The sequence below is a fragment of the Dryobates pubescens genome, chromosome 11 (assembly GCF_014839835.1).
Source record: "Dryobates pubescens isolate bDryPub1 chromosome 11, bDryPub1.pri, whole genome shotgun sequence".
In the NCBI taxonomy this organism is placed as follows: domain Eukaryota; kingdom Metazoa; phylum Chordata; class Aves; order Piciformes; family Picidae; genus Dryobates; species Dryobates pubescens.
The window spans coordinates 28,630,961-28,874,577 of NC_071622.1; the positions used below are offsets into that span (position 1 = coordinate 28,630,961).

The 243,617-nt window shown below is 44.6% G+C and overlaps 1 protein-coding gene across 1 annotated transcript; it reads right to left on the reverse strand.

The window, feature by feature from the left end:
• Positions 1–19,018: 19,018 nt before the first annotated feature.
• Positions 19,019–228,617, reverse strand: ROR1 (receptor tyrosine kinase like orphan receptor 1). Its single transcript, XM_054165545.1, has 9 exons — positions 228,345–228,617; positions 86,480–86,551; positions 70,951–71,238; positions 68,293–68,323; positions 35,142–35,269; positions 33,647–33,964; positions 31,949–32,194; positions 26,397–26,608; positions 19,019–20,693 (listed from the first exon to the last, which is right to left on the reverse strand). The coding sequence occupies exons 1-9, from the start codon at positions 228,442–228,444 to the stop codon at positions 19,269–19,271; spliced, it is 2,820 nt and encodes a 939-aa protein (XP_054021520.1). The 5' UTR covers positions 228,445–228,617; the 3' UTR covers positions 19,019–19,268.
• Between the last annotated feature and the right edge of the window lie 15,000 nt (positions 228,618–243,617).

Consider the following 243,617-nt stretch of genomic DNA (forward strand, 5'->3'; position numbering starts at 1 on the left):
CTTGGACCTGTCTTTGATCTACCAGACCCAGCAAGAACCCTGTTAAAAGCTTGCTGCCACCAGGTGGCATCGAGGTGTCCCCACACTCCCATTATCAGGGAATAGACCCAAATCAGAAGTTCACCTTCACGATTTCCTCTCTAGTTCTTATGAGTTTAGTGGGGGGCAAAAACCCCCAAAACCAAAACTCACCACCATTACAGTGATAGGAGATGAAGACATCACCCCAAACCAGCTCCAGGCTGCCTGAGCTGTGGGCACAAAGGAGGACGTCCTCAGCATGCTCTGCAGTCCCTTAGGATGGTGAGCCACTGCATAATGAAACAATTATCAACTACCTAAAACAAAGGAGTTCTGTTAAAGGACATAAAAACCACGGAAACCATGTCAATGGAAAATTAACCCTATGTTGTAGGGGCTTCTTGAGAAAGCAAACTTCTTTTTGTCTGAATTGAGGACTTGCTGGCCTTCAGGTTCCATGAAGCTGTCCTTTCCTTTCTAAATTGATGTTGAAAACAAATAGGATTCAAAGAGAGAAGGGACTTTTTTCTTTCTTTCCTTTGTTTTTTTTTTCCCTATTATAGAGTTATCACATAAGAAATGAGAAGGAAGAACACTGCAGTCACCTCTGGGACACAAGGCAGCATCTTGGCTTTGCAACCTCCCTACTTTTTTTCCACTAAGACACAGGAGAAATCATGAGTAAAATTTAAGAACCTTAATCACATCACCTCACATCATCTATCATTCTATCATTCTAGTACCTGAAGGAGGCCTACACAAAGCTGGGGAGAGATTTTTCACAAGGGCTTGCTGTGATACGATGAGGGAAAGTGGATTGAAGCTTGAGGAGGGAAGATTCAGACTGGAGATTAGGAAGAAATTCTTTACAGTGAGGGTGGTGAGACACTGGAAGAGGCTGTCCAAGGAGGTTGTGGATACCCTCTCCCTGGAGGAGTTCAAGGCCAGATTGGATGAGGCCTTGAGCAATCTGGTCTAGTAGAAGGTGTTCCTGTCCATGGCAGGGGTTTGGAACTAGATGTTATTTAAGGTCCCTTCCAACCCAAACCATTCTATGATATGATTCTATGACCTTCATCTGACCTTAAGTGTGTTTAACTTCACCAGAAGAAATTTGATTCAGCAAGTCAAGAGCTGTGTTTGGTAGAGACATTGACCTTTCTGAGTGGTGAAGCTGCTGGTTGTCAGGTTCCCTCACAGGTACCATATGTCCTTGCCTCCTCAAACTGTCCCTCCTATAAGTCCCTATAGACCTTAGGAGAAAATACTTGCCTTAGGAGTTGAAATTTAAGATGAGGTAAGATATGTATTCTATAAGGGACAAACTTCTTGACTAGGAAGATATCATGATACCTACAGGTGCCACTATGCCTATAAAGACCTGCAGATCTTTAAATTTCTGTTCTTTCCATATTTTCTGTCTTCCAGTCATGGTGGTTGCCTGTGAATTCTGGGTCTTCAGAAACTAAAATGGCATAAATAGCCAAAATTATATTTAAAGAGAATTACACACCAGCTGCTAAATTCACCTGGAGAAGAGAAGGCTTCAGAGAGACCTTCTGGTGGCCTCTGGTACTTAAAGGGGTCTACAAGAAAGACAGGGACACACTTTTGAGCAAGGCCTATTGTGACAGGACAAGGGATGATGGTTTGAAACTAGAAGATGGATATTCAGACTGGAGAGAAGGAAGAAATTTTTTTACACTGTGGGTGGTGAAACCCTGGCCCAGGTTGCCCAGAGAGGTGGTAGATGCCCTGTCCCTGGAACCATTGCAGGTCAGGTTATTTGGAGCTACAAGTAACCTGCTCTAGTTGCAGCTGTCCCTGCTGACTGCAGGGGGATTGGACTAGGTGACTTTTAAAGGTCCCCTCCCACCCAAACCATCTCTGATTCTATGACTTCCACAGTATGTTTGTCCATTACTGCTGCTAAACACATCCAAAGATTATTTTAATATTCGGTCCTTCCCTTTGACTCCAAGGAAAATAAAATATTGGTTAAAATAATTTATAAAGGAAATCTCACCAAGAGAAGGAACATTTCTGCTGTTAGACAGCATGTTGCAAAACCCATTTGGAATCGTTGCACAAGTTTTCTGCCTTAGTGTCAAAGTTACTGTGCAAACACTGAAAATGAATGAAGCAAGGTGCCTGCTTAAATGGTTCATCACACTTCTGCATGGCCCACCACACTGCAGGTCTTGTTCCTGCCTCAGATGCACTCTCTACCTTCGTTATCTTTCACTAAACCAAGTGAGAGAAACCCCAACGTAAGTAAGGTAAAGCAATTCTCAAGCTCATGACAGCTTAAAAGAGCCCAAGCTGGTGTTGCTATGACCCCACCATCTCCTGTGCTTTTGTCCACACATTCCTATTGCTCCCCAGGGTTCATCTGATACTGCTGTGAACTGAGAGGGAAGCCATCAGAAAACCAATAAAATAAAATAAAATAAGGATTGTTTTCTCCTAATTTGGCTTCCTGAGCTGGGACACAAGGGGGTCAAGCAAGCACCAGTGCTGGGGTTAGGGAGGGGGCAGGACCACAGCTACTTTCAGGAGGTTTAAGCTTCCATGAAAAGTCATCTTGTATCAGAAAGACTCCAGCAGCACATTCCCATTCCCCTCAGGGCCACTTCTAGCATCCGTGGGATCATTCTGTCAGCTCCTTCCGTCCAGGGGCAAAGCAAGGAAAGAGTCACTTTCTTCTCTGGGTTTGGGGATGGGATGGTCAGCAAGAAGATGTGGTTCCTGAGAGGGTAGAACTTGTAGGAGAGCTGGTATGGGTATGCACTGGGGATGTTTATCTGGGACTGGAAGGGAAAGCAGTCCTCATGTTTTTAACAGAAATCACATTGTCTCATATCACAGAATCACAACGTGCTGGGGGTTGGAAAAGGACCTCTGGAGATCATCCAGTCCAAACCCCCTGCTAAAGCACCCACAGCAGGCTGTCCAGTGTCACAATATCCAGGTGTGTTTGGAAGCTCTTCAGAGAAGTAGACTCTACAACCTCTCTGGGTGGCCTGCTCCAGGGCTCCAGCACCCTCACACCAAAGAAGTTTATCCTCTTCAGGGTTGGAACCTCCTGGGTTCCAGTTTGTGCCCATTGCCCCCTGTCCTGTCACTGGAAACCACTGAGAAGAGTCTGGCCTCATCATCTTGCCCCCTGCCCTTTAGATCTTGCTGAGAACTGAGCAGATCCCCTCTCAGGCTGCTCTTCTGCAGGCTAAACAACCCCAGGTCTTTCAGCCTCACCTCAAAAGAGAGGTGCTTCATTCCCCTCAGCATGTTCATGGCCTCTGTTGGGTTTTCTCCAATAAAAATTTTTCTCCCGTAAAAACATCTTGCTAAAGAAATGTCCAGTACTCTAAGTTGTTTCAGGAGAAGCATCTAAGATGGGAAAGGACAAGGGGCAACAGATACAAATTATAACACAGGAGGCTTCACTTGAACTTAAGGAAAAACTTGTTTGGTGTGAGGGTGCTGGAGCCCTGGAGCAGGCTGCCCAGAGAGGTTGGAGGGTTTCCTTCTCTGGAGAGCTTCCACATCCACCTGGATATTATGATCCTGGGCAACCTGTTGCAGGTGGCCCTGCTTTAGTAGGGAGGTGTTGGACTAGATGATCTCCAAGTGGTGTCTTCCAACCCCTACCATTCTGTGAAGGAGGGAAATTAAAAATTGCATCCCCTTTGCTGGCCCCCACCAGAAACCTGGCAAGTGAGACTCTGGTCTCCTCGTGGCCAGCCAGCATTGTCAGACTCGGCGCCCTCCTAAAGCTCTGCCTTATCTCATTCTTATTACTCCTGCTTCTATGAAAATAAGTGATGGGGGGCAGATTAGACTGTAAACAAAACTTACTGGGCCAAGGCAATTTCCTACATAACAAACGATTGACTCACCCGCTGTCTGCGTGGCGAAATCCCCTGTGATCCCACTGCTGCCTATTCTCTTCCAGGAAGTAACAATGAAAGTGAGAGGAAGACACCAGTTATGAAAAGACACGGACTCTTGAGCTCAGTGATCAAGGTTAGGTTTGAGTCTTTGATATCCTTCCAACCCCCTCTTGCCATTGCAGTCCTGCAAAACGTCAAAAAGCTGCTTGCCAAAAACAGCCTTCTGCCTTTGGCAATATCTAAAGCTGTGGCTGTAAAAGGAAACAATTCTCTTACAGATCCCAATTTCCTTCCATTCCACACCTGGAATTTGTGATGAAACCAGGGGAAGTTCAAAGAATCATTAAGGTTGGAAATGACCTCTCAGATCATCTAGTCCAACTGCCAGCCCAACACCACCAGGCCCACTAAGCTGTATCTGAGCTTTGAAGAGGCACAGTTGGATCAACAACACTTTGAAGACAAATTGAAGATACTTGTTTGGGGGTTGAAAGGCCAAGAGACCTGGGGCTGGAGCCCCAGAGGGGATCTTCTCAATGCTCAATAAGAGCTAAAGGACCTGTGGGAGCCAAGAGGATAGGGCCAGACTCTTCTCAGTGGTGCTCAGTGGCCCACAAGGGCCAATGGGCACAGACTGGAACCTAGTTTCCATCTGAACATGAGGAGAAACTTCCTTGGTGTGAGGGTGCTGGAAGCCTGGAGCAGGCTGCTCAGAGAGGTTGTGGAGTCTCCTTCTCTGGAGGGCTTCCAAACCCACCTGGACATTCTGATTCTGGGCAAGCTGCTGTGGGTGCTCCTGCTTTAGTGGAGGGTTGGACTGGATGATCTCCAGAAGTCCCTTTCAAACCTCTATCAGGCTGTGATTCTGTGATTTGTACCTGAGCAAAAACTCCACAATGACATCCTATTTCCACAAGTGTTAATTCGAATTTAACTTTATGAAGGCCAAGGTTTTATCCTTAAAGTCCCTGAGACATTGCTAGGGTGTGAGAACAGAACCAGTTAGGAATCTGCTGCACTGGTATTACTAGGCCTGAGAATTTCTTGTCCTTAAGAAAACTGTCAGCAGGCCAAGTACTGCCAAATTCTGGAGGGAGGCAAAGACAACAGAACTGAGAAAAAAAAGCTGGCTCCAAATGCTAGTTTGAAAAGTCAGCTTCAGAAATATTTCAGCAGTGATGCCACGTACAGCCCTAGCAGTACAGAAAGAAATACATCATAAAAAAAATGAGCCTGTTTTTAGGGTGAATTCACTGGTTCCCCCTGTGCTATTTCTTAATGTAACAAATTGCTTGAAAATATGTATTGCTTGAAATAAATGTCATTGATTAGGTCAAATAAAAATCTTGCTTGGCCCAAAGATGACAAATTTCCTGGCTGTGCTCCTGTAGGCCAAGAACTTGTTTCATTTAGGAACAAGAGCTGCTGGCAGTAGCTGGGAAGGAAACTGCTTGCCAAAAGTCTCCATAGGAAATTAAATAATTGAGAATATTCACTAACAGGAAAAAGAAAAGAATTGGTCTCTTGAAGATACAGACCCAAACATCCTGGCCTTGTGTTGCCTTTTCCCAGAGCGTGGCAGCAAAAGCAGAGTGTTCATCGTCATGTCACAGAGCCACAGGACCCCAGCAGGGTGGGGGCTGGAAGGCACCTCTGGAGATCACAGAATCACAGAATTATTGAGGCTGGAAAAGACCTCTGAGGTCATCAAGTCCAGCCTATGACCTCCCACCATAACATCAGCTAAACCATGGCACCAAGTGCTACAGGCAATCTTTTCTTAAAGACCTCCAGTGATGGTGACTCCACCACCTCCCTGGGCAGGCCATCCCAGTGCCTAATCAGCCTTTCTGTGAGGAAGTGCTTCGTAATATCTAACCTAAACCTCCCCTGGCACAGCTCCATACCATGCCTTCTTGTCCTGTCACAAGTTGCCTGGGAGAAGAGCCTGACCCCCATCTGACTACAACTTCCTTTAGGTAGTTGTAGAGAGTGATAAGATCGTCCCTGAGTCTGCTCTTCTCCAGGCTGAACACCCGCGGCTCCCTCAGCCTTTCCTCACACGACTTTCCCTCCAACCTCCTCAGCAGTCTGGCTGCTCTCCTCTGGGCCTGCTCCAGCACCTCAGTATGCTTCCTGAAGTGAGTGGCCCAGAGCTGCACACAGTGTGTGAGGTGAGGCCTCACCAGTGCCCAGTGCAGGGGCAGAATCCCATCCCTAGACTTGCTGGCCACCACTATTCCTGATACAGGCCAGAATGCCATTGCCCTTTTGTGCCCCCTGGGCACACTGCTGGCTCATGTCCAGCTGCTGTCAGCCAGCACTGCCAGGTCCCTCTCTGCCAGGCTGCTCTTCAGGCACTCACCCTCCAGTCTGTAGCACTGCATGGGGTTATTGTGGCCGAAGTGCAGGACCCTGCACTTGGCCTTGTTGAATCTCATACCATTGGCCCACCTAACCTCTAGCTCAACCTCCCTGCCATGGCCAGGGACACTTTCCACAAGACCAGATTGCTCAGAGCTCGGTGCAGCCTGGCCTGGAACAGTTCAAGGGATGCAAGGGATGGGGCATCCACAACTTTCCTGGGTGACATGTTCCAGTGCCTCACCACCCTCACGGCAAAGAATTTCTTCCTAGGGCCTAATCTAAAATGTCCTTCCTTTCCATGTGAAGCCATTAACCCCTGGCCTTTCCCTGCATGCCTTTGTGAAAGGTCACTCCCTATCTTGCCTGCAGGCCACTTCTAAGCACTGAAAGGCCACAATAAGGTCTCCCTGGAGCCTTCTCCTCTCCAGGCCAAACGACCCCAATTCTCTCAGCCTGTCTTCACAGCATAGGGCTTCCAGCCCCTTGATCATCTTTGTGGCTTCCTCTGGGCCTGCTCAAAGCACGGGGCATGATCATCCCCTTTGAGGCGAGTATGACAGAAGCATCCTTTAAAATCCTGGACAAGAGCTTGCCCCACTATGTTGAGAACTAGCATGCCACCTCTGGGAATCACTAAGGAGCAGGATTCCTGACTAAAGGACTTATTTAAGGGCCTGCCAGGAAGGAATGGCAGAAACAGGCTTCTCTGGAGGTGGAGGACTTTTAGAGACTTCCCTCTGGGATTTTTTTTTCCCTCCAGTCCAAAAATATCTAAGCAGGGAAGGAGAAAGAGACATGAATGAGTTTTTTCTGGATGGTTTGAATGGACAGAGTTTTGTTTTCTGTTTGTTTGCTTGAAATAAAGCCAATATTTGTTGAGTGGCTGTGCTGTTCTTGGACTGGAGGGCAGAGAAACCAGCTGGTGTGTCAGGGAGGAAATATCAGCCCTTCCAATCTCCCTGTTTTATCTCAGCTGTGGTCACCAGGAAGCATGAATTGCTCTGGGTCTCCTTCACCACCACACTATTTTAAGCCCCAGCCATATCTTTGCTTTCAAAACTGACCAAGCCACATATTTGCTTTCCAAACAGTACTTCTCGTTCTCTAAAACAAAATCAGCATTTGAATGTAATTGTTAAGCAGCCTTAGAATTGCTTAAAGAGTTTTTAAAACTTTTTTTTTTTTGAGTTATTATTCATCAATAAATATTTGTGAATAATGATAGAAACACAGACAGTGTTACCTTCTGGGTGCAGGCTCTTTCTAACACACTGCAAAAATCATTTGGCTAGATAAAGATTAATTGGCTTTCATGATTTCTGCTGCATTCGTGTTCACTGCATTTTCTGTTGCTGGATTGAAAGCATGACCTAAAACCACATGGAACACACAGGTTTCTAAAGCATAAGCTTTCAAATCCCTGCTTTGATACTTAATTAGTAAAATTACACAACTCTGCTCTGTTAAACTGGTTGTTTTCTGGCCAGAATTATCACAGTAGCCTTTTAATTGTGGTATTTGAATTAAAAAAATGACATAATTTTCTTACTCCTTTCAATTGTCTCCTTCATTCTTTTAGAAATCCCAGCAGACAGCCATAAATGATACAAGATTTTATGACTTGTTTTACTCATAATCAGGATAAAGTTGTCTGGAAAAAACATGTGGGGGACATACTCAGTTGTGAGCAGAGAGGATAGTGTGGTTATAGTATAATTTAAAGTGATCACAGGCAGTGAGGCCGGACATGAGGACAAGAAAGAAGGGCAAAGAGTCCTCCATGAAAAAATCTTGATTTGTCTTTAAAAAACCCAAATAAACAACAACAACAAAAGCAAAATAACCCCAAGCAACAAAAACAAGAGGGGACAGCACATCTGAAGCACAGAGAATTCCAGACTTGGTAGAGTTTGATAGTGGTTGGACTCAATGATCTTAAAGGTCTTCTCCAACCAAAACCATTGTATGTGTCCATACTACACATTCTGTTCTATATATTCTAATTCTATTCTATTCTATTTCTATTCTATTTCTATTCCTATTTCAACTCTGTAGTATCATAGAATGGTTTAGGTTGGAAAAGGCCTCAAAGATCATTGAGCCCAACCATCAACCTTAGACCATCACGGCCATTAAACCATGTCCCAAAGTGCCATGTCCACACATTTCTATGTGGCAAAATGAAACAATACTTTAAGTTGTTTCTGATCTTAAGCCTGATCCCAGCACTCCTGCTCAAGGCTGACAATATGAGAGCCCAGAAAACTGAGAAGTAAAATGATCAACTTCTCTAAAGCATTTCTGTGAAGTGCAGAGAGCTGGGTGAGTCCATGACTCTTGAGCAGTTGGATTACACAAGATAAAAGAGTGTAAATCCTACAGATCAAAGAAACCAGGTATCATGCTCTATCTGAGAATGAGCACTGGTGACAACTCCAGTGACAGTTATTCATTTCATCATGCTAGTGTCAGAGTTAAGGAGCTGCTGCAAGAACCACTGGTGAAGCAGTGCAGAGAGGAGCAGAAATGATTCCTGTCTGCGAAGAGGAACAGCCCACGAACCTTACTAACTCCCGCTCAGGAGTCTGTGCTTAAAAATGCAAACTCCTAAGTTTAAGTGCTGAGAGAGCTGGGACTGTTTAGTTTGGAGAAGAGAAGGCTGTGGGAGACCTCCTTGCTCTCTGCAACTCCCTGAAAGGAGGTTGGAGCCAGATGGGGGTCAGTCTTTTTCTCAAGTAACTAGCAATTGGATGCTACCATTTATAGTTGGACTGAATGGTCTTTAAGGTCTTCTCCAACCTAAATGACTCTATGATTCTATGATCTGGGTTCTTGCCACCCTCCACAGTCATTTGGAACAGCATCATTTTGAGGAACTGAACAAGCCCTCATGGAGCAGCCAGCAGTGAATAAACACAACTGCCCTACAGCCAGCAAGATGAAGAACAATGACACAAGCTAGGCTCTTCCCAATATCCCACCCAGCTGCTGCAGCAGCAGAATATGGGAAAACCAGCACACAATCCTTCTTTCTACACCAGCATGGAACAATCCTCCATATACACCATCAACACTTATTGCACCAGGCACAGCAGCAGCTCTCACACAACACAAACCCATCACAGTGTTAAGTCTTGATCCTGTTCTGTTAAGTGCTCTGCATATTTTCAGGGTCGAATCTGACTACCAGATAAGGACATAAATACATAAATCATCTTGCAAAGAAGTTGCCTACAAAGCAGTGTTTGAAAGAAGGAGTATTTATGCTGCTGTGCTGAGCACTCAGAAGTTAGGAAATGCCAGATTTATGGCTTCTTGTGCAATCTTCATGGCTTGGCTCCTTAAGAAGGCTTCCTTCACAGTGGACATTTGTTATGCAGAAACTAACTTGTGTCCACATATAACAGTAATTCAATTTTTTTTATCAAGTGTCTAATCCATCTGATGCCACCTACCTTTGGATACGGCCCCTGTGAATCTACTGTGGAATGATTATCCCAGTCCGGGTGCTGTCCCCTGCTATACCAGAGAGAGTGTCCAGAACCCTCGTTTTATTCATGGCTTCTCTAATGCTCCTACATCAGCTTGCCTGCATCTGACCTCTTTGAAGTGCCAGCACACCAGACATATCCACCACTCTATAGCAGGGACCGGTGATGTTGTGAAATTCTCGTCATCCTGCCCACTCTCGGCGCAGTGGCTGGGCCACAGGGTTTGTGCTGCTCCCAGCAGAACCTGCTCTCTGCACAGCCTGAGCTCCTAATGGGAGGCATTTGGATTATCAGCACCTGAAAGCAGCTCATGAGTGCCAAGGGAGAAGAAGCAGTCACCTTCCAGGAAAGAAGAACTGCTCCTACCCATCAGTGAATTCTATACATCTCTAGGAATATGACTGTCTACAGCCATGGCTGGACCTCTGACAGAGGACCTTACCTTTCTGAATCACACTCTCCCTTCAGAAGTCAGCATCATCATGGAGAGTATATAAAAAACCCATTTACTCAGTTTCCTCCTTCTCCTTGTCTAGCAATAGCCTTACTGCATCAGCACAGATGCTTTTCAAGGGAACCATGGCCATCCAACAAAGTAGCTCCAGGGCAGATCTGCAACTGCAGCGCACCGAGGCAGGACCCAGGCACCCACAGTGTGGAACGGCACATCCCCTCCATCCCCCCGAGCCAGCTTTCCTCTCCTGAGGGGCTGGCGTGGTGTGGATGGAGACTTGCTGCAGTGACAGTGTTTTCACCAGAGGGAGGGAGGTGCTAAGTCCATGGGCTCATTCCTGAATTGTTCTTCAGTTGGTCAGTGGCCAGGGATAGGGATCGTGGTAACTCGCCACAAAGCTGTTTTCAAAAGATCTGTGTCGACCCAGACTGAGGTTGAACTTAAGCAGGGATTGGTCTCTTCTCCCAGGCAACCAGCACCAGAACAAGAGGACACAGTCTCAAGCTGCAGCAGGGGAGGTTTAGGCTGGATGTTAGGAAGAAATTCTTCACAGAGTGATTGGCCATTGGGATGTGCTGCCCAGGGAGGTGGTGGAGTCACCATCACTGGAGGTGTTTAGGAAGAGACTGGATGAGGCACTTGGTGCCATGGTTTAGTTCATTAGATGGTGTTGGGTGACAGGTTGGACTTGATGATCTCAAAGGTCAAACCAGGTTACTTCTATTCTATTCTGTTCTGTTCTATTCTATTCTAAACTGTACAGAAAAGTAAACAAGTAAACTGCACAGTAAACAAGAGTTAGCCTCAACGTGTTCAGAAGTTGTCTCGCTGTTCTTCTTCTATAGAATTCCAAATGAACCATGCTATGATCATGGAATCATGGAATGGTTTGGGTTGGAAAGGGCCATTAAAAGTCATCTAGCCCAATTCCCCTGCTGTCAACAGGGACATCTGCAAATAGAGCAGATTTCTCAGAGCACCAAAAAGCCTGACCTGAAATGGTCCCAGGGATAGAGTATCTGCCACCTCTCTGGCAAACCTGGGACAGAGTCTCACCAACCTCAGTGTAAAAAGTTTTTTCCCTCTATCAAGTCTGAATCTCCCTCCATCACCCCTTGTGCTGTCACAACAGGTCCTGCCAAAAAGTCTGTCCCCAGCTTTCTTGTAGACCTCTTTAAGTACTAAAAAGCTGTAATAAAGTCTTCCTGGAGCCTTCCCTTCTCCAGGCTGAACAACCCCATCCTTTTCAAACCATTCTATGATTCTGTGATCTGACACTGTGACTTGTATAAGGCTCCACTGTTTACAGACCACACCACAAAGATGGAGCTTCTGCCTTCCGCAGCGTGGGATTGACCCAAAGCAGCTTGGGAACGACCCAAAGCAGCTCACTTGTGCTTGCTCTGAGGGTGACTGGAATAAATGTCATCTTGGTTCTTGCTAGCCAGTGTTTCAAAATGTTATTGGATTTTTTTTAAACTATGGGAATGGCTACAGAAGATACTTGGTTGTGTGTGGAACATGTACCCACTTAGAGAAACAAATAAATGGACATTGTACTCCAAGCCCCACTTGTGGTGGTTTAAAACCCCAAGAGCTTCATGACTCTAACAGATAGTTCTGTTTTAAGTTCCTCAGATGAGAAAAAAAATAACCCAGCTTCTTCTGTAGGTTGCAGCATTAGAAAATGTTTCTTCATGTCTCAAGGCCAAAACACATTAACAAGGAGTTGCTGATCCCGTCCCCAGGAAAACATCAACCCCAGGGTTCAGGGTACAAATTGAGGCAGCATCACATTGTGAGTTCCAAGCAGACACCATTCCCAAATGTGTTGCACTGTTAAATGGAAAATAAAGGACACCACAGATGCTTCTAATAATTCCAGTTTCAAGTCAATTTTCCCTCCTTTGTCTTTGAGAGCTTTTGATGTATAGTCACAATATTGTCTCTCTGTTTTTAATAACTTTATATTACCTCAGCAATATAACTGTCCTGAAATATACTGAACTTTAATCTCAGCAAGATCAAACAGGAAGAAATATGATGGGATAGAGAGTGACTGACTTGGGGGGCAATATTCTCTCCTCCTATAAAAGATAGCCCACAGCAAGACAAAAATTGCTTCTCAGATTCTGTGGACATCACATCTTTAAGGGAAACTTTCAGACCCATGGAGAAAGCAGACTTGAGGCCACAAGAATCACATCACCATTGAAGAGGCAGCCAAAAGAACACTGCATTGACTTCTCACAGACCTTGAGGATGTGGTTTGGGTGACTACATACTGGAAGATTGGTCCCAGTACCCTCAGACCTCCTCTGTTTAGCCACACTCTGCAAGTCTTAACAGCTGAGAAGTGTTTGGCTACTGTCTTTTCACTGAAAGAAATGTGCTGGCTCTGGCACAAAGGTGCAAGGTTACAAACCATGAAGACATTGCGGTATCCAGGGAGGGGAATTTAGGAATCGGTAGACAGATCTTATGGACACAAAGGAGGTGCTCTTTCAGAACACACCAAGTGCTTCCACTCTAAAAACATTGCCCTCTATCAGCTTCACAGAATCAGACTGGTGGGGGTTGGAAGGGACCTCTGGAGATCATCCAATCCAAACCCCTGCTGAAGCAGGGTCACTGACAGCAGGCTGCCCAGGATCATAATATCCAGGTGGCTTTGGAATCTCTCCAGAGAAGGAGACTCCACAAGCTCTCTGGGCAGCCTACTCATAAGCAAAGATTTTCCGCCTGTTCAGATGGAACCTCCTGGGTTCCAGTTTGTTGTCACTGACCCTTATCCTATCACTGGAAAGAGTCTGGCCCCATCCTCTTGACACCTGCCCTTTAGATACTGATCAGCATAACCCACGCAGGAGCCCAGATGCCTTGTTTTCCCCGAGTTTCTCTAGCAGAAGCAGAGGTGGTGAGATTCAGCTTAGCATGACTGACCAAGCTAGGCTTAGTGGGCAGAGGAAAATAGGTGTCAAATGACTGGCAAAGACAACACTCAGAGATACTGAGAAGAGTGAATCCTACCAACAAGCCAAATACCTTCTGACAAGTACAGTAAGTAGAGCCAGTGGAGGCTGAAGGTGCACATTCCATGGAACTGGACCCATGGGGAACACCATGTGTTTGTACTTGACTAGTTTGTGCACTGCCTGCCTTACCGTCAGGAGTGTTTTGAGTTAGGTGGACATTTTAAAGTTCTCTTGGTGAACACAGGTTACAGAAGAGCGTTGGAACAAGAGGAGAATGTCACTGAGTATTTCCAAGCCTGCAATCTTCTTGGATACCCTTCTTCATGCCAAGCAAATCATGGATTCCTTTCTGACAACTTCTCATGCTCTGGATAAACACATGCTGCCATTTCTCCAGTTTTCCAGCCCAAGTGCCTGCACAAGTAGTTCTCAGCTTCACCTTCTGCTTTCAATCCAGGGAATGCAGGAGCTCATTCTAATCACTCCTCTGTGGGAAGAAAGGACACGAATCTCAGTTTCAGACTCTGCATTTTGTTTTAAATCAGCAAATATTTATTCTCTTTTACAGAAACCTAAGCTAGCCTGCAGGGAAAGAGATTCTCCAGATTGGAGGCTCACTAAACACTCTTTATTGAGAGACTGCTTTCCAAACCTCCAGAGCTTCTCAATCCATTACTCTTTGAAGGAAGGAGGGATGATGATTCTGACATGTGGCATTAGAATCACACAATCAAGTCCAACCATCCACCCAACACCACCGTGGCCATTAAACCATGTCCCAAAGTGCCATGTCCACATGGCTCTTGAACACCTCTAGGGATGGAGACTCCACCACCTCCCTGGGCAGCCTGTTCCAATGCCTGACCAATCTTTCAGTAAAGAAATTTTTTCTCAGGTCCAACCTAAACCTCTCCTGGCACAATTTCAGGCCATTAGGAATCTGGAAAATTCCCACTTCTTTTGTTTGCCATGAAAATAGCTTTTCCCTCTCTGCCTGCATTCCCACCTGAGGAACAATTCCTTAATTTCTGGAAACATTTATTTTCCACATTATCTAATCATTTTCTAGGTGATCTGTTTCCCCCCCTCTAATCTCTCCCTGAGGAATTCCTGCCTCTCTGTGTTTGCTTTTGTTCCCTATGGATCAGTTGGGAGCCAGACGCTGACTTCAGCCTCACAGCTCACAAACTTCACCCGCTGTGAGAGGCAGAGACGGATGGGAGGAGGCTCTGCAAGTTTTCAGGTGGATTGCTCAGAGCTGGTTTACAGCTGTCGAGTCTTAAAATATTTGAACCTTAAGGACCCAGCTTTGAAACAAAGGAAAAGCCCTGAACGGAGCTGTGAGTGGGCTTCCACTGTGCTCCTGGGCATTTAACATAAAACTACAAAGTGTGTAAGGGGATATTTCATGGCTCCCATTGCTCCTCCAGCTCCCATTGCTGCTCCATCAAGCATTCAGTTACTGCTTTCAGGCGAGGCTGAGGGAGCTGGGGTTGTTAAGTCTGGAGGAGGCTTAGGTGAGATCTCATTGCTCTCTACAGCTCCATGAAAGGAGGTTGTCTGTGAGGTGGGGGTTGGTCTCTTCCCCCAAGGAACAAGCAATGGGACATGAGGAAATGGCCTGAAGTTGTGTCAGAGGAGGTTTAGGTTGGATAGTACAGTGGTGATACACTGAAATAGGTTGTCCAGGGCTGTTGCAGATGCCTCCCTCCCTGAAAGTGTTCAAAGCTAGGTTAAATGGGGCCTTGAACAACCTGGTCTCATGGGAGGTGTCCCTGCCCATGTCAGGGAGCTTGGAACTAGATGATCCTTAAAGTCCCTTCCAAGCCAAACCATTCTATGAATCAGAAAAAATTCTTTAGTGAAACAGTGGAACAGGCTGGAACAGTCTGCCCAGGGAGGTGGTGGAGTCATTGTCCCTCAAGGTAGACATGGCACTTTGGGACATGGTTTAATGGCCATGCTGGTTTTGGGTTGATGGTTGGATTTGATGATCTCAGAGGTCTTTTCCAACCTTAACGATTCTGTGGTTCTGTAAGAGAACAACAGTCAATCTCAGAGGGTATCCCAGCTGATGTATTTATTTTTGGTCAATATTTAGATCGTATTTATGGTCACTTACAGAGCTTTTCTAGGCAGGTTTTGCCATTTTGATAGAGATGCTTGCAGAGATGATGACAGAAATCCAACTCAAATGATTTACTGATTCTATCAGGGTGATTAAAGCTAAGGACACAGCTGGAGAGCTAAGCTTACCCATGTGTACAGCAGTCCCTGAGCAGCTACTTGTGTGCAGTACCAGTACCAGGGTGGTTTGACTCAGTGTGGCTCATGCATGGCTTTACAGAATCAAACTGAATTACGATGTTCAGATACATTCTGATTTGACCTGATGGGACTTGTCATCCCAACTGGCAGAGATCATCTGTCTGGATGTCTCATGAGCTGGGTCCATGTCTGTCTTTTCTAGCCTGTGTAGATGAAAAGAGAAGGTCCTGAAGATACTTCTATTTGCTCCACATAGACACTCAGTGAAGGATCTTGCTTGACACTGAAGAGCAAATACTTTCTATCATAGATGGTGGTATCTCAGTATCTTTTTCAGCCATATTCAGCTGTGTGTCAGCTATGGTGCAAAGACTCTTAATGCCCACTGACTTCATGTCTTCTTTACTGAAGATTTTGCAATAACAGCATAACCCAAGGACCACAGACTTGCTGGCTGCTGATAGTTCCTTTTGTTTCTGAACTCATTATCAAATGGAAAACTGACTTCAAACTAGCACTAATGAAATTTCAAGCCCTTAAGAGTACAAGCTAAAGAATCCCACAGGAAAAACAAAGGATAAAAAAGGCTTCCTGCTTCTCAGTGCTACATTTGATGCTTAAGATGCAAAAGAATTGTATGCACTGATGCAATCACTCAAAAAAGTATGTAAAGGAGAGAAAAGATGGACCAAGAATGGCAACAGTTACTGTCTGCTGACCAAGATGGCATGATAGAGCTGCAAACCCGTGCCCAAGGGAAAAGCAGCAGCAGCTCTCTAGGCTTTGGTGATATCAACAGCTATGGCTTAGAGAGAAACAGCTCATTCACTGCTGCAGAACACCCCTGCTCCAAAGTAGTCCTTTAGCATGTAAGCCTGATAACCTGACACAGATACAGAAAAAGAAAGTTAAGAGCATAGTAGGGGTTGGAAGGGACCTCTGGAGATCAACCAGTCCAATCCTCCTGCTAAAGCAGGGGTATCCACAGCAGCCTTCCCAGGATTGCAATGGCCAACAGGGTTTGGAATCTCTTCAAGGAAAGAGACTCCACAGCCTGCTCCAGAGCTCCAGCACCCTCACACCAAAGAAGTTTCTCCTCCTGTTCAGATGGAACCTCCTGGGTTCCAGTTTGTGCCCCTTGACCCTTGTCCTGTCATTGGACCCTACTGACAAGAGTCTGGCCCCATCCTCTTACCTCTGCACCCTTTAGCTCTTGCTGAGCATTGAGCAGATCCCCTCTCAGGCTGCTCTTCTGCAGGTTCAATAGCCCCAGGTCTCTCAGCCTTTCCTCCTCACAGAGATGCTCCAGGACCCTCAGCATCTTCACAGACATTACTAAGATGTAATTCTTGCCTGAATCTTCACTCAAGACTAAACTTTAGCTGGCACGTAACATACTTAGATTACTGATGCAGATGTAAATTCAATCTACATGGAAGCTGACCACACAGGTCCATGAAGTATCTATCAAGCTGCCAAAGTCCTTACTATATAATTACTGATTGCTCTTACCTGCAAGAGTAGTTCCATGCCAACACAAAGCAGAGGCAGCTCGACAGCTCCAGAGAGGACATGGTTTAACGGCCATGGTGGTGTCAGGTCAACGATGATCTCAGAGGTCTTTTCCAACACAAACAATTGTATGATTCTATGCTGCAGCAGTACAGTGTCCCATGACAGCTCACACAATACAACAGGACATCAAACTGGAGCAAGCAAACAGAAAGGCTGTGTCTGGATGTGTTCATGTGTGACCTGCCCTAGGGGACCACGCTTTGGCAGGAGAGTTGGACTGGATGATCTTCAGAGGTCCGTTCCAACCCCTATCATTCTCCGATTCTATGATCCTAAGGGCACTGCTAGCCCTTGGCAGGGAGCTAAACAGCACTGCCGAGAGCACAGCAAAGGACTGCACCATTCCCCCAGGACAGTTCCACCATCCCGCTGCTCCTGTGCGCTCTGCAAATATTTGCACAGCCAAACACTCATTTAAGCCTCTGTATCGTACCCCGGAGTACTCACTCTGCAAATACCAGTTGCCAAACTCTCGTGTCCCATTCACTTGATGGCTCCAGCAGGCTCTGAGCCAGCAGATTTTAGCTCTCTGTTAAAAATGACGCCGAGAGGGAGGAAATCCCAATGTGTTTACGGTAAAACGATGTTTTAATGAACAGCAGCATAAAATAATCAGTGTTTAATATCATCTCTGGCACGTGAAATACAAAAAATGCACATATCTTAATTATAAAATAGCCTTTTCATGCTTGCCTAATTGAAATGCCCATAATTAATAACTCAATCATCAAGTAATACAGTGATTAAACGCATGCAGTGACAAACAAAGAAAACTATTTGGATAAGGTAGTGGCTGAGTATCACCATAATATATTTCAAGAACATCTACATCAGGTTAAAAATAGAAACAGACCAAGATATAAAAGGCAGAGATGTATTTTTCACTTCTGCTGTACAAAACATGATCACACTTTTGTGCAAAAGAGATAAAAATAGAGTCCTATCATACACCATTGTCAACTGAGCAAAAACGTTGGGTTTGTCCTGGGTACAGTAAAAACACTATTTAGTACCAATATAAAATAAAGAGTCTGTGGAAAACTGGAAAGCACACAGCACTTTAACGACTCAGTAAAGTGGTTTTAAATGACTACTCTTGATTGCTTAGACCTGAATGAATTTCCTTTTTTTGCAATGACACAAATGTCATCTTTTCTGGGGTGAAAGTTTATACCAATTCACATGATTAGAAGTGACAGACACAACTGCCATCGATGGATTTGCTGCCTGATGGAATGTGAGTTTTAACCCCCACCCCCTTTCTTCTTTTTTTCCTCAGGGTTCCTGGAGTCATAGTCACTGAAGTTACACATTGATCTGAAACAATAAATATTCCTGGGAGGGGAAAAAAAAAAAAGACATCCTGATTGTCATATATAAAATTGTGGTTTGGAGCCTTTCCATTACACCGTTGCATAGCAACAAAAGGATATAAGATTTCTGCCTGAACTACTAGATTATGAAATGCTGTCTTTGAGTGAGTTGATTCAGGTTCTGAAATGAAAATGCTTTAATTTCATTCCCTTTTTAAGGCAATTTCTTCAAACCCCAGCCATCTTTTGCAGCCAACAGCAGATGATGCTTGCAGACTGCAAGTTGAGAACTCAAGTTATTGTGCTGTCATCTAAATGACTTTTTTTTTTGTCTGACTCTTGAATTCAGACTCCCAACTTGACCAGACCCAAATCCTACCTGAAAGAAATTATTCAGCTCTCAGATCACGTATTTGAAACGTAAGCCTTGACTGCAACATTTACAAATACTGTAACTAGCTCTTGGAACTGAAATTGCACACCCAGCAGACCTCCGAGCATTGGCATCTCCTAAAAAAAGAGACAAATATTAAAATATGCTTTCAGTATCAAAAAAGTTCCTGTGATTCAAACCACACCAGAGGTCTAAAAAGCAGTGAAAAAGTGTAGGATAAAATGTTTTTATTAAAAAAAAAAAAATTAATAAAATCCCTCTTCCCCTTTTTGACTTTGTCGGTGGCACTTGGACAAAGGCATCCACTGACGACACGAAATATTCCTACCACAACGATCTCTCTCTGGTTGAGTCTGCCCATCCTGGTAAGCAGTGAAACTTCACAGAAGATACTTTGCTGCAGTGTCTGTTAAACAACCAGAAGGATTCTTTAATAAAATATCTGAATAGAAATCTTTCCTCCTCCCCCTTCCCAGTTCACGTTGTAAATAGCTATATTTACAAAGGCCTCGCTTATTTACAATTCGGCGGAAATCATAGAGTCGTTGGGTCCATGGATGCTGGAGTCTCCTAGTAGGGAAGACTGCTTTGAGTCAATTTTGTATGGTTTTTGAGTTTTATTTCCAAAAACTGTAATACCAATTCCCGCTGGATGACTAGGAATTGCCATATGAGACAGCAAAGGAATATTTGCTTCCTGGTTGGATCCCGAAGACGGCAAACTAGTGACGTGACCTGTGCTGGTCGATCCGCTGGCGCTGCTGGGAGAACGACTCTTTGGAGGAGGACAGTGCTGGATGACCCGAGGCGGAGCTTGAGGTTGATAGTGGGCAGCTGGGAAGGCAGCGTATCCTGGCGGAATGGGGTACCCATTGATGGGGATGTACCGCTGGTTTTGAGGTATGGGCGGCCCGATGAAGCCGGCGATCTGACCTTGTGGTATACCTTGTGCTGGAAACATGTAGTTGGGGTATCTGGGGTTACTGAGGTTGCTCACTGGGCTTGCGCTGAGGGAAGTTGTTTGAGTGGTGGCATTCCCACCCGAGGGGGTAGTAGAACTTGTGTGACTTGAAAGACCCTCCCAGGAGCGCAGCCTGGCATGGATTTCCTTAAATCGTGGCCGCCGGGATGGCAGATCATGCCAGCACTCTGTCATCAGGCTATACATTCTGGGAGGACAGTCTTCAGAGCAGGGCAGCAGTTGTCTTTTCCTGATCATCTCTATGACTTCTTGGTTACTAAAGCCATAATATGGTTGGAGTCCAAAGCTGAATATTTCCCACAGAACAACTCCAAACGACCAAATATCCGAATCGGAAGAGAACTTGCCGTACATGATGGCCTCGGGTGGCATCCAGCGAATTGGCAAGAGGGACTTGTTCTGGACTCTGTAGTAATCAGCTGAGTAGATTTCTCTTGAGAGTCCAAGGTCTGAGATTTTCACATGAAGCTGCTCTCCAATTAAAATGTTCCGAGCGGCGAGGTCTTTATGGACAAAGAAATGGCTGGATAAGTACTCCATGCCTGCTGCGATCTGCACGGCGATATGCAGGAAATCCCCGTGGTCCAGGCTGGATTTTACAGTCCCATCCTCATCGCTGCTGCATCCAACATCTGAATGGGGTGACCTCATGATGAGGAACTCGTGGAGGTCTCCTTGGTTCATGTACTCGAAAAGCATGCAGACGGGCTGCTCCTGGGTGACTACGCCTAAGAGGCAAACGATGTTGGGGTGATGGAGCTCGGCCATGAGGGATGCTTCCTGCTGGAACTCTGCCCACTGCTGGGGGTTGTTAAAGTCTTTTAGTGTCTTGATAGCCACGAGCTGAGCATGATCCATGCCTGGAAGGTAGAGATGGCCCTTGTAGATCTTGCCGAAAGCACATTCACCCAGTTCTTCCATGAAACGAACAGCAGACAGAGGTAGCTCCTTTGCCTTGCTCTGGTAAAGACACAATAGCAAAAACATGAGGAAAAAAAGGACTGAAACCAGGTTAAGTAAAAGATCTTTTTCACCCAGGCTGAGAGACCTGGGGCTGTTGAGCCTGCAGAAAAGCAGATGCAGAGAAGATCTTCTCAATTCTCAGCAAGAACTAAAACATGGGAGCCATGAGGATGGGGCCAGATTCTTGTCAGTTGGGCCCAATGACAGGACAAGGGTCAAGGGGAACAAACTGGAACCCAGGAGGTTCCATCTAAACAGGAGGAGAAACTTCTTTGGTGTGAGGGTGCTGGAGTCCTGGAGCAGGCTGCCCAGAGAGGTTGTGGAGTCTCCTTCTCTAGAGAGCTTCCAAGACTGCCTGGAAGCTGCTGTGGGTGCCTCTGCTTTAGCAAGGGAGTTGGACTGAACGATCTCTAGAGGTCTCTTCCAGCCTCTATCACTCTGATTCTGTGATGTCTGAAAGCCAGACTGACCCAGCAACCACTGGGACACAGACCATTTGGCAATGATTCTGTTCAGCCCACAGAGACGCAGACACTGGTGCAATGGCATCAGCCCCAGGCCAGGCACACCAGGATACCAACATCAGCAAAGCTCTGGGCTGCCTAATCCCTGCACACCAAGCTCCAAAATGAAATGCAGAATTACTTTTTGCAAGTAGAAAGTAATTCTGCGAAAGGTCAGGCACAAGTAGTAAGTGTTAGAGCTAAATACATGCAGGAAGCACCAGCATTTCAGCACAGGTAGTTATATACTTGGGCTTGGGCATGTATAGAATCAAAATTGAATCTGACTAATTTCAGGAATTGAGGCAATTCACATACTTTAAGCAAGGACATGCTGAAGTGCTTTCTGGGCCAGGGCCTAAAGCTTTAGCAGAACACATTTTTTTTTAATAAAACCACCCTATGTCCTTTCTTGACTTGGCTGTTAACCCTTCAGTGTATGGTAGAGACTATTTCTGCTCACACTTGAGTGCTCTGTCCCAAAACACAGAATCATAGAATGGTTTGGGTTGGAAGGGGATCTTAAAGATCATCTAGTTGCAACCCCCTTGCCATGGGCACAGACACCTTCCACTAGACCAGGCTGCTCAAGGCCTCATCCCACCTGGCTTTGAACACTTCCAAGGAGGAGGCATCCATGGCCTCCCTGGGCAACCTGTTCCAGTGTCTCACCACCCTCACTGTAAAGAATTTCTTCCTAATCTCCAGTCTAAATCTCCCCACTTCCATTTTAAAGCCATTACTCCTCATCCTATCACAACAAGCCCTCGTAAAAAGTCCCTCTCCAGCTTTCTTGTGGAGGCCCCCTTCAGGTTCTGGAAGGCTGCTATACAGTCAGTTGGAAAAATGAGACAGTGGTCAAAGAAGGAAAGTAAACTTTCTTTAAAGCTCTGTTGTTATTTTGGGTTCATATAAATCATAGAATTACAGAATCATACAATTGTTTGGGTTGGAAGAGATCTCTAAGATCATGGAGTCCGACTGTTAACCCAGCACTACCATGGCCACTAAACCATGTTCCAAACTGCCATGTGCACACATTTCTTGAACACCTCCAGGGATGGTGACTCCAGTGGCTCCATGGGCAGCCTATTCCAATCCCTGACCACTCTTGCAGGAAAGAAATTGTTCCTAATATCCAGCCTAAACCCGCCTTGTAACCTGAGGCCATTTCCTCTTGTCCTACCACTATTTATATGGGAGAAGAGACCAACATCCACCTTACTCCAACCTCCTTTCAGGGAGCTGTAGCCTCTTCTCATCACAGAATAGTTTTGGCTGGAAGAGACCTTTAACTCTAACTGTTATTCACTTTTAGGCTATAAGTAAGTTGTGTTATTTCAAACATTAACTTCCACATGAGCTTGTTACACCTACCCCAACCCCCTCATTTAAGCTTCTCAGTGTAGCCATAGGTAGTAATTTAAGGCTAATGAGTTTGAGATCTATCTTTTGTAATTAGTATAAACATCAACATCTGCATTCCTGAAATAACACAGCTTCAGAGTGCCCACAGAGGAAAAGAACTGACAACTACAAACAGTCATCAAAAAAGGACATTTTGGAGTAAATGAATTCTAATTGTATTGACCACTTATGACTCCTAGACAAATACCACATTAAAAATAATAGTAACAATAATAATAATAAAGCCATTTAAGCAGGCAGGCAGTAGACTGTAGGGTGATGGCAGGAAATTAGCTATATTGTTGAAGGAGCAGATGGTTTATATTACAGAAATCCTTTAGGCTAAAACTTGTTTAGGTCTGGCATATTGTAAATTATATTTTAGTAATGAAAGTGAAATGACCTCTGTCTGACCTGAGGCTGGGTTCCTCTGTTTGAACCAACAGAGTGGAAAACTATGAAAGAAAATGAAGTCATAAAGTTTTGGCAGGAAAGGGCTCATTTCAAGTGAAGGGGTTATAAATCTGCCGGGGTTTTGTTTGACAAGTATTTGTCATACAGCGGTGGACGAGATGTAAAGAAGTGTAAAATACAGATGAGGCAGCACGCCAAAGTAAACTCAGGACAAAGGGAGAGCCCCAAGAGTGAAGCCCACCACCCCTATCTCTTTATCAGCTCCTTCCATTAGGTGAATGACAAGGCCAACTTCTAGTTTATTAGATTTTGGGGAAAGCAATTAAAACCCCTTAACTGAAAGGGGCTTATGGACGTTTGTGTTTGGATGAGCAAACACACACCCACATCAGCTGCAGCTTCAGCCTCTTCTTGCCCAAAGCTGACATTAATACTGGAAAGAGTGGGCAGGAATTGCAACAGGTTGCCCAGGGAGGTGGTGGAGGTGTTCAAGAACTGTGTGGACATGGCACCTGGGGACACGGTTTTATGGCCATGGTGGTGTTGGGTTGGTGGTTGGAGTCAATGACCTTAGAGGGCTTTTCCAACTCAAACAATTCTATGACTCTATGATACAGTATTTAAAATTAGGATTCTACTTGCTTTCCTTTCAAATGTTGTTTGAAAAGCAATCAAAATATTTGAGACAGGAAATGCTGGGCTGTCCAGGAAGAAGACACAGAATCAGCCTCCATAAGACAGAAAGCTTTTTGCAGTGTATGACTTTGGACATGAAAAGGAAACTCTGCTTTATATTTGCAAACATTTCTGGGCATGATGCTCTCCTGCATTGTTTGCACAAGGCATCAGTAAGTGGAAATTGTGACCTTGTTAAAGTGATGCTGACATTCTCAGCTCAGAATAGAATCACAGGATCAGTAAGGTTGGAAAAGACCTCCAAGATTTAGATTGGACATTAGGAAGAAGTCCTTTACAATAAGGGTGGTAGAACACTGGAACAGGTTGCCCAGGGAGGTAGTAGAGGTCCCATTCCTGGAAACATTCAAGGTCAGGTTTGATGAGGCCCTGAGCAACCTCACCTAGTTAAAGATGTCCCTGCTTACTGCAGAGGGGTAGGACTAGATGACCCAGAAATGTCCCTTCCAACCCAGTGTATTCTGTGATTCTGCAACCATCAAGTCCAACCATCAACCCAACACCACATGTCCACTAAGCCATATCCCAAAGTGCCGAGGCTATGTGGTTTTCAAACACCTCCAGGGATGGTGACTCCACCACCTCCCTGGGCAACCTGTTCCAATGCCTCTCAGAGCCCCAAACAATTTGACCTTCAACAACTCCAGGGATGGGGTATCTATCACCTCTCCGGGCAACCTGAGCCAGGGTCTCACCATCCTCAGTGTGAAAAATTTCTTCCTCTTTCAGCCTGGCCTCACACAAGAGAAACTCTGCGAAAAACTAGATACGTAACCCCCCAAACATATCAGAAAACTATAGAAACTAAATCCATAAACTTGAAAATTCAGAGCAGGCACCAGCAGCATCCCCTGCCTGCTTTACTGAATTTAAGAAGAAAACTACTCCAGGGTTTATTCAGAGGTGGAGAATAGAGCTCCTGAAGTACAAGTGTAACCTTTCCTGATGCCCAGCAATCAGCTCTGCTGAGGCAACATCTCAATAACCAGCAATACTTCAAGGTTAGAATTCACACTGCTGGAACTCAATTAAGTCAGAACCTGGATTTGCCTTGTTATGTCATTTTCTAACAAAAGTAACTAGATGGAACTAAGATGATCTTTAAGGTGCCTTCCCACCCAAACCATGCAATGATTCTACAAACAGCTTACTCAAAGGCATGTCTGACTATTTCAGATCCTACAGTCTACACCATTTCTCTGCCCAACCTGTTCCAGCATTTCACCACCATCATTGTAAAGAACTTCTTCCTAATGTCCAGCCTAAATCTCCCCTGCTCCAGTTTCAAACTATTGCCCTTTCTACCACTACAGGACCTCCAAACAGTCCTTCCTCAGTCATCCTGTAGGTCCCCTTCAGATATTGTAATGCTGCTGTAAGGTCTTCCTGGAGCCTTCTCCAGGCTGAACAGCCCCAACACTCTCAGCCTGTCTTCACAGAAAATGTGTCCAGCCCTCTGATCATCTTTGTGGCCCCCCTCATGTCTCTCTTGTGCTGGGGGCCCCAGAGCTGCAGGTGAGGTCACACCAGAGCAGAGCAGAGTGGTAGGATCACTCTGTATCTACTGGCCACGCTGCTTTTGATGTGGTCCAGGATGCCATTTGCCTTTTGGGCTGCAAGTGCCCATTGCTGGCTCATGTTCAGCTTCTCATCCACCAGCACCCCCAAATCCTTTTCTGCAGGGCTACTCTCAATCTCATCATCCCCCGGCCTGTATTATAGATACTGAGTTTCACTCTGAAATGCCTCAAAAGAACCATCTCCATCAGGCTGTTGAAGGGAACCGTGTGGAAACCAAGGCAAACACTCAGGGCTTTATTCTGTCTGTAGGTGGCAGAAGGCACTTGCAGCCCTGAAATGAGTGATCCATATGGGTTTGGAAATCACTGCCCTGCCAATAAACAAGGAGCTCAGGGTTAATCATGCTTAAATCTTAAATGATTTTACAAAATGCTTCATGAACCTGGGACTACAGTGAAGGAAAACACCACCAGTGACAAGAGCTGCTGTGCATCAGCTGTGCTGGCCAGGACTGCAGGCAGATTGTCAAGGCTCTGTTTTGGTAATTTCTCTTTTTTTAACTGAGAGAATGGGTTAAGCCTGCAAAAACAGGGAACAAATCTTTCCAGAGTCATTTCAGCTGAGTGAAAGATGACATATGGATACAGCAGACCCAGGAAAAACTCTCTTGAGAAAATGCTGAATCACATCTTTGTCTGTACCACTTTCTAACTTAAATGAAGCAATTTAGAGATGCTTTCTTTATTCCAAAACCCTTCCAGCTCCTATTTATCCAGATACATGGACACACAGGAACTACCTCCACAGGTCCAGCACACTTGCTGTGCTGCTGCTGAGGAGATGTAGGGCTCTCAACCACTGCAACAGGCTCCCCAGGGAGGTGGTTGAATCCCCATCCCTGGAGGCGTTTAAAAGACAGAGGGAAGCGGTGCTGAGGGACATGGTTTAGCACCAGCCTTGGTAGAGTTAGAGAATGGTTGGACTCCATGATCTTAAAGGTCTTTTTTAAGCAGAACAATTCTATGATTCTAGAAGAACAAAAATTACAGCAGGAATTACAAGTTAGAAATCAGCTCCATATTGCAGCACTGAGATGATCAAAGCATTTCACTCCCTGCCTCGACAGACAGCAAGTGTGGAAGCGGAAGTGAGAGGTTACCTTTGGTTTATAGGCGTTGAGCATTGACATCTCCACATTCTGCCCTCTCACGTGTTTAGGCTGTCTCTGAACAGGAGGGGAGGATGACTTCTGATTGTTGCGACAGATGCAGATGAAGAAGAAGAGCAAGGCTATGGCCAGGGGAATAGTGACACTTGGCACCAGGATATACAGGATTTCCATTTTGTTCTTTTCCTTGGAATCCTTATAATCTGGTTAAACAAAACAAAACAATGAATGAAGTATCCCACAGTTAAATACTTCCTGTAGTCAACTAGAAGCTTTAGGCAGAACAAACTATCCAGGCAATGCTACTGCAATCCGCTTTGAATGCTGCTTTATTTCCTTCATATTAACAGAGCAATTAAGTTTGTTGACTATCAGTTCTGTAAGAGCACAGAATGGCCAGAAACAGCTTCCCTGCGACATGTCAGTTCAAGCCTACTTATGGAAGGTGCCTCTGCCCATGGCAGCAGAGTTGGAAGTAGATGAACTTTAAGGTCTCTTCCAACTCAAGCCTTTTAGGATTCTATGAAACAGCTGAATATCTTGAGGTGTTATTGCTGGAGGTGTAATGAAGAAATGGTCTGACACAGGTCCACAGAAAAATTGATTTCTGAAGTATCTGATGGATGAAAGGCTCTGGTGAGATCATGGACTCCTTATTTTCACATGTACATTAGGTTTTGGTTTCCCGAATCCAACAGAAATGTGGGGAGCCATTTAAAAGGGTAGGTTTATGCCCCTGTTTATTTCCAGTCTCCTGTTCTTGACATCTCCTGACGCTGGCCACCCAGGGCACTGGAACAAACACCATGTACAACTGAAAACTTGTTCTCTAGTTAGTTTTGGGCAGAGGATGGATTAGAGAGCAGGAGAAATGGAGAACAACTGGGAAATAAGGGGAAATGCAGGGAAATGCTAAGAAACAGAGAGAACAGCCCTGGGTTTTATCCCAGGGAATTAGAAAACAGGTTCAAAAAGTCTGAACACAGACAAAAGATGTAGCATAATCCTTCTTATTGAACACTGGAATGGGCTCCCAATGGAGGTGGTTAAATCCCCATCCATGGAGGCATTGAAAAGAGGCAGAGATGTGGTGCTGAGGGTTTAGCACCAGACTTGGTAGAGTTAGGGAATGGCTGGACTCAACAATCTTAAAGGTCTTTTCCAAACAAATTGGTTAAAAAACCCCAACATACTAAGGGCTTGGTCTTAATAGGATTAATTGGCTAATGGGAAAACCAGCTCTGTACCAACTATACACTAAAGGTGTGTTATCTCAGCAGGATGGCAAATGCTGGCATAAAGGACATAGCAATGACAGCTGACAGGAAAGCTAGGGCATGGATAAAAAAGGAGAATCCAGAAGAAGTTGGAAAGGCAGACTACTGAACATGGTGTGAATGTTAGCTGCAATATTTGCTCCCCAAACAGCTCTCTTCACAGCTCGGGAGCGAGTGATTCATTTTAGGAACATGAAACCTTCTACCAGTACTCAGCAAGGCACAGCTGAGACATCAGTCACCCACCCCTCTCTGCCTGGCTCTGGTTTCACAGGGCATGTGGCAGTACATGCTTCTCGGAGGAAGGTGCAGTCTGAGAAAGGAGAGGCCTCAGGCTGGAGCTCACGTCCTGGTGTTCATGCAGCACCCACTTTTGTTGACAAGGACAAACCTTCAAGCTGGGCTGCTCTGAGCACAGGGACACTGAAGCCTGCTTTGCTCTGGCATCTCCCAGCAGCATTCATGAAGTTCAGGATATGATTACACATGGATTAACACTAACTATAGGGCACCCCAGAACCTTTGGGGATCACCTTGAGCTGCAGGCCTGGTGGCTGTACCCTGGTTATTTCCATGGGAGATGGTGAGCATCTACAGCAGCATCAGGCCTACCAGATTCTGGCAGAACAGGGAATGTTTTCTTTTTCCTACAGGGTCACTTTAGTTTGTTTGTCTGTGTTTTCCAGGCTGGATTTGTAGAAGTGCTTAGCAGCCCACACAGATATCTTTTATGGACTTAATTAAACATGAACTTGATCTGAAGCTTGGGTTTGACTCAAATTGTGACAGAGGCAAAGTTCAAATGGTTCTGGATGTCACTTTGCATAACCCCTCTCCTCTTACAGGCTCACGCTGTCCTGCTCTCCCCACCAGACTCCTTTTTTGGCTGTTCCTTTTAGGTGAAATTGTGATTTTTAATTGAGAGGGGAGGCAGCCCAAATGTTTCTGTGGCCCTTGGGAAACAAGAGAGGACTGAAGCACCATCCCCATTGCAGTCTTCCTGTGCCAAGCAGAAGGGTTGTTGGTGTGTGCCCTCAACTTGCCTTCTGTGAACATCCATCTTTACAGCATGGACCCACTGTGGGCTTCCTTTGTGAGCTGCTGCTCTCTAGCAATCAGTGTCTTGGCCCTCAAAACCTTCTAATGTTTGTCTTTTCTAAGCCTCATGCTCAAATGACTCTGTTTTTCACATCTTCCTGCTTCAGCTTGACAAACTTCTATGAACCTAATCTATTGCAGCTTGGGAGACAACTGAACGATACAGTTGAAGAAAGAACAAGAAAGCAGCAACACGAGGCATACGGAGACCTGGGCACTAGTTCATCACCTGAGCTATTCCAGTCAAAGGGAATTATTATTCTTATTAAGTAGGAGCCCCTGCTGTGAAGCCTCATTAGGTTAATAGGTTTCTTGGGAGCCACCCTAATTAAATCCATTTCCCATCTAGGCAGGTCCTGGTGACACAGAAGGCACAATACTGATTAAAATGTGCCTGAAATGGTTCTTTCAGCCAGTGCAAAAGCAGCAGAATGCAAGTCCCACACGGGATTTGGGTTTTAATATGCAAATTAGCATTTAACAATTAAATTACCACTCACCTGATACAGCTCTATTTGTATATAGAATAATAACGCCATATAACCCAGTTGCACAGCGAGTACCATTTAAGGCAGTGGTGAGAGGTAATTAAAAGCCTTGTCAGGAATTCTGCAAGCCAGCCAGCCTATCTCACTTATTATCTAGTAAAACCTTCAAACCAGAGACTTTTGCAACACATCCAAAAGTGTCCTGCTTTCAGTTATTTCAGATCAAAAGACTGAGCCAGGCCTGAGATCTCAGAGCCCATCTAAAAGGGGCAAACGGCAACCCCCACCCCCACCAACCATCAACTCTTAATTACCCAATTACCCAGAAATTGTGCAAAACACAAAATGCACATAGCTGAAAGGTCACAGAACGGGTACAGAAAGTTCAGCACCAGCTCTGCTGGTGGACACCTCAAACATTTGGTTCAGTTTTAGGCCCCTCACTACAAGAAGGAGATTGAGATGCTGGAGTGGGTCCAGAGAAGGGAAACAAAGCTGAAGGGTCTGGAGAACAGGTCTGGTGAGGAGCGGCTGAGGGAACTGGCGTTGTTTAGTCCAGAGAAAAAGAGATTGAGGGGAAACTTTCTCACCCTCTACAACTACCTGAAAGGAATTTAGAGGTAGGTGGGGGCTAGTCTCTTCTCCAAAGGAGCAAGTGTTAGGATATGAGGAAATGGCCTCAAGTTGCACCAGGGGAGGTGTAGGTTGGATATTAGGAAAAATTTCTTTACTGAGAGAGTGGTCAGGCATTGGAACAGGCTGCCCAGGGAGGCAGTGGAGTCATCATCCATAGGGATGTTCCATGTGTAGACATGGCACTGCAGGATATGGTTTAATGGCCATGGGTTGGATAACAGTTAAACTCAACGATCTTGGAGGTCTTTTCCAGCTGAAATGATTCTCTGACACACTCAGACTCCTGACCTTGTCCAAACAGAGCTGCCCAAACCCCCTGGGGCTGAGCTACATCTCCTTATGGGGATCAGCACAGGCATCTGTGCCAGAAGCTCCTGAGATGGAGAGCCAAAAGCCAACAGCACGCTAAAGGGATCCTGCTGACTGCTACTTAGCTCCAGACTTTTGTACTGAAGGGCTGAAAAAGATCTTCAGAACAGTGTACAGGGATTGAACTGCTCTTGTGTAGTCAGCCAACCACTGTGCCTAATTAGCACGAAAAATAACTGAAGTTAAATGCACTGAAATAATAGCAAAAGAGAGACAGGACTCTAAAAAGTGTCTCTGAATGCTAGGGAGAGCTTGAGATGCACATGATACAGCTCCAGACTGTCTGCCTTTCCCCTGATCTACTCCTTCAGCAAGAACATAATTTAGATCCCATTTTGGCACCGATTCCCACCCTTCCCTTAATTGAGAGAGACTTTGGAGTGAGCTCAGAACATGTCTCACCGCAGGAATATTCATAACCATAACCAGAAATAATTCAATTTGGTTCTGGCTATCCAACAGGAACAGCAAAAAGGTATCTCCTTTCCAAGGGGAAAGGTAATGTTACTGTGACAAGTTGTAGGCAACACAAAAAGCTGGGTGAAACTTCGTACCATGAAATTTCCAGAACATTTTTGGGTGCACTTCTGGCATGTCCATGCAAATAGATTTCCCATCCCTCCTGCTTTTTTTCCTCTTGGCATGCTATCAATATTGTTATTTCTAAATGCAGATAAAACAATTAGGAGCCATTTGTTCGGGTCTTTCATCCACTTCCTCCAGGCTCTCAGAGAAGCAGAGTGAAATGAGAGCTGAATCTTCATTTTTGTTCATTTTGCAAACCCAGAAATGCAGCCAGGGCTGTTCTGTAAACAGAAACTTAAAGTGCAGCTAAGAGGAACTGGCAAGATCCATCTCTAGCTTTAGTGAAGGACTGAGCTCTGTTAAGCAGGGTTTGCATTTATTAAAATGATTCTTAATAAACCAAGCAAAATGGAGAACATTCTACAAGCATTTTGTGGGTCAGCATCAACAGTGACCTGATCTGATTTAATGTGGACTGAAGACTTGTGTTTATCATAAAGGCAACTCGGGACGTGTGGGATGCTTGAGTTGGCAACTTGCTGCTCCTTCATCACCTTCTGGTGAGGGCTCAAATATTCCTGAGAGGGAACAGAGACTGAGAGGAGATCTTAGAAATGCATATAAATATCTAAAGGGTGGAGGAGGGTCATGAGGACGGGGCTGGGATCTTCTCAGTGGTGGCCAGTGACAGGACAAGGGGCAATAGACACAAACTAGAACCCAGGAGCTTTCACTTGAACTCGAGTAAAAACTTCTTGACTTTTAGGGTGCCAGAGCGCTGGAGCAGGCTGCGCAGAGAGGTTGTGGAGTCTCCTTCTCTGGAGAGCTTCCAAACCCAGCTGGCCATTGTGATCCCAGGCAAGCTCCCGTGGGTGCCCTTGCTTTAGCAGGGAGGTCAGACTGGATGATCTTCAGAGGTCCCATCCAACCCCTACCCAACTGATCTTCTGTGATTCCTTAGAACACTTTCCCACCACCACTTTGCCAGCTGCATGGGCAGGAAGTGCTCAAAGATGTCCTTGAAATGTATCCCTTTCAGGGATTTCAAAAAGACACTTGGCACAGCTCCTGTTTCAGGATGGCTGTAGGGACGTGACCAAACCATTCCCCTTTTTGTTCCACAACACAACATAAACCAGGTCGTAATTACCGCATGCTGGGACGTCACAAAGCTCAGACTTGAAGTTCTCATCCAAGGTGAAGCACCATGGGGCATCCTTCTGGTTGCCTGGGTTGCGGCAGTAGGAGTGGCCCCCGTTGAGCTCGGGGTACCTGATGGCGGTGAAGGTGTGGATGTGAGGGTACTGCGAGTTCCAGGGCTGGCACTGCCGCCCTGACCTAGTCACGCTCACCGTGCCCCGGTAATCGACTCCAGTGCTGTTGTAGCATTTGTGATCTGTGAAAAAACCAACACAGTAATAACCTAAAACAGTGGCTGGCAGAAAGCTGCAGCACTGGGGGTGGAGAGCTGCTGGCATCCCTCCGGCCTTGGTGCGCTGCTGCTGGCCCAGGGCTGGGAAACCCAGTTTGGGAGCACAGGGTCCCAATTTGCTGTGGCTGTAAGGCAGGGCCTGCTTTGCATTCACATTCCTGGGAGGATTTAAAGCTTATGCTTCTGTAATGAAAACAGCTTATGCCAAGCGTTTTTAATATAAGATACACAAAAGGAGTAAAAACTACAGTGGGAACCTGAATCACAGCCATTATTTTCATATGAAGGTGGAGAATTTGTGGGAGCCACGTTTTATATTTGACTACTCAGATGTAGAAGGGCTGTGAGCAGGCTGCAGCCCAGCCTGATCAAAGAGCAAGCTCAGCCAATGCCTAAAATTAGGCTGCCTTAGGCAGGGGCAGCCATGGACCCAGCCCCTAAGTTCCTCCTGACCGGCATCCCTATCATAGAATCATAGAATTGTTTGAGTTGGAAAGGACCTCTAAGATCATCGACTCCAACTATCAACCTAAAACCAGCATGGCCATTAAACCACGTCCCAAAGTGCTACACATTTCTTGAACACCTCCAGGGATGATGACTGCAGCACCAACTTGGGCAGCCCATTCCCGTACTTGGTATACTGCACTCACAGTCTTGCTGAAGCACACTGGGCTGCTGTGGGGGGACTGCAAAGCTTGGAAGGTTGAAGCTACCAATGTTCCTCAATATTTAAATGCTTACATTGTCATTGTCTCCTACTCTGAAGGTCTCACCATTGAAGGTGGTGAGACACTGGCCCAGGTTGCCCAGAGAAGTGGTAGCTGCCCCATCCCTGGAACCATTGCAGGTCACGTTGGATGGGGCAACGAGCAACCTGCTCTAGTTGTAGATGTCCCTGCTGACTGCAGGGTGGTTGGGCTAGATGACCTTTAAAGGTCCCTTCAACCCAAACCATTTCATGATTTTATGATCATACCATTCATTTGGACTTCTATGGAAATGGTACAGAAATGGGTACATTGAACCTAACTTCTGTTTACTCTGAATATACTTTTTGGTACAGTTGGGCAGCTACGTTGCTGGATGTCCATGTTGGCCTTGAAAAAATATCTGTAAGGCTATTGCTAGACAAGGAGAAGGAAGAAACTGTGTAATTAGGTTTATAACATGACTCTGAAACCAACAGACATCATTTAGAGTGAGCCCAGAGGCTGCTAATGAAGAAAAATGGAGAAGCATTTATGAATTTCTATCCACTCTGGACAAGCAGAGAAGTGTGGGAATGGGGTAATTTGAGGACATGGCACCTGAGAGCTTTCAAAGCCCAGCACTAGCTCCAACTCCGCTGCACAAGCCTTTCCAGCCACCCTTTTTCCCAGCAGTATTTTTTTGCAAAGACAGTTTTGCACTTACTTTTATTTATGGGATCTGCCATCGGAATCCCAATCCGGATACAATTGATGGCTTCAGGGCTGTCGGGCTGGGGAAGATCTTCGCAGTTGGGCAGCTTTAATCTCATCAGAATCATGGGATTAGATCTTGCAAAAATATACTCAGTCTGACACAGGACATTTTCCAGAATTTCACATTCATCACGGCACAGGTCTCGTGGCTTGGGAGCTGAGGAGGTCTCGTCGCAGTAGGGGAAGGCGTAATGGCACAGCGAAGGGATAGCAAACTGGGAGCATTTATCTGACAAATGGCTGGAAGTGCCAATCATGGTGAAGGCAGCTGTAAAATATACACAAGGATTTTGCTTAACCCACCGGAAATTGCAGTCCTGTGCTCCTGCCTTCCCAGTATAACCCTCACTTCCCATTGCACCTATTGTTTTGAGATGTTCAGGTGATGAACAAACCTTCCACAAATACAGAGCACTAAATACTTGGAAAATTATTAACATCACCGAGCTGCTGGCAGAGAAAATACATCTGGTTTTCAACATGGGATTAATGTTAAGCATGTTAGCAAAGCCCCAAAGCTAATTATACTCTTTTCTTTTTTCTCCCCCCAAAATAATTTATAATGATTTACAAAAATATTTGGATGCCTTTTGGCCAACAGGTAAAACCCAAAGCTCCTGCAGGCTGCAGGATGACTGCACCAGTCCCTGTGTGGAAGGTGACAGTTTTCATATCATTCCAAACGACCTTTCAAAGAAAAAGGTGTAAGATTATAATTTTTTCTTTTGCCAGTGGCCCTTCCTGTGAGCAGTGAAAAAGCCTTTTTTGCAACACTGAAAGTGTTTGGAGACAAAGGAAACACAACTTAAGGGGAAGAAAAAAACCTGACAGCAAAAGAAAATCTGAATATAGAGAAGATGATTAATGTGGGGAGGGCCTGACTATGGTTAATAGATATAAAAGCCAGAGAACTTTAATGAATCTGAATTCAACATCTGCATCAGCACAGCATCACCCACAAATAATCAAAATTGTTTTCTTTACTAAATCTAAGGGAAAACCACTACCCAGACAGGTTTGGGTTAGAAGGGACCTTTAAAGGTCATCTAGTCCAACACCCCTGCTTGCTGCAGGGACATCTTTAGTGCAACAGGTATGATCTCAATCATGTAAAAATCAACCAAGTCTGCTCCCCTTTATGTTTAAAATGTGCTTGGGTAAGAGCAGCACAAAGCAGCCTGACTATAAAGTTTCCAGAAGTTGTAAACACACTGCTTCCTCTCCTTAGAAAATAATTTTTCAGTTCATTTGGGGGAACTGAAGGCTGCTCAGATTCTCGCTCTTCAGACGAATCTCTCCACCCGAGCCCAACAACGCAGGAGCTTTGTGGTGGGAAGCTCACAGCAAGAGGGGATAAAAAGCAAATAAAAATAGCATTGCAGTTTATAAACCTTTTGGGGAAAAGACAGCTTTGTAGGGGAGAAGTAAGTGTGTTCTTTGCTCACCTGTAATCTGATTTTCAATTTCACCCTGCATATGCAAGGACTCCATATAAATGGTTCGGTTGCCAATAAAGCGTGCACAGGCAATGCCCCGGTAAGGCTGGCAAAACCCATCCTCTTCGTACTCATCACTGAAACAAATCATAAAACACAAAAGGGTGAAAGGTTTCACATGCAACTTGACAACAAAACATCACTCCAGGGAGCTGGCATTTGTATACTGGGAGGCCAATCTGAGGGGCTTGCTGCGCTGGGCTCGCACTGGGCGATTCGTTCTGGGTGACGCTGAGGCAGCGCAGGAGCCCACAGGCTGCCTGCCCCTCCATTAAGAGCCTGTGATAAGGGATTATATGGTCTTTAGGTAGCACAGGGGGCATGCCATGGGCTTTGTACCCTGGGTGATTTTAACCCCAAAAGGATTCCCACACTTTCTGCAGGTAGTTATTAGTGCTTCATATCCTTATTCAACAAAACTGTGACTATTTATTGTTTAAATAAATATTCAACAACACCTCAAATATTTTCAAATAGATATTCAGCAAGACTGTGAATATTTACTTATTAAATAAATGTCAGGGGCCTGGCAGAAACAAATTGTGGCATTTCAGGTCAGCCAGAATATGCATGAACATGGTACACAATGATTTTGTGTGTGTGTGAGGGGAAAGGCTAAATTTAGGACTATATCCACCCTTGATTAGAAAATAAAATAGGAGCTGTTTGAAAAAACACAGTTATGTTTATTTAAAGCAGCTGATGTGCTGCTTTCTATTTATGAACCAAGTTTGTACTTAATATTGATAAACATAGCAGGAAGAGTCATGCTAGAAGTGTATATAGAAAATCAAACCACTCCACTCAATCAAACCACTGATACCCCTGAAATAAACCCCACTGATACCCTTAAATCAAACCACTGATACCTCTGAAGTAAACCCCATTGATACCCCTAAATCAAAGCACTGATACCCTTAAACCAAAACACTGCTACCCCTGAAACAGGAAATGTTTCATCTATCTCCCCCAGTCATGATAACACATTGCTAAAACAGAACCCAGGCTAAGACAGGAGTGAAACAGGCAGATTTCTTTCATTAGGTGCTTTGTGTAATGCAACATAGGAGACATCTCATACATAAATCCAGATGGGAAATTATTTGCCAATATTCTTCAAACAAAGCAAAAGAGGAAATTACCAAACCTCTGAAGACCAGAGCAGTCACTGTTTATTTTGAACAGATAATCAACAGCTAAGTGCTGGCACACAAGCTATGGTTTTATAGCTGTTTTGAGAAGGGGTTTGCATATGTGACCACTGAAACATCCACCCAACTGCATGAACCAGCCCTCTGACTTTCTTGATTTGAGAGTGCAGTTGGAGACATTTGGGACCCATTTTCTTTGATGACAGACACCTTGGCTCTGCCAAGGAATATGCCTAATGAAAATGGGTTGACAATTTCTTTGTTATTCATGCTGGTACCCACATGAGCCAGCTACCATAGCATCACAGACTGGGTTGGGCTGGAAGGACCTTTAAAGGTCATGTAGTCCAACCTCCCTGCAATAAGCAGGGATATCTTCAACTAGATTGCAAATTTTGGCTCTCAAATTAGGAACAAATATATTAGAATATCCCTAAGTATGATGACAGTTGGGTAGGCAACAGGTTACTTTCTTTGTGTGCTCTTTTTTTTTTCCTGGCAGCCTAACAGTGGAACCAGACTGCCTTAATAGAGAAAAATCAGAGCTTTTTTAATCAACTCTGCCATTAAGTTTAACAAAAGACACTTTCATCCCCTCCTGAAGACCTTGGCTGTGAGAGCTTGGAAATGCAAATCACATTTAGCCTCTTTGAAGTCCCCCATTCATTGTGTGCATGGCTTAGAGCAAGGGCCAGCCTGCAGCCGGGCTCCCCGGCGGCCGGTCACAGCGGCCAGGGTGAGCTAATGGGATTAGTGAGAAGGGCCAGGATTGCCTTCCAGGACATCCCAAACATCTCCCGGCCCTCCTGAGCTACCAGCTCCAGAGCATCATCCCTGGATTCACACACCGCTGTTTGCCAGATAGACACCATGAATTAATGGCAGTAATTTATGACTGTGAAGACAGGAGGGTGGGAAAGAGGCATGGTAGAGATGGAAACGTCTTTCCACAGACATCACACATCAATTGAGAAATCAATGGGAAGGGGGCCAGGCTGCCTTAGATGATGGTCCCAAGATGTTCCCAAGTACACTGAAAATTGGATTGCAAAAGCACAACCTTTAAACTGCCAATTAAACTCTTCATTAACTTGAGTAATGGTAGGCTGAGATGCCTCAAATAATGGATAGTACTCAGCCAACAAGGATACTCTGAGATGTAGAGACGCACAACCACATCCATGTGTTGCTGCACAGAGTCAGCTGTGCAGAAAATATTTTTACTCTCTTGGTTCTTGAAGAGGGCTGAAAGCCCTCTGCTATGAAGAAAGACTGAGAGAGCTGGGGTTGTTCAGCCTGGAGAAGAGAAAGCTCCAGTGAGACCTGGTAGCCTTTCAGTGCTTAAAAGGACCGATCAGAAAGCTGGGGACAGACATTTGAGCAGGACCTGTTGTGACAGGACAAGGGTGATGGTTTGAACTCAAAGAGTTTAGACTAGACAGAAGGAGGAAAGTTTTGACACTGAGGACAGTGAGACACTGGCCCAAGTTGCCCAGAAGATGGTAAACACTCCATCCCTGAAACCATTCCAGGTCATCTTGTTTAGGGCTCTGAGCAACCTGCTTTAGTTGCAGATGTCCCTGCTGACTGCAGGGGAGGTTGGACTAGATGGCTTTTAAAGGTTCCTTCCAACCCTAACCACTCTATGATTCTATGAAGAGAAGACAAAACCGAAGGAAGCTGAAACCTGAGCTGAATACCCACAACAGGTCAGTTCTCCATCTTCTAATCAATAAATTCCCCAATAGGATAAAAGTTCTTATTAATTTCTTCTTTATTAGAATTTATTATGGAATTTAACTCAGGGACTACATTTTACAGTAACTGCTCTGAAGGCCATCAAGCAGTGCAATTTAAGGACAGAACTAGATAGAGAAGACAAAGGTAGGAGGAATGGGATTAACATATCAACAAAGGAAACACACCTCACTCCGAGGCTCACCTTTGAACTAAAGGAGATTTAACCACAATAGATGCACCTAAGCAAGGACTGGAGTGAACAGGGACACCAGTTTACCTGGATGGAAATGCCCTGAGGAGAAGGACTTTGGGGATAATCTCAGAAGGTGAAGATTAGAGTAGAGAGGAAAGCCTGGATACCACCACCTTTGCCCCCAGGGCTGCATGCCAGAGGTAAAACATGAGATGGAGCAGTCCTTGTTTTGAATTGTTTGGTTGGAGACAGGTGGGAGCTGGACTCTTCTTCCTAGTAACAAGTGATAGGATGAGTGGAAAGGGTCTCAAGTTGCTCCAGGGGAGGTTTAGGTTGAATATAAGGAAAAACTTCTCTCTGGAAGAGTTATTAAATATTGGAACAGGGTGCCCAGGGAGAAGGTTGAATCCCCATACGTGGACGTATTTCAGAGAGGTAGAGATGTGGTGCTGAGGGACATGGTTTAGCACCAGCTTTGGTAGAGTTAGAGAATGGTTGGACTCCATGGTCTTAAAGATCTTTTCCAACTAAAACAACTCTGTGACTCAATGGGACAGAAGGCTACACAAAATTAAAGGAACAGGTGCATCAGACTATGACAGAAGGACTCCTGAGATGTGAAAGGATGACGTTTCCTGGTCTCTGCTCCCAGAGCTGCTCTGTGGGACATGGTGATAAAGAAGGGAAGTACTGAGCTATGAGGTTCATCTATTACTCCTGACAGCTACCAGGAGCTCTAAACATCAGCTCCCCCAACAGGACTCCTGATCATGGGCTGGTAACATATCTTTGTGGTGAAGTTACTGGCTCATGCTCAACAAATGGCCACATCTCACTCCCTGATTCATTTCTGTATCACCCTTTGTCAGCTGCTTGGGGTCACAAAAAACCCCTTTTGCCTCTGATCTCTTCCCCTTACTCCTGCAGCTCTTCTCTATGAGACAGCTCAGGATGGAGTATTTACATCTAGTATTGAGGACCTCCCTGGGCATCCCTTTGGTCCTTCATGGGCAACTGAAGCTGTAGCCATCAATATCTAGGGCAGTCCCAGAGACAACACTCCTGCTGCTGAAGCTGCAGCTCTGTCAGAGACTCTGAGCCACCACTTCCCATAATACAGCATTTTTGGGGGTGGCCACCAGCTCTCCATCTACAACAACTTTCCACTGAACACCCTCTGCTCACCAGACATTTCATCCAAACGCAGAGCCAGAGCTTGACATGGAGCCCACAACAGCACATGGAGTTCCTACAGCTTAAACACATTCCCCACCTCCTGCTGCCAACTGGCAGCTGCTTTGGTTGCTGGCTTTCAAACACAGCTATCAGTTTCTTGGGATCAAGGCTGAGAGCTCTGATTCCTTCTACCTCACTCACGTTTTGCATACCTCACATGCTTTACTCAAGTGAATCACAGCATCACTGCTCAAATGTCTATCTGCTTCATGGTCCTGACTCAGTCCACCCACAGCAGAAAGATGGGTCCCCTTGGCTCAAGCAGGAGGTAAATCAGGCCTGGTTCAGCAATTAAAGTGTTAAAATTTATGGAAGAGCTTAAATCCTAAGGAATGGAAGCCAAGCTAAGCTGTAGGCATTGCTGACAGGGGATGGACTTAATCACTTGTGCAAATTCTTTGCTGAGCTGGAGAGGTAAGCAGGCAGCAGGTGAAAACCACCCACCCCAGCTCCCAGGAGCAGCTAACCACAGCACAGATTTTGGGCTCTGGGTGCTGTCCCTTACCCAGCTCCCACTTCTACCACTGCCTGCCCCCTGCAAAGCCCCAGTGACCGTTCAATGAGGACTGCAGAAGAAAAATCAAAGCACTGGGATTTAATGGTTGACAGATGATACAGCACTGTGGAAGTTTATGATTATTTCTTTCCAGAGTTGGTTTCCACTCTGTTTTCTGTCTGGGACTTAAAAAAATATTTCTAACCTTGATATGGATCTTGCCCACTGATTTTAGATCCCACTGCAGTTTCCCCTGTGACAACACTTCAGGCTTCATACAGTCCCAGTACCATGGATTAAATTTACACTATACTCAGGAGTCATTAAGTATCTGGTTGCACAACGTTTGCAGAAGACTGAGTAAGAGTTTTGAAAAGTGCCCACACTAACATAATCTGACCTAACCTAGAGCCTGCATCAACACAGGATGTCCTGAGTCTTCATGCAGCTCTGACTTGACCAGCATCTTTCTTTCTATGGATTACAGTGGCTGCATAGAAAGATCAGCACCACAATCAAAGAATCATGAAGTTGTTAAGGTTGGAAAAGATCTTTAAGATCATGGAGTCCAACCATTAACTCAACACTACCAAGTCCACTGGTAAATTATGTCCCTAAGCACCACATCAACATGGCTTTTAAATACCATCAGGGATGACAATTTAACCACTTCCCTTTTGGGGTCCAGCCTAAACCTCCCCTGCCATAACTTGAGGCCATTTCCTCTTGTCCTGTCACTTGTTCCATGGAAGAAGAGACCAATCCCCACCTCACTGCAATCTCAGGGAATTGCAGAGACCCAGAAGGTCTCCCCTCAGCCTCTTTTTTTGCAGGCTCAACAACCCCAGTTTCCTCAGCTCCTCCTCACCAGACCTGTTCTCTAGACCCTTCATCAGCTTCACTGCCTTTCTTTGGACCCATCCCAGCACCTCAACAACCTTCCTGGAGTGAGGGGCCAAAACCAGAACCAGTATTTGATGTGTGGCCCCATCAGTGCCAAGTACAGGAGGACAATCATTTCTAGCTGGCTACAGGATTCTAATGTGTAAAAATGTGAAAGAAAAAATGTGGAAGAAAACGGTCACCAAAATCTCTGACTTTTCAGTGGGATCTCAGAGAAGGTGGTTACATGAGCCATATCAGGAGACGTCTCTTCATCTCATCTGTACGTGGCATGCTGGCTTCAGTGAGTCAAAAGGCTGATCTGCCTCTCAGCTCAGCACCTTTCTGTTGCACCCTGAAAACAGGACAACTTCAAATTGCTCTAACTTGCAACAGCAGCAGCTTTTTAGGCTTCACCATGAAACCAGATTGCAGCAGCAGAAATGTAATCGATTTAAATTTGCTTCTTATCAGCTGGTGCTAAACCTGGAGGGGCTGCACAGCATCCACCTCATCCAAACTCGGTCTGTGCAGCCTGGTTTCTACACACAAACCATGTCTGCAAGAATCCATCAGAGTCCACTTCCCGGCATCCTGACTTGTCTTTGCCAGCCTTTTTCTAAACTACCAGAAATTGCCCAGATATAAACAACATTCCCAGCAAATGTCAACAGTTATTCCAGGAACTTTATTTAGCAAAAGCTTTGTAAATGGGCTTTAACATGGGTTCACTCAGAACTATTTAATAAATTAACAGAAAAAAGGAACCCTGTGAGACCATGCTGCATTTGTTTTTGTAATAGCCAATGTATTAAAAAGACCTATTCCAAAGCTAGTATCATTGTGTGGTCGTTTCATATCACACCCCATGGACTTTTTCCCTTCCTCTCCCACCTTCCCTTCCTTCTTCCTCCTTTCTCCTTCCATCTTCCCCTTCCCTTCTCTCTATGAGTACCCCACAGGAAAGAATCATAAATACAAGGATCATTGCTATATCCTGAGTGAAAACGAGCAAAGGAGACATAGGACAAGGCAGCTGTAATGGGTTGGGGCAGGTCCCCTCCCCACCACAGGCAGAAATAACGACTCAGACAAACGGATTGCAAAAGTGATGAAAGTTTAAATAGGAAAACAACAATAAACAACAATGAAAGTTTTACAGAGACCCACAAGCACCATGATAAAGAGAGAGATCCCAGAACATACCCAAGAACATCCCATCCCCACCTGGGGGTACACCCAACCCCCCCCCCCCCCCCCCCCCAACCTAGCCTTGGGCCAGGGCAGGCCCAAGGGAGGCAGCTCATGCCATTTTACCTAGGCAGCAGCAGGGGACGAAAGAGGAAGTGAAGATCCTGCATGGACTTTTTATAGGGGAGCAGGGCATTATGGGAATGGAATACCTGGTCCCTGTGACCACCCCCTGGGCTGGGCCCACCCCTTGGGACCTCCCAGGTGTGGCCTGCGCAGTGGCATCTGGGCCAGCACCCAGCCTAAACCACCACAGCAGCATAGTCTCAAATGCTATGAGTGTCCCAAGCCAGGAGATAGGAGCATCATGCTCCCTCCAAATGCCTGTTCCAAGACCAGCCCACCACCATCTATACTTCTGCTTAGGTCTGTTGGTTACCTGGTTATACAGGACCATTGGATCATCGGATACCATTGGAGTATTTTGCTAACCAAGTCTAACTGACAGCCAGGTAAAGGAGTGAGTGCACCTAGAGGCAGTGAGGATTAGTAACAGCAGCAGGGGAAAGGCCATCATCACAGTGTTTGGTGACACTGGAAGATGCCATGTAAAGCCAGCCTGGCATTAAGGTGTGTGTGCAAAGCCAGGATGATTTATGAAGACTCACTGATGTGAAGAGCAAAAGCAAATAACTTGTGCACTATCTCTGAGATCTACCAAGTGGAGACGGTATAGCTTTGGCTCTGGGTGAAGACTGCCCAGACATTCGTTTCACTTGCAAACTGAAAGGTATTTTGTCTTTCTTAAATTAAAAAAAAAACAATTTTAAAACCTACCATCACACTAAACTAGTCAGAGCAGTTTAGCTAAATCATTTATAACCAACAGCAGAACAGTGGCTAGCTCAGACAGCCCAGTGCTTTATACCCTCCTCCTTCCAAATTCGAACTGCTGCTTCCTCCAGTAGACACAAATGCAGGTGAAAGGCTCAGCAATTGTAACCCTGGCATGGGCAAGTTCTGGGGATCAGCCTGGGGAAGAAAAGGCTCTGGGGAGATCAATAGTGACCTTCTAGTGCCTGAAGGGGGTCTACAAGAAGGATGGAGAGAGACTGTTTACAAAGGCCTGTGGTGATAGGATGAGGGGTGATGGCTTCAAACTAGAGAAGAGCAGATTTAGATTGGATGTTAGGAACAAATTCTGCACCATGAGGCTAGCAGAACATTGGAACAGGTTGCCTGGGGAGGTGTTTGGGGCCCCATCCCTGGAGATATTCAAAGTGAGGCTTGACAGGGCTCTGGGCAGCCTGATCTAGTGGAGGATGCCCCTGCTTACTGCAGAGGGGGTTAGACTAAGTGACCTTCAGAGGTCCCTTTCAACCCAGACCATTCTGTGATTCTGTGATCCACACAGTGCCTGGGGACACTTCTATGCCCTCTCAAGAGCTGCACCAAAAGGGTCTTGCTTAACATATGAGCCATGCATCCACAAATCTGCAACCTAAAACTGGAGTTTTGGAGGGTGCTGCTCTGGGGGAGCTGAGCTCACAATGAGTGCTGACAGGGGAAGAAACATGCTGTAGAAAATGTTATGCTTAATTAAAAGGTGCATCAATGAATTATTTTTGTCATTACATATATCCAACACACCCTCTCTACATGCATTAATGCTGTATACATTATTTGTCCATTGTTAAATAAATTGTATTTTGTTCCATATTCATGATCCAGCTTCACAGAGAACGAAATGAAAGGAGTTTTTGACTTGGCAGATATCCCTTAAAGCAAACAGATGAATAATATTCTGTCATACTTTCCAAAGAGCAAAACCCAGTTGCCTGGGCCTGGCTTTGAAAATGGGAACATATTGGCTGTGTTTCAGGACAATCTTTCAGAAATGTGAGGGCTGCTTTTGACTTTGCAAAAAAAAAAGAATTGCCCAGGTTTGCAGCTCACTGTGTAATTCCAACATAAACTATTGGTGCTCTAACTCCCCGTCAAAGTTGCAGGGCAGGTAGGGTTTAAATCATAGGATCATAGAATTGTTTCTGTTGGAGAATATAGCCAAGATCATCAAGTCCAGCTGCCAGACAAACACCACCATGGCCACTAAACTATGTCCCAAGTGCCATGTCCTCATGGCTCTTGAACACCTCCAGGGATGGCGACTCCACCACCACCTCCCTGTTCCAATGCCTGACCACTCTTTCAATGAAGGAATTTTTCCTAATCTGCAACATAAACTTCCCTTGGCACAATTTCAGGCCACTTCCTCTCATTACATCACCTGATACTAGGGAGAAGAGAACAACCCCCATCTCACTGCAACTTCCTTTCAGGGAGTTGTAGAGAGCCAGAAGGTCTCCCGTCAGCCTCCTTTATTCCAGGATGAACAACCCCAGTTCCCTCAGCTGCTCCTCACCAGACCTGTTCTCCTGACCCCTTGCCAGCTTCCCTGCCCTTCTTTCGATCTGCTCGAGCACCTCAATGTCCTTCTTGGAGTGAGGAACTCAAGACTGAACTTAGTTTTGGGGGTTCAAAGCACAAAGAACAAACTGTTCAACTACAGGGTGCTCAGTCCATGTTTTGTCCTGAAGAAAATGCAAGGGAGCTCATTCTGAGTAAGACTTTTCCCTAGACTTTTCACCAGCTTTGCTGGTTCAGTAGAAAAGCAGAGGCATTAAATCAAAGATCAGTAATGCTCTCCTTTGACATGATGACATTTACAGTCCCACAGCACCACTGACATACCTGGTTAATAATCATCACCATCATCACTATCATTAGCAAATATGACCTAAGGAATTAAGTCACGTAGCCATTATCTCCCATTCCAGACTGATAGCCCCTTTAACTTGATGCCTCCCAAACAGAGACAGATAAAGCATCCAAAATTAACCTAAGCTAGAATCACAGAATCATTCTGGTTGGAAAAGACCTTTGAGATCAACTCCAACCATTCTCTAACTCTATCAAGTCTGGTGCTAAACCATGTCCCTCGGCACCACATCTCTCTGGTTTTTGTAAACACCTCCAGGGATTGGGGTTCAAACACCTCCTTGGGCAGCCTGTTCCAGTACTTGAGAACTCTTTCAGGAATAAAGTTTCTTCTAACATCCAACCTACATCTCCCCTGTTGCAACTTGAGACAGTTTCCTCCTGTCCTATCACGCTGGGTTGCTGGTTTGAATGGCTCAGCACATAGGATGGCACCAAGTGACCCAGTGCTGAGGCCACATGGTGGCCATTCTCCTCTAAACGTGGGATGAACAAAATTCCCTGAATCACAACCCCCCAAAAATCTTACAATTACCCAAACATGTTCCTCTGAGCGTTTCTCCGGGCTTCACATCCTCACACTCCCCTCCCCCAGTCACTCCTCGTTAGAGGATTTCGGTGCTGAAAGGAGGCAGGTTTGTGCTGAGACATAAACATCACTGGTGAGAGCTGACATGTGTTTTCTACTAACCTCATCTGGGCAGCACAGCAGCATCCACAGCTCGGGGAGCTTAATAAAAGACATCTCTCATGCAATGAAGCCCTTGGCAAGGATGCACCAAAGCAATTGCTGAGTGTTTTTCTTTGTCATCATGAGAAACTTTAACAGCATCTCTATCAAAATGGCTCAGTTGGGGGAAGCAAAAGCTCCCCTGAAAAGCTCAATAACAGTGGCTATAAATCTGATCTAAATATTGACCAAAAATAAATACATCAGCTGGGATAGTCTCTGGGATTGAATCTTTTCTCCTCTTACAGAATCATAAAGCTTGGAAAAGACCTCTAAGATCATTAAGTCCAACCATCTGCCTAACACCGCTGCAACCACTAAATCATGTCCTGAAGCGCTACACCTACACATTTTTTGAATGCTTCCAGGGATGGTGACTCCACCACCTCCCTGGGCAGCCTGTTCCAATGCTTGACCACTCTTTCAGCAAAGAAATTTGTCCTAATATCCAACCTAAACCTCCCCTGGTGCCATTTCAGGCTGTTTCCTCTTGTTCTATCACTACTCATTTGGGAGAGGAGACCAAACCCCATCTGGTTTCAACTTCTTTCAGGGAGTTGTAGGCAGCAACAAAGTCTCCCCTCTGCCTCCTTTTCTCCAGACTAAACAACCCCAGATGCCTCAGCTGCTCCTCCCCAGACCTGTTCTCTAGATCTTTCATCAACTTTATTGCCCTTCTCTGGACACAATGACTCTCCAGCACCTCAATGACTCTCACACCGCAGCACCCAAAACTGAGACCAGTACTCAAGCTGCAGCCCCACCAGTGCCAAGCACAGGAGCACACAGGAGGCAAACCCTTTTGTAACAGCCCTTTTCCTACCAAAACTCCTCCTGCCCCGTCAATGTGCGTTCTGCAAGCGAGGGTGTGAGCTGGCCGTGCACTTGCCCAGCAGCTGCAGCTGGTTAGGAAACAAGCCCAGTAACGGCCTTTGGATCTTTCCTGGCAGATCTCTTACATCATTATTCAAGATGAACTGCAAATCATGTGCTCATGGTTATGGAAATGGCAGGAAACTTCTTGCACTTATGTTTTGTTTGACAAAGCTATTTTAAGGTTGTGTTTGGAAGGCTGGTTTGTCCAAGTTTCTAGATGCAAAGCAAAACAACAACCCAAAATGCCAATGTTTTTGAAGAGCAGGCAAGCAGGATAACATTGCAAGTGCTAAATGCTGCCTCTTCTATCAAACCTTTGTACTGCACAGAAAAACACACCCCCTAGCCCTGGATTTCCTCACGGAGCTGCAATGATCTCACACACACGTTCCTTATCCACCTCTCATCAGGCATTAACCTTCAGATAAGGAGGTTTTGATGGAATGATCATCAGCCTCACCCCACAAATCGGCTGCAGTCGCTCTGCCCTGAGTGCTACCAGACTCCTTCTCTGCCCTGTCAGGGCTCCAGCCCCTGCCTTGATGGCCCTTGGGAGTGAACAAACAGGACCAGACCTTATCACACCCACCTCCATCTCCCGCACAGTAAAAGAGCAGCCCTCGGCCACCGCACGGACACAAAATAGGACAGAAAGGCAAAGGGAAGAGACTTCCTCTAAGTGCCTCCGTCCTGTCCCTCAGATTTTTGTCCAAATCCCTAATAACTGGGACCTTTTTCGGAACATATTTTATGAGCAGACTCAAAGACATCCTGACTGCCATATTTCCATCAGCCACCCACTGGAGCAGGCTGCCCAGAGAGGTGGTGGAGCCTGCTTCTCTAGAGATCTTCAAAACCTGCCTGTCTGTGTTTCTGTGTGACCTGCCCTAACTGGTCCTGCACGGCAGGGGGGTTGGAGGCAATTTCAGGAGGTCCTTTCCAACCTCTAGCATTCTGTGATTCCATGCCCAAGCAACATGGCTTGTACAGTTTGTACAAGTGGTATCAAGCCACTAGATCTGATAGAACTCTTTAATAACAGAATTGTAGAATCATAGAATTGTTTTGATTAAAAAAGCCCTCTAAGATCATCGAGTCCAACCATCAACCTAAGACCCCCACGGCTATTACACCATGTCCCAAAGTGCCATGTCCACACATTTCTTGAACACTTCCAGGGATGGTGACTCTACCACCACTGTGTGCAACCTATTTCAGTGCCTGACAACCAAACATCTCATTGCCTTCATATGCAAGAAAAGTATTTAAGTGACTTACTTGACCCACAGTCCCACCCAGGGACTGTTCTCCACCTATAGCAGTGCCATATGGAAGAGTTACTACAGGTTTGCTTGGTGCTGCACAGGAATGTAAGTACACTACAGCCTTCTGCCTCTGGAGTCTGCCAGGAGGATATGTCAGCCCTCATTTAGGGCTACAAATAGGTCATATCACAAAGGACATACTCCAGGTTGCATTCAGTCTCTAGACAGATAAAAATCCTCAATACTAAGGAATTTATTCATTATTTAGTCACATGAAGCTACGAACATTGTTCAGATTTCACTGACCAACAAAGTAAGTTGCAGATAACATTGTGCATCTCTCCTCCCTATTTGATGTTTCTCCTTTGTAATACAGAAAAAAAAGTGAATCTCTGCAAGTACTTTAAAAAATAAATGTAAAATATAAGAGAAACAGAATCATAGAATCAGAGATGGTTTGGGTTGGAAGGGACCTTTAAAGGTCATCTAGTTCAACAACCCTGCAGTCAGCGACTAGAGCAGGTTGCTCAGAGCTCCAAACAATCTGACCTGTAATGGTTTCAGAGATGAGGCATCTACCACCTCTATGGGCAACCTGGGAAGGGGTCTCATCATCCTCAGTGTAAAAATATTCCTCCTTCTCTCTAGTCTGAATCTGGCCTCTTTTAGTTCAAACCATCACCCCTTGTCCTATCACAACAGGCCCTGCTAGGAAGTCTGTCAGCTTTCTGATCGGCTCCTTTAAGCACTGAAAGGCCACCAGAAGGTCTCCTAATACAGTCAAGGTTGAGTCATCTTTCAAATGGCTTGTTCTGCACATTAAGGGCTTTATTCCCAAACATTTTACTGCTTCTTTATAGGCATAATGGGGCCTCACAGCAAGTGTGAGTGCAACTGATACCACAAGAGAAGTCTCTTTACACCAAAAGTGTGGCCAGACCAGCCTTTAATATACAAGGAGCTGGGTCCTCTGAGGAGCATTGCTCTGAGAAAACAGCAGGGATCAGGCTACTCTGAATCCCTTTGAATTAGAAGAGGGTGAGAATAATAACAAGGTTTTAAGTAATGCCTTTCTGTTTGCCTTGCATTAAATCTCTTTTGTCAGATGTCATCTTTCTAAAGAAAAATTAACATTTTCAGTTTTCCAGTCAGCATTGATAATGGTTCCTGTCCCTCTTGCAACTGCTCATTCACTGCTACTGTATGATGTACACCTACCTTTGCCACAGGAGAATCAAGTCTTCTGGAATACACACAAAATAACACACATTTATGAATGAGAACATCAAAAATGAAAACATTTCATCTAAAACAAAAGCTTTTTTTTTTTTTCTCTTACGGCATTAACACAGAATCAGAGTCCCAGCATGGTGGAGGGTTGGAAGGGGCTCCTGGAGATCATCCTGTCCAACTGCCCTGGCACCCACAGCAGCTTCCCCAGCATCACAAAGGCCAGGTGACTTCAGAATCTCTCCAGAGGAGACTCCACAACCTCTTTGGGCAGCCTGTTCCAGGGTTCCAGTACCCTCACACCAAACAAGTTTCTTCTGTTCAGATGGAACCTCCTGGCTTCCAGTTTGTGCCCACTGACCCGTGTCCTGTCACTGGGCACTCCTGAGAAGAGTTTGGCTCCATCCTCTTGCCCTTCCCAGGTTCCTTAGCTCTTGCTGAGCATTGAGAAAATCCCCTTTCAGGCTGCTCTTCTGCAGGCTCAACAGCCCCAGGTCTCTCAGCCTTTCCTCCTCACAAAGATACTCCAGGCCCCTCAGCATCTCTGTAGCCTCCACTGTCCTCTCTCCAGTAGTTCCCTGTCTCTCTTGAACTGGGGAGCCCAGAATTCAACACAGTACTTCAGATATGGCCTCGGTAGGGCAGAGTAGATGAGTAGGAGAACACATACACAAAACATGGCAAAGTATCTTCATTTTCAAGCTAATTTTCCATCGAATGCATTGTTTTTCCTTTCTCTCCTATGGGAAGACACCTGAACTTCCCATTTTCCAGCAAAATGTCTTAAAGATCTAGTTTATTTCCTGATAAATCTATTGCAGATTTTTTGGGGGGCTGGGCTGAACTTCTAGCACTTCTCCCTGGGTCTCAGAACGATGCAAACACAGCTTTGAATATTCCTACCTGATATAAAACACTTGTAAGCACCAAGAGTCAGCACTGAACCTGACAAAAGAAATTTCAGAAGTTCGGCAGCTCATTTTGTCTCTTACTAACTCTTTTATGCTTTCCCTTACTTTCTGAAGTCACAGCTTTACTTCTGCTCCTCCCTCCCCTCTCCTTCCTTCTAACATTTAATTTGTCTTATGTGACTCAAACAGGTCTTTCTTCTGGTGACCTAATATTTTAACCTTGAGAATGATGAAAAACAGACTTCACAAACCTGACACTTGAATTAAAAGTGAAACACATGCCTCTGTACAGTTAATTAAAAATAATAGGTATGTTAGCTAGTTTCAACTATTATTTGACCAAAAATTTGTGCCCACCAGTAACTACTGGAGTCCACAAAAATAACAGTAAGCACCAGAAGCTCAAACTTGCTGCAAAAATTAGCTGCTTTTATTTAAGACAAGTTTCTGCAGATGCTGCTGAAACAGCTGAGCTGAATTGCTGAGCTCTGGCCAAAGAGACAGAATCATAGAATCACAAAATTGTTTTGGTTGGAAAAGCTCTCTAAGATCATCGAGTCCAACTGTCAACCCAACACCACCATGGCCATTAAACCATGTCCCAAAGTGCCATGTCCGCATGTTTTTGGAACACCTCCAGGGATGGTGACTCTACCATTATGTGCTGGAGCATACAGTGTGTGAGGGCTGTGTGAACACAGGGCAAGGGATTCAGCACACTACTACCCCAACAGTCAAGCCCTGAATCTTCCCAGCATTGTGCATTACTATGAGATGCCCCAGAAGAGTCACAGAATGGTAAGGGTTGGAAGGCACCTCTGGAGATCATCAACCCCAATCCCCCTGCCAAAGCAGCATCACCTAAGGCAGGCCCAATTTTGATCCAAATAACCAGTTGCTAGTAACTGATTTTACAGGCATGTAGCCTTCTGCCTCTCAGTGTGTGACTCTTACCCTGAAATGTGTATCCATGATCCCCTTTGATGGGACAGGCACTACAAAGTAAGGATGGAGAATAACTACATAGGATCATTTTGCTTGGAAGGCACCTTCAAGCTCATTAAGCCTAACTGCTAGCCCAACACTGCCAGGTCCACCACCATGTGTTGCTTCTGGGCACGGCAAATGCTTGATTCTGGTTCAGATATAACACCTCTACTATATAGCTATGGAGAAGCAATGCCATCAGCAGAGGAATAACAAATACAATTCCAGATTCATCACAGAAACTTAGAATTGTTTTGGTTGGAAAAGACCTTTTAGATCATGGAGTCCAACTGTTAAACTAGCACTGCCAGGTCACCACTAAACCATATCCCTCAGTGCCACACTTACACAGCTTTTCAATCCCTCCAGGGATGAGGACTTCACCACTGCCCTAGGCTTGACAACCCTTCTGGGGAGGAAACTGCTCCTCATGTCCAACCTAACCTTCCCCTGATGCAACCTGAGGCTGCTTCTTCTTGTCCTATCATGATTCCTACATGAAAAAGATGATTTGAAATTCCAGGCTTCTTTAAAAAAAATGCAGCAGCATTATTCCTAGGAATTCAGCCTTCCTAGGAATTATGCAAAAGTGGGAACCCAGCGTTCTTCTGTGCTGATGAGCAGTCTGGGTGTTGCTGTGTATTTATGAGCACCATACTCATACATCAGCTGGGGGTGGCTGGTAAGTCCAAACCCAGTTTAAGCAGTTAGTCTTCTTGAAATAGTTGGTCAAGTTTAACAACTGTGAAAACATTTAAAGTTCACATAACTTGCAGGTCTACCATAAATTCTGCTCCTGACAGACACACATAAATAGAAGCTCCACAGCTGGGAATAGCCAGTCTGCTTTAAAGGGTATCGTGAGTTATATTAAACTGAGACTGTCTTGTGAAAAAGATTGCTTTTGAGATAAGAAAGTCAGTCTTAAGACAACAAACATGAGGGAAAATATGCTTCAGTGAAAATGAAGATCTGTCCATCCATTCCCTAATGGTAACTGGATAAGGCATGGAGAGCTTGTTTGTTTTCTTTAGAAGCATTTTGCCTCTCTAGGTAGGTCTCACAGCCCAGTGTGAAGCAACCACACTTCTTGGGACTAAAATATTCATATTTAGGGCTAGGCATCCTTCTCAAGGCTGACCAAAGTATGCATATTTTGAATATTCATATAAAATATTCATTACCTATGAATATTTTGGTCAGCCTTGAGAAGGATACCTAGCCCTGATTTCTGGAAATCCTGAACTGAAGCAAGAGCTATGTAAAACCTGCAGCACTCTACTCAGAAATGTTTATTCCTAAAAACAATAAAGGCAGCCACTGCCTTTTCCTCCTGCTGCCCCAAAACAGTGAATATGTTGCAAGACATCTTCCTATTTTCTGTCAACATCATTAAAGGAATTATTAAGCAAATAATGACTTCCAATTTTTGTTGTTGTTCTTAATGTGTCCAGAGAAGGGCAACAAGGCTGGTGAGAGGCCTCAAGCACAAGTCCTACAAGGAGAGGCTGAGGGAGCTGGGGTTGTTTAGCCTGGAGAAGAGGAGGCTCAGGGGAGACCTTATTGCTCTCTACAACTACCTGAAGGGAGGTTGTAGCCAGGAGGGGGCTGGTATCTTCTCCCAGGCAACCAGCACCAGAACAAGAGGACACAGTCTCAAGCTGTGCCAGGGGTAGTTTAGGCTGGAGGTGAGGAGAAAGTTCTTCACTGAGAGAGTTGTTAGGCACTGGAATGGGCTGCCCAGGGAGGTAGTGGAGTCACCATCCCTGGAGGTGTTCAAGAGGGGATTTGACATGGCACTTGGTGCCATGGTTTAGTCATGAGGTCTGTGGCAATGGACTTGGTGATCTTTGAGGTCTCTTCCAACCTTGGTGATTCTGTGAAATATCTAATTTTTGCAAGTTCAACCAGCTGGAAAAGCTGCTTAAAGCATTTGTCTGAGCAACTCAAAAGTAAAGCCCAACTTGTTTGCAGTAGCTAGTAGGAAACATGTTAAGATAATGTCACTTTGCAGCTTGTTCACAGCCATTAATTGGTATTCAAGGTGAAGTGTCCACTTTCCTCCCCCAAGAACTAGCACTATGGTTCAAGTGGCAGAAGGAAACAGGAATCTTTCTTGATTTGTCCAGGTTTGCAAAATATGCAATTGTTAAAAAAAAACAAACCAACATTAAAAAATACATTTACCAACAAATAAAACTACCCTAAATTACTTTATTTAATTTCATTATTGCAGTCTGTCAGCAAAGGAGAACAGTAATTAGATCAAAACTTGCATGAGAAGCAATTATGCTAACTTGCCTCTGTGAATGGATCACAGATTTGTAAGGCATTTTACACTGTGATTATTTGAGTACTTCGATGTAAACTTTGTTCAAAGCACTCACAACAACAAGCTCTACCATTTCCCTGTAAGAAAGTGCAGCCATGTCTGGCAGATTTCCTACCTGCCTCCACATGGAGCAATGGGCTGGCCTGCTAAGTGACAGCAAATTTCAGCTGAAATTAATTGGTATTGATAAGGTTATATGCATGTTATGTATTACATTAATGCATTCCCTCACTGGAAAAATATTATTTAAGATAAAAGATCTGTTTCCAGAACCTTGTTTTAATAAAGTCTTTCCTGGCATGCTTTTGCATGTTGTACTTTATCAAATTGAAAAGCTGGGGTTTGTCTTTGAGTAGGTGAAATGCTGGTTCCTATCAATAGTAACTCTTATCATGGTCTGGTAATAGAAAACATGTCTTTTACAACTGCATAAAAAATTAGATGAGGATTAAGCCAAACATCACTTTAAAAGGCATGCACACATAGCATCCATGCAGCAAAGTGAGCTATGCACAGTGTGTGTGTGAGATGAGAATGAAAGGGAGCTCTGCTGTTTCTATACCGCTGCTCCTTTCATCCAGCCGAGCAACGTGATTTTGGCAAGAGCTCCACTGTCTATTTTGTCTCACAAAAATGCCTTATAAGCTGAGCATGGAGTAACATTCCTGTGTTATTCACACCAAGGAAAAAAAATGGAGCAGCTCCACAGAAATTTGTGGAGTTCCTCAGGGTTCATCCCCCATGCAGCTGAGATTGCTCTGAAACAGTTGCAGCTCCTGATGCCAACTATGGCCCCAAACCGCTCCCAACACAAAGCAACATTCTCCAGATCATTCCTTAACATTTATCACTACTAACCCAGTATTTTCTGTCGTTGTCTTTTGTTCCTTTCAAATCTGTGAAGATAGTACACTCACAGAAGACCAAATTCCCTCCTGCTACTTGTGTCTGGGTTAATTTGCATTCAAGGAGGAGGAAAAACTGACAACACCAAAGAGTAAATAAATGCTGAAATCTACTCCCGTTGAACAAGGACATTTTATAAACCAGCCTAGCTGCAGACAGTGAAGAAAACTTTTACTGTGCTTTCCATTTGAAGAGATTCTGCTATCATTCACATTTGTTTCTTACTAGATGAAAATGGTGTGATTGTCACCCATACTGCAGAGAAAATGCATTTCTTTATTTCCCACATAAATGCAACAAAACAGTTTCTATCCCAAAAGCAACTAAAGAAGACAGTGGACAGCACCTATGAAAACCAGATCTTTTAAAGACAGCCAAGAGGAGACAGTTTGCACCCAGGAATAGTATAAGACAATGTGTCCAAAACCTCTTCACGGCTGTTGACTTAGCCCTTGCATTGCCATTACTCAAACTCAAACACATTGTGGAAAGACCTAAGTGATTCCATGTCTGCCAGCCTTACACCATGCAAGACAAAACAGTGAATGGCTGAAATGAAACCCAAACAACACAGGGTAGAGTTGGTAACAGAGCTGGTGACAGTTCCCAGGAGTTTAAGAACAGGCTTTGGGGAAGTTGAGTTGTAATGATAACGTTTGTATATTTAGAGCTTATAAAGGCATCTGACTTGACACAGCACAAGCATGTTCACAAGCCAAAGACAGATGGAAGGAAAACATGAGGAAAAATGTTCCTGTGAGGGTGCTGGAGCCCTGGAGCAGGCTGTCCAGAGAGGTTGTAGAGTCTCATTCTCTGGAGCGTTTCCAAACCCAGCTGGCCATTGTGATGCTGGGCAAGCTGCTGTGGGTGCCCCTGCTTTAGAAGGTAAGTTGGACTGGATGATCTCCAGAGGTTCCTCCCAAATCTCACCATGCTGGGACTCTGTGAAAATCATCTGCCACTCCTTTTTTGTTTTCCAAGGATCCAGAATCACCAGATTTGGAACACAAAATGCCCAAGGGTACCACAGCCTGTGCAGTTCCCAGGATGTTTAGGGAGAGGACTGCAACACGTTGAAAACCTCCAAAGCTCAAAACTAGCTGTGAGGCTTGAATGGAGATCAGCTTGCTAAGTGCTCTTGGTGCTAATTGCCAGGCAGAAGAATGTCCCCATTCATCTAGGGCAAAATCAGGACTGAGAGAAAATGTATTTATTTAAAGTAAATTTACTGACACAAGAAATTTGCCTGGAAAACTACGTCAGGGTAACATTTGCCATTAATTTTTGCTTAGCAAGGCTCTTTGTTGGCTCAGGCATCAGTAACAGCATCCAGCTAATAACAGGTCAGATGATAACTGCTTTCCTTCCCCATTGAGGTAACCACACCTATTTTCCTGTTAACAAGATCGATAAACTTGACACATTCAGCCATCGATGATTAACTCCTTTTACAGTATTTGAAGTCACCCAGGGTTCCTGCTTTGAACAGCCAAAGCTGGAGGCTCATGTGTGGTTTTAATTAACAGGGTAAATAATGTAACACCTTATAATCTTCCTCCCTGCACTTAATGATTTTGTGATGAAGTAACACAAATTGTGAGCAAGTAGCTAACTACACGCAGGCGGGCCGTGCAGTGATGTTATCTTTAGAGGAAAACTCATTCTGAAGGTTTTACACCCTACTGGAGCAGTGAAAGCACCTTGGGTCAGTACAGATTTATTCTTATTTTTAATGTTTTGACTAGGCTGAATAAACACTTGCCCCAAGACTGAAACCACTGGCTCTCCTAAAGGCTGCGGAAGCCCGGGGTAAACTCCTAAGCTGAGCTTGGTGTGATTGACGTGTCCTTGCAACAAGGAGCCACACTGTTAGTTCAGGGTGAGGATTGTTCCCTCCAGCTTCACGTGGACTTTCACAGCCCCTTCATCACCAGGCTCTGGCTCACAACACTTCTGACACTGGCTGATTACAGTGTGGCTGCCAACAGCATTGGGTGGCCTTTTTAAATTGCTGAGTTTTAGGTAGTTCCATAAGAGAGAGCTGTTTGAGCATTTGGATGTCTGAAGCTTTCCTGTACCCATCCTCCCCTGACAGTGGAGAAACTTGCTCCAATCAGGCACACTGGGCCAGCCCAAGGGAGGTAGGACATTATTCAAGATGGAAGGAAAAATATCCCAGGGTCAGAGAAATCAGAAACACAGAATCATCTTGTTTGGAAGAGACCATTAAGAGTGCAACTGTTAACCCATTACAGTCAGGTCACCACTAAACCATGTCCCTCAGCACCACACCTAGACAGTTTTTCAATCCCTTCAGGGATGGGGACTCCATCATTGACCTGGGCAGCCTGTTCCAGGGCTTAACAGCCCTTTTAGGGAAGAAATTTTTCCTCACATCCAACCCAAACCTCCCCTTGTCCTCCTTCATGTCCTAATGCTTGTTACTTGGGACAGAAGAAGATCTAAAGATTTAGCAGATCTAAAGATTTAGAAGATCTAAAATTATGTGTGTGGGGGAGGCATTAAGGAAGAAGAATTTGCAGTTGCCCAGCTTCTGGCTGTGGCAGTGATGTGGAAGGACAAGCACTGGTCCAGCATACAGCACCAGGCCCCAGTCCTGGGGATGTCTCATTAGGTAAAAAACAAAGGCTCAGTGCTGAGTCCATCTGAAGATGGAGAAGCATGAAGCAGCCATGGAAAGCGGGGCAGGAAGAAGTGGGCTACACATGGCCAGAGATAACTTTTCATGTGGGTGAAAGAAAACCTAGGACAGGAAACAAATCCATCACACAGAAGCCACAGAAGCTGCCTCTCCCCATTCCAGTGCCCACACTTTGTTTGCAATACTGTCATTATTATTATGACTATTTTTTTGTTCTCTTGAATAATTCTTACCACAAGCCACTGGAGCTTTCACTACTCTAATGTTTCAAATGTTTCATCTTAATCCATTTTTCATCCCACTGGTAGTGAGGCTGGCAGCTAGCAGCTAAAACAAAAACCTGCTTGAAGTTGTGCCCAGAGTTGAGCCACCACATGGTGTTACAAACTGATGAAACTCTGACAGATCCCTCATGGCTCCTCCTTTTCTTGGTTCTCATCAACACAAACCGAAAAGAGCCAAAGAGGATTTGTTTAAGGAGTAACAACCACAGCAGGGCACCGAAGAACAAAATGAGAAAGAGACTGAGATTTGCCTGCTGAGGTTTTACTACCTGGTTATGCAGGATATCTTATGACAACCACAGAAACATTATAGGCCTTTAAATAGGATTTCCCTTATTATTAAAAACCTTATGGCACAGGGGAATCTCACTGTACCTTGGAGATGACTTCAGATATTAACTGGTTTCTGAAATATTTGGCTATTTCTTTATTTCACTCCTTCCACCCGACCAACTCCCTTGGCTGTGCAAACTGCCAGAAGCCCAGGAACGTGCTTGCAAGAGCATTTGACCACCAGAAGTGGCATGTTTTAAACTAAAACAAGACCATACAAAACTTCTCGAGACACTTAATGCATGTGACAGAAATCCAATTTTCTCCTTCACAAAAGCATAATAAACATGACCGAGTCATTCAACCTCCCTTGACTGTGCCAAGGGAGGTTCAGGTTGGGTATTAAGAAAAATTTCTTCACAGAAAGGGTCATCAAACGCTGGAACAGGCTGCCCAGGGAGGTGGTAGAGTCTCCATGCTTGGAGGTACTTAAAAAACGTGTGGATGTGGTGCTCAGGGGTGCAGTTTATGGTAGTGTTTCAGGAGTAGTCATGCGATTGTGATCTCTAGGTCGTGGTTGGACGCGATGATCTCAGAGGTCTCTCCCAACCTTGATAGTTCTACGGTTCCATGATTCAGTTTTCTGACTTAACTAAATTTAACTCACTCCATGACAATCAGAAACCATTTCATACCATGACACAGGCTGTACAATTAATTTTCCTTCTTTCATCCTACACCTAAAGACCTTTACCTCCACCTCCCCAGAAGTAACACCTGTAGACATTGGCCAACAGTGCCAAGGAGGCTACAGCCAGACAAGAGAAACTCAAGTAAGATATTCTCCTGCAATACCAAAGTCTTTACACTGACTTATTCTACCACAGAATGGTGGGCATGGAGGTCGAGGAGGTTGGTTTCTAGTATTTTAGCTTTTTATTGTTACTGAACTGCTTAAGACAGACCAGTAAAGCCCTTAAAATAGAATGAAAACCCCAAAAGCCTGGATCTAGGAGGGAGGAAGCTCAGGCACTGGAGTTACATCTAAAAGACACCCCATTCTCCCCAAAACAAGAGCACTCATCTCTATTATAGGAGCTCTCAGATGAAGAGCTATTGAAGAAGGTACTGTGCTGCAAATAGACACAAAGAAAACCACAGACCAATAACCTCTACCAGAGACTTTAAGACACCATGTCATCCAAGCACAACACAAATCAGATCTGATCCCATGTGAATCAGAGACACTCCACAACATCATTTTCCATTTGCCCTCTTTGAGGACAAGACATACATTCAGGGCAAGTCCTCTCCAAGGCACAGCAGCACAAAGACAGGCTCTGTTTAGCCAGTGCTGTAACCTGACCCTGTCCAGGAAGGGTGAAATTAATTGTAATATTGTCAGATCTTGCCTCACAGCCTTGGGGCTCAAAGAAATCCTTGTAAGTCATTTAAATTGCTCTTATGATTAGAGCTAAATGAGAAAAGTTTTGGGGGATGAAAATTCTCTCAGAGAGAAAACATCATCTTTTGAAAAGTGGAATGTTTCACAAAAACACAGTGGTTTGGACAAAATTGCTGCTGCGATCTTTTAAGCAGCTCCAGAAGGAATTTTGGGGTTGGCTTCAGAATATTTGTTCTCTGCAGTGACCACATGAAATATGGGAAAACCCAGGTTATATCTCTGCTCTGAAGCAGAGCCAACCTCTTCCTCCTCTCATGTGCATATATGCTGGGCAACATTTATTTTCTGAGGAAATTCATAGAAGCAAAGAAAGGACCACCAAGATCATCAAGTCCAACAATCTACCCACTACCACCATGACCACTAAACAATGCCCCCCAATGCCATGTCTACACATTTTTTTGAACACCTCCAGGTATAGTGATTCCACCACCTCCCTGGGCAGCCTGTTTGAATGCCTGACCACTCTTTCAGGAAAAAAATTTCCTAATATCCAATCTAAACCTCCCCTTGAGGCCACTTCCTCTTCTCTTGCAACTTTGGTGGGAGAAGAAACCAAACCCCACCTGGCTCCAACCTTCTTTGAGGGAGTTGTAGAGAAGCAGAAGGTCTCCCCTGAGGCTCCTTTGTTCCAAGCTGTACAACTCCAAGTCCCTAAGCTGCTCCTCACCAGACCTCTTCTCCAGACCCTTCACCAGCTTTGATGCCCTTTTCTGGACACACTCCAGCACCTCAATATCTCTCTTACACTGAGGTGCTCAAAACAGAACCCAGTACTTAAGCTGTGGCCTCCCCAGTGCTGAGCACAGGGGCAAACAGAGGGCAAAACATTTTACAACAACCCCTTCCCTACCAAAACTCCTCCTGCACCATCCACAGATGATTCCAACCAGCTCCCTGGTAAACATAATACCTTGAAGGCTGCAGGAGATGATCAGGGCAAGTAATGCAACTTCTCAGCCTTTCATGACTCTTTTTTCCCCTCCCTATCTGTTGCCAAACTGAAGAAAGTTCAAAGTGGTCCTGGCTTTGCTCCTTTTTAGGCAAATCAGGAAAATATGGAGTCTGTAGCTCTGGGTCAGATGAGAGGATTTCTGTAAGTGTCTGTATATAAACTGACCAGTGAGATCACCATAGAGAGAAAGGAAAATCCATCCTCTAGCTGCACTTTGCCTCCCCAGGTTCCTGCATGGGATTTGAAGTGTTCCTAGATCCATGGTGTTAAAATACGACAAGGTATCTGAGCCAAGCTTATAACAACAGCCTAAATTCACTTTCTCATTGCTCAGTAACTAAAGGATAGGGGGCAAGAGAAGGGAGCCAGACTCCTCTCAGTGGTGCCCAGTGACAGGACAAGTGCAAATGAACACAACCTGGAGCACAGGAGGTTCCAAGTAAAGACAAGGGAAAAATTCTTCACTTTGAGGGTGACAGTGTGCCCAGAAAGGCTGTGAAGTCTCCATCAGCATTCCAAATGCACCTGGATGTGTCCTTGTGTGATTTACTCTTCCCTGCTCTAGCAGGGAAATTTAACTAGATGGTCTTCAGAGGTCCCTTCCAACCCCTACTATTTTATGATTCTGTGACTTGAGCTCCAAAAAGATGCAACATTGCAGCTCATAAGCAGACAACCTAGCTTAAGGATGAGTGCTGGAGTCAAGGTTTCAACTTCCTTGGTCTCCTGAGGTCATGCTACAAATCCTATGTGCAAAGTCAGCAGTTACTGGCCATGCAACTGGGTGGTATTAAAGCCTTGAAGAAACAGAAGTCCAAATATTCTTCCAATACTAGCTCTAGCATTCCACAAAGGCCATATCTACACCAAAGATTTATTTGCAGACACAGTTGCTATGGGTGATCCTGTGCAGGGTGAAAACAACTCCAGCTCTTAAGAGCACATTGTCTTTTCCCTTGTATTATAAAAACACATTAGGCTCCCCATGGCCCAGTCATAATGTACTGATCTCCCTTCTCCCTCTCCACTTCAAAAAATATTGACATGAATGTGATTACTTTGTTTTCAGGTAATACAACCATGGCTCCATATTGTGTCATACCTGTCTTTTGTGCCACGTGAAGACAGAAGGGCTTTCTCTTTGTGCTACAGGCAGGTAAGAGCAGAATGCTTCAGCTAAAATTGGGAAAAGTATTTATCAGCTACCCTTTCAAAAGTGAAAAGCACTTTTTGAGGTCATTCTGTCTCCAAACTACAGGCCAGTTTCTCTTCTGTAGGCTTATTGCAGCACACACACACACACACACACACACACACAAATACCATTGAAGCCACCCTACCAGTAAGAGCTCTGTGGCAAAGAGCTTAGATTGTTGTGGCATTACTCACATGAAAACCAGTGGATGATACATGGCCACAGCAGACAAGAACAATAATTCAGTGGCACAGGTTTGGGTCTGTGTCTCCAGAGCTCCATTCTCATTCTGTTACAGGCTACACATACAGTAGCTTGGGCAAACCACCCCAGGGTGTCCAACCCAGACAAGGTGACCAGGGTGACTTTAGCTGCACCTGAAGGCGCAGTGTCAGTTAAGGCAACTGAAACAGACTTTTAATCTTAGGCTGGCACAGTTTCCCATGTGTGGTCTGGGAGATAAGAGGTGGTAAGGAGGCAAAGGATCCTGGAATTCTCAGATAATGGGTATATTTAGCTACCTAAGCACCTTGAGGTAGATAAAATGCACTAAAACACTCTCTATAACTAATTTATTTAATACAAGACACAAATATGGCTTCCTAAATCCTGTACTACGATTACTCAGAGGTTTTCATTCATTTTTGCTTGCTCAGGAAACTCCGAGAGCATGTCCCCTTCTACACCATACACCCTGGTGCCTTGGCAGTCAACTTATTGCTCATGATGCTACAGGAATGTCACAAAGAAAATCACAGCAGAATAATTAGAACAAAGGAAAAGGTGAGATGGTGGCACAGCAGATAAGTGTGCACCAGATGAAAGACCTAGTAAAGAGGACAAGTCCTGGAAACATTTCAGTTCCATGACTGGCATGTTCACAGCAGATAACCTGACTCTCAAAGCCTGGCCAGACTAATGGAGTATTATTTTCACTGGAGTGAAGTAATGCAGGAGAATGTACCATGGCTTCCGTCAGCAGCAGCCACTCAGGCTTCATCTTCAGACTGTGTGATTTTGTTGCAAAAAAATATTTATCTTGGTCCCCACACAGAATATCTCACTCCAGCTCTGTGCCACAGATCCTACGTGCCACAGGTACAAACTATTGTAGCAACACGCAGTGGGGATACCAAAGATCAAACCTTGTAGGACTTACCTTCAGTCCTCATTCAAAATTTCCATTGTCACAAAGCAACAGCCATAGCCAAAAACCATCTTACAGGACTGGAAACTAAACCTCTTCACAGAACCACATAAGATCCCATCTCAGGCATCTCCAGGTCTTTCAGCCTCTCCTAGCAAGAGAGATGCTCCAGTCCCCTCAGCATCTTTGTAACCCTCCAATAGTTCCTTGTCTTTCTTGAACTGGAAAACCCCAAACTGGACACAATACTCCAGATGTGACCTCACTAGGGCAGAGTAAAGGGGGTGGAGAACCTCCCTCAACCCACTGGACACACTCTTCCTAATGCACCCTAGGAGACACCATTGGCTTTCTTGGCAACCAGAGCACATTGCTAGCCAATGGTGAGTTTGTCCTCCCAGATCCCTCTCTGAAGAGCTGCTTTCCAGCAGGTCAACCCCTCACCTGTACTGGTGGAGGGGCTTATTCCTCCCCAGGTGCAGCACTTGCCCTTGTTGAACTTCATGAAGCTCCCTCTACTGAACTCTCCAGTCTGTCCAAGTCTCACTCAACTGCGAGTGTGTGCCAACTACTCCTCCCAGCTTTGTATCATCAGAAAACTTGCTGAGGGCACTGTTCCTTCATCCAGCTCACTGATGAAGATGCTGGACAAGACTGGACCCAGTATGGACCCCTGAGAAAAACCACAAGCTACAGACCCCCAACTAGACCCTGCACTGCTGATCCCAACCCTTCAAGTTCTGGTCATTTGGCCAGTTGTCAATCCGTCTCACTGTCCACTCATCTAACCCACAACTCCTAAGCTTCCTTATGGAGGATATTATGGGAGATACCATATCCTTCACTAAGATCCTGGCAGTCAGGTCTGGTGCCCAGCCTGGGTGTAGAAGCCCTGGGGTGCCAGATGCTGTGAGTAGGCAGCAGGCTGCAGCAGGGAAATTGGTGTCAGGAAGGTGCTGCAGCGGTTTTCTGGTGAATCTGCCTCTTTATTGGCTTTTTTTTTTTTTAATTCTATAAAATTGAGCTTGTATGGCCAAAAGGGGAAAATCTGTTGCTCTTTGAGATCCACAATCAAATACACAGTTGGCCACGTCTCCCCTGGATGCTGGCTAGTTTTTATGCATTTTCTCACTGAAGGAACCACGCTGACATCCAGCCACACAGAGCCACTGTATAAAAGATGTTTTACTAAAATACCCAGATGTGTTTAACTGGAAAAAAACAAAAACAAAACAAACCAAACAAACAAAACAAACCCTTAATCACTGAAAAAAAGAGGATGGGAGAATCCCGTGGGATTTGTGGTTTCTCAAGCCTGGCAAGCTATTTCTGGGAATCACAAACCCCATTTGATTTTATGAATCAAATGCCCCTTAAAATTACAGCCCTCTTCTCTCTCCTTTTCCTCCTCTCTTCTCCTCTCCTCATTCCCAGCAGTTAAATAAAGAACAAAACAATACCATATTTAGGTTATATATAGAGAAAAGACTCCATTAAGAATAAAAGGACTGTTTAAGAGCAATACTGACATAAGAACTATATATACTCTACTTGGGAGGTGCCAGTCCGTGGTATGCACATCCAGTCTGACTTACATTCATGCTGTTGTCTCTCTGCTGCACAGTAACCACTGTGCATCCCGGAACACTGATGAGCTAGACATTTTTCTCCTCTACAACCTAAAACACTGTGTCTTGCAAACTTACAGAATACTTATAAAAGGTACCATTCTTCTGATGCTTCTCCTATAATGAAGTCAAATATTTGGGTTGCTGAGTTACATATTTCAACTGTAGGTTAAACTTGTTGAAAATTCTTCACAACAGAATAAACCATAGAATCATAGGCTGGGTTGGAAAGGACCTTTGTGGTAGCTTCAGGCTATGCCTTTAAAATTTAGCTGCAGATTTTGAGCAGAAAAGTAGAAAAATATAAATAAATCAGTATTGGGTGTAAAAAGGAAAACAGAAGATTATTCTAAACAAATTCATTGGAGAAATGTCTGGGATAAGAGAAGCTGTATCATAACAATTCTTCACATTCCCATTTCCTTTTCTCTTCTCTTCTGATCTTGGCTGTTTGGTTTGCCCAGGAGAAGATAACATGCTTCTGGCTGGCCTTGGGATAAGTCTAACCCTCTAACCCACCACTTTTTCTCTCTCAACTCCTCTCTCTCTCTGTTGGGACAGGGGGCCTTGCGGGGGGCAGTGGAACGGCTTCCCGGGTCTTTTGGCCAGGGTTTTTTTCGTGTTGTTTGCTAATTGCAAATATCTGTATAGTATTGTAAATACTGTATATTTTGTACATATTCATTGCATTCCATTGTAGAGTGTAGTTTGTGCTTGTAAATACAGCTTCTAACTTAGTTGGTCTGGCTACCACAACCTTAAATATCCTCTAGTTCCAATCCCGCTGCAGAGGACACCTCATCCAACCTAGCCTTGAACACCTCCAGGGTCCCACAACCTCTCTGGGAAACCTGTTCCAGTGTCTCACCACCCTCACTGTAAAGAATTTGGGTTTGTACAAAGAAATTCAGGGAGGGGGGTTGTGTGTAAATAAATAATTTACACGATATACAGAGCCTTGCCCTGAACTCTTCCCAGTGGACAACACTCCAGCAGGGTTTGTTGAACTCTTTTGCAGACTGGATCATGCAAAATAGTGGTTTTATTTTCTTTCCTACTATATGTGGCAGGTTACAAATTGAGTGCAAGAGTTCTGCTTCTTCTTTAATTTCAGTGATTTGTGTCCAGGATTTCTCCTGGAGTGGGTGAAGTTGAGGGCAAGCCTAAGGCCATTGCTCCGGGCAGTGCAAACAATACAGAACGAGAAAAGAAGGACAATAATAAAGGAAAAGATTGGGCACAAAACCATTTTTTCCAGGTCAAAGCATCTCTATTGTTACATTAAATTCTCTTCTTTGAAGGTATTGTGCTCTGAGCTCAGCCCTTTGTGATCTCCATCTCTCTAACAACCACAGAGACCTGAGGTTAAGATACACACTTCCACATTCTTAAAGGTCCAAACCTTGCCATGGACGATGGATAATAACTGAGTTTCAAAGTGAACTATAGTATGGAAACCTCAAAAGCAATGTTAAAGTTATGACCTTTCTGAACATTTCTAGAAGTGATGGGTACAGCTGAAGGGACAAGAAATGGCCTCAAATTGCATCAGGGGATGATTAGGTTGGACATTAGAAGAATCGTCTTCACTGAAAGAGGTCTCAAACATTGAAACAGGCTCCCTAGGGAGGTGGTTGAATCCCCATCCCTGGAGATGATTAAAGACACAAAGATGTGGTGCTGAGGGACATGGTTTAGCCCCAGGCTTGATAGAGTTCAAGAATAGGTTGATTTCAAGTTGAAGTTCTCTTCCAACCAAAGAAATTCTATAATATCCAGGTGAGTACAAGATCCATACACACACACACAAATATCCACGCCCCAAACTTAGACTTTCAAGACCCATCTGGATGCATTCCTTGGTGACCTGTCCCAGGTGATTCTACTCTGGCAGAAGGCTTGGACTCAATGATTTCAGGAGGTCTCTTCCAACTCCTACCATTCCATGATTCTAAGACATGGGTTTAGTAGCAAAATGCTCCCTTTGATCTGGAACATGCTGCCCAGGGAAGTGGTGGAGTCACCGTCCCAGGAAGTGTTCAAGAAATGCGTGGACATGGCACTTCAGGACATGGTTTAATGACCATGGTGATGTTGGGTTGGTGGTGGGATTCAATGATCTTGGAGGTCTTTTCCAATCAAAACAATTCTATGATTCAACGATCTTTCTCAAACCATGCAACCAATTCAATCTGACTTTTTGTTCATACAATCCAGGGAAGAAAGAAGGGGCTAAAGTAGCTGATGGTGGCCTCTTGCACCAGAAGCCTGCAGGACTTGACTTATCTGCCAGAAGTGGCCCCTCCCCAGAGCCCTGTCTGTTGTGGAGGTGCCCTTGACACCATCTACTTTACGGAAAGTATTCCAGCCAGGTTCCTGGGCACACATCCGGATTGTGGGAAAAGGCACTGGCACTCTCCCCACAGCTCTCTGAGCTGCTTGTAGCTGCCGCTGTATCTGGAGCACCTTCCGGCTACACAGAAGATAAAATAATGATTTATTTATAAAGCAGGAGCCTGGCTTCTTGGCTTGTGGGGTTTTGTTTTAACAAAAGCAGCACGTTCAAGCTATGTCAGAACAGCAGAGCATGTTAATGGAATGTAACTCCATGGCCTTGCAGATAAGGCCTTTAAAGCTGACCTTTGCCAAACACAAGTGAGTTGAAGGAAGGATGTTCAGGTCAGTCAGAGCTTTACACACTTGGGTTCTTCATGTCCTTATCCTTCAGCTGGACTTTCCTTCATTTTCACTTCAGACTGCTTTGCAAAGCAAATTTTTACAGAAGGCACCCATTTAACTTCTTTATTTTTAAGCTGTCATTGGCTGTGCAGAAGAAAAGGCTCTAGGGAGACCTTCTAGTGGCCTTCCTGTGCCAGAAGGGGGTCTACAAGAAAGCTGGGGAGGGACTGTTTATGAAGGCTTGTAGCACTGGGACAAGGGACAATGGTTTGGAACTAGAGCAGGGTAGATTTAGGTTGGATATTAGGAAGTAGTTCTTCACTATGAGGGTGGTGGAACAGATTGCCCAAAGGCGTTCTGGAAGCTCCAACCCTGGGAGTGTTCAAGGCCAGGTTGGATGGGACCTTCACAACCTTATCTAGTAGGAGGCGTCCTTGTCCATGGCAAGGGAGTTGGAACTGGATGATGTTTAAAGTCTCGTTCAACCCAACTGATTCTATGATTTAACCAATGTAAAATCATATGTCCTGCAGGGGGGCAAAAGCAAACCCAAAACGTTGCCAGAAAGAAAAATGGAAAAATGTTCCCAAATCTATGTAGTTTTAAAGAAGAGAGGCAATCCTGAGCAGCCTGGACAGTGACATTCCAGCAGAGGTCTCTGCTTTCTGTGCTTACACTGCTCTCCTGTGTGTTTCTAACTACTAAAGGTGTGTTGCTTAACTTCAGCAATTTCAGAAACTCCAAATTGGGTGGAAGCAGACACAAAATACGCATCTTCTCAACTCATTCACTAACTCTCCAAACTGCTAACGAGCACAACAGCCCCCACTTCCCCCAGCACTATGAAGCTTTCCTCCTGAGAACACAGAACTTAAGTCCAAGCAACAAGCTCCCCTTCCAAAACCATCTCAGTAACTCCATGCCAGATGCTTTCAAAAGGGAAGACAAAACCACATTTTATGATGTTCCATTAGAGGGCATCCTAGCACGTCCTTTTGTGGGCAGATGCTTCCCTTGATTTATATCCTCTGCAATACTTTGTGAATGATCCTGCACTAAGGACAGTCAGGAACATTCACATCCCAAAGCTTCTGCATCCTTTGTATTGTATTAACAATTTTATGTTTTAGTTGGTACTTTGTTCGTCCTCTAACAGCGCAGCTTTCCCCACCAGCAAGATGTGAATTAGCTGGACACACCACCACAAAATTGATTTCAAGCGTCACAACAGTTGAAGCCACACTTGAAAATAATAAGGGACTACAAAAGGTGAGCAAGGTGATCATGTATCTTGAAAGGAGAGAGGATGATAAACATGCCTTCTGAAAAGCTACCAAAGAAAGAAGCTCCACTGTCAAGATACTGCACAGACCCAGTAGCAGGAGCCAAACCTGAGCTCCAGGATACAGGGAACTGTTGGAAAAATGGCTACTAATCCCACCCACATACTTTATCTTTAAAAACTCCATTTTAAGACAGTTTACTAATGCAGGTACAGATGGATATAGATACAGTTTATGACCATCAGTCCCCTTAAAATCAGTAAGAAGCCCACAGGTAGTAAAATTTACTTATAGTGATAAATATTTTCCCAGTTGGGTCATGAAACGTATGAAGATCAATTTCTACTTATACCTGTAGGTATACACCAAAATCAGTTCCAAGAACTGAAGGCACCAGAGGATCTCAAGGCAATCATATTGGAAATTAAGAAGTCTAGGGTAAGAAATAGGAGCTGACATGATAACATCTATCTACGAGACAGATAGTTCGGTTATAATAAATTACCACACTATCTGAATCAAAGCGGAATGCAAAAGTGCTGCTGTCAGGCAAGATGAAAAATGAACTTCTGACTGCTGAAATGCAAGATTAATGAATCAACAGAAGAGACATGAAACAACTTACGATGATCCTGGGCTCGCTGTTGGCGGGGGACCTGGAGAAATGACAGAAGGAAAACAGCGCGATGAGTTACGGCGAGGTAGCAAGCAGGAAGCTTTTGAAAAGCTTTTAAAAGATAAAAGTAACAGCCTGTCGTGTTGGATGTGGTTTATGGAGTTCAGCAGACGAGTCACAGTTAGTACCAAAGACAAGGCTCTATCCTGAAGATGAGGACAATGAACAGGTGACACATTCATCCTACATTTCAACTGTGTCTTGGGCCACCACAGAGAAGGTTAAAGCAAACCACAGGAGGCTTGTACAAAAGCATGTTGTAACTTTAACTGGGAGAAAACAGCCCCATTTCCCCCTATCAATCTTCATTACTTATCAGGGAATTCATCCTAGAGCTGATTAAGAGGCATCGATTGAATTTGCTCTGGCCTCAGCAGGCTCTGGCTGGGAAGGTTTTGTTGTTCCTGCCCTGGGTGTTTCCATTTTGGCAGCTACTGGAAGGGCTGAGCGGGCTGGAGCGTAGCACAGGCTGAGGAGTCAGCAGGAGATTTCAGGGCCGTTCACACTAATGAGTATTTCCTCCAGAAACCCAATTGTGAGATTCAATATTGCTCTGATCATTAATAAGAAAAATACTCCCTGATTTCCACAGGAGTGTCCTTAAAAGTATATTTCCCAGCGTTTCAGATCATAGAATAAACACAGAATGGCTTAGGCTGGGAGGGACCTTGGAGATCATCTACTCCAACCTCCCTGACAAGGGCAGTGACACCTCTCAACTAGACTCAGCTGCTCAAGGACTCATCCAGCCTGGCCTTGAACACCCCCAGGGAGGAGGCATCCACAGCCTCCCCGGGCAGCCTATTCCAGAGTCTCACCACCCTCACACTGGAGAACTTCTTCCTAAGGTCCAATCTAAACCTACTATCCCTCAGCTTCAAACCATTCCCCATTGTCCTGTCATTGGACACCCTTATGAAAAGTCTCTCTCCAGCCTTCCTGTAGGATCCTTTCAGGTGTTGGAAGGCAGCTATAAGATCCCTCTGAAGTCTTCTCTCCTTCAGGATGAACAACTCCAGCTCCCTCAGCCTATCTTCACAACAGAGGTGTTCCAGCCCTTGGATTATCTTTGTGGCCCTCCTCTGGACTCGCTCCAACAGCTCTGTGTCCTTCTTATGCTGGGGTCACCAGAAGGGGACACAGTATTCGAGGTGGGGTCTCACAAGAGCAGAGTCAAGGGGCAGAATCACCTCTCTTGACCTGCTGGCCACACTCCTCTTAATGCAGCCTAGGATTCAATTTGCCTTCTGGGCTACAAGCTAAAAGACAACTGCCTGATGAGAACATCTAGTGATTAATTTCTTGTTAGAATTTAGAAAATGTAGAAGATTTATGAAAAGAGGCTCTCAAACTCCTCACATACATCATTCATTGTGTCTTATTTGCCCAGTTCCTAAGAGGATTAACTAGGATTCTGTGTGAACATCTTCACCTCAGTGAATTATTTCCCCCTGAGGAGGTGAAGGAGAAGACACACAAAATGTGTTTCTTGTTTAGAATCCTCTCAGTCATAAGATCAGCTCTGAAGGCAATTATCCCAATATAAACTTTGAAGAAAAAGTGCTTATTTTACCTGAAAGATTTATATAGCTCATTAAAATGGCCCAAATCCATACTGCAAGCTGAAATTTCTCACTTACTCAAGACAAAGGAGGTCTCTGAGATACTTGAGAATTAAATATTTTTTCTCCTTTGTCTGAATCCACTCAGGTAGCAGATCAATGAACATCGCTATGCAGTGACCCTGTCCTTAACTCCTGCTTCCAGGAGGCTTTTATATAGTAAAAGCCACTGCTATGGCTGGGAACATGGGCATCTCCACTGAGCAAACAGGCAGAGAGGAAACGCTCCCATACTAGGGCTGCTCCCAGAAACAGGCTGAGTCAGGTTGTTTGATACTACTGTGGTGACATGAGCCAGCACCGTGCGCTCACAGCCCAGAAGCCAACCGAGTTCTGGGCTGATCCCCAGCCAGCGATGGCAGCAAGTGGAGGCAGGGGATTCTGCCCCTCTACTCTGTTCTGCTAAGACCCCATCTGCAGTGCTGGAGTCAGATCTAGAATCCTCAGTACAGCAGAGACATGGACCTGTCATAGCAGGGCCAGAGGAGGCCACAGCAATGATGGGAGGCCAGGCTGAGAGTTGGGAGTGTTCAGTTGTGGTTGGAGAAGAGAAGGCTCCAGGGAGATTTTCTGGTGGCCTGCCAGTACTCAGAGGGGCTGATCAGAAAGCTGGGGACAGGGCCTGCTGTGATAGGACAAGGGGTGATGGTTTGAACTCAAAGAAGGAGATTCAGACTGGAAAGAAGGAAGACATTTCTAATGCTGAGGGTGATGAGACCCTGGTCCAGGTTGCCCAGAGATGGGGAGATGCCCCATCTCTAGAGGCACTCCAGGTCAGGTTGTATGGGGCTCTGAGCAAACTGGTCCAGCTGCAGACATCCCTGCTGACTACTGGGAGCTTGAAGTAGATGACTTTTAAAGGTCCCTTGCAACCCAAACAGCTCTACATTCAACTACCTCAGCGTGTTAATTTTCAACAGATAAAGACAGCTTTCTCCAGAGCTCTGCCTAAAGAGTTTGACCATTTTCAAAGGACAGAACTCACCAAATTTGACAAAGAGCACACCAGTTGTAGAAACAGTCTTCCTGCCATTGGTGGCCACGCACTGAAAGTAGCCAGTGTCTGTGGTGTCGAGGTTCCTGATGCGCAGACGGGACCCATAGCTGGTGGCACGGAAGGAGATCCTCCGGGGCTCCTGGACAACCGGCGCGTCGTTCTTCAGCCAGCGCACCGTCGGAGGAGGATTGCCAGAGACCTTACAGTGCAGCTCTGCTGTCTGGCCAAGGGTGGTGGTGATGTTATTCATGGGTTCATCAAGTGTCAAGAAGTAATCTGTTATGGGAAAAAAACAAAAGAAATAGGGTGAATAAGGAATTCCATCTCAGAAAATGTCATTTTGAAGCAAACTTGTGCTTGGTTTGGAAAGGGAGACAAAGGAAGGGGTTATGAGGTTTAGGAGAACAGGCTGCCCAGGGAGGTTGTGGAGTCTCCTTTTCTGGAGACTTTCAAGACCCATCTGGATGCGTTCCTGTGCAACCTGTGCTAGATTCTATGGTCCTGCTCTGGTGGAAGGGTTGGACTCAATCTCTAGAGGTCCTTTCCAACCCCTGATATCCTGTGAGCCTGTGAACAGTGCTTGTTAATTGATGTTTCAGGGTAGGCAATGGGTCTCACATAGCTTTGCATGGTCATAAAAGGAACAAATCTCGGAATCATAGAATGGTTTGGGTTGGAAGGGCCTTAAAGATTATGCTGTTCCAATGCCTCTACCATAGGCAGGGACACCTTCCATTAAAACAGGTTGCTCAAAGGCCCCATCCAGCTTGGCCTTGAACACTTCCAGGAATGGGGCATCCACAGCTTTTCTGGGCAACCTGTTCCAGTGTCTCACCACCCTCAAGGGGAAGAATTTCTTCCTACTACTTAATCTAAATCTCCCCCCAAGATTTGAGATTTGTCATTCCACTGCACTACAGCAGTGCTGTATTTCTCGATAACTTCTCTTCCTTCATACACCCAAAGATTCCCTCCACTTTCTCAACAGCATCCTATTTGGCTCCACTCACACAGAAAAAGGAAGCAACACCACATCTCTTTTTTTCTTCTATTTTTCCTTTTTACTAACCAATGGGCATGAAAAAACATGTACCAGAAATCCAGCTGCTCAACTTGGTGCCCCTGCTTGTGCAGGTCTACCCTTGCTCATGTTAAGGACCCACAAAATACAGATGAATATATAAGAATATATAAAATTAATATCTCAGAAGTGAAGATCTCAGAGGCATTTTTAATTGATTTGCAGAGCAGTGTAGATTGTAGGTTGTCAATGACTCTGGAAGAATTAAATGCATAGAAGGATTAAGGATCGTATCTACGAGATGGAGATTCCTAACTCACTATTACCCTTGCTATGGCTAGTGAAGGTTTATCTTAAATCTGAAACAGGTCTCATGATCTATAGGTGAAGATCAAGAATTCTTTTGTTAAGGTAGGGAATGTTAAATCAAAATTTAGCACACTTAATCTCTTCTAATCTACCTGAGAGTATCGCCTTCTCCTGTCAAGTGCTGTTTCACTCTGCAGCACTCAGGAGAGGACTATTTCTGGTTAACTGTATTCAACATTTAATTAAATCCTTTAAAGGCAGGGAGCAAGATGGATTTGGGATGGGAGATGGAATACTCAGACTTTCATCTCCATGTCACAGGTTCAAGCCTAACAGTGGTCATTAGTAGCCAAACTCCATTATCACCTGCTGTCTGTCTCAGCAGGGTGGCCAAGGAATGAGAAATCCAGAGGCTATACTCAGCTCCCGAGCTCTCAGGTCAAGAAAAGCCTATCAGTAAGTAGATCTGTGCTGTGCTGCACCATCCTTAGGTACATCTGCTGTGAACTCCAGTAAGAAGCCTGCTTAAAAGTACAAGAAACATCTCCAGCATGAATAAAATCAGCGTAGCCAACTAACTTTCCTAATGAATCGACTTTAATTGTGTCTACAGCTACTCCCTTATGTTTTGTGTCTCTTGGTATCTCTTCCCTTTGTGCTGAATCAGTTTAACACCTAAGTTCTTACCCTGTGTTGGCACAGCTCTTCAGACAAGGTGTCCTTGGCCTCACTTGGTCCCAAGGAACTCCTGGGATACACGTTTAGCACAATATTTTGTCATGGACTGACTCGCCTTTAAACGTGCAGCTATGAAACTGTGTTAAACCAAGACTTTAACCTACGCTCCATGGATCTAATCCATCCAATCTGCACCTCTCCTATGAAGACAGGATGACAGACTTGGGGTTGTTCAGGCTGGAAAAGAGAAGGCTTCTGAGACCTTAGAGTGGCCTTCTAGTACTTGTAGAGGGGTACAAGGAAGCTGGGGAGGGACTCCTTGCAAAGGCTTATGGCAACAGCACATGAGGCAATGGTGACCTGGCAGTGCTGGATTAGCAATTGGATTTGATGATCTTGAAGGCCTTCTCCAACCTAAATGATCCAGTGATTTAGATTGGACATTGGGAAGAAGTTCTTTACTATGAGAGTGGTGGCACACTGCAACAGGTTGCCCAGAAAGGTGACTCTGCAGACATTCAAGTCAGGTTTGATGGGGCTCTGAGCAACCTGATCTAGGTGGAGATGTCCCTGCTTATTGAAGGGGGTTTGGGCTAGATGACCTTTAAAGGTCCCTTCCAATACAAACCATTCTATGATTATTAGGTAGGAAATCTGTGTATGGGACAACAAGATCAGAGATCCCAGCCCTCAGTGAAGGCAGACAATGGGGTCTGATGTCTTTTGGCAACGGGTCGGACTGTCCTTCCAGCTCTCCAGAATCATTCCTGCATGCTTCACTGCAAGGCTAGAAACATTTCTGAGTTGCTATCTTAATAACCTCACCAGGAAGCCTAAGCTCAGTCAGCACACGTATTCCTGGGTTCTCTCCACAATCTGGGTTTAATAAAGTCACACTAATAGCATGGAACTGGGTAACCACATTTAATTATCCAATGTAACATTTCCCTACCACAGTCATTTATCACTCCTGATAATGTTTCAAAACCTGGTTCAGACAGCTACAGTACAAGACAGTCAGCAAACAGCAGGGTCTTGGCTCTGTGATGATCTTGCTGACAAACACCACAGTACATATAATATTTTAAAGGTCTTATTATCCAGGAGAGGTCCTATTATACTCCACATAAAGGAGAAGGGATGTAGGGTAGGTTTCTAAAGGCTGGAGATTCTAAGTTATCAGCAGCAGCAGTAAATCAATGAGAAAGTATGGTTGCAGTTCAAGAGCTATGGTGCAACTACTCTACAGGCATAAAGACAAATCCTCTCAGAGGATTTCACAAACTCCTCTCAGAGTCAGGAGCTTCTGCCTCCTCTAAGCATTCTCCACCTTCCTCCAAGAACTACTACAGAGACACAAAACCAAAATGCATCTGCTAAATTCAGCTTAGCTCAGTCCTCATGCCCACAAATGTTGCATCCAAACCATAAATCAGATCAAGCAGATAATGTGAGATGAGATATAAACAGGTGGGGCCAGGATGCTGCATGGCCATGGTCTTAGTGCACACCATGTTTTACCATGTTTCATTTGACAAGTCTCTGTTGTCAAGAAGCTCCTCTGATCACAGAAGCCCAGAATGGTGGGGGTTGGAAGGGACCTCTGGAAATCATCCAGTCCAATGCCACTGCAGGGGCACCCAGAGTAGCTTGCCCAGGATCACAATGTCCAGCTGGGTTTGGAAGTTATCCAGAGGAGACTCCACAACCTCTCTGGCAGCCTGCTCCAGGGCTCCAGCACTCTCAAAATAAAGTTCCTCCTTATGTTTAGCTGGAACATCCTGTGTGTCTGTTGCCTCTTGTCCTATCACTGGACACCACAGAGAGAAGTCTGGCCCCATCTTCCTGACACCCTTTAGCAATTCAAAAGCATTAACGAGATCCCCTCTCAGGCTGCTCTTCTCCAGGCTCAACAGCCCCAGGGCTCTCAGCCTTTCCTCCTCACAGAGATGATCCAGGCCCTGCAGGATCTTTGTAGCTTCCACTCGACTCTCCCCAGTAGTTCCTTGATGCCAGAGGTGACTCCCTCTGACCTAAAGAGTAACTTCTTAGAAACACCATGACTCTTCTGTACAAATTACTGCACTTTTGAGAATTCACCCAACTAGTGGCACTGACCATTGGAAAGTTTGAGTTTTAATCCTGGCTCTGAGTAGTCTTGGGTGAATCACTTCAGTTGTGATTTTTAGAAGAGCCAAAGGGAAGTAGACACCCAAAGTCAATCGAAGCTCACATGGGATTTGTGCAACTAAGTCCTTTTCAAAACAGCCTTAAACCTTTTGGCTGGATCTCTCCAGCTGTAAAGTGAGGATAATAATCCCTCTTACATCATAGGGAGGCTGTTATGTACATTAATGAGATAATGCTCATAAAGCACTTTGAAGGTGAAAAGTGCTACACTGGGATCAGAGCTGTTGTGATATTTTAAGTGAAATCTCAGGGTTTCAAGGATGTAACAAAAGCTAGTTCGTATTTCAGAGTAGCACTCTATAAAACCCAGTTTGGAAACGTTTTCATTTAGAGAAGGAGGAGGAGAATGGCCTGAGAAAAGGGTTCTAAATAAAATTTAGCCCACCTATAATTTAATAATAGTCAAACTGATTTTTTTTTGATTTGTAAAAACAATTTACTGCTGGGCTTAGACCCTGAATGCCAAGTTTCAGCCCACAGAGATTTTTTTTCTTTAATGGCTGAGTTATAAACCCTTGAAAAATGCTGACAGCCCCTTTACTATAGCAGCACTAGCGGGTGCCCTATAATGAACTTTTAAATGACTTGAGATAATATCTGGAAAGCCAAGCCTGAAATATATTTCTGGGTTTGAGCCATTGCCAAGGCAAACACAACACATCATAAGTCATCTTCTTGATTCTAAGCACATAAATTGGAGACACTGCATATAAAATCCAAATATTAGGTATCCCTTCATGGCCAAACGTTTTGGCTGGTTTGATGTTACAGAATAGCAGCAGCTGTGCGAGGACGAAATGTGGCAAGAAAACCCTTTGTGTGTGTGTGTGTGTGTGCTCGCCTGTGTGTGTGTGTCTGTGTTTCCATAGCTCTGTCTTGACATTGTTAAATAGGAGCCTGCTCAGTCGTAATAAATCCTGAAGTATTCTACTACTTTTAAGTAGAACCCAGGTGGCTTTCAAAATAAAAGCTCGTCCTCTCTGGCCAAGGAATGTTAATCTCCTCTGTGACCACATGGTTACTCTGTCTTAAATTACCAAAGACACATCTTAGAGCAGTAACACCCTCTTTACTTGGAGGAGGATTTTGCTAGCCACAGAGAGACCTTTTTCCCCCCAAAGCACTGTGTGTGTTGTGTGGTTCTGGTTTCACTGGGTGTTTAAAGAGCAATGGGGATGCAGGATTAAACCCTGAAACACTGATTTTATGAGAAGAATTGTTGATTTGTTTATCCTTATCTTTATTCCCTTCTAGTCTTTCGGAATAGTTAAAGAAAAGCTAAAATTAAAGTCTCCATTCCAACCATCACAAGCCTGAGAACAGCTCTAATCCAGGTGCAAGAGAGTTTGGCGTACCAAGTTACTTAGAAACACAGAATCACAAAACTCCTCCACAGTAAGCAGGGATATCTTCAACTTCGTAGAATCATCATTTTGATAGGAAAAGACCTCTAGGACTGAGTCCAACCTTTGTCCTAACACCACCACAGCCACCAAAGCACATCCCATTTTAGATGTGTAACAACACACTTCTCTGAAAAGGAACATCTCCAGGGCTTTTCTCAAGGAAACCTACAGCTGTGGGGACACCGTTTCCAGCTGCTGGAGATCAAGTTTAATTCCAGATATGAAAGTTCAAACCTACATTGCAGCATGGAAAGCAACAACCTGACCTGACTAGAGTAAGGAAGCTGGGACACCAGTCTTGCAGGCTGCTTATTGCATTTATCTTTTGGCACCAAAACATTTAGCAGCTCCCTGGTTCTTTGTCACACATTGGCAAAGAGAAAGGCAGAAAGTGTCCTGGAGAGTGACTGCAAGATAGATGCATTTTAGTGATTGGTAATCTAAAAAGTTGATGATCTTTGTTGAAGAAAAGAGCCTGTGAGACACATCAGAGGGTCTGACAGAGTCTGATTTAAGACACTAGCCCAGAAAGATGCATTTTCATAAAATCATAGAATTGTTTCATCTGAAAAAGACCTTTAAGATCACTGATTCCAACCATGAACCCAGCACTACCAAGTCTGCTGCTAAACCATGTTCCTCAACACCACATCTAGACATCTTTTAAAGACCTCCAGGGATGATGATTCAACCACTTTATTTTCATTCATTTCAGAGCTTTGAATTAGCCCAGTCTGATGCTACACTTGGACGTGCCCTGTACTTGCATGTATTGACACCACCACTGAGCTCAGATTGTTGGATGTTTTCTACATGGAATTGTTCTCTTCAGAGAAAGTCAACAACGTGGACCCCCCCAGCCTGAAGATGCTGGAGTGGCATATTGAGTGTTCCATATGTTCCATCAACTTGAGTTTTAACCTGAAGAAGGAACCAGCAGGATTTTTGGCTGAAGTATGGCAATAGAGAGGGCACTTCTCAGTTGGATAAAGGATTAACCACTGATCGCTTCATCTGCCCAGAACTCACAAAGGAAGACAACTCCCAGCAGGTCCAATCAACAGACTCTTGTTATCAAAAGGGGCAAAAAGGAAGACTCCAGGCTGAAATGTCACTTATTTTAAACAAATAAAAGTAGAGCAACAGAGGGAGAAAAAGGATACCCATGATTTGGCAATTCACATGAAGAATAGCACATCTGAAGATTATCAGAGTTGAAGAATTCCAGAAAATCAAGTGGAAATACTCAATACCAACTGTCTTGGGACAAAAGGAAATGCTCTTCTGCTTTTGCTTGCCCAGTTTATTTCCAAACAAGTTTCTCCACTCAATTTGGGATCTATGCTGTAGCTTTGTGTTGGGCTTTCTCCTCCCAGATACTATCTAGAGAGTTTAGTCCCACCCAAGGGTAATTTACTGAGCTGAGGTAGGCTGAGCACTGCCCAAGGCTTTACAGCTTTTCAGATGTCCATGGGTGAACCTCACTGCATTTGGGATTCACATAATTAATTACTGCTTTTGGACAATTAGCAGCTTAGAGACTGCCCTGGGCCACAGGGAAGGGAAGGCTTGTGGGGAAAAGCAGAGCACAGAGGCTCATGGACTTTTAAAATCTGGAGCTGAGCACCTGAATCCCATTGCTTTTAGACAGGAACTGGACAACTCACTGCCCTTTATGGCAATGTGAATTCTTAATGTGCATCTGATGGTCCACATCTGCCTCTCCTTTTCTGAATCAACTACCAGGTTTCAGGACAGATGTCTCAGTGACAGCTTTGACACTCTAATCTGGCAAGGGGAAATGAAGCTTTTCTTTACTCAGGAACCAGTTTTATAGCACAAGTAGGAAGCCTCTACATTTTATCACATAAAAAAAAAGAAAAAAAGTGATTTGAAATAGGTAAACAAATGTCCACATCCAGCTATAAACCCAACTACTGAAAACCATCAAGGGATTTTGTTGTCACTTTAGAAGCTGCTCTGCAGTAAAAAGCCACGTCCAAAAACTCAAGCCATTAAAGGAAGAGTGTATAGAAAGGTATGTGCCTTAAGATTAATGCTGCAGAGTCAAAGAAAAGCTGTTATTTCTGACATTTTGACATAGCATCACTTTAGGATCTGGTTCTTATTAGCCTTTTCTGTGCCTTTTAAAGGGCTTTTTTTTTTTTCTTTCTTTAAAAAAATACCCCAAACCAAAAACAAAAACAACCAACACCCAAAAACGTCAGGAAATTTGGAACAGAAACTTACAATAAAACACGTCCCTTGACCCTCTGAGCTATCAATCTTTCAAATAAACAAAGATAGCTGGATGAGCCAGGGAAAGATTATTATAGATAGTTACCTTATGTATAATGGGCAGATATTCACTGAAGTTATATAAAAAAATCCAAGTTGTGGAAAAAAAAATAAATCCATTTTGTGAAGGATTAATTTTTTTTTTTTCTTTGCCATGAAGGCCCAAATGTTACTCAGGGTGGCTTCTCTTCCAGGTTGTGTTCTGTGACCTTCAAATTTCACACCCTGTATTATTTATAAATGAGACATTCAAGAAACACAAATTCTCAAATAAAAACCTACACCCTGTCAGTGGAAAAGCAAACAAAAGGAGCTAATGTACTGTGGCTAAAAAAATTTTCAAACAAAGTAGTGGTAATTTACTGCCTCGCTACTAAACGGGACCCCACAAATAGAATCAGGATCCTGAGACCCCATCAGGGGAACCTGATTTACCAAATATCCCCCAGATAATAAAGGAAAATAAAAAAGGTAAATTGTGCATGAATGTGAAAGCTGTAATTCTTCCCCTTTCACCACGTGTATCAAATTCACATCCCATAATTTCAAAGGAAAATCTGGAAATCTCTAAAGAACTGGAGCTCAAGTTAGGAAGCCTCCATCCACCTGGTTTTCTCCACATTTGGTTTTGTTTATGTTTTTTAAGATGTAGTTTGCCTAAGAGTCAAGTTCTCCCTGGGCCATCAGAAAGATTTTCCCTCTAAGAACTCATAGCCAAGTTATATCCCTGCCTGGGAAGACCTTCCAAGGCCACAGCTTTAGCCTGGATTTGTTACTAAGGATGGAAAGGCTTGCTTCTCCCCTCAGGAAGTTCCCAGACCCAGTGGGTCCATCAGCAGCATATACCCATCAGGACGTTCTGCAGCCCTTTCTATGCTCCATGGCCTCCTATTGTTGTAGCTGCTGTGCCATTCACGCTGCCAGGGGATGATTTGCCTACACAATGATCTCCAAGAAGATAATGACACACAGTCCCTCTCACAGGGCAGTGGAGCAAATACTGCAGCTCACCCAGCCCCTCTTCTCATAAAATCATAGAAACATGGAATGGTTTGGGTTGGAAGGGACCTTAAAGATCATCTACTTCCAACCCCCCACCATGGGCAGGGACTAGACCATGGGCCGGGACTAGACCATGGGCCTTCCACTAGGCCAGGCTGCTCAAGGCCTCATCCAACCTGGCCTTGAACACCTTCAGGGAGGGGGCATCCACAGCCTCCCTGGGCAACCTGTGCCAGTGTCTCACCACCCTCACTGGAAAGAATTTCTCTCTCATGTCTAGTGTAAATTTTCCCTCCTCAAGCTTCAATCCATTCTTTCTGGCCTTCCACAGTGAAGGCCTTCCACATTTTCTGCTTTGGATCTCAAGTGATCCTTGGATTGATCTGCCTTGGAATACTCAAGGCTAAATCCCTGCTTAACCTTAAACCACTGAGTGATCTGGGGTGCATTTTGTGAAATCCTGACTCTTGCTGGCAAGCTCTGCAGGGAATGTGGCCTTCTGTGTAACTCCTGGGGCACTGCAAAGTGCTGCTGCGGTGGTGACCGCAAGGTCTGTGTCACACAAAGAGACTGTGAGCAGTAGGGAGCTTGAAGCCCAGGCCTGAGATTGTGCATATCTGGAAACAAAAATGGTTCCCTGAATAATTCTAAGGTTTTATACTTGCTTGCCAAAGCAGATAAGCCATGGAAAGGGAAAGGAAAATAGCATCTGCAAAACCTCACCTTAATAGGTTTTCTTTGGAAACTGAAGGGCCAAGTGAAGAGCTTGAGGGAGCAGGAGGTACCAGCAATAACATGCTGCACCCTAGCACTGGTATCCTCAGCTCCGGCTCAGCCAGAGCCAGGACATGTCCTTGTGCATGGTCAGGGAGCTGCCACAGGGAAGCACACTCCTGAGGAAGCTGCAGGTGGGCATGGTGGAGACTGGGAGGACCTGATCAGGGGAAGGCACTGTGATAGAATCATTCTTTTATCAGTCCCTTAGAGAATCCTGTTCAATGAACGTCCACTGAAGCTGAATTCTACTCACAGTTAAAAGAAAACAATATTTCAAAGCTGACTCTTTCTCAGCAGACTCCAATATTATTTTTGCCTAAGGATGAAAAGTTCCCAGACAATTCCTCCACTGTACCAGATGCAAATAGGCTCTCAGGCAAATTCAAGCCTATCCATTTCTTTGTAAATAAACCAAGGTCTGACAGAAGGAAAAGTCCCCAGGCAGCTTTGGACAACAGAAGCAGCTGAGTGAAGGGCTCTTCACCTTTTTTAATAAGGATCAGGGAAAAGAAGAGCTCATGGTCAGTCAAAAGCTTTTCAGAGAAAGAGCTGGAGCAGGAATTTGTCCCATGGCATAAGTGAAGAGAGGGGAAGCAATGCACAAGCAAGGAGAAATGAGAAACCAGTGGGCCTGGTGTCTTCTCCTTGGTATCACAGGATCACAGGATGTTAGGGGTTGGAAGGGATCTCCAGAGATCACCAAGTCCAACCCTGAGACCAACATTGAGTCCAAGTGACAGAGAAAGAGGAAACAGACTCAAGTTGCACCAGGGGAGGTTTAGTTTGCCTATTAGGAAAAAATAGGAAACACAGTGGTCAGGCATTAGAACAGGCTGCACAGGCAGGTGGTGGAGTCACTGTCCCTGAAGGTGTTCAAAAACCATGTAGACATGGCACTCTGGGACATGATTTAATGGCAACAGTGCTGTCAGGTCAACAGATGGACTTGACCTTAGAGGTCTTTTCCAACCAAAATGATTTTATGATTCTATGCCTTAAACAAGAAGAAGCAAAAAAGGGGGAGAAATGCCTTGATCCTTCATGCTCTGGTGCACCACAGAAAGAGTTACACTAAAGAATGAAGCACGGACCCTAAAAGGCAGCACCACCTAGTCCTGGTTTCATCTGTGTGGTGGGTTGAAATTTTCCCCCCAGCACTAACTTTGCCAGACCAACTCAGTTAGAAGCAAATGAAGGTTTTTTTTGTCTTGCCTAAGGTCTCACCTATTGCCACTGCCAACATCAATCAGTTCCTGGGTAAGAAAATTGCTTTAAGCCACCGTGAGCAAATGGCCATGCCAAGGTTAAGTGTCAGGGGTAGTTGCAGATCCTGGTGCAATGGGGCTATGTAAGAGCTCCCAAGGCCAGGGACTTCTCTGAGCCTCATGAAGCGGTGAGCTATAGTCCTCACTGGACATCTCCCACCCACAAGGCTCCATCAGCTTGAGGGAAATCTCAACCACCAACGTGGAGGTGCAAGGCTTCACAGCCTGCCACAGACCCCCCCGAGATGGACCTTTTCCTACCTCCAGAGCCCCATTTTCCCCTACAGTTCACCTATTTCTCTTCATATCATTAAATATTTCTTGGATCACATTTTCCTTTCTCCTTTCCCCTCACGGAATTCCCTCAGCACACCACGACTTACCGGTCAGAAAAGAGAGAGAAACACTCCTAGCTAAATCTCCCCTCTTTTAGAAGTGATTATTTTTTTATTTTTTATGCAGAGTTTGTTTGTTTTTTTAAGGTTTTGGTGAGAAACCACCTCCTCCCTCCCATCAATCGTTGCTTTCAACAGCTCTTCACGGGTGGCTGCGTCTCTTTTAAATTCATTTCCTGTTAAAAAGAATAAACAGGCAACTGTTTAATGCTGTCGATTTAGCTTATTTAATAGAAATTGAAACCTGAATAGGGCTCAGTTGTAAGATAATGGCTGCAGAAGTCTCCAAGCTAGGCAAAGCACCCTATTAAGCAATTATTTCAAAATGCAGAGTATGGCAGGAGCTGTTCCTCCTTCCCAAACTCACGAGACACAGTGGAGGAAGAGATGTTCATTTCCAAAAGGCAGCAGGTAAGAGTTGGAGCCATTTAAAGTGGATGGCCATTTACTTGAGAAATTTGGCTGGAAACCACTTTCATGTGGTGAACTTAATAAGCTTTAAAATGAGTTTTACTGGGATGCCTGTGTGACCTCATGGCTGACTGCAGCAAAGACATGTGGATGTTGATTTCTTGCAATGCTTGTTTGTGAAAGAAATGGAAATTAAGTGCAAGCCTAATTTTCTCCTCTGAGGTTTCAGCTCCCCTAGTCAGTGTGAGCTGCGGTGTATTTGGATTTATAGAAGGGAGAGTTTCAAAGACCTTCAGGAGAACCAGCAGCTCCCACATTAAAGCCCCTGCTTCTTTCCTAGACAAGACAAAACGTGTGTGCCTTACTTTGCTCTAGGCACATGGGGAGAATCCACCCTTCTGACTAAGCTTTTTGGGCAGCAAGCACATTTTAATCACATATGTAAATCCGTCTTGAGGTGTGCAAGCTCACAGCAGTCTAAATGCTAATTCAGCCCCAGCTAAGGGGCTGGTAATCCCCCAGGAACGCAGGATGGAGCCCAATCAGTGGTAATTGCCACATTCCAGGTGGATTAGAAGCCTTTAACTTCATTTTACCTGTTTCTGACAATTTAGGTCAGGAACAGGTGCCATGGAAATAACATGGAAAAGGGTTTAATGACTAATGCAGAGGTCAGGCTCAGTGCTGGCACAGAAAGTGTGAGTTTAGCCAGTACCAGAACAAGAGGACACAGTCTCAGGCTGTGCCAGGGGAGGTTCAGGCTAGATGTTAGGAAAAAGTTCTATACAGAAAGAGTGATTGCCCTTTGGAATGGGCTGCCTGGGGAGGTGGTGGAGTTGCCATCACTGGAGGTTTTCAGGAGAAGACTTGATGGGGTGCTTGGTGCCGTGGGTTAGTTGTTTGGGTGGTGTTGGATTGGTTGATGGGTTGGACGCGATGATCTTGAAGGTCTCTTCCAACCTGGTTTATTCTATGTATATGTATTCTATGTATTTAGCTTGAAGCAGTAAGAGGAGTCAATGGCCAAGATGGTGGCAGTCACACTAAGTTTTACCTCAACTAGCGCTGGAGCTGCTGCTCTCTGACACAGCACGAGCCAGGGTGGGACATCTGAACTCTGGATGATACAAACAGGCGTGCAGAGTATTTTGAAGAGAGCACATGTCAAAGGAGGTAGGGAGTCAGTGCTGGCACCAAGCACCTTTCTCTGTTCCCTAGCTATGCAAGTCAAACCAAGGTTCTGAAGAGTGCCCATCTGAGGCAGATGGTAGCAAAACAAACAAAAAAAAAGAGCATTTCAACTATCAGCTGAGAAAAATCTTAACCAAAATATGGGTTTAAAAATCACCCTGGTCATAAGAAACCACAGGACCAACACAAAACTTCCCATTAGGAATAATAACAAAGAGCTCTCTGAGGGCTGTTTTTCAGCACAGGTCAGATACAATTTACAGTGAAGAAGGGCAAGGAGGCTGGTGAAAGGTCTAGAGCATAAGTGTTGTGAGGAGCAGCTGAGAGAACTGGGGTTGTTCAGCCTGGAGACAAGGAGGCTGAGGGGAGACCTGGCTTTCTACATCTCGCTGAAAGGAGTCTGGAGCCAGGTGGCTGTTTGTCTCTTTGCTCAAGGAATGAGCAATAGGATGAGAGGAAATGGCCTCAAGGGGAAGTTCGGATTGCACATGAGGAAAAATGTCCTCATGGAAAGACTTGTCAAAGTCCTGGAACAGGCTGCCCAGGGCAGTGGTGGAGTCCCCATCCCTGAAGCGATTTAAAACCCATGTAGATGTGGTGCTGAGGGACATGGTTTAGTGGTGACCTGGCAGCACTGGGTTAACAGTTGGACTTGATGATTTTAAAGGTCTTTTCTCATCTAAACAATTCTATGATTCTACAAAACACATTCTCTTCAAGACCTCTTCTGCACCTGCCCCTCTATCTAGGTTTTGGTTGGAGGCACACTGCTTTCTCTCCAACGTATGGCCATCTGTGGGCACTTCACCAATTGTACCCCCGGGCTCACAGTGGAGAACAAAGAATGTATCACTGATGACCTGCAAAAGGTATTTCCACCACTTCAGCAAAGTGTGACCCTGTCTTTTGTGATCCTGGGGTGGGTTGCTAGAGAAAAATCAACCCTTTAGTTAGTCAAGGCTGTCTGCCAAGGATATTGGAAGAGGCCTGAATAAAGGTTGTCCAATTGCCTTGTCTCTGGCTTTTCCCAACTTCAAAACATTCTGGCTTTGTGGCCTTAGCTTGCCTTTTCTAGGCCACTTACTTAGTTCTTAAGTTTTGAAAAACCACACAAACTGCCAAACAAATAAAGAGACAGGCAGACATCCTGTTTGAGGGAATCACCACTCACTTCTCCACAGCTCTGGGATGTTCCCTGAGCACAGCCCAGACCTGTGGCCCTGCCATGGGCACCTGGATGAATCACTGCAGTGGGATAAGACACCCATTCTGTCAACACCTTCTTTCAGCAGTTTGCTGTGAACTGGGAATTCTCTGCTGAATGACAACATGTTTTTCTCCCTTTCCCACCAGCAAGCACGAGCCCTTCAATTTTCATCTTCTCCAATGTGTCTTGGATCACAGAAAGTCCTGCTCCTTCCCTGATGGGAAGACAGATGTGAAAGACTCAACCTTGCCTTAAAGTACTCAGAACTACATAATCTTGTCATATTTAAGCACAGAGAACATATTTATGCATAAACATAAAACATTATGAACACATGTTCATAAAAACACATCCACAAAACACAGACAACAACATGTGGGAAAACCATCTGTGGTGGAATATTGCTATGGGAAACTTCAGCCTAAACAGTTAATGGTTGGCAAAGTTAGAGACAAATCAGAAGAGTGGTTGACAAACTGCACAGTTGGGGTGGCTGACAGCACATCCATACAATCATAAAATGGTTTGGGTTGGAAAGGACCTTAAAGATCATCCTGTTCCAACATCCCTACCATAGGCAGGGACACCTTCCACCAGACCAGGTCACTCAAAGCCTCATACAGCACAGCCTTGAACACTCCCAGGGAAGGGGCATCCACAGCTTCTCTGGGCAGCCTGCTGCACTGCCTCACCACCCTTGCAGCAAAGAATATCTTCCTAATACCTAATGCAAACCTCCCCATGAGATTTGTCATGACAAACCATGACATTTGCATCCTTCCCCACAAATGTTACCTTAGAAGCATTTCAAAGACAAGACTGACCCAGGAGCCATTGCCTTGCAGGGAGGGCTAGAGGAAGCTCAGCAATTTGGCTTAAGTAATTGGTAGTGCCTAATTTCCAAAAGGAAGGGGAATGAGAAATCACCCTTTTTTTCCCAATAGATACCCTTTGGAGAGCTCCAACTCACACATAATCACCACCTGCAAATGGATTTCCCCCCTCTGTTAATTTAAAGCCTCCACATTTCATAATAAAACACATTGAGGCAAACTGACCGCCTGGTGCTTGTTAAGTCTGAGTTCAAATCCCAAGATCCACCAGACAAAATGTCAAGCAGTTCATAAGCTAACAGAACTCACATCTTGAATTTATTTTTTTTTTTACCACATGGAACATTTTACTGGTACAAAAATGAGAGCAGCATTCTCCAGAAATCACCAAACTGCATGGACTTAAATAATCACAAGGATTCTCTTCCATGCCCACGTCACCTCTTTGCATGCTGATATGGATAAGTCAAGAAGAAGAATTGAGATTTTAAAATCTGATTTCACATCTTCGTATTTCATTTCATGTCCACTTACCTTTATCTAATTCACTTGAGATGTTCCATGATGATGTAGGCATGAAATCAGCAATGAGGGATGAATTTGCTCCTGGAAGGAAAAAAAAGAGAAAAAGTTGCTGTTAATAAGGGGAAAAATAGAAGAGAAAAAGGTGCTGCTAATATATTGAGTCTGTATCATCAGGAGAGCAAAAGACATTTATAAAGTCACTGTCACAGTAACAAAATTATTTGAAGAACAGCAGCTATTAAAGTGCAGACAAAGCTCTGTGGTGTGGCAGGCTGAGACATCTGGGCAGCAGAACCAGTGAAGTGGAAAAAGGCACAGGGCCAGCAGTGGAGTTTGTTTTGCAATCCTGTTGCTGGGAGGCCTTGGGTTAATTAAGCAGCCAATCTCCAAGATGTATTTTGGCCCACCTTAAAATCTCTCCACGAGTTTTATAGAGGTAGGATGACTCCTCAGTGTTACAGCTCAAGTACGATGAGGTTGCTGAAAGTGTTATCTATTAAGGTTTACAAGTGATTTTAATCCTGCAAACCCATGTGCACGAGAAGAGGCAGTTTATGCACTGGAGTTAACAGGGCTACTTGTAAGAGAAATCTCCCTGCAACTCAAGGAAACACTCTTTCCAGAGTGATCTGAACATCAGCAGCCTTTTCTCATTGCTGTGAGATACTTTTCAAGGAGACATGAATAGTGACTTTAGTCTTCACTTATTGGATCATTTCAGTTGGAAGAGACCTTTAAGATCATCAAGTCCAGCTAATAACCCAGCACTACCAAGTTCACCACTAAATCACATGACTCAGCACCACATCTCCATGGCTTTGAAACCATCCTCTAGGGATGGTAACTCCACCACTGCCTGTTCCAGGGCTTGACAACTCTTTCCATGAAGAAATTTTTCCTCATGTCCAACCTAAACTTCTGCTGGTGCAACCTGAAGCCATTTCCTGCTGTCCTGTTGCTTGTTCCTAAGGGAAAGAAACCAAGTCCCACCTGGCTCCAACCTCCTTTGTTGTAGAGAGCCAAAAAGTCTCCCCTCAGCCTCCTTTTCTCCAGGTTGAACAACTCCAGTTCCCTCAGCTGCTCCTCACCAGATCTCTTCTCCAGACCCTTCACCAGCTTTATTGCCTTTCTCTAGACCTGTTCCAGCCCCTCAGCATCCTTCTTGGAGTAAAGGGCCCTTTTTCAACACACAACCAGACATACAGAGGACAGAGTTAATGGAACTGCCAGCATCCTTCCAGCCTCAGCTACAGGTCATGGTAAAACACCTCATGGCATCTAAACATCAATGTTTTCATCGACCCTCCATATGAGGACTCTGGCGTGGAGCCCTCGCCACATCCTAACAGGCTGTGGTGGCTGCATGAAGTGTCCATGATGTGTTTGTTGGGCTTGCTGAGGGCCTGTGTGAAACCACATTCAGCATTTTTAAATCCATTGTCACATGGAGGGGGTGGAATTCCTCTCCTCCTGTACAACTGACCCACATGTGCCTTATAAAGCTCTTCAGACATCCACAAAGTTCTCCTTTTGGAGCATGATCTCAGAGTCCACCTCCAGGGATTAATACACATTTACATGAGCTTTAGTGAGTGATGCTGGGCAGGGTGGGAAGAAGGGCTGTGCACATATTACATAGCATGGAAATGCAGTGCAGCTCCAAATTCTCTGTGTCCACCCAGCCTCTGGAAACCTGACCTCCGACAGGAGGAGACCGATGCTGGCCTGGAGCCGTGGCTCCGAACGTGGGAGTGAATGAAAAGCAAAACCACACAGTGATCAGTGTGTCAGTGCCTGATCTGAGCAAGACGATGGAAAGACTCACTACAAATTAACACCCTGCAGCCCAACCCTGCACCCTGGCTGGACACCCAGGGCTGGGGGATATAACTCAGTCCCATGGGTGCATAGTTCCTGTGTGAGCCTGCCTTGGCAAAGGGGCTGGACTTGATGATCACCAGAGGTCCCTTCCAACCCCTAACATTTGGTGATTCTGTGATATTGAGGGCAGAGTTGCAATGCTGAGCATCAGCAAAATCCAGCCACACAAAGATGTTCTGCTTTTATTTGCCCAGTTGGCAACTACTATATTTCACTAAAAGACCAAGAGAAAACTTGGTGCAAACACCAAGTCACAGCAATGCACGAAGCAGTTAAGTTCAGACACAGCCACTCCACTTGTTATAAATACTGCCTTTCTTAAAAGCCCACCTGGTAGCACTGCTTATTTAAGGCCCTGTCAAGTATTTCCAGTGTAAATACTGCATCTGAAGGCATCATAACTCACCTACAAACACAGTCCCTGCTCTGCTGGGCAGAAACCCACTGATGGGGACAGATTCTCAACCCACATTAAATGGCATTGCTCACAAGCCAGCAGTGCCATATGCTTACTCAAGATGAGATCTTGGTCCACTGGGTCCACCCCTCCTCATTCCCTACTTTTTAACGGTTGAGCTTCTTACCTAACCCAAATGTTAGCGACCATGCAGCTGAAAGATCTGCCAAGTTTAAGGAAAATAAAATGGTTTTAGTGCTAATATCACCTTTGTGGTGATCATAATCATCCAGGCAGCAGGACATTCTGGCTGATGGATTTGCTCTCAGACCAGAGTGGAGATGTGCAATAGGTGAAAATCCCCAGATCACAGAATGCTAGGGGTTAGAAGGGACCTCTGCAGACCATCTAGTCCAAGACCCCCACTAAAGCAGGGTGACCCACCGAAGGCTGCATAGGACAGTGTCCAGGTGGGTTTTGAATGACTCCAGAGAAGGAGACTCTACCACCTCTCTGAGTAGCCCTTTCCCAGTGCTTCACCACTGTGACCGTTTGAGGCTGTGCCTTTAAGAAAGGGACAGTGTTGGAACACTCTGGCTGAATGTTTTGGTATCAAAATGAAAACATGATATTCTAAACAATTTCATTGGTAGATTGGCAGAATGCAATTTTAAGTTTTAGGGTAGTTGGAATTTTTCTGACTTCCAGCCTGTTCTGCCTTTCCAGCCTGTCTGCTTCTCAGCAAACTAGCCAGAGCTGACCTTGAGATAAGCAAAACTAATCCCTGCATGTGCTTTTGAAGCCTAATAATATCTCTTTTCCTTAATAACTCCCTTTCTTTCTCTCTCTAACCACTTTTTGGGAAAAAAGGGAGGTAGGGGGAGAGAGAGGGTTACAGGGAGGGAAACCCTCCTCTTCTCGAGGAGGGAATTTTGTTGTGTTATTTTTCTTTGCTGTATATTTCTCTATATATATTGTAAATACTGTATATATTGTGTGTATGCAACCTGCATTCCATATATGCTTGTAAATATAGCTTGCTTCTCCGACTGTGTTAGCTGTGGTTTCTTTCTCTGTGGGGGAGGGAGAGCTAGGCCCTCTCTCAATCCACCACAACCACCCTCAAAGTAAAGAAGGTCCTCTTCATGTTTAGATGGAAATTCCTGTGCTCAAGTTTGTGCCCATTACCTCTTGTCCTGTCACTGGACACCACTGACTGGTCCCCATCCTACTGGCACCCATCTTTTAAGTATCTATAAGCATTGGTAAGATGCTCCCTCTTTAGGCTAAAAAGCCCCAAGTCCCTCAGCCTTTCTTCATAAGAGAGATGTTCTAGTCCCCTAATCATCAAATGCAGACCAGGACGTGGTTGGTACTGGAGAGAGGGATGCTTGACCTCTTATGGCTCCCCTGGGCTACTGACCTTCCATCATCCCTACCCCCAAAATGGCAGCTCCTGTAGGCTTGTGAGGAATGCCCTCTGACGTCCTGTTGTCTCTCACACCTCCAGCAGAGACCAATCAGATTCATCTCAATGATCTTAGAGGTCTTTTCCAAACAAAACAATTCTATGATCTCTAATGTCCACAGGGCACCACTCAAACCCATGAGCAATGAGTTGTGTCCTTGCCACTGCTTACACATTCAAGTGTTGCACTCAGCAGTATATTTTCTGTGAGTTAGCAGTTCACCTGGAAATGTTCTAGTATTAAAAGCCCCCAAATGAACCATATTCTGCCAACAGTCAACACACCTTAATCACAATGAGAGAGAAACTACTAACAATACTATGACCCAATCCAGTATTTTGCCATTTTAAACCCCACAGTGTTCGTATTACTGCTTTTATAAAAAAAACAGGCTCTGAAAACATGGCTGTCAATCTTACAGGGGAGACATCCATCATCTGATCTACAGAAGAAACCACATCAGAAGGGCAAATTTTACTATTTGTGAGATAGTTCTCCAGGCTGGTAGCTGGTAACGTTCTGATATCCCTGAATTAAAGCTCCGATTTAAGAGGAAAGCTTTACTGTGCCCTTAGCAAACATTTTGCTTGATTGAAAGGAGCATGCAGAGCAACTACACAGCATGGGAACATACCATCAAAACCAAGTCAATGCAGAAAACAAAGGCATCCCAGAAAGGAAGTCTAGAAGAGATGCATGAGTTTAATTTATAACAGCAATGACTTGGGATTGCTGTGCCAGAAAGTGAGAGCAGTGTCACCTCTCCTCCAAAAACCCATGTTAGAAGCTTCAGGCCAAATTTGAAGTGCACTCTGCTGGAAGGTGAGCTCCCAGTGAGCCCATAGAGAGATGAGTCATGGATGGCAAAAGGATCAAAGCCTCATCTGAGCAAACTCATTCCTCCTCTGGAAACTCCTGCTCATGCCTGATCTGCCTTACCCAGTAACTCTGCCTCCAGGAAGACTGGGAAGGAGTCAGACTTTTTTCCTCTCTTGGGACCCACCACGTGGGTCGAATTGCTGGAGCACCAAGAAGGTCACACCAAATGCTAGACACCGCCAACTATTCCACTCGCAGCCTGGAGAAGACCAGGGAGCAGTACTCAGCGTTCATCATTCCACTTGTCAATGGCTCATCCACTCTCCTCACTCACACCCCCAACCTCTAAGCCCCCACCTCCTAAACTCCCACTAACCAATTGCTCCTTTCATCCTCTAAATCCCCTACGTGGGATCTACACACTGTGACTTCTGCAGTAAAGAAAGAAAAAACCTCTCCTTAGTATCACAGAACCCCAGCATGGTAGGCAGAGGCACCCACAGCAGCTTGCCCAGCATCACAACAGCCAGCTGGGTTTGGAAGCTCTCCATAGGAGACTCTGCAACCTCTCTGGGCAGCCTGCTCCAGGGCTCCCACATGCTCACACCAAAGAAGTTTCTCCTCTTCACACAGAACCTCCTGAGTTCCAGTTTGTGCCCATTGCCCCTTGTCCTGTTGCTGGGCACCAGTGAGAAGAGTCTGGCCCCATCCTCTTGCCCCCCACCTTTCAGCTCTTGCTGAGCTTTGAGAAGATTCCCCTCCCAGGCTGCTCTTCTCCAGGCTCAACAGCCCCAGGTCTCTCAGCCTTTCCTTGCAACTGGATTTTAAATAAAGTGTTTAAAAAATTATCCTTAACTGTTAAAAATGTCCTCCCTAACTATCTGAACAAAGAGCTTCACGTTGAAAATAAGCCAACCTGAGAAATGCAATCAGCAGAGAGCACCATTACCCCGTTAGGATTTTATTTACAGATGAAACCATTCCAGGTGCATGCCAAATCTCAACACTGGAAAGAGAAGTTTTTGTTCAAATCTCTATCACTGTTAGGAAATGATGGGTTTAAGTTAATGAGAAGTCACAAAAGATAATTATAACCCCTGTGAAAAGCCAAGGAAAGTGTACTCAGATACACTCCTCACGAAGAAGTTAGTTAATATCTGATTTTATTAGCATATTGCGTAAGTGCAGAGTGAACTTCACACAAGTCAGGCCTTTTAAAGCCTTTGTGATTAAATAAACTTCAATAGGGTTTACAAAAGCCTGCCTCTGAAGAAAAACTACAGAGCTAGCTCTTATCACAGGCACACACAGTGCTGTCTCATTTTCTCACCAGCAGCAACCATTACTCAGTGCTCCGGTGTTTGTCCTGTCACGGTTACAGAGTCATCAGAGGGATGGGGAAGCCTCAGCCTCCAGCCACAGAACCCAAAAGGAGATGATCCAGGCCCTGTGCCCAGGCTAATTAATATCCCTGTGCAAATCATTTGTAACACAAAGTAAAGAGAATATAAGTCAAAACAGGAAGGAGGCAGATAACTAAGAAGACACCAAATTCAGCAATGATTGAAGATCTTTGTGGGGAATGAATCTGCTATAAGAAACAAAGCAGAGAGCAAAGTAAGTCTGAGAAAGTGGATATCCTGTTTGCAAGGTCCTGTGTGCAGTGCCTGAGGTCTGTATGGGTACTATGTGTAAGAATGTACGCATCTGGTGTAGGAACACATATACCCAGGGCAGGAACAACCACTATCAGTGAATGAACTACACATCCAGTGGAGGAACAAGCACAACTGGTGCAGGAACGTGCACAACCAGCATAGGAATGTGCACAACCAGTGCAGGAATGTGCACAACCAGTGCAGGAATGTGCACAACCAGTGCAGGAATGAACACTACCAGTGCAGGAATGAACACTACCAGTGCAGGAATGAACATACACTGCCAGTGTAGGAACGAGCACAACCATTGCAGGAACGTGCACAACCAGTGTAGGAATGAGCACAGCCAGTGCAGGAATGAGCACAGCCAGTGCAGGAACATGGGACAGACTTTCTTGAGGGAGTAGAGATGAAAACCTTAGGTCTGGCAGGAACACAACATCTTAAGGTGGAAGATGTATCTAGTTACAACTCACAACAAAAAATTCCAAGTGTCTTCCTCACAGGCATCTTCTACCTTACTTTGTATCACCCCAGGGGGTCACACTATACCCTAACTATAGAACTGTATCTATAACTAGAAGTAATTGCTTCTGATACAAATATTTCCTGAGGACTGGAGCACCTCTCCCATGACAGGTTTAGAGAGTTGAGATTGTTCAGCCTGGAGAAGAGAAGGCGCCAGGGAGACCTTCTGGTGGCCTTTCAGGACTTAAAGGGGCTGATCAGAAAGCTGGGACAGATTTTTGACAGGACAAGGGGTGACAGTTTGAGATCAAAAGAGGGAGATTCAGACTGAAAAGAAGGAAGAAGTGTTTGACACTGAGGGTGGTGAGACCCTGGCCCATGTTGCCCAGAGAGGTGGTAGATGCCCCATCCCTGGAACCACTGCAGGTCAGGTCATTTGGGGCTCTGAGCAGCCTGCTCTAGTTGCTGATGTCCCTGCTCAGTGCTTGAGGATTTGACTAAATGACATTTAAAGGTCCCTTCCAACCCAAACCAGCCTGTGATTATGTGAAATATGAAGGTGATTACAATGTGTTAAATTCAGATCACACTGAAGAATATCCGAACCAGCAAAACCCTCCAAAAGTATTTAAGAGTCAGCTAGGAGTTAGAAATCTAAGCAGCAAGATAAAAAATATAAAATGAATGCTTAAACTAAATGAAAAACAATAAAGACATTTTCCATTTGCCAATCTCTTCTTGAGGCTGGGTAGAAAGCCTACCACTAGTGAAATTTGCTATCCTGTGAAGCAATTTGCCTAAAGGAAGTGATAAACCCCCAATTTCACCAGACACTAACACCAAGATTGGGCAAGATGTTACTCTACAGACACATGGAGAGAGATCCCATGCTGTCAGGAGGGTCAAGACAGGACAATTTAACAGGGGATTTGGGGACAACTGTTTTAGGTAGACCACTGATGAACGTTTTATAGCAGCAGATCTACTAGAGCCATCTATGTCCTTGAAAGAGCTCAAGAAAAGTCTCCACAAAACCATCTTGCATATAATATTAGGAAAATAGGAATCACAGATAAAGCTCCACAGACTCGGAGCAAAAGCTAATTAGACTAAGTGCTCAGTATTTTTTGCTTCCCTGCACATTCCAGACTGACGCTTCATCTTTCTCTCTGTCTAGTTCCTACCTGACTGATCTCTTCCAGGATCTTCCCACAGATATGCCTCATGGCTGTTTTTCTTCTCAGTCCTATCTCCCCCATCTACCTTTTTTTTCCCCTTTCCCCCCCCCCCCTTTTGCATGTTCTGTTCCACAGATCCTTTGTAAGTTCCCCACGCATTTGCAGCTGATCTCCCAAGATAGGGCGGTTTGCAACCAGCCACGTACCAGCCTATCCACAGCCCACCCTGGAGGTGCTGAAGGAAATCTAGACATACTTTCTGCAGACTGTAATGGATATGGCCTATTATGTGCTAATTTTCTTGTCTGTTTCAAAATTGGCACCATCCTGAAATTTCCATAATCTAGACCTCAAACTGTGCTTACACCTTTCATGTGCACAAAGATCTTCCTGTCCTGACATCAGTATCTCTGTGTGCCAGAAGACGTGTCCCAGTACACAGTCCATAGAATCATAGAATGATTAAGGTTGGAAAAGACCCTGTGAGCTCTAGGTGAGTGGTTGGACTTCATGATCTCAAAGGTCTCTGCCAGCCTCAGCAGTTCTATGGTTCTGTGACAAACCTTCCATTGATACAGTACGAACAGAGCAATTTCAGTACACAAAGATGTGTCAGGGCTGTTGTATATACATACTGCAGCAAACGGTCCACAATAAAAACACCTTCTCCAACAAGACTCAACCTGCCATGCTCAGGGAAGCTCCTGGCCCTCATACTGCCATTCTAGTACCAGACTTGGTAGAGTCAGATAAAAGTGTTTTCCAATGATTCTATGATTTTAAATACTATGAAAGAGAAGAACCTACAAATAACCTCCCAAGGGAAGCAGTGCATTCCCCTATATTGGTCAGATTTAAGACTCAGCTTGACAGGGTGCTGGGCCAGTTCATTTCAATTACACAATCACCTAGAAAGGTTGAACCAGATGATCCTTGGTATCTCTTCCGACCTGGCACTCTATGATTCTACAATAAAGCCTGGTGGAGGACAGGCCTTAGCTAAAGATCTACCTGGTAAGCAAGATAAAATGCTGCATGATGACATTTCTCCTTCAAAAGCTGAACATGAACTAGTTAGCTTTCCTCCACCTTGTTACTTTATGGCTGAAAAAGCAAAAGGCAAAGCTTGTCCTGCCAAGACCTTGCGTAGGCAGATCTGAGAGATAAGAGCTCCCCAGATGATTCCTGCAGAGTTCACAACTCTTGTCATCGCTGTGTCAGAAAATCCATTTTTTGCTGGCAAAGGACCTGCTGGAGCTCTCCAGACTGCTCCAAGCAGATTTCGTGATGCTAATAACTTTCAAATGGCTAACTCTGCTCATGCTTTTAGACTACAGAACTCTGAAGCACATCTCTCTGCTGTTTATCTGTAGCCTGTCATTATTGATAGCCTAAGGTAGGTGCATAATTGGCACGAGCCAGGCAAATTTTCAACACCAAGGAACAACCTGAGCTCTGTGGACTTCAGATGGATGATAAATTAGTTTTTAGCTTCAAAAGTGAGACGTGCAGCAGGATGATTTAATTTAGTGCAGGGCTGGAAATTGTTAGGAACTTCATTTCTACCACAGCCTATTCCATCTATCAGAGCCCCTCACCACTGCTACTGGCACTTTCATCAGCACATACGCAATGAATAACCTCTCTACCTGGGAGTCTTTCTAAATGCCTCAAGCTCCTGAGGACCAGAGATAAATGGAAGGATTACACTATTTAAGATGCATCATCAGAAAGAATCATGGTGCCTTAGTTGTGATTACAGAGCAGGAAGACCTGAGAACTGCATGCACCTGACACCTTTGCCTTCCCTCTTCTAGCAAGTCGAAGGAGGCCATTCTTCCTCTCTATACCACCCTCATGAGATCCTACCTAGAGCCCTGTGTCCAGCTCTGGAACCCTCAACGCAAGAAGGACATGAAACTGTTAGAGCACCTGCAGAGGAGGTCCTGAAATGATCAGAGGGCTGAAGCACCTCCCCTCTAGGGACAGGTTGAGAAAGCTGGGATTGTTCAGTCTGGAGAAAAGAAGGCTTCAGAGAGACCTTAGAACAGCCTTCCTTTATTTGAAGGAGGCTACAGGAGAAGGACCTTTTACAAAGGAATGACAGGACTAGGTGTCATGGCTTCAAACTGGAAGAAGCTGGATTTAGATTAGACATTAGGAAGAAATTCTTCTCCATGAGGGTGGTGAGACACTGCAACAGGTTTGCCAGAGAAGCTGTGGTGTCTCCAAGCCTGCCAGTGTTCAAAGCCAGGTTGGATGGACTTAAGCAACTTGGTCTAGTAGGAGATGTCTCTGTTGAAACTAGATGATCTTTAAGATCCATTCCAACCCAAACAATTCTATGAATCTGCTTTCTTCAGTGAAGATACACCAGGAAAGCTTTTGGCTCCAAGGTGGGCAGCAGTGGGGTTTCCTGTACTTACAGGATACCAACTTCAAAAGGTCTACTGGGGAAATTTAAAGCAGACTTAAATCAGAAAATTCTGTGAATGCTACCTATCTGCAAACTCTTCAATCACCTCTAAATGCTTTGGCAGTAGTCTAATGACCTGCACAAGTCAGGTCAGCATAATATTTTCGGTAACTTGGTCTTTGACTAAGGTCGTATCAGTTAAAAACTGTTTTCTTCCATAGGATCAGAGCCATCTCTTGAAAGAAGAGGTTTGAAAGAGGTCTAATATTTTAATCCTAAATTTCTAATTACTCAACTACAGTTCCTTTTGATTGCAGCTATTAATTACAGATTATCATTAATGTTCTATGGATTTAGAAGTCACTGTGGAATCTGGGTGCACTTTACATTGCTCTAAATTGGGTCGTTAACAGTTCCACTTAAGAGGAGCAAAACACTGCACCCTGGAGCAACCCACAGCTTTAATGACAGGGAATGAAGAAAAGAAATGGCCAGTTGGCTGAATGCCAGCATTTCATAGCTCACAGTTGAGTCTTTGTGCTTAGGACCTGTGGAAATGTGGCTACGATGGCACTTCAGAGCACGTCAACCAGCTGTGAACCTCAGGCATGTGAACCAAGCAAGGAAAATGTTCTGCTTAGTGTCCCTGGGAATGGCACCACTCAGGTGGACCAGATATGATCCTGCACGGCAGACTCACAGGAGCTCTACTTCTCCCTAGGAAGAATTATTTATGCTCTGGGTCAATCTGAAACATTAAGAATGTGGAAGCAAGATTTTGGAGGAAGACACCATCCGGTCTAGTGGAGGATGTCCCTGCCCATGGCAGGGGGATTGGAACTAGGTGATCTTTAAGGTCTCTTCCAACCCAAACCATTCTGTGAATCTATGAATAATTTTCTTGTCTATAAAGTTTCTGTTGGACACAGATATCAGCCTGGTTGTCCTTCAGCAATACAAACCCTGGAAAGTAGCACAAGACTGCTGTCTGCCATGCAGACCTACTAAGAATGGGAATTTGCTTAGTAAATGCTACTTTCCCATCTCTCTAAACCTGCCTGAAATATCTTGGATTTTTTTCCATGCCCTGAGCTATTTTCTCTTCCTAGACTAGAAATAAAATGGAAGAGAAAGTAGAAGTGGCAACCACACAAAGGGAACAGGATGACTGCACAGAAGAAAGTGAAAAACTAACAGTGGCAGGATGAAGTTAGAAGCAAGAGAACCATAAAATCATGGTCTAGTTTGAGTTGGAAAGGACCTTTAAAGGTCATCTAATTCAAGACCCCTGTAGTCAGCAGTGACACCTGCAACTAGAGCAGATTGCTTAGAACCCCAAACTCACCTGGAATGGTTCCAGCCATGAGGCATCTGCCACCTCTCTGGGCAGCCTGAGCCAGCATGTCACCTTCCTCAGTATCAAACATTTCTTCCTTCTCTCCAACCTGAATTGCCCTCTTTTAGTTCAAACCATCACCCCTTGTCCTGTCACAACAGGCCCTGCTCAAAAGTCTGTCCCCAGCTTCCTGAGCAGCCCCTTTAAGTGCTGAAAGGCCACCAGAAGGTCTCCTTGGCACCTTCTGCTCTCCAGGCTGAAAAAACCCAATCTCTCAGCCTGGCCTCCCATCATTGTCGTGGCAACCTCTGGCCCTGCTCCAACAGGACTGTATCTCTCTGTGCTGAGGGCTCCAGATTTGTACACAGTACTCTAGGTGGGGTCTCAGGAAGATGTGATACAAAACAGTCAGCAAGATGGAGAAAGATGTTGTGGAGCACCGTTAGGTGAAGATGTTTCTGCACCAGGAATGAGAAGGAAAGCTCCAGGGAGAAATAGAGGACATAACATTCTCTGTTGAGCACTTCCTAGAGGCCACAATGTAGTAGTGACCTCTAGGCTGCCTGAGAAGGAGGTTTCCTTATGAACCTCCCTAAAAGGTCCTGAATCTGAAGAGCACCAAGATCCCTCCAAGCAAAGAGAAGAGGCTGTCTTGCAAAGCCTATGAGGTGACTCTGAGTGACCCAGAGATCACAGAATCACCAAGGTTGGAAGAGATCTCAAAGATCATCAAGTCCAACCTGTCACCACAGACCTCATGACTAAACCACGGCACCAAGTGCCATGTCCAATTCCATTTTGAACACCTCCAGGGATGGTGACTCCACCACCTCCCTGGGCAGCACATTCCAATGGCTAACAACTCTCTCAGTGAAGAACTTTCTCCTCACCTCGAGCCTGGTGCAGCTGGCATCCTGCTTTCCTGAAAGCATCAACATATGCTCAAGCATTTGGTGGGGGGTGCTCCCCTCCTAACCCAACATCCACAGAGGTTCCCATTTATTTCTCTCACAAACCAATAGTCCAAGAAGTGCCCACAAGTGCAGGGCTGGGACAGAAGCATTTGCAGACAACAGATGAACTACCCGGACAGAGCTTTGCACTGCACCTGTTTGCTTGTCCCTGGCTTCCATCAATGCCACTGCACTAAATTCACCCACACACACACACACAAAAAAAGGCTTTAAAGAAGGTGAGCCCAGCCAAGCAGAGGGAGGGCAAACAAGAAATCATTTACATCCCCCATAAATCGCTGCACGCCGTAACTCCTTGCACCTCAGCACTTGAGGGCCAGAAATGATTGAAACGGAGAAGGCTACCAACCAGCTACAATTAAACCCTTATAACCAAGGATGAAAACCATGGAGAACCTCACTGTGTGCAAGCTCACTACTTTCTTTTTATTTTTTTTTTAGCTCCATAATTATTTTTGTTGCAGTGAGGAAAAACGTCCCCATGTCAGCTCATGAATTAATGAAGGGTCCCTGAAACAATTACTTCTTAAATACACAGAAGTCTCCCTAGTGTAAACAGGCTCCAGTTTAGACCATATCCTCTTGGTGGAAAGCAGACATTGCAACATGACTTATAGGCTGCCTATGATGAAACAGTAAATGTTGCAGGTTTTGATGGCCTCAACTTCATGCCTTAGGATTTTACAGGGGTTGATGTTGATTAATGGACGAACTGCCAAATGTAGAAAGAAGCTGGAACACAAGGATACACTGTGAAAAGTATGCTAATAGAGCACAATTTATATAAAAAAGAGGGGAATGTAAATATTTAACTGATGCCAGAGCTGGATTCTTTGGCCAAGTTGGGACTGAGCTACATTGCTTGTTCAAGAGGAACTTATACCTCGGTCTAAACTCACACAGACAAGGTCTCAGATGAGCTTAAAGCCTCTACATTTTAGAAGGTAAATTTAAAACTGAATTTCTCCTCCCAGAAGGCTGGGGTTTGTAATTTTCCTTGAAGGCAAGCAGGTAACACTTGTGAGTAAGAGCTGACTAATGTGCCTGTGGAGAACTGGCCTCAACTTAGGTCTCAGCTGGGAGCACTGAGAGAAGCTGCAGGAGCCAGGATCCTGATCCAGATCACTCCACCTCTAGAGCGAGCACCATGACATCCTCAGGAGACCAAAACCAAACCAAGGCCCTCCAGCTAATATGTGTTTATTAGCAACACTGAGAGAGGGCAAGGTCTCTTGGAGGTGAAGGCTGAACTTCCTTTTCATGGCTCCAGGTTGGGTTTCAGACACAAGAGTGACACAACACAGGCACATCTGTCCTTGTCCGGCCCTCAATGCACTCCAGAGCAGGGCTGTCCACACCTTAGCTAACCAAAGCAATTATCTAGGCAATTAGACTGCACTGAAGGTTTACACCAATGCTTCAGAGGTTTATTTTTAATCCTTTCATTCCTGGAACGAATTAATGCAATGATTTAGCCACAGTTACAACTTAGTTATTATAGCAAAGTTTCCTGACTCCAAAGTTCACCTCTTGGATTGAGATGCTGTCTAACATTAAGAAAAACTGAATCCAAACAGAACAACAGGACCAATAGTACTGGAAGGCCACCAGAAGGTCTCCCTGAAGCCTTCTCTTCTCCAGGCTGAACAACCCTAACTCTCTCAGCCTGGCCTCACAGCAGAGGGCTTACTGCTCTCCTGTTACTGTTGTGGCCTCCTGTGGCCCTGCTCCAACAGGTCCATGTCTCTCCTGTGCTGAGGATGGGCATGCAGACCTCAGCACTGCGACCCTTATGCTGCCAGCTTAATAATGGACACCAAATCCAAAGGTTTGAGGAAGTAATTCTCCTGACTCTCTGACTTGTGCAGCAATGACCGTATCACAGTATGGCAAGGGTTGGAAAGGTTCTCCAGAGTCCAACCCCTCTGCCAAGCCAGGTTCACCTAGAGAAGGTCATACAGGGAACACATCCAGGTAGGATTTGAATGTCTCTAGAGATAGAGACTCCATTGGCTCTCTGGGCAGCCTGATTCAGTGAAGGACCCATCCCCCTTAATTGTAATTGAAGGAGTCTCTAAGACAGTGGAACAGGCATTGTCATCCCAGACAGTGGCACACCATCACCAACACCCTCGCTGGCAGTGTTACCAAAACCAGGGTCAAAAGCAGGGAGTGAGGAGTACCAAGCTGCAAGGAGGCTAAAAGTCCATGCAGGGAGCTCAGAAGAACCTCCCTCATCCTTACAGAACCACAGAATCATAGAATATATCTGGTTGGAAGAAACCTCAAAGATCATCCAGTCCAACCCTTGACCCAGCACTGAAGGATCAAAGCTAAACCATATCCCTGAGCATCAGGTCCACAAGCTGCTTGAATACCCCCAGGGATGGTGACTCCACCACTGCCCTAGGCAGACCATTCCAATGTTTGATAACCATTTCAGTGAGGAAATATTTCCTAAACCTCCCCTGGTGCAGCTTGTAACCATTTCCTCTGGTCCTGTTACTTGTCAAAAAGAAGAGGCTTCCCCCTCCTCACTCCAGCCTCCCTTCAGGTAGTTGTACAGAGTCATAAGACCTCCCTTCCCAAGCACAGTCTCAGCTAAAAAAATGGTTGGTGCAAAAGTGCCGCTTCTAAACAACACAGCTAAGACTTACTAAGCCTTCATCTTAATTGCACCCAGAAGTATAAACCTCTGTAGTCTTCATGCCCCCGTAATGGCTTTACCACAAAAAAACCAAACCCACAGTCTCTAAAAGTTAATAGCCTGTACAATAGGAAATCAACAGGAGCAGGGCAAAGTTGGCTTGTTCAGTCTTAAGTGCTTTTGCAGGCAATGAAGCTTCATGGCAGGATAAGCCACTGATGAATTTTTTATTAGCTGGACAAACAAGGAGCTAGGCGTTTGATGTCACGCTACTGCGGATCGACGCAGATTAGGTTTCAAAGTCGTGGCCACTGCCTCACTTGAAGAAAAGAGTTCCCTTGGAAATGGAGATGGGTTTTCTCTGAAAGGCAAGGCAATCCAAATAAACACACTGAGCTCACGACACCCAGATGAAGTTCCAGTGAACCAACTGCTTGCCTAGTAGCTTCAAACCACGCTGCCATGCAAAGGCTTTTCAGTGCTGCTCCTAATTCCTTGTTCTTCAGGCCAAAGGACTGCACTAATATCAAGCTCAGCAGGTGATAAGAGCAAGTGTCTGCCAAAGTAAGCCTGAGTGCTCAGATTCTGCTGAGTTAAAAGGAGCACATACTTCTTACAGGGCTAAAATGTGACTAGTGGCTTCGGCTTCATGAACGTTAGTCAGCTCTGAGAGCACCCAGGCACACTTGAAATGTTTTGTGCAGACCCTTTAGAAGTAAAGGAAAACACAGTTTGGCCTTGAAAGCTTCCAAGCTAGCATGAAACTGGGAAACTGCAATGGCCAAATGTCCAATAGCCCACCACTGGTTTCACACCTACTAGTTACAGACTGCTCCTCTAATTTTTCTCCACTCATATGTTATTAGTTCCCAAACCACTGCTTGGGGTCAAGCCAAATTTTTCTGTTGGCTAATTTTTTGAGCCTCCTAAAGTTCATTCACAGGTCACTTCCTCACTCCACCAGGAGCTACACTCTGCTTTGTCCCACTTCTCAGCTCTGACCGTCTTGTAAAGAACTCCCATTTACCAAAGTCTTGATGGCACCAAGAAGGCCTTCTGAATGAATGGAGAGGGACCTCACACAACTGCAGTTCTGGCCTCTGGAAGGGTGGCTGCACTTTTGGGAATATGGTTCCTGCCTGAGAGATACGGAACAATGATTGCCCAAAGCCTAATCACTCCATCAGTGCTATGAGAAGTATGTTGGAAATACTCACTTTTTACACACCATTTTACAGAATCCCAGCATACTGGGGGTTGGAAGGGACCTCTGGGGATCATCCAGTCCAACCCCCTGCTAAAGCAGGGGCACCCACAGCAGCTTGCCCAGGATCACAATGCCCAGCTGGGTTTGAAATCTTTCCAGAGAAGGAGACTCCACAACCTCTTTGGGCAAACCTGCTTCAGGGCTCCAGTACCCTCACAGCAAAGAAGTTTCCTCTCCTATTCAGATGGAACCTCCTGGATTCCAGTTTGCACCCACTGCCCCTTGTCCTGTCGCTGGGCACCACTAAGAAGTGTCTGGCCCCATCCTCTTGGTCCCCATTCTTTAGCTCTTGCTGAGCATTGAACAGATCCCCTCTCAGACTGCTAATCAGCTGCAGGCCTCTCAGCCTTTCCTCCTCACAGAGATGCTCCAGGCCCCTCAGCATATTTGTAGCCTCCACTGGACTCTCCAGAAGTTCCTTGTCTCTCCTGGCCTGGGGAGCCCAGAACTGGATGCAATACTCCACATGCACTTGAGGGGGAGGAAGTTTGGTGATCTCAGTCTAGCTCCCAGCAGCCAAACACCCCTGTCACAGAAATCATAACCAGCAGATGCAGTAACTTCTGGCCAGTCTAAAAGCTAAAGGATTGAATTTCTCCATCTCCTAGTAAGTGATGTCTCCATGCCAGTACTCCTCTGGGATACAAACAACTCTGCCCAGAGGGATTGTGAACAGCATGTTAGTCCCATGCTTGTGAATGAGGCAAATCCCACTGTACTCAACACAATCCAAATGGAAAATGTTCTCAATTTATGACAAAGGCAGGATAAAAATGACTTGAAGTAGGAGGCAAACAGGTATGAATTGGATTTAACTGAGATGTATCTCCTGGGTAAAGTCATTAAGTCTGCATTGAGAGCCACTGAGGTGGTACAAAGAAAGATCCCACCTCAGACTTAGATAAACTGCACCTATCAGTCGTGCTGAAGAGCCTTTTTTCATCATGTTTCACAGCACATTGTGTCTTGTTTCAAAGGCCTGGGCTTGGGATGCCAAAGGCAGGAATGCTCAGAAGATGTGGTTCCCTCCAAACCACAGAGGTTTGGTGCCCTGTGATTTTGGTTTCCCTACATTACTGGCTTAAAGCTCTGAAGCCACTGACAACACACATCTACGCATAAGCACAGACACACGTGTGGACACACACCTGAGCAGATCCAGATTTGGGATTCAGGCACCAAATCCTGCATGTGCAGTGTCACATCACAGGCAGCACATCCTGAACATCTCACCTGTGCTGAATTCCACAGGAGAGATCACTGCATAACACTCACTGAGAAGCATTTCATGCAATGACTGACATCACTTTGGTGCTCCTCAGACTTTCTCTCTTAATAACTGAACTGCTTGCTCATGTAGAATTGCAGACTCACAGAATGCAAAGGGTTGGAAGGGGACCTTGAAGATCATTTTGTCCAATCCCCTGCAGTGAGCAGGGGCATCTGCAACTTGATCAAACCAGGGCTTTAAATGTAGCAGGACAATAAATGCAGCCAGAGGAAAGTATATGTTCAAATGCCTCGGACACCACTAAACCATGTCCCTCAGCATCACATTGCCATGGCTTTTCAATCCCTCCTCGGATGGAGACTCCACCATTGCCCTGGGCAGCCTGTTCCAAGGCTTGACAACCTTTTCAGGGAAGGAACTGTTCCTCATGCCCAAGCTAAACCTTGCAACTTGAGGCTGTTTCCTATATTCTATTTCCTCTTGTCCTATTGCTTGTTCATTGGGAGAAGAGACCAACCCTCACCTGGCTCGGGCCTCCACTCAGGGAGCTGTAGAGAGCCAGGAGCTCTCCCCTCAGCCTCCTTTTCTCCAGGCTGAACAATCCCAGTTCCCTCAGCTGCTCCTCATAAGAGCTATTCTCCAGACCCTTCACCAGCATTGTTGCCCTTCTCTGGAAATGCTCCAGCTTCTCAATGTTCTTCCTGTAGTGAGCACCCCAATACTTTCTAGAAGACAGAGGTGGTGAAGGGGATGAGGCGCCTTCCAGATGACTCTTGTAAAGAGGTCTCCCTTTACACCTAGAGACCCTTACGTGTGGCAAGGGAAAAGAAAAGCTGAGTCATCACTGCATTTGCACACTGTGGCATACACCATGGAGAGTGTCAGCTTCTCAGAAGCAAAAAGCTTATTTATTTTTCTGGGAAACCTCCAGATATCAGCACAACTGATGTTCTGGGGTCAGGGATATCCCACACCTCACCAGCTCAGCAGGTATTTCCAACAGCTCTTCTGCTGGAGGCTCTAGTCCATATTCACACATTTCTCTCCACTTCTGGGAGGGTTCTTACTGTGGCTGAGGTAGTTCTGACTAACAAGGATAAATAAAAGGACTACCCAAAGCTTTCAGAATTTTGGCTTACTTAGTGCCATTAAGCTTGACATTGTGCCAGGCAAGGAGAACTTGATCTGTGCCCCAAGTGGGATAAACACTGCTCTACAGAAACAGGAGTCTTGGAGATCTCAGCATGTATTAATGTAAAGTAGTGCAGGTGGGTTTACTTTTCAGAGAAATAAATACAAAAATACTTCATAATACTTGGAAGGCAGCAGAGAACAGGGTGGTGGAATTAGCTTCCCATGTATTGAATTGAGAGGAAAGTCCCAGTGGCACCAAGTAGCAAGTACCAAGGGAAAGAGCCAGGCTAGACGGAGGTCACCAAGCAAAGCAGGAGCAAAATCAACATGCAGGATAAGAACAGAAACAACCTGTTACAATTATCACTGAATGCTGCTCCTGCTACCTTTGCTTTATGAATTAAGAAACACAGAAAGACAAACCACTGGGAGAATCAGGGTCGTTTTCAAGAGGCACTTGGTGCTTCCAATGAAGTCAACAGAAAAGCTGCTCTTGAATTAGGAACTACTGAGCACTTCTGAAAGCTGCACAAGTGGATGAAAAGTGCCTTACAGAGCTATTAACTCACAACTGCTCTACAAGTTACAAGCAATGAAAATAAAGCAAGCAAAGTGAAAGCAAAGAAAGGGGTAGAAATGTTTGAAAGCCCTTCTAAACCATCACATGCTGCCTGCCTCCAGTCCCTTTCATCTGTGCACAATCTACTGAAGGCCACTTCATCACAGGCTAGGTTTTAATTAAATTTAATGTTTATTTGCACAGGCGAGGTATAACATAATTCAGGAGAGGGAAAAGCCACCAGAGTCACCTTACTTAAGTTTATGGAACCTAAATAGCTGCCATTTTCACAGACTGCAGACATAAATAAGGTCAGGACTGGCTGAACTGCAATTGTTATCTGGTCTTGTGGTGTGGGCTCACAGCCCCTTGACTTCCTGATTGTTGGCTTGGAGCCTTTTTTTGCACATGAAAAACCTCCTGGGATAAATGGAGCCAGCACATCAAGGTGATATTCTCTGGCCCAAAAGCACTGACTGGCCCAAAAGACATAATTTACTCTTCATGCAGAACTACACTACCAGAAATCAGCAGCAGATGCTGATCCAGGGCACTCCCACGATGGTAAGCTCAAACTGGCCTGGCCAACCCTGCTCCAGAAGGCGTGAAACCCAGTCATAGAATCACAGAATGGTTTAGGTCAGAAGGGACCTCAAAGATCATCTAGTTCCAAACCCCTGCCATGGGCAGAGAAAACACCCTATAAGCCCAAGTTGCTCAAGGCCCCATCCAATCTGGATAGGTAGCAATCACATAATTTTCTGATGATACTGCCTATTGCTATCCCAGAATAGGACTGATGAATTTGAGAATTAGCTTTAAGTTCCTCAGAAGACCTCTTTGAGTCAACATCCTGTAAGTACAGGAAATCCCAGTGACTGCCCTCCTTGGAGCCAAAAGCTTTCCAGGTGGATATTCACTAAAGAAGGCAGATCATAGAATCATAGAAGGATTGGGCTGGAAGGGACATTAAAGATCATCTACATCCAACCCCCTGCCATGGGCAGGCACACCTCCTACTAGACCAATTTGCTCAAGGGCCCATCCATCCTGGCTTTGAACACTTCTAGGCATGGAGACTCCACACCTTCTCTGGGTAACCTGTTCCAGTGCCTCACCACCCCCATAGGGATGAATTTCTTCATGTCTAATCTAAACCAACCTTCTTCCAGTTTGAAGCTGGAAGTTCTGTCGCTCCGTGCCTTTGTAAAAAGCCTCTCTTCATCTCTCCTGTAGCCCCCACCAAATAAAGGAAGGCTGCTCTAAGGTCTCCCCAGAGCCTCTCTCCAGGCTGAACAACCCCAACTCTCAAAGCCTGTCAGAGAGTTTGCTGGTGACACCTTGATAAACTGCAGGACCCCACAGATTATGAGCTCTTGCAAGCGGCTCCCAGAGGCTGAACATTTTACCTGTCTCACATAGCAGGAGAAGAATTACATAACTGAGAGATTTGCTTTGGCACGGGGCGAGGACACCGTGGCACCATTTGTGTGTACTCAGCAATTTTAGAATCCAAGGAGTTCTCGGCATTGCATGCTTGGAGATCTAATAAGCAAACCCTGCACAGTTTCTGGCTGGTTAGGAAGCAGACAAATGAGGAAAATGAAGACTTTTGTTTTCATTAGGCTGTCAGTTAACATTTAGCAGTATGGCTCAAGTTGCCTTTTAAAGGGTGCTGAGCTTCATCCTGGCTATGATGTGAAAAATGACACAAGGTGCTGTTATTTAAGCAGTAAGTCAGTTCCTAATGACATTTTCTACACAAACATTTGTATTCCTCCAAAGGTGAGCTTGGAAGGACAACTAAAGCAGACTTCCAGCAGCTAGAGTACACAGAACACTAGGAGAACTCCATGCTACTTGATTAGCAGCCCAAAACCAGTTATCCACTTAAAGATTTTGGCTTCATTACCTTGGTTTAAGGGAACCATGATCTCAAGTGCTGTTCCTTGAAGACACTGATGGCTAAGGCCAGCTGTGGTCTGATGGATCAGAGAATCATGGAGGTTGTCCACAGAATCAGAGAACTGTTTTGGTTGGAAAAGACCTTTAAGAACTTTGAGTTCAGCCATTATCTAACTCTGCAAAGTCTGATGCCAAACCATGTCCCTCAGCACCACATCTCTGTACCTTTTAAACCCCTCCAGGGATGGGGATTCAACCACTTCCCTGGGGAGTCTGTTCCAGTGTTTGAGAACTCTTTCACCTCCCCTGGTGCAACTTGAGGCCATTTTCTCTTATCCTATCACTTGTTGCCTGGGAGAAGAGACCAACCCCCTTGTCACTCAACCCTCCTTTCAGGAGAGAGCCAGGTCTCACCTTGGCCTCCTTTTCTCCAGGCTCAACAACCCCAGTTCCCTCAGCTGCTCCTCACCAGACCTGTTCTCCAGGCCCTTCTCCAGCTTCATTGCCCTTCTCTGGGCCCTCTCCAGAACCTCAATGTCATTTGTGGAGTTAATGGCCCCAAAACTGAACCAAATATACAAGGAGCAGCCTCACAAGTGCTGAATACAGGGGGACAATCACTTCTGTACTCTTGCTGATCCAAGCCAGGATGCTGTTGGCTTTCTTGGCCACCTGGGCACACACTGGCTTATATTCAGCCAGCTGTCAACTATCACCCTCAGGTCTTTCTCTACTGGACAGTTTCCAGCCACTCTGCCCCAAACCTGCAGCTTTCATGGGGTCGTTATGACCCAGGTGCAGAACCCAGCACTTGGCCTTGGCCCGTTGATTCATATGGTCTAAGTCTCTCTGTAGAGTGTCCCTACCTCACACAGACCATCACTCCCTCTCAAGTTGGTGTCATCTGCAGACTTACTGAGAATTACCATGGTTATAGCCAGGCTGAGAGAGGCTCGGGGAGTGGAAAGGTGCTTCACAGCTGAATGACTCCTTCCGCTCAGCAATGACAGCAGAAATGAACAGCATTGCTGAGGAAAGGGAAGAGTAATTATGGCATTCTTTGCTGTCCAGAAAAGGGAAGAGAAGGATGGATTTAAGGAAGCAATTTCAAACACAGGGAGCTGTTGTACAAGAGCAATTATGAAGACTATTTCCTGTGCTCATCTTCACCCTAAAGTAATAAGGTCCTTAAGTAAAACCAGGCACAGGACTGAGGGCTTGACAGTCTCTTTCCTATGCACTGCTGGAGCAGAGACAGCTGGTGGGACAGAGAGGAAAGATCTGCAACAAAGCAGGCATGAAGTTGCATGAAAAGTTCTACACATAGGCAACGTTTTGTTGAAAAAAATCACACAAAAAAAAAGAGGGAGAGAGAGAAAGCTAATCCTTGAAAAATAATCTTCTGAATAAACAGAGCAGCCTGTGGAGAAAGGACCTGCACACTGGAGGGAACCAGGAGAGACAGCTTGAGAATGATCCTTTCTTTAATGGTATGTGACCCCTGCACCTTGATTCTCTCTCTACAAATCATTGACACTCTGTCTTTGACAGGGTCATAAAACCAGTAAATATCACCAGAAAGAGAAGATTAAATAAAGATGGTACAGATGAGCCCCATAGCAAAATGGTAGTTTCATGAAGAGTGTGTGCCCAGCTCCATGTGATTATAGTCAGCATAGAGACAACACTCTTCAGAACCTATGAAAGTCTGAATAAACAGCTCCTACACCAAGAAAACTTCCCATCTGTGGGCACCATATGTAGATTAACAACTCAGAAAGACATCTAGATACAAAACATCAAAGTGAAATGTATGAAGGCAGTTTATACTGGCCCCTCAACACAAGAAAGACTTGGAGGTGCTGGAATGTGCCCAAAAATGGGCAACAAAGCTGGTGAAGGGTCTGGAGAACCAGTCATATGAGGAGTGGCTGAGGGAACTGGGGCTGTTTAGTCTGGAGAAAAGGAGGCTGAGGGGAGACCTGGCTCTCTACAGTTCCCTAAAAGGAGGTTGGAGCCAGGTGGGGGTTGCTCTCTTCTCCCATGTAGGCAGAGACAGGACAAGAGGAAATGGCCTCAAGTTGCCCCATGGGAGGTTTACATTGGACAATTTATTTCTCAAAAGGGTTCTCAAGCCCTGGAACAGGCTGCCCAGGGCAGTGGTGAGTCCCCATCTGTGAAGCATTCAAAAGCTGTGTAGATGTGGTGCTGAGGGAGATGGTTTAGTGGTGACCTGGCAGTGCTGGATTAACAGCTGGACTTGATGATCTGCAAGGTCTCTTTCAACCAAAATGATTCTGCAGTTGTACATGCATGAGAGAAAAAAATAAGAGACACAAAGCATTACCCTGTTCACCTTAGCCCCTCTTGCTGACTGGACCATCACTTCACATCTGATTGACCGGCATGAAAATAGCTCAGGTACTTGTATGCTAAGCTGGAATACAAGCCTACATCTCAAAACACACTTCTGAAGGACTGATACATAAACTGCAGTCACAGAAAAATGTCTTAAAATATCCCTCCATAATCCCCCAGCACGTTGACAATCTCATTGTACAAACACTTACTAACACAAGCTCTTAGGAGTAAGGATTTAAGCCCTGGCAAACATTTCTCCCTTGCTTTTCTATTGCATAGTTCTACACAATCAGAAATCTGGTGAGAGACACAAAGAATAAGCATCAAAAATGGTAATTGCATCTAAGTCCTATAAAGAGAGGGAGGGAAAACACACTTAAAATAGGTCCAAAAGGTTCAGTGATAATTGCAAATCTAAACAGAGAAGATTTAGTTGAAGACGAGAAGGAAAGGCAAAAGAAACTTGCAAACCAGATCACACATTTTTTGTGCCAGCTGCCTGAACTCCAAACTTAATCCATAACGACTGTTGAAAGCTCTGAGTAGTCTGAGGACCAAGTCTACTATGAGCTATCTGGCAGCCTTATTTCACAGCAAAGATGATTGATAACTTTGCTTTATAATATTGCAGCCCCTGGAGCATGGCGTATTTTGAAAGCCTTCCTAATGAGCTTATTTTGGGGTGAAATTCTCCTTGTGCTAGCTGGCAAGAGCTTAAACTGACAATCTTTTAAAGGTATTCAACTTGCAAAAGATTTACTACAAACATAATAGCAAATATGGTTGGGATCAGGACCCAAAGATGGGTGTTTTTCAGCCCAGAGAGCAAGAACTCTGTTGTTTCTTACATCTGGAACAGTAGTAATCTATTCCTTAAGCCTGAGCAATCAAATTACTCTAATTTTCTGTTGTCTTGGCTTGAATAAATATTTTCAAGACAAGTGATGTTAAAAATATGCACACACTGACTGTTGGGTTCAATGTGCTTAACATCTGTGCTGCAGCTTAGTGTGGCAAGTTGGAAAGGTATCCCAATGGAAAGGGCCTTGAAAAAAAAAATCACTCTGTTTCCATCTGAATTAATAACCTAATAAAGAACTACTATTGTGGAAAATAAAGTATAAAGGAGAAGGGAATTGAAATTACAAATACAGAAACAGAATGGAAATTAGGAAAAAACTTGAAAGAATAAAAAAGAAGTTGGCTGTGGCAGCTTGCACAGGAACAAATCTCAAAGGGATGCCAGGCTGCAAAAAAACAACCTTTCATTGTTTCGTGGGATCCAGAGAGCCCTTGGATCATTGTTGTGGCCTCTTTTTGACCTGCTCCAACAGGTCTGTGTCTCTCCTGGGCTGAGGACTCCAGAGCTGGCCCCAGCACTGCAGGAGGGGTCTCATCAGAGGGGCAGAATCCCTTTCCTTCACCTACTGCCCACTCAGCCCAGGACAGGGCTGGTGGCAGCGCACAGTGTCAGCTCATTTCCAGCTTTTCACCCACCAGCACCCCCAAGTCCCTCTCCACAGGGCTGCTCTTCAGCCTTTCATCCCCCAGTCCATCTAACTGATGATTACCAAGACCTGCTTCAATCCAAGTGCAGGACCTTGTACTTGGTCTTGTTAAACCTCATGAGGTTCACCTGGGCCTCCTTTTCTCCAACTTGTCCAGCTTGGATCCCACCCCTGTGGCATATCAACTGCAGCACTCAGTAAAATCTCAAAACTTGATTTCAAATAATATTTTGAAAGTTCTGTCAGTCAGCTGTTTGCCCTCCCACGAAACTTTCAAGCTCCTTCCTACAAGCACAAAGGTCGTGCGTTTGCTTTCAGGGAAAGCTGCCTTCTATACAAGCACAGATATGAACCTGCTGGAGTGGGTCCGGAGGAGGCCACAAAGATGATGAGAGGGCTGGAGTACCTCTCCTATGAGGATAGGCTGAAAGAATTGGGGTTGTTCAGACTGGAGAAGAGAAGGCTCCAGGTAGATCTTATAGCTACATTTCAGTATCTGAAGGGGAACTACAGGAAGGCTGGGGAGGGATTATAGTGATAGGACACGGGGCAACGGTTTGAAAATGGAGCAGGGAAGATTGAGGTTGAACATCAGAGGAAGTTCTTCACAATGAGAATGGTGAAATACAGGAAGAGATAGCCCAGAGATTTGATTGATGCCCTGTCCCTGACGACATTCAAGATTAAATTTGATGCGGCTCAGGGCAGCCTGATCTAGTTGGAGGTGTCCCTGCTTGACTGCAGGGAGGGTTGGACAAGATGGCCTTTGAGGGTTCCTTCCAACCCAATGGCAGTCGATGAATCAGGAAACCCAACACACTCTGCAGCAGCAGAACTTCTCATTCATCTATTTGGACGGAGGTTCCTGGTGCCTCAAGGCCTGCTTGAGTTCGGCTGCTCTGCAGCAGGGTAGAGGGAGGGGATGCGGAAAGCCAAGAGCTGCACAGCTTCCTGCCTCCTTTGAAGAAAGAATTACATCTGTTGAGATGGAGTGTAATTGATGTTGAAAATGCACGCGTGCTAATAAATTAATATCGCGGCAAACCCGCATTACAGGATTTATGGGAACGCAATACAGGCCGTTTGGTAAACAGATCTGAAGTACAGACCCATTTGGGAGGATAAGAAATACAGAAGCTTGGTCTGCTGCCAAGTGGGGAGATTAATGTTAATATTTAAGAAAGCACAAAATTACTCGCATAGGAAAGGGGAAAAAAAAAATTAGCCCTCTAAAAGAAAATACTGGATGGCCTCAGAGCTAGAGGATTATCCAAATATAGTAAAACTTCACCCTGATGCTCTTTGTGTGCTTGAGACCATCAGGTATCATCTAACTGCCCGCTCCAGCACTGCTCCTTGGGAAAAAGCATGTGAGAATGGAAGCGGCGGAGAAGCTGGTTCTTATTTTTTGGACAAAGGACAATTCTCCTGCATCAAAGCTGCTCAGCTCTGCTGTGGAGCGTCCCTGCTCCTGCATGCCCATAGTTCATAATTCTTCTTGATGGCTGTGAAGCAGGGTTTGGTAATCACTTAAAATACTTCACGCTACAGAGCAATGCTGCTCGTTAGGCCGCACCTCGAGTACTGTGTCCAGTTCTGGGCCCCTCAGTTTAGGAAGGAGGTTGACTTGCTGGAACGAGTCCAGAGAAGGGCAACAAAGTTGGTGAGGGGTTTGGAACACAAGCCCTATGAGGAAAGACTGAGGGAGCTGGGATTGCCTAGCCTGGAGAAGAGGAGACTCAGGGGTGACCTTATCACTCTCTACAACTACCTGAAGGGAGGTTGTAGACATGTGGATGATGGTCTCTTCTCCCAGGCAGCCAGTACCAGAACAAGAGGACACAGTCTCAGGCTGCGCCAGGGGAGGTTTAGGTCGGATGTTAGGAAGAAGTTCTACACAGAGAGAGTGATTGCCCATTGGAATGGGCTGCCTGGGGAGGTGGTGGAGTCGCCGTCATTGGAGGTTTTCAGGAGGAGACTTGATGGGGTGCTTGGTGCCATGGGTTATTTGTTTAGGTGGGTTGGATTGGTTGATGGGTTGGACGCGATGATCTTGAAGGTCTCTTCCAACCTGGTCTATTCTATTCTATTCCCATAATGTCATTTAGAGCGAGTTCTCCCAGAGATGTGCTTTTGGAGAGACTAACAGTGCTAGCTTTATCATAGAACAGAATCACAGAACTTTTGGTTGGAAAAGACCTCTAAGATCATTGAGTCCAACCACAAAACCAACACCGCCATGGCCACTAAACCCTGTCCCAAAGTGCCATGTCCACTCATTTCTTGAGCACCTCCAGGGATGGTGACTCCACCACCTCCCTGGGCAGCCTGTTCCACTGCCTGACCACTCTTGCAGGAAACAAACTGTTCCTAATATCCAACCTAAACCTCCTCTAGCACAATTTTAGGCCATTTCCTCTCATTCTATCACCTCACACCAGCGAGCACTGACTGACCACCACCTCACTATGACCTCTTTTCAGGGAGTTGTAGTGAGCAATGACGTCTCCCCTCAGCTTCCTTTTCTGAAGACTAAACAACCCCAGTTCCCTCAGCTGCTCCTCACCAGCCCTGTTCTCCAGACCCTTCATCACCTTTGTTGCCCTTCTCTGGACACACTCCAGCACCTCAGTGTCCTTCTTGGTGTGAAGGCCCAAAACTGAACCCAGAAGTCAAGATGTGATCTCACCAGTGCCAAACCTAGGGGCACAATCACATCCCTATTCCTGCTGGTCACACCATGGCTGATACAGACAAAGAGAAAGAAAAGTTTTCAACTGTGAAGGTGAGAAGACCTCTCCTTTCCCTCCTCCAGCAGTAAGACACCCACCTTTCATACCTGCCTGCAGCCTTTAACAGTCAAGAAAGTCCCTTTTTGTGCTCTATTTCCCCCAAACAGACTCTCTGGGCTACTCAGACCAACATTATAGTTGAACTCAATGATCTTAGAGGTCTTTTTCAACTGATTCTATAATGCATTTTACTGTAGAAGGAGCAACTCAAAGTAGTTTAAACTTATCCATCCTTGTAGTTCCTTAGAAATGCTCTGACAGGTCAAAGGTTGAAAGCCAGCTCTTTGAAGAGTCCCATATTGCTGAACTTTTCAAGGAATCTTAAGAGGAATGTTAATTACTTGGTGTCGCGCATGACACACACTTAACGTGCCAAGTGCCCAGTAAAACTTTAACACAAAACCCTCAAATCCATTTTTCCTCAACCTATTTCAGAGCCCAGTTCAGCAGAGTGCTTAAACACGTGAGTGACTTTAATAAGACTTAAGCAAGTGCTTAAATACTCTACTATAAGAGGGGCTTGGGGTCCATATCATCAAGTGACTAAAACCAGAAAAATCTGGTCCATGACACGGAGGACACCAGGGGAAACTGAGTCCCTCAGCTCTAAAGGAAGAGTTATTGTGAGTTGCTGACAGCATATTTATCAAGAAAATGTCTCACATTAATTAAAAATATTACTATGGAGTCCTTTTCACTAGATGATAACAATGTACTGGTGAGAAGAGGCAAAATCCTGTATCAGGCTGTGGAAGCACACTGTAATCTGAGCCCATCAAGTGATGACTTCCAAAGGATGGCAAAGCCCGTGATTCATTTTGAGTATCATTAAACTCTACTGTACTGAAATAGAACACTAGTATGTTCTGCTTTTACCCTCACACTACATTTTTGTTAAGCCCACGTGTGAAAGCACGAGCATTGTTTCTGAGTACTCATGGACCTTTTCCTGGAAAGCAGGTCGAGGGTGGTTCTCCTTCCCCTTTACTCTGCCCTGGTGAGTCCTCATCTGGAGTACTGGGTCCAGTTCTGGGCTCCCCAGTTCAAGGAGAACAGGGAACTGCTTGAGAGGGTATAGCAAAGGGATAAAAAAATGATTAGGGGACTAGAACGTCTGTCTTATGAAGGAAGGCTGAGGTAGTTGGGACTTTTTAGCTTAGAGAAAACTGAAGGGGGATGTTCTCAATGCTTCAAAGGTGGGTGTCAGGAGGATGGGGCCAGTCTTCTCAAAAAGAAGGTTCCGAGGAGGCCTTATTGTGGCTTTCCAGTATCTTAAGGGGGCCTACAAGAAAGCTGGTGAGGAATTTTTTAGGGTGTCAGGTAATGATAGGACTAGGAGGAATGGAAAAAAATAGGAATGGGTAGATTCAGATTGGATGTCAGGAAGAAGTTCTCCACCATGAGAGTGGTGAGACGCTGGAACAGGTTACACAGGGAGGTGGTAGAAGCCCCATCCCTGAAGGTTTTTAAGGCTAGGCTGGATGTGGCTCTGGGCAACCTGATCTAGTGTGAGGTGTCCCTGCCCATGGCAGGGGGGGTGGAACTGGATGATCCCTGAGGTCCCTTCCAACCCTAACAATTCTATGATTCTTTTTTCAGTGGTTCTCAGTGACAGGACAAGGGATAATGGGCACAAACTTGAACACAGGAAGTTCCATTTAAACATGAGGAGGAACTTCTTTACTTTGAAGTTGGTGAAGGGCTCTGGAACAGGCTGCCCAGAGAGGTGGTGGAGTCTCCATCTCTAGAATCATTCAAGGCCCATCTGGATGCCATCCTGTGCAACCTGTTCTAGGTGAACCTGGTCTGGCAGGGGGGTTGGACTCAATGATCTCCAGAGGTCCCTTCCAATCCCTATCAGTCTGTGATTCTGTGATCTGTAACTCTCTGCAGTGACAAATGGACCTTCCTCAATGTGTAACTGTCTGCAGTGACACACGTGGTGAGCCCATTTTCATATTTATACATTTGGTTTTTTTCTAGGTTCTTGTTTACTGAAGAACTATTTATTATAGAAACACTAAAGACAGTTTGTCCAAAAATTTCCAATTTTAACTCCTTTTATAGTAACACTGCAAATATTGACCATTTTTATTTGGGAGCTAGAAACCATGTGTATCTAAGGAAGGTTTCTACCATGTGATGAATATATCACCACCTTGAAAAGCCTCAAAGTTTCCTCAAGGTGTATCAATAAAAGCAGACAAAACATGCCTTAGTCATTTTTTCCAGAAGATGATCTGAAATTTGTGTTGCAGTAAATCCCAAATGCCAGGGCAGTCATGCTTAACCCCCATCTCGAGTGAAGCCAGCATGGAAATTTGGAAGATCTTTTGCTTGCCATCTGCTTCTCCCCCTTGACTTTGAACACAGGGACTATCAGAGCATAGCCAGGGAACTAATGAAATGATGGCACAAGCAAAAATTGTGTCTTCAGTTAAAATATAACTTGAAATGTGACGTTATGGACAATTGCACAGGGAAAACCTTGGTAAGAGCTGTACTTGGAGGCTGGGAATCAGATCATCTGCTTTATTCCAGACCTTCTGGTCATAAATCATAAAATGGTATCAGTTGGAAGGGACCTTAAAGATCATCTAGTTCCAACCTCCATGACATGGGCAGGGATGCCTTCCACTAGAACAGGTTTCTCAGAGCCCTGGCCAACCTGGCTTTGAACACTTCCAGGGATGGAGCATCCACAGCTCCCCTCTTTACATCCATGTGAAAAAAAGAGAAAAGAATATTTATATTCCTGCTCCCATGAGCTGATGATCACACAGAATTACAACAAAATTTGTCAGGTGTTAACATCTCTCTGCTTTGGCCTCACTTCCCAAACACCACAGCTCCTCCACATAGCATCATAGAATTTTTTCAGTTGGAAGGGAACTTTAAGATCATCGAGTTCAACATCACCCTAACCCTAACAACATTAAACCATGTACCAAAGTGCCATGACCACACATTTCTTAAACACCTCCAGGAATGACGACTCCAATTCGTGACCACTCTTGCAGAAAATAAATTGTTCCTAATATCCAACATGAACCACAACTTCAGGCCATTTCCTTTCATTCTATCACCTGATACCAGTGAGAACTGACTGACCCCCACCACACTAGAACCTCCTTCTAGGTAGCTGTAGAGCACAATGAGGTCTTCCCTCATTAACACCACCCAGGGAATTCTCCACAAGGTCCTCTGTGATATCTGCTCCTCTTCAGATAACAAAATTATATCCCCAGCACTCCTGCTTCCTCACTTCAGGCTTCCTTCTGACACTTCTACCCCAAAGTAGGGGCTTATCACCCTGTTTTTAATTGGATCTCACATATCTTCCAGCTGCTACTCTCAGACACAAAGCAACAAGAATCACGTTAAAGACAGCTGACAGGTTTTGTCCAGGTGGGTTTCTAAAGACCTTGCCTGTCTACACCAAGCAAGTGACTGAGCAGTAAACATCCCAAATGGAATGATGGAAAGATGTACTGATCACTTATCTCCCTTTATTCCACTAGTCCTGCAATTTTCTATTACTTTTCCCTTTCCTATCACTGCATCACCATGTTCAAATTCATAGGCTCATCAATTTTCAGCTGTGTTTCCAGCAGTTCTCTTTCTGCTACCCCAGCAAAGCATCAGGGAAGTATTTTGAGTTGCACCACTCTCAAATTTATAATTAGAAATATTTTAATAGCACTCTCTCTCTCATGGTAAGAGATACCTTATCTTACTTAAAAATAAACAAATCCAAATGGAAGGAATTCATTCATAATTAAATCATTCTCTCCAGAAAAAACCTACAAGCAAGACTGATGATTCAGGAAAGAGATAAGAGGATTAGAAATATGATTTTTAAATTGTCTTCAGGGTGAAAGTTTACACCCACCTCAATTAAATTACATTCTCCATATCAGCTACAGAGTGAGACAGAGCTTAGCTCAGTCCCAATTAAAAAAACACAGCAGCAAAATAAAACTATAAAAATAAAATGGATAGGCAGCAGCTTCCCAGACTGTAGCATGTTCCAAAGAGCAGAGGAGCTTAAGGAGGCAGAAATATTTAAAGAAATGTGGGAGGTTTTAAGGTGGAGTTTAAATATTGTACAAATGGTTAGGGTTGCAAAGGACCTTAAAGACCACCTAGCTCCAACCCCCAGCCACGGGCAGGGACACCTTGCTGAAGGCCCCATCCAGCCTGCATTTCATGTAGAATTGTTTGAAAGCTTTCCACACTTTGGGTCTATTCAAATTGTGCATTAAATTAAAACATTCCAGAGTGGAAGGATGAAGGCAACCTGAAAGAGGTATCTTCTGTGGAAGTACAAGAAGTGGACTAGAAGATCTCTGGAGGTGCCTTCCAACCCCTACCATTTTGTGATTCTGTGGTGGGTTTAAAGTAAAAGAGGGAGATTTAGACTAAACAAAAGGAAGACATTGTTACTGAAAATATTCCAGGCAACCTGAAACACTCATGAATTAAAGAAACCTGGGGTATCAGGAGGAATCCCTATGGCAGCCACTCATGGACTGGGGATACGTGAGCCAGTTTTAACAAAGAGCTGACTTTGGCTTTCATCAAACTCTTGAAACACACCCGAGCCACCACCCGAAGCTGAAGAACTTCAGTTAAGTGCTCTTTTCTTTCCCATATCTATCAGCACAACTTGATTTCATGCAATAATCTTTAGGATGGAAACCCAAATCTCAGAAAATTTCAAAGGTGCCTGTTCTCAAAGTACTGCTGGCAAAAGGAATCACTGTCCTCCAGCAGAGGAAGAAGAGCCTAATCCTCTAAGATTCACAGTCCAAATTCCAGCCCCAAAGCATTTGATACGCTTGGACAGGCTTCCCATAAGCAGTTGAACTTTGTGTGCTGGCATGAACTCACCCTCCAAACCTTTTGAAGTTTGCCCCACCAGACTCTGGCCGTCCATCATCGCTCCAGCAGAGGAAGGCCAGCCTGTTGCTCACAGGGGTGTCATTAGCTCTGAAATAGTTGAGATATTTTCCTAGTATAAAGCAAATGAGCATCTGCAGACCTGAAAAGACACTGACAGCCCAATATGCCATCTTCAAGGGAAGCAGAAGAAGCCCAGCACCTCTCAGCAGTGTCCAGTCTGCTAGTATTTAAAGGGGGTCTGCAAGAAAGATGGGCAGTGACTCTCCGTCACAGAGTCTAGTGATAGAAGGAGGGATAACAGCTCCAAACTATAAGGATGTAAGGAAGAAGTTCTTCAATGTGAGCGTGGTGAGGCACTGGAGAAGCTGCCCAGAGAATGCTGGCACTGGAACAGGTTGTCCTGTGGATGCCCCAACCCTGGCAGTGTTCAAAGCCAGGTTGGCTGGGGCTCTGAGCAACCTGGTCTGGTGCAACGGAGGTCTGCCCATGGCAGAAGGGGTGGACCAGATGTTCTTTAAGGTCCCTTCCAAGCCAAACCATTTGATGATTACTGTGCCAGCTCTCCCACATTGTACCACCCAACACAAGACCGAGGATGACTCCATCTGCTCCTGGCACTGGTATCTAATTAAATTAAACATGACAACTCTGCTTCACAGGAAACACACACCTGAGCGATGGATCTATTCTGACACAAGGCAACAACAAATGAAGGCTTCCCAGTCACCAAACTATCAACCTTTGACTGGGATGAACTATCTAGGTAAGAGGCCAAATAAGTTGCAACTGCTCACCTAGAACATTTGATTGTCCCTCCCTCTCTTCCTTCCTCAAATTCACTAAAGCACCAGAGAGCTCCGAATCAAGAGCCAACTTATGCATAAAAACACATGAGAAATCTCCTTTTCCCTGCTGCCAAAAAGCAGCAGCAGAAAAAAATTCAAATAATCCTAAGAATGCAAGCAGAGGGACAAGTGCTACTGTTGTGTGAGTGGACTTGGTCAGGGATGTCACCTTTCTCATGTTGTGAAACCTACTGTGTGAGACTTTTCTCCATAGCACCAGCAGTCCTTTCACTAGTAGACAAATATTTAAAGGCGGGTGACATGGTTTTAAATATTTACCAGTTACCATGCTGCAATATCACAGAGCACACAAGCTCAGACTCAGTTGTGCCCCGGGCTGATCCCCAGCAACATGGGCTGCCAGGTAGAGGAAGGGGATTCTGCCCCTTTGCTCTGCTCTGCTGAGGCCCCACCTGCGGTGCTAGGGCCAGCTCTGGAGTCCTCAGCACAGCAGACACGGACCTGTTGGAGCAGGGCCAGAGGAGGCTACAGCAATGATGGGAGGGCTGGAAGCCCTCTGCTGTGAGGCCAGGCTGAGAGAGTTGAGGCTGTTCAGCCTGGAGATAAAAAGGCTTCAGGGAGACCTTCTGGTGGCCTTTCAGGACTTAAAGGGGTCAATAAGAAAGGTGATGACAAACATTTTAGCAGGATCTGTTGAGACAGGACAAGAGGTAACAGTTTGAACTAAAAAAGGGAGGTTTAGAATAGGGAGAAGAAAGAAATGTCTTACACTGAGAGTGGTGAGGCACTGACCCAAGTGGCCTGGAGAGCTGGTCGAAGCCCCATCCCTGAAACTACTGTAGGTGAGGTTGTCTGGGGCTCTGAGCAACCTGCTCTACTTGCAGATGTCCCTGCTGACTGTAGGGGGGTTGTGCTAGAGGACCTTTAAAGGTCCCTTCCAACCCAAACCAGTCTGTGGTTCTCTGACACAAGTCAGCGGGTCCTCTCCTGTCTCCAGCTTGGCTGTGACCACTGTCCTCGTCTCTTTGTCCGACTGCTTCTGGAAAGTTTTTAGTGCACCTTGGTGAATTGAGGAAAGCTGGTAGATGAATTACATTTTATTAAATGTCATGGTGAAGTGCTCAGGCACTGATGCACAGCCTATTAGTAGCTTTAAGATTTCAGTGTTTTGGTGGGGAATGCTTCAAAACTGAAGTATGTTTTCTTTGGCTAAAGCAGCACCATTAGATGCAGTTTCTCCTGACATTTTAAGAATTGTTTTATGACTGTTTCCATGGAGGTCAAAAAGGAAATTACTGTTCCAGGAATGCTTAGATAGCATCCACAGCAACACAAAAGCCTAAGTTATATAGCTGCATTCTGGCCAGTCTGATGGTGTGATGATTAACAAGTTGTGCTGCCATAGAGGGCCCAGAGCTGGGAATGCCACTGGGAATACTCCTTCTTAAGTGCAACAGTAAGTTCCAGCGACTGATCCAACATTTCTCCAGGTCATACATTTTCCTGCATGCCCAATTATCAAATTTTCTTCTTATACAATTCATCAGCCACCACTATTATTTGTATTGCTTCTCTACCAACTGCCAGACATAAGAGAGATCAAACAATGAAGCCCCCCTCCCTCCCCCTTTCTTATTTTAAAGAAAGTGACTCTGCGTAAGACTTTCATGAGAATGGTGATGGTAAATTTATTAGCTTCACTTGTTACGAGGAAGCTGTTAAAGGCATCAGGAAGCAGCCAGATAACCAAGGTCATAAAATACTTTAGAAATTAATGAATGAAAGATGGGCTGAAGCCACAGAGTGTGGGTCTGGTTCTGGTTTTTGAACTCATACAGAGTTCACAGATGCTCACAGGCAGGGTTCTTCTGCCTGAAAGTAAAGCATCAGCGCTCAAGTTTAGAGCAGAATCATTTTCTTTTCCCAAAAAAAGTTATCCCAAATCCTTGGGATACATTCTGATACATTGCTAAAATGAATCTGAAATCCTGTGAGCTGGAAACTGATACAGCTGGCTTCTGTCAAGCATTTCCTGAGACCGCGCTTGAGAAAATACCATCACTGCTGCTACCAACACTTACTGCATGCTTGGGAGACAATGTTGAGAATGATTACAATTCATCCCTGCTTAAAAGAATTCATTACATAAATAGATAAAACACAGGAAAGGGAAAGGATGGAGGTAACTATCACCCCACACCACTGTGTGCCATCTGCTCTACTGCATGAGACCTCCTCAACTGTGCTCTCAAAGAATAAAGTGAGAGAAACCACCTCCCTCCCACAGAAACAGACAATCTGAAGTCTTACCCGAGTTGTGCTGAAATCACAAAATTCTCTACTGATTTAAATAGAATCACAGAATTGCTTTGGTTGGAAGAGACCACCAAGATCAAGTCTAACCATCAGCCTAACACCACCATGGCCGCTAAACCACATCCCAAAGTTCCAGGTCCACACATTTCTTGAACACCTCCAGGGATAGTGACTCCACCACCTCCCTGGGCAGCCTGTTCCAATGCCTAACCACTCCTTCAGGAAAGAAATTTTTCCTAATATCCAACCTAAGCCTCCCCTGGTGCAATTTGAGACCATTTCCTCTCATTCTATCACCTCATACTAGGGAGAAGAGACCAACCCCACCTGGCTCCAACCTCCTTTCAGGGACTTGTAGAGAGCCAGATCTCCCCTCAGCCTCCTCTTCTCCAGGCTGAACAATCCCAGTTAGGAGCTCTTAGCTGCTCCTCACAAGACTTGCGCTCCAGACCCTTCACCAGCCTCGATGCCCTTCTCTGGACATGCTCCAGTACCTCAATGTTCTTCCTGGAGGAAGAGGCCCAAAATTGTACCCAGTATTAGAGGTGAATAGATTCATTGAAACTGCAATTCAGTCTTTGCATGTTGGTGCCTCTACTGACATCTTTTGTTTGGGTAGGGAGAGAGTCCTTATGTCTCTGCCCCTGTTTTGTCACTCCAAAAGAGAAATACCCCGGAGAAAAGGCTGCTGGATAGAAGAGCTCAGAGGCACCCCTATACCCCCATTCAGCCTTACACAGCATGTTCACTAAGTCAGACCTTGTATTCATTATCAGATACATTTTTCTCCTAAAAAATGAAATTACTTTCTTTTGAATAGCAAACTTTCTTCTTTCTTTCCTTTCTGCAGCATCCCTTTAGACCTCAGCATTAGCACAATGAGACCAGAACAGCTGCTGAGAGTTACTATTCATTTTTTTCCTTGCACAGTTCCTCTGGCTCTGAATTTTGCTTGCTAACTGGGAAAGTATCCACTCCAGTCCCCAGTTTCTTTCCCCTAGTATCAATAGATAGGGTCATAGACCACCCACAAGGCAAAATGGCAGCTAAGGCAGTTGCCTACATGGAAAAAATAATGTCAGAAAACTATTTGATGTATTTTTAGCCTCTTTAAATGCACTTTAGCAGCTGGAAACAAGGTGGGAAGCCAGAACCATGGGCCAAGATCCAAAGCCATTGAAGGCAGAGGAGCTTTTCCATGGCTTTTGAATCAGGATTGCTCCAGCAAGGGCTGCCTACACTACACAGCTCAGCTGCTCGAGTGAAAGGCTTTCTGGGATTGCACTGATGTTTTTTTCCCATTTCATACAGGGTCTCTAAAGAATTACACACAGCAAGCAACCTAGGAAATGGAACATTTGGGGGAAGGCAGGTAAAAGCCCTCTGCATACAAAATCAAACCCCTTACCCTTGACACGCATGCACAGTAGAGGACAGAGATGAGGAGAATTCTTTTCACACTTTCTAGCCCTTAGAGCCATGATTTCATTTACAATATCTACTTTAAGTCAGACTGTAACTGAGAGGGAAAGGACAGCTTAGCTACAGCTTTAGATGACAGGTTAGACTTGGGAGGTACTACTTGCAGCTTCTTTTGAAAAAAGGAAATACCAGAGTCTAGCTTGGCTTGGACTTGATGACCTTGCAAAGTTCCTTCCAACCCAACCCAATCTGTAATTCCTATACCCTTTAAGCATCATTACAGAGATAAAGGACTCATCCTTTTAAACACACTGATCTATGAGATGCAAATCTAGGAAGGAATTATAAGTGTAAAAATGTTCAGAACTATGACTGAAATCAAAATCACATTTTTAAATTAAGCTTGTGGACTGGGCTGCAGTATCAGAGTGCCAAAATGACCTGCTTCTGCCTATCTCCAACTTCCAGAGGAAGGAACAGAGCTCAGCAAGTACGTTATGGGCTGGAATAGGTTGCCCAGGCAGGCTGTGGATGACTCCTCCCTAGGGGTGTTCAAGGCCAGGATGGGTGAGGCCTTGAGCAGCCGACTCTAGTTGTGAGGTGTCCCTGCCCATGGCAGGAAGGTTGGAGTAGATGACTTCTGAGGTCCTTTCCAGCCTAAGCCATCCTGTGATTCTATGACTCCATGATCTATGTCTGTTTAATGGCCATATAGAAGTGAGGCATTGTCAGGATCTCCACTATCATAATGGCTGGATTCAAGGGCTTTTCCAACCAAATATTCTGTGGTTCTGTAATCACTGGTCATTACTCTGAGTGATTCCCAGATTAGCACAGCCAGAGAAGATGGGGAGGTTTAGGTTGGTCATGAAGGACAACCTCTTCCCCAAATGGGTGGTCAAATCCTGGAACAGGCTGCCCAGGGCATTGGTGGAGTCATCATCCCTGAAAGGAATTAAAAGATGTGTAGATGTGGTGCTGAGGGAGATGTTTCAGTGGTGACCTGGCACTGCTGGGTTAACAGCTGGACTTTTTGATCTCTTCCAACCAAAATGATTCTACGAGTCCACATGTTGGCCCAATAACGTGTAGAACTTCCAGAAATAGTGCTATCAACAGTTTTTAAAAGTCAAGAACCGCAGAAATTAGTGAGGCCATTAATTCCCACCCTGAAAAAAAGATTTCCAGGCTGTCTACCACAGCAGTACAATAATTCATATATAGGAGAAAAAATCCCCATTGACTAAGGAGGATGCTTATTTTCCCATCTGAAACAGTTTGCTCTGAGACCAGAATCAAGTGGTCAGATGTTTTAACAAAAGTTGTTTCAAGAAACCACCTCATTTAGCCGTTTCCATAAGGTGGCAGAAGCTATTCTGACACTTGAACAATTAGCTTTTTTGGCAGCAGATACTCTGGAAATAACTGCATAACTGTCCATTCTCCTGACAGCTTTCTTCCTGGACTTTTTCCTTAAATCCCATGGATGAAGGATTACCAGGATTTATGTAGCTATTTAATACCTTCAGGAAAGAAAAAGCACACAGTGCAGGAAAAGAAACGGCAGAAATAGAATGGATCTATCATAATTTAAGTTAAACTCACAAATAAATTTATTCTGACACTGACTGATACATATCTGCCCTATCTGAACTTGTTTCCTGGATTGTGATAACTATCCCACAGCTGCTTCCTCTGACTGCTCTGACTTGATGGATTTTAGGGAGCTGCACAGCTCCACTGCAGAGGGAGTTAAGTCAACAAGAACGAGTCATAGAGATTGAGAACCATTCATCCCTCTGCATCCCGTGATGGTTTGCTTTGGCTTTTGAGAAGTCTGGCCCTTACAGGATCCCAGAAGCCCAGCATAGTGGGGGTTGGAAGGGATCCCTGGAGATCCTCTAGTTCAACCTCCCTGCTAAAGCAGGGGCATCCACAGCAGCTTGCACAGGATCACAATGGCCAGCTGGGTCTGGAATCACTCCAGACAAGGAGACTTCACAACCTCTCTGGCCAGCTGCTCCAGCACCCTCACACCGAAGAAGTTTCTCCTCCCGTTCAGATGGAACCTCCTGGGTTAAAGTTTGTGCCCACTGCCCCTTATCCTGTCACTGGGCACCACTGAGAAGTATTGACACCATCCTCTTGACCCCACCCTTCAGCTCTTGCGGAGCATCAAGAAAATCCCCTTTCAGACTGCTCTTCTGCAGGCTCTACAGCCCCAGGTCTCTCAGCCTTTCCTCCTCATAGACATGATCCAGGCCTTTTGGCATCTTTGTAGCATCCACTGGACTCTCTCCAGTAGTTTCCTGTTTCTCTTGAACCGAACTGACCAGAACTGGACCTAGGACTGCAGATGTGACCTCATTGGGGTAGAGTAGAGGGAAAGGAGATTCCCCCTTGACCTCGCAGGCCACGCTTCTCTGATTTACCCTAGAATGCTCTCATCTTGCAGGCTGTTAACATAACCTACCCAAACCAGCTGGCCTAGATTTTTTTAAAACATCTTTGTAACATACTTGCATATCTTTCTAAAAAAAAAATACTTGGTCTACAAAGATGAAAAAAATGAAGATGTTTCACATTGAGGCTACAGGATTGGATCCACATAGTAGTATTTCCCCATGTGGTGTCCCAGACACTCCTTTATCACCTGACTTCAACTTCCCATTAATTCAGACCAACAGGTCCCTGAGGTGTATCATAACACGTGTCCAAATGAGGCAGCCACCTTCCCATTCTCTTCCCTGCCCACCAGGAATATCTCAGGACATTGCAATCGACCTACCAATGCTACTCCTCCCTTCCATACCTTATCAAACTGGGAATGAGGTTAAGCAGCTTGAATTTTCTGCCAGCAAGAATTAGAAAGCTTCTGTGACCCAGAAACTGAAGGAAACAGTAAGGTCAGTGTGGCCAGCAGTAGGCTCAGTGCCTTCACAGCCCTGCTGATAACAAGGCTTTTTTTGTCAGCATCTCAGCACAGGAAAGCTTTAAGGAAGGATTTCTGAAGAGGTTATCATGATACTGATGGGGAGCTCCTTCTACACATGAGGGGAGATGTACAGGGGAACACAAAGTCATTTGTTTAAGAATGTAGTAAGTAGATGATGAAGGCTGAGGTAGCAAAAGGCAGACACTCCCCTCCTTGGCCCCAGGAAATGTGATAGAGAACAGAACAGGCTGGGATGATCTTTGCAAGTGAAGGGAAGCAGCTTGCATTTGATATGGCAGAGGAAGAAGAGGCAGTAGAAAACACACAGGGAAAATGGAGCTAGGCAAAGCAACAGGCTAAAGAATCTATTTTTACTATTCTGCAGCATGGAGTCCTATTTAACCCCTTTGGGGCTGGCTCTGAGCTGGGTGCATATTCCCCCATGAGCAGAAGGGCTTTATAGAATCACAGAATGCAGGGGTTTATGGAATCATAGAATGGGTTGGGTTGGAAGGGACCTTTTCTCCCTAAATTTCCATCAGTAAATATAAATGGTTGGATAAAGGAGAGAAATTCTCTGTGTCCTGATGGAGGAGAGGCATGACTGTGAGCCTTACAGCCACCCCAGAGTCCACGTAACAAAGAGTGCTTTTTAAATGCTCCAGATGTGAAAAGGTCACAGATTCACAGAATTGTTTCAGTTGGAAAAGACCTCTAAGATCATCAAGTCCAACCATCAGCCTAACACCACCACAGCCATTAAACCATGTCCCAAAGTTCCATATCCATTTGTTTCTTAAACCCCTCCAGGGATGGTGACTCCACCATCCCTGGGCAGCCTGTTCCAATGCCTGACCACTCTTTCAGGAAGGAAATTTTTCTTAATATCCAACCTAAACCTCCCCTGGCACAGTTTCAGTCCATTTCCATTCAAGCTTACAGTCACTGCCACAAAGCATAAATCCCCGGGAAACAAACCTTCCCTACTTCATGTGCTCATAGTTCTAGTTCACATTGCTCATGCTGTACAGGTCCTGGGGGGAAAGCAATAGTTAAATCTCTCCAGAAACTGTAAGGGGAGTGTGGTGTACTCTGGTGATTCCCACCAGCTGCATGGCTCCTGCTGGAACCCAGCAAGAGCTCAGGGATGCTGCCTCTGAAGGAGCCCAGATAGCCCTGATGTCCTTATCACTAAAACCTGCTGCTGTGGGAGGCTGCTTCCCAGGGAGCAGAAACACAGCAGGGGCTGAGAGGTTTGGTTTTTCACAGAGGTTGCCTCTTCTTCCAAGTCACATTAATTCTGAGGTTGTCTGTCAGCCTGCTTCAGTGCAGATCAGCAGCAAGCCACAAAGCTTCACATGACAATTCTGCTCAGCTACTTGTAGACTTTTCATGTATAATAAATGCTTCTACACTTGGCCTGTCGAACAGGAAAGAGCGGAATGATGGAAAATCTGCCTCTCAGTGTCATCTTTGCAAGGAAATGATAAAGATCTATCTAATGATCAAAGCAAACAGAAGAACAACCGGGTGCAGATGTAGTGATGGATGCTTGTTTCATTTCCCTACAATGGATGTCCTGTTCTACCAAAAAAGGGGGAGGAATGGAGCATGTGTCATGCTTTCTTACTGCTGCATTTGGAGGAGTCATGGTGTAGGTGCTGAATTTTGATTTCCCAAAGGGGCATGGAGAAAGGGTTCAGTCAGCCTTTGATCTGCAGGTCAGGAGGTTCTCTGGCCCCCACACACCACATGGATTTAGATACTCCACAGTTTGACTTCCAGTGTCTTTGATGAGTGTTTTTTGCTGGCTAAAGAGCTCATCTGCGTTTGAATGGGAATTCTCAGGCTGAAGCTGCTCTACCCTTAGATGACAATGTGTGTTTTTTAACCTAAAACCAACAAATTGGCCCTCGCTGGCACAGCCATTGTGCAGATTCATCCCTCTTCACTGCTGGAAAGTAAGAGGTTAAATCCCTTTCCACTTTAAGAAAAACATATTTTAACTAAACCCAACACTCCTTTATTCAACTCAAAAAAAGAAACGGGCATGCTGTGCTCTAATAAATTCTTCCTTGGCACTCTTCCTTCTCTTTGAATCTTAGAGAGAGGGAAGAGAGAAAGAGAGACAGAGAAAGAGATTAACTATTTGGGCAAGGCTGACTGCCCTTTAAATTGTCAAAAAGCTTGAAAGATATATGAGCTTGCTGTACTGACAGTACCAGTAATGTAGGTCAGCCCTTCAGAGTCTCCAAGGCAGTCACATCAGCCTATCTAGATACTAGACACAGGATGTCAGCATCTCATTTAACAGCTTATAAAAAGTCCCAAAATTGTGACATGGTCAGGCCTGGCCAGAGGAATGTTTTTTATGATGTTTAATCAACAATTGCTAAGTTAACCTGGCAACAAGCATCAAGTTAAATCATGCTGGGACTTCAGCAGGCCATTCTGAGTGTCTGACTGGGAAATCACAGTAACATTGTTGTCTGCTCTTGTCTCTTACCCATCCAGTATTACTCCCTGTTGCACTCCCTAAAAAGCTTATTTTGTGTTACTGCAGCTGACCCAGGCAGCAGACTTCCTATCACTTACTTTCACAGTTAATCCTCTAAAAAGTTCTGCCATGAGGCCTTCATTCTTGACGTTTGCTCTGTATTTTCCATTTCTCAGTTTCACCCATCGCTCCCTTGGACTACATTAAAACAGCTCCTCCCTTTGCTTGGTTTTTCCTTTTACAACACCACCCACTTCAAGGGAGTCAGGGTTTCCCACAGAGCTATTTGCCACTCTAAGCTTGGAGAATGTGGCATCTGAAATGACATTGTGTGGTAGCTATTAGCAAATAGCAAATGTACTTTGAGATAATACATCCCTGCCCTCTCTCTGAGTCCTTGCTGTTCAGGCAAGCCCCATGGACTTGAGGCTGACTGATAAGTGCTGATTTGGGGTTTTGGCTTTCTCCTTTTCAACAAGTTTCTCAGGGCTTCAAGAGAATGTTGTGAAGTCTCTTAAGTGACTTGAAGGAAGAAAGAGGAAATGTGTTTTCTGCAGCCAGTTCAAAGATGTTTTACGTAGAGTTTATATGTAACACTTTCAGACATTTCCAAAAGCAATAGAAAGACTACAACATAATTTCTAATTTCCTTCCCTCTTCCACAGTTTAGCCTGGGAATTTTTATAAAATCATAGAATTGTCTCAGTTGGAAAAGATCAAGACCAAGGTCTTGGATGACCTCTAAAATCATCAAGTCCAACTATCGACCTAACACCACCACACCCACTAAACCACGTCCCAAAGTGCCATGTCTACACATTTCTTGAATGCCTCCAGGGACAGTGACTCCACCACCAACCTGGGCTGCCTGTTCAAGTGGTCGAGAATCCTTTCAGGGAAGAAATTTTTCCGAATATCCAACCTAAACCTCCCCTGGTGCAATTTGAGGTCCCATTTCCTCTTGTTCTATCACTTCATGCTAAGAAGAAGAGACCAACCCTTGCCTGGCTCCAGCCTCCTTTCAGGGAGTTGTAGAGAGCCAGGTGGTCTCCCCTCAGCCTCCTTTTCTCCAGGCTGAACAACCCCAGTTCCCTCAGCTGCTCTCTACCAGACCTCTTCTCCAGACACTGAACCAGCTTCACTGCCCTTCTGCAGACACACTCCAAAACCTCCAAGTCCTTCTTGGAGTGAAGGGCCCCAAAACTGAACCCAGTACTCAATGTGCAACTTCACCAGTGCTGAGTATAGGGGGACAATCCCTTTCCTGCTCCTGCTGGCCACACCATTGCTGATCCAGGCCAGGATGGTGTTGGCTTTCCTAGTCACCTGGGCACACAATGGCCATATTCAGCCACTGTCAACCAGAACCCCCAGATCCATTTCTGCTTGGCAGCTTTACAGCCTGTAGCATTGCATGGGGTAGTTTTGTGCCTTTCTGTGCTCCAGACCCCTGTGCTCATCACCTACCCGCTAATATGACTCCCAAATCTAGGCCTGGAACCAAAAGGCTGCCCTTGAACACCCTCATCCTTTGCTGAGTGTTTCAGCAGAAGAAAAAACAATATTAAACTGGTTGGAATCCAAACCACTCCTGCCCAAGTGGCTGAAGTTCACATTTTGCTACAGAACTGTCCTCTCACCTTAACAGAGAAGAGACTCTATGGCAATGTTTCAGAGAGAATCAAACACAAAAGGATATGCTGGGATATCCTGGGAATTCCAAGTTACCAACAACCCCCTGGGGCAACAGAAGCCTTCATTCCTCTGCCCTCAAACACCCCATGGCAGAAGACAAGAACACAAAAGATCATTCACCCACACATTTCTCAACAGGGTCTAATCAAGGAGGACTGCAGCGTGCTACTGGCTTGCTGAGAGCATTTTGAAGGGGGAGGCAAGAGGAGGGCTAAGGAACATTTAATAACTTTGAAAGGTGATAGCTCCCTACAAAATACTGCTGTGGTTGGGGAACAATGGGATGTCAGAAGCAACTCACAGAATGACTGGAGTCATTGTTTAAATCTATGTGAAGCCCTTCAAATACAGAGTGGTGGTACTCAATAAGGTAGAGATTAGAAAAGTTTCTGTTCAGCTCAGTGGAGTGAGATTTTGGAGGTATTTATCTCATAATAAAACCTGAAGAAAGCTGGAATTTACCTAGAAATGTCTCACTCAGTTCAATTTTCATGCTGTGTTTAAAAGGCCTAGCTGGCAAATGAGGTTTACAAGGATAAGTGCAATCTTGTGCATTCACTTGAGAGCTTTTCTTCTACAGCTTGAACTTTGCAAACCAGCTGGACTCTCCCCTTCACAGAATCCTCTAGGGATGGATGAAAAATAAACACGGGAACCTCTCGAGTTAACAGCCACCTCAGCCACCTTGTCTATAACAAGAGTGGGCATTTTTGGCTATGCCAAGTGTTAAGGAAAACAAACATCTACCCATAAGCTCTCTTTAAATGCAGATTTAAGAGGAAAAGTAAACCACAGCCATGGGGTGTTATCTCTGTGGTGTCACACAGGGCATTTGAGATCATGAGAATGTAACATGGAAAACTTCGGTGTGAGGGTGCTGGAGCCCTGGAGCAGGCTGCCCAGAGTAGTTGTGGAGTCTCTTTCTCTGGAGAGATTCTAAACCCAGCTGGCCATTGTGATCCTGGGCAAGTCCTGTGGACAACCCTGTAGTAGGGGGGGTTGAACTGGATGATCTCCAAAGGTCCTTTCCAATCCCCACCATTCTGGGATTCTGTGAAAAAAACTTAGAAGCAAAATTGTCTAAATCTAATCCAACCACGTTAAATTACTGCATGAGGCTGTTTCAGAAGTCTTAAGCTCAGTGCTGATTTCAGTCTGCTGCATGACAGCATCTTCATTCTGAGGCTCCCAGGCCCAGAACCATTTCCCTAGAAGAACTAAAGCCTTTCCAGTGTGGGATTGCATTAGGGGTTGTATAACATTGATTGGAACCCGCCAAGAAAATGTCTTCAACCCTGCTTATAGAAATATGGCAATGATCAACCCAAAGTCTGATGTGAAGGTTGATTATATTCAAAGCAATTTAACATGTTGCAACAAGGTTACACTTCATGCTGCTCCCTGAAATGAAAGTGCAATCCAACAGCAACATGAACATGAGGACTATGGACCTGGTCCTACAGACCTGATTCACACCAGGAACATTTACCTACATGAGTAATCTCCCCGAGGTAAAGACAATGGATGAAAGGGGAAAACAGAGAAGCTGGTTACAAAACTTGGCTTCAGCAGGACAATTCAACAATCAGGTTCTTACTCTAACACAGCTAAAAGTCATGTCCAAGCTCAACAGTGACTAGAATGTTTCTGATCCATTTCCAGCCCTTGCCACATTTTCAAAGACTGCTGTAGAACAGCAAAAAGCTGTTAGTAAATTCTCTCAGAGGAATTTCCCTCTTCAGACATCTCAAAGCCACAGTCCCTTGGTGGCTGCAAACACCACACCAGAAATATCCTGGCTAGTTGGGATTCAGGAGCTGCTGAAAGCAAATCAAATCTTTACCATCCAGCCAATGAGTGCTGCATAGCAGAAGGATATTCATGGATAACACTTCTTTGGTGAAGGCAGCAGCTAATGGTCTCCTGGGGTACAATAAGAGTGTGGCCTGCAAGTCAAAGGAAATTCTCCTTCCCCTCTACTCTGCCCTACTGAGGCCATATCTGGAGTACCAGGACCAGTTCTGGCCCCCTCCAGTTCAAGAGAGACAGAGAACTACTGGAGAGAATCCAACAGAGGCTCCAAAGATGCTGCGATGTGAGAAGGAAAAGCTGAGCAACCTGAGGCTGTTGAGCCTGGAGAAGAGCAGCCTGAGAGGCAATCTGATCAATGCTCAGCAAAAGCTAAGGACCTGTGGGGGGTAACAGGATGGGGCCAGACTCCCAAAGAGGTTGTGTAGTCTCCTTGTCTGGAGAGATTCCAAACCCAGCTGGACATTGTGATGCTGGGCAAGCTGCTGTGGCTGACTGATTTAGCAGAGGGGTTTGGACTGGATGATCTCCAGAGAGCCTTTCCAATCCCCACTGTGCTGGGATTCTGGAATTTTGTGAGGACTGCTCAGTATTATCTCTGGGATCTGACCAGCTGTGAAATGGCTTTTTATTTGTATCATTTCATATTCACTATTGCTTTTTAAAATATGTGTACATAGGACACATTACAATTGCATCAATCTAGCCTACAGAGCCGTGAGGAATGCAGCGCTGCCCCACAATAGCGACAATAATAACTCCACCATAATTTGTAGATCACCAACCACAAAAGCTCTACAAACAATAGCTGCTTTTGTTTATATGTCAACAGGTTTGATATTCCCTGATGATCGAGATAAACAACTACACATCTTTGAGGAATAAACAGACACATGAGATGGAAAGCAAACAAAACCACAGAAGCCCAAAGGATGCCAAAGCAAGCTAAGAAGGCACTCCTAGAACTGCCAGAAGACATATTACAAAGGCAACTCTGACATTACCTTGTAGCCTTTAGAATTAACAACACTGCAACTGCTTCAAACTACTTGTTTCAGGAAAAGGGGTAATAGGCACAAACTTGAACATAAGTTCCATCGAAACATGAGGAGGAGCTGATTTAATGGTGACAGAGCACTGGAACAGACTGCCCAGGGAGATGGTGGAGTCTCCATCTCCAGAATGTGTTCCTGTGTGACCTTCTCTAGGTGAACCTGCTTTGACAGAGGGGTTGGATTCTATGATCTCCAGAGGTCCCTTCCAACCCCTACCATTCTGTGACTCTGCCATGGAGATTCAATTCCATTTTCACAGAAAAGCCCTGAAATCACCTGTTGCTTTTTAGTGACAGCAGATGACTCTCCCTCCTAGTCCACAAAATTAAAATAAGCAGCACTGCAATAAATTATCCTTACTGGTAACAAGGAAAAAGACTTTACCAGTCATGCTGGTCCACAGAAGATATTTCCCATCACAGAACACATCCATTTAAAGCTGCAGATTCCAAATCTCACTAGCTTTTTGACTACTTGCTGCCTTCCAATAGACTTCCTTGTATGCTCATCATCAGTCTTTGACCTGGACAGATACAACGGCAGTATGGTTCCCAAATTCAGCTCATGGCCTCTCAGAGTACTCTAACTACAGTTTGCTGATGAAAATAAATAAATAACTAAATAAAGGTTCGTGTCAATCCTGACAACACTTTCAATGTTTCAGAAGACCTGTGCTCTGAGATCTAGCCAAAACAGCTGCAACACGGACAACTATTCCTGCAAGACATGCTGGCACCGCAGGCTGTGTCCTGAGGAACCACAAAACAGTTCAACGTACTTTGATTCAGCCCAAAGATATGGACAGTACCCACTGTCTCTCAGAGATGCACTGGTCAACAACTTATGAAATCCTCTCCAGGCTTTAAACCTGTATTTGGAATTGTGGATTCAGTTGAAGTATGACACAAACCTTCGAGACAGCTCAGTAAGCCACCAGGCATTACCATAAACTGTTCCTACCAAGCTGAAAGACATCTGTTGAGCAAAGTCCTATGGGAACATGCAGGAAGTCTCACTTCCACCAAACTCATTTATCCCCTACCAGAACTCACTAATTTTCTACTCACTTTACTGCCCAACACTTGGAGGACTGACCTGGACTTTCCTTGGAAGACTCCCATCCTTAAACAGGTCCTCACAGGTTTATTTTGAAAGAGTCCATATGTAAGGATTTTAGAAATCAATGGACACAGCCTCAGTCTGAATGGGAAGGAAGAGGAGAGTGGGAAGGAAGTGGTGGCAATGCTCATGCAGTGCCTCAATGGCTGGAGTCCTCTGACCCTGCTCAGTAAAACCTCTGCTTCCACAAGATGAATGAGAAAATATCTTCAAGGTAGGTGCCAGCTAAACACCCCTGCAGAGGAACCTACTAAAAACTGGTTAACTGCCCTACTACACAGAAGAATGCAGTAAATACCCTGTATTGATAAAGACACTACAGGGCCATGGTGGTCAGATGTAGCATTTCCAGGAAGAACTCCAGAGACAACAGAGCTCAAGGAAGCTGAGACAGGCTGGGATGTGCAGAAAGCACAGATAGGAATGCTCTTTGCCAAGGCCCATGAAAAGCTTTGGAAAAAAAGATTTCTCATTCTTACCACTCCCTGCCAGTGATCTGTGTGAGGTTAAAAGAGGGCACAGAAATCCACAGTTTTTGCCACAATGATGAAGATGCCACCACTAATGTAGTCCTCTTCAGCAATGCAAAGATCAAGGATGTCATGATTACCAGGGTGTGCAGCCTACTGAAGGCCAGACTTCATGTGTTGGGGTTAACTCCTGCAAGATGTGATCCTCAGAGGACAAAGAGGTCCAGTAAAGAAGGCTATTCATGTCCGCCTGGCTGTCCCCTCAGTGTTTTCAGAGCAGCTCATCCCAGTTCAGCCCTATCACTTTCAAAAGTGAACAGACCTTTAAGAAACAACTTTTAAGATACAACAGAAGACACCTTTAAATTATTGAAGCACACAGCTGTCTCTATTTAATGTTGCAATTCAACAAGAATATAGAGGAAATATTTAATTCCACAACTAAAAGGGGATCTTTGGGGGTTGGACAAGATGATCTTTGAGAGTCCCTTCCAACCTGATGCATTCTGTGTGCTATGAAAGATGCTCATCCCCTTGGTAATTCGGCTGACAGTGAAGAGCAGGCTACATATAAACACAAAAGCCATGAAGATTTGTAGGTGAACCATGAGCACAACACTGTTTGATTTTATCCATCTTGACTTTGCAGACAAGACTTTCCTTAGGAAGTTAAACATCTCTTTGCAAATATAAAAGCTGGTTTGGGGGGCGGTGGTGGGGAAAGTAAAAGCATAGCCTGAGAGCTATCAAAGTTGAAGCCTAGCTTTGTACTGCAAGTTTCTGACCTATTCACTCCATAATAGGCCTAATCAATCTTACTATCTCCTACAGTAGTGATTCATTATAGCACAGCCCTTAATTTTGTATCGGAGTCAAGAAGAAAGGCAGACATGGAGAGAAGGAAATGCTTGTCTCTGAGACACTGTACATAGTTGAAATGCCAGCACTGATAATATGTTGGACACTCGTGAGTCCATGTACACTTAATCATTCATTTCCTTCAATGACTAAGAAAAATTTACTGTGCTTTACCCCCTACATCTTTCAAGACATCTGGCATGCATCCAGGGAGTGGCACTTCTGAAGCAGAAGGACCATGGTGAGGCTTTGAGGGATGGGGAAGGAGGTCTGAGGGCTGTATAACTGATGAGAAGATTATCGTTGCCTGCATAACCGATAGAAAGAAAATCTCCTTCAGCTTCAGAGGTATTTCAGAGCTCGGGAGACCTGGAAAACTCCACATGACCAAGACTGCTTGACCCCTCTGGAGCTAGCCAAGGCACTGTCTCCACCTCTGCCTCTATTAATCTAAGTTGTGCAGAGCCTAATTCACAGTCCCATTGAATCCCTGCAGACCTTGGATAACCAGAGAGTGGGGAGGAGGGAAAGTGCATTTTCACCTCCAGCTTGGCTGAGAAACTTCAACCCTCTCTACCTCCCCAGGCAGGGGGAATTTTGCTACGAACAAGACTGTCAGCATGGCCTCAGCAATGAGTTTCCCTTGAGTTGACCCTGACCAAGTAGGATGGCTGAGCCACCACAGCTCTGCTGACACCACACAACCCACATTTGCCAGTAGCAGGCTGGGACCACCACCAGCTCTTGCACACACAGCTGGCCAACCTTCTTGTGCTACACAGAAGGCCAACAGCGTCCTGGTCTGCGTCAGCAACAGTGTGGGCAGCAGGAACAGGGAACTGATCATCCACCTGTACTCAGCAATGTTGAGGTCACACCTCAAATACTGGGGTCAATTTTGGGTCCCTCACTCCAAGAAAGACTTTGAAGTGCTGGAGCAGGTCCAGAGAAGGGCAATGAAGCTGGTGAAGGGTTTGGAGAACAAATCTAGTGAGGGGAAGTTGAGGAAACTGGGATTGTTTAGCATGGAGAAATGAAAGCTGAGGGGAGACCTTCCGGCTCTCTACAATTCGCTGGAAGGAGAAGAGGAACAAGTGACAGGACAAGAGGAATTGGTCTCAAGTTACACCAGGAGAGGTTTAGGTTGGGCTTGAGGAACAACTTCTTCCTCAAAAGGGTTGTACAAGGCCTGGCCCAGGATGCCCAGGGCTGTGGTGGAGTCCTCATCACTGGAGATATTGAAAAACCATGGAGATGTGCTGCTGAGGGAGAGGGTTAGTGCCAGTGCTGGGTGGACAGTTGGACTCAATGATCTTAAAGGTCTTTTCTAACCACAATGATTTTATGATTCTCTGATAAATCTGGAGTTGTACTCACAGTTATGCTTCTGCTGATGACATCATTTCTCCATAGCTTTAATGTGGGAAGTTTATATCTGAACCAGAATCGAGGATTTGCACTGCGCAGAAGCAGCACGTGGCTTGGAGGCTTTCTCCTCCCCAAACATACAAAACTGTTTTTCCACTATACATCACTTAGTTGTTTCTAATTTCTCCAATGCAAAGGAACACACACATATATGTCATCTGGAAAACACTTGTCACCTCACACCCATTTTCTAATAGCTTTCTCCTCCTCTCTGAGCTTAACACACTTGACCATGTCACTTCAAGACCATAAATCGCCATGTGCTGCTGCAAAGGATCAGCTACTCCATTTGAAACCACAGCTGACCCTGTCCCTTTCACAGTGCCCCAGCAAGCAGAGTGGGAGGGAAGCACTCAGTACCTCCAACAATACTTTCTTTATGGAAATGACACCTTCAAGGTCTATCTCACACAAAGCTGAAGGTTAAATCAGGCACCTAGAAATGGTTTCTCTCCAACCTCTGTTGAGGCTTTTTTTGCATGCAGCACTGCAAAACACTGCACTTTATTAGAGCATTTTAAAGCCTCTTTGGTTTTTAATTGATGTAATCATTTAAATAATCTTTGGCCTGGCAGTTTCCATACATGGAAACACAGTAATTGATCTGAGGGAAACAAAAGCCCACCGAGTACTTGGTGTGGTTTATTGCTTTTACTACCACAAGCACCTGCACAAGTCCAGGAGCACAGTCCCTTGAGGCCCAACACACAGATTTATATCCTCTTAACACATCTTAAAAGTGGAAATGATGCATTTTTCTCTCAGAGGGATTTGATTTGGGGGTCTGGAGAACATATCTTCTGAGAAGTGGTTGAGGAAGCTGGGATTGTTTAGTCCGGAGAACAGGAGGCTGAGGGTGGACCTTCTTGCTCTCTAAGCTACCTCCTGAAAGGAAGCTGGAATGAGGTGGGGGTCAGTCTCTCGAGTAACTAGTGAAAGGGCAAGAGGAAATGGCCTCAAGTTGCACTAGGGGAGATTTCGGTTCAATATTAGGAAAAATTTCTGTTCTGCATGAGTGGTCAGGCCTTGGAACAGGGTGCCTGGGGTGGGGGTGGATTCACCATCCCTGAAGTTGTTCAAGTTGATAATCTGGGACATGTTTTTATGGGCATGGTGGAGTTGATGGTTGGATTTGATGATCTTAGAGAGGTTTTCCAACTTTAATGATTGTATGTCCTCCAGGGATCAGTTCTGGGCCTCATCCTGTTCAATATCTCTATTGATGATCTGGATGAGAGGATTGAGTCAGTCATCACTAAATTTGCAGATGACACCAAGTTGGGAGCAGGTGTTGATTGGTTAGACAATAGAAGGGCTCTGCAGAGGGACCTTGACAGGCTGGACAGATGGGTGGAGTCCAAAATGATGGCACTCAACAAATCCAAGTGCCAGGTGCTGCACTTTGGTCACAACAACCCCATGCAGTGCTACAGGCTGCGGTCAGAGTGGCTGGAGAGCAGCCAGGCAGAAAGGGACCTGGGCGTACTGATTGACAGCTGGCTGAACATGAGCCAGCAGTGTGCCCAGGGGGCCAAGAAGGCCAGTGGCATCCTGGCCTGCATCAGGAATAGTGTAGCCAGCAGGAGCAGGGAAGTCATTGTGCCCCTGTACTCAGCACTGGTCAGGCCACACCTTGAGTACTGTGTCCAGTTCTGGGCCACTCAATTTAAGAAGGATACTGAGACTCTTGAATGTGTCCAGAGAAGGACAATGAGGTTGGGGAGAGGCCTTGAGCACAAGCCCTAGGAGGAGAGGCTGAGGGAGCTGGGGTTGTTTAGCCTGGAGAAGAGGAGGCTCAGAGGAGACCTTATTGCTGTCTACAGCTACCTGAAGGGAGGTTGTAGCCAGGTGGGGGTTGGTCTGTTCTCCCAGGCAACCAGCACCAGAACAAGAGGACACAGACTCAAGCTGCGCCAGGGGAAGTTTAGGCTGGAGGTGAGGAGAAAGTTCTTCACAGAAGGAGTGATTTGCCATTGGAATGGGCTGCCCAGGGAGGTGGTGGAGTCACCGTCCCTGGAAGTGTTCAAGAGGGGATTGGACATGGCACTTGAAGCCATGCCTTAGTTAGTCATGAGGTGTTGGGTGACAGGTTGGACTTGATGATCTTTGAGGTCTTTTCCAACCTTATTGATTCTATGATTCTATTCTAAAACTCCTAAAGACCCTTTTACTGCCATTTCTATTTATGCAAGAAAAAGGTACAAACTATGAGTGGTGTGTAAAACAACTGGCTCTTTCCAACTCCGAGTAGAAAAATATTGATATGTTGTTAGCTGGACCCAGGCAGGACAGCAAACAGCATCTCCAAGTAGAACTTCCACTGTGTCCTCTTCCTGGGAATGCTGGTTCAATGGGATTCAAGCAATAAGGAAACTGGGTGCCCACACACAGAGCTGACTTCTTCTGGAATACATCTACAGGGGATATTTTTGGGTTGCTCTCAAGATCCAGCACAGACTGTGTTTTGTAGACACAAGCAGTTAATCTGTTCTTGTGCAGGAGACACAAACACTGGATTGTGCAGCTGCCTGTATTCTGCTGGAAGGAGCTTACAGGAAACTTATTCCAGCTTGGGGCTCTCTGAGAACAACAGAAAGAATGGGAACCTAGATGTGGGTCTGGCCACATGCTAGTTAAACCTCTGCAATTTAAAATCTGTCCCACTCTTTTCCGTATGAGCACTTACAACCATTCTGCAAACACTGTGAGGATGTCTGAAATCTTGTTGGAATTAACTGACCTGAGCACCACTGAAGCACCAACACCAAACAAAACAACTTGCTTTTTTCCCTGGAGACTTGACACAAGTGTCAGCTTCAGTCCTTGCAGTTTTACAAGACTATAAAGTTAGCAGCCTCTAACATCCAATTAGCAGTTCCCCATATAAAGCAAAACCAGTTCCATACCATTTTATTCCTAATAACCTGAAGCTAACTGCATCTTTTCCCTTCCCTGCCTGAGCAGTCACTTCTAACAAGTCCTCCTTAGCAAACTGAAAGGGCAATTAAGAAGGATTAACACTTCCAATAATCACTGAAGAGATGAAACTTCAGAGATCTGCCACATAATAAAAAAGGGGGAAACCATTTAGATGTGGATGTCTGTAACTGCACCTCCTTGGTGCAGCTGAAGGCATGCAGTTAAGGTATTTGACTTTTACCTTGCTAACAGCTCTGGGAATTTTCAGATCATCTCAGAAATACTTGCACAGCTTTTTGCCCTGTGGTCTTTTTCTCGCTGTCATTTCAGATCAGAGTCATACCTGAAGACCCCTGGTGAAGCCCTGGCTACTGTCTCAATGCATTAAGAGGCAGCTCCCAATCTCACATGTTTAATGGAGGGTACAAAAAAAGGAATGAAGTGTTATTAGCAGATTTGCAGATGCATGAGAGAGGCAAAGAATTTTACCCAGGTCACACAGTTTGCATTCACATTAGGAATGATCTGATGGCCATATGTAGTCCAGACTCAAACTGTAAGGACATTTTTCCTTGCCAGCTAAACATGCTGATCACTTTTTAATCTCCCAGTCCTGGTGGAGGACCAGATCAACCCGTAGCAGCAGCACATCCTTGCAGGCTACTCAACCATGGGACTGCCATAAACAGAAGCTGACCATGGGAAGCCATCATCCCCCTCGCATGAAACAGGCTGCCCAGAAAGGTTGTGGAGTGTCCTTCTCTGGAGACATTCAAACCAACTGGGATGTCTTCCTGTGTGACCTACTCTAGGTGATGTTGCTCTGGCAGGGAGGTTAGACTGGCAGATCTTTTGAAGTCCTTTCCAACTCCTAACATTCTGTAACTTGGGACCTGGGTGGCCACATCTGGAGCCCAGTTTCACCTTCCCTCTCAGCCTTCTAAGAGAGAGAGCAGTAGACTTGAGAGTTCAGCAGCTAAGGTCACACTATGTAAGAGGAAGTCCCAGGACTGTGTGCTTGTGTCACTTGGAGAAGAGAAAGCAGAGGAGAGATGTCAGAGTAGAGGAGGCAGAACCAGGCTCCTCTTCAGGGTGCATAGAAAAAGGACCAGTGACAAGACCTACAAGTTGCAAAACACATTACAGCTGGAAACAAAATCCCTGACAAGAATGGATGAGCACTGAATAGGGGCCCAGAGACATTAGGGCACCTCCATCTTTGAATATTCTTTACACCTGACAGGACAAGTGCCAACTTGTGACCACTTTGAAGCAGGTCCTGTCTTGACAGAAGGTTATATGAGCTGACCTCCAGCAGCTGCTTCCCACCCACATTACAAGGAGTGTCTCAGGGATCTGGGGTCCTTCAGCCTGGAGAGAAGGTGGCTGAAGGGAGACCTTCTGGCTCTCCACAACTCACTGAAAGAAGGCTGGAAACAGGTAGTGGTTGGTCTCTTCTCACAAGCAACAAGTGACAGGACAAGAGAAAATGGTCTCAAGTTCCACCAGGAAGGTTTAGGTTGGACATGAGAAGAAACTTCTTTACTGAAAGGGTTATCAAACACTGGAACAGGCTCTCCAGAGAGGTGGTTGGATCCCCATCCTTGGAGGTGTTTAAAAGATACACACATGTGGTGCTGACAGACATGGTTTAACACCAGACGTGGTAGAGCTAGATACTGGTTGGACTTGATGATCTTAACCACCTTTCCCAACCAAAACAATTCTAGGATTCTATTCTATACAATCTTCTATGATTTCTACCTTCTGTGCATCATTTTATTATGCTTTTGCATGACTTACACAGAAAGTAAGTGTGAAAGGCAGGTCCACGAGCAACATGACACTTTTTACTCTAACATTTTCATGAAGCAGCAGTCAAGATTTCAGTTTGTTTGGTCTCAAACACTGCACAGAACAACATCTCTTGACAAAGACACTGCTTACAACAGAATTTTGAAGATCATAGAACCATTTGGGTTGGAAAGGACCTTCAAGATCATCTAGTTCCAACCCCCCTGCCATAGGCAGGGACACCTTCTGCTAGGTCACCTCACTCAAGCCCCCATCTAGCATGGCTTTGAACACCTGCAGCCTACACAGTTTCTCTGGGCAACCTGTTTCAGTGTCCCACCACCCTTGTGGGGATGAATTTCTTCCTAAAGAAGAATCCAGCTTCTTTCTGTTTGAAGCCTAATACAGGCACCAAAACCATATGGAAGACACTAATTAATGTAAATATAATTAAATGGAAAATGCTTCTCATTCAGATATATGTGCTTGTGTGAAGAAGTGTTATCCTACATATCCCTTCCAGAAGTTCTGCTTTTTTAGATTAAAATGTGTCCAAAAAAACCAAAACCAAACAACCCAACATTTCAGTGAGGAGCATTGCTCTGCCAGTGTATCAGAACATCAGCTTCCAGCAAGCTCCAGGGCTACGATCGCTCACAGCTTTCAAGAGAAAGAGCTGGCCAAAACTTTTCCATGCACATTTCATCTGGGGGAGGAGAAAATGATCCATCCACCTCCCCCTCCAAAGTTCTTTCTCCAACATGTGCCTCAATCAGGTTGGCTGTCACTCCAGATCATGTCATCAGGGTTATGACATCACATGACTGAAAGAGCCCGGAGCGATGGATGCGAGACAGATTGCATTTGACACCCAGGGAAGAGTGTAGCCCATGTGTTTGCTATCCTGAATCCTTTGTGCTTAATTACTGTAACACTGGATCAGCAGAATGCTGGAGCAGGTTACCAAGCCACTGTTCCTCCCTGAATCACCAGCCTGTGCAGGAAGACCTTTTCCTTTCACAGTCAGCATGCTGCAGGCTGAGACATCAGACTAAACATTGGCAGTAAAACAGGAGGTCAATAAATCCCACTCCCCTGGAAGTTGAAGTTAAAGCTGGACCCCTCCTTTTACCTCCTAAGGAAAATACTGGCTATACATGCACCAGAAAGTACAACTTCACAGAATCAGAAAAAGGCTTGAGCTGGAAGAGACCTTAAAGATCATCTAGTTCCAATCCCCCTTCCATGGACAGGGACACCTCCCACTAGGCCAGGCTGCTCAAAGGCCCATCCAACTTGGAAGACCTCCAGGAAGGGGGCATTCACAACATCCATGGGAAACCCTGTCCAAAGTCTCACCACTCTCACTGTAAAGAATTTCTTCTTAACCTCCAGTCTAAATCTTCCCTCTTCCAGCTCAAAGACATTGCCCCTTGTGCTGTCACTACAAGCCCTTGTAAACAAGAAAAAAATAGGGGAGGAAGAAATGAGAATTTCATACTATTCAGGGTGACAATTGCTCTGCCATGTCTGCCTACAAAAACGTACTCCCCTGAGTTCACCCTACCTCTCATCTGATCTAGAGAGGCAGGCAGCTTCCAGTGGGAGCCCCACATTTAAAAGCCTGATGAGATCTTCCCTCGAGCAAAACTTCTTTCACACTTGGCATGCAATTGGTCGGCCCCACCTATACCATTCTTCACGACAGGGAAAAAAGCCTTTCTAAAGTTAACAACTAACAAATGCTTTTCATTGGCAAGGGTTGGATACATCTGCAGAGCTCTCCCATTACTGATTCATCCACCAAAATGAAAAAGTCACCTTATTTTTATTCTGACCTCAATGGAGAGTCAGCTTTTGCTACCTGGGAAACCTGTGTGAGTAAGAAGCTGGAGGAAAGATAAGAAGTCAGCTGGGGAAAAGAAAACTAGTTTCACTGAAAGAGAAATCTGGAAAAAGCTGAGGTAAGGTTTTATTCCCTGGCAGCACTGCATTCTCAGGAAGGAAAGATGGGTCAGGTAAAAACCACTCTCATTTCATATTGTGGGTGTTAACTTCTTTCTTACTCAGTTCTGGCCAGGATAGGAGCATCCATTGGGTTTCCACCAGAGAAGAGCCTCACTAAGTATGGTTTACTCTCCAAATAATTTAAGCACAGAAGTGACCACAGGAGCATTGGTTCTCCTTTGTCAGTAGAGATGAAAATCAATTCCTTTGCTGCCTTTTAGACCTTTGCACATGAAACAAAATGGCCACAATGAGGATGGGAGGGCCAGAACCCTTCTGCTGTGAGGCCAGGCTGAGAGAGTTGGGGTTGTTCAGCCTGCAGAAGAGAAGGCTTCAGGGAGACCTTCTGGTGGCCTTCCAGTGCTCCAGGGGGCCAATTAGAAAGCGGGGGACAGACTTCTGAGCAGGGCCTGTTGTGACAGGACAAGGGGGGATGGTTTGAAACTAAAATAGGGAGATTCACACTGGAGACAATGAAGAAATTTTTTATACTGTGGGTGGTGAGAGCCTGGCCCAGGTTGCCCAGAGAGGTGGTACATGTCCCATCCCTGTAACCGTTGCAGGTCACATTGGATGGGGCTCTGAGCAACCCACAGATGTCCCTGCTGACTGCAGGGGGATTGGACTAAACGACCTTTAAAGGTCTGTTCCTATATTAAGTATTGTGATACTAAAGCTAATACTGATTGCTCATGTGTGCTTTTGGCTTCCAGGATCCTCTAACCTGGTGCATGTGTTCAACTAGAGTAACATTGCCCTTGGACCTCTGACAAGTTTTGTCTGGGGAGAAGAAGGAGAGAGGAAACAAAAGTAAAGACATTTTACTCTATTAGGAGATTTATGAGATAAAATTTGTGCCAGCTTCAAGGATGGTCCATGTGAAGGGTCAGGAAGAGTTCACAGCTTCTTTCTTTCTTTCCTTTTTTTTTTTTTTTTTAAGATATAAACCATAATTAACTTCAAAAACGTCCCATGATTTCTGAACATCCTAGGAGTCACACAGAGCATCTAGGAATATCTGTATCAGAGTGACAAAAAGCTCCACCACAACTCCCCATGGCTCCTGCATTTCTTTAAGTGTGCAAAACCTGCAGAGCTTGTTAAAAAAAGTCTCTTGGCAAAGAAGATGAGCACTGTAACAATGAGCAGATCAGCTCCTCTAAGCACAGCCTTTCCTAGGAATGAAGGCTTGGGTGAAAGGAAAGTATTCATAATTTTTTAGGATTCTTTGAAACGAAGATTAAACAGAAATCTAGAATAAACACTAGAAACATTAACTTTAAGGAAGTAATGGCTGCACATAAAAGCTGCATTAAAAGAAAAATCAACAGTAGGCATCTATAAAAGAAAACACTACACTTGTCCCTGAATTCTCCAATTTGTTGTCATAAAAGAACCCTAAAATCTCTTTGGCTTTTAGACAAACGCTAGAGAAATGAGCAATGACTGAGAAATAATATATAGTGTGTTACCATGCATGTTTTTGAAGCAATAAAAAGCTTTCATTTAAAGCTTCCCACAGTGTCTGTGCATGAGATTAACCATGAATGTTATCTAAAACAAAACTGAGCAGAACTACAGAGAATAAAATTTGGTGTTTCTTGCACATATTGCAAACTCAGATCTACAATCCAAACCTCACAGATCGCCCTGCTACACAGAGAGTGGTCTTATTTCTGCCTGCAAAGGAAGTCATTCAGGGTGGGGGTATGAAACTAGGAGGGGAAAAAGCACTTGAAGGACCACCACATGAATTTCCCAAGTTTTTGTGACCTGAACTGAGCCCAATGCTTCTATGTCGTCATCACACAGCTTTCAGACATATTTAGCTGGTACTGGCAGGAGAAAAGACTTTCTCACAGACAAAAGTTTTCAAAATCTACAAAAGCAATGCTGGGGAGGAGGGAATTTTTTGGGAGTCTAGACAAGACTCCAAACAAAACTTCAAAGCCTAACCTACTCCTAGTACAGCTCATCAAGGGACCAGATGGGCTGCAAGGGCGGGGGGAAAGCCCTCAAAACCCACTCAGACATCCTGGCTACCTCTCCAAGGAGGTGATGCCCCGAGACAGACTAGATAATATCCTGCTACACTTAAGTCCCAAAAAAATAACCTCCAAAAGTTATTCATTCCCAGCAGAAAGCTTCAGGGACAATGAATCAAGAGACCACCCTTCTCACCATTTGCACTGTTTTCATTAAACAAAGCTAAAAATCTACAAAAGCTCTCATTTGGATGGTGTCAGACAGTTGCCACCTCCAAATGCAGCTAACAGCATTACTCTGACATGATCCATGTTAGATGTATGCCCAGGCAGACTTCAGCCTGGCCTCATATATAAGCAGTTGCTCCACAGCCCCTCCCCTCAATGAGGTTTATTATCTGAACACAAAATTTGAACAAGAGCAGCATTATCACTACTTTACAACTTGGGAGGGGGAAGTTGATTTACAGCCACTCATAAATCTGTGCCGGTGCAAAATAATCAACCCAGATCTCTCGGTCTGAACAGGCTTTTTTTTTTTCTTTAAGCAAAAACACATGCTGATTGATGACAATTTTTTTCTGCAGGTTCATGTTGATCTTAATGAATTGTTTATACAGAAACAAAAGCTTCATACCATTCTGAATCCTCTTTGGATGACTTCAAGGGAAGAGTAATTATTTCATTGGGGATGATCTTTCATTTCATGCTGTTGCTGAATGCAATTGGGAACTAAAAACAGTCAAAACCAAGTAAGATGGTTTGATTTTCCCTAATAAAATTCTTTGATTCAAAGTGAATCATTTTTGCAGTGTTTTAACAATTATTTTTTCCCTTTGTTCCACACTGGTTTACTAAATACCAATTCTCAGCTGTGTACTTTGCTCAAAGGAGAAACTGAGGGATCCAAGCTTGGATCCAAACCTCAAATCCACAGGTAATTTGTTATTGGAGCTATATCCCACTGCAGCATCCTTTCTAGCTATGGTTGAGAAGCTGCAGAGGAACAGATATGAATGGAGAGCAGCAAGACAGAAGGAACAGAGAGCAGAGCAGAGAAACCACATGAAGGTGTAGCAGCAAGAGAACAGCCACTCTGAAAGCTTCACCATGCACCATCTCTGTGAAGCAAAAGAACAATCATTCTGGAAGCAGACAGTGGAAAGGAGCAGGTTTCTTTCACATCTTATGCTGGGTTTGATGAAAACAAACTTTAGTGGTTGAAGAATACTCAGGTTCATTGGATGTTTTTGTGTGATGAAGACTTGAGTTACATCCACCAAATATGACCCCTGTAATTTCCTCCTGTGCTCACTAAGACCATGTTCTTCCTTTACAAGAGGAAATCAGATGTTTTAAAATAAAAAGAAACATCTCACATCTGGCTATTGAGAGCTAATAACAATAAATACTAAATTATATTTGATTAAGTCCTTTTTTAAAAGGAAAACTAAAGTAACAAGAAAGAATTTGTATATCTGCACTACCAAGAGCACAGTTTCAAGTCTCTTGCTCACACACAACCACAGAATAGAAAAATACTACGGACAAATTCAACTAGGATCATAGAATTGTTTTGGCTGGACAAGATCTCCCAGATCACCGAGTCCAACCAGCAATCTAACACTGCTATGGCCATTAAACTATGTCCCAAAGTGCCACATTCACATGTTTCTTGAACAGCTCCAGGGATGGTGACTCCACCACCTCCCTGGGCAACCTATTCCAATGCCTGATGGAAAATCAGCAATCACCCAGGAGTTCTATTTGTGCTCTAGACTTGGTTCAGCTACATTCATTCCTAACTCAGATACAAAAAATATCCTTTATATGGAATGAAGAAAATAGGGATACAAGTAGGTGGCTGCTACAGGATCGACTCTTAACTGAAAACTCTAGAAGGGTCATCGTCAAGAGCAGAGTGTCTTGAGTTGGTCTGCAAATCATCTCTGAAAGGTGAGCCTAAATCTGGAAAAGGCACGATGGGGATTTCCAGCCCCACATCTGCAGAGTGGGGCTCCTGAAAGCAGCAGGATTTCAGGCCTCAGATCAGAAACTACAGGTGATTTGTCACAACAGGAAAGCCTGGTTTGAATAATGCAGCCAACATCATACTGCTTCTTTTGATTAACATGGCATTAATTTGGGATTTCTTTCTATTTAGTCTATGCAGCAAAATGATAAAAACCAGACTTGACAGCCTGGGAGTGGAGTGGACTTTACCTCATTTTCAGAAAGGGCAGCTACAGCCCTTTCAAACAGCCCCTGGTTCGTGTACTTGTGATGCCACAACCCCTTTACACTACATTTCTTTACATCATATTTGCTTGAGCTTTCCAAAGCAACCACAAGGAATTCCAGTCTTTCATCTTTTAAATGAGAGAGTGTACAAATAATTTTCTCCTGCAGCAGACAGGATCTTGTGAAGGAATATTCAATATTTCAGTGTATTTTGCTGAAGACCCACACACTTCATAATATTTATTTGCACCACAGACAATAAAGTACCTTCTATTTGTGGAAGGCCAGTAAAAAATAAACAGTTGGAGATAACTCAGCTTTTCGAACCTTCTTGTACATTTGGTTTATTATTGTCCCTTCCCCAGCTCTTATCCAAACAGTCCTGACAGCTTGTTTATTGAGAGCTCTGCAGAGGGTCTACCTACGCCAAGTGTGCTGGTGACAGAATCGTGGAAAATCTCTAACTGTGGCCTGACTTGAAAAATAACAACATTTTCAAATAAACAAATAAAAATCACAAGAGCAAACTGTTTCATTTGTGGACAGCCTCATAAAACAGTCTCCAGTGGCTCCCTGCCAATTAGTTTGAATTTCTACCTGAAATGTTTTCATGTTGACATCTTTCAGTTTGATGCACGATCACCAAATACATCAGATAGTATAAAATCCACCCAATAAAAAATTTAAGGACATGGACCTGATGGAGCAGGTCCAGAAGAGGGCCATGAAAACAATCAGGGGGCTGGAACACCTCTCTGATGAGGACAGACTGACGAAGCTGGGGCTGTTCAGCCAGGAGAAGGCTCCAGGGAGACCTTAGAGCAATTTTCCAGTCACTGAAGGAGGCCTACATTAAAGCTGCAGAGGGACTGTTTGCAAAGGCCTGCAGGGACAGGACAAAGGGCAATGGTTTGAAATCAGACTAGAGGAGATTTAGATTAGATGTTAGGAACAAGTTCTGCACTATAGTGGAACACTGCAAAAGGTTGCCCTGGGAAGTAGTTGAGGCCCCATCCCTGGAGATATTCAAGGTCTGGCTCAACAAGGCTCCGGACAACCTGATCTAATGGAGGATGTCCCTGCTTACTGCAGAGGCTTGGACTAGATGACCTTTGGAGGTCCCTTCCAACCCAAGCAGACCTCATGATTCCTTCTGCTGAAGTGTCAGCAAAGCAGAGATAGACACCTTCATATGTTCAGTGAAGCTAATCAATGAAGTTATATGTACATTTCTATGTTGAATATAGCAGTCTATATATATTTGTATTAAAACATACATACATGTTTTTTATGTAGTTTTACACAACCCCCCTATATATACAAACACAAAACCACACACACACACATATATATATATACACATATAGACACGTGTGTGTGTATATATATGTGTGTGTGTGTGTGTGTGTGTTGTTTTCTAGACAGCCAGTTTTCTTTTTCAAGCTTCATTCTGGGAAACTGTTCAGCCCTGACCAAAATGGCACATTTTTTCCCATGATAAAAAGCCCAAATTGCAGCACTTCAGCTTTCTTAAGTACTACTCCATTAACATCCTCATCATTTACCCTGAGATGCATCAGAGAAGATGAAAGGTAGCTTAGATTCCAGACAGACCTTCTCTAAAATGCCTGTTCAATGCCATGTGGCCATGGGAGCTGTCAAATGAAGACACTGAATTAAGACAATGCCAAACTGACTTTAGATATATCATCAGTCATCCAAAGGAACTCTTGGTTTACTAACAGCTCTGGACTAGACTCAACAGTTACTTCCCAAAACCACCATTCCAGCACCTCGAAGGTGGTGGCAGCAGTTAGCATTCAGGAATTGCTCACTTGGCCACTTGCCTTTAACCACACTTTTACAATACACTTGTAAACACGGAGTGAAATCCTGGCCTTGCTGAAGTTCCTCAGAGAGGTTAAGTTCTGTAGAGCTTAAGGTGAATAACATGCTTATTAAAAGCAATAATTAAAAATAGGGTGTTTGGGTTTTTTTAAAGACAATTTAGGGCTTTTAAGAGCTACATATAAAACAGAGCCTTTTAAATAAGACTATAAAAGGTTTTACAGCTAAGTACTGCGATAGCAAGCACACGCTGAGATGCTGAAATTTTGTACTGAATCCATTTAAATACAGCTTTAGAGCACTGCTGCAGGACTCCAAGACACTAAACAAGCCAGAGAACTTCTGCTCAGAACTAAAACTGTATCATTAATTCCCCAGAAATGTGCTTTACCTTTGCTTCACACCTGATACCCAACACTGAAGAGTGTCCAGGTCAAATCTTGACCTTGATTTCATTCATCTTTCATCCCTGCAGCAGCAAAACAATTGCTGCCAAAGAGGATGCACAATTACAGCTGAGGACATAAAATACTGAAATGAAATGAAAATACTGGAGCTGAAGAGGTGATGGAAGAACTGGAGCTGATGTTGTAGTTCTGTGGACAAGGCAGGGGAACTATGAAGAAATCCAATTTCCTTTTTCAGTGGTACAGTGGTTTCGTTGAGCTCAAACAAGTTCAACCTTTCATATGTCTTTAAATTTTGAAATATGATTCAGCAAATGTAATTCTGAACCTGCTCAGGGAGAAGAATGCTAGAAAAGAAATGGTCTTTCTACCAGAGTTGTTGGATATAGATCAGCTGTGCCCTTGTTGCATTTGGATCTGGGCAAAAAGGATTTCCCACCCCATGCAGACCTTGGCTGTGGTTCAAAGAAGCTTTACTACATCTTCTGCACAGAAAACTGTGTCAAAGGGGTAAAAAACAACAGGGTGAGAGCCAGCTGAACAGGCCCTTGAGAGAAGGGAGAGAAGAGAGACAAGAAAGCAGTAATGCCTTTTCCTGGGCTGCTGCCTCTTAGGTCCAGGCCAGACAGGGTCAGGCAATGAACCGTGACTCCTCCAAGTCAGCCCCTTCCCAAGGCTGCTCTTCAGGGAAAGCACTTAGAGCGACTTCTCAAGCAGTAACTCAGGGCTGACATAAAAAAAAAACTCAGTCTGGACCATCTGCATTAGGAGACCTTGCCTAACAGGTACTATTTAACCAGGAGACATTAAAAACTCTGAACTGTAAACCTGTATTTGGGGACTTTTCTACAGGCAATTTTTGACCTTCAGGTTTCACAGCACTGGAATAGTTGCAGTCCCTCGTGCCAAGGAGTATTTAGGGAGTCTTAATTCAGAGACTGTTTGGCTGTTGTGCATGAGTGCAACTCCCATGAGTCACGAATCCTGATTAAATGTTTGCTGAAAAGCAGGAATGTCATCTGACTCGCCCCCCACCTGAAAAAAGAGAGCATCTTAGTCTCATATTGTTTTTCCTATCCAAATGAACCAACAGGCTTTACTCCACGGAGCAAGCTAAGTGCCTGGAAAACTTCAAACTTACTGAATGTGAACCTGCTTTCAGATGATGTATAAGACTATGCTTTTTTTTTTTTTTTAAATACAATCCCTCCTACACCCAGGAAATAATTTCTACTTTTTGTCACACATGTAACACAAAAAGCCCTGAAAAGAGACTTTAAACTGAAAAAGCTGACAGGAATTTAGCAGAAATTTTCCATACACAAAGCAAGCCACATGCTAAGTTGAAAAACACCACCACAGAATCACAGAAATGTTTTGGCTGGACCTCTAAGATCGTCAAGTCCAACTGCCAACCTAACACCACGGCCATTAAACCATGTCCCAGAGTACCATGTCATAGAATCAATAAGGTTGGAAAAGACCTCAAAGATCATCAAGTCCAACCTGTCACCCAGCACCTCATGACTACTAAACCATGGCACCAAGTACCATGCCCAGTCCCCTCTTGAACACCTCCAGGGACGGTGACTCCACCACCTCCCTGGGCAGCACATTCCAATGGCAAATTACTCTTTCTGTGAAGAACTTTCTCCTCACCTCCAGCCTAAACTTCCCCTGGCGCAGCTTGAGTCTGTGTCCTCTTGTTCTGGTGCTGGTTGCCTGGGAGAACAGACCAACCCCCACCTGGCTACAACCTCCCTTCACGTAGCTGTAGACAGCAATAAGGTCTCCTCTGAGCCTCCTCTTCTCCAGGCTAAACAACCCCAGCTCCCTCAGCCTCTCCTCCCAGGACTTGTGCTCAAGGCCTCTCACCAGCCTCGTTGCCCTTCTCTGGACACGTTCAAGTATCTCAATGTCCTCCTTAAATTGAGGGGCCCAGAACTGGACACAGTACTCAAGGTGTGGCCTGACCAGTGCTGAGTACAGGGGCACAATGACTTCCATGCTGCTGCTGGCCACACTATTCCTGATGCAGGCCAGGATGCCACTGGCCTTCTTGGCCCCCTGGGCACACTGCTGGCTCATGTTCAGCCAGCTGTCAACCAGTACCCCCAGGTCCCTTTCTGCCTGGCTGCTCTCCAGCCACTCTGACCGCAGCCTGTAGCACTGCATGGGGTTGTCGTCACCAAAGTGCAGAACCTGTTGAATGCCATCATTTTGGACTCCACCCATCTGTCCAGCCTCTCAAGGTCCCTCTGCAGAGCCCTTCTACCCTCTAACAGATCAACACCTGCCCCAAACTTGGTGTCATCTGCAAATTTAGTGATGACTGACTCAATCCCCTCATCCAGATCATCAATAAAGATATTGAACAGGACTGGACCCAGCACTGATCCCTGGGGGACACCACTAGTGACTGGCCTCCAGCTGGATGTGTCACCATTCACCACCACTCTCTGGCCTCAGCCCTCCAGCCAGTTCCTGACCCAGCACAGAGTGCTGCTGTCCAAGCCATGAGCTGACAGCTTGGCCAGGAGTTTGCTGGGGGGAACGGTGTCAAAGGCCTTGCTGAAGTCCAGGTAGACTACATCCATAGCCCTCTCCACATCCACCAGGCAGTCACCTGATCATAGAAGGAGATCAGGTTGGTCAGGCAGGTCCAGCCATGCTGGCTGGGCCTGAGCCCTTGGCAGTCCTGCAGGTGCATTGTGATTGGCCCCAAGATGATCCACTCCATCACTTTCCCTGGCACTGAGGTCAGGCTGCCAGGCCTGTAGTTTCCAGGTTCCTCCATCCAGCCCTTCTTGTGGATGGGGATCACATTGGCCAGTCTCCAGTCATCTGGGACCTCTCCAGTGAACCAGGACTGGTAGTAAATGATGGAGAGCAGCTTGGCCAGCTCAGCTGCCAGCTCTCTCAGCACCCTAAGAGGGATCTCATCTGGTCTCATGGACTTGTGAGTATCCAAGTGGCTCAGCAAATCTCTAACCACTTCCTCATGGATTTCAGGGGGACTATACTGCTCCCTGACCCCATCTACCAGTTCAGGAGGCCAGTTATCCTGAAGTCCTCCTGCCTTACTGTTGAAAATGGAGGCAAAGAAGGTATTTAGTACCTCAGCCTTTTCCTCATCTTTAGTTACAATGTTCCCCTCCAGGTCCAATAAAGAGTGGAGGTTCTTCTTGCCCCTCTTTTTAGCAGTAATATATTTATAAAACTGCTTTTTATTGTCCTTTACAGAAGTGGTCAGCTTGGCCACTCCATCAGAGTCAAGAGAATCACAGAATCATTTTGATTGGAAAAGGCCTTTACGATCGAGACCAACTGTTAACCCACTACTGCCACTAAACCAGATGCCTCAGCACCACATCTGCATGGCTTTGAAACCCCTCCAGGGATGGGGATTCCAACACTGCCCTAGGCAGCCTGTTCCTGGGTTTCACAATTCTTATGGGGAAGAAATTGTTCCTTACATCCAACCTAAATTTCCCCTGGCACAACTTCAGGCCACTTCCTCTTGTCTTAGCATTTGTCACTTTGGAGAAGAGACTTCAGAAGAGATGATGAGTTTTGTATTCCCAACAAACAGCCCAAGAGGCTCGCACATTTTATTGCCAAGAAAACAAAGCATATTGTAACACTAATTTAAGTGGTAACATTGCCCACCACCTGGAGTTGAGACCAGTTGGTTTGAGATCCATGAAAATACAGCCACCAAAAACCTCTTAGATTTGCCCAGATGAATAGACTGGAGCAGCTCTCAATGCTGTTACAACCGGTTTGCTAAACTGACGCTTCCTTATTGCAGAAGCACCAGGAAAGTATTGACACATTTTGTTAAGGACACTACACAGCTCCTCCAATGCTAGCAGCTGGCAGAATATAGAGTAACCTCTAAGATAGTGGTAAATAAAAGCTGGAGAGCATCTGACCCATGAAACAAGGACCTAATCCCGCAACACAAACACTTTCACTTGCCATTTACTTCACCAGGTTGAAATGCATTCAAGCCCCCCCAAGGAGGACCACCTTCCAGAACCGGGTGCTGATCTTCAACTTATGAAATATATTAAATAAATAAATAAATCTCAGCCTACATCTGGAATAAATATCAATCAACGAGTTCAATAAAAACCCAAACAACCAAACCCATACTATTCAAGAGGTGTTTGCATCAACCTTTTAAATTCTCACTTGGTAGTAGAGCAATACAAAGGCTGAAGCAATGCAATAAAAACGTCCAGTCACAGATATGGTACTTAAGGGTTAAGTGTACAACCTGTTGATTGCTTAACCTTACCCAAAACACATGGTTTTGCACTTAAGGGTAAACCCATTGAAAGAAAGCCAGTACCCAGAGTGTGTGTGAAATTCTTGGAAAGGTCACTCTAAGGCAAAATGTATCTAAACACTTTGCCTGCACACATTTGTTTCCAGAGACGTCACTGCTCCCAGCATGGGGAGCTTTCTGAGCTCCCTGCTGCACTCCTGCTACAGCAAGGGAGCCTGTTTAATAAATTAAGCAAGTGATTTATCCATGAGGCAGTAACTGGTTTACAAGCATAACAAATAGCCAAAGACTCCATTTTATTGTTGTTTGCATTCTCTGATGCTTGATGGATGATTGTGGTTTCCAGGGTCTTGTCATCTTTTGAGCGAGTAAGAATGAGCCCAGTAAGTGCTTCTGATGACTCCGGCTCAAGGAACCCAAAAGGGGCTGAACAAAAAGCAGAGATTATGTCCTGCATCATCTCAAGTGTACAAGGTGAGACTCAGCCTCAACAGCACATCAGTCTGCAGAAGCATTTTGGGGTAAACGGCTGTGCTGTGGGGACTATGACTTCAGACTCAAGTCCTTTCCTTGTTTGCTTCCTCTGGTGTCATCACAGAATTGTTTTGGTTGGAAGAGATCTTCAGGATCAAGTCCAACAACTAACCCAGCACTGCCAGGTCACCACTAAACCATGTCCCTCAGCACCACATCTCCAAAGCTTTTCAGTCCCTCCTAGAGAGCTCTCATACGATTTACAGCGCCACAGAACCACACACTAGGCACTTCAGTGTTTCTAACAGCTCGTTTACTCTCTTTGTGTGTTCGGTTCCCTTGAGCAAAATTAAACCAAAAAACATGGGGGGGGGGGTTGGCAGGCTCAAAGCAACCACTCCTTTCATCCTCTACATAGCAGATTCCTGAGTTGGTGGGTTTTTTTCGCCTGTGCATGAATTTTTTATCACCTACTAAACCTGCATGAGGACCTATAGAAGCTGAACAAGCAGCCTGTGGCTTCAGTACAATACCTGAGCAGGTGCTTAAATTCTTCACTTCACAAGAGCAGGAGATGAGCTCTAAAAACATGCTCAATGCAACCACACCAGGAGTAAGTCAATATGCATAGAATCATAGAACTGTTTCAGCTGGAAAAGATCTTTAAGATCATTGAGTCCAACTCCTGGCCTAACACCACCATGGCTATTAAACCATGTCCCAAAGTCCTATATCTAGATGGTGTTTTTTTAACACCTCCAGGGATGGTGACTCCACCACCTCCCTGGGCAGCCTGTTCTAATGCCTGATCACTCTTTCAGGAAAGAATTTGTTCCTAATATCCAACCTAAACCTGGTAATGCTACAACCACATTGAACATTCTGTAGCTATCTCTCTGCTCAGTCGGTTCATGTTTGCAGGTATCCACCACATGCGTAAGAATTTGGTTTTAAAGCAAAAGTAGGATGTAGGGGATAAAGAAAGGGAAGCAAGTTCCACCATGAGAGATTTAGGTTGGACATCAGGAACAATTTCTTTGCCAAAAGGGTTGTCAGGCTATGGAACAAGTAGTAGTGGAGTCCTCATCCCTGGAAGGATTGCAAAACTGCACAGATGTGGTGCTGAGGGACATGATTTAGTGGTGACCATGGCAGTGTTGGGTTAATGGTTGGGCATGATGGACTTAAAAGTCTCTTTCAGCCAAAACAATTCTGATTCTAAATAGTGAGGGGAGACAATATGTACTAAATATCATTCCACAAAGGGAAAAAAACTAGTTTTAAAGCATCACACAGACAAGTGAGCAAAGAGCTTGGCAGTTAAAAATCAGTAACCCACAGGTAATAGTAATTCTAATTCATAATAAATACTCCCATTAACAGTCATATTCTGCAGACAGTATCTCAAGCACCCCAGTATAAATTATCATCATATTGCACAGAGAATTAAATCAACTCTAGTCAGCTGAAGCTTAATGTTCTCAAACACATAAGAATTACTCATTAGTATCTCACTGCAGAAACACTATGAAAAATACACTTACCCAAAAAGAATTTCATAGCACAGTTTTAGGTGCTTAGCTCTGATGCATCAAGAGGGTTTGTGAGGGTTAAAGACAATAGGATGACTGCACTTTACTCTTTAGGTGATAGAAAATGCTGCACATGTAAGAAACAATAGATCATAGAATGGTTTGGGCTGGAAGGGACCTTAAAGAACATCTAGTTCCAATTCCCTACCATGGGCAGGGACACCCTCCACTAGACCAGGTTGCTCAAGGCCTCATCCATCCTGGCCTTGAATTCCTCCATTGAGGGGGAATGCACAACCTCCCTGGGCAACCTGTTCCAGTGTCTCACCATCCTCACAGTAAAGACTTTCTTTCTAAAATCCAGCCTAAAACTCTGCTCTTCCTGCTCAAAACCATTCCCTCTTGTCCTATCACTACAACTCCTTGTAAAAAAAACCCTCCCCAGTTTTCTTGTAGGTCCCTTCCAGGTACTAGAATGCTGCCCTAAGGTCTCCTCAGAGCCTTCTCTTCTCCAGGCTGAATAGCCCCAACTCTCTTAGCCTATCCCTATAGGGGAGGTGCTGCAGCCCTCTGATCATGGCACTCCTCTGGACCCTCTGGATCCATCTGAAGTAGATGTTCTACTTCTGTCCAATTCTAAGAATCAGACAATCCCATTTTTATAACTTTTAATCCATATTCTTGCCCTTTTTTTTACTACCTTTAGTACAACACCACTTACTAAAGCTAAATATTACATCATAGTAAAATAAGGTGGGTAGAGCAAGGGAAGACAAAGCAACTTTACCACTTGCATTGAACTCAGGTTGGTTTGCAGCACTGGTAAATGAAGTATGGTGTAAAGCCACCAGATTGCCACACCACTGCCAGTCCAGCATGTACCTGCAAACTTTATTAGTGTTGTTTCAGTTCCACCTCTCTAAGTCACCACATAAACACAACAGTTACCAGTACAGGCTGTACTAGCAGGAATTACTGGCAAGTTAATTTTCTCACATGAGAGGACACCTCTTTCCTCCCCATTCTCAAATGGGTCTATTGAGGATTCCAGTGGTGACCATGCCTGATGCAGCTGTCCAGACAATGTAAGCTTCACATAGCTGCTTCAGCAGCTTCCATCAGTGCTGTTTGCCTGCATCCTGCTTGTTTGAAAGCAGCACTGGTCCCATCCAGTATCACACACTGCTACACAGAACTAGAGAATTGTTTTGGTTGGAAAACACCCTTAAGATCATCAAGTCCAACCATTCTCTGATACTACCAAGCCTGGGGCTAAACCCCAGCACCACATCTCTGGCTCTTCTAAACCACCCCAGGGACACAGATTCAACCACCTCTCTGGGAAGCCTGTTCCAGTGTCTGAGAACCCTTTCAGTGAAGGAGTTTCTTCTCTTACCCAACCTAAACTTAACCTGGTGCAACTTGAGGCCATTTCCTCTTGTCCTATCACTTGTTCCTTGGGAGAAGCAACCAACACACACCTCACTCCAACCTCCTTTTAAAGAGTTGTAGAGAGCAGTGAGGTCTCCCCTCATCCTTCTTTTCTCCACACTAAAGAAACCAGTTCCCTCAGCCACTCCTCACACAACCTGGGCTCCAGACCCTTCACCAGCTTTCTTGCCCTTCTTTGGACCTGCTCCCAGACCTCAAGGTCCTTCTCAGTGTGAGGGCACAAAACATTGAACACAGTACTCAAGGTATGACCTCACCAGTGCTGAGTACAGGAGAAGAATCACATCCACATTCCTGCTGGTCACACTACCCCTGGTACAGGTCAGGATTCTACACTTGATGCTGCAAATGGCTGCTGCTGCTTCCAAGCCTGCAGGTCATCAGCCTGGGCATTGAAAAGGTCTTCTAGTGCTCTACCAAAATAGGTGACTTATGGAGACACAGTGACTTCTGTTATGGCTTCAAGTGCACATTAATTAAAAGGAACTCATTCCCCTTCTTCCCTTCTAAGCAGCAGCATGAACAGTTTCTGTGATAAGTGTTTTGGCACAGAAGAATTTTAGAGATTTGTGGATCTGTGCAAACCACCTTCTTGTACCCCAAATGTAAGACAAAGGAAAAACAAGCAGGTGTCACAAAAAAGAGAAAGGACTGCATTGTGCCAGTAGTGACTACCAGGCACTGAAAAATAACTTTACAAAAACAAAACTAAGAAAGAAATACATTTTTCCCATGCAACCACTAAAGGAAAGCATGTAATATAAACCTTCAAACCAAAATGAACTTCAAATCCCATTTCAAAACCAGTTTTAGAAGTATAATATTAAGGCAATTTACACAAACATGCTAAATTCAGAGGAGTTAAACTCAGGCTAACTCTGTCTCACATTCCTCTGTGCTTCTCTCCACACTAGATGATGTGGTGACAGACATGAAGGGGTGAAATCATATCACTATCTCTTAAAAATGGCCCAAAAAGTGATTTCTCACCATATGGAATGTGTAACAGCCCTGAAGTGTTTCAACCCTCTTACACTTGATTGCTTTTCCCCTTTCCTAACGTGACACAGTCACCCACCTAAAATTCACCATCTCAGCAGTTTTGTGGCGATACTGATCCAAATGGGTTTTATCTCTACTCAGACATGTAAATTAAAAGTTATGTTAATAACACCACATATCTAGATGACAGGAAAGAAAAAAAAAGAGATGTATACTTAAGCTTGTTTCATGTTAGTACTGGCCAAGCCTTACAGCAGAAATCCTGTCTGGAAAACTTATCTGGAAATTACTGCCCCAATAGCACAATATTGTGCTCCATCACTAAAAGCTGGGTTAAGCATTTTGAGAACATGGCTCCTAAGTGAAAAATGGCTTTGCAGGGCTTTTCTACCACACTGACACAACACATGGGCATCAAATCCTGACACTAGGTAAGCTCCCCAAAATAAAACAGGAAGAGTATGGGGGTTTATTTTGATTTTCAAAAAAGATCAAGGCTCACACTGACCTCAGTGGAACTGGATTGCAATAGCCCTGATGTGGTGTTGCTAACCTGCAGTCTGAAGGTATCAACATGCTCAAAGTAGACTACAAATGAAAAGAGGGAGGTTTAGATTAGATTTAAGGAAGACATTTTTTACACTGAAAGTGGTGAAACATTGCCACAGGTTGCCCAGAGAGGTGGTAGATGCCCCATCTCTGGAAATATTCAAGGCCAAGTTGTTTGGGGCTCTGAGCAACCTGCTCTACTTGCAGATGTCCCTGCTGACTGCAGAGGAGTTGGATTAGATCACTCTTAAAGGCCACTTCCAACCCAAAACATTCTATGTGCCCTGTGCTACAGGCCAGAGCCAAGATGGGAGACTCTAAGGGATATTGGGATATTATTCCCATTGCACAGGAGCACAGAAAGCTACACAGCAGCCTAGTCCATGCGGTGTAGCTCCCCAAGGTTCCCAAAAGACTTGGCTTTCTTCAGGGTGCAGGTTACTTCTGAGCTCATGTATTTATAGGGACATCTCCTCAAACAGATCTTCACTATCCTGTATACACATCTTGGGGGGATTTCAACTTTTTTTCCTCCCCTAAATTCCTCCATAATAGAAAACATTCTTCATATTTTGCCATTTTCTGTATCTAATCCTTTCTACATCTCACTCTGGTGCTCTAACTTTTTAACAGAATTCTCTTGCTTGACTTCCTTCTACTGGAGAAACCTAGGAAGTGTGTCAGGTCATCTGCAAGTCCTTCAGGGTCACATTGGCATAAATATGTTCCCCAACAGCATTTACTGCCTAAGATAATGTAAAGAAAAATAGAGGTTACAGTCCAGTTGTCTCTACACTTCACTGAGATCATCAGACCAAGACTGCCCACAGAAACCAGCTGCACAGTGTGTGTGGTGGGGGGTGTTTCCAAAAGGAAAGAATGATACCACTCTTTATTTCAAATCCACTAAATCTATCATACCTAGCATTATATTAAACTGACTTTATCTAAATCTGTGTTTAAAGACTCTACTATTCAACATGCTAAGATCTCCCTGTTTCCAGTTTCACCACAAGTTTATTTCTCCACAGAACTGGCAATATGAAAGAAAGAAAAATGGGTTACAGGGGAGGAGAGTAATGAAAATGTTGTCCACATCAACCTTAACTGGCAAGTTAAATTTTTGAGGTCAGTATATGATATTTATGCCTAAAGTTATACCCTGAAATTATTTGTTGGGTTGGAGTGTTTGTATATCTCTCTTCTTGGAAGTTAGTCAATCAGTGAAATATTTTTAAGGATTTGTGACAACACTTATTGCAAAAAGGAGGAGATTCCAATGCAGCAGGATACTGCAATCATGGCAAACACCCAAGGAGGAACACAGCTGTATATCACAAGGCATGTGGCAGTAGTGCATGGCAGATCTTGGCAGGTGTCACTCCTTTTTTCTCAGTGGTGCCCAGTGACAGTACATGGGGTAATGGGCACAAACCTGCATAAGAAATTCCATCTAAGCATGAGGAGGAACTTCTTTAATGTAAGGGTGGTGGAGCACTGGAGCAGGCTGCCCAGAGAGGTGGTGGAGTCTCCATCTCTTTAGACATTCAAAACCCACCTGGATGTGATCCTGTGTGACCTTCTTTAGGTGATCCTGCCTCGGCAATGATCTCTAGAGGTCCTTCCCAGCCCCTACCATTCTGTGACTACTAGCTGGTTTATGAAGAAGATCTACTAGGTTTTATATAACCTCTTATTCCAAAGCTGAATTGTCTCAGTTTTGCTAACAAACAAACAAACAAACAAGAGAACACAAAGAATTTTGTACTTAACCTTCCGTTTCTCTCCTTCCCTTTTTCAGGGGTAGGTAGAGCAGACCTCTGAATGCAAAGCCATTATTTATTATTGTCCTGAAACACACACCCTCAGACACTCCCTGATTGTGAAGGACAAACACACCAGTGATGAAGACTGGGAAAGGAGAATGAGGAGTCTTTTGAGGTTTTCTCAGTGTATGTGTTTAGTTAGTCATCTTTTCCTGCTACTTATTTTTCATGGCAAGCTCCAAATTTTCACCTGGGGTTCCTCAAAGGCGCGTTCAGTTTTGTGTGTACAAAGCGAAAGAAAAGATGAGGAGGTTGCTTTCCTTACTGCACATGCTCTGGACACAGCTTGAGGGGTGGTCTGTTTAGCTCCAAAAAATTCCTTAAAGGAGTAACAGCATGAATAGAGCTAGCCCAAGCTGACTCACAGCTTCACAGACAGCATTGGGTTGGAAGGGATCCTCAAAGGTCACCTTTTCTGGCTCCCCTGCAGTCAGCAGGGACACTTCCAACAAGATCAGGCTGCCCACAGTCACATCAAGTCTGCTCTTGAGTGTCTCCAGGGACAGGGCCTCAACCACATCTCTGGGCAACCTGTTCCAGTATTTCACCACTCTCATTGTGAAGAACTTTCTCCTGATATCCAACCTAAATCTGCCCTGCTTCAGTTTCAAACCATTGCCCTTCGTCCTATCACTACAAGCCATTCTAAAGAGTCCCTCCCCAGCCTTCCTCTAGGTCTTCCGGTAGGACTCCTGTAGTTCTCCTGTGGGACTCCTCCCTTGCAGGGTCTGATCACAAAAGCTAGGGATGAAATGAGAACGGGTGAATTTCTCAGCAGGTCACTGCTGAGGCACATCAGCTTAGGCAGCATCTGATGAAAGCCTGTACTGCAGCTTTCCCATGCTGTGCTTATTCTCTGGGTAAACAGAAGACTTCAGTCTCCACAGTTGTCAATCTAGCACCTTTAACGAGCAAGAAGTTCATTTTATTAAAGGAGGAAAAACGTACATTTCCATCACTCCTTATAAAAGAGCTAGAAAATGTCAAACATGTAGGTAAAAGTCGTATTTCAAACTGGCTCAAACCTAAACTCCCTTTCCCCTTGCACCTGCAAGGTGATGAACATGTGCTGTATGTCTCTGTACTGGCTCAGTGCTCAACATTTGAACTGGACCCACTCCAGCTTTTTGAATAAATATCTCTTTTGGGGGAGAGGGAATTACATTCCTTAGTCAAAACACAGTTTTTCTTCTCTTAAATTTGGAGAGAAATGTGTACTTGTGAAACATTAGGGACCAGTCATGAGAAGAACTGAAATCCTCTCTATCTCCAGCCTCGGCAAGGAGCCCTGCTCCTGCTGCAACGCATCCATGACCTCCAACTTGACCACATGTACAACTGAGAAGAGAGGGCCTGCAGTCAGAAGGTTATTCCTGGGTTTTCCTCTCTAAGTAATGCTTATTTCCAGTGGGGGCACTTTTGGGGAACTATATAAAGCACTATTCAGTGCCCATTTAGGATCAAGAGAGCAACACACACTTAGAGTCATGGAATTGTTTCAATTGGGAAAGACCTCTAAGATTGAATCCAACCGTTGACCTAACATCACCATGGCCACTAACCCATGTCCCCAAGTGCCATGTCCACAGGTTTCGTAACACCTCCAGGGATGGTGATTCCACCACCTCCTTGGGCAGCCTGTTCCAATACCTGACCTAATATTATTCCTAATGCTGTATCACGTGGGGTGCTAGGTTACAGACAATTTAAGTATCTTGAGAGTATCCTCCTGCTTACCACAATTCAAACAAGAAGAATAAAAATAACTTCTTTATGTTCCAAAATAGGTCTTTCAGTAAATGATTCATGAGCAAAATGACTTAATTAGGGAGCGCCGTGCTGTCTCATCATTTGTGGGCGTGCAGGAGAACAGATCAAATAAGGTTATCTACAGAGATCTACCTCCTAGGGCCAACTTGTGCTCATACTGGGTCTGCTGAAGACCACAACTGTGGAATGTTAATCAGGACAGGAGGGAGAGTTGAGTGGAGGAGAACCTCATGAATGTCAAAAAGGGCAAGTGTAACATCCTGCACCTGAGGAGGAAGAAATCCCTTCACCAGTACAGCTGAGGGGCTCATCTGCTGGAAAGCAGCTCCACAAAGAAGGGACAAGTTCATCATGAGCTAGTTCATCACGGCCAGGAAGGACAATAGCCTCCTGAGGTGCATGAAGAGGAGTGTGGCCAGCAGATCAAGGGAGGTTCTCCTCCCCCTCTACTCTGCCCTAGTCAGGCCACAGCTGGAGTACCGAGTCCAGTTCTGGGCTCCCCAGTTCAAGAGAGACAGGGAACTACTGGAGAGAGTCCAGTGCAGGGCTGTTAAGATGCTGAGGGGCCTGGAGCATCTCTGTGAGAAGGATAAGCTGAGAGACCTGGAGCTGGCCATTGTGATCCGGGGCAAGCTGCTGTGGGTGCCCCTGCTTTAGCAGAGGGGTTGAACTGGATGATGTCCAGAGGTCCCTTCCAACCCACCACCATGCTGGGATTCTATGATTAGGATCTTGCTATCGTAAAGCCATCTGCTTAGAGCAAACCACAGCTCCATGCAGGAGGAAGAGCAGATGCTGAGCAAAGGAAGCTAAGGCCTGGCCCAGCCTGGGAACATCAGCTGCTAGTTTCATGCTCACAAGCAAGAGCCCACAGAGCTCACTCAGATGGTCACCCTGTCACATCAAATGGACAACACAGACTTCCACCAGTCTGGAAATGCTCAAGCTTTGTAACTCTGCTGTGCAGGTTACTCCCACAAGCTGGGTTTGGACATGTAGAAACAGTGGTAGAATTGATTCCAGCCAGGATAAAAAGAGTAACTTTAAATGCTAAAGCACTTTTTAGACTCCACATTTTAGGTTTGTGATATAAACAACCAAGAAATTAACATATTTGAGAACAAAGGAACCTGTGAAAAAAGCACAATGAAGGAAACCGAAGAGAAAAGAAGAAAGGAGCAGATGTCAGATTATACTTACAGCGAAGTTACTACTTTATTTTCCCACTGATTTAAATATCTAAAGTATACCTTTTTGCCAAAGCAAACAGGTGATTAAAATATATTAAATTTTGTGGAAGCAAAGAGCTGCATTTGTATTTGCCTAATGTTTGTCAGCCATCCCCAAAGTTACAGCACACAGAGCACAGCAATAATAATATTAGTTTTATAAAGGCTGCCTGTTTAATTGCAATTAACTGTGGCCTCACAAAGGGAGAGATGCACTCTCTGGAGTACACATAAGCTTCATTTAGCCTGCAAGGACAGCAAGATGAACCTGGCATGAAATATTAAGATCACAATTGCTATTGGCAAGCCATCTGATGTGGAGCTGCTAGCTTGAAAGAGCAAGGATTATACAAAGGAGCAAAGAGCGAAAACACAGCAGTGAACCAGCTCCACAAAATGTCCTTTCATTGAGGAGCATCAGGAACGGGTGGGCTGCTGGCAGCAGCAGCTGGGCAGGATGCTGAGGAGGCTGAAGGGAATGCCAGGAGCTGTGGGACAACCCATAGAGGAGGGAAGGCTGGCAGATGTAAGTAGCTGCAATGGCTTCAAGTGACGCGTAGGATGATTTGGTGCAGCCTCCTTTTATCGCAGGCACACTGTTCTACTCCTGAACTGAATGAGTGCCATCTTCCACCTAATTAAGTTTCTTGCCCAAACTGCTCCTGCTGGAAAGCTACTCCAGTGCCTCAGAGCTCTTCTACTTCGAAAACATGAACTAAAATTTACTGGTGGCCAGTTTAGACAAATTTAATTTCCCATCAGCATTAATCTTTGCCTTTCTGGCATTTATGAGGATAAATGTTTTATTCATACAGAGCAGTATCATTGACTGCAGCAGGCTCTTGGCTTGACTGAACAAGCTCTACCTGCAGTCTCACCAAGGAGCCTGCCTCTGTCAGTGATGCTCTTCAAAGTGCTGCAGGGAATTCCAGACAGGATCTTTCCAGAACCTTTTACTTTGACACTGAAATTTCCCTTGCTCCATTATTGTCAGTTACCTGATACACCTTGGGTCATCATTTGCCTTTTCATCTGCCTGCCCACACTAATGATTTCCTGTCAGTATCCTCTTGGTTGGAACACTCCTGTTTCCCTGATGCCTTTTTTCATGTTCTCTGTGTGTTCCAAAGTGGGAAAAAACTCTGAGGATAAAATCCCACAAATCAAGCAAAACACTCCTATTTACCTGGGAGAATGAGCAGCCAGAGGAAAAGGATTCCTTGGGAAAGCTAACTGTGAGATAGAAAAAAAGCTTCTTTCAAAGGGACAGAACTTGGGCTGGGCCAAGAATTTCTGTCAAGAAACATCAATGGATGTGGTGGGCACAGATGGGATGAGAAAAACAAAATCAGGATGAGTACTATAAAGAAGAGCATGAAAGCAAGAGAGGAACCCTGTTGCTTAATTAGAGTGTGTGAGATGGGCTGGACATAATGGCAGCAGAGAAAGAAAAAAGCCAAGATCATAAACTTGATGATGGGAAAGAAAATCTGTAAGCCTAGGAAGACAACCTATCTAAGAAACAGGAGCACATGCATTCTACATGCAAGCACAGTGTGGGTTCCTAGCTCCTGGTCCCTCTCCTCCCTTCAGAGCTGTGAACAAGCTGGCTGGAAGAGGTAGCAAAGTCCTGGAGAACATCTTAGCAACCCCTGTGGTATGATCTGCTCTGGGAAATATTGTAAGTATGTGTTTATGTCTTTTGCTAACAGTATAGCTGTTGTGCAACATGTTTATGCAATAGCTGCAAATAACCTAAGGTCTTTGAGTGTGATTCACAACGGTCTGTGAAGGTAGAGGTTTGCTCTGGATCCTTGGGGGTTGTTTGCTTTTAGGGTTTGGGGTTGGGTGTGTTTTGCTCTCCCCACTTCAGATGCAATATGCAACTTCTTCATATAATGACAGATAAGGGAAGACCTTCTGGCTCTTTACAACACCCTGAAAGGAGGTTGGAGACAGGTGGGGGTTGGTCTCCCAAACAACAGGCGATAGAATGAGAGGAAATGGCCTCAGGTTGCACCAGGAGAAACTGAAGTTGGACATTAGAATTTTTTTTACTGAGGGAGCTCTTACACTCTGGAACAGGCTCACCAGAAAGGTGGTTGAATCCCCATTCCTAGTGGTGTTTAGATGAGGCAGAGAGGTGGCACTGAGGGACATGGTTTAGCATCAGACTTGGTAAAGTCAGAGTTAGTGAATGGTTGGACTCAATGTTCTTACAGGGATTTAAAACTGGAACAATTCAATAATTCTATGATTAGGATAGAATAGAGTAGACCAGGTTGGAAGAGACCTTCAAGATCATTGCATCCAACCCATCAACCAATCCAACCCACCTGAACAACTAACCCAGCACCCCATCAAGTCTCCAAAGAAGTGTTTCCAATACACCTTCCAACTGAAGATGCATCATCTCCAGGATCCAAACAACACATTTTAAAGGACTACATTACATTACGATGCCACATAAGTCATCTGATGAGATGACCAGGGCCTGAGTTTCTAGTCCTAGCATGCTGCAGTGAAGTTCATTTGTTTCAAATTTTCCCCATGTTGTACATGATGGAATTTTATACTCTGGCATATGAAAGATGTATTGATCACCTTTCTGGACAGGGAAAGCTGAGCAGAAGTCCTGAATAACAAACAGCAAAAAGGCACAACAGGGGCGGCGGGGGGAACAAACAAAAACCCAACACACAAAAAAACCACAACACCAAGCAGGCAAACAAACAAACAAAACCAAACCAAAACAGGTGACTTTACTGCTACAAAAGTGAGAGTTTAGTCAACAAAATCAATTTTTCTTTGAAAAGGGAAAAAAAAACACCTGGATTTTTAAAATGCTGGTTAGGAATTCAACAGGAGAATGAGTTTCCACTGGAGAATGCCAAACCTGCACAATCAAAACATTACCTGGAGATGGTTCAGTTCTGAAATACTTGCTGCAGAGCCAGAGTTATGATGGGACCCTCAGTGCTGATTACAACCACACCAAGCAGGCCTGCTAGGTTAATGGGGAGTTTGCCCTTCCAGCTCTCAGCCCTTTGGCAACATGCCTTTCAGTTCCCACAGCTCCCAGTTGCTGGCATGCCCCTCCTCCAGCAAGGCTCCCCTTGAGGCCTGCTGGGAAGCAAGGCTCTCTTCTGGCTCTCCATCGGTAGCTGATGTGGAGCCAGAGCCTGCAACCATAGCTGAGCCAGACATTTTGGAGCCATGGCTCCCAAGACTTCCAGTTTCCTGGCTTCCCTTCAGCCCACCTGGCAGATTAAAGGGTAGCCCAGAGTTTGGAAACATAAGTTCCCAGGACTGTGTCTTGTAAGAAGCCCCAGCTCTCCAGGTCGATGGCTCCACATACCCCCCAGGCAGCTTGCACTGAGTTAGGGCCCCTAATTTACAGAGAATTTCACAGGTTTGGCTCTCAGTGCAACCCTGAACAAAACCACAGCTTTGAAATGCTCTAGTCCTCCATGAGTGGTAATCATCTTTCTCCACACAACTCTAATTTTAATCCTTTAAAAACACAAACAATTTAATTCACGAGGGAGAACAGGAGCAAACAGTTCCCAGTTCTGTAGATTAGAGAGATTCTTTGCTCGCCTCTGTGCTGCTGTGGCTTTCAAAGAGCTGCTTCCAAAACGTGGTTACAGCACTGCCTGCTATGTTTTCCTTACTCTCACCTGCCAAACCCCCAACATGTGCTAATAAAGGTGCCAGGGCAAGGCTGTGCTGCTGCTCCACACCAGCCAAGCTGCAGAACATCCCCGGGAGTGACAATTCCTGTTCTCAGGAGTGGAAAAGGATCCAGGATAGAAAATAGTGTCTGTAATTTTGTAGCTGTCTAAAATAGGTTTATCTGAAATAAAGAGTTAAATTAAGACTGATGTTTGTCCTTTGAAATAAAAGAGAACCTCAAAACATGACACTAGACCTGAAGGTTAAGAAATGCTTTAAAGGTTCATCACACAGAACCTCCCTGACCTTTTATATCAGCCTCAAGGTCTTCTCTCCAGTTTGGGTGCTTTGTTAAAGCACTTTAACTGGAGACCCACTAGCTCTGTCAATACATCTCACTGTCTCTACATTTTTCCTCAGTCAGAGCCCCATGCACACCCTTTGCAGCCCAAGTGTGCAGATAGGCTCTATTATGTTCCCTCTGAAAACCATGTCCCTTGTAATGCTTCAAGAAAAACACAGGTGTTCCCTGGCCCGCAGGAAGAGGAAATACCACACTGATTAAAACGGGAACCACATTCGCCAGGACAGACCTGAACCTCCTCCTGCCCTCTTCATGCCTCCCCAGCTCTTCTAGGCAAATGAAGGGGCAAACAGCATTTGTAACTCCTCTGGGGATCTGTAATTCAAGAACCTCTGAGGACAGTCAAGGAGAACATGGGCAGTAGCAGCGCTGGCCTGCAGGATGGGGTGAGTGTAGGCAGTCTATAAAAATCACAACATTCTCAATTTTACAGAGGATAAAACCACCTTAATTATAACATTTAAAGAAAAAAAAATCCTCCTGAGAAACACAGCACAGATTCCCAAACTAAGCCACAATTTCATATTCCTAGAAGCTCTTCCAAAACTCCCTTTTATTACAAGTCCTTCCCCTTCCAACGAGCGATGAGAGACTTTGCTCTACTTCCACTCTGCCTTCAGCTTTCCCTCCCCACGCTTCATTTACAACATCCAGGCTTAAACACACCCTTCAGCACTCAGAGCTACACGCCCTGCTTTAGATTAAAATATACACACACACACACAGAAAGAAATCCCAGCTCACTGCTTCCAAATGTCTTCTGTCCTACATGTGACCTGCCCAGTGCTGCCAGCACTGTGACACAGCAGTGTCAGGGAGCCCCATCGCTACAGACCTGCAGTGTATCAGCCAGGCACAGCCTTGGAGTTCCTGGCTCTGAACTCCTTGCACAACACAGGAGAGGAGACAAGGAGTCTCCTTGGGAGGCAGAATCAAATTTTCTTTTCCTGCTTCAGCAACGCCTTTTGGAGCAGGAGGAGTAGCAGGTCATACGAGGGCTCTGCTCTCCTCTTTGTCCTCTCCACAAACCAACAGCTGATGGATCCCAAACGCATTTGTGGTGTGCAGAGAAAGTGTTAAATAAGGAATTCTTTTACACACACAGTGCTCAAGCCCCAATGAATTACATTAGGTTTTTTTCTTTTTCTTTTCTTTTTTTTTTTTTGGGCCCACCAATGCTTCCTCAAGAGCCAAACAACATTCTTGGACAGCAGTTCAATATCTCAAGAGGTGTAAATCACCACACTCTATCTTATTAGAAACATTTGAGAGAGGGCAAGTGCTTTCAAAGCCATAAACTTCAGATTCCACACACGTTCCAAAGCTGTAGTGAATACACATTCCTGACTCGAACTGGTTTTAATTTGCAGTCCCTTTAAAGCCCGAACACCAAAGCCTAAATACTGAATCAACTTAAATAACAACAAACCATTCTGAAAATTGTCCATTTGCAACTTTCAATGAACTGAAAATAGGAATCACTTGAATGCCCAAAGCAAGGCAGTGGGTTTATGCCCAGTGCAAAGGTAGCCTGCGGCTCCTGGGGAAGTACAGCGTAATCACCGCTCCGCTGTGGATTATTTATAGTCACAAGCTTGACAGAGCATCATAAGCTACAGCCACAACTCTAGCTGCCTGCTGCAAAGGGCTGAAAATCCCTAGACACAATGAGAGCTGCAGAATGAAAACCACATGACAGTTAAAGGAGTAAGTAAAAGAATTGCCACATCCTTTGAGAACACAAATAATTAAGGCAGGAGGAGATAAAAACCATACCTGAAAGAACGGGGGTGGGTGGGCACACGCAGTTGTGATTTCTCAGCACCAACAGCTGTTATGGTGACTGGCAGAGCGCCCTTTGCTCTCCAGCAAGCCTTTTAATTAAAGATATTACCAGTTATCTCTAACCACAATCACTGTCCTGGCATGAGATGGGAATGAGAGCTGCAGCACATCTCCCTGAGGAAACCCCGGCGCCAGCGCTGCAAAGGCAGCAGTGGCAAGAGCAGAGCTTTCAGATACTCATTAGATGTACCCACCAAAATTCCTGGGCAAAGGAGGGCACGTGAGGAGGGTAAAACACAGTCACTGATGAAACAATATGTGTGCTTCCAAATGCCTAATTAAAAAAAATAGCTCTTTGTGAGAGTTCTCAGGGAAGGAAGATGACTGGGAAAGGCTGTTGGTGGGAAGGGGGGGGGAGCACAGGTTAAAAATCATCACCAAGCAGGTTTTTCTTCCCATCTACCAATGCTAACAATGGAAAACTTTCCATGGCTTTTCAGCTTTTCATAGAATCACAGAATGGTTTGGGTTGGAAGAATCATACAGTTCCAACACCCCTGCACTGGGCAGGGTCTCATCCAGCCTGGCCTTGAATGCTTCCAGGGAGGTGGCATCCACAGCCTCTCTCGGCAACTTGTTCCAGTGAATGTATGTTCAATGTAAAGAATTTCTTCTCATTTTCAGTCTAAATCTGCCCTCCTCAAGCTTCCAGATCAAGTTGCTCAGAGCCCCATTCAACCTGACCTGGAATGGTTCCAGAGATGGGGCTTCTGGGCACCCTCTTATAAGCCATTCAACCTATGAGCAATCTGATCTAATGCCAAAGCTGATCTTACTTCCAAGCAGGTGCTGCTTTGACCAGGGGCTTAGAGACCTGCTAACCCACCTTTCAGCTGAAGTTGTTCTGTGGCTTTATGTTTCAGATCAGAAATCTTTAAAGACAAGGAAGATATCAGATATGGAAATCACAGACCTTTAATTATGACGCTTCCAAACACTTCTCATCTGTTGGCCTTGCTTTTAGTGCACAGGGAGGAAAAATGGGGCAAAAAGTGGAACTAGAAATAAGCTGCCAAGGTTCATAAAGACTTGCAACCATGCATTGCGCATATCTCCCACTGGCCAGCAAAAATCAAGAGGCAATAACAAGAAGAAAAACATCTAAGTGGGCTTTAAAATCATGAGTCTCGTAAGTTTGAACAGGGATAAAATATGCAATGACCTTGCACAGGCTCAAGCCTTGGGCTTCTCAAAGTATACAAGGGCTTAAACTGCACCTATTTTTCACTGCAATCCTAAAAAAATACCTCTGATGAGGCAGTAAATGCTGTCAAGTTAGTTGGTATTAAATCCTGATTGCTATCCTTGAAAGCAAAATGAAGTAATTTCAAATCATTACCTCTGGAATGATGAAAATATGGTGCTCAGATGGAATTAGTGTGAGAGAGAATCTTAAAAGGGGGGGGAGGGGGGTCCCAGTAGAAAGAAAAATGCATGTCGCAGGTGTTCCTGCAATAACAACACCTCAGGCTGTGATGTTTTCGGGTCAAAGAAGGTGACAGGGGTCAGATCAGGTCAGTACCTTGATGTGAGATCTCCAAGTGAAGGTAAAATGCTGCGGGGAATACGGGTGGTGATTCCCTGAAGGTGACAGGCAGCCCTTTGAGTTGCACTGAGGAGGCTCATGACTACAGGAGGCAGTGGAAAAGAGCGACTGAAGAGAGGTGTGACTGTGGTTTTGCATGTGCTGCTCAGCAGAGGAGACAGGTTTTAACCACTTGTGGTTATTCAACAAGAACAGAGTGTGTTATTAACTGCAGTGAAATGAAGCAGCTCGTTCAGAAAATAGCCCAAACTCAAGAAAGCACCGAGCAGAATCAAACAAAAACACAAAACTCAAGAAAGCCTCCAGAGGAGGGGGCGGGGAACAAAACAAAGGTAAAAAACCACCACAGCTATGAGAAAGCAGCAGAAACAAGGAAAACCACCTTCAGGAAATGGAGAGAAAAACAAGCTGCTGCAAGGTAAGTGAAGAGTGTATTGCTCTGTCAGTAACTGCTGCTGCTTCTGCTCTTACCAAAAACGGTGAGTTGTGTCCTGCCTCACCCCTCTGAACTCCAAGCAAAGACAGGGGCTAGGATCAAAGGGTTTGTTATCTGTGGTGCAGACCTCTGCAGGACAAAGTTTTCATGATGCTTTCCATCTCCATTCTTCAGTCAAAATGAGGAGAAATCTCTCTCTCAAGACAGAAATAAAACATTTTTTAATTTCACCCCCCCTTCTACACACTTCCATGTTCCAGAACAGTTTCTGTGTTTTAGTCACGGGATAAGTCTCCCAAACCTATGGATTAGCAGAGAGATGAAAGCGTAGAGGAATAAAGACATGGGTTTACCTTTGAAGTAAGTCGCTAAAGTCTGCCAACTTGGAAGAAGCAAAAATACCTCACACCTGCATGCCAACAGGCTACTGTGAATTCTTTCTCATAGATAACTTTGCATGCAGCATAAGTACTTGCATAGATGGACATCTCTGGCCCTACACCAGCAGTCCACACCTGCTCTGTATCACACAATCATAGAAGCATTTTGGTTGGAAAAGACCTTTAAGATCTTCAAGTCCAACCATTCTCTGACTCTGCTAAGTCCCTCAGCATCACCTCTCCATGGCTTTTTAACACCTCCAGGGATGGGGATTCAACCATCTTTCTGAGGAACCTGTTCCAATGCTTGAGAATCCTTTCCATGAAGAAGTCTCTTCGCGTATCCAACCTACTCCTCTCCTGGTGCAACTCAAGGCCTATCACTTGTTACTAGGCAGAAGAGATCAACATCCACCCAGCTCCAACATTCTTTCAGGGACTTGCAGAGAGCAAGAAGGTAACCCAGCCATTTTAGTTCTTTCCTAAACACCACAGAAAGATTATGTTACTACTCATATTTGCAGAAATAATTAGCTACCCCAAAACAGGACACAAAATCCATGAGAACTTGCTAGGTATTAAGACTTTCCACGCCTTTCCCAAGCACTAGCTCAAACTGTTTTCTGCACCACTTGCATCATTACCTTGCATCAAGACATTGCCAGAGACAAGTCTTGAAAGAGAAGCACAAAAATGGTGTCTACATGAAAGCACTATTACTCAACAGGTACACAGGGAGTGCCAGCTAATGGAAGTCAAGAGACAGGCATTCTTTGACTAGTTTCCCCCCTCTACACAGACAGATTTCACAGCATGATAGAAAAAGGAAAAGACCTCTAAGATCATTGAGTCCAACCATCAACGTAGCACTACTATAGCCATTAAACCATGTCCCCAAGTGCCACGTCCACACATTTCTTGAACACCTCCATGGATGGTGACTCCACCACCTCCTCAGGCAGCTTGTTCAAATGCCTGACCACTCTTTCAGTGAAGGAATTTTTCCTAATCTCCAACCTAAACCTCCCCTGCCATAATTTCAGGCCATTTCCTCTCATTCTATCACCTGATACTAAAGAGACGAGACCAACTCCCACCTCCCTCCAACCTCTTTTCAGGGAGTTGCAGAGAGCAACATTTCCCACTGTATATTCTCGATTATGCCAAAACCTACCTCTACACAGGACTTCAGCAAGAGGTTCCAGTATGTGAGCTGAATGACAGTACAGGAAGACTGGCAGTGGAAAGGTCTACTTTCTGTATTTGTTTGGTTTTTAATGTGCTTGCCACATCGCAAACTCTTCCTAAATGTTCTTCAGATCAGTTGCATAACGGCAAACAATAGATGTAGGAAGAATGCCTGCACTTTACATGGAGTGCAGCCTGCCTGGGTCCCAGGTACACAGGTGTGCATCAGGGAGGCTGACCCTGCTCCGAGCACAGCGTGTAAATCACAGGATCTCTTGTAAAATCAGCAGCACAGCTGATCTTACAAGATACCAAGGCCCACACCTGCATTGCTGAGAGCAGGAGCAAGCCCTTGGCGTGTGCATACTTTTTCCCCTCCATTCATCTTTCAGATTTACTCTTGTCACTAACAAAATGTGTTTCCTCTGTGAACCTTCCAGAAAAGAAAAAAGAGAGCATGGAAATAACTTGATAAATTGTAGGTTCCTTAGGATCTGATCAAAGCCTGACAAAATTCAAAGTCAGTCTTTACGCTGACCCAACAGACTCTGGGTCAAGCTTTTAAGCTCTTACTTAATTTCAACCTTGGCATTTAGAGTGCCTAAGTTTCCACTATGAAAAATACCACATTTGTGATGTTTGGTGGAATCTATTTGACTCAGTCACATTATGGATTTGTAATTTGTAAACGATCGACGCCAAGAAGAAAAGCAGTAAGGAAAGCAAATCTTGATGGCCAAATGGAAAACGCATAAAGCAGTCCTGGAATACCATCGTCACAAGAAGTGAAATCTGGAAATTTGATTCAGGGCTGGATTATCAGCCAGTCCCAGTGCACCACTTTAATACCATTTCCTAGACTTCTTTCAGGGTACACAGCCAGGCCTGCATCACACAGGATCTGGCAGGTGCTTTTCATTTCTTTCCACATGGTTACATAGGTAACAACTTTCTATTCACCAATCAGGGAGATCTTTACAGCACATTTCACTAATAGCTGTACAGACAGAACCAAAGCCATGAATTATTAACTTGTGAAGAAATTAAAACCACCTTTCTATTAAGCAGGAGGGAGCTTTCTGTAACAGAATCCCAGAATCATAGAGGTTGGAATGGGACCTCTAGAGATCATTCAGTCCAAGCCCTTGTTAAAGCAGAGGTACCCACAGCAGCTTGCCCAGGATCACAATGGCCAGGGCGCTTTGGAAGCACTCCAGAGAGGGAAACTCCACAACCTTTCTGGGCAGCCTGCTCCAGGGCTCCAGCACCCTCATACCAAAGAATTTTCTCCTGCTGTTCAGATTGTGCCCCGTGCCCATATCCTATTGCTGGGCACCACTTGGAGTCTGGCCCCATCCTCCTGTTCCCTGACATTTAGATATTGATAATCAAATATTTTAAAGTTATTATCTTTATATTATTTTTATATTATTTCTACAAAAGATGGAAATAAAACATAACACAAATACTCCACCTGTCTAAGCACTATACTAGAGACAACTACAACTGCTCAACTATCCTGCGTCTGCTCTATAGAAACAGTGTGGAACCAGGAACAACAGGAGGCCATAAAATCCAGCAGTCTGCACCTAGAGCAAACATGCCCCTATCAAAGCAGACACCATGTCAAAGACAAGAACTACAAGCACAAAAGTGGCAAAACATAAGTCAATTACCACTGTTCGTGTACTGAGTACTAAGCAGCAAGATCACATCCCCAGAAATCAAACTTCTTGTCCCATGAGAAAATTTATCCCCTCCAGCTACAACAGACTGCTATGAGAAAAACACCAAACACTGAGTTACTACAACTCTTCCTGTTCCTTCACAATTTTCAATATAAAATTAATGCCAAGCAGTCACATTTTTGGGCCTGTACTTTCAAAGAGAATCTTCACAATTTTCTCCTTAATTATTAGGACCAAATCTTCCTCCTTATTACAGAAGCAGCACATGAAGACTTGTACAAAATACAGCCAGACCCAGCCAGGGCTGGAGAAGGTGTAAGACTTTGAGTTTGATTTTTTTTTTAATGCTATCTGCACTTTCATGCCAACTGTAATCACTCCAAGTTGCTTTAGCTTGCAAAGGACGGCTTAAAGCAATCATTTCCAAACAAGCTGAAATTAAAGTTTCAAACAAACTGAAATTAAAGTTTCATCTGTGAAAACACACCAAAGCTGTTCTGCTCTCCTTGCCCTACAAGTTCTGTGCACATCTCCAGCTTGTTTCCATTTCTTATTAATCACAGAATGGTTTGAGTTGGAAGGGAGCTTAAAAGACAGCTAGTTCAAATCCCCCCCTGCCATGGGAAGGGACAACTCCTACTAGAGCAGGTTGTTCAAGGTCCCATCCAACCTCACTTTGAACACTTTCATTCTCAGAGCCTCTACACCTTCTCTGAACAGCCTGTTCCAGTGCTTCATGGGGAAGAATTTCTTCCTAATACCTAATCTGAATTGATCCTCTTTCAGTTTTAAGCTATCACCCTGCACCTTGTCACTCTATCTTTGTAAGTAGTCCCATTCCAGCTCTCCTGTAGCCCCCTTCAAATACTCAAGTTGTTCCAAGGAGTCCCCAGAGCCTTTTCCTCTCCACACTGAACAACCCCGATTTGTGAGAATATAATCCCTAAAAAGAAACTGGCAAGCTCTCCATTCAGTCAGATGGTTGTGAAACCAGCTCAGCCCAAGACTCTCTCCAGCCTAAAGCACAAATCTTCTGGCCTATGATGATTTGTGGCTGTACATCAGTCTAGTTGCAACTCCAAGAGCAAGCCCTGAGAAACAGAAATAAGAAACATGCTTCAGGGAAGCTACTATGGACAAAGGGAAAAAACAGACAATAAAGAAGGAAAATTGGAAAGGAACAGCTTAAGACATTTCCAGTTTTCATAGCTTTTGCTGTGGTTTATATAATATTTTTTAGTTATGACATTAAAAACACATAGAATGGAAACATGAGACCATCACTTCTTGAACCTTAAAATGGTGCATTTACTAAGTCTCTAGGCAGGGCTCTCCCTGTCTTCTCACTAATGCTATACTCAGGCAAAAAAATACCACTCAGAGTTCTATATGAGACAGTTGAAAACTAATGACAGGTATGGATATTGTATGAATGAACATGGAGCCCAGTGCTATTCTCAGTCTTGCTGCTGCACCATGCTGTTTTGAAGTTGATTTCTGTGTGCCTCAGTTTCTCCACCCAGAAAGCTGGCAATTTCATACAAACTTGGAATCACTTTGAAGCCAGCAGATAAAAGGAGCCCTACAATGCAAGTCTCTCACTATTTTATTTATAGCACAGCTCATTGCCATTTATGGAAGAGAAACAAAAGAAATTTACATACTAAAACCTTCCATCTCAGCCAATCTTAGTATTCATACTACAGATCTAATCTACCACTTACTCAAGCCAGTAGAAAGACTCTGTTGACTTTAGCTCACACCCTTGCTAGAGAAGTCAGGTTAAGTGTAAAGGCTTTGCCCTGTGAGCAGAGTTGATGCTGCTTCAGCTGCCCTTGAATCGTCAAGGGTTGCAAGACAGACAACCAAGTGGCCATAGGTGGTAAATACATTAGATCTGGCTTTTATTAAGGAAGATTTTTCTTGTGTGTGTGAGCAGAACATGAAATATAAACACAGGAACAAACCCTGCAGGATGAGCCTGGTGTAGTAATGCAGAAGAGATACCATTTCTCACTTCAAAATCCCCAGGGAGACAAGCAAATTGAAAGTGTAAAACACACTGAATTTTCATCTCTCATAGTTAAAGCACACTGCTAAACAGGGAGGGACATAAGCACTTAATCCAGTGTCTGTTCAGGATTTGTTTGGACAATGGACTAGATCAAATGGTGAAAGGAGGGAACCAGGCCTTCCTAGGAGCATCTTCAGGCATCTGCTGCAAATGGATTCTCCTGTGAAATAATGTGCTGTAAGTGTAGAAACTCATAGAATTGTTCTGGCTGGAAAAGGTCATCAAGTTCAACCATCAGTCCAATGCCACCATGCCCACATGTCCAGTTCTGGGCCCCTCAGTTCAAGAAGGGCCTCACAGAACTGCTTGAAAGAGTCCAGTGCAGAGCCACAAAGATGCTGAAGGGAGCAGAACATCTCTCTTATGAGGGAAGGCTGAGGGAGATGGGTCTCTTTAGCTTGGAGAAGAGGAGAGCAAGGGGTGACCTTATTCATGTTTATCAAGATGTGAAGGGTGAATGTCAGGAGGACAGAGCTAGGCTCTGCTCAGTGATAAGACAAGGAGCAATGGGTGCAAGCTGGAGCAGAGGAGGTTCCATATGAACACAGGGAAAAAAAACCAGGCTGCTCAGAGAGGTTGTGGAGTCTCCTTGTTGTGGAGACATTCAAAACCCACCTGGGTGAATTCCTGTGTAACCTGCCCTAGGTGATCCTGCTCTAGCAGCGGGGGGGATTGGACTGGATGAACCTTTGAGGTCCCTTCCAAGCCCTACCATTCTGTGATTCTGTGTGAAAGTAAAAAGAGAGACCATAATACAAACAGCCCATGCTTCTGGCTGTGGGATAACTAAAGATGTTCACCCCAGGTCTGCTCTTCAGGAGAATCCATTACAGTACATCACACACACAAATATTCCATATAAATCTCTCTAAAATATAACCAAAAGTATGCACTGAACATAAACCAAGCACCAAATGGGCTTCAGTGCCCCTTCTGCTGCTGAGAAATTCTTCCTTAGGAACCAGCTACATCAGGATAACACAACTGGAAGTTGGATCAGTTTCTACAGGCTGGTTTTCTCTAAGCACTAGAAGTATCCTCACCACAGTTTCACCTTTGCTGAATAAAACTACAAAACCATACAGAGCTGGTCGAAGGCTTAAAAACAAGAACAAGCTGCCGTTCAGACAGTAAATAATTTATAATAGATTCAAACAATTAGGATTAAGCAGCTCTGATTTTTCTATTTTCCTTTTGGTAAAACAAGGATGTTTGATTATTGCAGGCTGTGTTTTGGAAACCATTTTTCTGTTATTTTTCTTGGTAACACAATTTCACGCTACAAAAAAAAGGCATCAAACGATGAAAAGCATTTGTTTCTTTCTAGTTCTTAAGTAAAACCAGTGATGTTAAACAGGTCAGATATAATAAATACAGCTATTTCAAGGGGAAGAAAAATGTTTTCCTGTCCTGACTTTGAGTGACAAGAGAAAATTTTTACCAGCTTGCAACTCCACTTTATTAAGACTGTTCAATTTTATTTAATTGGATAGAGATGTAGATGTTATATTGGGCTGCTTTGTTGCATTGCTCCAATTAATCATAGACCATAGAAGCAACATTTTGAAGTGAGTGGATGTTCTAGACACCTTTAAAAGTTCTGGTCTGTGGCAGCCACAGTCTCCTACCCCATATTTTTCAATTTTTGATACTTGGATTACCCTGGCAGGAAGGCGATAGCCCTTGAATAGAGCTTTTTGTTCAGCATTCTAATAGCTTCCAGCACTTGCCCCAGCCCACAAGATACATACCAAATTTAGTTCGACATCTAGGCCAGACATGAAGAATTTCTCTGCAGAGCTGGTAAACTCCACCAGTTTAACATTTTGGCTTCTTGAGGGCAAAGAGGAGACAGTGAGGCAGCAAGGGTGCCTTGCAGCAGCTCAGTGACACATGGCAGTTCTTAAAAGGAAGCTGATAAATGAGGTTCCTAACCTCTGCAACCCCTGAGACTTTCCTATTTTCGATTAAAACAAAATAATAACCATCCATCCTTAGCTGTACTCAACCCTCCCTCCTGAAGATGAAGGCTGCTAAGAGATAAAGAAATAAGTTGGGTTTTTTAAGCCCAGCTTCCCATGTAATAATCTCAGAATTCAAATCCACCGTACATTTCCCCACGAAGACACTGAAGACATTTCAGCCAGCTCCAAGTAAACTCTTTTCTTTCCAACTTGCTTGAGAGCTGTTACCAAGACTTTAAAACTAATAGAAGGAACTGGTAGGCAATTTGTTCTCTTGCATTAAATTGTTGTGGTCTAAACCCATTTAATTTGATGGTGCCATACTAATCTTCTCCCACACAGAACTGGTGCAAAGGGAAGAAACTTTTATTACCCAGAATGATTTACCAGTTTGAAAAGGGTAGAGAGACTGGAGAACTCCTTGCAAGGAGTGCCTGGCCTTGCATTCTGCTGACCATGCAAGATGGACACTCCAGGCAGGAGTCTCCTGCAAGATATTTTCTTAACCACAGTCCACCCTCCAGAGGGTTTGAGCTTTTGGAAGAAGCCCTTCTCTCACGGCTGGACAACTGTCTTGTGGGAGAAGCCATAGAGGCAAATGCTTCCAGCGCACTGTGAAACCACAGGGCTGCCATGGGGGGATCTGCAGCAGGGCCTTCTGGGAGACCATGAGAACTCACTGCTGAATTCCAGCCCAATGTTCCTCATTTGGAAGTAATTGTCCTGTGCAATCCATCAGGAGGGGCCAGAGGAGATATCTTTGTGAAGTGGAAAAAAATGAGTTCTTAATTTATATATGACAATTAAACCAAACTGGATTGATTTCTGTCGGGGTGGGTTTTTTCTCTTTTTCTTTTTTCTTTCTTTTCCTTTTTTTCCCCCCTTTTTTTCTCTTTCTTTGGAAGACTTTAAAATGAACTATAAGTCAGAAGATCTGCCAAGGCTCCCTTCCCTAATTAAACACATAACTCGTATTAAAAAAAAAAAAATCTTTTTTAGGCCAGCTGCTGAGAGGCTGTGGAATGGCAGGGATGTATGGTTTGTGGGAAACACTGTGTTCCTTCTTGGATTCTTCAGCTTTCACAAAAGGCAGCATGTGAACACTTTCCATAAATACAAACTGTGTTTTCTAATTAAACTACTGTCACGTCTATACAATGAGTTAGCAAGACAAACGAAAGCTTAAGCAAATACTTTCAAAGGTAAACCAGCTTCAAATGGAACAGGCTACTTCTCATTATGGCCCTCTACTCTGCCCTGCTGAGACCACACCTGGAATACTGTGTCCAGTTTTGGCCTCCCCAATTCAAGAGATACAGGATCTACTGGAGAGAGTCCAATGGAGAGCTACAAGTATGACTGGGGCATTTGAACATCTCTCCTATAAAGAAAGACTGAGACACCTAGGGCTGTTTAGGTTGGAGAGGAGAATATATGTCTATAAATATCCGAGGGGTGGGTGTCAAGATGAAGCTGATGGTCCCTTTTTGGTGGTGCCTAGTGATAAGACAAGAAATAACAGATACTAACTGGAACACAGGAGATTCAACCTCAGCATGAGAAGAAACTTCTTTACCATGAGAGTGCTGGAGCCCTGGAACAGGCTGCCCAGAGAGGTTGTGGAGTCGTCTTCCCTGGAGGCTTTCAAAACCCACCTGGATGTGTTCCTGTGTGACCTGACCTAGGTGATCCTGCTCCGGCAGAGGGGTTGGGCTCAATGATCTCTGGAGGTCCCTTCCAACCCCTAGCATTCTGTGTTTCTGTGATAGCTACACCTTTAGTAACTCAAGCCACAATTTCTTCAAAGTAATAAAATATCCCCCATTTAGCCAAGGGCGTTCCTCATGAAAGACTACAACACACCAAGGCTGTGGGTAATAAACCAAAAGGATTACACAATACAAGATCAAAGTAACCAGATTTTCTCTTTTAAAATTACTTTTAAAGGTGAAATTCTACTGTAGCTGAAATTCACTGCCTGTAGCTGCACCAGCCTTGGAGTTCAGAATAAGAGATGCCATTTTCTTAAAGATGTCCCTGCTCACTGCAGCAGGGTTGGATAAGATGGCATTCAAGGGTCCCTTCCAGTCCAAAGCATTCAATAACTCTTAGAGAAAACAGCTTTTTTCCACCTGCAACTTAAGAGTTTAGGCTGGTTTACCCATGTTGATAAGGTGCTGTGGGTGACCCTGCTTTTGCAGAGGGACTGGATTAGGCAATCTCCACAGGTCCCTTTCAACCCCACCATGCTGGGATTCTGAGATTATCTGAGGTAAAAGAAGCATTTGGGTTTTAATTACCTGCATCCTACTGGAAGTGCATGTTAAAAGTTATATCAAATATTACATTACTTCCACACAAAAATTTAGTGTTCCCTCAGTTGCAGTTGTTTCATTACTATCAAATTGGCTTCCTACAAAACAAACAAACAAAAGGCTCTGCAGATACATACTCTAAACTTTCTCAAGCTTAAAGACACAAAATCATTGAGAAATATTAAGGTCCTAATCCTGTGGAGATACCCCTTGGAAAAATCCAACGGTTTTCAGCCCTAAAATGGCCAATTTACTTACACATTAGTAAAGTATGGCACAGGTCAGGGTTTGCACAGCCCAGTCTGGCTAACTCACACTTACATCACCTCCTTTCCAGTATCCCCCATGTCAAATCAGAGGTGTGCTGTCAAATGTCACCTTTGGAAGCCAGCCTGACCCAGTTAGTACCTTCTGCAGCAAATCCTTGCTCCCTAGCTGGAATAATTTTCAATGCACAAATTAACGTATCAAAAAGCAAAGTGCTCTCACTGTTCCCCCCAACAAAGTCAAGTGCCCCCTGGTGCACTGTTACAACAGGTTTATGATACCTCTGGATCCTCCATTCATTTTTGTTGTAGCTGATTTTCTAACACCAAATCACAAAATTAAACCTGCTTCCAGCTCAGAAAGTCTCAACGTGGGAGGATTCTACTGCTGTGCTGTTTCCCATGTGTTATTTACTGGCCATCCACCAGCAGAGGTCCAGGTGTCTTCTGAACCCAAGGACCATTAAGCCATCGAGCACTAGACTGAACTCCAGTAAACTAACTTGGTTCCACAAACACCAAATACACACTGAAGAGATCTTCAGCGGAGGCTTGGTTTCACACCCACCCATGTGAATCAACATCTCGTCCACTGTCTGACACTACCCAGAGGAGTTCTCGTCTCTTTTTTTCCATAACAGTTGGAGGCTCTGAACGACCCATTTCTGCTGCGTTTCTCACACCTGTGGCAGAGCCGGTACTAAGGGGAAATGGGCTCTTCAGTTCCCATTAACAGCTGTCAGCCTCCTGCTTTTCTAATGCAAGCACCTTGGCACTTCTCCATTCAGGAGCTCCTGGCACAGAACAGTGGCATTACCCTAAGTAGCAGCAGGAACAAAGGAGCAGGCTGTGAGGGGCTCAAGATAACATCAGCCTTTGGGGATCTGACCTGCAGGATCAGAGCCAAGGAAATAAAAAAAATCACACTGTGAATTTTCCATTCTCATCACAAAATTCTCCAAACCATTTCCCAGCTCATCTCCTATTAGAGCACCATCAGCTGCCTAAGAGCTGTAAAGATTTCACCTTATCCCTTCACACTTAGGTCAGCATTGCACAATCTGAAGCCTGTACCACCGAACCTCACAAGTGAATTCCCCGCGGCCTTCGCTCCCTCTAACAGCGATGCCAAAACGATGTTGCAAAGGCTAACGGAAAGCCCAGTCGTGCACGGGCTGCTCCGAGCATTCTGCAAACCTCAATATTTGTTTTAAAGGCATCTCCTGATATGAAAAATGACTCTGCCTCGTCGTTAAAAAGAGCATGTCGCAGACAGTTAATCTTGACCATTTATTTTAGATCATCCAAACCAAAATATTGATACATCTGGACAAACTCAGCCCAAGAAAAGAGCACCATTCCCAAAGCATTCATGAAGACAACCCAACAGATCATAAATCGCAACTATCCAGAACTGACCACAATTAAAGGCTCTGTCAGGGGAGGAGGCAGGCAGCCGTTCTGGCTAGGTTCAGACTGCGATAGAAATTCAGAAAGGACTCGGTTAAAAGTGCCATTGAATCACAGAATTGTTTTGGTAGGAAAAGACCTTAAGATCATCAAGTCCAACCATCTCTAACTCTACCAAGTCTGGTGCTAAACCACGACCCTCAGCAGCACATCTCTGTGTCTTTGAAACACCTCCAGGGATAAGGATTCAACCATCTCCCTGCAGAGTGTTCCAGTGTTTGAGAACCCTTTCAGGCATGAAGTTTCTTCTATTATGCAGCCTAACCTTCCCCTGGCACAATTTCAGGCCATTTCCTCTTGTTCTATCACCTCATACTAGGGATAAGAGACTGACACACACACCCCCCTCACTCCAACCTCCTTTCAGGGAGCTGTAGAGAACAACGAGTTCTCTTCTCAGCCCCCTCTTCTCCAGACTAAACCACCCCCGTTCCCTCAACTGCTCCTTGCTAGACCTGCTCTCTAGACCCTCCACCAGCTTTGTTGCCCTTCTTTGGGCATGCTCCAGCACCTCGTGGAGTGAGGGTCCAAAACTGAACCAAATATTTCAATTGTGGCCTCACCCATGCCAAGACAGGGGCACAATCACTTCCCTACTCCTGCATGTGAGATTATTAACTCTTGTTTTGAAGAGAAATAACCACCAGAAGCATTTAAAAAATAATAAAGTCTGCAAAACTCCAAGTTTTTTTTTTCTTCTGTATCTTAAAGAAACTGAAAGGAAGATGACGACTATGCTATTTCTGACTCTGAAGAGAGTAGAAAGTGATCGCCCCAGTGCAAGACAATAGCTGCACCTGAATGTCATTGCTATGTAAGAACACTACAGATAGAGGGAAAAAGTAATCTCCAGACAGAAACCTGAATCTTCATTCCAGTTTTCTGGAATCAAGAGTTTTGCCATGAACACAAAAGAAATTATTTTTCCCCTCCCATATTTCAGAACTGACAAAACCAGCAGAACTGAGAAGGATTTTATCCCATACTAACTACAGCCCTATTAGCAGCCTGCTGATACGACTGAACACCCTCAAATCTGTAAGAAGGCCTGAACCTACAGTTCTTAATTTTAACTACAAGATGGGTTACTGAAATAGAAACTGCTATTGCAAGCTTCTTGTGGCTGACACCACTTCTGCTGGGACCATCAGAGAGAAGCTTGAGCTACCATCCATAAAGTTCTTCAGTGTCTTCCTCATTGTAACAACACCCTAAGACTAATAAACCCAGACAAAGCATTGTTTCCTGCTTGGTGATTCTTGCTCAATGTCTCCAATTTGCACAGAACTGGTTTTTTTTTTACCCACATAATCCACATGCTGTCCTTTTGTTTGAGCATCTAGACTTGATGCCAAGCAATTGCTTATGATCATACCAAGTAGAGGAACCTACAGACTGAGGTTTCATATCCTGCAGTAACAAAAGAGCACATGGACAGAGACAAGAGTTGCTGGGAAATACCTAAAGCACTCTTCTGCTTAAATCAATGCAACCAGCCCCTGAGAGCAACAGGCGCTCTTTGCTCCTCATTGAATGCACTGAGACACATTCATTGTCTCTGTTTATTCAGAGTTCATTTCTGAATCATAATATGGACCACTTCAAAACTAAAAGTCCCATTTACAGCCCCTTACATATTACAATTATGAAGGCATAGAACTAGCATTGGATTAAATGTCTCATGCACGGTAAGAGACAGCCACACAAATAACATGGGATTTCAGTTTATCCTCTATGTGCCTCTAAATTTCATTAATTAATTGAAACCATGACCTTGACATTGCCATTTACTATTTTAGAAGTGAACACAAAAGCCTGAATTCATTGAGCTCTATCTTCATTTTTGTGAAAACACTTCTCTGCAATCAGTAATAAGATCTCACTGCTGTACTTCAGTCTGACCTCAACAGAAAACTAAACAACCATTTCCCTACCACTGTGCAAATTATTCAACAAGCAGCAGCATTCCTTCTCATCATGTCATACTTTACAACAAAAAGGTGCTTTTCTGGCATTAAAAACACTCTACATTTAATATTCTCTTTAAACCTTTTGCAGCAAGTCACTCAGCCTGCACATAAAAGTTGGGCATTAACTATCTATTTTCCTTTGAAAATTTCCTTTCCCAATGAAAAGAAACAATCTGCATGTAAGGAAAAAGCCATCAAGCTGAACACAGCACATCAGATTTTGTGCCTGCTGGATGACACAAAGCTGTGTGTGTTACACAGAGCTTATCTGTAATTATAGCAGAGCTGGATTTAGTTATACTTATTTACACAAACATCCTACAAGCAAACCATATGCAATGGGGCATAATTAAATGTATGCATCTGGAATAACAAACTGATCAAATGATATGAACAATATCACCTTCTCAGGAACTACATTACTCCAACTGGGATTTCAAAGAAAAAAAATCTCGATCTGAAATAGTCCCTGTCTTGGTTTGAGCTAGAACAGCATCAATTGTGCTCAGAGCTGGGGCCGCTGAGCTCAGTCCCTGCTCAGGGCAGATCTCTGAAACCAGGGGCTGCTGCCAGCAGTGAGAATGTGGTGGGGAGAGGCACTGCCAAGAGTACGTCTGCGGAAAGGTTCTGCCTTGGACTTGCTCTTGACCACACCAAGGGCACTGCCACAGCTTGTGCCTCATGGTGGGGTGCACAAAGTCAGGGGTGGCACCTGTGAGGAGAGGACAGGACAGGTGACCCTAAACTGATCAACAAGGGATTCCATCATCTTCAGCATAAAGCTGAGGGATCACCAGGATCAAGTGGCCAGCATCTGCGGACGACTTCGTTGGTTCCAGGCCTTGGCAACCTTTTGAGGGAAGAAAATGTTCCTGATGTCTAACCTAAACCTCCCCTGGCACAACTTGAGGGCATTTTCTCTTGTCCTATTGTTTGTTGCTTGGGAGAAAAGATAGACTTCCACCTGGCTCCAACATCCTCCTTTCAGTGAGCTGGAGAGAGTAAGAAGGTCTTCCCCTCAGCTTCCTTTTCTCCAGCATGAACAACTCAAGTTCCCTCAGCCACTCCTCAACACACTTGTGCTCCACACCCTTCACTAGCATCTTCCAGGACTTGACATTTTTCCTAATGGATTTTCTTTTCCATTGACACAACAACCAGCAAAAGCCTCTCTGTGTGACATGTAATGTCATTTGCATGTTTGCATCTTTCTACAGACACGCAGCTAACTGTGGCTTTTTCTATCACTTCAAGCTTCATAGTTAAATTCCACTGCAAAAAGCACTGGGAGAATCACAGAAGGTTCTGCGGAGAACACACTTTATTTTTCTGTGACAGTCAGCTGAATTCCATGGGCTTACTTGTTACTCACAGGATTTCTCAAATGAATGAGCTCCTTGGGAGTGAATAAAGTTATGAATCACCATAACAAACAACTGTCCTGGTAGCTTCACAGATCTTAGCACTGCAAAGTAACGGCAGGAATGCGCATCGTCCTGTGCCCACATGATGGCTATTTGTACATCTGGTCAGGAAGCACAATGCAGCCACTCCTGACTCCTTGGGAGCACTAAAGCCCAGACAGAGCTGCAAAGATAAACAGTGCCTTTGACCAGGCACTCACTTTGATGAACTAAGATTTATTCTCAAGAATTACTGGAGCTGCTCACAGCTTTCAGGAAGAAAATAAAGGAAAGGAAAATACGTAGGCTGCTGGAGTGAGACTAATGATGATATATGCTTGACATTAAAACTGCTAAACCCAGGCTGCACGTTGGTGAATTGTGTCATGTGCCTGGTTTGGGCAGTGGCTTTTGAGCCAGGAACCTCCAGTTTCTTGTGCTGCTTTTTAACAATAACTTCTTTTGTTGCCCATGTCAAGTCATTACTCTGCTTCTGCTGCAGCAAGAGGAGGCCAGGACTTACCTGTCATTTGGAGGCCGCATGCTTCAACTGGTATTTGCAACATGCTCTAAAAATTGCACTCTCACCATGCAAATTCTTCTTATTATGAAATAATAATTAACATTATGAATTATTATAATGATAGAATAATTAATATAGTGGATTATTATTCTGAAAGCAGCACTACAGCCAGACAAGTGACAGGGACACTTGCCAGCAACAGGAAGAGGAGATCCAAGTACCATGATGTTTTGCCCAACTTCAACCACACAAGTACCACAAAAAAAATCCAAACAAACCCAAACATCACTCCATGCTCATTTATCTCAATGCTGATGTTCATGTTTTTGTTCCACTATCTCCATTATTTCCTTCTGGAAAACAAAGAATAGAAGAAAAAGCTGCATTAGGCAGGCACTGTGACACAACCTCCACTGTAACAAGGCAGAGGAGCACATTAGGGAAGATGCAGAGAAATGAGTCTGCAGTTGAGGGCCTTCCTACTCAAAGCAAAGCAAAGTCATCAGTTAACCCTGCAGATATGCTGTTCAACAGGAGGTCCAACAAAATCACTAGAGAAGAGATGAGGATACTCACATTTTTGCTCACCTCTTCCCCCCCTTCAGCTCAAAGCAGGATCAGCTGTACCATAAGTGGCTGAATATCCTTAAAGATCATGAATAACAGCTATTCCATCACCTAACTGTTTGGTCTGTATGCCCCTTGCTGTTGTTTAAGACTATAGCTAGTCCTAATCTCAGTGGACAACAACTACTGCCTTCCTTTCTCTGGCAGAACCTTAACAAATTTGAAGCACATTACCAAGTCTGATTTCTCATGTAATAAATAAAATTTACTAACAACCATTTTGTTGTTCAGTCCTCTGACTCCCAGTCACAGACATTAGAGTTTATGAAGACCTGCCATAGCAGCAAGCAACAGGCTGAGTTTTTCTGAGTCCTGCATTGCTGTTACCTTTCATTTCCAGGAGGCAATGTCAGATGCTGAGCTTCAATAATGTCACGTGGCAGACTGCTAAAGCTGAAGCAAAGTCCAGATCATTTTGAAAGCCCGAGAATCATAAAAGCATAGAAAAGCTTTGATTGAAAGAGTCCTTTCAGATCATCAAGACCAACTGTTAACCCAGCACTGCCAGGTCACCACTAAACCGTGCCCCTCTGCAGCCCATTTACACAGCTTTTCAGTCCCTCCAGGAATGGGGATTCCACCACTGCCCTGGGCAGCCTGTTCCAAGTCTTGACAACCCTTTGGGGGAAGAAATGTTTCCCCTGGTGCAGCTTGAGGCTGTTTCCTCTTGTGCTGTCACTAGTTATTTGGGAGAAGAGACCAACACTCATCCAGCTCCAACCTCCTTTCAGATAGTGGCAGAGAGCGAGAAGGTCTCCCCTGAGCCTCCCCTTTGCCAGGCTAAACAGCTCCTCTTCCTCAGCAACTTGTGCTCTCAAGCCTTCACCAGCTTCACTGCCCTTCTCTGGACATGCTCCTGCAAATCACAGCTTAATAACACACACAGCATAACTCTGATGCCTCTAGCCTGCTACCCTCCTAGGAGAGCAAAGTATCCCACCTTCAGCAGTAACCCACCTTTACTGATTTCAGGCCACCTGCAGCATAATCCTCAAGGAAATCTTCCTTTCCTCGATTCAAAACAATGCCACATGCACAGCATTCCCCATGAAGGGAATGTAAGGGTTGAACACGGCAGAAGTGCAGAGTTTCTTTAGCTCCAAAGGAAGGTACAGGCTCTGTACATCTGAAGCAGCAGAGCCACACATCCATTATGCCCTGAATCACCTCAAAATTGTGTGTATGTTTTTCTTAATCAAACTGCAATTATTCAAAAATATTTTCCATCTCTACCGCCTTATGACTCACTCTGAACTACTCCAGCAGCAGTAACTGCTTAGTCTTACCTTACTGAATAAAAACCAAAACCCAAACACCCCAGCACCCCCAAAACTCAGCCCTGAGCAATTCATGCAGCAGAATTTAGGAGAGGAAGCGTGCAATCTCAGACCTGCTGCATACCAGAGTTTTGCCTGCACTCCAGTGACATCCAGGTTTCCCCTCACTCTCCTAGACTTACATCTGCTCAGCGTGTGCGTAACGTGTCACCGTGGATATGGGTCCAGATTTCACATGCTTCAAATAGAAGATTTATAAGGTAAAATGCCGTGTAAGCCAACAAAGGGGAAACAGACTTCTTATTTGCTCGTTTTAGTACCAACCTGAAGGAATTACAGTTGTGGGGGCTTTTCCAAAAAGCAGCTGTGGGAAAGCAGAACAAACTGCAGATTAACTCAAAAAACCAAAGGCTTCCACCATGGAGGCCTTTAGTCAAGTGTCTTCCTCCCTCCTGAACACAGAACACAACAGTTCTTTCCTCAAATAACACCAGAGAAAAATTACAACTGGAAAATAGAAGTCTGTATTAAATCATTTCCCAAATTAAACATGCTGTAATAAAACAAAGGAGAAAAAGGAGTAATTACTGAAGGCCTGAACCGACTTACTCTGCAAAGCCCAGCTGAATCCTCGCTCTAGCCCCTGTGGTAAACAGGGTATCAATTCACTAGGACATGACTCCTAGGCCAGATCCCCACACCAGGTCTCTGGGTATCACCAGCTGCAGAAACCAGTGCCTCAACCATACTACTGCAATGAGCTTTTGGCAGACAGATTTGTGTTGTTATTATTCCTGTGCTCACTGTAATACAGAGACCATTAAAAAGCTGTTACCTCAAATTAATTCCCTGGAAAAAGCTATGTTTTCTGATTCCACACTTAGAGATTCCCACCCTTGGCCACGAAGAGAGAGTAACCCAGACACTATCCCATCGATGTTACTGGTTAATTAATACTAGCAAGGGAGAAAACTTTAGCTAATATCGCTATAATTACAAGACAAAAAGCAACGTTTCACTATTACCAGCCCACCAGAAACAGAACCACCATGTTAAAGCAACACTCTGCTACCTCCTGGAGGAGCTCAAACAATGGCCACATTGTTCTACAGCCTCATCTCTGCTGAAGGCCACCCACATCTTCCCTACTCCAGGGAGAAGTCAAAATCTTCCAGCTCAGTAGACATCCAGTCAGAGGAGAAAGCATCTTTACAAGGCTTGTTCATTTTTCTTGGACAAGATGAGAGTTCAGCCTTTGCCTTCAAGCCAAGTCCCTGAAAGGAAGGGAATGAGTTTGAAGTTCCTGAAGATGGACATGCCTCCAGTGCTCAGGCATTTTGTATCACACAAGATTGATTTCTTCCAACTACAAGAGGCCTCGGGTGAAAACGATCCTTCACAGCCTGATGGCTGGGAGCCAGCATTAGACTGAAACACAAAGAAGGCATCGTGCTTGCCTCAAGATGTCAGGAGTTTTTGATAAATTAAAATTCATTTTGGTAAATGAAAAATTCCTGGAATCTTTTCTTCATCCTAGCATCTGCAGTAATATTTAAAATGTAAATAAATTACACACAAAAAAGTTAACAAATTAGTCAGTCCTTCCACAAATTGCACCAAATCCCCCATTAAAGGTAAAAAAAAACAAGTTTTAAATGCGCCGTTACTTTTTTACCTGCTATAAGGCAGGAAAACTAAATCCAACCAATCCTAAACATTACTGGAGAAATGGAAGGGGAGAGGAAACCAACAGAGTTGATGTGCTGTGCCAGAAGTCCAAACAAGCTCTGTCCCAAATGAGTCACGGCTCTGGGCTCACAGCACAAAATACTTGCCTTGAAGCAGGGGCACAATGCTGTGAAGGACAGAGGAGAATCTGCAGTGCACAAATCCATCCTATGAAATTTTAAAGAGATTTCAGGCTTCACCTACAGACCAAAAGAGATTCTGGAAATAAGATTTGCCAGATGTCACCATATAAATCAGGATTTTTAATATTTCTCCTGATGTTCCATTAGCCTTATCAGTATTTCCATACGTGTCATCTGGCAACCTTCTCGGGATGTCCAGTAAAAACTAGGAGACATGTTAACAGCAGAGAACAAAGGGGAAGCCCTCACAAGCCTGAATTTGATTCCTTCAGTTTGCCATGCCTGGAGCAGAGGAAGGAAAACAAGGAGACAAAGGAAAACAGCTTGTATGTAAAAGAAGTACAGAAAGAGTGAACACAGCCCAGATGGATGAGGGAGCCCAGACCCTTCACATTGCTCCAGAAGGACAACACAGGGATCAGAGCTTGTCTAGGTGTGTTGTGGGGGAAGGATCAAAAAGGATATTCTTTTATCATGCTTCCAAATACTTTAGGCTCTGTAGCCTAAAATAACCACTCCCGTTGACATGCATTCAAACACACTGCCAATTGGGATACTGATATTGCTCATCTGGAAGGGATACAGTCTTGTGGTGGATGCAGGGCCACACTTCATACTAAAACCTTTACGGCAGCTACATGGCTGCACTGGCTCACAGGATGAAGCACAAACTGCCTTCACTACAGTAGGACACGCACAAGAACTGCATGGGGCCAGCTATACACAAATATCTGCTGCTATCAAACAAATTAACTTTTTCTTAAATATATATATATATATACTACCAATTAAACAAGCACTTGTCCCTCAGAAGATGGCTTTTTGTCTGGCTTTGTAATGAGAATATTACTAACAGGTATGAGGGAAACTAAATCAGTCCTAGGAAAGGATTTAGGCATAAAGAGGTGCATCGAGTCATTGCCCTCTCCATCCCACAGCAGAAATGAGATATTTCTGTTGAGCTGAAAGGGATATAGTTTATCATGTCCATTGAACACCTGCCTCCACTTAACCCTTTTGGGACTTTCTGCTTCAGTTGATCTTTTCAATAGGGTTAGTAGATCAACAGGGCTCTAAATTCTTCAGAAACTGGTTTCCCCCTTGCCTCTTTTCAACAATATCTTACCAGACAGTCTTTCAACACAGGGTCTCCATCCTTACGACATTCCAAAAGACTCCAACTGAGGGATCACAGAAAGTCAGGACAAGGCAGTTTTGTTTCTGCCAAGTATTTGAGCTCAGATACCCCCTGTTCATTATGTCAATCAGTTGTCTGGGCTAGGTCAAGAGTTACTCGTAGATCCAGATGCAAGATACAGTTTTTACAGAATGGCTGTCTTCTTGCCTTGCTCTCAGAGGCAAAATGCTCCTGTGCCTTCATGTTCTGCACACTGTTCCATGTCCTGAACACAATTCTTGCCATATATAAGTTTAGCAACCCACCCAACGGTGTATTTCCAATACACAGAAAATTCACCCTCATCTCTATGTGTATGTAAATTTTATAGCTAATTTTTCATGTACTTCTGTCTAAAAAGAAATTCTGTTCAAAAGTAAAGTGAGAAAAAAAATGAAGGGAAACATCACAAAGGAAAAAGATCTTGGGGTGTCATTAAATCACATTTTCTTCTGTTATTGGGACGTTGATGTAAAGCACCTGAGCTAAGAGAACAGCAGTGCTCAGACTCCAGCGAGCAGCCAACAGCAGAAATTAGGTCCACGGTTTTTGCTGTTTACATTGAGCACTGCAGTATGCTGGGTGCTTTAAAGACAGATAAAAAAAGACATTCACCCTAATCAAAATTGAGAAGCTTTTCTTCTAAAGAAAACTCCAGATAAGATTAACTCAGCAGCATTATCTCAGCATACGAGCATAAGTGCACTCTATTTATTTACATGCTCTGTCCTGAAACATACTGAATGTTCTCATTTGTAATTAGCAAAGCTCTTTTCCCCCAAACAGTGTTTAAAATAAGATGAGGCTTGTTTGAGGTTTACATTTTTATTTAAGTCTAAATGATTCATAGTCGGAATTGGAAAGATGGAGCTGCAAATGTCTGTCTTTTAGTGCTACAGAAAGCTGGCATCAAAAGTACAATAGAAACCAGAGTTTGGTGGGAAGTTCAGATGCTTGACTACCCTGCTCTGAATAGAGCAGAAAACTTCTATTAGTTCCCTGCTGTTTCAACTGGGCTGGGTCAATTCCCTGCCATGCAGCCAGGAGACTTTTCCAGTGTTATCAGTATTAACCCTCTTCATGCTGCTCAAGAGAGCTGCCACGGACGACAAAAACCGCTGCTCGGTGCCAAGAAGCACTGCCAAGAAGCACTGCTGCTTTCCACAGTTCAGTTCCAAACTCTGTAACATGTACAGGCCAATTATTTTAAAATATGGGATAATAGGCACTTTTGCAGTCCCTTGCCCAGAAAGCAGGCCATTATCTGGCAGCGGTTGCAATTACATTGACTGCAGAAAGTGTGAAAAGTTGTGTCACACAGAAAGACGACCAGGATTTCTGCTCTGTGTTGACAGAATAAGAGCAGCTTGTAACTAGCTGGAAATAATTCATTGCTTTTTCATTGCAGAACGGGACATGTAAAACCCAAAGTGCTCAAAACAGGAACAGTTAGCCCTAAAGGACATTCAAAAACATCACTTTGAAGCCACCCCACAGCGCATTGGGGAGTTTGTGATGCGTGTTAGGTATTGCTGACTCAAAAACATAGAATACAGAAATCTATGTGCATGTCATGTTAATGACTTCAAACTGGAAGAAACTCCATTTAGATTAGACATTTGGAAGAAATTCTTCACTGTGAGAGTGGTGAGGAACAGGCTGCCCAGAGAAGTTGTGGAGGCCGAAAACCTGGAGGTGTTCTAAGCCAGGCTGGATGGGGCCCTGAGCAACCTGCTCCAGCAAGAGGTGTCCCTGCTCACAGCAGGGGGAATTGAAGTAGGTGAGCTTTAAGGCTCCTTCCAACCCAAAGCAGCTGTGATTCTATGATTTTATAAACACTAATTCATGTATTTGGTTATACTTCATCATATCTCAGTATTTTTTTCCTGTGTCATGCTCAAAAGCTTAATCAGGTACCTGGCATTTTAGCCCAGTACCTGCTAAAAATACTGCTGGGCTGGTTTGGATCTTTTCAAGGCTACATCTCTGTGGGGTTAACTGTCCCACCAATGACAGGACCAAAAGCTATAGGAGAGAAGCATCTGAGTGCTAAGCAGCTACAGTTAGAGCATGTGAGATTGGTTTCCTCAACCTGAGGACATGCATTTCTCACTGAAATATTTCTTAAACAAGTATCTTGCTGTAAATTTAAGATTTTCAACTAAAATCAGACTTACTCAGGGGGAAGAAAAAAAGTAATCAGGCAATAAAAAGTAAACCAAATTTGACCACTAGACATATGAATGAGGACTTCTTAACTAGAGTTTGAACCCCACGCTCAAAGGAAATGGGTCAGCCTCCTCGTCCCTTGCCCAGTTTGGAAGCGAGATGCCAGTGGCATGAGGCAGTTTCACCTGGAAAAGAGATGACAGGAGGCAAAAGAATTCCTTTATCCTCCTCACTTGCATCCACCACCACTGCCTTGCTGCCACGAGCTGACAAACTGCTGCTCATTGCCCAGTTAACAGCTTGGAGAGAGAAAAAAAAAGAAAAAAGGAGCAACTTCTAAGAAGCACCAGAAAAATATACAAAAAGGTACCTTGATCCTCACCCAGAACACAACAGGTAGGAGGAACAACCCAGAGGGCAACATGCCAGACTGGCTGAATCAAGAAGTGGCTAAATGGGAGCTGATAGCAATGGGAACCCAGAGGTTCCCATGCACATGTTCTGGACCTGGGATTTTTGGGTCCCCTTACATTTTTCTCCTATGCCAGAAATATTTCATGGCTTCAGATGTTTTGAGAACAAAGCACTGCACAAAACAAAATCACATTATATGACAAAACCAAGGGGCTGGAAGTACAGAACTGGGTGGAGAATGACAGTTGTGGGGACACTGGGAGGCTACACGGTCTGTATTTTGACACCTGGAGTATAAACCCAAGATTCATTGTCTATTATGACACTCTGACTGGTATCACTGTGACCAGCAGCTTCCAGTATGTCACTAGAAACACATGCCTCAACAGTTCTGCAGCCCCCTCCAGGCTCTACGCAAGTGGCCTGGAAGTGATAGTACCTGTCTGAGCGAGGACAGCTCAATGTATGAACCTTGGATAATTCTCTCTTTGTCTGGTATCATCACGATAAAGATATTTAGCCTGTTTCCATTTTCTAAGAGAACAACAGGATAGCAGCCTGCCTGCCTGTCTCAAAAGGGACATAATGAGGAAAATTATGTCAAAGATCACAAAGCTTTTGGGTATTTACAGTGCTAACAGCTGTGTAATTACCAGAGGATAGGGGAAAAAATGTATCTTAGCCAAGAATCAACATGGAAATCACTTCATAGTGCTTTGAAGGGCAGCAGAGGTTCAGTTCAGCAGTAGTATTTAATGAAACAGATGACTCCTAACCCTCTTTGTGCTGTCAGCAAACAGCTATCTGTGCAGAAAGAGAACTGCCTCTGAACAACACTTCCTTTCCAGGGTGAAACTCTCAACAACCCCTCACTTTGCTCACTTTAGTAAAATGTTGGCATCTCAAGGTCCTGATGCATGGCTCACTGCAGTTTTTTTGCCTCCCCTGAGGTGAAGTGCCCGGGGCATGCACACACAGTGTCTCCTGTGCAGGATGCTCCCCCCAGGGAAAGAAGACACGAGTGTGCTGTGCCCATTTAAAATACTTTCTTCCTCTACTTTATACTCAGTTGACACTCCAAGCACATGTTTAATGCCCAAGTGTGTCTTTCCAATGGAAAAAAAAAATTAGAAAGACTTAAATGGCTGTGGGAAAGAATTTACATTCAGGAAAGGATCCAAAATGGTGGCCACAAATCTGCCCTGTGGATTTTGGGCAAGGCAGAAGAGGAGTTCAGGCTGTCTCCGTTTCTCTGCAGCTGCATCATGCTGTGCAATGACTGGAAAAGCATCTTCCCACTCACCACAGAAATAAGTAGTAAAGTGTCAACAGTGCCAAAGCTCAGAGGATGACAAAGGAACCAACAAAAAACAAACAAACAAACAACCACCCAAAAAAAGTCACTATTTTTCTGAACAATTCTAGGAACACAAGTTTGGGTTTATAGATTTAAGTCATCTTTCTTAATGGGAAAAAAAAAAAAAAAAAGCTCTAATGCCAAAGACATAAACTTCAACAAAAGCTGTTTGCAAAGAGGAAAGCTTTAACTACCTAAGAAACAGATTTAGTAAGCCAAGAAGCTAAGCAGCAGGCAGGCTGCCACGTGCCAGCAGAAGGGACTCAGATCTCCAAAGAACTTGCTCCATTGTTTAAGCAACTGATTTGCTGAGATAGGAGAACTGAGAAAGCCAAAGGCCCTGCAACTTTCCTCCCGTGTGGCAGCTGCACCGAGGCACAGGCACACCACCAACTATTATTCTATTAACTGCATGTGGCAGGGAAATGAGGGAGGAAAAACACAATATGCCGCAGCTCTTTCCCACAGAGACTTAGCAATATCAGGGGGATCATACTGGGTTATTTGAATTTGTGAGACTAAAAATACTGCTCTTTATTGCTCTGGAATTTAAAGCTTAAGAGCAGTTACATGATCTGAGGTAACAAAACTAAGGATGTATCATAGTTCCTTCCTGTGACCCGAATTTGGTATGGATTATTTTTCTGCAGACCTTTTTCTGTTAGTAAAACAAACAAACAAGCAAGCAAGCACATGCTGCTAATTGTATTTACATTACACATTATCAAGCAAATCTGTATTTGGGGTTCTCTCAAGACCACCAAGGCTCACATTACCGGGCCTCTGCATTAAGTAGAGAAACCTAACACCACAAAAACCCTCAGAAAAATCTTGAAACTTTACTATTAATGAAATAGATACAGGTTAAAAATATGTTTATGAAAATCCAGGAGAAAAAAAAAATTTAAAAAAAAAAAAAACATTCTCTCATACTCACAGGAACTGGAACAAGGTGCCCAGAGAAGTTGTGGAGGCTCCAAAGCTGGAAGCATTCAAAGCTCTGCTGGATGGGGCCTTGAGCAACTTGTTCTAGTAGGAGGTGTCCCCACCTCTGGCAGGGGGGTTGAAAGTAGATGATCTTTAAGGCTCTTTCCAACCCAAACCATTCTGTGCTTCTATGATTTTTAAGAAATAGTCTCCTATGTGGCACTTACAAACAACAGTCTGAGATAATTGAAGTATGGTGGCAAATGTGGTCCCCACCACTTGCCTCCTCCAGCTTAGGGAACCCAAAAATCTGCACAGGCGTCTAAACATGACCGAGATCACAGAAGCAGAAGTGACATCTTCAGTCAGTAGATGCCTGATCCAGAGCGAGCTGAAAGGCTCCCATTGACTTCCCAAGGTGCTGAACCAACCCGTACATCCAGCCCACTGCCAAGGAGGACTTGCTGCCAGAAATACATTCCCCTGTTCCCAGTTCTGCCCAGTCCAACTTAAACATCTCGAGCAATGCAGCTTCAGTAGCCCTCCTTGCAAGATTATTCAGATTTCACTTTTAGGAAACAGCTTCAAAAATTTAGCTGAAGCTTCCTTGTCTGCATTTCCTTCCTCCTGTTTCTAGTCATGTCTCCCTTTGCTTTGCTCTGAATAACGCACCTCTCCCTGCTGCTAACACACATCAAATCTGGGCATACAAAAGACCATCCCTCTTCCCTTCGACATGTTTTCATTTTCCCTAAATTAAAACAAACCACAGAAAATTGATTTTGATGGTTTTTTTCCTCTAAGGTTTCACCCCAATTTGTTGGAAACTTCACTAGTATTAACTTTCCCACAGCTGTATATATAATCCTATAGGTGTGCTCCCATGACAGCTGGAGAGAAAGCCCGTCCCTTACCTTCCTGATCATAGAATGGTTTGGGTTAGAAGGGACCTTAAAGATCACCTAGTTCCAAGCCCCCTTCCACTAGACCAGGCTGCTCAAGGCCTTGTCCAGCCTGGCCTTGAACACCTCGAGGGAGCAGGCATCCGCAACCTCTCTGGGCAACCTATTCCAGTGTTTCACCACCCTCACTGTAAAGAATTTCTTCCTAATCTCCAGTCTAAATCTGCCCTCTTCGAACTTTAATCCACTGCCCCTCATACTATCACTACATCCCCAGCTTTCTGTAGCCCCCTTCAGATACTGGAAGGCCACTATAAGGTCTCCCCAGAGCCTTCTCTTCTCTAGGCTGAACAATCCCAGCTCTCTTGGCCTGTCCCCATAGGGGAGATGTTTGTGTATATTAATTTTCAGAAGCCTTCCAGCCAACTATCAGAAATCAAGTTTGGGGTGTCTTTTATGACTAACTATCTATTTATTGCTGACTAACTTTTGTGACAATGCCATGTAGAGTACCCCAGCAAAGTCTACAGATAAATAACTCAAAGCAGCAGCTGGTCAGACTCCACTTTTGCATCAGAAGTGATTTTCATTGCCTTCATGGGACACAGTGTGAAAATGAACCCTATTTATTGAAAAACTCAATAAATTAAGAGACAAATACTAAAAGCAGAAGCAAAACCTAAATATTTTTAGCACTGCCCCCTGAAACAACTCTATGTACTGTAGATGAGATGGTTCCTTCCACGAGGGGAAGAAAGAAAAATGTTCTGAATTAGGAGAAAACCCCAATGGTCCCCAGTCTACCATCTAAAAAACATGTAGATATGGCACTTGGGGACATGGTTCAGTCATCATGGTGGTGTTGGGCTATGGTTGGACTTGGTATCTTAGAGGTCTTTTCCAACCTTAGTGATTCTATGATTCAGATAGATAAACACACACTTGAATAAGCCACAGCATTAATCAGCAGCGAGGGTAAGAGAGAGAACCAGGAGAGGTCAAACTGAAGCTCTGCTCAGGCAACTTGCTCTGGATGTTTGCTTTCTCTCTGCTTCATTACTCAGGATCCTGAGCTTACCAGGAGCAGGGACCTACAGAAAAATGTCTGTACATCATGTGCAACTTAACAAGGCCTCGAGGAACCACTGTAAGAAAAATACCAGACACCACCAAAGGAAGCAGAGCACATGTGCACAATGCAACCAGAGGGCAGAGTGTCCCCCTTGGAGCAGGAACTTGGAGTAAGTGACCCCAAGTCCCTTTGAGCAGCATTACGAGGATTCCACAATTCAACATTCAGGCAGTATGCATCCTGAGAAATAACACAATCCCTGGCACAACTTACTGCCTGACACCACTACACACAACACAAAACTTCTTATCTAAAGTCCAATTAACAAATATTGAAAGGGTGAGTCTGATCCTTCCAGAACAGTGAGCAGCAGGAGACTTCACCAAGAGGGTGATGCTAGATGGAAGTTACTGTGGAAACAAACCATGCTGGGGTTCCAATGGAAGGAAGAAAAGCTAAACACAGCACATGGACCCATGAGATTGCAGTTTAGTCTATTTGAATAAAAAATTAGTATTAAAGGGGGGGGAAGGAGGGGCAGTGTGTGTATATATGTAATGGGGGGGGAAGGAGGAAGAAGAAAGGGGAAAGTAATACTTGTTATTTGAGCAGGGCATGTCTTTTTTTTTTTTCTTGGCAATCTCTGCCTTCCCTTTTCAACAGACACATCCTTTGGGGCCTAAATTGTGAGTTAGACACATGTACATAGAGAAACGGGCCTCTGTTTTCTGTATAACGACAGACTACTTATTTTTCAGCACAGACAACCCCTCATATCTGGTATTTAACTTATATGTAAACTACTCCCAGCAGAGCTACCCTTCTTAATGGCTCACACAACTCTGGAAAATGGGGTGGTTTTTTTCTGCTCCTGGACTAGACTCATCACTGATGTATTAACTCAAAACGACAGTGAAGCTAAGTCTATTCAGTTTTGTGGGCTGGTGTTGAGTGATTAGGCTTCTTGGCAGACTTGAACTACTTGGGAAGTCAGAAGTGAATCAAAGACTATTACACAGATAGAGAAGAGAGGGGAAAAAAGCAACAAACACATGAGAGATTCTGACATACTCAATCCTTTCAAAGTGTTTGATGTTTTGCTGTTCTCAAGTGACTCAAGTGATTAATAAAGGAGACATATTTGTCATCTCCTTGGACATAACTAAAAAAAGTACATTGTTAAGAGGGAAGACTAATAGCTTTTAGAGGCACACCATGGGTGATCACCACCCACAGCACTGCTGTCCTCCCCAAACATGCAAGGGAGATGTGTGGGGCACATCTTCCATTTACAAGAAGCCCCACAAGCAAGGACAGAAGAGGGTTTCAGGATCAGGTACTACAGTTCAGCTCTTAATGATGTCTGTCATCTGTGAGCTTTCACATCAAACAACATTTTAGGCTCCATCAGGTCCTAGGTATGATGCTATTATTGTTTTAATTAATGTGTGTATTTTTAAAAGCCTGGAGAAATCTGTGAGGGCAATATTCACAAAATCCAAAAGGGAGCAAGTTTCTCTAGGATCCCTTTAGAGCCACAAGTTAACCGAGTAAAAGAGAAGCAGCAGAATCCTCTTGCCACCTCCCTTCCCAAACCCAGTCCTAACAGATGTAAACCTAACTTCTTTTTATTGACCTCTAGCAGCACAGACTTTACAGCCTCCCAAGACTGTGAAGGATTTTATTCTCCTTACCCTGGGAAGTTTCTTCCTCATATCTAAATTAAATCTGTTCTGCTGTAAATTAAGTCAAATATCTTTCATCCTGGCAATCACCACCATTGGGAGTAAGCTGTTCTCTTCCTCCCTGTAACAGCAGGTACGAACAACTCAGAGTATCTGCTTTTTTTCTTCTTCTTCTTTCCCCTTTTTGGTGATGCAACCTCAGTTCATTCATCCTGAAGGGTCATGTTTTCTTAGCTCCATGATGATTCTTGCTGTTCTCACTGAACTTTCTCCAGCTGATCCATACCTTTCCAAGATATGCTTCCCAAAACCAGGCACAGGATTCCTCCCAATGAGATCTTGCCCATGCTGAGCAGAGGGACAGATGACGACTTCTACCCTGCTGGTTCTATTGCTGTTGACACAGCCAAACACAACGTTTGCCTTCTCCCCACAGTACACCACTGTTGACTCTGCTCCATTTCTGCTCCATGAGAACTCCCAAATCATTTTAGAAGAGCTGCAGGCTAACCACACTCCTATTCTGTAATTTATACCAGTGATTACTCCTTCAGAAGTTTAATATATTGCACTTACTCCATTTCATCATATTTCTTCTGACTATTTCTCCAGTTTGGCAAGGCTATTTTAAAACCTGGCTGCCAATAGCCTCTCAGTCTCTCCCACCTGTGTGTTCTACAGCACAAATACTACTCCACTTCCCAGGTTGCTACCAGAAGTACCAAAACACTGGGCCCAAGGTTTTCCTCATCACAGAATCACTGAATGTTAGGGGTTGGAAGGGACCTCTAGAGATCATTGAGTCCAGTCCCCCTTGCCAAAGCAGGATCACCTAGGGCAGTCTGCACAGGAACACATCCAGGTGGGTTTTGAAAGTCTCCAGAGAAGGAGACTCCACAGCCTCTCTGGGCAGCCTGATCCAGGGCTCCAGCAACCTCACAGTAAAGAAGTGTCTCCTCATATTGAGGTGGAACCTTCTGTGTTCTAGCTTGTACCCATTGTTCCTTGTCCTATCACTGGGCACCAACAAAAAGAGCCTGACACTTTCATCTTGACACTAACCCCTCAGATATTTATAAATCTCAATAGGATCCCCTCTCAGCCTTCTCTTCTCCAGAATAAACAGCCCCAGGTCTCTCAGTCTTTCTTCACAGCGGAGATGTTCAAGTCCCCCAGTCACCCTTGTAGCCTCTGTTGGACTCTCTCCAGTAGATCCCTGTCTAGAATTGGGGAGCCAAACACTGGACACAGTATTCCAGCTGCAGTCTCACCAGGGCAGATTAGAAGGGGAGGAGAACCTCTTTTGTTAATGCAACCTGGGATGTCATTGTTCCTCTTGGCCACAAGGGCACATTGCTGGCACATGGATAACTTGCTGTCCACTAGGACTCCAAGGTCTTTCTCCATGGAGCTGTTTTCCAGCAGAACAATCCCATGTCTGCATTGGTGTCTGGTGTTATTCCTCCCCAGATCCATTTATTTAGAAGTTCTTTTAATTTTCCTTGCAAGCCCTGAGAGCCATCCTTGACATGCAGTTACTCCAGTTATGCCTAAACCAGGATCACTTAGCCCCTGTGCCTGCAGCTGACTTGTAGGAATGGCCTATGAGATGTGACATCAAAAGTTTACATGAACACAAGATACAGTCAGTCATCTTGTGTTCTTCACAAGAGTCAAGGAGCTGCTGCCAGTGGAAAGGAGATTGCTGTGACAGGATTTGTTCTGGACAAAACCATTTTAGCTTGCCATTTATCTCCTTGTTATCTTCCAGCTGCTTGCAAATAATCTACCTCTTGTTAAGCAGATTGATGTAGAATTCCTTAGCACTTCTCTTGCTTAGCAGGCTTTATGTCTGTCCTTTTGCTTCCTTCCCAGTTTTCTAGGTCTACCCTCATCAGTGCACAGCATCTCTCACTCTTGAGACTGACCAGGACTGAACAACTTCCTCTGAGGTTAAAGAACTGACAGGAGAAATTTGAAAGCATCTAATTTCTCCAACTATTTCCTGTTGTGGGTTTGGGTTTTTTTCCCCCTTCATTCTAGACTGAGATTACAGCCTTTACATCTTTGCATTCAAGGCAGGGTAGAAAGCAGAACCAAAAAAAAACCCCAAACAAACCAAAACATAAAAAGGCAGCACAAAGGATTTTAGCCTTTGGTTTCACCTATCAAGAATGCTTCCTGTGCACTGAACCACAAGGCAGCATTTCTCCTGGGGTTCTCTTTTTCTGCTTCTCATTATTATCAAGAGCTTTAGTCCTGTTCTGTGCCTTGGTTTTTCTGGTTTTGTTGTTGTGGTTATCCTAAGCTTTTGTACCCATCTCTGGTACCTCATTAACAGTTTTTACATGCCTTCCCTCTTGTATCTGAGGCTACCTCTCTTTTATTCACACCTATCATTCCCACAGGATGAGAGGATGCCCTCACATTGGAAGTATCATCTCTATAAGTAGCTACAGATTATCTTAAATAGAACCATAGAATGGGTTGGGTTGGAAGGGACCTTAAAGATCATTTAGTTCCAAACCCCCTGCCATTCTCTTTATATTTACTTCAAATAGGATCTTACTTATGAACTCTTTAGTCTACCAAATTACAGTATTTTTTCTATCATCCCTAATTCCTAAGAACATTCCTAACTTCCATCATTCAAGACTCTTAATCAAAATACTTTTCAAAGGCAAGATAGCAAATTTAAAAGCACTTTCTCATTTTATATTTGATAGCTATACATTCAGCTAATATTTGAACACTGCATGGTGAATAGAAGTGCTCCTTGGAAAAATACATTTTCCACATAGGTATGTGTTTAGTTGGGGTTTGGAGCAGGGCTGTTGCTTTGGGGGCTGCTTTTACATAGTATCTCAGTTGCTACAGTTTATGAGGTGTTTAATGCTACTTACATGACGTTGTGAGTTCATTACTTTTGGCAGGATATATTAGCATACAGGTAAGATGTCTTAAAGGTAAGACAACACTGTATTCCCATCTCTGCTGTGGGATCTTTTGGGGTCTCACGCAAGCTATTTAACCTGTGCTCCTCCACGTGTATCTAAAAAGGACAAAACATACAACTAACAGCAAGACACAGGGAAACAGATTAAACATTGTTTAGAAATAGTTCCGAGATCCCTTCATCAAACCTACTATTAACAAATTGGTAAATTCTGAACACTGTCACTAAAAGAGAGCAAAGAAGTAAGATTTGAGCCCGCTGTATTTCCTTTAGATGGAACACTGATAAGATTTGCTTTTCTTCTAAAGCCTGCCAAACTGCAACAAGAACCATATTTTCTACATGAAATATAACACCCAGAAGAAACTGTAAAGGACCAGAGGGTCTCCTGTCCCCATAAACTTATTAGTGATGTAAACTCTATGAGCATATGGAAAGAACACTCTCTGGTTAGCCTTTTGGGATGTAAATGGGAAAAAAAAAAAGAACCTGATCTTTGGACACACCAATTATTCAGGTACTCCCCATTCTGATTCAATACAGAGCAATGGCCTGAGCTACATATTATCACCAGCTGAGAATATCATTAAAGAAACAATACCAAAGGATGACAGGTGCTCAAAACATGGGGTTTTTTGTCCTTCTGCTTCCCATCATAAAGCTTTACCTACTACAGTTCCAGCTAATCCAGAAAAGGAGTGCAAATACTAACTGTAATATATAAACTGTGCACATTTCTCTGCAAGCACCTCCTCTTCCACACCCAGATTGCTGAGAAAAAGCAGCTGCTGCAGTTCACAACAGGGTAAATCCAAACAGATTACACTCAAGTACTGAGATTTAGTAGAGCCCACAATAATCATAAGTCTGATTCCCTGCATGACATACACCACAATTCCCTATATCCAGCAGTTCTTGCTCATAGCTCACTGTGGCTGTGAGAGCGCTGTCTAGAAAGCCAGCCTTGATCTAAAGGCTTTCAAATAAGAGAATCTAATGCATCATTTGATTGCTTGTTTTCAGCTTACAACTCTCTTCAAAGTGAAAAACCTTCAAAAGGAAGTTGGCTCCTTTTAGTTCAAGCTGTAGATGTTAAGGGATCTCCATTGCAAACCACAGTAAAATGGAGAATTCCATGAGCAAGACAGGCACCAGGAATGGGGCACCAGCAGGTCCATGTGAGTTAGTAGCTCTTAGGAAATGGCCTTGCTTGAAGCATCACACAGCTATAGATAGCCCCTGCCAGGCACCCAGGGTAAATGATGTGTTTCTACACTAAACTAGCCTGATTCATTTCTGCAGAGTGCAGTCCACGTAGTTAAAACAAACTCTGACCAAAAATATATTTTTGTTTATAAGAGTTTGCTTTCCAAATCATTCCTCAGAGCTTGTCTCTAAAGATAGCATTTTCCTCTGGACTGCAAATGAATCCTCTGGAAAGGAAAGGCACCTGGGTGACTTCAGGACTTCACAGCACCTATCTGGTTGGAAGAGACCTCAAAGTCCAACCTGCAAACCAGCACTGAAGGGTCCAACACTAAACCATGTCCACAAGCACCAGGTCCACATGGTGCTTGAACACCCCCAGTCACGTCACTTTGACCACAAATGTTCAAACCTTGGCACTGTCCTTCTGAAGGGACCCTGCACAAGAGAGATATGTGCATCAGGGAAGGTGTTTGTGCTGAAAAAGCCAGTTTCAGGATCAGACCTCAGCCTTCATTTTGTGGCGCTTTAATGGAAAACTACAAAGTGAGACAAAATAAGGATTATTCCAGCACAAGTTTAGGTAAAGAATGACAAAAGCTGTTCTCATAACCTATCACCCCCCTTTCACCCCTGTCTCCCTGCCTGCTTTTATGAAGTTTAATCAAAAAAAAAGTGTATTTTGTTATATATAGTCTTAAAAGTTTGGATGAAACCAATTGAACTCTCGAATGGGCTGTAGCACATTAATGATACCGTGCTCTCTCCTGGCTTCCTGCCAAAGAGTGAACAGTGCCAACATTTGCAGACTTCCAACAGGAAATTAAATAACTGCCCTGTTGGAAATATAAACCCATTTACAGTGGTCAGACCTGCATTTTCCAAAACAATAATAGAGTTTGTGCACGTAAAATTTGTCAGAAGATTTAGCCCAACAAATACGGAACAAAGCCTTATGAAAAGGTGTTGCACACAGGTCTACAAAGCAGAGCTTTCTCAGGTGTATCTCCTGACCAAAGGCTTATATAGAAATAATTATAAGGGTCTTTACTGAGTGTGCTGTACACCCAGCCCCACCACACACACACACACCCCACAGCCCATGACTGAAGACTAACAGAAGAGCTGCTTATATTCTTTCATTTGCTTCTTGAGAAGTATTTTGGGCAGCTTATGAAGTGCCTGGTGCAGATTTTGGACAGCTCGTGCTTTATTTTTAACCTGTTGTGCGACTTTTTGGTCGAATCTCTGCTCTGGGACACTGTTCCTGATCACACTTCATTGTATATTGAAGAAAGAGGCAAACTCCTGTGCCTGTTAAGTTAATAGAGTTTTACCACCGACTTCACCACCACTGAGATCTAGACTATAAAAGTACCAGAGAAGGAAGCCTGCTCCTTACAGAATCCCATAATCCCGGCATGGTAGGAGTGGGAAGGGACCTCTGCAGATCATCCAGTCCAACTCCCCTGTTAAAGCAGTGTCACCCACAGCAGGTTGCTCAGGATCACAACATCCAGGTAGCTTTGGAACCTCTTCAGAGAAGGAGACTCCACAACCTCTCTGGGCAGTCTGCTCCAGGGCTCTGGCACCCTCGCACCTAAGAAGCTGTTCAGATGGAGCCTCCTGGGTTGCAGTTTGCACCCAATCTCCCTTGGTCTGTCACTGGGCACAACTGGAAAGAGTGTGGCCCCATCTTCCTGCCCCCCACCCTTTAGACAGCGGTTTAGACATTGAGAAGATGCTTGTTACAGCTGCTTATACACAATCCAGACTGTGGCACAGATCTTGTCCAGGCCTTGCAGGTACAATACACAATAAACCAAGTATTATTCTGCAAGTACAATTCTTTGGCAAATTTCATCTTCATTCTCATCTTCATTCCTCTCCATCACCCTGTTATTGCAACCTTTTTCCTCCACCAGCTCCTTCCAAGTAGTAAGGAGTACCTGCTGCTTCCAAGTACTGTTCCCATTTAGAGTCAGAAACGACACAGACACACAAGCCAGGGGGGTAACAGAAGGGAGGCAGCACATTAGCCAGCAGCAGGATAGTTCAAATAACCATGAATAGCAGCAGCAGAATTTCCACACCTGAGGGATTAGAAAGTTGTCCCTCACTGTTGCTAATACCAAGACAGTGACGAGTGTAGCCTTACGCCCTAATATTATTTCTTTTTTAAAGCAACATCATGCACTAGTGCAAACCAACTACACCTTGCCGATTTGTCACTGAAAATGTCACTGCATTCAGTGTAAACGGTCTAGGGCTGCAGGTACAGAATACCTCCCCCCAATAGTGCTGCCTTGTATTTTCACACAGTAGGTCCTTTCATTCAAGGAGCTGAACTTGTATTACACAGGTGGGTAAACATTATTATCCGACTTCACACAGACTGGGAAGGAGACAGATTGTTGCCGGGTAAGTCAACGGTATTCTCTGCACCAAGTCAGGAGTCAGCTCTCTGGAGTGAAGACAACATGCAAGAGAAATAGTTTGTAGGAGCAAGCCCACTAAGTAAGATGCCCCCAGTAATGAAAGTTAAATGGGAATAAGTGCTTGAAAAAACACTCCTTCACTAAGAAACACTCCTAGGCTGGATTGAAGAGCCACAAAAAGATAAAATTACCTAGATAGAATCATAGACTGGTTTGGGTTGGAAGGGACCTCCAAAGGTCCTCTAGTTCAACACCACTGCAGTGAGCAGGGACACCCTACATTAGATTGGGTTGTCCAGAACTCTGCTGAGGCTGACTTTGAATATCTCCAAGGATGGGGCCTCAACTGGGCAACCTGTTCCAGCGTTCCACTACCCTCATGGTAAAGAACTTCCTCCTAACATCCAACCTAAATCTGCTCTTCTCCAACTTCAAACCATTAGCCCTTGTCCTGTCACTGAAGGCCTTTGTAAACAGTCCCTCTGCAGTCTTTTTGTAGGCTCTCTTCAGGTACTGGAAGGCTACTGTTAGGCCTCCCCAGTCTTTTCCAGGCTGAAAAGCCTCAGCTCCCTCAGCCTGTCCTCAGCTCTACTTTCCTGACTACTTGCAAAACAACTAAGAATTTTACACAAACTTAGTGAAGAAGACAGACACCTCTATGTCACTGCATTTACTGCTCTCCCCCTTTTTTCTCTTCCACCACACAAGTTAGGCTGAGGCCCTTGTAAAATGTCAGCAGTTACACCATTACCCTGGCAAGCAGCACATTATTTGCATCTTTTAGACTCACGCTGTGCATAAAGTCATTTGACTTCTGAGCAGAAAAATAAGCAAGGTAAAAACAGCCTATTTGCAAGTGGCAGGAAAGGTAGCAGCAGGGCTACAGCCTTCAAAAGTCTCTCTGAGATCTCAGATGCCCCAGAACACCACTAACCACTGGGCAGGTCTCACTTTCAAGTCTCACTCTTGTGAATGAAAAACAACTCAAATTCTCACTCTCTTCGGCCCTGCTCCAGAAAGGCACTCAAATGAGTATCTAACTTTAAACACCAAATTGTTCCCATTTAAATCAACTGGACGTCTCCAGTGTTTACAGTTATAATATATGTTTAAGTGCTTTGCTGGATTGGGGCCTTAAGCAGAGATTGTTACTTAACACTTCCTTCAAGGTATCTTGCCAGCTTCTTGTGCCTCAACAAATTTCATCTATTTTCCACCCACTGCATCTCCTGTTGGTTTTTGAACAAACACAGATGTCCCCAGTCTGAACACTTCACATACTGCCACCACAGTAATCTAGGAACTGGCAGATATTAAATTAAAAGGCAAGTTGTTCCTTTCTAAGTTTTCCTCAAGACAAGAATAAATTAGCAACACTCATGTCAGCAGAAGAAAAAAGGCAAACACAGGCAGTGGTGCATACACCGAGGGGGGGGGGGGGGGGGGGGGGGGGGGGGGGGGGGGGGGGGGGGGGGGGGGGGGGGGGGGGCGGGGGGCAAAGGGAGATGATAGGAGAAGGGAAAACAAACCAGCCCTGCAAGAGGAGGTAACAGCTTGAGGCATTTTTCCTCACCACAGCAATTGCCTCTGTAAAAAGATTAGCAGGAGGAGTTCTCACTTCTCACTGTAGCTGATAAAGCACCAGATCTCACCATGAGAAAGACTGGAGACATCTGCAGCAAGGCCCCATGGAACAGTTTTTTCAACAGAAGCAGAGCGTTTGCAGCACCAGTTTGCACAGCATGGCTTCTCCACCAACCTCTCCTTGCACTATCTGATGCAAAGACTTCATAGAGTCATTTTGTTTGGAAAACACCTTTAAGATCACCGTGCCCAACCTAAGACCACAATGCACAGTAAACCATGTCCCAAAGTGCCATGTCCACACATTTCTTGAATGCTTTCAGAGACAGACTCCACCACCTCCTTGGGCAGCCTGTTCTAATGCCTGTCCACTTTTTCAGGCTCATTCATATGGTCCCCAGCCCAGGGAGATGAACCAATGAAGCACAGGGATGCATCCCAGTTGGATGAAACACTGTCACAGCACATGGACCAAGAAGTGCTGGCAGCTCTTTGGCCTCTTCTCCTGCCAGCTCTTTCATCACAAAGACTAATCCTACGGACAGCAATGGAATTATTTAAGTAATCAAAGGGAGTGACATCTTTTAAATCAGAGCTGAAAAAACTGCTTAGACCTCAAAACAGTCAGCAGGGGATCACTCTGCAAAAACAAGACTCCCAAGGACCATGAAAAAACCCCAAACCGGAGAGCAGAGATTAGAATGGAGGAAAGAAACAGCATGAAGAGGAAGTAGTATCATGTGCTCTTCTAACTGCACCTCTTAATTAAAAGAATACAGGTCTGGGCTCAGTGAATTAATGCTGCTGCACATCCCTCCTACAACACACATTTTTAAAGGGGGATACATTCCTGTTCTTCAAATTGCTGAACAATTTACATTCATCTGGCCACAGCATGTTACAGAACCAAAGGACATTACAAAAAGGTAATCTCTAGAAAGTCTGTGCTGTTATTCATGTATTGAAACATAAGTAAGATATTAGGGATTTGGAAGCTGTCAAGACACTGCTCTGTGTGATGCAACAGAAGTCAGAACCAGACATTTTCCAGCCCCTAGGAAAGGCTTCTATTGGGCACTACCAAAATCAAAGGCCAGAAATCCTTTGGGGCGTTGACATTACTTTCCTAAACGAAATCATTCTATGTAAAGTTCCCACTCACATAAAACTGATTTTATTTGGGCTAGAAAGCTTCTAATGTAAACAGAGTTTGGGAAAGAAAAACAGCTCATTTCAGCTGCTCTGTCAAAGAGCGTGGCAGCTCTGTCATTCACTAATATCATTATAAGGTTTGAGCACCTGAACATCTGGAATGCTGGTCCCCAGGAACTTTTCCCCTGAAAATGCAAATCACAGATCCCAGAGTGACCATGCTAAAGCAGGGCCACCTACAGCAGCTTGCACAGGATCACAATGGCCAAAAGGGTTTAGAATCTCCCCAGACAAGGAGACTCCACAATCTCTCTGGAAAAGCCTGCTCCAGCACCCTCACAGCAAAGAAGTTTCTCCTCCTGCTCAGGTGGAACCTCCTGGGTTCCAGTTTGTGCCCACTGCCCCTTGCCCTGTCACTGGGAAGGATCTGGCCCCATTCTCTTGCCCCCCACAGGTCCTTTAGCTCTTGCTGAGCATCGAGCTCAGCGCCACCCCCCTCCCCCGGCTGCTCTTCTCCAGTCTGAACAGCCCCAGGTCTCTCAGGTTTTTCTCCTCACAGAGATTCTTCAGGTCCCTCAGCATCTTTGTAGCCTCCACTGGATTCTCTCCAGTATTTCCTTCTCTCTCTTGAACTGGGAAGTCCAGAAATGGACCCAGTGCTCCAGCTGTAGCCTCACAAGGGCAGAGCAGAGGGGGAGGAGAACCTCCCTCAACCTCCTGGCCACACTTTTCCTCAGGCACCCCAGTGGTGCAGATGGATTTATTAAATGCTTTTAATAACCCTAACCACTAAAAACTGGAGAAGCAGAAAAAGCCCTGAAAACTGTGTTGTCATTAGTGTGCCTGCATTGTATTAGACCAGACATGTCTCTCCCTGGAAACAAATTGATTTGATCACTTGGTAAATCAGTCCCAGAGTGGATGACACACAGCAATCACTCCCGAGATTAAAGAATAAGCATCTGCTTAGAAACACAAAACAACTGAAGAGCTGGCACTACTGCATCACTTCTTGGTACCTTACACTTCCCTGTTGTTCATCATGTGCATGCAAGTACTGAATCACATCCCACCTCTAACACCAGATCAGGGAGGTCATTTAAAGCTCCAATTGGTCTATACTTTGGGCACATGTACAAAATAAAAACATATAAAAATCAAATTTTGTGAAAATAAAACCCAAACAACATATAAAGTATTTTATGGAGTAATTATCAGTGGCCATTGCTGACCATTTCTGATGTTCAAGAGCTACTCCATCACTTCTTTATTAAGTAGAAGTCTTAATGAAAGCCTTGCAACATGCTTGTCAAGAACTTTGGAGTTTTGTTGAACCAAAAGAACTGGAAACTTTCAAATCATGGACTCTTCAACAAAGACAATTTATTAGCAGCACCAGTCAATGGCATGCACTTATTCTGCATTTCTGCTGCATTTACATTAGTATAAGGAAGAACAGGTTTGGTCAAAACATCTTCCTGTGACTTCAAAGTTTCAATTATGCAAAGTGTATCCCAAAATTAAAGGGATGTTAATAAGAAACAGATGTTGGCTGACACAAGAATACACTGAAACCCAAACAAAACCCCAGGGTTTTTGAATTTCCAATAGAAATGATTCAGCAGAGTAGCTCAATAATGTAGTCACATCTGGAGTACTATGTCCAGTTCTGGGCTCCCCAGTGCAAGAGAGACAAGGAACTACTGAAGAAAGTCCAATGCTGAGATATGAAGGTTCTGAGGGGACTGGAGAATCTCTGTAAGGAGGACAGGCTGAGAGACCTAGGGCTGATGAGACTGGAGAAGAGCAGCCTGAGAGGAAATCTTCTCAATGCTAAAGTACGGTGGGCAAGAGGATGGGGACAGACTCTTCCCAGTAGTGCCCAGCGACGGGACAAGAGACAACAGATACAAACTGGAAGCCAAGAGTTTCCACCTGAACAGCAGAGGAAAATTCTTTGTTGTGAGAGTGCTGAAGCCCTGGAGCAGGCTGTCCAGAAGGGTTGTGGAATCTCCTTCTCTGTAGAGATTCCAAACCCACACAGACACTGTGATCCTCAGCAAGCTGCGGAGGGTGCCCCTGCTTTAGAGGCCCCTTCCAGCCCCTACCATGCTGGGATTCTGTGATAGCCCCAATGTGTGCTCTGCTCCTTACAAAAGAATCCAAGTGAATATGCAGCTGCACTCCGAGATATACTCTTAGCATCTCTGAATAAGCCTTCTACCAAAGATAATACAAACCACAAAGTTCTTCCAAATCCCAACAGAGCTCCACAGAGGGCAAGTTCATCATTGAAAACAAAAAACCAACCAAACAAAAACAAACCAGGAAAAAAAATGCCACTCTAGAAAGCAGGTACTAACACTGAATTTCCAAATCTTTAGTGTTTGCGCTCTCCAGAGGTGACCCTCCTGGATATTACATCTTTGGATATTCTAGTAGGTAGGCATGAGGGAGATGACAACCCTAGAAACGTCTTGGATTAAAACTGGCCCAGGACAGAACCTGTTGGTGCAGGCCAGAAAAGGGCTGCCAGAACCTCGCCTGCCAGGTGCACCCCTTTTCCAGCACATTTTCACCTGGGCTTATATCCAAAATAAACCACTGAAGTCCCAAACATCAAAGATGAATGAACATAAAATATTCACAATGTTTCCTCTAGTCTGGCTCAAGCTAGAGAATTCTGCAGAACTCAAGCAAGGATCAAACCTTATGAAACAGGAAGAAGACATTTCAAGCTGAATACCCTTTCATTTTGTCTGAACAGATGTTTGATAGATTCAGGCAAAACAGACAAATCCTGAAGATTTTAAAATCCTTTTTCTACATAAAACAGAATTCATTTCAGAACTCTATCGAGTGAGGAGAAAAATAATACAAACCAAAGAAGCCACATAAAAGACTAAAACCAGAAGCAGTTTCCCATTCAAAAGAGCTCATTTAAATGCACAGCATTAAATATTTCCTTTTTTTTTTTCCTGGTATCTTTATATTCCTCCAAAATGTGAAGTTCATGCTCAGAGAATTACCATTACTCTCCCTGAACTGCATATGCAATTACTAAAAATAGGCTTGAAGAATAAATATTGTCTCAAGTAGCAAAAGCTTTCATCAAACACTCTAAATGCTTTCCTGACATACAAATGGATTTAAAATTTGGAAATGAAACTGCTTATTTCAAGCCACACATTCTAGAAGAGAAATATTCCTAGTAGAAGTAAACAGTATCTTTTCAATAGGCTTTGACTGAATTCTGTATCATTTATGCCTTTTAATTTCCTAGGATCTATTTCTCCAAGGTTAAAAAAAAGGCAGGATATTATGGTAAGGTTGATAGAGGGCATGAGAACATCTATGGAACACCAAGTGTAACCATTTGCATTTGGCTGCTCATTTGAACCCCATTATGGTATGAAATCCATGCAAAGGAGGTTGGATAATATTGTGTTTAGTGAAATCAAATACCCCCCGAGCAGCTATTTTTCCTGTATGCAAAGCATTTGTTTTCTCCCTTCCCCCCAACAGCTATGCAAGAAGAGACACTGTTTTCTCATATGGCAAGTGCTTTAAATGACAGTCATCTTTCATCCCTGAAAGCTGAGACAGCTTCACATCACAGTATGGATAGTGCAGATCAAAACTATCCCTTCTCCCAAGGCACTTGATGCAGGAAGCTGCAGTAACACTAGATTCTGCTCAGAGACAAAATCCAAAGTGTTCGAATTTCACACATTCTGCAGGGGACACAACAGCTATGGGAAAGTGGGCACCGGCACAACTCCAGACTAGCAAAAGTTGCCTAGCAGAGAAAAACCTGGGGGTGTTGGTTGACAGCCAGCTGAACATGAGGCAATGTGTGCCCAGGTGGCTAAGAAGGCCAACAGCATGCTGTCTTAGATCAGCAATACTGTGGTCAGCAGGAGTAGGGAAGTGATTGTCCCCTGGTGAGCCCACACTTTGAGTACTGGGTTCGGTTTTGGGGCCCTCACCCCATGAAAGCCATTGAAGACCTAGAGCAGGTCTGGAGAAGGGCAACAAAGCTGGTGAAGGGTCTGGAGAACAGGGCTGGTAAGGTGCAGCTGAGGAAACTGGGGTTGTTTAGCCTGGAGAAAAGGAGGCTGAGGGGAGACCTTCTGGCTCTCCCTTAAAGAAAGTTGCAGTGAGGTGGGGGTCAATGTCTTCTCCCTAGTAGCAAGTGATAAGAGTAAATGGCCCCAAGTTGCACCAGGGCAGGTTAGGTTAGAAGAAACTTCTTCACTGAAAGGTTTCTCAAAAACTTCAAGAGGCTCCCCAGGGAGGTGGTTGAATCCCTATCCCCGGAGATGTTTAAAAGATACAGAGATGCAGTGTTGAGAGCCATGGCTTAGCACCAGACTTGCCAGAGTTAGAGAATAGTTGGACTTTATGATTTTAGAGGTCTTTTCCAACCAAAATGATTTTATGAATCTATATAGAATGCCATAGAACAAGTACAAATCTAGTGCTGTCAACATTATTTTTAACAAAAACATTGGTGCTAGAAGAAAAAAAATATATATTTGTAAGGAGAAGCTCTGCATTCAACCTGTTCTTTCTGACAGGACAACAGCTCCCACCTCAAGCCCAGTACATTCTTTTACACAGGAAATATTTTAACTGACTGAAACCATTTGCCTGCTAAATGACCTCAAAGTTACATTATGTGTATTCTTTAAAGGATTCTGGCAGAAAAATCTGTCAGACTAGTGCTCAGATGGCCTATTTTAATCAGTGTGGCAGAAAATCTGTCAGACTGCTGCTCAGACGGCCTATTTTCATCACTGTTGCTGAATGACTGAGGATCAGAACCACTTGTAGGATCTTTAACACACCAAAGCAAGTAGACATCAAAAACTAGCATTTTCTTCCTGCACCTCAGCCATCTTAACCATAATCCCCAACCATCTCTGGTGTCAGTAATTTACAGTAATAGTACAGTAACAAATAGCAGGATAATATCAAACCTTGATACCTGATGAAATGAAAGCTAAATTAGCACCATAATCCTTCGAGAACATAAGTGCCTTCTCAAGAAGCCTGACACTGGCTTATACAGGCAAGAGGAGGATAAAAGTCTAGAAAATTAGCTTCAGTGGGATAATGCAACAAAAGCAAGAGGAAGTTGAGCCTCCGTATCATCACACATCTATCCTTTGCAGCATTTCAACTGATGTTACAGTTCTTCTGACAGATGGGTACACAGACGCCTCTCAGGGAATTACACTGACTATACACACACTTAATCCCCTACTTGCAGCGTCGAGACAGAATTCTTCCCCTCAGGCCTTTTCAGTTATTACAATTAGTCCATGTGAAGTTTCCCTTGATAATCTTAGAAGATAATAACTAGCAATGGGAATAGCGTAACAGAACATCCGACAGTTAGAGGGTTTGGGCAGGGGTTGGACTAGACCTTTAGAGGTCCTTTCCAAACCAGACCATTCTGTGATTTCTGTAGAGCTGACAAAAAACATAATATCCCTGTGCTGGACTGTAAGGAGCTCTGCAGTCTCCCCAAACCGAAAGCACCAACAGCAATGCTCTCCCTGCTCTGACCCTTGCTGCATGGTCTGAGCTGCTCGAGGCAACAGCTTCAGTCATTCACTGACACAACAGGAAGAGCAATCACAGAATTACAGAACTGTTTTGGTTGGAAAAGATCTTTAAGATCAAGTCCAACCATTAACCCATCACTGCCAAGTCACCACTAAACCATGCCCACCCCCCCCACATCTCCAGGGCTTTTATATCCCTCCTGAGATCATGATTCCACCACTGCCCTGAGCAGTCTGTACCAGGGCTTGACAACCCTTCTGGAGTTTTCAGGAAGAAAGTAATGAGAGAGTTAGCTTAATGCCCAACCTCATCTGTCTTGCCCTAAATAACACAACCAACAAACCAAAAGCAAATTAGTCCAACTCTGGCATTCTCTGTAGATTTTCAGCCCGAAATGAAGATGGTTGAACTCAAAGCTCCTCATATCTGGCCCATATTTGCTGCTATGAAAAGGAGACCACAGATCTTAACAGCAGTCCATATGGAACATTAAATTTCAGCACATAAAATATTCTCAAGTTCTGTGAAACTTTTACAGCTGCTCAGGGTTCACTACACAACCAGTCGTAAAAGTCAGAGATACTCATTAGGATTTAAAAGAAGATTGCATGTTGAAAAAAATAGATAAATCAAAAAAACTGAATGTGAGAGCATAAATCACATCCTATAAACAGACTCTCAAAGGAAAAACAGCAAATCATGTATCATCTCCCCACTAGATTATGAAGAAAATCAGGAGAATAACTTCTTTTGATCCTTGATGAATTAGAATTTTGTTAATGACTAAGATTCCTCTATAGTGAAAGGATGCCCTTATAGATTCAGCCTCTGCTTTGGCCTCTTTCTGGAGAATTTATCTACTAGAATAAACTAAAAGAGGCAAAAATAACCTTCAGCAGTTTTTTTTAGTGGGGCATCCAAAGGCATCTTCCCAAAACACTTTGCTATACTGAAAATCTGGTTTATAAACATTGCAAAAATCAGAGTCATGGAATCATTTCAGATGGAAAAGATGTTTAAGATCAAAGCCAACCGTTAACCCAGCACTTCCAGGTCACCACTAAATCATGTCCCTCAGCACCACATCTACCCATCTTTTATATGCCTCCAGGGATAAGGACTCTACCACTTTCCCGGGCTTGACAGCCCTTCTGGGGAAGAAACTGTTCCCCATGTTCAATCTAAACTTCCGGTCAGTTGCTGCTTGGGAGAAGAGCCCAGTCTCCTGTGAGGGAGTTGCAGAGAGACAGAAGGACTCCAGTTAGCCTCCTTTTCTCCAGGCTAAACAACCCCAATTCCCTCAGCTGCTCCTGTTCTCCACACCCATTATCAGCTTTTTTGCCCTTCTCTGGACCAGCTCCAGCACCTCAATGTCCTTCCTCTAGTGAGGGACCCAAAACTGAACACAATATTCAAGCTGCAGTGTCACTGTTGTTCTTAATGCCATGAAGAACATGTGTTTTACAACACATCCCACACAGGAAACGTAGAGGGAGAGATAACAACAACATCCAACTTGTATCTCAGCAGCAGAATGACCTATAACTTCAGAGAAGCGGGGGCTAGAGATGGTCCCCCTCTAACTATGCTGGGGAAGGGGCTGTGCTCCACTGCTGCATGCACTAGAACATACTCTATTATCCAACACCAGGTTTCAATTATTCATCTCTTACTCAACTTCAGATTTACTTATTTTAGAGGACACAACTTTAACAATAAATCTCCTGGACAGCGATAATTAAAAGCTAAATCTTGCCCTGAGCTGGACTTCCAAAGTCTATGAGGAATGTTCACAGCCCATTTATTTATTCCAGCATTGTGTCAGTTATTAAATTACAGTAAATTAAAACCACAGTGACAGACCAATAGCTAAAATAAATGAGGCTTGTTGAATCTCACTTACAAAGGTTGCCTGGCTTGGGCTCTGACTGGCTGCCAAGAAAAGTAAATTGAAAAGTAAGGGGCCCTCAGTTCAAGAATGTCCTCTCACGGCCATGAAGTGTTCCCACCTCAGAGATGCCAGCAGCCTGGGAATCCCCAGTTAATCACAGCTGCTTGATACAATACTGAGCAAAAAGGCCATGCCCTCAAACCTCATCATGAGCATCTACCAGTTAGAAGGGGACCAGCTTTGAACCAGCTGGAGCTTCCAGGAGGACTTCAGACATACAGTGCAAAAGCTAATTCTCCTCTCCAGCAGTAGCAAAACACATCAAATGCCCAGACAGGGCCTGAGCAAAGGAAGAACCCAACTGGAATTTTAGATTAATCATTGGCTGATAGTTGCTTCTAAGCTACCACATTTTCATTGCTACTGACCAGCTTCCCTCTTAGAATCCTAGAATTGTTTTGGTTGGAAGAGGCCTCTACGATCAGAGTCCACCAAGCAAAGACCACCAAGCACCATTAAACCATGTTCCAAAGTACCATGTACACAAGTTTCTTGAACACTTCCAGGGATGGGGATTCCACCACCTCCCTAGGCAGCCTGTTCCAATGTCTGACCACTCTTGCAGGAAAGAAATCATTCCTAATAGCCAACATAAACCACTCCTGGCACCGTTTCAGGCCATTTCCTCTTGCTGCCAGCTTCTCAGCTGTGGGATCTTACCAGCCCTCCATGGCTACTCAACTCTTCATTAAAAAGCAAAGGGCACACAAATCAAAACTGAGAATCATTGTTTCATTTAGAGAAGAGCTTTAAATATAGGTTGAGAGAGGTGATTCTGCCACTCTACTCTGGTGAGACCTCATCTGAAGTACTGTGTCCACCTCTAGAGCTCCCAACACAAGAGAGACAGGGACCTGATGGAGTGGGTCCAGAGGATGGTCACAGAAATGACCACAGGGCCAGAGCACCACTCCTGTGAAGAGAGGCTAGGAGAACTGGGCTTGTAGTTACAGGATGAGGGGCAATGGTATAAAACTGAAACAGGAGAGATTTAGGTTGGACGTGAGGAGGACGTTCTTCACAACAAGAGTGGTGAAATACTGGAACAGGTTGCCCAGGGATGTAGTTGAGGCCCCATTCCTAGAGACATTCAAGATCAGACTTGATAGGGCTGTGGGCAGCCTGATCCAGTTGGAGGTATCTCTGCTGACTGCAGGGGGGGCTGGAAAAGATGACCTTGGGAGGTCCCTTCCAGCCCAATGCAATCTGTGGATAGGATTCAGCAGAGAAAATATTCAATACTAGAATAGCATTTGTAACAAGCAAGGATTCATCTACTTCTACTCTGTGAACTTTTGAAAGCCCTGAATGACATAAATCCATTTCCCTGGCAGTCGACTGGGTATTAAATGACCTCTTGTCATTCCGCCTGAAACACACTTGACAGCAGAGCTCAATGTGGTGCTCTCTATGCTGAGCTTGTTCTGAAGAAAGAGAGATGTCTCCATCACACTAGAGATTTTCACTAGATTCACACAGAGAATTAAAAAGAGGAAAAAAAATATCCATACATATGGAATGAATAATTAACATATAAAATAAAATGGAACCTAAGACACACAGAACACTTGTTATTTACAGAGCACTTCAAATACTTCAGAGTAAACAAAGCAATTACCAAGATACTCCCCTTTTATTTGAAGCCAAGTTAATTTTGGAGAAGAGATGTTCAACCATGATAGCTGACCTCTTACAGGAAAAACCAGGAGAGGCACAAGCTGTTGTAAATACAGAGCAGACTCAGATATACAACAACTCTATGCAAGTGTCACAGGCCAGAGGGATACTCACTGAACAATAAAGATAACACATCTCCGTGAAGAGAAAGGTGAGGAAACACAAGTTTTGCAAAGAGGACCTCGCCTGATCAAAACCAGATCTACTCCTAGTTCTAAAAAGTGATTTTTTGTTTTGTGATTTGGCCAAGCTTGTGGCTTCCCCTAGAGACTGCTCTGTGTCCACAATAACACTTACCTCCCAGGACAGAATTACTGCAACTGAATTCAACAGAAAGAAGATAAAAAAACCCTTCTCCAAGTGACATATTCCACAGATGTTTAAAGGGATGGATGCTGAGGCTGGTGCTACAAATACAACAACATTATGACACTGCAGTTTTTTCCTCCAGTCAAGAAGGTAGCTTGCCGCTCACTTTATAGCTTAGAGCAGTAAGCAACACAGGCACAGGATTTTTTTCTTAAATGTTTTCTCTTAAAAGCTTTGTTGAATGCAAGAATCACCTGAAACCATTCAAACCCCTTTCAGTTTGTACTGAGAGCATGAACACACACACACACACACAACCTCAGGGGGTATAGCGAGTCTGGCCTAAGCCTTTCTGGTTCCTTCCAGAGATCTCACTATCTCAAGGGTTTCAACAATTAGCAGTTCCATAACATGTTCATATTTGCAACAAAATGTCTCTGGCAAGCTGGTTTATATTATCCAAGCATACCCAGTGCATAATGTTGTGCAACAAAAGATGGTACCAAATCAAAGAAAGAATAAAAGATAAATGCTCACCACAACCAACAGACTCTTCTAGGAGAGCATCAAGACTTCAATGGCCCTGTTGTATGTGCTTCAAACTTTCCAGGGTGTCCATCAGCCCAGCCTTGTAACCACACTCTGCAATTCATTCTACCACTCTGGTATTTTTTGGTTACCTAAGTACCTTTATACGTGTGTTACCACCTTTGCATCCCTGCTTTTAAACCAAAGAAGATTCCTGTCATCAGATACTCACATTCTGTTAAAAATCAGACAAAAGCTCTCCAGAAGACAGTGGAAAAGCCACTTTAATTGAAAATACTTCAGCATAGGAAGTGTCATCATAACTTTTCTACAGCACTAGCACTAAAAGAAATACTTGGATGAAAACAAAATGGAACAAATTAATCTATGTACTACTGGAAGCGTTGCCATTATCTTTCAAACAATGGTATTAGGCCTCATTAGGGTTCACTCTTGCTCTCAGATCTAAGCCCATGTTCCACACTCAAAAACTGGTCAGCTGGGCTAATGAAAGAGAGTACTTTTCCCTACATGTCATTCCTGCCTTTTACCTACATGTGGTTAGAGAATGAAGCACAAACCCAGGTTCTTTTCAAAGGGATATTAGGCCCACAAGAAGGTATGAAGTACCAAGCATAATTTTAAAAGGGCTCTGCTAAAATTTCTCACTCACTGCATCATCTCAAGCAGGTTTCATTTCTTCTAACCAGGATTCTGAAGCCTTTGGACTTATCTGTACCCTATGTCTTTTCTGATGAGACTTTGAGAAGTGCTCAACTCTTCCAAGTAAATGTTGTAAGAGCGAAACGTCCTTGTGGGTTTTGCAAATAAGGCCACACAGATGACAAAATTCCTCCTTCTCCAGCATGGACTCTCAGCACTACAGCACCCAGTTTCTCTGAATGTGTAGGCATGATGTTCTGCATTGTCCAGGCAGCACATTACATTCGCCACATCAATCCTTTAAAGCATGGCTTAGCATCTTCAGGAGGGCTTGTGCCACCTTCTTCAGAGGAGGACAGAGTAGCTGTCTCTTAAGAGGAATGCTCATGCTGTGAATCTGGAAGTGCACATCCTTCCAAAGATAATCTCAAGTTCTAAAGGTAAGAAAAGCACAGTCTCTTCTATTTCCAGTCTCTGGAGGGAATGTGTGATGAGGTTATGAAGTTGCTGAACATTTTTTCTTGCTTATCTCTGATCTTTCCATTTCCCATGGCCTGCTGCTGTGCTCTGACACAGAGCTTCTCCAATCCCATCTCTTTCCCAGATCTGCCTGGAGCAGATGTTCAGACCTCTGCTGCAGACAGAATGGAGCATCTGGGAACGGGACAGGAGTACACACAACTGAAACCCTTCAGAGGAAAGGAGCAGAAGGTCACAGGAAGCCATCATGAGTATCAGTTTCAACATGTGACCTGGCCAGTTTGAAAAAAAACCAAAACTTCTAATAAAATGCAGGTTTCCACTAACTATTTTCTAGAACTCATCTAGTTATGAAACTTTGCCACCACATATTGGGATAGCTAAGTCTTAATGTAAACCCAAATATCTGTAACCGAGTGAAAGCATGTCTTTGTACAACACAACCCTGAGCAGGGCAGCAGCAGCGGTTACAAAAACCACGCAAGGTCTGCACAAGGTTACCAGCAGTTCTGCTCCAGCTCTTTTGGAGTTGTGTGTCTTCCTTCTGCAGATGGTGACCACTTTTATTTTAAAGTGCAGACCTCCCTTTCCTTCAACATTCCCAAAGCACCAGGCTCCCTGTCTCCAGCACCACAACAGAAAGGCCCAGGTGGGTGAAGCCATGCCTGGACCAGCACTACAGAACCAGCAGGTAATTGTCCTGATCCAGTGGACAGGGACATGCTGCCCAGACCTCAGCAATATCAGTGATACAGGATACTTCCTGCAAGAGGCCATTTTTTGTTGTTCTTCAATCTGCTGTGAAGGTGGCTCTGTAGCACCTCGCTGATCAAACACAAGCAGAGCCTCTGTGCAGCTGACTGAAGGGATTTTGTTAAAAGAGGATATCAAGTACAATTACTCTGTGGAACTCAGTGGAAGTAACAAAGCAGACTTGACCTAGGCTTTCTTCTGCTTCAGAGCCTATTTCATGCCTCCAACATGAACTCCAGCTAATGACTTGTTGAAATACATTAGAAAAAGCCTAGCATTGTACACAGCACACTACTGGCCCCATAATTAATTTACACTGGTCAGCTCCTCCTCGCCAGGAGTGATGTGGCTTTCCGTTCCTGCTGGAGACCATTCTGCATTATTTTTTCAGGAATCATATCTAACTAATCATCTTCCAGATCTGTGCCCAGCCCAGCAATCTGCACCATGGGATTCTTTTCACACGTCACTAGCCATTTCCTTTCATACCCTGCTCTGCAGCTTTGCTTGCAAACAGTGGCACTCCGATGTCTCCACTTCAGGAGGAGATCCTGGAAAGCAATCTTCCTCACTACAGGATGCTGGCAGGGAAGTATGCTGAGAAGCCTGCATTATTGCTTTCCCTCACCAATGGGTTCCTTTCTAAAGCTACTTCTTTTTCCCAAGCTGCCTAACTTTGGCAGAGCACCGCTTTCAAGATCACATTGCATTACTTCCAAATAAACACAAGTTCTTGTCTTTTACATTATGCTCCCCAAAAGACCTAAAGAACTTTGTTACTAACTAATGGTGTTATCTAGAACTTTACCACTACGTAACATGCTAGTGGTATCTGTTTAAGCTGAAATTATTCTATCTTAGCAAACTTCACAGCCTTTCTGTGCATTCTGTCATTCCAGTCTAAAAGACATTAAACACTACCAAGCCTCTCACAAACCACACTCGGAGGGGGGGGCTGCATTTCTGCTTGTAGACAGCCAGAAAAAAATTTGTAACAACTTCTGCAGCACCTCACCAAATGAAATTTTACACCAAATGTAAAATATCAGGAATTTCAGAGGGTTTTCATTCACCACAAAGTATGTAAAACTGCAGTCACCAAACCCACTGAGGCATCCTCCAGCTAGCACCAGGATGTTGTTAGTATTTCCAAAGACTCACAGACAACTGCTCTCATTTACTCATTTCACTGTTGCTTCATTTACCAATAGGCAGATTCACTGACCTTCAGTATCTTTAAGAATAGAATGAAACAGAAACCAGGATGGAAGCAGCATTACAAAGTCACTTAACTATTAATTGCTTCCTCGGCCTCGATCAACCCAAAATTTCATTAAGCTATGATTTAGGGAGTTGGTTCTACAGCCTCCCCGGTGCTGCACTAGAAACCGTTTCCCACCATACAACCAGACTCAAATTTCACATAAACCTTCCCTCTGCTTTCAAGTACAAGAGAATATTGTAAGGCAAGAGTTTGCAGATTTTTTAAAAGCAGAAACCAGGACCAGAGATAGCATCTTATCAATAAAATAACTTCATTTGATATTCATGTCAGTGTTTCAGTCCGTAGGAGTCACTGTCACAATGCAAGCTGCGCTATCAATCACTGTCACACCCCTGCCTACGCAGGGCTGGGTGTGAGACTTTCCAGCTTTGCCTCACACAGGCTGCCTCATTTCTTTGGGTGCAGGGAGAAACTTCAACAGGGAAATACCAGCACCTATTAACGGGGTACCTACAACAAGGTGAGAAGCTCACACTGAAACAGGAGATAAGACATGATTTTGCAGCCAAAAAAATAACCACAGCTTACTCTGCCAGCTTCCTAAAAACTGTTTCTTAAGATACAAAGTCTCTAAAACACACCCAGGTGTGTGAACAGAAAATTTGCAACTCGGGACGACTGAAGGTTTTTTTTTCACAAAGCTGGGGGGGGGGGAGGGGGGAAGGGTTTACACTTTTGCATCAGTTAACTTTCTAGGTATTTCTGGCTTGCAAGACAATCACTATGTGGAAAGCAGCTGCCTTTAGTTAGAGACTTTTAAAAAGAATTTTCAGCTCTGTGGTGCTCTTTTGAGTCTCAAAAGGCTGCGGCATTCCTACATGTGTTTCCAAAGAGTGGTATCTTGTGTCACACCTCAGGGAAGGATTTTTTCCCCCCCCTACATTTAGGTATTTGTATTTAAAATCCATACACAAGCTTTAAAGCACTCCCCTGCCCAGATCTCATTTGCAATGTTTTAACTTAAAGGTCTTGTGTGTAGATAATCAACTCAGCTGTTTCAGTAAACGTTAATTATAGGAACAAAGACTGTCCTGAAGATAATTTGCTGATACTTCAAGCAACTTCTGTTCAAGAAATGCAAGACTACTATTTGGTAAGCCAAATAGTGACATCTACTCTCATCCTCTTATAGGCTTAAGGCAACAAAAGCATTTTGTTTGTTTGTGAACTCATAAGTGCATACTGCCTGAAACTGCTGCCTGTTGACCTATGGATGAAACAATTAACCACCGGGGTATTAAAGGGACTAATCCAGAGCTGTGGAACTTTATCTCACAGGAGGCAACTTTCAAAGAAATCAACACTACCCTCTCTAATCTAAACCATAATCTACAGATCTGTGTGTTTATTATGTGCTTTTAAAATGCTTCTTCCATTGTGACTCCTCCCAAAGTGACATGATAGGGAATAATAATCAAGATGAAGTGGTGATACCCATGGCCAGATACTTCAAAGAATGAGCAACATCCAAGTTGGAGAGTTCCTGCTACTTATAATGATATTAACTATGTGGTTTTAATTCAGAGCATTTGGGCCAGCCCATGGGCACCCTCGGGAAGAGAAGGCATTAAAGACAGCATGAATATACAAAGGAAAAGGAGCTTTTTGTTTTGTTTTGCTCTCTAAAAGGAAAGGTCACTGACAAAAAGGAAGCAGCAGGAGACAGGGGAAAAAGTGAAGGGGAAAAGGCAAAAAAGAGCTTTTGGAAGGCAAAACAGTTTTGGTCGCTTGACAATATCTCAACTAAATGGATAACCTGGTAATAATCCGCCCCAAGAGAGATGTGACAATAGCTGTGCAGGTTCCTGGCCTCCAAGCAGACACATCTCTGACATGTCCTACTGAGCTGCATCAGCCTACTCGCATGAGGCCATTTGTGCACATCTGTATATGTTTACTGGATCTGAGTGTCAAACTGGGAAGTCTCTGGAGTGGGAGTCATGTCTTCACAGATGTTTGGACCAAGCACAGCACAATAAGGCTCTGATCCTTCTGGACCTCAGGGAGCCCAAACTACTCTTCAATATTTTCATTGTGTTTTACCACCAGATCTTGGACTCCCAGCCCATTATTTCTTGTAGTAGAAATTAAGCTAGTACCAGAGATGGACTCTCCTTGCAGTAGTCCTTATTTGACATGCATGGAAATAAGGTCTTTTACTTCTGTTACTTATTTCATGGTCCATATTCTATCTTTTTGAAAAATGTGAGGGTAAAAGGGTAGGGATTGAAGGGTTCTCTACAGCCAGCTGGGTTTCTGATGGAACAAAATCTGTCCATCCAGCCATGACAGCTAACAAAGACATACATAAAACACTTCATTATAACAGTTGTTTAATTATTGCTAGATGTTCAGGATACCTTACTTTTCCACAACACCTAGATCTTTAACAAGGTGTTAAAGTGATTGTAACATACATGATCGATTCTATCTACACAAAAATCAATCACCTGATCTGCCCCTGAGTCAACACTGTAAAGTTTTGCCAAAGATATTACTTAAAATACAGGAAATATTTCACTGTGGAAAGGAAGTGTGCCTAATGACTATATTAATAGTGGCGATAGTGGTAATAAAGGTGATTTCATAATGAAAGATGCTTCCCAGGAGAATTCACAATAAATAAAAATTGGCCTGTTTTGGACCCAACATGATCAGTCACTTTCTGTTCATAGTTTGGGGCTTCCCCACCCCCACCCCCCCAGGCTCTTTCAAAACCCTGAAAGCTTCCTATTAAAACCCTAAAGTTTTAAAATCATCTGAAGAACAGGATAAAAGATGGCCTTGCCCCCCACCCACCCACTTTTAAAAACACAGTTATTTGTTGAGCACATTCAGCACTCCCTGGAGACACTAGAAAACAACACTTGAACATTTTCTCATTGAGATGTCATGAAGAAATCCTACCCTAAGCCAGAACATCATGCAGACATCGGCTCTGCACCAGGAGACTCCTGTGTCCAGCAGTCACACTATGATTATCAAACAGACCCACTACTGAACACACAGAACCAGGTAATGGCATCATTAGGGACACGCTGAAATCCAGAGAGAAATTCAGGCACGGGCACACGACAAGAGTGTTGTATCTGTTGGTTGGGACTTTTCAAAGGCAGTTATCCACCAGTATCTGCAATTTGGCTTAGAGGTTTTACAGCCGCAGCTTTTCCAGGTCTGAACTGCTAAGTATTTAAACTCTTCAGCTTTATCTCGTCAGTGTTCACCTTTCTCCCCTTCTTTAAATACAAAATATGGCTATATTATCATGCAGGACTTTCCAGAAGTGGCTTCTAATTTAAGTACCCACCATAAAATACCTTGAAGGAGCCGCAGCTCGCAACTATCCACCTCTTACTGAAATTCTCATGCAAGCATCCAAAATCACTGCTCACTTTTTTACTGCCTTGGCCTCAGAAATCAGTCCTTCTTGCCTCATTCCATCGAGGTCCCTTTATGCATGTGCTGCACTACTCTTTAAACCTAAATCATCTGCAAAAGGCTGAAATCAAAATGCTAATAAAACAGAAGGGTCGCAAAATAAATATTACTCGTTAAAAACAAATCAAAGAGGATTTTTTTATGGTTATTAAAAAAAAAAAAAAGTTTAAACAAAAATTTCTTGAAAGACTATAAAAACGATGAGAAGGCAAAACTTCTCTCAAAGCTGGAGCTAAAGGACAAGTCATCATTGATAACAGCACCTCAGGAACCATCCATCACGTACCCGGAGCGGGATCGCCTGGGAATGGTTACACTTGGCTAATAACTCGGCCCAACACTTGGAAGGGCTTTTTACGAAGCAATTAAACACAACTCGAATATAAAACTCGGAGTTCGTTAACGGGAAGCTGCGGGGCGAGTGTGCTGGAGCCGCTGGGCTCCCCAGAGGGCAGAGGAACCGCGCAGCCCCGCAGCGAGCCGGCGTCCCGCAGCTGGCTCCGCTCGCCCGCACAGCCAAGGCAGGGGTCCGGCGCAGCGAGGCGGTATCAACGGTCCTGGCCGCCCTCGCAGACACACATATACCGCCCCACCGCCCCGGGTATCCCGCCGCAGGACAAAACCCGGGATGCGATCACGCACGCCGCTTACCTTGCGTGGCGTCCCCCAGCTCCGCCCGGCTGCCCGCCCGCAGCAGCAGGAGCAGCGGGAGCAGCAAAAGGCTCCCGTCCCCGCCGGCCGGCTGCTGCATTCCTGAGCCGGCGCCGCTCTTACTCCCACATCCACCGCGCAGCGCCGGCGTCCCGGGCCGGCCCCGCGTACCGCCGACGGGGCCGCGTCTCTTCCCGAACCGTCCCACGCCGCGCCCTCGGGGCTGAGCTGTCCTGACGGGCGGGGAAGCAAGAGCAGAGGCGGCTACCGCCTCCGCCGCCCTCAGCCCCTCACTTGTCACTTTGCGCGAGCTCCGCTCTTAGCCCGGCCCGGCCCGGCCCTGCCCCGGCCGAGCTCCCCCCGCCACACCGGCCCCGCCGCCACAGCCCAGCCGCGCAGCGCCCCCTGCTGCCCTGCGCAGCGCCACTGTTTACACCTCCTCCCGCCTAGCCCGGCGGCTGCGCGCCGCAGGGGGGTGCTCGCCTCTGCTTGCCCCTCCCCGCCCAGCGCCATTTTCTTGGTGTCTGCCAAGGGCCCCCGTGTTCTGTGAGGCCGGGGCTCTACGGATGAGAGGGGCTGGCCACAGTGCCCCATGGCTGAGGCACGTTTCCTTCATGGCACACCTCGTGCCTTCCTTTTCAGAGCAGGTGGATTTATGAGGGCACCAGTTGGGGTTACCATCCCTTCCGCTCTCCATTTTGCTTTCCAAGCATCTGCCATTCATACATAATGTGATCTGTGGCACTTGGAAGGGAAACCTCTTTTCCAGACAGAGTCTAGTTTTGTTACTTGCTATCTTCATTCCTGATCTTTCCAGGTCTCCTCACAGAAGCATGGAATGGTTTAGCCTGGAAGGGACATTTAAAGATCATCAAGTCTACTCCCTGCCTTCTCCCTGCAGTCAGCAGGGACATCTGCAGCTAGAGCAGGTTGTTCAGAGCCCCAAACATCCTGACCTGGAATGGTTCCAGGGATGGGGCTTCTAACACCTCTCTGGGCAGCCTGGGCCAGAGTCTCCCCATTCTCAGTAAAAAAAATTATTATTGTATCTAGTCTGAGTCTCTCTATTTTCATTTAAACCCCTCACCCCTTTTCCTGTCAGAATAGGCCCTACTACAAAGGCCTTCCTTATCTTTCTTATCAGCCCCTGTAAGTACTGAGAGAAAACAAAAGGTCCCCCAGAGCCTTCTCTAGGCTGAACAACCCCAGCAATCTTCCCAGGTCTCTTCCTGGTCTTCCCCTGTCATGCACAAGAGCTAGAATACATTGTCAGGAAACTTCTCTGAGGAAGCTCCCCAGCCATGAAAGACATCATGTCATTGCAGAGGTGGTGAAGTCACTATCTTAGGGCATCCAAGTCACAAGAGCAAGCAGAGGTCAGCCAGCACCTTCCCCACGTGCCAAAGTGTCCCACAGGGCTCATAGCAGTGGGAGCAGGCAGTGGTCAGGATCTACAGTGTACATCTGCTTGGGGTGGAAAAGTGATTTCTCCACTCTTCTTCATATGTCAGTTGATAGTCAAGAGCTTCTAATTTTCCTCTCACAACATTCCACATTTACTGGATATCTCCTACTTTTCCTGTCAGACAAGCAAAGGAGAAATCCAGTTGGCACTTTAGGACACATTTTCAGGCCTCTCTGAATTTAGTGAAAGCAATATTTAATACACTGATTTATCTTAACTTAGCTTTTATTTTTAAATGCATCACCCCTTCTGAAAAGGAGTCAGGTATAGTTGCTACCTTGCATATGTGCTGAGAGCAGCATTGTGATCCTGTTTTCACTGTCCCCACCACATTTCATCCCAGGTTGGGAGCCATCCCCACAACCGTGCTTCTGTCCAGCTACGGCTTGATCAGCCCATGACATGGTACTTACAAACAGAGCTCAAACATGTTACTTTCTCAATGGTGGTAGGAAGGTGAGCTTTGTGGGCAGAAGGGTTGAAGTTCCCTCCTGCCAACACAAAATACTGATTCACTGCGTCACAGATGTTAACTGCAATCAGGTGGATTCCATAGCAGAGTTGAGGGACATTGCCAAAGCTGGGTGAAGCTACTAAGAGTGATAACTACTTTCCATTTAGGAGAATGAGCACATTCCTGGGATGCTTGGATGAGGTTTAGGATTTCAAGTCAGCAACTGTTTAGTAAAAAGTTCATAAGCAGAGTGGAAACAAGGACAAGATTAAAGGAATTTCCTCCTCACTTCCTGCTAGATCACATCCCACTCCCCTTAGGCTTGCTTTCTGCCATATGAATCTTGTATTTCTTGTAAGACGTTAATAGAATTTCAAGAGGAGGAACAAACCCAGATAAGCATCTAGCTGTGTGTTAGGGAAAGAAAATGAGGTCTGAATCCACCTTCTTCTCACATATACAAGCATGCACATATTCCTCCTCAGACCAAGGAGGACAATGACAAGACATTATCCACTTCCTAGTGAAAACAGACCAATATACACAGGCATGTTAAATGGAAGAGGCAAGGCAAGCTTGATGCTGCCAGGTCTGAGATGATATCCCAGTGTGATACATGGAAGAGACTATCTTCTGCTGGGGCCTGGGTGCCTATTTGCAGCAAGGTGAGTTCAATTGCTGCAACAGAAGATGAAGTAGATCCTCATTCAAGGTGCAGGACCTTTTGCCACCTTGCTCCAAGATGCCTTAGGATGCAGTTTCACAGCTGACTGAAGGCAGCTATGCTGCCACCTTCCCACCCCTTTCCCAGTGATGCCTTCCCCATACATTACTTGTGTCAGCTCCAGTAGTTGCACATCCACACAGAACCTGCCCTTTCAGCAGCAGTGTGAGCTTAGGTCAGCTTAAACCAACCACAAAGTTAAGCCACTCTATACCAGCCAGAGACAATTAAAACCGAGGTTAGGAGTTACCAGGAAGCTACCTGCTCATTGCAGTCCTGCACATTGTGATACAAAGAACCAGGAGCTGAGACAGTTCAAGAGTTAAACTGAGTTAAACTGAGTTAAACCTCTTCAAAGTGAAGATGTTTCTGAGAGTTTAGGTCCTTGAACCACCTTTATCTCAGGGCACAGCAAATGCTTTTTGATCCTTAAGAGACAGAGTTGAAGGGGTGTCACACCCAGCAGAACAGAGGTATCACCAGCCAGAATCTGTCCCACTACCCCTAAGCAAAGGCCAGGTCCAACAAAGAGACTAGAACATCTCTGTGAGGTAGGTCTGAGACCAAGCTAAGAAATCAACCACAAGTTAGAGTCAATTCCAGCAATGGTCACTGGGACACAACCCAGTGATTCCCGGGAAGGTTGATAGTGATAAGACAGGTTTGAGGTCAAGCAGAAAGGTCAGTCTGCATGTCTGGTTCAGCCCAGGCCCAGAGATGTTGGAGTTACTACTAGTCCTCCAACATAGCTCAGGCAGGGGCTAAGGTATGGCCAGGGCTGAGTTTAAGTAAAGCCCCTGGGCAAGGGTAAGGTGGGCGTGAAGGCCCCAGATGAGGCTGGTCAGTCATTAAGAGATATGAGTGCCCTCAGGGTCCTGACACTTATCATCTAGATACAGGAATACTTGAGCTAATGCCAGTGAGAAGGTCAGGCTGTACGGGTGGGATAGGATTTCTGCAGCACCAGCCCAGACTTGCCTGCCCTGACCCTCTGAGGTGACATTTCAAGTTACGTCTACACTGACCTAACAGCAAGCTGCCTGCAGTACAAAAATCTCTTTTGTCTCCTGGTACGTTCACCCGGGCAATTCCAGTCAGCCAGCTGGGCCTGAGGAAAATGAACCCTCTGATGAGAGCAAAGAGCAGTGTTCCTCCAGAACAGCCAGCTGGGTCACTCTGCACAGCAGCTGTGGTGTTGGATCCAGCAAAGGCAAGTAGGACCCTGGTTGAGGGGTGGGGTAGGAGCAGTTGAACCACTACTTTTGGCAGCAACCTGGTGTTGGACTTGTTTAGCTGTAAGACAAAAGTGTTTCCTGAATCTGTTTGTTGTGCAATGAAGTAGGATATCCATGAGGTCCAGAAACCTCTCAACTGGGCTCAGGGATAACCCATGGCAAGTGCTTAATGGTGCAAAAGAATCCATGGCAGACAAGGAAAACTCAGTACAGATTCACCAAGTCTTCAGTTGGCTTGGACATGTTAGATATGTAGATTCATAGAATGGTTTGGGTTGGAAGGGACCTTAAGAACCGTCTAATTCCAATCTCTCTAGTGTTGGCAGGGATACCTTCCACTAGGCCAGGTTGCTCAAGGCCTCATCCAACCTTGCCTTGAACATCTCCAAGGAGCGGGTATCTGCAGCTTCCTTGGGCAACCTGTTCCAGTGTCCCACCACCCTCACTGTAAAGAATTTCTTCCTAATAAAGTATGAAAAGATAAATCATTTCTAATTAAAACCCAAACCACTTATTTTTAGCAGCAGCTCTACCAAAGTGCCTGCAATTAGCAAATATAAATCACTTCCTGGCTTGAGGACTCTTCAGCAGAGCACAGAAAGGAAAGTTAAAACAGACGTTTGGGGAGTCCACAGGGTACATCTGCTCTCAATCTGCAGTGTTTCAAAATCAATACAGATATTCTCCCTGCCTTTCCTTCAGGCTCCAGCCTCTCATAGCACAGTGGAAGAACTAAAATGGAAGGGGGGGAACAAAGGAACTGGAGTGGACACAGCCCTGAAAACCCTAAAATGGGTTAGGGATTAGTGATGGGAGTAGAATTAGGGGGTTAAGGGTTATGGTTAGAATTAGAGGATTAGGGTATGCATTAGGGTTAGAGATAGGTTAGGGTTAGAGAGTAGGGTTAGGGGTAGGGTGAGGGTTAGAGTTAACATCACGGTGAGGATTAGGATTTGGGTAAGTGTAGGATTAGGGTGAGGGATAGTGTTAGGGTTAGGGTTAAGGCTGGGGTTTAGGATTAGGGAAAAATCCCTGCATTAGTCCCTTTTCAATTAAAGGCAAACTCACCCATGAGACTGTTTTTGCCCAAGGACTTGTGTTTACCTGTTGGATAATGAAGGACGATGGAGAAGTTTGTTGTGTGCAGCAAGGTGATCTCACTTTGGGTGAGAATAGACAGTAAATGATGTATGTTGTAGGCTGTTAATTGCTGGTCAGCATGATGTAGATGGTATAGAATAAGGGGTGGAGAATGTATTGGTTGAAGCTGACTGGCCCCTCTAGGAGGGATGATGGATGGGGGATTGGAGGACAGGACTACACCACCCCACAGTGGCACAGAGCAACAGAGCAAGCTGGGTCTTACATTCTACACCATGCTCATGCCATGCTCACTGTATGACAGGAAAGGTGTTGGCCAGGTTTTATGCGACTTGTAACACATACTATAGTTTGTAAAGTTTCCTGTTCCAGGGTTTTCATGTTTCTTTCCCAGTTTCCAGGCTGGGGTTCATCACTTTTGTTCTGGCTTCATTTTGCACACAGTGTTTCATCTTGGATGTACACCGGTACCTTTTCTCCAGGTTTTTTGTCAGTTATCCCTTTGTGTAATCTGATATTCTGCAACAGAGTAGTAAATTGTCCTTATCTCGACTGAGATTTCAGCTTTCCCGGCTCCTTTCCTCCTTGCCCACCCAGAGGGGAGGGGTGGGGGAAGGAGAAAACCCCTCTGTTGCAACTGGACTGCTGGGACTCAGTTGCCTGCTGAGTTAAAACCGGGACACGCAGTAAGATCTTGTTCCATCTTGGATCTGGGAGTACTTTGAAAACTGGCAGAACACTGTGGAAAAGATAAAAGGAGAAGCCTTGAAATAGACCACAATTCTTTCCCTTTCATATGTGCATTACACTGGAATTTTATATATATAGCAGAAGGACTCTGTTCTTTATATCCTGGAATTACATACCTCTACAACATGTAATGTTACCCTGCTGGGAAAATGAGGGTGATAGCCTGGGACAGAGACACCAGCAACTGCTTCATAGCATATGCAAATATTGGCACGCTCATTGTGCATCATTTGTGCTGTTGTTATTTCTTTCTTTATGGAACCGTGTGTTGGCACTGCAGCATTTCACTGCGTTCGATATTCATTGTGCTGGGCACTTCCAAAGCGCTGATGTAACAAGCAGGCATGGTGCGGAGCAGGAGAGTCAACAGGGAAAGTGTGTAGCAGCAATGCTTGCAAACAGCCAGGCAGGGTGAATATTTACATTACAGATGCTGAGCTTTGTAGTTCTCCTTCAGGAGGAAAGAGTTGCAGTCTTTTAATCTGACTTTCTCACTAGCCCCAGAAGTGAGTCTTGAAAGGAAAGCAGTGGACCAACAGCTTAGTTCAGGCACAACCAGGTTGTCATTTTGCAAAGTACCTCAGGTAATTTAAGGTGAAACTCCTCGTTAACTTCAAAGGGGCCACGCATCCTCTTCCACGGTCTGTTTGCTTTTTCAAAAAGGAATCAGTTGAAATCCAGTTCTCAAAACAATCATAGACTTGTTTTGGTTAGAAAAGACCTTTATGATCATTGGGTCCAACCTAACTCAGGCAAGTCTGGTGCTAAACCATGTCCCTCAGCACCACATCTGCATCTTTTAAACACCTCTAGGGACGTGGATTCAACCACCTCCCTGGGGAGCCTGTTGCAGTGTTTGAGAGCCCTTTCAGTCAAGAAGTTTCTTCTGATGTCCAACCTCAACCTCCTCTGGGGCAGCTTGAGGCCATTTCCTCTTGTCCTATCACTTGTTACTAGGAAGAAGACAATAACCCCTACCTGGTTCCAGCCTCCTTGCAGGGAATTGTAGAGAGCCAGAAGGCCTCCCTTCAGCCTCCTTTTCTCTAGGCTGAATAACCACAGTTCCCTCAGCTCCTCACCAGACTTGTTCCCAAGACTCTTCACCACCTTCATTACCCTTCTCTGGATCCACTCCAGCCCCTCATTGTACTTCTTGTGGTGAAGACCCAAAACTGAACCTAGTATTCAAGGTGTGGCCTAACCAGTGCTGAGTACAGTGGGACAATCCCTTCCCTGCTCCTGCTGACCACGCTATTCCAGATCCAGGTCAGGATGGTGTTGGCCTTCTTGGCCACCTGGACACAGACGGGCTCACATTCATCCAGCTGTTGACCAAGACCCCCTACTGGGCAGCTTTCCAGCCACTTTTCCCCAAGCCTGCAGCTTTAATGGGATTGTTGTGACCCAAGTGCAGGACCTGGCATTTGGCCTTGTTGAATCTCATCCCATTGGCCTTGGTCCATATAGCCAGCCTGGCCAGGTCCCTCCGTAGAGCCTCCCTACCCTCAAGCAGATAAACACTCCCTCGCATCTTAGTTAATCTTAGTTAATCTGATTCAGAGAGGAGGTTATTAAGGCAATAGTTTGGAAAACTCAACTGATATCACACTCAACTGCCTTAATCCATGACTTCACACCATTTGCAGGTAGTCTCAGCCCAACTTGTCATAAGCAGTCCTGCTGGGAAGGGGTGTGGCAATCATCAGCACGAACGAGGGAGATTTCAGCACCTTCCTGAACAATATCATCTTTGTTGCCAGGCATGTAAAGCAGTAAAACACTTCAGTCCTTAGAGGAGAGAGAATGTCACCATTTCTGCAGGAGAAAAATGGATTCCAGAGTTCATAGTCTGACACGTTAATAAGAAGGGCTGGACTTTTGCCTTTACAATTTATTTACTCGTAAGCCTACACGGGGATTTTGTCAGGGATTTGGCATCTTAAACAGGTTTTTATTCCAACAACATTTCAGCTCACCTTTAAGACTTTCAATTAAGACAAACTGAGCTGGAGATCCATCAGTGGGATTTGCATGGAAGTTGGCAGGGGGTTGGCAGAGCCATGACAGCAGGGTTTGAGGGATCAGGTTTACAGACTTGTACTACCTGACATCTCCTATTTTCTCCTCCCTGTGCATGTAAAACTTTTATTGATATCAGCGTGAGTTTAGCACACCACTAAAGTGGAGACTATGCCCGTAGGACACAAGATGATGTAAGGTACCCCATTTAGTTACAACAGTTTGGCTGCACTAAATCTTGATGTTGAATGTTTGGTTTCGTTCCCCCCATAAACCTGGTCTGCAGGATTTATATACTTGGCTCCTCTTATTCTGACTCTGGTGGCTAAACTTGCACTGGGCTTTAAGTGAATGCAATTCCACCCGCACCAGCAGCAAACCTGCAGCACAGTAGGTACTGCTGCTTGTACAAACACAGGGCCTCATCTGGCAAGATGCTGAGTGGACAAGCTTGGTTGGGTCTCTGTGAGATCCGAGAGTGCTCAGCACCTCCAGGGAGAAATTCCAGACCCTGCAGCAACTGAATCTCCACCCAGCATGTCTGCGGTCACTTTCTATAGCCCTTTGTCCCATCCAGAGCACACAATGCCGTTGCTTATCTTCTTTTTCATTACAGACACCAGACCTAAAGTTTTTTTTTCCCCTGGCATTTATAAAAGCACACCTCTATCTGCAACAAAGAATTATGTAAATTGTGAGGCTGATGGAGAGGGGTTTTTTACTTCTACATCTCTATGAAATTTAGCTTTCAGTCACTTGGGTGTGGGGCTTTAAAATAATGCAGTATTTCAGTGATGGCTTCAGTGGGGGTTTTTTAATTCCTTCACTCTATTTAGAAGTTGCTGTCTTGTTTTGTTTCTAATCAAGCTCAATTCCAGTGAAAATGCCTCTGATCTGATAAAGGAGATGAAGTCACTGCCTAGGCTTACAATTTTCTTTCCATAAGGTTTGGAAGTTTTGTTCCCTGCAGTGTTTTAGAGCCCAGGAGTATTTGTCTGTTTTGTAAAAGGAAAGTTCTATGGAGCAACATTTGGTCACTGTTGTCTGAATTTCATTACTCCCTTCTCCAGACTAGCAGAGGGGAAAAGTGCAAGTTAGCTGGGTCACAGTCTGAAATGTGAGAGCAGTCAACTTTTTCTGAAGTTTATGGGAATGAAAGGAAATTTAATACTGCTCAAAAGAGAGATTTAAAGTTGCATCATGTGAAAACAATTGGAGAAGTTGAATCCTGAGGTCTTGGGTTATTTGGTACCTTGCATGACCATTTGTCAGTCTGCAAAAGATGAAGTTGGCTTTGCCTGTGTTAACAGTCAGCCTCTGTTTTGGGGTGGTACTGCAATGCCAAAGGAACAAACACAAGTTATATTGCTTTTGCAGACCACTACTAGTTTTATTCTTCTTTATCCTTTCAGCTCATGACTGGGCTTCCAGTGCAGATCGCCCACCGATCTCAGCAACACGTGCTGACAAGCCTTTCATGTCAAAGGGCCTGCAGAGCTTGACAGCTTCTTAGGCTTTTAAAATGCTGAATACATCTCCATAATTTAACCTTTACCTCTCAGGCTGCCTCAGGACTCGAGCATTTCATTGTGTGGGGAGTGAAAGCCACGGGACCCTGGGATGTAACCAAATCCTTCATATTTTGTGATGATTCTAGCATATCCTTTACGCTAAAGGATGTCGACTGAAACATTCTTTACATTTATATCAAGTAAGTGAAACTGAAAATCTACAGAGCTTTAAATGCTTAAAAATTAGAGATCTTTTCCAGTGTTCATCACAAATTCTGTCAAATAACCCTTAATGAAATCTCTTACTAGTAACAAAATTCTCTTAAAAGGTAGCCTACGCCTCCCTGCATCACCCCCGTCTCCTGCCACTGATACATCCTCCCTGGCTTTGACACCTACATCAGCATCTTCCATGTATGACCATCACTCAAGGTCTCTCTACAGAGATTTTAAGTATGGCTAATCATTAATGGGGAAAAAAAATGGAGTCAAAATAAAGACAACTTGTTTTTAACGGGCATTTCATATGCTTTCAAGTGTTGTCCTGAGGGAGGTGAGTCCCTCAACAAGACTCACTTCTAAGATCTTTGAGGTTTGCCTTGGTACCAGGTTTTGCTGATCCATGTGGAAGTGCTGGAGCTCAGAGAATAGTACCATGTACACAGCACAAACATCCTTGCTTCTGCTTTTGGGTTGAATATTCCCATTTATCCAGTGATGCTGGAGTGGCCTCGTGCATCCATACTGGGGGCTTCGCCATGTTCTGGGCTGGAGCCCTGCATGCTCAGGTTTGTGCACAGGATCATGGCTGGGTAACTGGACAAGACCAGCTCAGGTTTGTTATGACTGATGGGCCTCTTTCCCTTTGTTTCTCTGTGTGATTCATTTCTAAGTTACTCATACCCACTCTGAAAATGGGGCTTCTGTCCTTACTTTTCCAATCAGAGCTTCATGGCTTCAGCATTCCTCACAGCAGACAATCACTGCAGTTCTGTAAAGTGCAGCAGTGAGGCAGCCCTGGGTGTTGTTCCTGCCACAAACACTGCACTTGCTGTGGAAGATCTTCTTTGCTTTAATATATCATAGGCTCACAAAATTACTTGGGTTGAAAGGGACCTTAAAGATCATCTACTTCCAACCCCCCTACTAAAGCAGGTTGCTCAAGGCCCTATCCAGCCTGGCTTAGAACACTTTGAGGGTTAGACTCCACAACTTCTCTAGGCAACCCATTCCAGTGCCATACTACAACATCTTGGAGTAGGAAAACCTTGCACAGCTCAGGCTATGTGGCCAACAATCCCAGGTGCCCAGCTACCCTCAGCCAGCCCAGGAGCCATCACAGCCAAGGTGAACCAGACAGGAATCACTGCCTTGCTTTTCTCCCATGGGGACGTTACCAAAATTGCCCTATCTGCCTTTTTTCACACTCACCTGATCACACAGGAACTCCTCAGGCATCCACACAGGGAAGTTTAGTCAGTGATGAAAGGACAGAGCAGAGGACGGTGTGCAGATGTTGATGTTAAATATTAATCTTGGAGTCTTGTGTTCCCACACAGTACTACAGAGGAGAAAGAAAATCTAGAGGGGGGAAAAGTACAACATATGGAGAAGATGGCAGGTTGGAAAACTCTGAAGGCGATTGAAGAAGATCAAGATCTGGAAACCAAGGAGAAAAAAGACAAGAGACTCCAAAAGTTAAGATGAAAGAAAGATCTAGTGTGAAAGCACTGAGGTACAAAACCATTATCCATAGTTTTGGAGGAATTGTTGCCTAGTGAGGACTTGAGGACTCTGCAGCACTTCCCAATTTCTGTCAACCTCCCAGCAGCTGTTTAGCACTGCCCCACTTGGTAATGGCAGAAAAATTCAGTAGTCTGTTGTTTGCATGTGAGCTGAAATGTATTCTGTACCTTCTTTCCAAAGCATAGCAAGCCTAACCCACATGCAGGGGGCATTCAGCTGCTCAGTGGGTTTGCAAGGCCTCTGTCTAAACTTGAAAATTGCTTTCTGTAAGACACTTACAAGAACCAGTTCAAAGCAGAACACACAACAGCTACTTAAAAATTGACTTAGAGTCCCTCTATGATAGAGCTCACCAGTATACCCTGGGCATGGGAAACCACTAATGTCTGGTTTAGCTTTTGCTGCTGTTTAATTAGCATGGATCTGTTCCATGCATGAAGAGAAGCCTCTGGGGAGACCTTAAAGCAAGTCTTCCAGTATTTGAAGGGGGATACAGGAGAGCTTGAGAGGGACAAAGGAATAGAGTGACAGGATGAAGGATGATGGCTTCAAACTGCAAGAAGATGGATTAGACATTAGGTGGAAGTTCTTCCCCATGAGGGTGGTGAGGCACTGGAACAGGTTGCTGGGAGAAGCTGTGGAGGTTCCAAGCCAGGAAGTGTTCAAAGCCAGGTTGGCTGGGCAACCTGGTCTAGTAGGTGTCCCTGTAAATGGCAGGGGGGTGAATGATCTTTAAAGAGCCCTTCCAACCCAGCCCATTGTATGATTCTATGATTCCATCTCTTTTTGTGTGTGTGAAAGCAGAAAAATGTGTTACACTGCTGCTGCTGCCATAAATGTTACAGGGAGGAAATGTCTGAAATGTTGCCAGAAGCTCTGTTGTCCCACCTACTACTGCCAGGGAGAGGCTAATTAACAGCCCTCTACTTGTAGCACATCTTTGCTTGCAGTTTTGCTTTGCAATGAAGTGACATAGAAATGGCTTCAACTTACATTAAACATTTTGCTTAAGATAAAATGTACAAAAATGAGGGAGTTTGTCCTGCCAGTACAGAAGCAGAAAGGTGAACTTCTTTAAAATGCCTCCCTGATTTTTCCTAAATCAAAACAATCTGCTGAAGCTAACAGACATCTGCAGCATCACAAACCATGGTCTGGCTTCACCAGGACACACTTATGGAAGAGAGCAGCCCCACCTCATAGGATTGTGAAATTATTTTAGTTGGAAGAAACCATTGAGATCATTGAGTCCAAACATTAACCCAGCACTGCCAGGTCACCACTAAACCATGTCCCTCAGCAACACAGCTACACAGCTTTGAAATCCCTCTAGGGATGGGGACTCCACCACTGCCCTGGGCAGCCTGTTCTAGGCCTTGACAACCCTTTTCAGGAAGAAATTGTTACTCATGCCTAACCTAAACCTCCTCTGGTCCAACTTAAGGCCATTTTCCTTGTCCTTTAGGTTGTTTTTTGAGAGAAGATATCAACCCCGACCTGGCTACAACCTTCTTTCAGGGAGTTGTACAGAGCCAGAAGGTCTCAGGCACCCACCAGCTCCTGGCCCTCCCTCAGTCCTGCACCTGGCCACACAACACAGCCCAGCACCGTGGCTCTGCAGGGTCAGCTGCCTGGCTTTGTAGGTTGGTGTCTTCATGCACTCACCACAGAGATTTTAGTAACACAGACTCAGCCTGGAGAAGACCACGAGGGGATTTTCTCTACGCTCAGCAAGAGCTAAAGGGTGGGGAGCAAGAGGATGGGGCAGACTCTTCTCAGTGGTGCCCACAAATAGGACAAGGGGCAGTGGGCACAAAGTGGAACCCAGGAGGTTCCACCTGAACAGGAGGAGAAAATTCTTTGGTGTGAGGCTGCTGGAGCCCTGGAGCAGGCTGCCCAGAGAGGTTGTGGAGTCTCCTTCTCTGGAGAGATTCCACACCCATCTGACCATTGTGATCCTGGGCAAGATGCTGTGGGTGCCCCTGCTTTAGCAGGGGGGTTGGACTGGATGATCTCCAGAGGTCCCTTCCAACTCACCACCATGCTGGGTTCTGTGAAACTCCAATTTACCTGTTTAACACTTACTGCTTCACTTCTTCAGCCTGAGCTGCATAGAACTTAGGTGCTTTCATGTTGCTCTGTAAAAGGCTTCACTCTGAAAGATTTAGGCATCTGGAAGTAGACATATTTAAATATCTCTCTATATTTTCTTTGTTATCCAAGGAGTCACACTCTTAAACAGTTTGGATTTCTTACGAAGGGAGAAACACCTCAGAACTGTTGCTGAGCCAAACAAAACCCCAGCATTGTTTAAAAATCACACCCTTTCATTTTGTGCCATGGACTGCAAGAGCTGAGCATCTGATTTCTGCCCTCATAAAATTTCATCTTTGAGGCTGTCTATAATTACAGAACATTTGAATGCTTTTATCTTTGGGCTACCCTGGGACAGGATAGAGTCGCTGTCTCTATCTCCTGTTTCACACAGTTTTGCACAGTCAGAAGGAAGATACAAAAAAAGCTTTCTCCTTCCCCTGTCTCTGGATGAGTGTGTAGGGTTAGCAGAGCCAAACCCAGACTGCAGCAATACACTCAGTCCAGGGAGGGAGCAGGAAAATGCTTCTGGAATCATTTTGGTTGGAAGAGACCTTTAAGATCATCAAGTCCAACCATTAACTCAGCACTGCCAGGGCACCACTACATTATATCCCTCAGCAGCACATCTACGGAGCTTTTCAATCCCTCCAGGGCTGCCTACACCACTGCCGTGGCAGCCTGTTCCAGGGCTTAACAACCCTTCTGGGGAAGAAAGTTCCCCTAACAATCAACCTAACCTCACAGACATTGAAACAAGCCTTAAACTCATCCTGTCTGTCTCCTGGTAAGGGCCCTTGTAGGGAGGTGACCCCAAAGGAGAATGCAAAGCCCCACATGCTGCTCCACCTCATCAGTGCTTCCTCATGGGAGGGATCCTCTGGCCAGGGCAGGTCTTCACCTTCTGCTGCCTTGATACCAAATGGCTGGATCAGGAACCCTCCTGCAAGTGAGTCCTCTCTGCACTGCTCAGAGGCAAAGGCTGCTACACATTTCCATAGCAGCTTTAACCCGTGTTCATCAGACTCATTCTGCAGCACTGGATCCTGCTCCACCTTGCTCCTGGCTCCTACTGGCAGTCCAAGCCTAGCCCTGCCAGGAACCACTGCCTAAGTCATCCCTCATGGAAGTGCTGGAGCTGATCATTTCTGAAGGTGTCCTGGCCTCCCCACAGGAAGCTAATGGCATTGCAAAGGGACACCCAGGGCTGGTAATTCTGTGCCAGAAACAACACAAGCACTCTGCTTGCCAGCTTCCTAAACTCCTCTGCTTCCCTCCAACTCCCCCCTCTCCCAGGAGCACTGGATAAACACAGAGTCAAATGATTCAAAGCTCCACACACCCACCTCTGTCACACAGGGACTTTCTTTGCTCATTTATCCCCTCTACAACTTACCTTTTTATTTTCACCTCCCTTTCTGGGAGGGACACTCCTGAGGTCGAAACGATGGCAAATGAAATGTGCTGTGGGCAGGTTTTCTTGGGCAGCCTTTGCCTCGCTGTAGGTTCACTGATGAGGTGCACAGCATTGCTGATTGCCCAGGAGCTGGTAGGATGCTGGAAGAAGCTACTAGTGCCTAGCCCTTGTGTGCAGAGGGTTGTTGTGCTGGGTTTTGTTTACCTGCATGATGCAAATCATAACCTGTGCCATCAGAAATGGGAGCAAAGATGTTTAGTAGTGACTTTAGATGCTCTAGGAGTCCATCCCAATGGCTGAAGCTTTGGATCCTCTCACACAAGCCTGGATGAATTTCAGATCAGGACTGTTGCTCCTCACTAGGATTCCTCTTCCTAATTAAAACTTAATTTGCTCCCTGTAATCAATCTCTATGTGAGTGTATCTGAGCAGTCAGCCACAGAGGAAAACGTGAGCTTACAGAATTGAAGTGCAGGTGGCATGCTGTGAACAGCAGGTTCTGGCACATAAAGCCATATCCCATAACAGGGAACTGGGCACTTACCTCTGTTAATCCTGGCTTGGAACCACAGCCTGTGAAAACAAAGGCAGTAAACCCAAACCCAGCACTGCTCTGAAGCTTTCATTCCTTCAGCCTCTGCACAGATCACCCCACTACTGCCCATGCAACTCCAGCGCTGCTGCTGATCTGGTCTCATTCTTGCCATGTTTCCCTGATCCTGCTCCTTCACCCACACTCCTGGACCCAGCCTGGCCT

Excerpts from the sequence above, each read along its gene's own strand:
- ROR1 (XM_054165545.1), bottom strand. The coding sequence starts at position 228,444 with ATGCAGCAGCCGGCCGGCGGGGACGGGAGCCTTTTGCTGCTCCCGCTG. Across the intron at positions 35,270-68,292 it reads ACAGCGAGCCCAGGATCATC|TGATGAGTACGAAGAGGATG; the intron begins GTAAGTTGTTTC and ends GATTTGTTTCAG. Across the intron at positions 32,195-33,646 it reads GGCAGATCCCATAAATAAAA|ATCACAAATGCTACAACAGC; the intron begins GTAAGTGCAAAA and ends GTTTTTTCACAG.